At 43.1% G+C, this 232,652-nt stretch overlaps 7 protein-coding genes and 1 long non-coding RNA gene across 26 annotated transcripts; 3 read left to right on the top strand and 5 right to left on the bottom strand.

Annotated features, from left to right (window-relative positions):
- The first annotated feature begins 16,590 nt into the window (after positions 1–16,590).
- Positions 16,591–27,424, top strand: hacd4 (3-hydroxyacyl-CoA dehydratase 4). Of its 3 annotated transcripts, none has more exons than XM_071379045.1 (8): positions 16,596–16,807; positions 16,989–17,159; positions 17,723–17,829; positions 18,602–18,729; positions 19,063–19,175; positions 21,708–21,814; positions 22,849–22,980; positions 23,204–27,209. In XM_071379045.1, exons 2-8 carry the CDS (start codon positions 17,056–17,058, stop codon positions 23,212–23,214), a joined length of 702 nt encoding a protein of 233 aa, XP_071235146.1. In that variant the 5' UTR covers positions 16,596–16,807; positions 16,989–17,055; the 3' UTR covers positions 23,215–27,209. The 3 variants fall into 3 exon arrangements, with proteins under 3 accessions (XP_071235147.1, XP_071235146.1, XP_071235145.1); XM_071379044.1 differs by having other exon boundaries at positions 16,610–16,807; positions 27,154–27,424; XM_071379046.1 differs by lacking the exon at positions 22,849–22,980 and having other exon boundaries at positions 16,591–16,807; positions 27,154–27,424.
- An 81-nt stretch (positions 27,425–27,505) lies between these two features.
- focad (focadhesin) lies at positions 27,506–101,761 on the bottom strand. Of its 2 annotated transcripts, none has more exons than XM_071379042.1 (43): positions 101,708–101,761; positions 99,035–99,106; positions 98,844–98,918; positions 98,526–98,680; positions 93,994–94,092; positions 77,406–77,507; positions 76,865–77,108; positions 76,491–76,691; positions 75,822–75,909; positions 75,294–75,487; positions 74,753–75,013; positions 69,355–69,459; positions 68,926–69,027; positions 63,977–64,107; positions 63,393–63,519; positions 58,818–58,952; positions 58,605–58,655; positions 58,435–58,518; positions 57,840–57,984; positions 56,792–56,980; positions 56,316–56,437; positions 52,461–52,553; positions 52,209–52,297; positions 48,582–48,623; positions 48,109–48,217; positions 47,323–47,439; positions 46,874–47,112; positions 46,598–46,687; positions 41,874–42,024; positions 41,525–41,644; positions 39,875–39,997; positions 39,639–39,716; positions 38,819–38,890; positions 38,587–38,689; positions 33,497–33,706; positions 33,188–33,303; positions 32,701–32,961; positions 32,453–32,542; positions 32,131–32,308; positions 31,700–31,797; positions 28,897–29,148; positions 28,634–28,709; positions 27,506–28,435 (listed from the first exon to the last, which is right to left on the bottom strand). In XM_071379042.1, the coding sequence occupies exons 2-43, from the start codon at positions 99,089–99,091 to the stop codon at positions 28,362–28,364; spliced, it is 5,448 nt and encodes a 1,815-aa protein (XP_071235143.1). In that variant the 5' UTR covers positions 99,092–99,106; positions 101,708–101,761; the 3' UTR covers positions 27,506–28,361. The 2 variants fall into 2 exon arrangements, with proteins under 2 accessions (XP_071235143.1, XP_071235144.1); XM_071379043.1 differs by having other exon boundaries at positions 74,753–75,010.
- A 4,837-nt stretch (positions 101,762–106,598) lies between these two features.
- On the top strand, positions 106,599–152,583 carry mllt3 (MLLT3 super elongation complex subunit). Of its 6 annotated transcripts, none has more exons than XM_071378087.1 (14): positions 106,599–106,756; positions 107,360–107,540; positions 129,765–129,847; positions 130,111–130,254; positions 131,218–131,256; positions 132,349–132,495; positions 134,873–135,466; positions 143,845–143,917; positions 144,069–144,122; positions 144,237–144,381; positions 144,706–144,805; positions 145,173–145,241; positions 145,665–145,736; positions 147,167–152,583. In XM_071378087.1, the coding sequence occupies exons 1-14, from the start codon at positions 106,745–106,747 to the stop codon at positions 147,296–147,298; spliced, it is 1,845 nt and encodes a 614-aa protein (XP_071234188.1). In that variant the 5' UTR covers positions 106,599–106,744; the 3' UTR covers positions 147,299–152,583. The 6 variants fall into 6 exon arrangements, with proteins under 6 accessions (XP_071234188.1, XP_071234190.1, XP_071234189.1 ...); XM_071378089.1 differs by having other exon boundaries at positions 106,600–106,756; positions 132,349–132,477; XM_071378085.1 differs by lacking the exon at positions 106,599–106,756 and adding an exon at positions 106,859–107,236.
- Positions 152,584–160,054: 7,471 nt separating this feature from the next.
- LOC139561097 (histone H2A.Z) lies at positions 160,055–161,670 on the bottom strand. Its single transcript, XM_071377944.1, has 5 exons — positions 161,503–161,670; positions 161,148–161,225; positions 160,746–160,859; positions 160,490–160,619; positions 160,055–160,384 (listed from the first exon to the last, which is right to left on the bottom strand). Exons 1-5 carry the CDS (start codon positions 161,503–161,505, stop codon positions 160,323–160,325), a joined length of 387 nt encoding a protein of 128 aa, XP_071234045.1. The 5' UTR covers positions 161,506–161,670; the 3' UTR covers positions 160,055–160,322.
- Positions 161,671–173,434: 11,764 nt separating this feature from the next.
- Positions 173,435–176,108, bottom strand: LOC139561505 (DNA damage-inducible transcript 4-like protein). The gene is made up of 2 exons (XM_071378686.1): positions 175,960–176,108; positions 173,435–174,673 (listed from the first exon to the last, which is right to left on the bottom strand). The coding sequence occupies exons 1-2, from the start codon at positions 176,048–176,050 to the stop codon at positions 174,195–174,197; spliced, it is 570 nt and encodes a 189-aa protein (XP_071234787.1). The 5' UTR covers positions 176,051–176,108; the 3' UTR covers positions 173,435–174,194.
- Positions 176,109–183,711: 7,603 nt separating this feature from the next.
- Positions 183,712–187,263, bottom strand: LOC139561301 (DNA damage-inducible transcript 4-like protein). The gene is made up of 3 exons (XM_071378310.1): positions 187,051–187,263; positions 186,237–186,359; positions 183,712–184,950 (listed from the first exon to the last, which is right to left on the bottom strand). Exons 2-3 carry the CDS (start codon positions 186,325–186,327, stop codon positions 184,472–184,474), a joined length of 570 nt encoding a protein of 189 aa, XP_071234411.1. The 5' UTR covers positions 186,328–186,359; positions 187,051–187,263; the 3' UTR covers positions 183,712–184,471.
- Positions 187,264–194,547: 7,284 nt separating this feature from the next.
- LOC139561903 (uncharacterized) lies at positions 194,548–195,046 on the top strand. The gene is made up of 2 exons (XR_011672240.1): positions 194,548–194,775; positions 194,878–195,046. It is a non-coding gene; the product is annotated as an uncharacterized lncRNA (long non-coding RNA).
- A 17,015-nt stretch (positions 195,047–212,061) lies between these two features.
- LOC139561172 (P-selectin glycoprotein ligand 1-like) lies at positions 212,062–222,679 on the bottom strand. 11 transcript variants are annotated; one of them, XM_071378093.1, is made up of 14 exons: positions 222,304–222,679; positions 218,187–218,276; positions 217,908–218,009; positions 217,443–217,541; positions 217,223–217,297; positions 216,699–216,719; positions 216,489–216,509; positions 216,279–216,299; positions 215,296–215,340; positions 214,993–215,034; positions 214,292–214,393; positions 214,152–214,176; positions 213,944–214,014; positions 212,062–212,506 (listed from the first exon to the last, which is right to left on the bottom strand). In XM_071378093.1, the coding sequence occupies exons 1-14, from the start codon at positions 222,365–222,367 to the stop codon at positions 212,493–212,495; spliced, it is 792 nt and encodes a 263-aa protein (XP_071234194.1). In that variant the 5' UTR covers positions 222,368–222,679; the 3' UTR covers positions 212,062–212,492. The 11 variants fall into 11 exon arrangements, with proteins under 11 accessions (XP_071234194.1, XP_071234199.1, XP_071234202.1 ...); XM_071378098.1 differs by having other exon boundaries at positions 217,920–218,009; positions 222,304–222,492; XM_071378095.1 differs by having other exon boundaries at positions 212,223–212,506; positions 213,947–214,014.
- Between the last annotated feature and the right edge of the window lie 9,973 nt (positions 222,680–232,652).

The raw sequence follows: 232,652 nt of genomic DNA, 5'->3' as shown, positions 1-232,652 counted from the left end.
TTTGATTTGATTGGATTTGATTTGATTTGATGTTGTGAGGATGTTGAGAAATATGTCAGTTTCATTACAGTTTTTTTTATCGCTTTGGTGCAATCTTCACAAGTAGGTGGTACATTTTCAAAACTCTTAGTACAAAACTCTAAACAGAATATTCAAAAAGGCAGTTGTTTCAAAACTCCAGTACAACACACAAAATCATAGTAAATTTTTCCCCAAACTTAATCAGTGTTTTATCGAGAAATAAATGTTTTGCATGTTCATATAAAGTAATTTATTTTCACAATGTAATGCTCACATTACTTTAGATATGATTCTCTTCTCTTAAAATCCATTTTTACTAGTACTTAATTGATGATCACTTAAACTTTTAGTAAACCTATACATTTTAAACTGGTTTGTCTACCACATATTTTGAGAACTACATAATGAAAATGTACACTGAGTGCACTTTTTTTTAAGGTGTCTGTGACCAACAGATGCATATCTGTATTCCCAGTCATGTGAAATCCATAGATTAGGGCCTAATGAATTTATTTCAATTGACTGATTTCCTTATATGAACTGTAACTCAGTAAAATCTTTGAAATTGTTGCATGTTGCTTTTATATTTTTGTTCAGTGTATACTTGAATGTACTACTATGATGATGATGACTATTATTTTACTTCACAGTACGTTTAAAAAAAAGTCAGATATTGACAAGATCAGAGACATACTGTGTGTTACAAATCAAATTCACACTGCTTTAGTAAAATTGCATTGGCCAATAAAAGCAGACACTTTCATCCAAAGTGACAACTGTCCACACATTTTGGTATGTGACCCCAGTGGGAATCGAACCCACAACTGTGGTGTTGCTAGTGCCCTGCTCTTGTAAACTGAGCCACATACAGGACCACTACAATACATACTGTAAGTACTATACAATACTGTAAAATACAGTAGACGATTACAATATAGGTGGAAGATGTCTGGTTGCCAGACCCATGAGCGTACCATCCTCCTTCAGGCCATGGATGAGGCATGTGATGACATCGTTCCTGACCTACAGTATGTCAGGCTTGATTTTGCCATGCCAAAATGGTTTTCCCCAGGTTCATGAACAATGACGATATTTACTGCGATTTCTATGAGCACCTAAAGTATGTCCAAAGGGTCAAGACATACTTGATGCAAACTAGTGCCTGCTAATCGTTATGTTTCTTTCATTTCTTTCATTTGATTACATTGTGAAAGATGTCTTCAATGATCACACCTTTTTTTATTTGATTTTATTTTACCTTTATTTATACAGGTTTTTCTCATTGACATCTCTTTTCCAAGAGAGACCTGGTCCAATAGCAGCAGGGGGAACAACGTTTCAGACCAAACAACTTACATACACTAACACAACATTAAACAGAACTATTAAAACACACATACAGTTCAACAATTACATATTACGTTAAACACACAAAAGTCTTGACTAAAAACAGCTGTCCTAAAGACAATTACACTCTTTTATGATATATACATCAATCAAGTGTTTAAACTCCACCAACAAAACTTGGAATAGAATGGAATAGATGGAATAGAACTTATGGAAATTTGATGTTCAGTCAATTTGAATGGATAGTGCAAGTGTATTGCCTAACGTGAAAACACTGTAATTTACAGTAGCCTTCTGTAGCATACAACATAATGATTGAAATATATTGTTATATACAAGCCAGGTATTTCAGCAATGCATTGTACACTACTCTATAATTCAAAATAGAGTGACTCTTTCCACTTTGTCCTATTGAAGCCCACTGGCTGATGGAGAAGGGTGTAGTATTTACAGCCACATCCATATATGATTTGGTTTTACCTTCCAGCATACACTACATATACAAAAGTATGTGGACACCCCTTCAAGTGGATTCGTCTATTTCATCCACACCCACTGCAGACAGGTGTTTAAAATCAAGCATACAGCCATGCAATCAGGTCAATGGCCTAACTGAAGAGCTCAGTGACTTTCAATGTGACACCGTCATAAGATGCCACCTTTCCAACAAGTCAGTTCGTCAAATTTCTGCCCTGCTAGAGCTTCACCGGTCAACTGTAAGTGCTGTTATTGTGAAGTGGAAACGTCTAGGAGCAACAACGGCTGGACAGTGGTAGGGCACACAAGCTCACAGAACGGGGCCGCCAAGTGCTGAAGCTCGCTACAGAGTTAGAAAACTGCCTCTGGAAGCAACGTCAGCACAATAACTGTTCGTCATGAACTTCATGAAATGGGTTTCCAAGGCCGAGCAGCCGCACACAAGAAAATCACCATGCGCAACACCAAGCGTCGGCTGGAGTGGTGTAAAGCTCGCCGCCATTGAACTCTGGAGCAGTGGAAACACGTTCTCTAGAGTGATGAATAATGTTTCACTATCTGGCAGTCCAACGGACAAATCTGGTTTTGCGGGATGCCAGGAGAACGCTAACTGCCCCAATAAATAGTGCCAACTGTAAAGTTTGGTGGAGGAGGAATAATGGTCTGGGGCTGTTTTTCATGGTTCGGGCTTGGCCCCTTAGTTCCAGTGAAGGGAAACATTAGCACTACAGTATACAATGCATTCCAGACGATTCTGTGCTTCCATCTTTGTGGCAACAGCTTGGGGAAGGCCCTTTCCTGTTTCAGTATGACAATGCCCCCATGCACAAAGCGAGGTCCATACAGAAATGGTTTGTCGAGATCGTGTGGAAAAACATGACTAGCCTGCACAGAGCCCTGACCTCAACCCCATTGAACACCTTTGAATTGGAACGCCGACTGCGAGCCAGGCCTAATTGCCCAACATCAGTGCCCAACGTCACTAATGCTCTTGTGGCTGAATGGAACCATGTCTCAGCAGCAATGTTCCAACATCTAGTGGAAAGCATTCCCAGAAGAGTGGAGACTGTTATTGCAGCAAAGGGGGGACCAACTCCATATTAATGCCCATAATTTTGGAATGAGATGTTCGACGAGCAGGTGTCCACATACTTCTGGTCATGTAGTGTAAATTGATGTCAGATTGATTCATCTATGTGGTGAAAATATACATATGTACAGTGTTCAGCAGTTATCAAACGATGTACAGTGCATTCGGGAAAGTATTCAGACCTCTTGTATTTTTTCACATTTTCTTACGTTACAACCTTATTCTAAAATTGATTACATACATTTTTATCTTCATCAATCTACACACAATACCCCATAATGACAAAGCGAAAAAAGTTTTTGAGACATTTTAGCAAATGTATAAAAAAACAAACAGAAAACCTTATTTACATACGTAGGTATTCAAACCCTTTGCTTTGAGACTCGAAATTGAACTCAGGTGCATCCTGTTTCCATTGATCAACCTTGAGATGTTTCTACAACTTGATTGGAGTCTATCTGTGGTAAATTCAATTGAATGGACATGATTTGGAAAGGCACACACCTGTCTATATAAGGTCCCACAGTTGACAGTGCATGTCAGGGCAAAAACCAAGCCATGAGGTCGAAGGAATTGTCCATAGAGCTCCGAGACAGGATTGTGTCGAGGCACAGATCTGGGTGAAGGGTACCAAAACATTTCTGCAGCATTGAAGGTCCCCAAGAACACAGTGGCCTCCATCATTCTTAAATGGAAGAAGTTTGGAAGCACCAAGACTCTTCCTAGAGCTGGCCGCCCGGCCAAACTGAACAATCTAGGGAGAAGGGCCTTGGTCAGGGAGGTGACCAAGAACCCGATGGTCACTCTGACAGAGCTCCAGAAACCTGGCACCATCCTACGGTGAAACATGGTGGTGGCAGCATCATGCTGTGGGGATGTTTTTCAGCGGCAGGGACTGGGAGACTAGTCAGGATCGAGGGAAAGATGAACGGAGCAAAGTACAGAGAGATCCTTGATGAAAACCTGCTCCAGAGCGGGGCGAATATTCACCTTCCAACAGGACAACGACCCTAAACACACAACTAACAAAACGCAGGAGTGACTTTGGGACAAGTCTCTGAATGTCCTTGAGTGGCCCAGCCAGAGCCAGACTTGAACCGGATTGAACATCTCTGGAGAGACCTGAAAATAGCTGTGCAGCAATGCTCCCCATCAAACCTGAGAGAGGTTGAGAGGATCTGCAGAGAAGAATGGGAGAAACTCCCCAAATACAGGTGTGCCAAGCTTGTAGCGTCATACCCAAGGAGACTCGAGGCTGTAATCGCTGCCAAAGGTGCTTCAACAAAGTACTGAGTAAAGGGTCTGAATACTTATGTAAATGTCTAAACCTGTTTTTACTTTGTCATTATGGAATATTGTGTGTAGATTGATGAGGGGAAAAAAACTATTTAATCAATTTTAGAATAAGGCTGTAACATAACAAAATGTGGATTAAGTCAAGGGGTCTGAATATTTTCCGAATGCACTACATCTGTCACGTTCCTGACCTGTTTTCTGTTGTTTTGTATGTGTGTGATGGTCAGGGCGTGAGTTTTGGGTGGGCAGTCTATGTTTGCTGTTTCTATGTTGGTTTTGGGTTGCCTGGTATGGCTCTTAATTAGAGGCAGGTGTTTTGCGTTTTCCTCTAATTGAGAGTCATATTAAGGTAGGTTGTTCTCACTGTTTGTTTGTGGGTGATTGTCGCTGTGTCTGTGTTTGTTGCACCACATGGTACTGTCTCGTCTCGGTCGTTCCTGTTCATGTGTTCTTCGTTTCATGTAAGTTCGTAGTTTAGGTCTGTCTAGTTCGTTTTGTTATTTTGTATATTTAGTCAAGTGTATTTCGTGTCTGTCTTCGTCTTACATTAAAGTCATTATGTATTCATCACCCGCTGCGCCTTGGTCTACTCACTCACCGAAAGAGAGCCGTTACAGAATCACCCACCAAACCCAGATCAAGCAGCGGGTTAACGGACAGCCACGACAGCAGCAGTGGGAGAAGGAGGATTGGACATGGGAAAAGATCCTGGACGGTAAAGGACCCTGGGCAGAGCCAGTGGAGTGTCGCCGCCCCAAAGCGGAGCTGGAGGCAGCGAAAGCGGAGAGGCGACGTTATGAGGAGGCAGCAAGGCTGGAGGCCCGTGAGTAACACCCAAACATTTCTTGGGGGGGGCTAAAGGGGAGTGTGGCGAAGCCGGGTTGGATACCTGAGCCAACTCCCCGGGCTTGCCGTGGAGTAAGAGGGCGTCGTACTGGTCAGACACCGTGTTATGCGGTAAAGCGCACGGTGTCCCCAGTACGCGTGCTTAGCCCAGTGCGGGCTATTCCACCTTGCCGCACTGGGAGGGCTAGGTTGGGCATCGAGCCGAGTGCCATGAAGCCGGCCCAACGTATCTGGTCTCCAGTACGTCTCCTCGGGCCGGCGTACATGGCACCAGCCTTACAGGTGGTGTCCCCGGTTCGCCTGCATAGCCCAGTGCGGGCTATTCCACCTCGCCGCACTGGCAGGGCTACGGGGACCATTCAACCTGGTAAGGTTGGGGAGGCTCGGTGCTCAAGAGCACGTGTCCTCCTTCACGGTCCGGTATATCCGGCGCCACCTTCCCGCCCCAGCCTAGTACCACCAGTGCCGACACCACGCACCAGGCTTCCAGTGCATCTCCAGAGCCCTGTTCCTCCTCCACGCACTCTCCCTATGGTGCGTGTCTCCAGCCCAGTGCCTCCAGTTCCGGTACCGCGCACCAGGCTGTCTCTCCGTCTCCTCCCTACAGAACTGCCCGTCTGCCCAGCGGCGCCTGAACTGCCCGTCTGTCCAGCGGCGCCTGAACTGCCCGTCTGCCCAGCGGCACCTGAACTGCCCGTCTGCCCAGAGGCGCCTGAACTGCCCGTCTGCCCAGCGGCGCCTGAACTGCCCGTCTGCCCAGCGGCGCCTGAACTGCCCGTCTGCCCAACGGCGCCTGAACTGCCCGTCTGTCATGAGCCTGCAAAGCTGCCCGTCTGTCATGAGCCTGCAAAGCCGCCCGTCTGCCATGAGCCTGCAAAGCCGCCCGTCTGCCAAGAGCCTACAGAGCCGTCCGCCAGACAGGAGCCGCTAGAGCCTTCCGCCAGACCGGATCAGCCAGAGCCTTCCGCCAGACCGGATCAGCCAGAGCCTTCCGCCAGACCGGATCAGCCAGAGCCTTCCGCCAGACCGGATCAGCCAGAGCCTTCCGCCAGACCGGATCAGCCAGAGCCTTCCGCCAGACCGGATCAGCCAGAGCCTTCCGCCAGACCGGATCAGCCAGAGCCTTCCGCCAGACCGGACCAGCCTTCAGAGCCGTCCAGTCAGGACCCGCCAGAGTCCCTCAGCCAGGACCCGCCAGAGTCCCTCAGCCCGGACCCGCCGGAGTCCCTCAGCCCGGACCCGCCGGAGTCCCTCAGCCCGGACCCGCCGGAGTCCCTCAGCCCGGACCCGCCGGAGTCCCTCAGCCCGGACCCGCCGGAGTCCCTCAGCCCGGACCCGCCGGAGTCCCTCAGCCCGGACCCGCCGGAGTCCCTCAGCCCGGACCCGCCGGAGTCCCTCAGCCCGGACCCGCCGGAGTCCCTCAGCCCGGACCCGCCGGAGTCCCTCAGCCCGGACCCGCCAGAGTCCCTCAGCCCGGAGCTGCTGCCCCTTATCCCGATGCTGCCCCTTCATCTAGGTGGGTTTAGTTGGAGGGTGGTCATTGGGAGGGGGATACAGAAGCGGGGAGTGACTATGGTGGTGTGGGGACAGCGTCCGGAGCCTGAGCCACCACCGTGGTCAGATGCCCACCCAGACCCTCCCCTGGACTTTGTGCTGGTGCGCCCGGCGTTCGCACCTTGAGGGGGGGGTTCTGTCACGTTCCTGACCTGTTTTCTGTTGTTTTGTATGTGTGTGATGGTCAGGGCGTGAGTTTTGGGTGGGCAGTCTATGTTTGCTGTTTCTATGTTGGTTTTGGGTTGCCTGGTATGGCTCTTAATTAGAGGCAGGTGTTTTGCGTTTTCCTCTAATTGAGAGTCATATTAAGGTAGGTTGTTCTCACTGTTTGTTTGTGGGTGATTGTCGCTGTGTCTGTGTTTGTTGCACCACACGGTACTGTCTCGTCTCGGTCGTTCCTGTTCATGTGTTCTTCGTTTCATGTAAGTTCGTAGTTTAGGTCTGTCTAGTTCGTTTTGTTATTTTGTATATTTAGTCAAGTGTATTTCGTGTCTGTCTTCGTCTTACATTAAAGTATTATGTATTCATCACCCGCTGCGCCTTGGTCTACTCACTCACCGAAAGAGAGCCGTTACAACATCATTTTGGTTCAGTATCAGTTTTGAGCACTGTGATTAAGTGATAGTTAATTGTATTGTTAAAGTTAATTGTATTGTTAACAAATAACAAGACAATCATATCAAAAGTAAAGTGAATATTGCATTTGGAACAGCAGATACTTAGATTGAATATGTATCCAAATAGAAAGATTTATTTGAAAAAATTGAAAGTTTTGAGTTTTGGAGTTTTGAAACATGAGCAATTTGGATTATCTGTTTAGATGTTTGTGCTTAGAGTTGTGAAAATGTACCATATACTTGTGAAAATTGCACCAAAGTGATTGAAAAAACCCTTATTAGACAATAAGCTAATTTGATTCATATGGTTTTGAGATAATGTGCCGTGTTTGTGACAGGTGACAGAATTAGTTCAGTAAAAATTAGTTCAGTAGTTTACAGTAAAATGTATTATTATTTTCTTAAATTATGTAACTCTATAAATTGAACCAGTGGGTCAGTTTGTAGATTTGCTTCATAAATAGTTTGATCACAGCACTGGTTTAAATTGAATAGTGCCGTGTGTGTGTGCCAGTGTTGACGACCAGACATAATCAACACTCCATTCCGAGATTCAACAGCTGCATACTCATATTGCGTACTCATCCCTGCCAAGAGTTACAGCACTGGTCATGTCACGGTCAGAGAGTGGCCCTACTCAGTATTACACAGATCTCATTGATCTGGTTAGTATAACCGATATCTGGATGACAGATTTAATGCCAAATTACTGAAACGTGCACTCCTGGTTGCAAACTCCTGTTTGATCAGAGATAAGCTTAAGGTAAGTAAGGCATAGATGCAATCAGATCAAGCGGCATAACAGATGTTTTGGTGGTGTCGGAGGTGGAACTGCGTTGGAGCTCTCAAATTGTTGAGCAGCTGCTCTTGTGATCATTGTCACGAAGCCACACCCGTCCCACTCGCGTTAGAAGTTCCGAACAAAATAGTGTAACGTTTACAGAAATAAATCGAATTGAAAATCATTAAACAAAATAATGAGGATTTAATCAGCCTGATCAAGGTGTAGATTACATCTCACAATCCAGTGTTCGAACTCGTAAATAAAGGCTGCATGGGATTTGTCTTAATGCAATGGCAATGTCCGCTTTAGGTATAATGCCAGGAGCCGCTTGTGGATTTGACAGCTCTAAAGCAGTTTCACCTCTGACACCCTCAGCTATGCAGTTGTCGGCTAATGCATATCTGATTGAATTCTAAGCCAGGAAGAAAGGAAGGAAGGAAGGAATAAAGTGATAAGGCCCACGAGCGATCAGGGCAAAGCTGCCTTTGAGGAGTCAGGGTGGGCATCCAACAAAGAGGCACAGTTGTAGAATCTCCATGGCTCTGCAAGGCAATGGTGGCCAACCGTGTAATGTACACTGGGTATCTAGGTAACCAGAGAGGTACCCAGCCGCCAGGAAAGAGAAGGAAAGTGGGCGAAGCCCCAGTTATGTCAGCTCTGCATCTGAATAACTCCAGCCCCTGTTGCATAATCCAAATGATTTCTACCGTCTGTATATTTCTGTCTGTCTGCCCATCTGCCTGTCTGTATATCTGTCACTTGTTTGCCTCGGCTGTCTAGTACCAAGTTTATTTACCTTATCGTCTATCTATGCGGACCTCATTCCATTAAAAAACACCATTCCATGCTGTGACCAAGGCTAAACCTTCCTTCCCCCACTGAAACAGGGTAAATTTAGAGGGCTATTTTAGACAGGCGGGCTGGTCAGTGCAAGTCTCGGAGAGTAGATACAGTTACTTTTGGAGTCAGCTTGTTAAAACAGCAGGTGGTAAATCATGTTGGCCGTTAATCGTAAATGGTTCCAAGTCCTCTGCGGGTGGTTAACAAGGAACTGGTACCCTAGAATTCACACGCACGCACGCACCCACCCACCCACCCATCCACCCACACCCACACCCACACCCACACACACTCACCAATACACAGTGCAGACTTTCACTGGATCAGTGATTTGTCATGATTGATCATTTTTCTCATTTTTCATCTCACAAAACCTCTCAAAACACAATAAGTCTACATACAAACACTGCTTTAGTGTATTTTAACCGTACAATGGGTCTTCACTGTGTTCAGCTTCACTATATACATTTCCAAGGTGATAATTATAGCCATTGCCTAATACCTCAAGGTATTCAACACAGCGCTGTATTCACCCAGTGATTTAGTTAGAGCTCATAGGTCATACTCTGCTATGGGTCAGTACAGGCTCTAAGATGTCTTGTGAAAAGCCCTGTAAAAGCTATCAGCTATCGGGAGGCAAGGCAAGACATCTTCTTTAGCAGCCAATAACGCATCCAGACATGAGGCTTCCTAGATGGGCCATATCTCTCATCTCAATTCATAGGCAAGGCACACATACAGTATATGGGGCTGGATTCAAATCCAAAAAAGCCTGATGGTTCATGATATGCCTGTGGCATTTTTTGTATGCAATCAGAGAGCGAGAGACAGACAGATAGAGAAAGTGAAACAGCTGTAAGCTAAAATACAAAAGGCCTAGAACAAAGAAACAACCCAACACACGGGGCAGCGGTCTAAGGCACAGCATCTCAGTGCTAGAGGCGTCACTACAGACCCTGGTTTGATTCCAGGCTGTATCACAACCGGCTGTGATTGGGAGTTCGATAGGGCGGCACACAATTGGCCCAGCGTTGTCCGGGGAACCAGCGTTCTCCGGGTTAGGGTTTGGCCGGGGTAGGCCGTCATCGTAAATAAGAATTTGTTGTTAACTGACTTAGTGGTTTCTATGCGTTTGATGCCGTTCCAGCCATTATTATGAGCCGTCCTCCCCTCAGCAGCTTTGACTGATACTGGAGCTTTTCTCTACTGGGTCATGTTAGCAGTGGCTGTGGGTTCACACTTCACACACATAGGAGAGAACATAACAGGGATAGGAGTGTTGTACAGGCATGGAGGTGTTGGGTAGCTGACGGATGGCCTCCGAACCCTGTACCTGTAACATCAGAACGGGCCGGTGGGAGCCTGACACCCTGCGAGGCTCCAGAGGAAGCCTGGTGAACAGGCATGATGAGTCCGACCGCTTTACCATCTGTCACTATGCATTTATCAGCTAGTCAGCCAATGGGGTCAAGGCTGGAGCTGGACAGGGGATTTCCAAAGGGAGGGTAGATACTAAGTGTAAAGGTTGTCTGATATGGATCCTGGTATGGTTGTATGGGACCTGGTACTGGAGCGTATATTGTGTGGGTGGTAAGTGTAATGTTACAAGACATTTACATGACAATTGCCACTTGTATAGTGTTTGTATAATCATTTTTGTTTACTTGTTTTATTCAAGAAATCAAATCCAACTTTTGTTTGTTTTTTTGTTAAATTTCCCTTTGCCCACCTTACCCTCAAAAAGAACAACAGAACACTCCCCATTTCTCTAATGATAGTTACTTCAATCATCAATTTTGACATGGCACTTCTCCATTCTTGAATTGGAATTTCAATTCACTTCTACCACCAGGCCATCAGACTCCTGAACAGCTAACCCTAGCTGTCTACTTGCTCAGGTGCACACCTGAGACTATTTGCACCTTAAAGGGCAATTCCACCACTTTTCAACCTCATATTCATCATCTCCGGTGCCAAACCAGTGTCTAAATATGTGAAAACAGCGCGTTTCTATGACCTGTTGTTAAAAAAGAAATGAACGGTCCTAAAACATGCTTCCCTGTGGCATCGCTATGCTTAAAAGTAGAAAACAGTGATTTTCAAAACTTTCAATGAGTTTCTATCCAGAGGGAGGGTATTTTCCTGCTCCCCACGCCAGCACGAATCTCATAGTGTTTGAAAATCACTGTTTGAAAATGTTTTCACTTTTGAAGATGTCATCGGGTAAAACTTTGTAACTTTATATTTCTTTCTACAAATCTTAGAAATGCGCCGTTTTCACATATGTTTACACTGGTATTGTGCTGGAGATACTGAAAATGAGGTCGAAAAGTGGTGGGGTTGCTCTTTAAAGCTGCCACGTCCGTTTGCCATATCACAACAACAAAGAACTTACTGCAAACAACAAACAAACACACATTATTGCACGCGCGATAGAAGAGAACAATATGTACTGCAATAACAAAGATGTGGGGTGGCCAGTGACGCTGTTCCCCCCTACTGCCGATTCCATTTAAAGATTATCTACACCTAGAGACTATTTGTACTGACTCTCCCCACATCCACAACTTACACGCACAACTATGGCAGGTAGCCTAGGGTTAGCAGATGCTAAGCTACAGTACTGTTTCATCTTCCGCGTAGGTCATCGATTTTATTTTCCAAAGATTGCACGTATAAGGTATGAAAGCAAGACTATTTGCATTGCGAGCGTTGGGCCAGTAACCGAAAGGTTGCTAGTTTGAATCCCTGAGCCGACAAAGTGAAACATCTGTTGATCTGCCCTTGAGCAAGGCACTTAACCATAATTGCTCCAGGGTCGCCGTCAATAATGGCTGATCTCTGGCTATGACCCCACTCTCCAAGGGTGTCTCAGGGGGAGTTGGGATATGAAAAAAACACATTTCCACCTCTCACTTGTACATGCAGTGAAACAGGACAAATATAAGCACCCCCTATTTGACACACTGATATTCAACGCTGCTTACCTAGTATATACTGTTGATTTAACTGCACTACCAAGACACTACCCACTTTATATTTGTAAATACAGTTATACTTGACATAGCACATTCAGTATCTATTCTGTACATCCTATTATGTATATATCAGTTTATTACTTTGCATACTACCTTCTTCTAATTACTTAATATTTGACTTTTTTTTAATTATCGATATTCATTATTGTAATGTAATGTTGAAGGAGATAGCATGCAAACATTTCCCTGCACCTTTTATACATGCTGTAACTGTGACGAATTTCATGAATTGCCTCGGATTGACCCATTCCACAAAGGCCACATACCTCTAGGTCTAGCATTAAGTTGGGAAGCAATGAAAAACATTGGTAGCGGTTTGGATGGCTGACAAATCTGAGCAGACACTGGGCCTCTCTTTAGTCACCTGCCCTGACAACAAGGAGCTCATTGGGTTGTATTTAACCCGGCCTCCTTGGGACACCAGGTCTGTTGAAGGGTTAGCAAACAGGCTCCTTTGGTTGTCTACAGAGAACTATATTAAGGGCTGGTGCCTTGTGGTTGTAATGGGTCCCTGAAAACAGAATATGTTTTCACAGAAACATGATTCTCGCTTGGTCCGTCTAGCAATCCATTTGGATTAGTGTTGTTTTTTTTCTAAGAATATGATGGTTGGGTGACCTTAGACTCTGGAGTCACGTTTTATGGATTTGTGACAACTGCAATACAGGCATGTGTTCATACTGTATACTGTCTCTGTAAGGTCATAAACTAAGCTGCCAGTAGAGATACAGGATGTTTGCCTAGTATTTACTAAAATACATATAGTATTCTACTTTGAGGAATTCTAGACAGTTGGTAGCTATATACCGGCTACCAAATGGTACTAAATATGACTTATTTGAATTAATCACAAACAAACAGAATAGTAAATACTAGATACTTATTGTGTAATAACAATCTTACCTCTTTTCTCAACGTAAACATCAGGTAAATAGTAAAGTGTAAGATAATCAATCACATTGTAGGCAGTCATATTGGCATGAAGCCGTTTGGTTTGGAATTGTGTGGAGAGCGTCCTAACGTCCCCCTTCAACAAGGCATTTCTTCATCCGTGCACTGTGGTAGAGCGGGCAGAGACACAGGCATCTAAAAACTGCAAACTTGGAATGGACTTGAGTACTTCTCCGGTGTCACTTTGACCTTCCTATATGGTGGGAACCTCTACCCAGTCCCAACAGACAGTCTTACTTTACTAAAGCCCTGTCAATGAGACATTTGTGTGATCTGAAAAACAGAAATCATTGGGTGCTACTTTTCTGCAGTAATAGAGGGCCTGCATCTTTAAGACATTCAATGCGAGCAAAAGTGAACTGTCATCAATACTCGTAACCATGCCCGGCATGCAGGGTTGCTCCCTACAAGCTCCATTGTTTATTTTCTACCACACACCATTAACCCGAAACCACACCATCACCACCACTACCCCATCCTGGTGTCTAATAGCTGTCTATTTACAAACCGATGCTGGCACTAAGACCACACTCAATGAGCTGCATAAGGCCATAAGTAAACAAGGAAATGCTCATTCAGAGGTGGCGCTCCTAGGGGACAGTGATTTTATTGCAGGGAAACTGCAAACTAGAGGCGACAAAACTCTAGATGACCTTTACTCCACACACAGAAATGCATACAAAGCTCTCCCTTGCCATCCATCTGGCAAATCTGACCATAACTCTATCCTCTTGATTTCTGCTTACAAGCAAAAACTTAAACAGGAAGTACCAGTGATGCGCTTAATACGGAAGCGGTCCGATGAAGTGGATGGTAAGCTACAAGACTGTTTCGCTAGCACATCCGATGGCATTGCGGAGTTTACCACATCAGTCACCGGCTTCATTAATAAGTGCATTAAAGTATCAATACAGAACTATGATTGAATCCTACTACGTCGGCTCTGATGTTCATCGGATGTGGCAGGGCAAACTATCACGAATTACAAAGAGAAACCCAGACATTAACTGCCCAGTGACACGAGCCTACCAGACGAGCTAAATGCCTTCTATGCTCACTTCGAGGCAAGCAACCCTGAACCATGCATGATAGCACCCGCTGTTCTGGATGACTGTGTGATCATGCTCTCCGTAGCGATGTGAGTAAGACCTTTAAACAGGTTAACATTCACAAGGCCGCAGGGCCAGACGGATTACCAGAATGCGTAGTCAGAGCATGCGCTGACCAGCTGGCAAGTGTTTTCACTGACATTTTCAACCTCAACCTCAACCTGACCCAGTCTGTAATACCTACATGTTTCAAGCAGACCACCATAGTTCCTGTGACCAAGAACGCTAAAGTAACCTGTCTAAATGACTATCACCCCATAGCACTCACATCTGTAGCAATGAAATGCTTTGAAAGGCTGGTCATGGCTCACATCAACACCATTATCCCAGACACCCTGGACCCACCCCAATTTGCATACCTCCCCATCAGATCCACAGATGATGCAATCTCCAACCTGCCCTCTCCCACCTGGACAAGAGGAACACCTATGTGAGAATGCTGTTCAATGACTACAGCTCAGCATTCAACATCATAGTGTCCTCCAAGCTCATCACTAAGCAAAAGGACTCTGGGATTGAACACCTCCCTCTACAACTGGATCCTGGACTTCCTGACGGGCCGCCCCCCATGTGGCAACAACAAATCCGCCACGCTGACCCTCAACATGGGTGTCCTCAGGGGTGCCTGCTTAGTCCCCTCCTGTAGTCTCTGTTCACCCACGACTGCTTGACACAACTCCAACACCATCATTAAGTTTGCTGATGACTTGGCGGTAGTAGGTCTGATCACTGACAACAATGAGACTATAAGGAGGTCAGAGGCCGCAAGGCACTACAGAGAGTAGTGTGTACGGCCCATTACATCACTGAGGCCGAGCTTCCTGCCATCCAGGACCTCTATACCAGGCGGTGTCAGAGGGAGGCCCAAATAATTGTCAAAGACTCCAGCCACCCAAGTCATAGACTGTTCTCTCTGCTACCGCATGGCAAGCAGAACCGATGCGCCAAGTCTGGAACCAACAGGACCCTGAACAGCTTCGACCCTCAAGCCATAGGACTTTTAAAGAGTTAGTTAAATAGTTAACCAAATAGCTACCCGCATAACATTTTTTGACTCATCACATACACTGCAGCTACTGTTTATTATCTTTCATGTTACCTAGTCACTTTATCCCTAGTTATATTTACATATCTACCTAAATTACCTTGTACCCCTGCACATCGACTCGGTAATGGTACCCTGTTTACAGTATATAGCCAAGTTATCGTTACTCCCCCTAACAATTGTCAAAGACCCCAGCCACCCCAGTCATAGACTGTTCTCTCTATTACCGCATGACAAGCGGTACCGGAGTGCCAAGTCTAGGACAAAAAGGCTTCTCAACAGTTTTTACCCCCAAGCTCTAAGACTCCTGAACCGGTAACCAAATGGTTACCCGGACTATTTGCATTGTGTCCCCCCCCCCCAACCCCTCCTTTATGCTGCTGCTACACTCTGTTTATCTTATATGCATAGTCACTTTAACTATACGTTCATGTACATACTACCTCAATTGGCCCGACCAACCAGTGCTCCCGCACATTGGCTAACCGGGCTATCTGCATTGTGTCCCACCACCCGCCAACCCCTCTTTTTACGCTACTGCTACTCTCTGTTCATCATATATGCATAGTCACTTTAACCATACCTACATGTACATACTGCCTCAATAAGCCTGACTAACCGGTGTCTGTATATAGCCTTGCTACTCTTATTTTCAAATGTCTTTTTACTGTTGTTTTATTTCTTTACTTACCCACACACACACACACACACACACACACACACACACACACACACACACACACACACACACACACACACACACACACACACACACACACACACACACACACACACACACACACACACACACACACACACACACACACCTTTTTCCCCCGCACTATTGGTTAGAGCCTGTAAGTAAGCATTTCACTGTAAGGTCTACATCTGTTGTATTCGGCGCACGTGACAAATAAACTTTGATTTGATCATTGTGTATTTATTATTACGTTTATTATTACGTGTTATTACTTTTCTATTATTTCTCTATTTTCTTTCTCTCTTCATTGTTGGGAAGGACCTGTAAATAAGCATTTTACTGTTAGTCTACAACTGTTGTTTACTAAGCATGTGACAAATAAAATTAGATTTGATTGGGTTGGACCCTGTGGGTGCTGTTGACACCCGAATCCTGAGGTGTCAGAGTGGCAGGCTGCAGCTATAAGCAAGACCCCTTGGCATGTCACACTGCATGGCTTCTGTTACACCGACATTGGGGAAGCACAACATGTAGGTCACATGGATTCATTCCATACACTATATTAGCCAAAAGTTGACTTTGTGGAAATGTCTGGATTACCTAGTCTTGTAAAAACAAACAAATGACCAAGGTTGTTTAACGTTTTACTTAAAGTACTTTAAATCAAGTTAGATTGGGTTGGTTTACAGGGTATGGTTTAAAAACAGATTATGGAGTAAGGTTGAAAACCAGTGATGTGAAGACCTCAAGGACTGAGTTTGAATTCCCTTGTTCAAAATCAACCACTAGAGGGCATTAACCCCCATATCTGACAGATGGTCAGAAATCAGCGACTTAAACCACTGGGAAAAGATGCATAACAGGGGTGCCAGGTTCCCTTAGGTAGGCTAGTGCGTTCCCACACCTCAACATTCTCTCAAACCCTTTCATGGGTCTGTCTGCTCACTCTTCGGCCGTGCGGTGTCTTCCCACTTCTGACATCGATGTAGTGAACTGGGCGGTGGTCTGACTCTGCATACAATAACACCACTGTCTGACTCTGAATAGCCGGATTTATGTTTATCCATGCGGCATTGTAACAAAGCACTGCAGGTATGATTGAATTCTAGTATAATTCATATTCATACAACATTTGATCTATTGTTTGTTTTATTTATCATATTTATGGACCTTTGATTTATATAATATTTTAGGTAGAGGAATAGATAACGTAACATATGCAAGCACGCGCCATACTGCGCATACAGAATCAGCATCATCATCATTTTTTTAGGAGGAAAAGGCACCAAGCATGACTGAATATCCGACCAACCTCCTTGACGTCAGATAGTTGCACTTGCATGAGAGAGATGTCGACTTCCTCGAATTTGGGATTTCCAAAAGCACAGGAAACAACTTTAGTACATCATTTACTTTTTCGTCCGTCGTTTCCAGGTGAAATGAGGTAAGGACACAAAGCTTTGTCTAGCCCAATTTCGGAATTAAATACGAATTCGCAGTGTGTGCATTGGCCGCAGAGACCTCTATTTGCAGATACTTTAGGTTATGTTTATTTAGGGAACTTCCCCTTATCACAAAACTGCATAGAAAATCACCAAATGGTTAAAAACACTAGTCGAGTGGCATTATGTGGCTGCACATTCCGTGACTGTTAACATTCTTTTCAGTAGCCTAAGCCTATTATGCTCATTTATTCCAAAAAGCCATTACCACAACAGGATTTGTCAAGACTTGTTGAGGAGTTTTAGGAAAACATAAGAAAAAGTTAAGAATTGAGTCGCGTAGTAGGCTGTATAATGATTTGTTTTATTGCCAAACAAATACATATATATTAATCTTATAATTAATGTATTAAAATAATGATAATTAATTATAATTCATGTTATGTTGTATTGTCATGAGCTATTATTATGTTAAATACTGTAAAAGATGTCTCCCTGTGGAAGGTATGCATATCATATTTTTAAAAATAAATCTTGTATTAGTGTGTATTCTTTTCTTTTCTAGGCTCAGCATAAGACTTGCTTACCTTTTCCTGTATAACCTGCTTCAGTTCTGTGGGCACACATGGATATTTGCAAACATGACAGCCAGGTTTCTCACATTTGGTGGAGGTAAGTTGTCGAGAGCAGAGTTAAAACAGCAGAGCTGGATAGTCTAGACCAGGGATGGGCAACTTCCACTGAACTCATAACGAGGCGCTGCAGGGGTCTGCTACGGGTGTGCTGATCTCGTTACTACTGTTATTCGTACGTTTTATCATGCTTGATACTCGTGTTCGGAAAACCCGGAAGCGTGCTTTAAATGTCGGTAGAGCCTATACTTCAAGTAGGCTACGCGTTACTGCGCTATTACTCAGATCACATCTTTATGTTACTTCATTCATTACGCACATGCAGTCAGAGCCAGATTTAGCCTTTTGTCATAATTTTGTTGGTGGGCCCTCCCCCCCACCTTGAGAGCAAAACATTTTCGCAGCCCCCCTCTTGACAGCTGAGAGAAATTGTTTTCGTTTTTGCCATTTTAAAGCAAGTTTGCTGCATTTCTACACATTTTGCCACGGAGCGGAGAGAAGATTTTGCAATTTTATAACAAATTTCATGCAACTCTACACATTTTGCCAAAGGGTTCTCCTATGGGGACAAACCGAAGAACCCTATATGGTTCTACTTAGCACCCTTTTTTTTATAAGAGTGGAGACTAATCTAAAAATGTTTGGCTGACAGTCAGTGACTTACATAACGAGAAAAACTGCTGTGGGCTGCTAGTAGTTGCCCATCCCTTGTCTAGACTCAAGAGCCTATTCATAAATGCTTTACAAGACTGTATAATGCAGTATGAGTACAGGTAAAGTATGAACCCGAACCGAATGTTCTTGTTTTCCAGACGCGCTTGCTGACACCTTCTATGCTGTGGGGGTTGTGATGAGTCTATGCCAGCTGTTGTCCGTGCTGGAGCTCTTCCACATCGCCGATGGGATCGAGAAGGCACGCCTTCTGCCACGGTTTGTTCAAGTGTGTGCCACTGCCAAGCTTAACACTGTGTTCTGTCTCTTTGGAGTCTGGGCCCTGTTCAAATACTACAAAGTGTACCCTACATCCATTAATTGAGAATTTTCACTTTACCGATCAGACAAAATAGGACCTGTTAGAGCAATTCATCTCTGATTAGTGGTCCTGTTTGGTGTGTACACGACTGTACGTGACTGTGCAAGAAACAAATGGAGATAAGTGATGCACTATGTAATTTTGGAAAGCACAGTATGTCCGCAACGACTTCTGTGGTAGTAGTTCACGCCAATATCAAAGACCTCAAAAGTAGTCTAATGCCAACGTTTCCTTGTCCAGGTTATGACCAGAAACTTCCTACTGTTTATGGTGATAGTCAGTCAAGAGGAGATCCAGAGTAAACCAGTTGTGTGTGCACAGTTTTACCTGTGGAATATTCTAGATCTGTTAAGGTATGTATATTTCATCGGAACAAAGACATAAAAAGGGTTTGGGTTGCACATTTTTGTCCTAACTCAGCACTTACATCTGATTCAACTATTCACCTAGCCCTTGATTAGTTAGGCTGGAACAGGTGTGTTGACCTGGCAGTATGGTGCCGTGACAACAACATTTCCCTCGACCTCAGTAAAACCAAGGAGATGATCGTGGACTATAGGCTCAATAATGAAGAAGGTGCGACAGTGCCTCAGGGTCGCATGGCGCTACAGAGGGTGGTGCGGACAGCCCAGTACATCACTGGGACCGCGCTCCCAGCCACCCAGGACCTCTATATGAGGCGGCGTAAAAGGAAGGCCTGGAAAATCGTTAAAAACTCCAGCCACCTAAGCCATAGACTGTTCTCTCTGCTTCCGCATGGCAAGCGGTACCGGTGCATCAAGTCTGACAGCAACAGGCTCCTGAACAGCTTCTATCCCCAAGCCATAAGACTTTTAAATAGCTAACAGAATGTCTACACGCACTGTCTGAGTTGACCCTTGTATTTTATTTTTGCACTGTCTCTATGCACACTCACAAGACTCTACACATTCTCACTCACTGACACGTGAACACACACATAACATGCACACATTAATACTGACTCTACACACACGCACGCACATATAATCATAATTTACGCTTCTGTTACTCTGTTTATCATATATCCGTATGCCTAGTCACCGTAGCCGTATACATATATACCTCAGTATTCTTCAGAAAGTTCTGAAAGTATTCACACCCCTTGACTTTTTCCACATTTTGTTGTGTGACAAAGTGGGATTCATTTTTTTGTTAACAATCTACACAAAATACTCTGTAATGTCAAAGTGGAATAAAACTTCTAACATTTGTAAAAGATTAATGAAAAATAAAACATGGATATATCTTGGTTAGATGGGTCTTTAACCCCCTAAGTCAATGTGTTAGAATCACCGTTGGTAGTGATTACAGCTGTGAGTCTTTCTGGGTAATATGTCTTTAAGAGCTTTTCACACCTCGATTGTACAACATTTCCATTACTCTTTTCAAAATTCTTCAAGCTCTGTCAAATTGGTTGTTGATCATTGCTGGACAACCATTTTCAGGTCTTGCCATAGATTTTCAAGCAGATTTATGTCAAAACTGTAACTCGGCCACTCAGGAACATTCACTGTCTTCTTGGTAAGCAACTCCAGTGTAGATTTGGCCTTGTGTTTTTGGTTATTGTACTGCTGAAAGGTAAATTCATCTCCCAGTGTCTGATGGAAAGCAGACTGAACCAGGTTTTTCCTCTAGGATTTTGGCTGTGCTTACCTCCATTCAGTTAATTTTTTATCCTCAAAACTCCCCAGTCCTTAATGATTACAAGCATACCCATAACATGATGCAGCCACCACTATGCTTGAAAATATAGAGAGTGGTACTCAGTAATGTGTTGGATTGGATTTGCCCCAAACATAACACTTTGTTTTCAGGAAATAAAGTAAATTGCTTTGCCAATTTTTTTACAGTATAACTTTAGTGCCTTGTTTCAACAAGATGCATGTTTTGGAATATTTGTATTTTGCAAGGTTTACTTCTTTACTGACTTCTTTTCAGTTAGGTTAGTATTGTGGAGTAACTAAAATGTTGTTGATCTATCCTCAGTTCTCTCCTATCACAGCCATTAAACTCTGTAACTGTTTTCAAGTCACCATTGGCCTCATGGTGAAATCCCTGAGCGGTTTCCTTCCTCTCCGGCAACTGAGTTAGGAAGAACGCCTGTATCTTTGTAGTGTCTGGGTGTATTGATACACCATGCAATGTGTGATTAATAACTTCACCATGCTTAAAGGGATATTCAATGTCAGCTTTTTTTTACCCATCTACCAATAGGTGCCCTTCTTTGCAAAGCATTGGAAAACCTCCCTGGTCTTTGTGGTTGAATCTGTGTTTGAAATTCACTGCTCAACTGATAATTGTATGTGTGGGGTACAGAGATGAGGTAGTCATTCAAAAATCATGTTAAACACTATTATTGCACACAGTGAGTCCATGCAACTTATGTGATTTGTTAAGCACATTTTTACTCCTGAACTTATTTAGTCTTGCCATAACAAAGGGGTTGAATACTTATTGACACAAGACATTTCAGCGTTTCGTTTGTAGTTAATTTGAAACATATAATTCCACTTTGACATTATGGGGTAATGTGTGTAGGCCAGTGACACAAACATTTAATCAATTTTACATTCAGGCTGTAACAAAATGTGGAAAATTTCAAGGGGTGTGAATACTTTCTGAAAGCACTGTAGCTTCTCACTTTCTCTTATTTCTTGTGTGTTTTTGTTCTACCTTATGTAATTTTTAGTGCTACATTGATATTGGTTACTGCATTGTTGGGTTTTGAGCTTGCATGAAAGGCATTTCACTGTTCTTGTGCACGTGACATTAAAACTTGAAACTAGTGTTAAGATGGAACAAAAATGTGCACCACTCCAATGGTTGCTAATGGGTTGACTTTTGGTTCTGTCTGACATTTGCAGGTACCCCCATGTTCTCCTGTGTTTAATGGGAACGGATTCCTTTGCCATGCTGTGGGCTCGATACACCCTATCCATCCCCATCTACATAATCTCAGTCATCACAGAAGGTTCATACGTTACTATTATTTTACATAAGGTGCACTCAGTAAGATTTCATTGCCACAGCTCAGGGATTATTTCAACTATTAAAATACACCCCCTGGTTTTTGAAATAGATTCTTGCAGGGACGTGAATATGGTTACAAAAAAGAAAATATCTGAATGAATCTGCTGTTTTTATACAGTGAGGGTTTGAGACCGATGCTTTGACAGTAAACATTAAACAGTGGTTTTATAGGTTGCTTGGAATGTTATTTTTCTCTCGCAGAATTTAGTTCCTGACCAACAGATTCATTAGACTCTTTATCTACAGACTCAGGGCTCATTGCATCTTACGGAATGCCCCTTTAAAAGGCCAATCTGCAGTTGAAACAATAACAAAGCTTCTACCCCATCACTGTTTTAGTAAAGAGATGAGGGATAGAGTTTGAGAAATGTAACCACTCTCAAATGTATAGACAGAGCTATGGATAAAAGGACTGATCATCCATGATATCAAAACCATGTTTTGAGGCTATACAGTGTTTGTTTTTACATTTGTGTTGTTTACAAACATTGTAGTAAAACAAGATTATATTTTGGGTTCTGATGGGCTACAACAGTTGAACTAAGCTCATGAGGCATTTCTAAGTTATTTTTTTGAGGGGAGAGAAGATAGAGAAATGTAATAGTACACTTTCACTTGGTTTGTTTTAATCTCCTCTCACAGTGTCTCGTTTTATCCTGTTACAGTTGGTGATGGTGTGTCAGGCGAATTAGTCAGGCGTTGCATGTTGTGAGGAAACAATATTTCGAACAGACAGGAAGTGAGTTGGCACAGCAGGCTGACCAAGATATTAAAGTCAGGAAATGGGACACATTCCAACTTCTTTAGGCGCCTGTGTGTGTTTTTTAGACAGTACAGAGTACATGCATTTTGCCTAAACAACTTCTGTGTTTTAACAGTAGACCATAGACATTTTTGCAATTTTGCCTTCCACTTGGTCTATTTTGTGTAACGAAGAGTGTGTGCGAAGAATCTTTCTGCTTTGGTCTTTTCCAGGCATTACCATTCACCAATCACTGCCTTACTTTGAGTCATTGGGAACATACTCATTCCAGCTCAGCCTGCCTGTGTCTGCAGACATTTACTTCCCTATCCTCCTGAAGGCATACTTACCTTTACTGGCTGTTGGTAAGTTAACAGATTTAGCTTCCTTAGCAGAGCCTAAAGGCGCAGGCTGAATGAAACTGGAAGAGCCATTTACAAAAAGGGAATGTTTCTGTAATTAATTCCTTAAATGAGTTCCACTATGTCTGACGGAAACAAAACACTGCATTCCACAGTAAGAACCTCATACCAATGTTTAAGCATGGTGGTGGTAGTGTGATGTTTTGGGTATGCTTTGCTGCCTCAGGACCTGGATGACTTGCCATCATTGAAGGAACCATGAATTCTGCTCTGTATCAGAGAATTCTAAAGGAGAATGTCTGGCCATCTGTCCGTGAGCTGAAGCTGAAGCGCCGATGGGTCATGCAGCAAGACAATCATCCAAAACACACAAGCAAGTCTACATAAGAATAGCACAAAAGCAACACATTCCAAGTTCTGGAATCGCCTAGTCCAGGGGTTCCTAAACTTTTTTGTCCCACGACCCCATTTTGATATCTGAAAATTCTCACAACCATGTGAAAAAAATTCTGTACATAACCAGCAGCATACCACCCTGCATACCACTGCTGGCTTGCTTCTGAAGCTAAGCAGGGTTGGTCCTGGTCAGTCCCTGGATGGGAGACCAGGTGCTGCTGGAAGTGGTGTTGGAGGGCCAGTAGGAGGCACTCTTTCCTCTGGTCTAAACAAAGATCCCAATGCCCCAGGGCAGTGATTGGGGACACTGCTCTGTGTAGGGTGCCGTCTTTCGGATGGGACGTTAAACGGGTGTCCTGACTCTCTGAGGTCATTAAAGATCCCATGGCACTTATCGTAAGAGTAGGGGTGTTAACCCCGGTGTCCTGGCTAAATTCCCAATCTGGCCCTCAACCATCACGGTCACCTAATAATCCCCAGTTTACAATTGGCTCATTCATCCCCCTCCTCTCCCCTGTAACTATTCCCCAGGTCGTTGCTGCAAATGAGAACGTGTTCTCAGTCAACTTACCTGGTAAAATAACGGTAAAATAAAAATAAAAAATAACAGCCAATGTTTACTTTTTTATTTGGGGCTATGGCGGTCAATTGAAAAACATTCTAACATTATTCCTGATTGTCTTCTCACCATCACATACTTTTAATGTGGGGCTATGTCAGTCAATTGGAAATTAGTCTGACAATGCATCTTATCTCAGCACCACTAATGAGATGGGTGTGCTTAATGCATGTCGCGTCGGAGCTTCTCAAAGTCAGGGGGCGTGGTCGACACTGCACTCCTCATCTCTGCTGTCACATCCAACCTGGATCGATATTTGGTTTTAATGCAGATGATTGCGCTGAATACAGCTTCACACAGATATGAGCTGGCGAATGGTACCATGAGTTTTATGCTGCTTTCAAAACAACTAGGATTCAAGGTCAAATCGTGACGTTAGTGATCTTCAAGTCGGGAAGTCGGAGCTCTAAAAAGAGGCCAGAGTTCCCGAGTTGGAATTCCAAGTTGGAGGACTGTCAAAAACGATTTTTTTCCCTCTCGGAGCTCGTTTTTCCCCCCAGAGTTCCCAGTTGTCTTGAATGCAGTGAAGTCGGATAGCAGAGATTTCTGAGTTCCCAGTTGTCTTGAATGCAGTGAAGTCGGAGAGCAGAGATCTCTGAGTTCCCAGTTGTTTTGAACGGTGATGATTTCTCTATTTTGAAAGTTACAAATCTTGAAAAGTTCATTGCTTACAAGTAAAACATTTTGGAATGATGTCAACAATGAACTAATGAAACAAATACAAAAATAGATTTGGGGTGAAATTTTTCATTAATGCTCAGAGGCCTACCATAGGTCAGGGCTGGCCAACCCTGTTCCTGGAGAGCTACCCTCCTGTAGGTTTTCACTCAAACCCCAGTTGTAACCAACCTGATTCAGCTTTTCAACCAGCTAATTATTAGAATCAGGTGTGCTAGATGAGGGATGGAGTGAAAACCTACAGGACAGTAGCTCTCCAGGAACAGGGAGTCAGGAACCAAAACTCGTTCTTAGAGACCTGTGAATGCATTCAGTCACATGACAGCTCGATCAGCTGTTCGATTTTACTTACGGGCACGTCAACTGAGCCAGGACCACAGTGAAACCTCCAAGTGTTGGGAGGTGAGCGGTCATCACTCGTGTGATCCGAGGGAAGGGGGCATGGTTCGCTTTTGAAAGATACATTTTATTTTCATTACACAGAAAGTCGACTAAGTCTTTTTTTTTTTTACACATCCATTGTGAATGACAACGGTTCCTCTCAATGCGTACAATCTTTCCAACACTCCCCCTCGATAACCGCCAAGCATTGGTATGAAATAGATCATTGTTATGCTCGGATCCCATATCGCCAAGTGTTGCGAACTGCCGTGCGCGCAGTGGATTGTGGTTTGATGTAGTTTACAATCGAAGTTACCTGCTGCAGTACACCTCCGAGTTCTGTTCTCAGGTCTTTTTCCGGCAGTTGCTCTTGGTGTACCATACAATGCGTCCATATGGCAGAGTGAGACACATTCATAACTAGAGTGCAGAGGTCTGCCCACCGTCCCGCTATAGATGGAGCCCAATCTGTGCAAAAGCCCACCATTCGAACCCATGGAATCTGTTTTTTTTATCAATAGAGGCACGTAGCAAACTAAATATCCCATGTACCCTTTCATGCTCGGGAATCATGAGACGCATCATCATCGCATCTGCCGACATGTATAGCGAACAAAAGTCAATACATGGGCATCTCGGCCCTCACAGCTAACGTCCATTTGGAGAGCATAAGCTGGGGAGTTTTGAGTCCAGCTTCAGTTCTCTCTTGATTGCTAGCAATATCATAAATGCTTCATTTAACAGTCTTATATAACAATGGTATGAAGCAAGTTTCTGTGCCTCTGCCTCTCCACACATTGTTTCCACCAAATCAATTGCCTAGCTATTCACCGTGGGAATGACTTATGTGCAATGGTCAAGTACTGCATTTTCCCACTATTTAAGGTCGCTCTGGGTTCTTTTAGATTTGAATAATTTTCATTTACATTTTTAAGATTAAACACATTACAATGATTTTGAGATAAAAAATAAAATAATCTTTGTAAGTATATATTTTTTCTCAGGATTTTGGAAATTCTCCCGTTACCCCATTTTCATATCAGGTGACCCCACATGGGGTTGCGACCCCTAGTTTGGGAACAACTGGCCTAGTCAAAGACCATACCTAAACCCAATTGAGATGTTGTGGCAGGACCTGAAACTAGCAGTTCATGGAACGAATTGCAAAAATCTCTGAAGTTGGAGACTTTTATCTCCCTCAACAACTTTAAAAATCTGCTATCCGAGCAGCTAACCGATCGCTGCAGCTGTACATAGTCCATCTGTAAACTACCCACCCAATTTACCTACCTCACCCCCATACTGCTTTTATTTATTTACTTTTCTGCTCTTTTGCACACCAGTATCTCTTCTTGCACATGATCATCTGATGATTTATCACTCCAGTGTTAATCTGCTAAATTGTAATTATTCGATTTATTGCCTACCTCATGCCTTTTGCACACATTGTATATAGATTATCTTTTTTTTTCTACCATGTTATTGACTTGTTTATTGTTTACTCCATGTGTAACTCTGTGTTGTCTGTTCACACTGCTATGCTTTATCTTGGCCAGGTCGCAGTTGCAAATGAGAACTTGTTCTCAACTAGCCTACCTGGTTAAATAAAGGTGAAATAAAAAATAAAATTAAAAAAATGGTCGAAAACCCACAAATATCATTGAGTTAAAGCAGTTCTGCATGGAAGTGTGGGCCAAAATTCCTCAACAGGGATGTGAGAGACTGATCAACAACTACAGGAAGTGTTTGGTTGCAGACATTGCAGCTAAAGGTGGCACAAACAGTTAGAGTGTAAGGGAATTACTTTTTCACACAGGGGAATTGGGTGTTGCATAACCTTGTTAATTAAATAAACGAAATAAGCATCAACATTTTGAGTCATTTGTTCACTCAGGTTCCCTTTATCTAATATTAGGATTTGGTTGAAGATCTGATAACATTCAGTGTCAGAAAATACACACACAAAAAAAAATAGAGAACATCAGAAAGTAAGCAAATACTTTATCACAGCACTCTAGCTCCTGTACTGAATATTTGATATTCAACTACTTGCCCTGCCCATGAACAAACCTGCTAACTGTGACAACCTTTTGTCTTTCTAGGGGCTTGTGTAACAGTGTGGCATTCGCTGAGTGCGAGGGAACTGCGTCTTGACAAGTGGAATAAGAAGATTAAAAGGAAATGAGGTGGATTTCTTATTGTAGGATATATCACTTCGGGAGTCACTTAAGAAGACATGATAGACATTATTACCCAACAGCAAATGAGAACATCTTCCTAAGAAGCCCTCTTTGCACAACATCGCTTTGACGAGGTCACACTTTCGTAATAGTTGGCTAAGCAAAATGTTTATAAACGTGTTCAGTTGAGAAACTTGCTGGTCTTTTCTTCCAAGGCTTGATGTCCAATCTAAGCACTACTTCGTCTAAAATGAACAAAACATCAGAAAATCAGTTTGTGTTAACATCTCAAGTGTTTTAATGAGGAACTCATGGTTGCACAACAAGTCTTTTTCTCAATAATGTTAGTAAAGCAAACAATTGCACAGTACAAGTGGCAGGAATGATAAGCTTCCATACACACACACACACATATATACGTACGTACATACATACATACATACGTACGTACATATATATATATATATGCTTTGTCCTGGGGAAAATAGATTGTTTCATGGCCAAACCATCCCAGTCGAAAGCCCACCTTGAAGCCAGGGCAGGCACAGGGGTGTCTAGACTCTCTCCACAAGGCCTTTCCACAGTGCTAGATTCCTTAGTCGCTACATCCATATTTTATATATACCCATTGATTCTTGAAGACTATAACTTGCCTCGTGAGTTTTGTTCAATTGTTGTACTTCATCAGAACCCAAAATATAAGCTTGTTTTACTCCAATGTAAAAAATAAAGTAACCAAACACTGTATAGCCTCAAAACATAGTTCAAACTATAATGTTGATATAATGGATGGTCAGTCCTTGCATCCATAGCTCGGTCTATGAATTTGAGAGTGGTTACATTTCTTCAGGCCCATCCCTCAGCTTTTTACCAAAACAATCAAGGATTCTAGCTTTAAGCAGGACACCTCGGAGTGGGGGAATTCTTCTTCTCCTCCCTCTCAAATTCCATCCCTAACCCCCAAGTCACCTCTGCGGCTGCTACCCTGGGATACCGCCCACAATACACTGCTACAAGCAGACCAAGGCAGTGAGTGTTTAAAGCGTCAAAGCTGAAGAAGGTCAGGCTGGGCCGAATGGCTGTGATGTCACTTCCTGTGAGCCCAGAGGAAAGCAGGAAGTTGGCCCAGGTCACCAACCGTACGCTCGCGTCCACACCGCTTTTTTCTTGAAATCTGTGGAGGACTTCAGAGCCAGCAAGGCAGCTGTACAGAAAGGGGAGAGAAATATCGGTGGGGTGTGAGAAACCAGTACTTAAAGAAGTCGAGAATGGTCAGTGGTCAAAATCAAAAAGCCCTTTTCCCTTGAAATACTGCATGTACTTCCTATTTTTCCATATAAAAGTGTCTGCTAAATGACCATATTATGAATTGGACATTGAGCTTTGTGGCGCTGTGTCTCACCTTTGGCAGTGTTGATGGAAGTCTCTGACAGACCAGTTTCCGGACCTTCAGTGATGCTGAAAAGCCAATCTATGAACTAAGAACCACACAAAAATAGTTTTCTTATTGGTAACCGTCTGCTACCAATTCACTGACATTATTCATCTCTTATGTTGTTTAGAGCCGTGCGTAGTAGTGTCTTTTTGTGATCTGTTTCCACATAGTAAACCTCATTTTGTCATCACACAAACAAAATGATCAATGTGTGGAGGTTGGGGACCTACCTTCTGTGACTGTTCCCTCCAGGGCTCTTTAGCCAATAGCTGCCTCAGGCTGTGGGGCAATCCCAACAGGCATAGCGAGACTGACTGCTCGGCCAGCACGGCGTCACCGTAGAGAGCGTGAGGTAGACCGGGCGGCTCTGACCCCTGCTGCCATGGAAACCACTGGGTCCTAACGCCCAGAAGGAGGGGCATGGTGTGGTCGCCCCAGGAGATCACCGCCGCAGCGAATACCTGGAGCAGGAAGTCTGTGGCCTGCACAGGATGATAGGGTAATGGAGTACAGGTTATTCAGCCCAAGTATATGCAACACACAAATAGACTACCTGATTAAAAGACTACACACTGTGCACTTGGCAATTAAACGACTATAAAAGCATACCAATGCTAACAAATAGAAGTCAGAAATCATACCATTCCTTGAAATACCACAGCTACAACTTCACGAGGGTCGACATTCCAAAGTAATTCCTGAATGATAGCCATTCAACCAGAACCCACCCACTACAGACCCACCCACTACAGACCACTACAGCACATACAGTGAGCTCCAAAATTATTGGGACAGAGCCAAAACAACAAAACATGTGTCAATCTACTCCAGCACTTTGGATTTGAAAATATACAATGACAATGAGGTTAACATGCAGACTGTCAGCTTTAATTTGAGGGTATTTACATCCATATCAGGTGAACCATTTAGAAATTACAGCACTTTTTGTACACAGAGTCCCCATTTTAGGGGACCAAAAGTATATACAGTGCATTCAGAAAGTATTCAGACCCCTTAACTTTTCCCACATTGTTACTTTACAGCCTTATTCTAAAATTTATTAAATTGTTTTACACACAATACCCCATAATGACAAAGCAAAAACTGGTTTTTAGAAATGTTAGAAAATGTATTGAAAATAAAAGACTGAAATATCACATTTACACAAGTATTCAGACCCTTTGGTCAGTACTTTGTTGAAGCACCTTTGGCAGTGATTACAGCCTTGAGTCTTCTTGGGTATGACTCTACAAGCTTGGCACACCTGTATTTGGGGAGTTTCTCCCATTCTTCTATGCGGATTCTCTCAAGCTCTGTCAGGTTTGATGGGGAGCATTGCTGCACAGCTATTTTCAAGGCTCTCCAGAGATATTCAATCGGGTTCAAGTCCGGGCTCTGTCATGGCCACTCAAGGACATTTGGAGACTTGTCCCGAAGCCACTCCTGCGTTGTCTTGGCTGTGTGCTTAAGGTCGTTGTCCTGTTGGAAGGTGAACCTTCGCACCAGTATGAGGTCCTGAGCACCCTGGAGCAGGTTTTCATCAAGAATCTCTCTGTAATTTGCTCCTTTCATCTTTCCCTTGATCCTGACTAGTTTCCCAGTCCCTGCTGCTGAAAAACATCCCCACAGCATGATGCTGCCACTACCATGTTTCACCGTAGGGGATTGGTGCCAGGTTTCCTCCAGACGTGACGCTTGGCATTCAGGCCAAAGAGTTCAATCTTGGTTTCATCAGACCAGAGAATCTTGTTTCTCATGGTCAGAGTCGATTAGGTTCCTTTTGGCAAACTCCACTGAGGAGTGGCTTCCGTAAGGCCACTACCATAAATGCCTGATTGGTGGAGTGCTGCAGAGATGGTTGTCCTTCTGGAATGTTCTCCCATCGCCACAGGGGAACACAGCCTGGAGCTCTGTCAGAGTGACTAATGGGTTCTTGGTCACCTCCCTGACCAAGGCCCTTCTCCCCCGATTGCTTATTTTGGCTGGTCGGCCAGCTCTAGGAAGAGCGTTGGTGGTTCCAAACATCTTCCAATTAAGAATGATGGAGGCCACTGTGTTCTTGGGGACCTTCAATACTGCATACATTTTTTGGTACCCTTCACCAGATCTGTGCCTCGACACAATCCTGTCTCGGAGCTCTACGGACAATTCCTTCAACCTCATGGCTTGGTTTTTGCTCTGACATGCACTGTCAACTGTCAACAACCTTATATAGACAGGTGTGTGCCTTTCCAAATCATGTCCAATCAATTGAATTTACCACAGGTGGACTCCAATAAAGTTGTAGACACATCAAGGATGATCAATGGAAACAGGATGCACCTGAGCTCAATTTCAAGTTTCATAGCAAAGGTTCTGAATATTTATGTAAATAAGATATCAGTTTTATATTTTTAATACATTTGCCAAAATATCTAAAAACCTGTTTTCTCATTGTCATTATGGGATAGTGTGTAGATGAGGATTTTAAAAAATGTAATCCATTTTAGAATAAGGCTGTAACGTAACAAAATGTAGAAAAGGGGAAGGGGTCTGAATACTTTCCGAATGCACCGCATATGTATTAAAGTAGTCAAACATGAAGTGTTTGGTCCCATATTCATAGCACGCAATGACTACATCAAGCTTGTGACTACAAATTTGTTGGATTAATTTGCTGTTTGTTTTGGTTGTGTTTCAGATTATTTATGCCCAATCGAAATAAATGGTAAATAGTGTATTGTGTCTTTTTGGAGTTACTTTTATTGTAAATAAGAATAGAATATATTTCTAAACACTTCTACATTAACGTGAATGCTACCATGATTACGGATAATCCTGAATGAATTGTGGATAATCCTAAATGAACCGTGAATAATGATGAGTGAGAAAGTTACTGTCCCAATACTTTGAGCTCACTGTACCAATATCTCACCTGCACTCTAAACATACCAGCTATCCCATGTATCAATTCACACACATGCACACACACACAGAAATAATACAGCACCTGTGTATGTGTTTCTGAGAATAGTGTTAAAATACTGTACTGACCTGCTTGGTGTCTCCACACTTGACAGTGGTCACTCCGTAAGCAACATTTCTTATGAGTCCCATCAGCTCCAAAAGCCACTCCATTCGTTTGGACACACCTAGAAAGTGTACTTGTTATAAACCAGGGTTTCCCAAACTCTGGTCCTCCAGTACCCTCAACGTTACATGTTGTTATTCTAAACCTGCACAAGCACACGTGATCCAACTAATAAAGATAATGGATTCGCAAAGTATTTCAAATCACGTGTGCTTTTGCAGCTAGAACAAAAATACTTTAGGAGTACTTCAATGACCAATAAATGATCAATGCAGTATATTACAAAAACTTTGCAAATACCCCTGACCCCCCTTGGCACTTCTATAGGTCAGATCAGTTCAAGCACAACGTTGAAATCCGCCAGCCCTGAAAGCTGATTGGTTGCTGGGCTGACCTGTGTTGGGGCTGGCGGCCAGACGGCATTGGTAGAAAGTCTGCAGGAGGAGCCAGCCCACCTTGTGGCTGGACCAACCCCGGAGCACGGCAGCGATGACATCGTTGAGGCTCAGGAGTGGCACTCGGCCCTGGGAGGTGAGGTGAGCCAGGATGAAGCTGGTCTTCTCCATCTGTGCCTGTAGAGGAGGCAAGAGAGCAACACATCACTCAAAGAAGGGATGTGATCGATAATGGACAAAATAGAAATTCAGCAGGAAGACAACATTGGTTTTGGGGAATGTTGATTTTAATGACGCATGGGGTGAGGCGACAATCAGTACCTCTGTGACTTGGGCGATGCGGTCGATCTCTGTGTCAGCCAACTCGGACAGACATTTGGAGACTCCCACGTACAGGTGCACCTCTTGGTCCTACAATAAACCATGGACATACATCTCAGTGCATGGTCGATATTCAATAATGCTTAGTGATCACTAGTCTTGCACACACAGCCATTTCTTGTCGTGTGATTGACTAAGAAGAAAAACGGACAGGTGTACTTGTCTAAAACAAAGAAAGATTTCCCTGCCTGTATGTGGTTGGGGAGTACGTTGAAGATCTTCTCTATAGTAGTACACAGGACGGCCCAGACGGTGTTGGGCGGGTTGGGGAGGGCCATGGCCTGTGCCAGGCCTCGGAGGAGGGACAAACAGATGGCCAGGCGCTGGGGCCGGACATCCTGCTGGAACTGCTGCAGACCCAGGGTCTCCACGTAAACCTGAAGCTTGTCCTCCGACACGTGCTTCATCCATACAGAGAGATGGTCGTAGAGGTGACCTCGCGTCCGCATCTAGGGGGAAGACAACCGTGGAGGAAGAATGAATGGAGGGCTCACACTCTTCACTTCGTTCCCAGGGAGGGTTTATTACAAGCTGTAATGTCTGGCCAATTGACCAATTAACTTCCAGGGAGAAAATGAAACCCATAGTACTTTGACCATCCACTGACATTCAGAATTGAAAATCCCTGAATGGCATATTCATAGAGCATTACAAACTGGGTTATGGAGGACTCACACTAAGACTGTGGACCAGGGGAGGGCTCAGCCACACCCCCAGGAAGAGAGATGCACTCTGGGAAGACTGGGCTTGGTTGGATGCCAGCTCTATACATTGGTGTTGGACCACCTCACCTGTTGGGAAAATAACATGTATTTTGCTAATACATGATTGCTACGCTTTCACTGTGTGTGTGTACATATTTTCATATTTATCCTTTCCTACTGAGATGTACATCTCTTTTACAAGGAGGCCATATCATTTATCTGTGTGTTTGTGGACTGTATGACTATGTGGAACAGATAGGTGGCGAGGGTATCACAGTACCAAAGTTGAGCCTCATGAGAGGGGACAGGATGGCGCTCCAGTTGACAGGGGGGTACTGGTAACTCCCTCCCACTGTGGCCAGGGGGCCCAGGGCTGTCTTCACCAGGCTAGGGTGGGAAAACTCTGGACCTTTCTTTCCTGCCTCGGTGAGGAAGTCCACAACAGACCTGATCACACTCTTCTCTGGGAGGTAACTGAAGTCCTGGGGCACTGAGAGAGAGAGAGAGGCGCTTGACTAAGCTTTTTTCCATGCATTGGAAGGGGCAGGATTTACATGTTTAGCACGACTCCATTAGTTGTGTTACACAGGGCAAGCTAAGTCTAGCCAAAGTATTTAAAAGAAAATACTGAGTCATGCATAGAAGTACATACAGTCGTGGCCAAAAATATTGGCACCCTTCCACTTTTTTCAAGTAACTCACAATTTTCACAAAAAATAAGTTGAAATTGACCAAAGCGTTTGGTCTCCACAATTTATTTCATTGTTAATATTACAGAACGTTTGTTTTTCATTCAGAACTTAATATATCCATTTAAATCAGAAAATAAACAAATGGCATTATTGATACCCTCGACTTAATATTTGGTAGCACAGCCTTTAGTCACAATTACTGCAATCAAGCGCTTCCTATAGCCATCAATGAGCTTCCTGCACCTTTGTACTGGCAGTTTGGCCCACTCCTCTTCTGAGAACTGCTTCAGTTCTCCCAGATTTGAAGGGTGCCTTCTCCCAAATACTGTTTTCAGATCTCTCCGCAAGTTTTCAATGGGATTTAGGATCTTGACTCATTGCTGGCTACTTCAGAACAGTCCAGAGTTTTGTCTTGAACCATTCCTGGGTGATTTTTAAAGTGTGTTTGGGGTCATTGTCCTGCTGGAAAACCCATGAGCTTCGACGGAGACCCAGCTTTCTGACACTGGGTCCGACATTGTGCTCAATTACTGCAATCAAGCGCTTCCTATAGCCATCAATGAGCTTCCTGCACCTTTGTACTGGCAGTTTGGCCCACTCCTCTTCTGAGAACTGCTTCAGTTCTCCCAGATTTGAAGGGTGCCTTCTCCCAACTACTGTTTTCAGATCTCTCCGCAAGTTTTCAATGGGATTTAGGATCTTGACTCATTGCTGGCTACTTCAGAACAGTCCAGAGTTTTGTCTTGAACCATTCCTGGGTGATTTTTGAAGTGTGTTTGGGGTCATTGTCCTGCTGGAAAACCCATGAGCTTCGACGGAGACCCAGCTTTCTGACACTGGGTCCGACATTGTGCTCCAAAATGCCTTGGTATTCTCCTGATTTCATGATGCCATGCACAAGTTCAAGGCACCCAGTGTCAGAGGCAGCAAAGCAACCCCAAAACATCACTGAACCTCCTCCATGTTTGACTGTAGGGAAGGTGTACTTTTCGTTGAAAACTTCCATTTTGTTTTCTGTAAACAGAGAGATGGTGTGCTTGGCCAAAAAAACTCTAATTTGGTCTCATCTGTCCAGAGGACATTCTCCCAGAAGGATCTTGGCATGTTCAGGTATGTTTTGGCAAATTGCAGTCTGGCTTTCTTATGTCTCTCTCGCAGCAGTGGGTTCCTCCTGGGTCTCTTACCATATAACCCCCTTTCATTGAGTTGGCGACGGATGGTGTGAGTTGAAACTGTCATACCTTTGTGTCTGATGGTACGCTTGAGTCTGTGTGGCAGTTGATCGAGGTGCATTCTCCACCATTCAAACAATCCTTCGCTGCAATCTTCCATCAAGTTCTCTTGCGGCCACGTCCAGTGAGGCTGGCTATAGTGGCATGGGCCTTAAACTTCATGATAACATTACGTACGGTGGAAACAGGAACATCAAGGTCTCTGGTGATGTACTTGTAGCCTTGAGATTGTCAACGCTTGGCTACAATCTTGTGTCTGACCTCCTCAGCTAATTCTCTGGTTTTCGTTCTTTTCTCCATGCTCATTACGGTACACACAGTGACACATAACAGGAGAATGAGTCCTTTTCTCTATTCAAACTGGTTAAATGAGTGATTTTTATATTGCAGGCACCTGCAACTCACCACAGGTGAGTTCAATTCCAAAGTAAAGGAAAATCACCTGCTTGAAATCTAATTATTTCTAACTACTTAAGCTAACATACAGATTTGTTCAACTGCATACCAAAGACATGCATATGTGGATACCAAAATATTTTTTAATTTCAGCAGAAATTTTGCATTATTTGAAAAAAGTGCAAGGTTGCCAATATTTTTGGCCACAACTGTATAGAACAGTGGTCACCAACCGGTCGTTCGCGATCGACTTGTCAATCTCCAAGGCAGTTCTAGTCGATCGGCAAATATTTCTGTAAAAAACCCAACGATAAAGCCTTGTGTTCCTATTTTTTATTTATTTTTTAAAAAATGTATTAGTCTCGGGCTGTTGGTGGTAGGTGCAGCCATTTCAGCTGCCCTGCGCGCCGGGTAGGCAAACTGTTGCCATTTCATGTGTCTGAAGGTACAAACTCTGCCTTCCCAGTGGGCCTGGAGAGGAAATCAAGTGCACTATGTTCCCGCTGGCCAATCAGATTGCTCAGATGACCGAGTCTGCAATAATGTAGCAGACATAACAGAAAGCTACGCCAAAATTGATACTGTGAGATTTTTTTAAACCATTACTAGAGAGACTGTCAACGAATACAGCAAAGAGCTGCTGTTCTTATGAGTGTTCTTACTCAGCACTGTCAACACTTTGTATTCAACACTTTTATAATCCATAAAATTCCTGTTCTTCCTATTATCACTTAGCGCTACAACAAGCAGTGCAGCAGTAATGAATGAGAAGGAATGTGTATCTACAGTCGTGGCCAAAAGTTTTGAGAATGATACAAATATTAATTTCCACAAAGTTTGCTGCTTCAGTGTCTTCAGATGTTACTATGGAATACTGAAGTATAATTACAAGCATTTCATAAGTGTCAAAGACTTTTATTGACAATTACATGAAGTTGATGCAGAGTCAATATTTGCAGTGTTGACCCTCCTTTTTCAAGACCTCTGCAATCCGCCCTGGCATGCTGTCAATTAACTTCTGGGCCACATCCTGACTGATGGCAGCCCATTCTTGCATAATCAATGCTTGGAGTTTGTCAGAATTTGTGGGATTTTGTTTGTCCACCCGCCTCTTGAGGATTGACCACAAGTTCTCAATGAGATCAAGGTCTGGGGAGTTTCCTGGCCATGGACCCAAAATATCAATGTTTTGTCCCCGAGCCACTTAGTTATCACTTTTGCCTTACGGCAAGGTGCTCCATCATGCTGGAAAAGACATTATTCGTCACCAAACTGTTCCTGGATGGTTGGGAAAAGTTGCTCTCGGAGAATGTGTTGGTACCATTCTTTATTCATGGCTGTGTTCTTAGGCAAAATTGTGAGTGAGCCCACTCTCTTGGCTGAGAAGCAACCCCACACATGAATGGTCTCAGGATGCTTTACTGTTGGCATGACACAGGACTGATGGTAGCGCTCAACTTGTCTTCTCCGGACAAGCCTTTTTCTGGATGCCCCAAACAATCGGAAAGGGGATTCATCAGAGAAAATGGTCTTTACCCCAGTCCTCAGCAGTCCAATCCCTGTACCTTTTGCAGAATATCAGTCTGTCCCTGATGTTTTTCCTGGAGAGAAGTGGCTTCTTTGCTGCCCTTCTTGACACCAGGCCATCCTCCAAAAGTCTTCGCCTCACTGTGCGTGCAGATGCACTCACACCTGCCTGCTGCCATTCCTGAGCAAGCTCTGTACTGGTGGTGCACCGATTCCGCAGCTGAATCAACTTTAGGAGATGGTCCTGGCGCTTGCTGGACTTTCTTGTGCGCCCTGAATCCTTCTTCACAACAATTGAACCGCTCTCCTTGAAGTTCTTGATGATCGGATAAATGGTTGATTTAGGTGCAATCTTACTGGCAGCAATATCCTTGCCTGTGAAGCCCTTTTTGTGCAAAGCAATGATGACGGCACGTGTTTCCTTGCAGGTAACCATGGTTGACAGAGGAAGAACAATGATTCCAAGCACCACCCTCCTTTTGAAGCTTCCAGTCTGTTATTCGAACTCAATCAGCATGACAGAGTGATCTCCAGCCTTGTCCTCGTCAACACTCACACCTGTGTTAACGAGAGAATCACTGACATGATGTCAGCCGGTTCTTTTGTGGCAGGGCTGAAATTTAGTCGAAATGTTTTTTGGGGATTCAGTTCATTTGCATGGCAAAGAGGTACTTTTCAATTAATTGCAATTCATCTGATCACTCTTCATAACATTTGGGAGTATATGCAAATTGCCATTATACAAACTGAGGCAGCAGACTTTGTGAAAATGTATATTCGTGTCATTCTCAAAACTTTTGGCCACGACTGTATAGGCTTGCGTTGTTGTTATTATTAGTGACTTGGGTCTTTTTTAATATCAAGGAATGTTTCACTTTCTCTGTTTATAGGTGTAACAACATGAATTTGTGCATGAAGCAGAAATAATGCGGTGTGACTCGAGTTTCGCCATCAGCTGGAAGATGGTGTCCCTTTTTGGTCAGTGGAGGAAAGGGAGAGCGGAGGGATATTGAGAGACGGACCCTCAGTCTGCTGCTCTCTCCCTTCGCTGAGACTGATCATCAGATGCAGGCACCAGCCCAGTAAAATAAAAATAGCATTATTGAAATGTATGCTCACTCAGCTGTGCCTCACAAGTACTACACCAATGGCTCTATTACCGGTGTGATCATATAACCTACCTCAAATTTTTTATTTTTTTATTTAGTTATTTAAATGTCCCGAACAACAATGCATTGGCAGGTCAATTCAAGCAAAGCCAGTATGCGGTGATAATGTATTGGGCCTATAGCTTACTGCACAAACCTCATTTCTACAGTACTGTTTTTAATTGGTTAATGTTGCATAGGCTTACATTTTTTAAGTCACGTTAATAAAAAATCAGAGCGGTAGATCTCGGCATGCATTTTGACTCAGAAAAGGTTGGTGACCACTGGTATAGAACCACTGAATTATAGGATCTCTATGAAGCCACAAATCTCTAGGTATGTTAGGTCTGAGGCATGTTGTTGTGTGGTCCTTACCTGCTGTGCGGCTGTGGCTGGTGGACATGTGGGCCAGGTGGAGGTGCCCCACCAGACAGGCACTGTTAGACTGCAGCCCGATGGCCCCTGAGAATGTGATGATCTACAGGTGAAAGACAGGACCAGTGTTAGTTTGTTGCTTGTTTCTTGCTTTATGCATGTCCCTTGTGAGCTGTTAAAACAACATCCTCTTGAAGGATAGTAAACGTCATCAATCAATCAACGTTCTTACCTGTGTGATGGCCCGTATGACCTCGTTCATTCTGCTCTGCTGCTGGGAGGACTGCTCAGATTCATTCTTCAGCTAGAAGGGAGAGAACGGACACACATTGTCACTTATAACAGAGAGGAAGAGGAAGAGAAAGAGAGAGGACCAACTGGGCGTAAAATCAGTCTCCCACCAGCAGGTGATGTTTTTTCGCCAAGCAAGGAGTTTTTGTATGGAGGTCAATGAGAGTGTGTCGAATTTGGTCCCCAAAAAATGTATGGCTTATTTGCTAAGTGAGGTTTACTGGATCTAATAGAAGTCTTGTAATGCTTAAGTTGTTACAAGTGTACTGATATAAGTAGGACACGTGACATCCTGGCAACTTTGAGAAAAAATACTTTATATCGGAGTTGTTTCGAGATGGCCATGCATATTCATGACATGAGGTTAGTAGCATAGCATCTCTCTCCATTGAATACAGGCAGTTGACTTCAACAACTTTCATTGAATATTCAAAAAAGGATTACAATAATGAGATGTATCCACCAATCCAAAGAAAGGATAGGTGGGGGCTAGACAGCCTGCCGTGCTGCTTTGTGGACGACGACTCCCATTGTTAGGGCCGGAGAGACATCTTGTCAGTATTTCCATACTATTTGCTTATATTCACTTAGAACACACTCTACCATTGCACATGTAAAGCCATAAATAGCTGTTTGGCTCTATCTAGGGGGAAGTTTTTGAACTTTTCATTTGGGAGGATTACCTTTTGTATTTGTACAGTACAGCACCTCACTTTTAAGTTCGATTCCACTAACCCCATCCCAAATGTAGGAAGACTCACCTGAAGGATGCCAGTCTCTGATCCCACCAGAGCCACCAGGCCGTTGACAGCAGCCAGCCTCTGCATGGTGGGACAGCCCTGCAACACAGGGGAGGAGAGCCCACTCAATTAATTACAGCCGGACTCACACTGTTCATTGGCATGAATCACTTGCGATGATGCCAGGCCCATTGTTAAAAATAGCCTGTTTGGAACATAGGTAAATGTTTGCTCTGCCCTGGTTGTCGCTCCAGTACCTCAGCCAGTAGGATCTTGATCCAGGCATCCAGAAGGCGGGGTTGGATGTCCTCTGCCTTGCCGTGGCCGAAGGACGACAGACCATGAACAACTAGGCCAAGAGCCAATGAGAAACCTGGAGTCTGGACAACACAGGAAAGACGTATAGTTGTAGATTAACTTCTCTAGGGTATGTGGGACGGTAGCGTCCCACCTAACCAACAGCCAGTGAAATTGCAGGGCGCCAAATTCAAAACAACAGAAATTTCATAATTAAAATTCCTCAAACATACAAGCATTATACACCATTTTAAAGATAAACCTCTCGTTAATCCAACCAAAGTGTCGGATTTCAAAACGGATTTACGGCGAAAGCACACCTTGCGATTATGTTAGGTCAGTACATAGCCACAGAAATACACAGCCATTTTTCCAGACAAAGGGAGAAGTAACAAAAAGCAGAAATAGAGTTAAAATTAATCACTAACCTTTGATGATCTTCATCAGATGACACTCATAGGACTTCACGTTACACAATACATGTATGTTTTGTTCGGTAAAGTTCATATTTATATCCAAAAATCTGAGTTTAGGCGGGACGCTACTGTCTCACTTGGCCAAAGGCCAGAGAAAATGCAGCGCGCCAAATTCTAATTAATTACTATAAAAATCACATTTTCATTAAATCATAACATGAAAGATACCAAATTAAAGCTACACGTGTTGTGAATCCAGCCAACATGTCAGAATTCAAATAGGCTTTTCTGCGAAAGCATACGATGCTATTATCTGAGCATAGCACCATAGTAAACAAAAGAGAGAAAACATTTCAACCCTGCAGGCGCGACACAAAACGCAGAAAAAAATATATAATTCATGCCTTACCTTTGACGAGCTTCTGTTGTTGGCACTCCAATATGTCCCATAAACATCACAAATGGTCCTTTTGTTTGATTAATTCCGTCAATATATATCCAAAATGTCCATTTATTTGGCGCGTTTGATCCAGAAAAACAACTTGCGCAACGTGACGACAAAATATCTCAAAAGTTATCTGTAAACTTTGCCAAAACATTTCAAACTACTTTTGTAATACAACTTTAGGTATTTTTTAAAGTAAATAATCAATAAAATTGAAGACGGGATGATCTGTGTTTAATACAGGAAGAAAACAAACTCAAGCATGCTTTCTGGTCTTGCGCCTCTATCAAACAGTACACATGAAGTGACACTTTTTCAAGATGGCCGTACTTCTTCATTACACAAAGGAATAACCTCAACCAATTTCTAAAGACTGGTGACATCCAGTGGAAGCGGTAGGAACTGCAAGCAAGTCCCTTAGAAATCTGGATTCCCAATGAAACCTCATTGAAAACAGGGTGACCTCAAAAAAAAAGAAATCTGAATGGTTTGTCCTCGGGGTTTCGCCTGCTACATAAGTTCTGTTATACTCACAGATATGATTCAAACAGTTTTAGAAACTTCTGAGTGTTTTCTATCCAAATATACTAATAATATGCAAGTCTTGTCTTCTGGGGATGAGTAGCTGGCAGTTTAATTTGGGCATGCTTTTCATCCAAAATTCCGAATGCTGCCCCCTACCCTAGAGAAGTTAACAACATTACACACACACACAAACCTCGCACACTCATGAAAATGTACCATCTCACCTGCTGGCTCTCCTCTGTCATGCTACGGAGAGCGCTCATGATCTCCTCTGCTTTAAGGGCATCAACTACCCCTCCACTGAAGGCTGCCACCCCCACACCTGCTACAGAGTAGGCCAACACCTTAGGAGGGAGGAAAGGAATGAGGGAAGGAGATAGCATATGGACATTTAAATGATGATTTATAAAAGGTGAGCAGACTATAAATATTATCTGGTAATAACCTTATAAATTATTTATTTAAGGGAAGACATCGTTATAAACCCTGCTTCAGGTGTCAAATTTGACACTACACAGTAAAACAGCAGTGAATGCGAAATAAACTAAACTAATATGAAGATTTGGGCCATACCTCCTGCAGCATGCGACCCTGACTGCTGCTGTCCCCCTGTAGGGCCTCCAGCAGCTTGTCCAGGGTGAGGCCCACACGGACCCGGTGCTCTGTCTGTCCACTGCCACTAAGGGCCCCCAGCACCAGGCCTAGGCCCAGCACACAGCCCGCACTAGAGAAAGGAGAGGTAGTGAAAAACGGAAGATAGTAGGGGAGTACATTGTTGCACAAACTGAAAGCTTGCCACCTCATACGCACGCAAATATTCAGACCCCTTGACTTTTTCAACATTTTGTTACGTTACAGCCTTATTCTAAAATGAATTAAATTGTTATTTTTCCTCATTCATTTACACACAATACCCCATAACGACAAAACAAAAACAGGTTTTTAGAAATTTTTGAAAATGTATTACGAATAAAAAACAGAAATATTACATTTACATACAATACCAGTCAAAAGTTTGGACACCTACTCATTCAAGGGTTTTCCTTTATTTTTTACTATTTTCTACATTGTAGAATAATATTAAAGACATTAAAACTAGTAAATAACACATATGGAATCATGTAGTAACCAAAAAAGTGTTAACTTGTTATGGCTGCAGGGGGCGTATTGAAAAACTGGAAAATATGTGCAAATTTTCAAACGGCCTCTTAATCAATTTTTGCTCTTACAATATGCATATTGTTATTACTATTGGATAGAAAACAGTCTCTAGTTTCTAAAACCGTTTTAATTATTTCTCTAAGTGGAACAGAACTATTTTTTACAGTTCATTTCCTATCCGGAAGTGAGATTTCCAAAAATTGATGTCGCTCTTCGAGCCCTTGTCTATAAAAGGGCATGTCACTTAGGACTGTAGAAACACGTCATACGCCTTCCTCTGTGTGTCATGCGGAAGTGAGAGTTGAAATCAGTTGATTATCTCGTCCTGTATTTGAACACAGCCTCTTTGATTGAGTGTTGCGCAGTTTATTTTTCTTTCTGGGCGCGAAGTAGCACCTGGACTCGGCTCCTGGAAAACACTCTGTAAAGGTGAATATGATCTCTGGCTTAGATTTTATTTGATACATGTCACAATATCATCCTAAAGTATGTTATTTCAATATACTTTAATTATATTATTGAAATGTTTTCTGGACTTTAGACGTGATGCGACGCAATAATTTTTTCAAGATGGAGAGGTTAGCGTCGCACTGCCAGTGTGCTTGCTAATTCAAGAGGGTATTTGTTCGTTCTGGATCGAAATAAAGACGTTTCTGAACAAAGGACCCCTTGGAGAACATTCTGATGGAAGATCCACAAAGATAAGGACCCAATTTGGGATGCTTTTTCATATATCTGTCGAACTGTGCTAACGCTACCGTTTGACTAGAATCAATGTTGCTGTGTGCTAGCTATTGTAGTAAGCTAATATAACGATATATTGTGTTTTCGCTGTAAAACACTTCAACAATCGGAAATATTGTCTGTATTCACAAGATATTTGTCTTTCATTAGCTATCCACCATATATTTGTCTGAAATGATTTATGATGAGTAATTAGGTAGTTGACGTTGGTGTCTATTTTCTCTGGCTACTCCCGTGCGATTTCTGACTGTAGCTATGATGGTAGCAGTAATGTAAAACTGATTTATAGCTAAAATATGCTATTTCTTTTAACAAAACATAGATTTATTGTGTAACATGTTATAGGACTGTCATCTGAGGTAGTTTTTTCTAGGTTATTTAGGTTGGTTCTAGGTTAGTTAGGTTGGCTTGTGCATGCTACTTGCATCCTACTTGTGCTGTGAAAAATGTCTGTCCTCTTTTTTATTTGGTGGTGAGCTAACATAAATATATGTGGTGTTTTCTCTGTAAAACATTTTAAAAAAATCGGACATGTTGGCTGGATTGACAAGATGTTTATCTTTCAAATGCTGTATTGGACTTGTTAATGTGTGAAAGTTAAATATTTAAAAAAAATAGATTTTGAATTTCGCGCCCTGCATTTGAGCTGGATGTTGTCATAGGTGTACCGGTGTCGGGCTGCAGCCATAACAGGTTTTAAAGAAGCCACCCTTTGATGACAGCTTTACACACTCTTGGCATTCTCTCAACCAGCTTCAACTGGAATGCTTTTCCAACAGTCTTGAAGGAGTTTCCACATATGCTGTGCACTTGTTGGCTGCTTTTCCTTCACTCTGCAGTCCAACACATCCCAAACCATCTCAATTGGGTTGAGGTTGGGTGATTGTGGAGGCCAGGTCATCTGACGCAGCACTCCATCACTTTCCTTCTTGGTCAAATAGCTCGTATGCAGCCTGGAGGTCTGTTTTGGGTCATTGTTCTGTTGAAAAACAAACGATAGTCCCACTAAGCGCAAACCAGATGGTGTATCGCTGCAGAATGCTGTGGTAGCCATGCTGGTTAAGTGTGCCATGAATTCTAAATATATCAAGACAGTGTCACCAGCAAAGCACCTCCACAACTCCTCCATGCTTCACGGTGGGAACTACACATGTGGAGATCATCCGTTTACCTACTCTGCGTCTCACAAAGACATAGCGATTGGAAACAAAAATCTCAAATTTGGACTCATCAGAGCAAAATGACAAATGCTCGTGTTTATTGGCCCAAGCAAGTCTCTTCTTCTTATTGGTGTTCTTTAGTAGTTGTTTCTTTGCAGCAATTCGACCATGAAGGCCTGATTCACACAGTCTCCTCTGAACAGTTGATGTTGAGATATGTCTGTTACTTGAACTCTGAAGCATTTATTTGGGCTGCAATTTCTGAGGCTGGTAACTAATGAACTTATCCTTTGCAGCAGAGGTAACTCTGGGCCTTCCATTCCTGTGGCGGTCCTCATGAGAGCCAGTTTCATCATAGCACTTAATGGTTTTTGCGAAGGCACTTGAATAAACTTTCAATGGTCTTGACTTTTTCTGGATTGACTGAATTTAATGTCTTAAAGTAATGATGGACTGTCCGTTTCTCTTTGCTTATTTGAGTGGTTCTTGTCATAATATGGACTTGGTATTTTACCAAATAGGGCTATCTTCTGTAAACCACCCCTACCTTGTCACAACATAACTGATCGGCTTGAGGAAAGACGCATTGAAGGAAAGAAATTCCACAAATTAACTTTTAACAAAGCACACCTGTTAATTGAAATGCATTGGTTGAGAGAATGCCAAGCGTGTGCAAAGCTGTCATCAAGGCAAAGGGTGGCTATCTGAAGAATCTCAAATATATTTAGATTTGTTCAACACTTTTTTGGTTACTACATGATTCCATGTGTGTTATTTCATAGTTGTTGTCTTCACTATTATTCTACAATGTAGAAAATAGTAAAAATAAAGAAAAACCCTGGAATGAGTAGGTGTGTCTAAACTTTTGACTGGTACAGTAAATATTCAGAATCTTTGGCAGCGATTACAGGCTTGAGTCTTCTTGGGTATGATGCTGCAAGCTTGGCACACCTGTATTTGGGGAGTTTCTTCCATTCGTCTCTGCAGATCCTCTCAAGCTCTGTCAGGTTGGATGGGCAGCGTCGCTGCACAGTTATTTTATGGTCTCTCCAGAGATGTTCGACCGGGTTCAAGTCCGGGCCCTGGCAGGGCCACTCAAGGACATTGAGATTTGTCCCGAAGCCACTCCTGTGTTGTGTGGCCCCAGTCTGAGGTCCTGAGAGCTCTGGAGCAGGTTTTCATCAAGGATCTCTCTGTAATTTGCTCCGTTCATCTTTCCCTTGATTCTGACTAGTCTCCCAGTCCCTGACGCTGAAAAACATCCCTACAGCATGATGCTGCCACCACCATGCTTCACCGTAGGGATGGTGCCAGGTTTCCTCCAGACGTGATGCTTGGCATTCAGGCCAATCTTGGTTTCATCAGGTCAGAGAATCTTGTTTCTTATGGTCAGAGTCCTTTAGGTACCTTTTTGAGAACTCCAAGTGGGCTGTCATGTGCTTTTTACTGAGGAATGGCGTCCGTCTGGCCACCCTAACATAAAAGCCTGATTGGTGGAGTGCTGTAGAGATGGAGAGGAAAGAGAGGAACTGAAGCTCTGTCAGAGTGACCATAGGTTCTTGGTTGCCCTTCTCCCCCGATTGCTCTGTTTGGCCGGATGGACAGTTTTAAGAAGAGTCTTGGTGGTTCCAAACTTCTTCCATTTAAGAATGATGGAGGCCGCTGTGTTCTTGAGGACCTTCAATGCTGCAGAAATGTTTTGGTTCCCTTCCCAAGATCTGTGCCTCGACACAATCCTGTCTCGGAGCTCTATGCTCTAACATGCACTGTCAACTGTGGGACCTTATATTGACAGCTGTGTGCCTTTCCAACTCATGTCCAATCAATTGAATACACCACAGGTGGACTCCAATGAAGTTATAGAAACATCAAGGATTATCAATGGAAACAGGATGCACCTGAGCTCAATTTTGAGTCTCATAGCAGAGTCTGAATACTTATGTAAATAAGGTATTTCTGTTTTTATTTTATTTTTAAATAATTTGCCAAAATTTCTAAAAACCTGTTTTCACTTTGTCATTATGTGGAATTGTTTGTAGATTGATTTTTCTATTTTTATTAATTTAATACATTTTAGAATAAGGCTGTAACGTTAACTAAATGTGGGAAAAAGTCAAGGGGTCTGAATACTTTCCAAATACACTGTATAAGATGGTAGGGCAGTGTCAATCCAGCCATTCTCATATCTTATATTTATTGAATAATTTATAGGTGCAATTCAGACACACTCACTTGTACTCCAGGTTGCTGTCAAAGCAGCAGGCTTCCAGAGTGTCTAGAGAACTCATCAACAGCTCTGTGATCGTCTGACCGGACACATCACTGAACCAGAGAGATAGAAGGAAGGAACAGAGAGAATGCTTTGGAAAAACACAGAAACACAATGACACCCAATGACATCCAATGTCACAATACCAACAAACAAACACACACACACACACACACCTCAAGAGTCAATTCTTGCACACACACACCACCCCATCTCTACCCCCATGGCAAACCCCCTACCTGAGCCTCTCCTGGTGCAGGCAGGACAGCAGCATGCCCAGGGCCAGGCCAGAGTGAAACTGGACGGCCTGGGAGTCGTCTGCGGTGGGCGAGCCGGGAAGCCCCGCCCTCAGGGTGGCTAGGACCTGTGGCACGCTGTCCTTGTGCCAGGCAACCAGCACGGGCACCACCAGGGACAGGGCCAGGGCGGCACAGGAGCGGGCGATGGCACTGGCCGTGTTCTCTCCCGAGTAGGACCGCTAAGTAGGATCAGTAAGTTGAAGAAAATACTAATTAAAACAATAAAAAAAGATAGGCCTACCCATACTGTTGAATGGTATTGTAGAGACATTCAACAACAGTGTACAGGTATCCATTTAATTTTATGATGTAACATCAATATAGCATGATTTAGATGCCAGCATAATTCAGTGATAATTCTAGTTGTTGTGATTGGTTGGTGTACTGACGTGTAGGAACCAGGGGAAGACTTGTCCTCTGGGCTTGTAGCTGCTGCTGACGATGCTGAGGAGAGTGTCCAGGACCATGGCCAGCCAGGTGGATGTGGACAGGATCTCAGGGCCCACCTACAGCATATACCACAACAAACATGGCAGGGGAGAGTTACAGCACCACCCAAATGGGAGAAGCTTTAGATGACTGTGGTCCTTTTTCAGTTCATATTTATTAGGACATTATCTGGTAAAACAATGGGATACTTTCAGAGACACTCCTTTCCTATTTTATGGTACATAAATTACCAGCTATTTACTTAAGCAATAAGGCACGAGGGGGTGTGGTAATATGGCCAAAATACCCACAGCTAAGGGCTGATCTTAGGGATGACGCAACGCGAAGTGTCTGGATACAGCCCTTAGCTGTGGTATATTGGCCATATACCACAAACCCCCAAGGTGCCTTATTGCTATTATAAACTGGTTACCAACGTAATTAGAGCAGTAAAAATAAATGTTTTGTCACACCCGTGGCTGATATAGCACGGCTGTCAGCCAATCAGCATTCAGGGCTCGAACCACCCAGTTTATAATAAGAAATAACATGGTAAAATGGTAATTCCACAGTAACAAACTTAGCATGCATTATTTGATGTTTTCTCTTCAGATTCATTATAACAAACACTACTAGGCACCAGGGTACTAGTATCCCTTGACACCACATAATTTCCGAGTTAATACCAGGTAAGTACCAGTGCTATAAAATACAATGCTCCCATAACGTGTGGAGTCTGCTCTTACCCCAAGTCCTCCCTCCGTGTCAGCGGGCATGTTGCTCTCGTATTTGGCCAGCACCGCAGCCAGACCGCTCAGAGCCAAGATGGAGTTCCCCTGCACCACCGGACTGTCCCTATCGCCACGGAGACACAGGTGTAACACAGGGTTACCATGACAACAGTAGCAGGACTCACCGCCACCGTCAACCAAACAGTGTGGCTACAGGCCAGTGCTCCTCGATCCCGGTGTTGGGGGGCTTTCAGTGCGTACAGGATTTTGTTCCAGTCCAGTTCAAACCCACCATCTTCACGGGTTTGAATGATGGCACTGACCTAGTCTAGAATAGTCCCACTGTTTTGTTGAGACCAAAACTATCAACAGACAAACAATCGTTAAAATCCCTTACCATAATTATAAATGTAATATAACATTGTTAATGCATACACTTGACACAGTGGGAAATTCAATGTCAATGCAGAGGAGACAAACAGACTTACTTTGCTGCAGATTTGACAACATCAGTCAGCTGGTCCCTGACCCTGTGTAGAGGGAGAGGATAGAGGGACAGAAGGGGAGAGGAAGACAAGGAGGATGATTTAGATTCTATCGCTGGACGGGGGGGACGGGACGGGGGGTGAATGTTTCATCTTCTCATGTCTTGATTTACGATTACGCACGCACACAGTCTCTTTTCATCTGAGAGTAGCACATCACTCACATGGCGGATGTCTGTCCCAGTGAGAGCATGCATTGACACCGATGTTCCCTCTGGTGTGCGTGTGTGTGTGGAGATACAGTTGAAGTCGGAAGTTTACATACACCTTAGCCAAATACATTTAAACTCAGTTTTTAACAATTCCTGACATTTAATCCAAGTAAAAATTCCCCGTCTTAGGTCAGTTAGGATCACCACTTTATTTTAAGAATCTGAAATGTCAGAATAATAGTAGAGAGAAAGATTTATTTCAGCTTTTATTTCTTTCATCACATTCCCAGTGGGTCAGAAGTCTACATACACTCAATTAGTATTTGGTAACATTGCCTTTAAATTGTTTAACTTGGGTGACACGTTTCGGGTAGCCTTCCATAAGGTTCCCACAATAAATTGGGTGAATTATGGCCCATTCCTCCTGACAGAGCTGGTGTAACTGAGTCAGGTTTGTAGGCTTCCTTGCTCGCACACGCTTTTTCAGTTCTGCCTACAAATTTTCTATGGGATTGAGGTCAGGACTTTGTTGTCCTTAAGCCATTTTGCCACAACTTTGGAAGTATGCTTGGGGTCATTGTCCATTTGGAAGACCCATTTGCGACCAAGCTTTAACTTCCTGACTGATGTCTTGAGATGTTGCGTCAATATATCCACATCATTTTCCTTCCTCATGAAGCCATCTATATTGTGAAGTGCACCAGTCCTTGTCACGACTTCGGCCGAAGTTGGTCCCTCTCCTTGTTCGGGCGGCGTTCGGCGGTCGACGTCACCGGCTTTCTAGTCACCACCGATCCATGTTTCATTTTCGTTTTGTTTTGTCTTAATCATACACACCTGGTTTCCATTCCATTAATTATGTTCCTTATTTAACCCTCTGACTTCCCTCTCTGTTTTGTGCGTTATTGTTGGTCATGTGGGTTCGTGTTGTTAGTGCTCTGGATTATTGTGTTTTTTCCTTGTTGGAACTTATATTTTGAGTAAATTTTGGACTATTACCGGTACTCATATTTGTGTCCTGCGCCTGACTCTGCATTTTTTTCATTCACTAACACCCTCACACTCCTGCAGCATAGCACCCCCACAACATGATGCTGCCACCCCCGTGCTTCACAGTTGGGATGGTGTTCTTCGGCTTGCAAGCCTCTCCCTTTTTCCTCTAAACATAACAATGGTCATTATGGCCAAACAGTTCAATTTTTGTTTCATCAGACCAGAGGACATTTCTTCAAAAAGCACGATCTTTGTCCCCATGTGCAGTTGCAAACCGTAGTCTGGCTTTTCTATGGCGGTTTTGGAGCAGTGGCTTCTTCCTTGCTGAGCGGCCTTTCAGGTTAGGTCGATATAGGACTCGCTTTACTGTGGATATAGATACTTTTGGAGCTGTTTCCTCCGGTGTCTTCACAAGGTCCTTTGTTGTTGTTCTGAGATTGATTTGCACTTTTCGCACCAAAGTACGTTCATCTCTAGGAAACAGAACGCGTCTCCTTCCTGAGCGGTATGACGGCTGCGTGGTCCAATGGTGTTTATACTTGCATACTATTGTTTGTACAGATGAACGTGGTACCTTCAGGCGTTTGGAAATTGCTCCCAAGGATGAACCAGACTTGTGAAGGTCTACAATTTTTTCTCTCCGAGGTCTTGGCTGATTTCTTTTGATTTTCCCATGATGTCAAGCAAAGAGGCACTGAGTTTGAAGTTAGGCCTTGAAATCCATCCACAGGTACACCTCCAACTGACTCAAATGATGTCAATTAGCCTATCAGAAGCTTCTAAAGCCATGAGATCATTTTCTGGAATTTTCCACAGTCAAAGGCACAGTCAACTTAGTGTATGTAAACTTCTGACCCACTGGAATTGTGATACAGTGAAATATAAGTGAAATAATCTGTCTGTAAACCATTGTTGGAAAAATTACTTGTGTCATGCACAAAGTTGATGTCCTAACCCACTAGAAATTTGTGGAGTGGTTAAAAAACAATTTTTAAATGACTCCAACCTAAGTGTATGTAAACCTCTGACCTGAACTGTATTTGGCCTGCAATTTCTGAGGCTGGTAACTCTAATGAACTTATCCTCTGCAGCAAAGGTAACTCTGGGTCTTCCATTCCTGTGGCAGTCCTCATGAGAGCCAGTTTCATCATAGCGCTTGATGGTTTTTGCGACTCTGCTTGAAAAAACTTTAAAAGTTGTTGAAATGTACCATATTGATTGACCTTCATGTCTTAAAGTAATAAAGGACTGTTGTTTCTCTTTGCTTATTTGAGCTGTTCTTGGCATAATATGGACTTGGTCTTTTACCAAATAGGGCCATCTTCTGTATACCACCCCTACCTTGTCACAACACAACTGATTGGCTCAAATGCATTAAGAAGGAAAGAAATTCTACAAATTAACATTTAAGAAGGCACACCTTAATGCATTCCAGGTGACTACCTCATGAAGGACTGGTATAGTTATCTCTAGGACTGGTATAGTTATCTATAGGACTGGTATAGTGATCTCTGTTGAGGTGATGGATGGACCAGTTGTTTTAATCCACCTTAGTATGCCTGGAATCTTGGCTTCAGTTAACTTTTTGGAAGAATCGGCTGTGCACATTTCCCTCATATCAGTGTCAGCCATTAATAGTAGAAAAATTGTCCAATTTGGCTCAGTTGGTAGAGCATGGCGCTTGAAAAGTCAGGATTGTGGGTTTTGATTCCCACTGGGGCAAACCATAGGAAATATGTATGTGTGTATGACTATTAGTCCCTATGGATAGTGTATGCTAAAGTGCATATTATTAAAAAAAAAAAAAAAATTGATACCAGAATATTGTGACGAGGAGAGGAAGCTATTTTAGACTATTGATATGTAGCCCATATTCCTGGCAGATTAGCCTTCAAATGATCCCCTCATTTGAGAAGAGAGCTGTTTTAGGAAGTCAATACATCTAGTTAGTAGTTTCTGTCACTGAGATACACTGGAATTACATTACAAGATTGGCATCCAAATTAGATAGTTAGATTCATGCGAAGCTATGCAAAAACTATTAACACTATTGTCAATCTTGTAATGTAATTCCAGTGTAACTCAGTGACAGAAACTAACTAGATTTATTCAGGAATGTTTCCTAATTCTGCGTCTTTTACCCAATGGTAAAGGGCAGAGTAATCTGTGTTAAGAGCTGAGATGTTTTTGATTATAGGGAGAGAGGTCAAAATGACAGGGCTTTATGGTGGATGCCACAGAGGACGTAATTCAGAAAATGACCATCTCCGCAAAGGTCAACTATGTCCTGTTGTTCCATAGTCTTATATAATGTCATACTGTCGGCTACAGGGACCAATGAAATGTGCTCTGTTAGAAGATGAGCTGGATTATGGTGGAATAGAACGGCATGTTTAAAGACAGGTGTGTGGGTGTGTGTTCTCACCAGAGCCAGGCACAGTGCTGTTTGTACTGCAGCTCCTCTGGACTCTCCTTGCCTTGCTTCTGCTGCATCTCCAGCTCTGCCCGGCGACCCTAATGACCACAGCAACCATGACCACACACAACCACCATACCGGTACAGAAACCATGATCGCAAATCAACCGCATTCATACGGCAACCATGACCATAAATTGACCAGGAAACTCAATAGAGATAAACAGAGAGACATGCAGTATTCATACGGCACGCACACACCTGTAGGACGGCATGGTAAGCTCGGCTCATGAACCCTCGCCAGGCCTGGGGTAGGAGGAGGGCACGATGCCACTCTGATGGCTGAATGTTCACCTGACCACAGAGAAGAGAAACACTGAGTATGTATGTACATTCATACATGTACACTACCGTTCAAAAGTTTAGGGTACTTAGAAATGTCCTTGTTCTTGAAAGAAAAGCCAATTAAAATAACATTAAATTGACCAGAAATACAGTGTAGACATTGTTAATGTTGTAAATGAATATTGTAGCTGGAAACGGCAGATTTTTTTATGGAATATCTACGTAGGTGTACAGAGGCCCATTATCAGCAACCATCACTCCTGTGTTCCAATGCCACGTTGTGTTAGCTAATCCAAGTTTATCATTTTAAAAAGGCTAATTGATCATTAGAAAACCCTTTTTGCAATTATGTTAGCACAGCTGAAAACTGTTGTCCTGATTAAAGAAGCAATAAAACTGGTCTTTACACTATTTGAGTATCTGGAGCATAAGCATTTGTGGGTTCGATTACAGGCTCAAAATGGCCAGAAACAAAGACCTTTCTTCTGAAACTCGTCAGTCTATTCTTGTTCTGAGAAATGAAGGCTATTTCATGCGAGAAATTGCCAAGAAACTGAAGATCTCGTACAACGCTGTGTGCTACTCCCTTCACAGAACAGCGCAAACTGTCTCTAACCAGAATGGAAAGAGTGGGAGGCCCCGGTGCACAACTGAGCAAGAGGACAATTACATTAGTGTGTCTAGTTTGAGAAACAGATGCCTCACAAGTCAATCAACTGGCAGCTTCATTAAATAGTACCCGCAAAACACCAGTCTCAACCTCAACAATGAAGATGCGACTCCGGGATGCTGGCCTTCTAGGCATTTTCAGTTTCTTGGCAATTTCTCGCACGAAATAGCCTTAATTTCTCAGAACAAGAATAGACTGACGAGTTTCAGAAGAAAGGCCTTTGTTTCTGCCCATTTTGAGCCTATAATCGAACCCACAAATGCTGATGCTCCAGGTAATCAACTAGTCTAAAGAAGGCCAGTTTTATTGCTTTTTAAATCAGGACAATCATTTTCAGCTGTGCTAACATAATTGCTAAAGAGTTTTTTAATGATCAATTAGCCTTTTAAAATGCGGCACGCATCTTTATATTATGAAGAATGCAATCGAACAGCTGAATAAAACAGAAAGCATATTTTCTCCATGCGTCTTTTCTGTGTTGAGCGGTTAACAAAGAAACAGGTACTCCTATTTGCTTCATTTAGTTATTTATGCAACTTTAGTTGTGACACAAATGTTGGGCCATACCTTTAGATTTTTAATACATTCTAAGGCTGCATGATGCAACTCTAATGATGATTTGCGCAGGCTGTACACACTTCATCAGTCTCTCATTCACAATTTGACAAGCACTTGGTAACGCCTCGAATTTCCTGGCTGCATGCCCTTTGTGTGGCCGTAATGCCCCCTAAAAAAATCCATGCCTTTTGCGGCCAGTGGCCTTCGTGCCCTTGGGCTGAATATAATAATTCTAATTCCCTTCTCTCGGCTGTGTGCCGAAGCACCTCTCACTCACATGGTGCTCAGTCACGTGATTGGGTCTTTCTCACAGGCTGAAGACAGACACATTGGTGATGCAAATTGCGCACATACTTTTCCTATTCCAAGGCACATATTGAAGATATTGGAAGAACTGTCCACATTTACTTTTTGTCAGCCAACAAGCTGAGTAGGTCTAATGAACAGCAAAAGCACTAGCATATGTCAATCTACTATCCACCATAGTACAAAAGTTGACCTATTCTATTCTGTGTGAGAAATAAATATTCCAAACATAGTCTGGGACAGTTGTGGGATGTGATAGATCCCAGATTAATACAACCACTAGCGTCAAAAAATATGTTTTAAGCAATGAGCCTGACGCAACAGATGAGAACATTTAGCTTAAAATGTTGATAAACTATTAGGCATTTTCTTTACATTATAAACGCAGAAATGCGCACACTGCTGTAAGCTTTAAGTGCAAATGTTCCATTAGCAGGAAAACACCATTCTCAAAAGTGACCACAAATGTGATTATGCATGTAATGGTTTTATTATAAAGGTGCATTTTTAAGGTGAAAATGATCTTCCCAAACTTGAAACTCCCCCGCTGCATATGTAATGCCAGTTATGCTTTACACCTGTTGTAAAGCAGATTAATGTGCTTAATTTTAAGAAGTTATTTGGGCACTTTAGTTGTGATACAAACCTTATCAAAACATATAGGCTAGGCTACATGAGGTGTTTGCCTTAAGCTGGGCATAATTCACAAGTGATAATATATCATTCACAAGTGATAGGCTAATATTGTCACCCATCACACCATTATTGATTTAATCTTGTCTTTACATATACTAAATAATACATGTGTGAAATTTGCTTTGATTTAGAATGGACCATTATCATGCACCTGTCTTGAAACAGGGGCAAACAGGGGCATACGTCATCTATGCACTTCAATAGCGAATGGAGGACGCTTTTCACACGGTTCATTTTCATGCCAGACAGGTAGGATATACTCCTCTTGTAAAGATAAACAATGTGCTTAAAATAAGAAAGTTGAGAAATAAATATAGTAGGCCTAGCCTATAGAAAGCTGATAGGATCCTCCTCTTTTTAATAGAAGCCATCACTCTGTTTTCTCGTGCAATTGCATAGCCTATAGAAATGTTGCGCAACATTAGCTCATGGGCTCTCATGAAGTGTTTGATTAGATTTTCAAATACATTTGCATTGATGTCAGAGTGATTAGAGGGACAATAGAGTGCTGAGTACCTGGCAGTTAGCAAGTTTAGTAGGCTACTAATGACCTTCAGCAGCGTCAGAGCTTGGAGAAGCCTAATTACTGTGACTAAATAGTCACGTGGAATTTGACTGCCGTCATGACTCATGACCGCCGGTGTGGGGGTAATACGGTCACCCTAACAGCCCTACGTAAAACCAGCTGTCAGTTTGAAACATGGCTGTTGGATGATACACAGTGGCCACCAGATAAAAGAGACAAAGTAGAAATGTTCAGGTTACTTTTCTCAAGTCAACCAGCCAGTGATGATGACGAACGGAGAGAAAGAAAGAGCGAGAGGAGACAATGAGAAACAGCAAAGGTAAGGACAACAGAAAAAGAAGAGAATGTGAGTAGATAGAGAGAACATGAACGAAAGAAAGATAAAGCGACCAGAAATATGATGGGATAGGGGAGAAATACAAAGGCATCTACAGAGAGAGGAGACACCCCCTTGCCCCTACCAACTCACTCGGAGGGCCCTCCGTTGTCACGTGTTGCTGATGAAACTTTGAGGGTTACTTCCAGAGTGGCGATGGAATCAATAAACCCATCCACTTCGGAACACACTCGTGACTTGAATGATGCAATTCATGTTCCACTTTTAAATAATAAAACTAGCAATTCAAATGAACAAATCCCCTGTTGTTTTACAAGATATAAACCTCAGTAACAGTTAAACATTTAATTTGGGGAGGTATTTAAGTCTCAAAATCAGGAAAACATGCATGTGGAACATAATTAGGCACGCCTCTCCATTCTTTTCTATGAAATTGCACAAACTCCAAACATATCGCAGTGTGTGTCGGGATAGCACTTCGCTCTGAAGCCGGCAGCTTTGCTGGCTCGTCCGAAGTTGCTATCTGAGGGTCTAATTAACCCCTACACCCTCAATAAATGTCACTCCCTCAGCTTTGGGACACTTGTGCAAATGGCGGAGGTGCACGTGAATGCATAAATGGAGGGCCGAGGGGAAAGGGGTGATTTGGGATTCATCCAGAGAGATAGGGGAGGTCACCTCGTGAATGAGAGTGGCTAACATCTGCTGGTAGCTCCGTCCCCTGCTGAGGAAGAAGCGGTTGATTGGTCGTCCATCTCGGTCGGTCTGGACGGGCAGGTCAAAGGAGAGAAGGAGGCCGGCTGGAAAACACAAACATTATATCACATAAAACTTACATTTGCGGAAAACCTAGCTAACCTGGTCCTAGTCAAATAAATTATAAATATTCATTTGAGAAATGTAACCTTTATTTTCATGAACAGTAGACTAAATGAATAGTAACTCATGCAGTCAAGAATTATTCATTTTGCATACCTTTAACTGACTAGCCAATTCCTGATTTTAATTAATTTATCCTTATATTTCAATACAGGGGATGTCAACAATTTAACCTTTATTAAGGCCTTAAATAAAGTAATTTAAGAATTTGTTTAAGGGCCCGTGGACTCCCTGTTATTTAATTTTTCTTATTGATGGTGTGTGTTGGTACCTACCTGCCAGGCCAGGTTTGAGACCAGGCTGTTTGCTCTTCTCATAGGTCTTCAGCATGAAGCCTGGGATCCCTGCCACCGTTTTCCCCTGGTCTGACCGGAGGCTCCCCCTTTTCAGGGCAGAGTGGTACACCCCACGCGGCATCTGGCTCATCTCCTGCCTCACCAGTGACGTCAGGAAGAGCTCAAATGCTGAACAGAGGGGGGCGGGGAAAGAAAGAGAAAGAAATTGGAAAAGAGGCGATAGTGGCATATTTGAATTCTGTTGTTGAAGTCTGCAATGGAACAAAATAGATAAAAAGTGCAAACCGCACCCATCTGGCACTCAGGAAGGCTAAATGAAACACTATTTGAAATAAAAACAAATACTATTTGAATTTGGGCAAACATACGGTATATAATGGATGCCATGATGGATGTCCCCAACCAGTATAAGACCAGAGAAGAGTATTCACAGTTTCACACACAATGGGAGACTATGGTGTAAACACACAGTTCATTTTTACGAGGCAAAGAAGGAAAAGAGTGGCCCGGGGCGTCTGGGAACAAAGCACGTCGACAAAAGGACATTGAGTGTCGGTTTACTTTTCAGAATTCCTCATCGTTTAATATAATTGACACGCTTCATTAAATTACATTGGAGCAGGAAACTGGAGTGGGGTAGAGTTTGGTCGAAAGAGGCTGTCGAGGGATTGGGGCAGAATTTCTGATTTATTCAAGTCAACTGCTCTGTGGTGCTGCGTTTCAGCATGTAGAGACAGTCCTCGGGGGGTATTGCTGAATAGTTTCACACAAAACAATTTAAACGCTGCATTAAATCGAATACACTATTAAATCAGGATCCGAAAACACTTAGTCCCATCCTCAAAAGTTGGCACAGTGCTCAGTACTGACTGTGATTCTAAAGAGCTGTAGTGAGAGAGAGAGAGCGAGCACGTGTGTGTGTTGTGAGTATATGTGTCTAACAATACAGTAGTTATAAAAAGGACAGAAAAGGAAAAAACCAAGGTAGTTAGAGATGTGGGGTATATTAGATATGAGCAGCTTCTACCTGGCAGGACTGAGAGGGATGTGAGACCTAGGAGCTTCACATAGGATGGACCTGGAATGGACAAATCTTCTTCCTCCTCCTCCTCCTCTTTCTCCTTTACCTGTTCCTCCTCCACACTTTCAGGAAGTTTTGCGACCGGCCTGGCCTATCAGGAAGACAAACCAGCATACCAAAGACATGATTGGCTGACTGATTGCATTACACAACAATGATAAACAACCATTTGATTCATTATGAGTATAATGGATTAAAATCAGATTAAGATAACTTTTTGGGTCGATTGCACATAAGGTCCATACAAATTTTGACTTCCGCTTTCAACCCAACCCCGCCGATACATATACAGGTTTTTGGAGAGGTGCGGAGGGCTACCACACTGGGTGCCCGGGGAGCTGTTGCTGTGGCAGGTTAAGTGTCTTGCTCAAGGGCACAACGGCAGGAAATGTCATCTAGGACTCGAACAGGCAACCCTCCCGTGCCCTGCCTCTCTTACCGCTAGGCTACCTGCCGCTCCAGAGATTAATTACTACTACATAACGTTGCTAGGTGGTTGTAGGAACATTGGGAGAGCGTTGCTATCCAGTGGGACTCTCACCTGCTCGGGGAGGTGAAGGAGCGTGTGCACTGCCTCTGAGAACTCTGACAGAGCCTTGTATCCACAACTGGCCACCTCAGGTTCCTGGAACACACAAACCCATCAAAACAAAAACATGCAGAGATCTGGGATTTGGCTAGTCTGGGAAGCAGGCTGATTTCTCCACCAACCTTGTTGAGAGCGTAGCCCCAGAGAAAGCTGACCACCTGCTCTTTGAGTTTCTGAAGGAGAACAAGCCATAGTTAAGGGCGAAAAGGCCTCAAATCACATCGAAATGAAATGCTGCACAAAAACAAAAAACACTTGTTAAAATTGCCATTGGTAAAATATGGGCCCCAGGTGTGTTATGCATAGTCAACAGATTTGGAGGACAGGTAGTGTACCTCGTACTCCTCTGTCTTGACAGTGAGCTGTGGCAGCAGAGCCAGGAGCTCTGCTATGGCCTTGACCACCAGAGGTCTAGAGTCACAGCTCAGCTTAGGGCCCAAGGCTATCCATGTGGAACCCACATCCACCACCTGGAAAAACAGCATCAATGTTTACCACCTGAAGACAACGTTATCTTAGGGGGTTTATTGAATTATGCTTATTGTAACAAACACATACCAAGTAAGACAGTATTCATATACAATATTCATATTCAATATTCAGACATCTTAGGAAATTTAGTGGCAGTGCGTGTGTGTGTGCGTGCGTGCATGCGTACGTGTGTGTGTGTGTGTGTGCGTCAGGGTTTCCATTAGGCAAATGTGACGCCGGACAACGCGACGAGAATATCTTCAATTTACCAGCCATTTGAGAAATTTACCGGACAGATATGCTTTAGGGCGTTCACTCACGGTGTTCAGAATCTTAACAAAACATGCAACTCCTGTAATGAAGCAGGCAATAAAACGTCCTTTTCAAACAGTTGCCAAAATGCAATTCACAGGGAAAAAAGGGGAAAATAAACACTTAATCAGCACTTGCACTTGACCCCCCTGTAACACCACCAGCGAAACCCCCTTTCTAGCTCTGACAGCTACGTTGAGGAAAAATATACTTTCTATGCCTGTGATATATGGTTGTCCCACCTAGCTATCTTAAAGATGAAGGCACTAACTGTATGTCTCTCTGGATAAGAGCGTCTGCTAAATGACAAATGTTAAAAGCACACCTGATGCGAGCGATATATGACAGATCTCCATTCAAAAATTAGAAAGAGGGTGAAAGAAAGTTGATCTGAAAACCAATAGAACAGATATGAAATGGCATATGAGGAAGTCTTTCGTTGGCAGCTGTGTGGCAAAAGGCCTAGCTGATTATTGAGCTGCTGCTGTCAGTGAAAAGCATCTAAAGTGTGTGAAGAGAATGCGCCTTGAGTATAATTTCAAACAATGAGGCGAAGATAGCCTGTAGGTGTGTCTCTCTCTCCAAAATGTATCTCTCTCTCCAAAAAGTATGTGCTCAACTCTCCAGAATCCACTCCGCTGTCTCCCACCAATTCTTGCGCATTCATTGTTCTATGTGAATTTATTGCCCTTTGACTGTTTTTTTTAAATATTTTTTATATATATAGCAATTCCTTATTACATCTGTCACCAGTAGTAAATGTACTGTTAATCCCCGTCATTTGGTTACATTAATTTATGTTAACGCATTTGTATTACTAATTAGGCCTACAGTTATTTTGCATTCTCATTCTCGGAGTGGAACTGTCATTTGCAGAGTTCACAACCTGCTACACTTGTGAGAAACAAGTTTGGTTTTTATTTTATAACTATCATTTATGAGTTGTCCATTTTTTCATTGTGTTTTGTTTGGAGTGCTCCATGTGAGCAATGAGCATGGGTTTGGTCTCTCTGTCTTGTTAATGATAAGGAAGCGCGACCGCACGCACGCACACAACACAACGAGCGTACCTGGCCTGCTGCGCGCAAATGTAGGAGTGCCCATTTGGGGATGTTTGCTTTCTGATTGTCTTAGTCACCACAACCACCACTAATAAATTACTGAGAAGCTCAGCTTAAGTCAACAAAGTCTGTTTTTTTAACATCCATTGCGAATGATTGCCTAAGAATTCCTCAAAGTAGGCCTATTTGGTAAATCTTTCCAACAATCTCCCCCTCGGTAATCACCAAGCCTCCATGTGAAAGAGCAAAATATCATAATCGAATCATCCCATATATCCAGTGGAAACTTCATAAAATAGCCTACCTTTCCCTTGTGCAAAAACAGCTGTTTGTCCCAAGCTCACTGGGGGAAACTCTGAGAGCCCAGAATAGGCTAGTTGATACATTGTTGCAAGTTCGCTAGCTACAGCTTTGGGCAGAATCCAGTGAGGATTTGATAGAATTTTGCACTTCACGAGCAAAAGTCAAGACAGATAAGGGAGGCAGACAGGCAAAGTAGAGAGATGAATGTGATTGAAGGAACCATCATTTTTAATCAGTAGGCTATATTTTCTACTGTTTTTATTTGTCGGCTTTATCTATTTTGAATTGGTTGACAATGGAAGTTATAGGCCAACGGCTGCATTGGCCATCTCGGAGTTCCATGTGCTCATTTATGATATTTCGCAGCCAATGATTACGGTAATGTGTCCATATGGCAGAGGCTGGTGCTCTCGCATTAGTTGAATTTAAACTTTTATATTTAAATTATTTGAACTTCTCTAGGGTAGGGGGCAGCATTTTCAAGTTTGGATGAAAAGCATACCCAAATTCAACTGCCAGCTACTCGTCCCCAGAAGATAAGACATGCATATTATTAGTAGATTTGGATAGAAAACACTCTGAAGTTTCTAAAACGGTTTGAACCATGTCTGTGAGTATAACAGAACTTATTTAGCAGGCGAAACCCCGAGGACAAACCATTCAGATTTTTTTCAATGGATTTTCATTGGGAATCCAGATTTCTAATTTACCTTCTTGCAGTTCCTACCGCTTCCACTGGATGTCAACAGTCTTTAGAAATTAGTTGAGGGTTTTTCCTTTGTGTAATGAAGAAGTACGGCCATTTTGAATCAGGGTCACTTGTTGTGTCCTGTTTGATAGAGGCGCATGACCAGAAGGCTAGCTACAGTTTGTTTTAATCCTGTATTGAACATGGATCATCCCGTCTTCAATTTTATCGATTATTTACGTTAAAAAATACCTAAAGTTGTATTACAAAAGTAGTTTGACATTTTTTGGCAAAGTTTACAGGTAACTTTTGAGATATTTTGTCGTCACGTTTCACAAGTTGGAACCTGTGTTTTTCTGGATCAAACGCGCCAAATAAATGGACATTTTGGATATATATCGACGGAATTAATCGAACAAAAGGACCATTTGTGATGTTTATGGGACATATTGGAGTGCCAACAACAGAAGCTCGTCAAAGGTAAGGCATGAATACATCGCAGTGCTAGCTGCGCCACCAGAGTCTCTGGGTTCGCGCCCAGGCTCTGTCGCAGCCGGCCGCGACCGGGAGGTCCGTGGGGCGACGCACAATTGGCATAGCGTCGTCCGGGTTAGGGAGGGTTTGACCGGTAGGGATATCCTTGTCTCATCGCGCTCCAGCGACTCCTGTGGCGGGCCGGGCGCAGTGCGCGCTAACCAGGGTGGCCAGGTACACGGTGTTTCCTCCGACACATTGGTGCGGCTGGCTTCCGGGTTGGAGGTTGGGTTGTGCTTCGGAGGACGCATGGCTTTCGACCTTCGTCTCTCCCGAGCCCGTACGGGAGTTGTAGCGATGAGACAAGATAGTAATTACTAGCGATTGGATACCACGAAAATTGGGGAGAAAATGGGATAAAAAAAAAAAAAAAAAAAAAAAGGTAAGGCATGATTTATATTTTTATTTCTGCGTTTTGTGTCGAACCTGCAGGGTTGAAATATGCTTCTCTCTCTGTTTACTATGGTGCTATCCTCAGATAATAGCATCGTTTGCTTTCGCCGAAAAGCCTATTTGAATTCTGACATGTTGGCTGGATTCACAACCAGTGTAGCTTTAATTTGGTATCTTTCATGTGTGATTTAATGAAAGTTAGATTTTTATAGTAATTTATTTGAATATGGCGCTCTGCATTTTCTCTGGCTTTTGGCCAAGTGAGACAGTAGCGTCCCGCCTAAACTCAGATTTTTGGATATAAATATGAACTTTACCAAACAAAACATACATGTATTGTGTAACATGAAGTCCTATGAGTGTCATCTGATGAAGATCATCAAAGGTTAGTGATACATTTTATCTCTATTTATGCTTTTTGTGACTCCTCTCTTTGGCTGGAAAAATGGCTGTGTTTCTCTGTGGCTATGTACTGACCTAACATAATCGTTTGGTGTGCTTTCGCCGTAAATCCTTTTTGAAATCAGACATGCTGGCTGGATTCACAACAAGTGTAGCTTTAATTTGGTGTCTTTCATGTGTGATTTCATGAAAGTTCGATTTTTATAGTAATTTATTTGAATTTGGCGCTCTGCATTTTTACTGGCTTTTGGCAATATCCCAGAGAAGTTAACTAAGATTTGTATGATTTCCACATGACATTGATTTTGAGAAACAAAAACATTATTGAAATGAACCTGATCCACAAAAACACTTATATGAAAATACTAACTGACAGGCAGATTGGTAGAAATGGTAGGATAAATTGTATGCTTCCCCAAACTTGCAACTCACGCGCCACCTATGAAGTTATGAAATAATTGCCTCCATCTTTCTATGGTCTGATTTTCAAGAACGTGAAGACATGCCTCATAACATGAAGTAAAACATTCAGGTTTCAAACAATTAAGTATGTTTTCAAAACGCATACTGCCTCACGCTCACATTGTAAAGTGGTGGGTGACGCGTTGATAGCCTGCGTAACGTTGGTTTTTCTCCTGGTCAATTTGTCAGACCACAATTTTTTTTATTGCCGTTAAAAAAAAAATCTGGCCAAAAGCCAGCAATTACCGGCTAACAGAAACCTGGGCGTGCACGTGTACTCTCACCTCGGTGCGGCAGAGCTCGTGTAGACCTTGCAGGGCCAAGGCAGCAGGGGTGGCCTGGTCTGGTCTGGAACACTGGGCCAGAGTGTGTGTGATGGCAGCCAGCATGTCCCCTCCGTGCTGGTAGGGCCTGGGACAGACGAGTCATTAAAACCTCTTTCTAGAAGTGAATTCAAAATCCACCCCTATCCCTTACCTCCAAGGCACTTTTGTAGCTCTGAAACTTTCGTAAGATTGAACAAGTGTATATCTAATATGGATCGAAGGGTGTAGGGTGCAGAAAAAGTGTGGAAGGGACGGTAGAGGGTGTAGGGCAGGGGTGGCCAACCCTCCTCCCGGAGAGCTACTGAGTGAGCAGGCTTTTGCGCCAGCCCCGCTCCAACACAATTTAATCAGCTAATCTAGGTCCCGATGAGCAGCTGGGCAGTTGAATCAGGTATGTTAGAGCAGGGACGGAGCAAAAGCCTGCACAGCCAGTAGCTCCCCAGGAGGAGGGTTGGACACACTTGGTATAGGGAAAGCGAGGGGCTTAGGAAGAACCCTGAGGGGACAGACCGTATAAGTCTCAGAGGAGTGTTGGAGCCCACCTCTCTCTGCAAATGTCTCTGACACAGGCAGCCCTGGCTAGAATCTGTTCCCACTGGGCCTCCTTCCCCAGGAGCACAGAGGACTTCTCGAACTGGGAGATCAGCCTCTGGAGGTCAGGGTACACACGGTCCTACAGCCCAGAGAGAAAGAGACACTTAATCCTAAACCAAGACCGCCAAAGTGTCAACTCCCGCCATCTGGGAAACAATGCATTGCAAATTAAACACTCTTCTGAAAGTGCAGTGTGGACAATCAGCTGGCATCATATATTGTATTGTTATTTGAATGTAAAAAAGTATTGTGTTTTGTTTGTGATCTGAAAAACAAGAAAACGTAATACAACTTTATATTGAATAGATATACACATCTATATATCTACACTATCGTTCAAAAGTTTAGGGTCACTTAGACCTTGTTTTGAAAGAAAAGCAAATTTTTTTGTCCATTAAAATAACATTAAATTGATCAGAAATACAGTGTTGACATTGTTAATGTTGTAAATGATTATTGTAGCTGTACAGAGGCCCATTATCAGCAACCATCACTCCTGTGCTCCAATGGCACGTAGTGTTAGCTAATCCAGGTGTCACGTTCCTGACCTTATTTCCTTTGTTTTGTCTTTATTTAGTTGGTCAGGACGTGAGCTGGGTGGGTATAGTCTATGTTCTAGGTTAGGTTTGTCTTATTGGCCTGATATGGTTCTCAATCAGAGGCAGGTGTTTTACGTTGTCTCTGATTGTGAACCATATTTAGGTTGCCTGTTTTCACTATTGGTTTTTTGGGTGATTGTTCCTGTTCGTGCGTTCATGTGTTCTATGTTCACTTGTTCAGGACTGTAGCTTCGTTGGTTTTCGTCTGTTTATTGTGTTTGTTCGTATTGAAAAAGTATTCCAATAAATATGGAAACGTACCACGCTGCGCTTTGGTCCTCCTCTCTTTCCACCGACGAAAGTCATTACACCAGGTTTATAATTTTAAAGGCTAATTGATCATTAGAAAACCCATTCGCAATTAACCCTTTTGCAATGAAAACTGTTGTTTGGATTAAAGAAGCAATAAAACCGGGCTTCTTTAGTCTAGTTGAGTATCTGGAGCATCAGCATTTGTGAGTTCGATAACAGGCTCAAAATGGCCAGAAACAAAGAACTTTCTTCTGAAACTCGTCAGTCTATTCTTGTTCTGAGACATGAAGGAGAGAAATTGCCAATGAACTGAAGATCTCATACAACGCTGTGTACTACTCCCTTGACAGAACAGCGCAAACTTGCTCTAACCAGTATAGAAAGAGGAGTGGGAGGCCCCGGTGCACAACTGAGCAAGAGGACAAGTACATTAGAGTGTCTAGTTTGAGAAACAGACGCCTCACAAGTCCTCAACTGGCAGCTTCATTAAATAGTACCCGCAAAACACGTCTCAACGTCAACAGTGAAGAGGTGACTCAGGGATGCTGGCCTTCTAGGCAGAGTTCCTCTGTCCAGTGTCTGTATTCTTTTGTCCATCTTAATCTTTTATTTTTATTGGCCAGTCTGAGATATGGCTTTTCTTTGCAACTCTGCCTAGAAGGCCAGCATCTCGGAGTCGCCTCTTCACTGTTGACATTGAGACTGGTGTTTTGCAAGAACACTCCTGAGTGGCACAGTGGTCTAAGGCACAGCTTTGCAGTGCTAGCTATGCCACTAGAGATCCTGGTTCGAGTCCGGGCTCTGTCGCAGCCGGCCGCAACCGGGAGACCCATGGGGCGGCGCACAATCAGCCCAGAGTCGTCCGGGTTAGGAGAGGGTTTGGCCGGCAGGGATGTTCCTGTCCCATCGCGCACTAGCGACTCCTGTGGCGGGCCGGGCGCAATGCACACTGACACGGTCGCCAGGTGTACGGTGCTTCTTCCGGGTTAAGCGGGCGTTGTGTCAAGAAGCAGTGCGGCTTGGCTGGGTTGTGTTTTGGAGGACACACGGCTCTCGACCTTCGCCTCTCCCGAGTCCATACGCGAGTTGCAGCTATGAGACAAGACTGTAACTACCAATTGGATACCACAAAATTGGGGAGAAAAAGGGGGTATACATTTTTTTTTTTAAACGATCCCACAACTAAAGAAGCCGGATGTGGAGGTCCTGGGCTGGTGTGGTTACATATTGTTTACGGTTGTGAGGCCGGTTGAACGTACTGCCAAATTCTCTAAAATGACGTTGGTGGACATTCCTTCAGTCAGAAAGCTAACTGCACGCTCCCTCAAAATGAGACAAAATTGCACATTTTAGAGTGGCCTTTTATTGTCACCTGGTGCACCTGTGTAATGATCATGCTGTTTAATCATATTCTTGATATGCCACACCTGTCAGGTGGATGGATTGTCTTGGCAAAGGAGAAATGCTCACTTACAGGGATGTAAAAAGATTTGTGCACCAGATTTGAGAGGAATAAGCTTTTGTGCGTATGGAAATTTCCTGGGATCTTTTATTTCAGCTCATAAAACACGGGACCAACACTTTACATGTTGCGTTTATATTTTTGTTCAGTATATACAGTTAAAGTCGTAAGTTTACATACACTTAGGTTGGAGTCATTAAAACTTGTTTTTCAACTACTCCACAAATTTCTTGTTGACAAACTATAGGTTTTGGCAAGTCGGTTAGGACATCTACTTTATGCATGGCACAAGTCATTTTCCCAACAATTGTTTAGACAGATTATTTAACTTATAATTCACTGTATCACAATTCCAGTAGGACAAAAGTTTACATACACTAAGTTGACTGCGCCTTTAAACAGCTTGAAAAATTCCAGAAAATGATTTCATGGCTTTAGAAGCTTCTGATAGGCTAATTGACATAATTTGAGTCAATTGGAGGTGTACCTGTGGATGTATTTCAAGGCCTACCTTCAAACTCAGTGCCTCTTTGCTTGACATCATGGGAAAGTCAAAAGAAATCAGCCAAGACCTTATTTTTTATTTTTTTTTATTGTAGACCTCCACAAGTCTGGTTCATTCTTGGGAGCAATTTCCAAACACCTGAAGGTACCACGTACAAACAATAGTACGCAAGTATAAACACCATGGCACCACGCAGCCGCCATACCGCTCAGAAGGAGACGCGTTCTGTCTCCTAGAGATGAACGTACTTTGGTGCGAAAAGTGCAAATCAATGCCAGAACAACAGCAAAGGACCTTGTGAAGACGCTGGAGGAAACAGGTACAAAAGTATCTATATCCACAGTAAAACGAGTCGCTCAGAAAGGAAGAAGCCACCACTCCAAAACCGCCATTAAAAAGCCAGACTACGGTTTGCAACTGCACATGGGGACAAAGATCGTACTTTTTGAAGAAATGTCCTCTGGTCTGATGAAACAAAAACAGAACTGTTTGGCCATAATGACCATCGTTATGTTTCGAGGAAAACGGGGGAGGCTTGCAAGCCGAAGAACACCATCCCAACTGTGAAGCACGGGGTGGCAGCATCATGTTGTGGGGATGCTTTGCTGCAGGAGGGACTGGTGCACTTCACAAAATAGATGACATCCCGAGGATGGAAAATTTTGTGGATATATTGAAGCAACATCTCAAGACAGTCAGGAAGTTAAAGCTTGGTCGCAAATGGGTCATCAAAATGGACAACGACCCCAAGCATACTTCCAAAGTTGTGGCAAAATGGCTTCAGGACAACAAAGTCAAGGTATTGGAGTGGCCATCACAAAGCCCTGACCTCAATCCTATAGAACATTTGTGGGCAGAACTGAAAAAGCGTGTGCGAGCAAGGAGGCCTAAAAACCTGACTCAGTTATACCAGCTCTGTCAGGAGGAATGGGCCAAAATTCACACAACTTATTGTGGGAAGCTTGTGGAAGGCTACCCAAAACGTTTGACCTAAGTTAAACAATTTAAAGGCAATGCTACCAAATAATAATTGAGTGTATGTAAACTTCTGACCCACTAGGAATGTGATGAAAGAAATAAAAACTGAAATAAATCATTCTCTCTACTATTATTCTGACATTTCACATTCTTAAAATGAAGTAGTGATCCTAACTGACCTAAGACGGGGAATTTTTACTTGGATTAAATGTCAGGAATTGTTAAAAACTGAGTTTAAATGTATTTGGCTAAGGTGTATGTAAACATCCGACTTCAACTGTGCACACACACATAGATATGTACATACAGGCCCCTCGGAAAGTATTCAGACCCCTGACTTCTACCATATTTTGTTACGTTACAGCCTTATTCTAAAATTGATTTTTTTAAACTAATCTACACACAATATCCGATAATGACAAAGCAAAAACAGGTTTTTGAAAACCTTTGGCAGTGATTACAGCCTCGAGTCTTCTTGGGTATGACGCTACAAGCTTGGCACATCTGTATTTGGGGAGTTTCTCCCATTCTACTCTGCCGATCCTCTCAGGCTCTGTCAGGTTGGATGGGGAGCGTCGCTGCACAGCTATTTTCTGGTTTCTCTAGAGATTTTTGCTCGGGTTCAAGTCTGGGGCTTGGCTGGGCCACTCAAGGACATTCAGAGACTTGTCCAGAAGACACTCCTGCTTTGTCTTGACTGTGTGCTTAGGGTCGTTGTCCTGTTGGAAGGTGAACCTACGCCCCAGGTGTGTGCCTTTCCAAATCATGTCCAATCAATTGAATTTACCACAGGTGGACTTGTAGAAACATCAAGCATGATCAATGGAAAAGATGCACCTGAGCTCAATTTCAAATCTCATAGCAAAGGGTCTGAATACTTACGTAAATAAGGTATTTCTGGTTTTTGCTTTGTCATTATCGGGTCTTGTGTGTAAATTGACGAGGATTTTTTATTTTTTATGTAATAAATTTTTAGAATAAGGCTTTAATGTAACAAAATGTGGAAAAAGTCAATGGGTCTGAATACTTTCCGAATGCACTGTATGTATATATTCACATAAAAAAAAGTATGAATTAGACTATTGCTCTCCCATCACTAACCTGTTTCTCCCACAGAGCGGTCATGAGGCGCAGTGCCACGGCCCTCAGCTTGGGGGCGCTGCCCAGCATCTGGAGAGTGTGGAGCACCTGGGGAAGACACAACTGACAACCACACAACACAGGTCAGAGAGGGGAAGCCACACACACAGACACACGTCAATATAAAGTATGATGTTAAGTTTGAGCCAATACACTATTCAATGACACTCATGCATAAATTGGTACACAGGAACCTTTCTTGGAAGGCTTTGCGTTAAGTCTATCTTGACCATATTCAATGTGAGGCAATGAGATGCAAACTCTAAAACTGAGCACTGTCCTTTGATGTTGAGACTCCTACTACTAGTTATAGCAGCTAAAGGTATAGCATTTTTCCACTGTTTGGGGATATGACTCAAACAGGCCAGCCGTGTGCAGTGCAGTAAGTACCTTGTGGGTCCCAAAGTTTGGCAGCGAGTACAGCACAGCGTGGGACAAGTCTGGGTCACACTCCTTCCCCAGCTTAAACAACAGAACATGAAGAAGGGATGGGACCTGCAGAGAGAGAGAGCGAGGGAGGGAGAGAAAGACAGGGGGAGGGGTGAGAGAGAAAGAGGGATAGGGAGGGAGAGAGAGAGAAAGAGATAGGGAGGGAGAGAGAGAGAGAAAGAGGGGGGTGGGAAAGAGAGAAAGTGAGTGAGTGACAGACAGACAGACAGACAGACAGGACAGGACAGACGGGGGCACACACTAGTTGAAGCATGTTTACTTGAAGCACTTTTCTTCTTGTATAGGGGAGTGGGAGTAAAGGGGGGGTAATATTCTACATTCTTGCCCGAGTTCTTCTCACCCACATCATTACAGGCCGCGCTAAGCTGCACACTGTCACAACCGATCCATCTCACCCGCCACCGCCACCCCCGCCGCCACACAGCGCAAGGAAGAGGCAAAGGAATCGTCGGGCTTTGAACTTTGAAAGTCGCGTTCCTGCGCTGGTGTTACCCCCCACTCCCTCCCCCGCTCTCAAGGAGCTCCTCATTCCTTAATTTCTTCCTTTCTTAATAACTTACTTCTGTCTCTCGCTTTTCACTCCCACTCTCTCGCCTTCCTTCTTTCCAACCCCCCACAGCTGACACACTGTTGTACAAAAGCAGAGTCTTGTCCCGGAGGCTTTTGCCATTCCAAGACACCTAAGTACGCTTCCTCTCTCTCCCACAAACCCTGACAAACATATAGAGCCTTGGGGGCAGAACAAACAGACAACCCCAGCCAAATTAGTGTCAGTTCTAGTGGAGGTATCATCATCATCATCCCAGGCCAAGACTAGAGAATATGGAAAGGGAACTGAGGGAAAATGAATCTGTTATTATAGAAAGCAATAAAGACAAATTAGGTAATGCACACACGTCCAACATACAGCCAGCCCTCCATACAGTATAGTGAAGGGGTGCCAAACAGCAGGCCCATGGGCCAAATAGAAAACTGTGGCCAGATAGGTACACAGGCAAAAATATGCTGCATTTGTTTGCTTGTTTTTGCTATGCAAGTAAGTGGAACAGCCTTGTGTTCTTGTGTTAAGTACATAAGGTATAGATGCAGTGCCTTCAACACATTACTGAGTACCACTCTCCATATTTTCAAGCATAGTGGTGGCTGCATCATGTTATGAGTATGCTTGTCATCTTTAAGGACTGGGGAGTTTTTCTGGATAAAACATAAATTAAGCTAACCCCATGCAAAATCCCAGAGGAAAACCTTGTTCAGTCTGCTGAATGCAGTTACCTTTCAGAGATGAAGTTACCTTTCAGCAGGACAATAACCTAAAACACAAGGCCAAATCTACACTGGAGTTGTTTACCAAGAAGACAGTGAATTAATTTCACAGAGCTTAAATAATTTTGAAAAAAATAAGGGAAAAATGGGCAAATGTTGCACAATCCAGGAGTGGAAAGCTCTTAAAGACATACCCAGAAATACTGACAGCTGTAATCATTGCCAAAGCTGCTTCTAACAAAGTATTGACTCAGGGATGTGAATACCTATGCAAATATGATATTTTAGTATTTCAATTTCAATAAATTAGCAAGAATTTCTAAAAACATGTTTTCACTTTGTCATTATGGGGTATTATGTGTAGATGGGTGAGGTTTTGCCTTTATTTCCCTTCATTTTGAATTCAGGTTGTAACACTACAAAACATGGAATAAGTAAACAGGTATGACTTCTTTCTGAAGGCACTGTAAGGCTTAATAACAACCTCCGGAATGGGAATGCTCAGTGGTTCCCTCCTAAAATCATATAGCCCCTCCTACCCCCAACAGTGTAAACTGTTCTAACTTCTGAACTGAGACGGTGCGGGATTAACTCCCTGTGCCCCCCCCAATAACAGGGACGTAGCCTCTGGCCCCTCCCCATGGATAGCAGGCCTCCCTCTCTTGGCCAATATCCATGATCTTATGGACACCATGGTGAGATCAGGAATGTCACTTACCAGTTAGCGCAAACATGGGATGCATTGGATTGATAGAATTCCGCGTCACTGTCAGTGTGCCTACCATTATTTACTTTCATCACTACTATACATGTTTCCATGTCTCCACTTAACTCTGTTGGCCCCCTGGTTTGGGTTGAAATTGTGTGCAATTGGTTTCATCCAAAAACGTTAGCTTCAAAGGCCAGGGACTTAAGTTAAGTGCGCCGTGAAAGAGCTATTTTCAGTTCTTATAAAATCCAATTACATTTTGAGGGAATCCTCTGAAATGCCCCAATGGGCGCCCCAAACGGTCGTGTCAGAGCAGAGGTTAAAGCCACTACTCCATGCCTTGCTTCCTTCTTTCCTTCCTTCCTTCCGGGAGTAAAAGAGTGAGAGAAAGGTGTCCTTCTCTGACCCTCAGTCCCGTCGGCGACGCCTCTGCCACTGCTATGCCTTCATTAGCATAACGCGCTTATCGCTCCCCGTTCGCCCACACCTTGCCCTGTTGCCTAGCAACCCTAACATCTGCATGGCTTATCATTGGGGAGGGGGAGTTCTCTCCCTTGCCGTTTTTTTGTGTGCCTTTGAGGGAACGGCCACCTGTGTTCCCCAATACAATAACTTAGCACCTCTGCAATTACATTAAATGCACCGTTGTAAAAATCTGGGGCCATATTGTGTCAAACTACTCAGAGTACGATCAGTTTTGCCTTTCACATTTCAGTAAGTAAGATTACTTAAACAGGGGGAACCTGATCCTAGATCAGCACTCCTACTCTGAGAAGCTTGAAACATACAGCCACAGATCTTTACAACAGTGCATTGAGTGTAACTACAGAGTTTAGATGGTGACTGAATGGTTGATTACTGTGTTGGTAATTGTGTTGCCTCTTCTTCTTGGTTAAAGACTAGGTCCTTCCTTCCGTTGTTGCACTGCAGTGCCTGAAGACACTACAAGTTAGCATTGTAGTGACAAGACAGTAAGTAGAAAACATGAATAATACTGTAGATACTAGCCTAGCGTGTTTCTATTTGTGGCTTGTAAATCTCGTGTTTGCAGCACCCTAGTGCCTGCAGGCTACGGCAGCCGCAGTGGTGGTGTTGTGATTTAGCCTCCTGGTTACTGAGAGACAAGGAGGTCGGGGGGGGGGGGGGGGAATTAGCCCACAAGCGAATGGTGTAAAGGAGAAATTAATCAGCCCATAAAAACTGTATATGGGGTGTCGACACACACACACACACACACACACGTGCACAAACACACACTGTAACGACACAAACATGCTTCATACTGTACACACACACACACACACACACACACACGGAAATACCATGGGTATAAAAGGCACCAATAACTTACTGCTCCCCACTTAACTAGCAGAACAACAGGCGCTCAGGGAGCAATTACAGAATCAAAAGGTGTGCACTAAGCCATCTAATGAGCGCTGCAAATAAGGGTGATATACAATGTGACATTTCTTTATTGTCTATAGCAGGTGATAGTCCTCCAGGGTCGCAGTGTCTGACGGTTTTAATCCTTTGCCTTTCAACCGGCGGTATATAGTGCATCCGGAATGTATTTGAACCCCTTCACTTTTCCCACATTTTGTTATGTTACAGCCTTATTCTAAAATGGATTCAATCGTTTTATTTCCCCTTCATCAATCTACACACAATACCCCATAATGACAAAGCAAAAACAGGTTTTTAGAAATGTTTGCAAAAGTATTGCAAATAAAAACTGAAATATCGCATTTACATAAGTACTCAGACTCTTTACTCAGTACTTTGTTGAAGCACCTTTGGCAGCGATTACAGCCTCGAGCCTTCTTGGGTATGATGCTACAAGCTTGACACATCTGTATTTGGGGAGTTTTTCCCATTCCTCTCTGTAGATCCTCTCAAGTTCTGTCTGGTTGGATGGGGAGTGTCGCTGCTATTTTCAGGTCTCTCCAGAGATGTTCGATCGGGTTCAAGTCCAGGGATCTGGCTGGACCACTCAAGGACATTCAGAGACCACTCCGAAGCCACTCCTACGTTGTCTTGGCTATGTGTTTACGGTCGTTGTCCTGTTGGAAGGTGAACCTCTAGAGCAGGTTTCAATCAAGGATCTCTGTACTTTGTTCCGTTCATCTTTCCCTCGATCCTGACTAGTATCAGTCCCTGCCGCATGATGCTACCACCACCATGCTTAAGCCGGAGGGATGGTATTGCCAGGTGATGAGCAGTGCCTGGTTTCCTCTAGACGTTACGCTTGGCATTCAGGCTAAAGAGTTCATTATTGGTTTCATCAGACCAGAGAATCTTGTTTCTCATGGTCTGAGAGTTCTTTAGGTACCTTTTGGCAAACTCCAAGCGGGCTGTCATGTGCCTTTTAGTGAGGACTGGCTTCCGTCTGGCCACTCTACCATAAAGGCCTGATTGGTGGAGGGCTGCAGAGATGGTCGGGTTCTTGGTCACCTCACTGACCAAGGCCCTTCGCTCCCGGTTGCTCAGTTTGGCTGGGTGGCCAGCTCTAGGAAGAGTGTTGGTGGTTCCAAACGTCTTACATTTAAGAATGATGATGGCCACTCTCTTCTTGGAATCCTTCAATGCTGCAGAAATTGTTCGGTACCATTCCCCAGATCTGTTACTCAACCCAATCCTGTCTCGGAGCTTTACGGACAATTTCTTCGACCTCATGGCTTGATTTTTGCTCTGACATGCACTGTCAACTGTGGGAGCTTATATATAGACAGCTGTGTGCCTTCCCAAATCATGTCCAATCAAATGAATTTACGACAGGTCGACTCCAATCAAGCTGTAGAAACATCTCAAGGAAAATCAATGGAAACAGGATGCACCTGAGCTCAATTTCAAATCTCATAGCAAAGGGTCTGAATACTTTCCATATGCACTGTAGTGATAGCAACAAACAGGGTTGTGTTCAGTAGGGAGATAATGTTTGGAAGCAGAGTGAAACAGGGAATAAGAATGCACATTTTTGTTTTCAGTTTCAAAGCGATTTGCTCCAGTTTACCGTTCTGAACAAGACAGGGCAGGCAAAAAAAAAATATGCATAACGTTTCTGTATTTTTTGTTGTTGCAGGATGTAACATCATACGAAATGGATGACGGTGTGCACAATTTTCGGGGACCCATTTTGGCTCGTGAGCTCTACTTTCAAAACTACTGGCTGAAATTGTACAAAACCTTTTAACGCATCTTTAAGTGATTCAATAAAAACTATTGTTCACCCCCAAAAAGTATGACAGTTCTGTGTTTCCTAGAGTTGAACTTTCTATAACTTTCAGTTATGTATGAATGTGGGTCTTGCGTGTGGTCAACAGTAACTTCAATAAAATGTGGCTTCAGCATGCGGTTTCCAGTAGCTACCTGTGCGGGGTCTGCCTGGGCGATGGCAGCTGCGGTTTTCAGGGCCAGTCTGCAGACGTCCTGCTGACCGGTGACCACCAGGTGAGCCACGGTAAGGGTGAGGGGAGAGGGGACGCGCTGGCTCAGGGGCAGGGCCGAGGTCACCGCCAAGAGCCACTCGCTAGCCGCCACCGGGTCCCCTGTCACCTGGCGTAGGACCTGGGTGGCCACCAGCACCTCACTGGACCACGGGCTGAGGGGTAAGGCTAACTGGGACACCTTCTGGTAAGGAGTAGGAAAGAGAGTGGGGATAAGGGGGAGATGAGGGTTGGAGGGGGGTTGGCAGAACTATGGGTATAAAGACCATATGCTAACAAGAATGCAGGGCATCATATTTACAGTATGACACACGTACTGTTAACTTGGCATATTTCATTGCTTGGCATTAATCATTGCTCCTCTCACGCACGTCATAAAAATGGTAAATCTGGAGGTAAATCCGCTTCAAGTTTTTTTGTGAGTAGGCCTTTATAGGAATTAACTAAGAAGTGCATTTGTTTACCTCAGCAGGCTTGGAGGACTCTCTCTGGGCATTCTGTAGGAGGCTCTGGGCCAGGCTCTGGTTACGTGTGTGTGTGAGGGGGTCCGTCAGGGGCTCCATGAGGGAGGAGCAGGAGAGGACCTGCAGGAGAGGCAGCACCAGCACCGGGGTCCCCCAGGGGGGTCGCTCACACTCTGGGGGGGCCAGACTTAGGGCTGCAGGGGGTAAAGATATCATCATTAAGAGGGTTGGGGTGTAGGGATGGAGAGAGAGGGAGCGATGAGTGTGTGGATAGCCGGAGGCAAGTATAGTGGAGAGAGACAGAGAGAGGTGCATGTAGGGAAGGTAGAGAAAAGAGAGGCGAGTGTGGGGGAGGGAGAGAGCGTGGAAGAGTGAGACAGGTGAGAGTAGTAGAGAAAGAGGCAAAAGGAACGAGTGAGAGAGGTGAGTGAGTGAGAGAGAGTGAGAGAGGTGAGTTTAGAGGAGAAGAGAGGGACAAAGAGAGGGACCAGTCTGTGTAAGGAGAGGAAGCTGAGAGAGAGTTGATACCCAGTGTAAGCAGCCCGGTCTGCTGGGACGCTGAGGCCTCGAGAAGGAGCAGAGCCAAGCCCACCATCATGTCCTCCACAGGGAACTCCTGGAAAAACACACACATGCACAGTCACACGCACGCACTTTCGAGGAAGTGAGAATACAAACTGACAACCCCCCAACACAAACACATACACACACATCCCAACCCCGAGGGGTCTTGAAAACGCAGGGATCGTAAGCGCAGCACACTGAGCTCAAAAGATTCCCTCTCAGTCTCCAACCCCCGGAGGAATCTTTGGAGCTGTGTGTGCTCCCCAACCAATGCTTTGAGGAGATTAGGATCGCACAGCGAGGCAGATCTGGATACATTGAGCGGGAGCTGTCGACAGAATCCTAACAAACCTCCACAGCCACAGGCAGACAAACAAGCTAAAGAGCTGCTGTGCTTTGTGTCTGTCTGTGGGGAAACGGTTTGCTGGGGGTTCTTCCTTCTCAGAAATATAACATAACCATAAACAGCGGTGCAACGTCTGAAAGAGCGTGAAGCAAGAGGCTGATCTCATTAGAAGCCACACAAACTGCTTCCTGATCTGTGCAGATGAAGGAGATAAGACAAGGTGAGGAAGCAATTTTAAACTATTGAGATGTAGCCCTGGTCTACTTTGGCTTGCGCGGCTGGCTCACCTCTGTGCGGGTGGAGAGGAGCTGGTGCAGTAGTTGGAGTAGTGGTCTGCAGTCTCCGCTAAGCTTCAGACTTAGCTGACAGGCACACAGCAGCTGCAGGGCCAGCCGGGCCCTCTCACTCCCCCAGTCGGCCACCTCCAGGGCCGGGATCATGGCCTCCACGAGGCCCCGCAGCTCCAACACTGCCTCCACACTGTCCACCTGAAGATGGAGACATAACACAGGCCGCGTCAATGATCATACCATACCTGCTATGTTGTGTCTTTCACATGTGCTGTATTATGCTATGCTATAGTGGGTTCACAGGTTCATGTCTACACTGTAAATGGTGTGTTTCCTCAAAGAAACAAAAAGGAAAATCAATCTCATCTCACCTGCATGTGAGGAACTAGTTCGTAGAGACAGCGAACCAGGCTGTGGCATACCACAGGGCTCTGTCCCGGGTCCTCTTCATTTTCCTGGTCTTTCTTCTTTTCCTGGTTGTGATCCCCCGGCTGGGGGGGCAGTAGGACCCTGAGGAGGCTGTGTCTGAGCAGAGCGTACTCTGGCAGCCGCTGGGGCTCACAGTACAGGTAGCGGAGGAAGGGGGCCAACATGGTCACGTACGCAGACTCACCCCTACACGTGTTATATGCATGCACACACACGCACAGATAGGGGAAATCTACGTTAAACACACACTTGCACGTCCATGTAGTAAAATGTAACTTTAAAGCAGATTTAAAGTAGATAATATCACGCCTCGAAGAAGAACACAAATCAAACAGGTGAACTAGCTGACAGTCATGTCATGAGTTATGGAGGACGCTCCAGCTGTACGGCCAGATGACTTGGACATGTTTGAAGGCCGAGCAGTTCGGCCTCTCCTCTAGTTGGTTCGCGGGGCTGGCCAGGGAAGAAAACCCTTTAGCTAACCTGTCAGCGGCCCGCTGGATGAAGTCGTCAATCTCCAGCAGCAGAACGGGCCAGCAGTCAGGACGGTTCTCCAAGACGATGATGTATGGATGGGGGCTGCTCCTGTAACATATTCATTTATTTGTTTGGCTTTGGGCTACTGGTAGGTATGCAATCTCTATGGATGTGTGAAGATGAGTTATGTTTGCTCACACGCTGTAAATAAATCAGTAAAATTAGTGTGCGTCCAAAGCGGCAACCTATTCCTTATGTGGTTCACTACTTTTGACCAGAACACTATGGGCCCTGGTCAAATGAAGTTCACTATGTAGATAATTGGGTGGCATATGGGACGCAACCATAGTGTCTTATAAGCCCATATGTCTAGGCAGCAAAGACACTTAAATAAACAAATCATTCATAATCAATTATCCCACTTGTTTATCTGTCTTCCTTCGCCTCATTTAGCTGACAAGGTCAATGCAAAGCAATCAAGGTTTCAGGTTTCAAGTCCATGTGAAAAGTGCCGGTCCGCTGGAGTTTAGTTTGAAAGCTAATGCAACACATACGCATGAACATATAAAAAACAGGGGAAAAAAGACATTTGGATATTAGGTTTCACGTATTCTGTTCCCTTATTTAGATATTTCATTATATTACAGGCCAGTGGGTAATAGTGTAGATATTAGGGCCACTTCGTTGTGCTCGTAGTCTTTCCCTGAATGAGTGTGAGTCTAGCAGAAGCCCGGCCTTGAAGAGGGGTGTGACTGACTGATGCATCTGGGCCTCATCGACTAAGAGTTTCTCAGGCAAATGTTCTTCTGAATAACTTAATGTTGAAGTCAAAGGCTGTTTACACAGCCACCCTAAATCAGATTTCCTTTCTATATCCGATATCTCTTTCTGACCCTCCACACACAGTTTTACATGTGACCCATATTAGATTTGCGCATTCACACTGACGTAGCATTTGAAGTAGCACGCAGATGCAATGCTCATTTCCCGTCCCTGTTCCTTAAAAAGTTGGTGGTTGTCATGCTAACGGCAGGTTATGTGCAATAAGATACACGTCAGAGCAAAAAAATAATCTGATATGAGCGTCCTGACAGAGGCCGCATATGGAGGATAGGGTTTGTATCAGAATTGAGATCCACATATGGAAGTGGTATAAATTGGAAGTCAAAAGATCAGATTCCATGTGGGTTTTTGTTGTTGTTAATGTTTACACATTTTACATTTTAAACAGTTTAGATAGGTATCAGATATCAAGACCTGAATTGGACTGCTGCATAAACGCAACTAACATCCTAAAATGACCACAGAACTCTGAATTAGGTCAGATATCAGTCAGCAGCTTAATCTTTTGTCACAAAATTGTTTCACTGAGACGTGACCTATCCATCAAACAATATATAGTCACATTTAGATGTAGTAATTAGCTAAGAATCTGTCTTAGTTGGAAACAAGCCAAATAGTCTTAATATAGGGCTTTTACTTTTTAGTCCATCTTAAAACAGATATTTTGTTGTCATGCTGAGCCTTAAAAATGGGCATAACCAGAGGCTTTCAAATTTCTTCGGTCTACAAAGCTCTGTGTAACTTGGCAGACGAGTTCTTCTTCTGACCTGCCCAAAGTGTACATAGATTCCTCCAGGACAATGGATCCACTTCTGACCACCAAGCTTCAGAAAGGTTGATGTAGGCAAGTCCTATGCCTCAAGCTAAGGCTAATGGAGTTTAGGCCGACAAGAAAGCAGCTCACATAGGAAACCTCTCTACCCAACAAAGTCCCTGGCAATGCCTTTAAATGGCCTGGCTGTCATTGTAACAGGATCTTGCCTTATCTACTGTCAGACTGGACAACAAAAGAGAGGGGGCACAAAAACATTACGAGGAGGACTACCAAAGCCAAAGAAGCCTCTTCCGAGGCTAATGCCTGCCCTCGCCCCTCCTCCCAGTCTTCCCCCTGCCACCTGGGGGTTGGGGCAGGGCTGGCGTCAGGCAGACTGTGCCCAGGCTAAGATCTGGCCACCGGCCGACTGGCGAACAGAGGGGCTGTGGTGCTCCTGGTCCCAACAATCCACAATGATGTTCAATTAGGTCAGAAAAGGAGCTCCAGTCCTGATTCTGGCAGAGTAGTTGTAAGAGGGAAATGGTTGACTGTCTTAGTGGTTAAAGAAAAGTAGGTAAACTCTGAACACCGGTGGAGCTGAAGAGGGCAAAGGCTCTTTTATGAAAAGTGATTCAAGGATTACAATAACGAGGATATAGCATCCCACTCTTTAGAATCTGAATGAGTAAACCAACCTGAAGTCTACATTTCAAGAGAGATTGGACATGGCCTTTGAACAAGACAAAGGCCCAGGTTAAAACAACACACTTGTGGCAGGGGGACATTGCCTGCAGACAGACAGGCGTGATTCTGACCACTGCCCCACGTCAATCATTGCACGCGCCACTGAGTGCCTCCAACACTGGAGGAAGGACGTCTCTCTCTCTCTCTCCCTCTCTCTCGTGTGACTGACCAGCTTGCCTGCCACAGTCTCTTGCGGAACAAAGCATCCCCCTTCCTTTACCTCCCCCTTCCCTCCACGTCCCATGCCGTAATCTGTCTGACTATCTCTCTATCCCTCTCCTCAGGTTCCCCGTGGTTCGTCTCAACCTCCAGTTCAATGCGGCCTATCCATCAGGCCTTCGTTCTCTCCAGACAGGCCAGACAGACCCACCATTACCTGCTTTCACAGCCAGACAATGGAGGGAGCAGGAAGCCGACAAGACTGACCTTGCTACCTTGCCATTGTTGAACTGCAAGTTCATTGGCAGTGGCAGAATAAAGGGCGCTGGGTTGGAGGGTAACAGGGCTTTAAAATCAAAGTTTGTCGTCTTCAGATTTTAAAAGTGGTCTGAAGTCCACATCCCACACCATTGGTTGTGTAGATACACTATACCAGGCTATATGGCTGAAGTTATAATGAATAGAAAAGATTTGGAAATTAGATAGTGTTCATCTTTTCCATTCATTTGTGATTGAGGCAAACAGCTGGATCTAGCCCACATAACAGATGGCGTGCAACATGAACACACCTCCCCCATTAGACCAGTTAGGACACGTGTCAAACTCCTTCCACAGAGGGCCGAGTGTCTGCGGGTTTTCACGCCACCCTTGTACTTGATAGATTAATAAAGTCATTAATTAGTAAGGAACTCCCCTGACCAGGTTGTCTATGTCCAAAAACCCGCAGACACCGTCCCTTTACAGCTAGAATCCTTAAATACAGCATTTTATTCATTTAAAAAAAAAACTTATAAATGAAGGATAAATACCCATTTATTCTTGAAGAATAAATCAAATCAAAGTTTGTCACGTGCACCAAATACCGAATGATAAGGGTAGCAATTTCACAATGCAAAGTGATTTTTCCTCCCCAAGATAAAGTTTCTTTCCAACTTTGTAACCTCAAATCAAATCAAAGTTTGTTTGTCACGTGCGCCAAAAACAACAGTGAAATGCTTACTTACAGGCTCTAACCAACAGTGCAAAAAAGGTATTAGGTGAGCAATAGGTAAGTAAAGAAATAAAAACAGTAAAAATACAGTGAAAAATAACAGCAGCGAGGCTATATACAGTAGCGAGGCTACATACAGGCACCGGTTAGTCGGGCTGATTGAGGTAGTATGTACATGTAGATATGGTTAAAGTGACTATGCATATATGATGAACAGAGTAGCAGTAGCGTAAAATATACTTGTCTTATGAGTTTAGTTAAACTGCTGTATCCTATCAGAACCCAAAATATAATTTTGTTTTACTCCAAAGTTTGTAAACAAACACTGTGTAGCCTCAAAACATGGTTCAAACTATAATGTTGATATAATGGATGGTCAGTCCTTGCATCCATAGCTTTGTCTATGAATTTGAGAGCAGTTACATTTCTCCAGCTCCATCTCTTAGTTGTTTTTTACAAAACAGGGATGGGGAGCACACTTTGTTACTGTTATAATTAAGGATTCTAACTTTAACTGCCCAATTAACTTTGAACTGTCCTTTTAAGAACCCACCAGTCTGGCAATGTGCGCAGGTTACGCTGACTCCCAGATGAACTCAGATCACACAAAAGGAGGTGGGGGTTGGGGTGAGGGAGACACGACAGGGCCTCACCGGGAGAAATGTATACAAGCTTTAGTGCCACACCAAGTCGGAATCGGAAATCGTCGGACGCCCAGGAGATGCAGCTGAATTGAAGCCTGTCTGGTTGGGTGGGACCGACAAGGTTATGGGGACAGACAGACAGATACAGGACGTGATCCTGGGAGAATGTCGCTCGTTTTCGCACCGGACCGCCTGAACACCCCCTCCTTCTGGTCCCGCTGGGTAGTTAAGTGGCTTAGTGTCTCTGTGGAAGATTGAGCGGAGCAGCGGCGGGCAGACGGGCAACAATGGGCACCTAGTGGGCATTCTTCATTAATCCCGCAGCATTTACAATCGCCCGGCAGAGCCAGGCGCATCCACCAATGGAGGAGCGGGGCTGTCGGCCCGGCGGCTCCACCCTGCTGCCCCAGGCACATTCATCTTCTCACCAGGGAATGACAGGGAGTGAGACGGAGAAGAGATGTAAAGAAGGGGAAAAGGTAACAATAAAATGGAGGGAAATATAGAGGAAGGGGGGAGGTATAGAAAGAGAGATACAGGTATGGTGTGAGAAAACAAGAGGGATGGAGAAAGATAGAGAAAAGATAGGCCTAGCTTGCATCTGTGTCTTTTTACCCAACACTCTGTAACTGATTTCGGGGGCCCCAGGATCTTGGCAGAGGTCCACATCAAAGACTGGGATATGGAAAACGAGGACAGGGGAGGGGGAGGATTCTCTCTACAGGCTTTGAGAAAAGCATCAATTTCTGCCCTGGATATACAGTAGCTAAGAGTTGTGTACATTTTACAATTACATTTTTGCACTGAGGCTAGGTAACACGGTCACCACCGATAAATCCGTGATAATCGAAGACTTCAACAAGCATTTCTCAATGGCTGGCCATGCCTTCCTCCTGGCGACTCCAACCTTGGCCAACAGCCCCGCCCCCCCCGCTGCTACTCGCCCAAGCCTCCCCAGCTTCTCCTTTACCCAAATCCAGATAGCAGATGTTCTGAAAGAGCTGGAAAACCTGGACCCATACAAATCAGCTGGGCTTGACAATCTGGACCCCCTATTTCTGAAACTGTCCGCCGCCATTGTCGCACCCCCTATCACCAGCCTGTTCAACCTCTCCTTCGTAACATCTGAGATCCCCAAGGATTGGAAAGCTGCCGCGGTCATCCCCCTCTTCAAAGGGGGAGACACCCTGGACCCAAACTGTTACAGACCTATATCCATCCTGCCCTGCCTATCTAAGGTCTTTGAAAGCCAAGTCAACAAACAGATCACTGACCATCTCGAATCCCACCGTACCTTCTCCGCTGTGCAATCCGGTTTCCGAGCCGGTCATGGGTGCACCTCAGCCACGCTCAAGGTACTAAACGATATCATAACCGCCATCGATAAAAGACATTACTGTGCAGCCGTCTTCATCGACCTGGCCAAGGCTTTCGACTCTGTCAATCACCATATTCTTATCGGCAGACTCAGTAGCCTCGGTTTTTCTAATGACTGCCTTGCCTGGTTCACCAACTACTTTGCAGACAGAGTTCAGTGTGTCAAATCGGAGGGCAATGTTGTCCGGTCCTCTGGCAGTCTCTATGGGGGTACCACAGGGTTCAATTCTCGGGCCGACTCTTTTCTCTGTATACATCAATGATGTTGCTCTTGCTGCGGGCGATTCCCTGATCCACCTCTACGCAGACGACACCATTCTATATACTTCCGGCCCTTCCTTGGACACTGTGCTATCTAACCTCCAAACGAGCTTCAATGCCATACAACACTCCTTCCGTGGCCTCCAACTGCTCTTAAACGCTAGTAAAACCAAATGCATGCTTTTCAACCGTTCGCTGCCTGCACCCGCACGCCCGACTAGCATCACCACCCTGGACGGTTCCGACCTAGAATATGTGGACATCTATAAGTACCTAGGTGTCTGGCTAGACTGCAAACTCTCCTTCCAGACTCATATCAAACATCTCCAATCCAAAATCAAAGCAAGAATCGGCTTTCTATTCCGCAACAAAGCCTCCTTCACTCACGCCGCCAAACTTACCCTAGTAAAACTGACTATCCTACCGATCCTCGACTTCGGCGATGTCATCTACAAAATAGCTTCCAATACTCTACTCAGCAAACTGGATGCAGTTTATCACAGTGCCATTCGTTTTGTTACTAAAGCACCTTATACGACCCACCACTGCGACCTGTATGCCCTAGTCGGCTGGCCCTCGCTACATGTTCGTCGTCAGACCCACTGGCTCCAGGTCATCTACAAGGCTATGCTAGGTAAAGTGCCGCCTTATCTCAGTTCACTGGTCACGATGGCTACACCCACCCGCAACACGCGCTCCAGCAGGTGTATCTCACTGATCATCCCTAAAGCCAAAACCTCATTTGGACGCCTTTCCTTCCAGTTCTCTGCTGCCTGCGACTGGAACGAATTGCAAAAATCTCTGAAGTTGGAGACTTTTATCTCCCTCAACAACTTTAAAAATCTGCTATCCGAGCAGCTAACCGATCGCTGCAGCTGTACATAGTCCATCTGTAAACTACCCACCCAATTTACCTACCTCACCCCCCATACTGCTTTTATTTATTTACTTTTCTGCTCTTTTGCACACCAGTATCTCTTCTTGCACATGATCATCTGATGATTTATCACTCCAGTGTTAATCTGCTAAATTGTAATTATTCGATTTATTGCCTACCTCATGCCTTTTGCACACATTGTATATAGATTCTCTTTTTTTTCTACCATGTTATTGACTTGTTTATTGTTTACTCCATGTGTAACTCTGTGTTGTCTGTTCACACTGCTATGCTTTATCTTGGCCAGGTCGCAGTTGCAAATGAGAACTTGTTCTCAACTAGCCTACCTGGTTAAATAAAGGTGAAATAAAAAATAAAATAAATCTAGCAGTCACTGTTATTTAGAGAAACCTACAGTAGTGAGTGCATACATTTTCATACTTGTCCCCCATGGGAAGCGAACCCACAACCCTGGTATCGCAAGCGCCATGCTCTACCAACTGAGCTACACGGGACTGTATTGACTTGTCCCCAGAAGGATTCCCCTACCCTTGGTGGTTGACACCCATTCATTCTCAAAACCGGAATAGCCATGTCCGTCTTGGAGAGTTGTGTGCTGGCTAGCTGGCTCAAGGTGCAGCCTACTACATGGCTGCTCAGATCACTATTGAAGCATCTAGTGGCTGTAGACGCTGGCCCTTTTGTACTCTGACGCGATTCGACCCTACCCCCCCAACTCATGTACCTCATTCCTGACACCTTAAGTGACGGCTGAGGTGTCATGATACATGGTTCATCACTCCACTATGAAATTAAATCAGAGCTGGGCCTTAACAGCCCATCGGTGTAGGTTGATGTTACCCAAATGAGATATTAATCATTATCAGCAGGATGGCTCAGCCAGAGGACAATCCTATGGAAGGGGGTCGGTATACTAACTTCCTAGCATTTCTCCACAGGGAAATAATTCTATGCTTCCCAAATGAAACCCTATAGTGCACTACTTTTGACCAGCCCTGGTTAAAAGTGGTGCACTAAGGAATAGGGTGGCATTTGGAACGCAGTCATGATCTACAGCCCCATAATTGCAGTAGAAGGCAAAGTACTCCCATATTACTATGATATCATCACAGCATTTCTACTGCTGTACAAAAGACTAAGACATACTCCGAGTTGACATTCACGTAATAAGGAATTCCCCTCGACCACAACTTGGGGGAAACAAACATTCTTTCCCATTCACCCCCATGGTCAAATATGTTTGGGTTACACAGAATGAGAGAGAAAACATCCCAAACGCTGCTGTGTTGTTCAATGTACATGTAACCAGGTCAAAAATCCTGTGAGAAGAGGCTTCAGGCTATTCGGCGTGGGAGAGTGGGAAATGTGGGGACCCTGTGTCCAAGTAGCTATGTGTGTGGAAAAGATTTCATCACAGGTAAGACATTTAACTAGTTTAGTATAGCCCATGTGTAACTCCACTCACTACTTGTAACTGTATAGTCTGTTAGTTTGTGTCGTTGGTTTTGGCTAGCTTAAATGTTCCAGTCGGTAGCTAGCTGGCTTGCACTCACTCATGTGGCTGCTAGCACCTTCATGAAAAGGGGAATGAGGGAAGCCCTACAATATAGTGTTTTTCTAAGTAGTGTGAACTCTCTGGAGCAGGCAACGTTGAAAAGGAATCTTTATACATGTTGTACTTTTCTTAAATGTAGTTTTGTAATTGACTAAAACAAGGAGACAACAAGATAACTGCATTTGAAAAGGGTCAAGTTTCTACTGTGAGCCAATGGTGTAACCTAGGTAACCACAGGTTGTTTTCCCCACAGGCGTTCTATCTAATACCGACTGGGACTATTACTACTCAGAAACAGTACTATTGTGACCTCGTTGTAGCATTTCTATGAAAACCCAATAAGACATTAGGCTACTAATGTACTACATCTGTAGCATTTTCATGACTTCATTAGAATCTTAGATTACTATGATGACATCAATGAAGTATTTCCACAACTAAAATAACAACATTGTAGTATTTCCATGACCTTACAGCAGAGTAACTCAGATATTACTACTACAGACGCTATTATGACAATGTTATCATAACCATAGGGGAAAACATAACTACCTCAGATGTTATGACATCACGCTATTATGACCATTACAGATGCTATTCTGACAGGGAGAGGTGTTATGACATGTTTTATTATGACTACTACAAGTTATGACATGTTATTCTGACTACTTTAGATGCTATTATGACCACTACATGTTATTATTACTACAGAAGTCATTCGAAACAACGCTATCGTGACTATCCACAGCTGTTATTACAACAGAACGGTATCATTACCACTGCGGAAAAATGTTATGTTATAATAAGCATTATTATTATTCATTTCATTTGTAAAGCGCTTTTCTCAACCCGAGGCAAACAAAATAATAACAACAACAATCCAAAACACAGCAAACAAATCAACACTATATACAGCTGTCGCCAGAGCCGGAGGACATGAGAACAGAATTAGCAGAGGTCCTTGAAAGCCTTTCTGAACAGCACAGTCTTGAGCTGTGCCTTAAAGGAGGACAGAGACTCTGCAGCCCTAATAGTGTCGGGAAGTGAGTTCCACAGCCTCGAAGCCGCGCAACTGAGAGCCCTGTCACCCGTAGTTATTAAGTCTGCTGCGGGGCTGAAGGGAAACAGAACCGGAGGAGCGACGTGTGCGTGTGGGGCAGGAGGGTCGAATGAGGTCAGACAGGTACTTGGGTCCAGAGTTGTGGATAGCTTGGTCGGTGTGAACCAGGATTTTGTAGTCGATGCGTGAGCATATGGGGAGCCAGTGGAGGTTGAACAGCACTGGAGTGATGTGCTCGCGGGGGAGGTGTGGGTGAGCACGTGAGGAACAGTTCTGGACATATTGTAGCCTGTTAAGGCACTTGGCAGATGCGCCAACAAAAAGGGAGTTACATGGAAAAATTTGACATTGGTCAAACTCTTGATGTGCGCCTCAAACGAGAGCTGACTGTCAAATATCACACCCAGGTTGCGAACCTGATTGGAGGAGAGGACCTTGACATCATCAATATTGAGGCTGTAGCTGCTGATGTTGGTAATGATAGTGCCAATCAGGACGACCTCTGTCTAGTTGCAGTTTGACCAGGAGTGCAGTGCCATTGGCAGTGTTTGTGGAGACATACAGCTGTGTGTTGTCAGCATAAAAGTGAAAGCCCAGTTCGTGTTTCCTCAAGATGTTCCCAGTGGCAGAATGTGGATACAAAACCGTAGTGGCCCCAGTACGGAGCCTTGAGGGTCCATGTCGGAGCACAACTCTGTCTGATTTACTGGGATCGATGGCTACAAACTAGTAGCGATCAGTGAGATAGGACCTGAACCAGTCCAAGACCGTGTCTGACAGGCCCTTCTCCATGCAGTCTAGCAGGATGGCATGGCTGACCGTGTTGAATCCTGCACTGAGGTCCAGCAGTCAGAGGATGCTCGCAACCCCAGAGCCAGCATTCACGAGGTCATTAGTGACCCTTACCAGGGCAGTCTAAGTACTGTGTCTAGCTCTGAAACCCAACTGGAAGGGCTCAAGTAGGTGGCCAGGTGGCTTTGGAGTTGGCTACAAACAGCACGTTTGAGGAGCTTACTCAGGAAGGGCAGGTTGGAAATAGGCCTTTAGTTCTGGAAGTTGTCATGGTCAGATCCAGGCTTTTTAAGTACTGGTGTGACTGCGGACAGTTTGAGCTGAATGAGGGACACACCCAGTGATGAGGGACTTGTTGATCATTTCTGTGAAGATAAACTCCAGAGCAGGTAAGCAGGTCTTGACAAGGGAGGTGGTGATAGGGTCAAGTAAGCAAGTGGTGGGCCTCTTTGTCCTAACCAGCTTGGTTGCATCAGCTGCAGTGACTGTGGTGAAGGTGGAGAACCTTGACTCAGGGAGCATAGGACTTGGTAGCTCAACTAAAGAGGCTTGGGAGGTCAGGAAGGTGCTATTCATGTTTTAAAGTTTGCTTTGGAAGAAGCACAAGCATTGATTGCACCGTTCTGGGAAGGCTGAGGTAGCACAATTGTTCACAGGTTGGAGGTAGGGCTGTTATGGTGACCGTATTACCGCCACATCGGCGGGCATGAGTCATGATCGCAGTCAATTTCTACGTTACCGTTTAGTCGCGGTAATTAGGCTTCTCCAAGCTCTGATGCTGCTGCTGGTCATTAGTAGCCTACCAAACATGATAACATGCTAACCACCTGGTACCCAGCACTCTATTGTCCCTTTAATCACTCTGACATCAATGCAAATGTAATCGAAAATGTAATCAAACACTTCATGAGAACCCACTAGCTCATGTTACGCAACATTTCTATAGACTATGCAATTTGAAAACATAGCTTTGATGGCTTCTATTAAAAAAAAGGAGGATACCATCAGCTTTCTATAGGCTAGGCCTACCATATTTATTTCTCAACTTTCCTAATATTAAGTACTTTGCTTCTCTGTACAACAGGAGTTTATCCTACCTGGCTGGCATGAAAGGAACCACGGGAAAAGCGTCATCCATTCACTATTTAAGTGCATAGATGACATGTATTTTTTCCCCTGACCCTGTTTTGAGACAGGAACGTGACAATGGTCCATACTAAAATCAAAAACAAATTCACACATATATTATTTAGTATATGTAAAGAGAACATTAAATCAAGAATAGTCTGATGGGTGACAATAATATTCTATCACTTGTGAATATCCTATCACCAGCTTGAATGCAGTAAGGCAAGAAACAGCGCATGCCTCCCCCCCCCCCCCCAGACTTTTTCAAAATATAGTTGCACATGTAGCCTAGCCCAGGTGTGTATAGTGGCCAAATGACTTCTTAAAATGAAGCACATTCATTTGCTTTACAATGGGTATAGAGCCTAACTGGCACACACACACATTGCGTGAGCTTCAAGTTCGGGGAAGATCATTTTCACCATAAAAATGCATGCATAATCACATTCGGGGTCACTTTTGAGAATGGTGTTTTCCCGCTAATTGATCGCATTTTGGAACATTCGTACTTATTGCCTACTGCCGTGTGCGCATTGCTGCGCTTATAATACTGAAGAAAGCCAAATAGTTAATCTACATTTTAAGCTAAATGTTCTCATCTGTTGCATCAGCTTCACTGTTTAAATGAACAAGCGAAGCCCACAGCCATAGCCAGACAATGGCCTAACATAAGGACAACCCATAGTATGCTATTCTGTTCTTCTGAAATAGATCTAAAGAAAGATGATATGAAGCAAATGTAGTCTAAAAATAAATAATGGTGTAGGCTATATTAAATGGATTTATTAGATGTTGTAAAATGTAGATGTTCCAAAGGTCTGCATCAGTGGCTTGTAGTCTATGTGTGGAAGCCAGGAGATCCTAAATGTGTTTATGTTAATTAACGATCAATTACCGTGAGACCGGCAGTTATTTGCTTGACAATCACCGGCTGACAACATTTCATGACCGCCACAGCCCTAGTTGGAGGAGCTTGCTCACAGTAGAGAACAGCACCCGGGACTTACCACTGCTGTTGCTGATCAGTTGGGAATAGTAGGATGTCCGAGCTGCATTTATGGTGTGTTGGTATTCTTGCTGATGTTGCTCATAAACTCATAAAATCCTGTTTTCAAGACCCTGTCTTTCATAGACAATTTGTAAAAATCCAAATAACTTCACAGATCTTCATTGTAAAGGGGTTAAACACGGTTTCCCATGCTTGTTCAATGAACCATAAACAATTAATGAACATGCACCTGTGGAACGGTCGTTAAGACACAGCTTACAGACGGTAGGCAATTAAGGTCACAGTTATGAAAACTTAGGACACTAAAGAAGCCTTTCTACTGACTCTGAAAAACACCAAAAGAAAGATGCCCAGGGTCCCTGCTCATCTGCGTGAACGTGCCTTAGGCATGCTGCAAGGAGGCATGAGGACTGCAGATGTGGCAGCCATAGCCATAGCCAATAAACTGCAATGTCCGTACTGTGAGACTCCTAAGACAACGTAACAGGGAGACAGGACGGACAGCTGATCATCCTCGCAGTGGCAGACCACGTGTAACAACACCTGCACAGGATCGGAGCGTCCGAACATCACATCTGCGGGACAGGTACAGGATGGCAACAACACCTGCTCGAGTTACACCAGGAATGCACAATCCCTCCATCAGTGCTCAGACTGTCCGCAATAGGCTGAGAGAGGCTGGACTGAGGGCTTGTAGGCCTGTTGTAAGGCAGGTCCTCACCAGACATCACAGGAAACAACGTCGCCTATGGGCACAAACCAGACAGGACTGGCAAAAAGTGCTCTTCACTGACAAGTCGCGGTTTTGTCACACCAGGGGTGATGGTCGGATTCGCATTTATCGTCGAAGGAATGAGCGTTACACTGAGGCCTGTACTCTGGAGCGGGATTGATTTGGAGGTGGAGGGTCTGTCATGGTCTGGGGCGGTGTGTCACAGCATCATCGGACTGAGCTTGTTGTCATTGCAGGCAATCTCAACGCTGTGTGTTACAGGGAAGACATCCTCCTCCCTCATGTGGTACCCTTCCTGCAGGCTCATCCTGACATGACCCTCCAGCATGACAATGTCACCAGCCATACTGCTCATTCTGTGCGTGATTTCCTGCAAGACAGGAATGTCAGTGTTCTGCCATGGCCAGCGAAGAGCCCGGATCTCAATCCCATTGAGCACGTCTGGGACCTGTTGGATCGGAGCGTGAGGGCTAGGGCCAATCCCCCCAGAAATGTCCGGGAACTTGCAAATACCTTGGTGGAAGAGTGGGGTAACATCTCACAGCAAGAACTGGCAAATCTGGTGCAGTCCATGAGGAGGAGATGCACAGCAGTACTTAATGCAGCTGGTGGCCACACCAGATACTGACTGTTTCTTTTGATATTAACCCCCCCTTTGTTCAGGGACACATTATTCTATTTCTGTTAGTCACGTCTGTGGAACTTGTTCAGTTTGTCTCAGTTGTTGAATCTTGTTATGTTCATACACATATTAAGTTTGCTGAAAATAAACGCAGTTGACAGTGAGGACGTTTATTTTTTGCTGAGTTTACATCTGCGCATGTACAGTTAGCCTAGTTTTCTTATACGGTTGTTCTAGACGACGGACAGTTGCTTTGAAAGAGCGTCGCTCTTCAGTGTACCAGGGAGGCGATTTGGAGAAAGACACCATAAAAGGTTTTCAAAGGAGCAACTTCATCCAGTATGGAGGCCAAGGCAGTGTTGTATTAAGCCAGAGTCAGTAACTGGCAGGTAGAGATCGATTTAGTAAGCTGGCCAGTGTTAACCGTTTTCAGACTTCTAAACTGAATGGAGCGTTTCTTGGGCCGAATGAGTAGAGGAATAGCTAGGGTGAAGGTGATGAGTTTATGGTCAGACAGCACTGACACATTTCCTTCCAATTTGGCGAGACGCCTGTGGAGACCAGGTCCAGTTTATGGCCTTTCTTGTGGATAGCAAAGTCCACGTGTTGTTGGTGTCCAAAGTTGTCCAGGACATCCGCCAGGCCGGTAGAGAGACTGCAGTCAGGGGAGTCGACATGTATGTTGAAATCACCAAGCACTAGCATAGCATGGGCTCAGGGGTATTAGTAGCTCAGATAGTTCAGCAGGAAAGTTAGGGAGGCCAACAAATTAACACAGACAGTACTGATACAGAGCCATTGATCTTGAAAGGCATTCATTCAAAACATGACAGCTGGTACTGCAGTAAAATCACAGTGCTGTCAGTCCTGCAAATTACAGCCAATCCGCCACCCTGTCCGGATGTGCGAGGACAGTCCAGGTAGGTGTAGCCAGATGGAGGGAATTTGTGGAGGGATATGTACTCATTGGGCTGATGCCAAGTCTCAGTGAGAAAGAGAATGTCTAGACCTCTATCAGTGATGATACCATTCAGTCGTAAACCTTTGTTGTTTATGGACCTTGACTTTAAAAGCCCCAGTTGTGTACTGCTTGGATTACGAGTGCACACACCAGACTTTTTTGTTAATTAGTCTCCTACCGCCCCGTCATCTGCATTTTTCCCGCAAGATCCCGTCTTGCTTAAGGCTGTTGCTCAGCTCCCTGCACAGGGTTGTTTTAATATGTTAAAAACTTCTGAGAAAATCTTGGGTGTAGTGAGTGATAGTTGCTTCCATTTCTGTATCTTTTGCTCCAGCCTTTGGTCCAGTAGATGGGAGATGAAATAAAAAGAGATGAGGATCAAGGAGGATCTGAGCTGGTACTTGAATCCAAACAATTAGCTAGTTGATTGGAGAAGTAGTCAAATACAATATATATATATACAAAAGTATGTGTGGATTCATCTATTTCAGCCACACCCTTTGCTGACAAGTGTATAAAATGAGCACACAGCCATGCATCTTCATAGCCAAACATTGGCAGTAAAATGGCCTTACTGAAGAATGGAATGGCCTTACTGACTTCCAACGTGGCACCGTCATAGGATGCCACCTTTCCAACAAGTTAGTTCATCAAATTTCTGCCCTGCTAGAGCCACCCCGGTCAACTGGAAGTGCTGTTATTGTGAAGTGCAAACATCTAGGTGCAACAATGGCTCAGCCACGAAGTGGTAGGCCACACAAGCTCACAGAACGGGACCGCCGAGTGCTGAAGCGTGTAAAAAAAAGTCTGTCCTCAGTTGTAACACTCACTACCGAGTTCTAACTGCCTCTGGAAGCAACGACAGCACCAGAACTGTTCGCCAGGAGCTTCATGAAATGGATTTTCATGGCCGACCAGCTTCACACAAGCCTAAGATCTCCATGCACAATGCCAAGTGTCGGCTGGAGTGGTGTAAAGCTTGCCGCCGTTGGACTCTGGAGCAGGGGAAAAGTGTTCTCTGGAGTGGTGAATCACGCTTCTGGGTTAGGCGGGATACCAGGAGAACATTACCTGCCCCAATGCATAGTGCCAACTGTAAAGTTTGGTGGAGGAGGAATAATGGTCAGGGGCTGTTTTTCATGGTTTGGGCTAGGCCCCTTAGTTCCAGTGAATGGAAATCTCAATGCTACAGCATACAATGACATTCAAGACGATTCTGTGCTTCCAACTTTGTGGCAACAGGTTGGAAAAGGCACTTTCCTGTTTCAGCATGACAATGTCCCTGAGCACAAAGCGAGGTCCATACAGAAATGGTTTGTCGAGATCGGTGTGGAATCTCATCGAACACCTTTGAGATGAATTGGAACACCGACTGCGAGCCAGGCCTAATCGCCCAACATCAGTGTCTGACCTCAATAATGCTTGCGGCTGAATGGAAGCAAGTCCCCGCAACAATGTTCCAACATCTAGTGGAAAGGCTTCCCAGAAGAGTGGAGGATATTATAGCAGCAAGGGGCTAGGGGGGGGGGCAACTTCATATTCATGCCCATGATTTTGAAATTAGATGTTCGATGAGCAGGTGTCCACATACACTACATGACCAAAAGTATGTTAACTAATTTAACGTTGTTGGTAACATTTTTAGTTCTGTTCAATACTTGATCAGCTAAAAGTTGATAAAACAATGCACATAGAAAACACTTACAAATAACTAAAGATACATTTGCAGGAGTATACTACCAAGGCTGCCACTATGCGCCATGGCAAGCATGAAATTACCTGAAGGAGTAGTGATAAGTGATGTGGACTCAAAGACCCGCACTCCACTCCAATCAATAGTCTCACACTCAGAACCTAACTTGATGTTATGAATCAAAAGTAGCCTAGACATCTTTCCTCATGTGGTCACAGTAAAGTTGAGAAATAGAGCGATGTGTATGGTCCTATATGGCCCCCAACGTCAGACCACGGGAAATAAAAATAAAAAGTGGACTAACCTGACGGAGCGGGGACAAGTGAAGTGGAATAACCTGATGGACTAGCGACAAGTGAAGTGGACTAACCTGATAGAGTAGGGACAAGTGAAGGGCGTTCCTTTGTCTCGCTGGTCCGCTTGCACCTGGAGAAGCCTTCCTATCACTTTTATCAACCCCTGCACATTCCTGTTCATAAGAAACAGAAAAAAATGAATAAGGCCAGGAGTATAACTAGCAGTTTACAGAAAACCCAGATGGCTTAGGGCTATACTGTGCAGAGGACCTTACAGGGATACTTCGGGATGTTGACAATGACGCCCTGTATATACCTCCCCAGAGTCAGATGAACTTGTGGATACCATTTTTATGTCTGTGTACAATATGAGGGGAAGTTAGAGGTAGTTTCGTGAGCCAATGCTAACTAGCGTTAGTTAGCATTGGCTCGCAAAACTTCCTTTAACTTCCTTCATACTGGACAAACTTTGCTGTGGGGTTGTGGATGCTGTAGTCAGAGATTTAAGCTATCCGATTGGCCAGCGCAGTAGGAGCACTTGATTTAGCTCTCCTGGTCCGCCGGATAGGCAGTTTTTTTTTTTTCAGACAAATAAAATAGTTCAAAATGGGAACACTTTGCCTATCCAGCGTAGGGCTTCTGAATCAAGTGCACCTACCGACAACAGTAGAAGACTAATAAAAAAAAGACTGGCGCTCAAGGCTTTATCATTGGCTTTTCTACAGAAATGTTTGGTGATAGACTATGAATGCCTTGAAGATTGACTAGTTGATCAGGATCGACCGGTTGGTGACCACTGCAGTAAGAGAAGCACACTGTACACTTGTACAATGATATTAGACGGCGCATGCGATAATATCAGAGATGGGAAAGGTCACAAGCTGTTTGGCGTTCCATTTCCTGCTGCGCTGGCCATTACCTCAGCACGATCAATAGCTCAAAGTCAGCAGTAGCAGCAGCCTGGCGAGTGCCAAAGACAGCGTGTCCCCTCCTCAGTGAAATTACTTTGTTACCATCTTATTACAGTGAGAGCAGAGGGCCTAAGGTGTTATGAACAACGCAATGCCAACAGGGCAGAGCGTTCAGATTCCAATGCACCACCATCATTCAATGTGTTTACCATTGTAACAGACCTGAATGATTTTGGTTAACAACAAAAAAAAAATAAAAAAAATAACATACTCAATGTCATACAGTGAATGATAGTGGCCATGGTTATCATACTGCACGGATATGATCTCTAGGCCTATACGTGGAGTGCAGTGTATTTTCAACGCTACAGAACTACTATCGAAAGAGTTCCATGACTTTTAATATAGCACGATCAACTGCTCTACAGTTTGGTGTGACAATACCGTGTAACAGGATGTCCTGATAAGTGTTCAACCACAGAGAGATAGGGGAGGGGCTCATGTCTGACAGTATGGCTAAGCTCTGTTAAGACCTCAACAGCGCGCAGGAGGCTGTCGTAGAAGAAGAACGGTAGAAGACAATTTTTATGAGTCTGACTCTAATCAAGTCTGTCTGAACTCTCTGAGCACGTGTAATAAAAGGCTGTAATACACACCGAGACATATTTTCTGAATTGTGTGTGCGCGCGCCAGGGTTTCCGTTAGCTGGTAACAGCCGGCTTTTGGCTTATAAAATTTTTTAAAAAGATAAATAAAACTGGCTCTGGCTAGTTGACTGGGAGAATAAGAAAAAAATCCCATTGCGAATAAAGCTTTTTAGCCTATTCATTGATGGAAATACCAGTCAATGTTAATACATTTGACTGGTCATGCTTAGCGGTCGATAGGTTAATTTGCAGAATTTTGTGGAATTAAATTGGCACGTGTACAGTATATTCGGTATGCATCTTATTTATCACACGCTTACAGCATACAGATACTTTGTGTGAAATCTGCTGCTGCTACAGCCTCTCAAACTGCATGCATAGGCAACGGACGGCAGGCTTCATCAGCGCATCACACACCACTTTGCAATGAGCTGGAGGCAGTATGCATTTTGAAAACATATGCTTAATTGTTTGAAACCTGAACGTTTTACTACATATTATGAGGCATGTCTTACCTTGCCAAAATATCCGTGGAGGCAATTATTTTAGATCAACTTTCTTTCGTTGTCCAGTAGCCAAAGGCACAATTCTATTAGATCTCCCCTCTTTCTAATGGATATTTCCATCTCTGTCACATGAAACCGATCGCATGTGCAGTGCTCTTTGACAACAGTGTTTTCCTCCGTAAATTGCATTATGGAACAAACACTTGAGCGTAGCCTAGTGCCTTTTTTTTTTATGTAGCCCAGGCCTACTGGTTGTATGAATTTGGGATCTATCGTCCCACAACTGTCCCAGAGCCTGTTTGGAATAGGCTATTTCTTACTCGACAAGCTGACTATAAAATAGGTCAACTTTCTACTATGGGGGATAGTAGACTGACATAGGCTAGTGATTTTGCTGTTCGTTACTCGTCTTGCTGGCTGAGGAAAAGTAAATGTGGACAGTTCTTCTAACATCTTCAAAGAGCACATCAGAATTCAAGAATGACCACACATCATTGCATCCTCGACTTGCATGTTCTGTTAATATGAATTACCATCATCTAAATGTGATTTCTGTAATTCTGAGCACCGTGGGTGGACGCCCTAATCAGGTCACGTGCCCAATGCATATGGGTTAGAGGGCGACCGACTATGATTTTTCAACGCCGATACCGATACCAATTATTGGAGGACCAAAGCCGATACCGATTAATCGGGCGATTTTTTACATTTATTTGTAATAATGACAATTACAACAATAATGAATGAACACTTATTTTAACTTAATATAATACATCAATAAAATCAATTTAGCCTCAAATAAATAATGAAACATGTTCAATTTGGTTTAAATAATGCAAAAACAAAGTGTTGGAGAAGAAAGTAAAAGTGCAATATGTGCCATGTAAGAAAGCTAACGTTTAAGTTCCTTGCTCAGAACATGAGAACATGTGAAAGCTGGTGGTTCCTTTTAACATGAGTCTTCAATATTCCCAGGTAAGAAGTTTTAGGTTGTAGTTATTATAGGAATTATAGGACTATTTCTCTATACGATTTGCATTTCATATACCTTTTACTATTGGATGTTCTTATAGGCACTTTAGTATTGCCAGTGTAACAGTATAGCTTCCATCCCTCTCCTCGCCGCTACCTGGGCTCGAACCAGGAACACATCGACAACAGCCACCCTCGAAGCAGCGTTACCCATGCAGAGCAAGGGGAACAACTGCTCCAATTCTCAGAGCGAGTGACGTTTGAAACGATATTAGCGTGCACCCCACTAACTAGCTAGCCATTTCACATTGGTTACACCAGCCTAATCTCAGGAGTTGATAGGCTTGAAGTCATAAACAGCGCAATGTTTGAAGCATTGCGAAGAGCTGCTGGCAAAACGCACAAAATGCTGTTTGAATGAATGCTTACGAGCCTGCTGTTGCCTACCACCGCTCAGTCAGACTGCTCTATCAAATCATAGACTTAATTATAATATAATTAATTATAACATAATAACACACAGAAATACGTGCCTTAGGTCATTAATATGGTCGAATCCGGAAACTATCATCTCGAAAACAAAACGTTTATTCTTTCAGTGAAATACGGAACCGTTCCGTATTTCATCTAACGGGTGGCATCCATAAGTCTAAATATTCCTGTTACATTGCACAACCTTCAATGTTATGTCATAATTACGTAAAATTCTGGCAAATTAGTTCGCAATGAGCCAGGCGGCCCAAACTGTTGCATATACCCTGACTCTGCGTGCAATGAACGCAAGAGAAGTGACACAATTTCACCTAGTTAATAATATTGCCTGCTAACCTGGATTTATTTTAGCTAAATATGCAGGTTTAAAAATATATACTTCTGTATATTGATTTTAAGAAAGGCATTGATGTTTATGGTTAGGTACACGTTGGAGCAACGAGTCCTTTTTCGCGAATGCGCACTGCATCGATTATATGCAACGCAAGACACGCTAGATAAACTAGTAATATCATCAACCATGTGTAGTTATAACTAGTGATTATGATTGATTGATTGTTTTTTATAAGTTTAATGCTAGCTAGCAACTTACCTTGGCTTCTTACTGCATTCGCGTAACAGGTGGGCTCCTCGTGAGGCAGGTGGTTAGAGCGTTGGACTAGTTAACCGTAAGGTTGCAAGATTGAATCCCTGAGCTGACAAGGTAAAAATCTGTCGTTCTGCCCCTGAACAAGGCAGTTAACCCACCGTTCCTAGGCCGTCATTGAAAATAAGAATGTGTTCTTAACTGACTTGCCTAGTTAAATAAAGGTGTTAAAAATAAATAAAACATTTAAAATCGGCAAAATCGTCTTCCAAAATTACCGATTTCCGATTGTTATGAAAAGTTGAAATCGGCCCTAATTAAATCGGACATTCCGATTAATCGGTCGACCTCTAATATGGGTCCGGTAAATTTCTCAAATGTCCAGTAAATAAAAAAATGCTTCCGGTCAAATGTCCGGCGCTACATTTTTTTTACGGAAACCCTGGTGCGTGTGTGTGTGTGTGTGAGTGGACAAGCATGTGTGTGTAATACCTGGCGGAGGGCAGGAGGTTGAGGACGCTGTTGAGTATGTAGTGCAGGTCGGCGTGGGCCTGCTCTACCAGAAGCACCACAGCGTCACAGCAGGCTGAGCGCACAGCAGCACAGTCACTGCAGCACTGCTCCCACAGGGTCTCCATAGCTGGGCCCTGCAACACAGTCAGACACAGTCAGAGACACATGATGTGGTCATAAACAAATTGCATCAATCGAAAACACAGCGGGTCAGTCAGAAACAAATGTTACAGCCTGAGGCACAGCTTCACACTCAAACATGATACTCAGACACACATTTGAAAGCCAGACACCTACCTGGGTGGAGGACTGGCTGATCCTCTCATTCTGGCCCTTCTCTTTCAGCACAGCCGCAACCAGACTCCTCACCGTCTGCAGACATAGACAACAGGCTTACTACGGAGTTAGATCCTGGCTCACAATAACCTGAACAGTATGACCCCCATTGCATCCCCAATCCAGAAACAATCTCTCAGTCAGCACTTTACCTGGGCCTGTATGAGCGGGCTGGGAAAGTCAAATCTCTTTTTCAAATTCTCACTCATCTTCTCTGGTCATGCCTGCGAGTGAGGGAGAAATACCAAAAGATTATTCTTAGGATTGAGAGCACAGAAACTGGAATATTTCCAAATAAGTTCAAAGTTAAATAGAACGGAGCTCTCCTTGTTGAAAACAAAAGTACACAACAAAACTAAGGTTATTGAAGAGGATACCTGGAAAATAAAACTTTCTGGCCATGTTTCAGAGACATTTTACATTACATTTTTAGTCCTAGCTCCCAGGGGACTGACATGACAACCTACAAAACGAGCTGAACTGCCCAAAGACAGAGTGATTCCCCAAACTCCAGCCATCTGCTGTGTCATATAGGCTACAACTAGCCTAATGCACTGTGTACCTACATTGAAGAACAGCCCCCAAGCAGGTACCTGTATCCCTTTGAAAGACGACCCCCGCAGTGTGAACTAAAGCTGACAGGTGGCATTGGCCACTGACATAATTTTGCATGAATTGAATGCATTATTCACGAGACACTTTCCCGAATACAGACAGATGACTGGCCCCCGAGCAGTTTGCTAGTCGCTACATTGAATACATTGAAACTTGGACCATCTCAGGTTGTTGTTCCATTAAAGAATGACAATGAGGCAGAGAGGACAGACAAGTGGACTGACTACCAGATGGTTGTCAGGGCCCTGGCTGCCTGGCTGGCTGATAGCCAGGGAGATCTGTATGTGCTGTGTGAGACTCTGAACAGAGGGGGAATATGGGAGACAATGTAGGCCCCCCCCTACCGCACCGCACTCCAGCCCCACCCGTTCCCCCTCTATTATAGAGCTGATAAGTGACAGGCCAACAGTGTGCAACAGCCCATTCACAGCCCCTGACGCAGCTATAACATTCACTCTCAACGACGTAATACAGCATCCACAGAAACAGCCACACTACTGCAGCCCAAACGTATAGCGAGGTAAGGCTCTCATATTCAATGCTAAAAGTAGACTTCTGACAACTGTCTTCTACAAGTTGGTGTTTATGGTTGAAACTTATCGTAGGCCTTTGTGACGTGACTGACTAGGATTAAAGGATCAAATCCACCTGTCAATGCTGGTTGGGTGATATTACACTGCACAAGGTGCTTGGTTCCATAAAATGACATTTTGTTGTGAAGGGATTGAAATGTGGCCTAAATTGGGCCGTGTTATTAAATGTGTATAAAAGACAATAGAGGGAATAAACTAACATTCATATTCTTTGAGAGTGTAAAAACAAAGTTGCTGTTGTTGAATTAGGCATAAGCAAGATGGTATAAAATCGTTTATGGATTGACATGACTATGTTCAAACATATTCAACTTGCTCTATAGTCTGACTATGCTGAGGTTTGACACCCAGATATAGTCTTTTAAAAAATAGATGTTATTTCACTGTGCTGCATGGCACATTTTCCAAACTCAAAGAGGGACAATAGTCAGTGAAACATGTCAATTAAACTATTCAGGGGTTTCTAGACTGCCTTTAACTTGCTCACTAACAATGTAAACAGGCCTGTACTGCTGGCTCAGCATTGTTAGTGTAAACAATGTGACATTGTTTAAAATGCTCATTCCTGTGCCTTTGAAAGTGATAGTCCTAACGCTTGTGGATAGCAGAATTGACTATGGCTTGTTGCTTGCCCTCCAAAACGATTTAGTTACTGGTTAAGGCAGGCAGGCAGAACAGATAGCACATTATGTTTACATTGTGGGATACATGTATATCCCATACATGCAATGGGATACATTTGGTAGAATTACCATAAACTCTACCAACAGCGTGGCTGCCTAGCTGCTGGTGTACCTGGGGTTACTAATAGTAGAGACAGAAGACATATCAATACTATCATGATGAGTTTCCTGGAAATGAGTTGCAAGCGCCAAGTTCCCTGACGCTTGCAAATGTTAAACAAATGTACTGTAGCTAAGCTAAAACAGCATCTGTGCATTAGAGACGTCTCCAACGCCCAGAAAGCTCCGATTCACCACGAACAGGTCGGAAGCCCACAACAGCTCAACACACATTTGGAAGTGCCGAATAGCCTTTTCTGTTTCTGTTGCTTTTAAAATGTAGAAATGTTTTGTTAGTACATACCGGCCGAAACGTAAGTAAATGAAGATAGTTACTCAGCGAAACTGCATATTTGGTAATCAATTAACGTATTTTGACATTATAACGCTTGCAGAGCTGGTGAATGGGAGTTTGAGTCGGAGCTTTCAAATATACTGGTTCAGTAGCTAGCTAGATATCAAGCTACAGCTAACTTTACTGTACATCTAAGCCACTTTCCCCTTCAGTTAGGTTAATCATTTTGAGGGCTTGATAACTTGCAAATAACACACACAGTTACAGTTGGCAGTAAGTTAGATACAAACTAACAGAACGTCTGTTGAAATTATACCTAGCTAGCTTGCAAAGTTTAATGAATTTGGTGAGCTAGCTCCTAAACTGGCCACTGCACTGAATAGCCAATAACGTTAGATTGCAGCGCGCGAAATCTTATTCCACATAAGACATGCAGTATTTACATTACACATTTACATTACTGACCATAATACAGACCTAAACTTTCTAAATTAAAATGATCAACCAATATCTGTAATTGCAATACACTTCAAACTGTACCTCTGGTCCAGAACTGGCAAAAACACATGGGAGTACGGTGTGCAGTAAGCGTCAAACAAGTATGGAAAACTCAATTGAATAATTCCATAACGTACATGTCATTCAAACTTATTTGAATAAACAATGATGTCATATTTGAATAAATAAGATTCACAATTTTTCTTGAATTGATTATTATTGCATACATATATTTAAACTTGCATTAATCTGGATATAGCCTACAGATGATGATGAGGAGGACGAATCACTGGACACAGGTCTTGTGCATCCTATAAAACACCAAATTGCCAAAAGAAACCTACTGTAATGTTAGATCAACATTTCACTAGCAAGTTTTTTTTATGGTTGTTTCCTTCATTTCAGCATGCAAGATCATAACTGAAATGGTCTTTTAGCTGTAAATTGCTGTTATCATTAGAAAAAATGCTTTTTTCCCCAAATAACATTGTTGGGACTGGGACTTAGTTTTCCAGGGAATTGTCAAGTGTGAAGAAATGTTTCTATTCTATTAAATGAACTGTGCTGTGACCTTGAACAACGTAGGATGATTGCCTTGAGTTTCTGACACCTCAAGTGAAATTTCTCTGTGAATGTGCTGGATTTCTTGATTTCTTTTTTAAATTATTATTATTATTTGTGTACTTGTTTGACATTTTACTGCATTGTTGGGAGCAAGTAACATAAACATTTTGCTGCACCCACTATAACATCTGCTAAACTGTGTACACGACCAATAACCTTTGATTTGATGAGTGGCATGGCCAAACCAGTCCTCACAGACATGATGGTGTTGATGAGTATGTAGGCTCAACAGGTGGAACCAGTGATAACTGGTCCTAGTGTTACATTAAATGTCAAGGACACGATATAATACCAAAATTAAATTGAATCATAATGAATCATAGCCACTGTCATCCCAGGTTTGCTTGCTTGCTCGATCACATCGACAGCGTCATTGCATTTTGGTACACCAGAAGTACATTCCTTTCCAATGGAACCCTGGGTTCGCATTGCAGCATTCCGTTGCAGAGGCAGTTGCAGTCTGTGTGGTGCATACAATGGATTTATGCGTCAAACTGTATGCGTAGACGGCTTGACAGAAATGGTAGCAGAAGGTGAATGTTGAACTTTTGTTGCACACATCCATATGATGCTGCGTACTATTTTGCGCAATGATGCTATCGGTGTGATCAAGGCTATAGCGTTTCTTCAGCAAACATTCTGTGTGCAATACAAATATTTAATTTTACTTGATGTGATTTGGATTGGTCTATTGTGTAAGTGACTATGGCCAAAGGTGGCTTGGTTAGGTTTTTCTCTGGACTTCCTGTTTTAACGGACCGATGAGGAAATCGATACTAATCCATCCTGTCATGGCGCTTTGGTTTGGCACTGCATGCATCACCACCTCTGCAATAGGTCATCTTTTTGTGCTTGCCTCCATTATACCGATATTAAGAGCTGTCAGATTAGGACACCACTTGACCTGATCCTCAATAAAATCATGATTACCTTTGTAACAATAATCCATGTGTTCAAGCAGATGTAATCTCTAGTGGGCAGACTACCTAAATGGTACAGTAGATCTTCCTTTAAACTATTGGCACCGATAGCTAATGAGCAGCAATAGTTCCGGTGCATGGGTTTTTCGTCACTGGTTATTTGGACAAATCACGATTTCGCAGGTGCGCATCTTTCAAATTTTGCAAGGGGAGGGTACATCCAACCCATACGCTACGTTCGTAACCAAGGGGGAAGGGGTAATTTACCACATACCACTGGGAAAAATCCACTTTACCGCCCCTCCAACTGGTAATTACTAGTGGAAACGCATCTATCATCCTGAGCTCCCACATGCTGACCTCTGACATCACCTACTAAGGAAATGACCACAAATCACAAGGCCAAATCTTCACTGGAGTTGCTTACCAAGAAGACATTGAATGTTCCTGAGTTTTGACTTAAATCGGCTTGAAATCTATGGCAAGGTTTGAAAATGGCTGTCTAGCAATGATCAACAATCAACTTGGCAGAACTTGAAGGATTTAAAAAATAATAATTGTCAAATATTGTACAGTTCAGGTGTGCAAAGCTCAAGGGTGTTTATTTATTAATTCATTTATAGAGCCCCACAGTGGAGGTGTCAAATACCCATAAAACCTAGTGGTCAAACAGGGAAATGGTTCCAATCCTTTTTCCAACATTCATTTTTCCCATAGGGAATTTTAGAAACACTTAAAATAATTGTCAGTTTAAAGAAACGTAGCCAATTTATTCGTTACTAAATGTAGAGAACATTAGACAGTTAATCCAGAGATTCTTACTTTTGCCTCGATTCGTCAGTCTCATCCAAATCATCATGGCATTTGTAGTTCTTTATGACAGCCACATTAGCAGCTAATTAGCATTTCATTTTTTTTTTGGGGGGGGGGGGGGGGGGTAAATACAGGTGAACGTATTGATGAAAGTCACCTTGTCCTAAAAAGATTTACACGGTTAGCGAAATGTCACGCCAGGGCAGGCCTACACAAAAAAAAAGCCTTATTTTAAAGTATATCTAAAATCCCCTATGGGAAAAATGAAAGGTGGAAAAACAATTGGAACCAATTCCTTGTTTGACCGCTAGATTTTATGGGTATTATGACACCTCCACTGTGGGTCTCTATTTGTCAGGGACCATGTACAACATGCCATTGCACCAGATTTAGCTAGTTTGCTAATTGTCATTTGTAGTGCCTGGGCTTAACACCTATGGACACAAAACTTATGCTGCTTTCGTAACCAAGTTGGTGTTGGGAATTTGCCAGTTGTGAAGCCGTACATACCAGTTGGAGGGCCATTCAAGTGGATTTTTACCAGTCTTATGTGGTAAATTCCCACTTGGTTACCAACTCAACATTAATCGAGCAGCTGACCAATTACGTGAGACTTTAGTTCTGGGCTAACCGAGATTAAAGTAGAAGCAACATCAAGGTGCAACAAAGGTGATTGTAAAAATTACATTTTTCAATGGGGAATGATGAACAATTGGTTAGTTGTCAAATCCAACACTTGTTAAGTCCATATTGTTAGGTTATCTTTCTTGTGAAACTGACACAACTTAAGAACAAAGACTCAGCCCACTGATGGAAATTGGAAACTGAGCCCTTGCATTGATATCTCAATCAGAAACTGTATTGAGCTCATTCGCGTCATACTGGATGTATGTAGACATGATCAGAATTGGTATTCGGAGTTAGCCTATAGTTCAAATTCAAGATGTTTAAAGCTGATTTATGGTCATTCCATAATATGCATTGGCTGTACAGCATTTACTGCTATGCGGCCTCTGCAGAAGTCAGTCCATTCATGCTTTGTGGAGCAGCGCTGTTGTGAAGGAAGTTGTCAAGGAATTTAGTTTTTGTTTATACATGACCTCTCACCCGCTCCTACATTCAACCAATCACATCAATGCGGAGCTATACAGAGCCCCTGCATTGTTAAAGCCAATTTATGCTTGATCCAATTATGTGGTTGGATGATGTTGTAGTTGGAGGCTTCGTATTGAGGGTGTGATGCATTTTCGGAGGGTGTGATGCATTTGCGGAGCCTTTGGGGCACAGCAATTGCGTCATACCCTTAGTTTTTTAGCTGCCTGATCGCATTGACAGAGCAAGCATAAATTGGCATTTAGGTTTATGTGTGTTTTAACATACATATTTCTTACAATGGCTGAAGATGTAACATAAGTTTCCAAAAACACCACACAGAGAGAATGTTTGTTTAAAAAAAGGGTGTATTTGAGGCATGTGAATCGAAAGAAAAGGAAGCACTGGATCTTGGATCAGTGTTCTCCCTTTCCAATATATTCCAATTGGCAAATTTGTATTTGTAGTCACCTGTTCCTTTCGTTACGGGCGGTCCAAAAAAGACAGATAAAAATCTTGATTTTGTGTTTAGGATTGACCGGCTGTGTATAAAGTAATGAGGAAGGCCAAAAAAGCTTCTAACGACGTACTTAGCTGTTCTATGAGTGGTCTGAGGCAGTCGTTATAGCGTCTTCAAGAGAAACTTCAGTAACGATGGTTTTGGGAAACAGTTGGGAGATTTAACGACTGCTCCTATGAAAGATGTAATGATGAACGTGCTTTTGGGAAACCGAGGCCAGAGCTGTTGTGAAGGAAGTTGTCAATAAAGTGTGTTCGTGTTTATACAGGACATACCGCCCCCACCAGTTATATGCCGCTATACCGAGCCCTCCACATTGTTACAAAAGTTGGGAGGCGCAGTGATGTGGTACGGCGCTTGATTTGGCCTCCGCAAGCCAACGGAGGCTCCGCAAGTGCGTCGCACCCGCCATGTGGAGCCTCTGGACCACATTACCAGATCAAGCATACTTGGGTGTCATTATGGGCTGGCTATGTTCAAGGAACATGAGATGTTGGACAAAAAAAACCATATGAATAGTTATCTATTTTGGGCCTCATAATATGTTGTTTGTTTTGATATGGATGGTGTATGAATGATTATGTGGATTCAATGACCATTTGCGGAAAGTATATTTTTGAGTATATTGTTTGAGTATATTGACATACAATTGTAGGCTAATAGAGGATTAAAAAAATATCTAATAGCAGAGTGTAGGCTGTGTTTGATATATTGGATAATGTTATGTTACAGTATCAAGTGCTCCAGTCAACGCTGTTGTAAGAGAGCAAATTTATGTTTTGACTGTTCATGCTGGGTCACTATGTGTACACATCAATGGTTTGAAAGCCACTTGCCTGTGTGGGTAAATTGTGAGGTGGATTTACTATAGCCCATGCATTGGTTGTCTGCGCGTGTGCGCTGTCTCATTGGTTCGCTTTCCCGCTGCTCGTCTGCGGCTCTTGTCAGTGCACAAAACAGCGCATGCGTCTTATTTTGCTCCTCAGCCTTTGAAACTCGGGGTTGAGTTCAATTAGGAGAGACCATGTCCGCCATCAGCCATATGCACTTCTCAATCTTCTCATTTAAAACAAATTCTCCATGAAATAGCGGTAGAACGCGGCCTCGAGAATGGCCACATCGGTGAGTACACTGCTTGCGACCATGCTTAGCAAGGGTGTGTTGCACGGTATTGTTTTCTTTGCTAGAAGAAGGCGGAATTGCCCGGCGCGTCTGAGCAGAAGATTTCCAGCCATATTTCTATCGAAGTACAGTAGAAACACAGATAGCTCTTGGTTAGAACTAGTTGAGCTGGGAAGCGCATATAGAATGCCGCATATCTCGTGTATAGGAGCATTAGTGCGAAAGTGATGCTTGGATAGTAAAATAATGAAAAAAGTCTACCCTGGTAAATTAGACTTTTAATAGTTTTTCGGCGTTGTTCAAAATGACTTGCAGTTTGTAGCGTATAGACTACGGTAGCCAAAGCTACTTAATGAACATCAATATAGGGCAGGTTATGCTTTCTAGACCCGATGCTTTCTTAGCTGAAATACTATGCCGGATAGTGTGTATGGGATTTTGAGTAGGCCTATATCAAATCGAAATGTGTTATTCTGCAACGTGAGTGTTTTAATTGATTTATTCCACGCATTGCGTGTGTGCCTATTGAGACCATCGTTTTGCCATGGTGCCAGTCCAGCCTTCGATTGGCAACAATATGTGATATGATATTGGATGTTACAGGGTGCTGTTCAGGTGAAACTAGAACTTGGACATCGTGCCCAGGTCAGAAAGAAACCCACGGTGGAAGGCTTTACGCACGACTGGATGGTGTTTGTCCGAGGACCAGAGCACAGCAACATTCAGCACTTTGTGGAAAAAGTTGTTTTTCATCTGCACGAAAGCTTCCCAAGACCAAAAAGAGGTAGGATTATAATTTACCCTCATTTTTATTAGATTGTTTTGGATAGTTTTACTGTCATAGAAGAATAGACTACTTGATTGCAAAGCAAACCCTACAACTCCGGACAAAGACTATATGGGTTGGTTTGTGTGCACGAACTTTCTTGGTAGAAAAAAACCCCACTCTGTTTTGTTATAGCCTTCACTTTGCAGAGTTTGTCATTTGAAAATATTGGAATTTCTACTCCCGAAACTTGCTTAATTCATTTGAACATGCCCACCTATAGCGCATACGTAATTTATTGGATGCGCAGTTGGAGAATTGAATACCAACATATTGATTCATTTTAGAGTTTAAAACAACCTGAGGTTAGATGAAAGCAATATGATTTTTTTATTAGAAGAGGCAAATTCCGCCCCACCTGCTGCAGGCTATGAATGATTGGGCAACCCAAAATAATGTGAGTATTCTGCAAACCATAACGTGTCTAGGTGGCTTTGTTTTTAATAGCTGATCCATGGAGGGTAACTTGGGTTTAAACGCCCCCCTTGTGGGAATTCTCAGAAACGACTTTGTCGCAAATTTCTTTCCCCCCAACACTTTCCCTGGAAATGTTTCCCTAAAAATGTAATCTTTCGTCTCAACTTTTTTAAATCACTCCAACAAAACGATTTTGAGGTTCATTGTTCAAATATTGGGTCATTTACAAAAATATACAGTACCAGGCAAAAGTTTGGACACACCTACTCACTCTAGGGTTTTTATTTTCTTTTTACTATTTTCTACATTGCAGAATAAGAGTGAAGACCTCACAACTATGAAATAACACATATGGAATCATGTAGTAACCAAAAAAGTGTTAAACAAATCCAAATATGTTTTATATTAAACATTCTTAAAACTAGCCCCCATTTGACTTGATGACCGCTTTGCACACTTTTGGCATTCTCTCAACCAGCTTCATGAGGTAGTCACTTGAAATGCGTTTCAATTAACAGGTGTGCCTTGTTCATTAGTAAAAGTCTGAGTCCATATTATGGCAAGAACAACTCAACTATGCAAAGAGAAACGACAGTCCATTACTTTCAGACGTGAAGGTCAGTCAATCCAGAAAATGTCAAGAACTTTGAAAGTTTCTTTAAGTGCAGTTGCAAAAGAAACTCAAGCGCTAAGATTAAACTGGCTCTCGTGAGGACCGCCACAGGAAAGGAAGACCCAGAGTTACCTCTGCTGCAGAGGATAAATTCATTAGGTAACTGCACCTCAGATTGCAGCCCAAATAAATGCTTCACAGTTCAAGTAACAGACACATCTCAACATCGACTGTTCAGAGGAGACTGTGAATCAGGCCTTCATGGTTGAATTGCTGCAAAGAAACCACTACCAAAGGACACCAATAAGAAGAGACTTGCTTGGGCCAAGAAACACTAGCAATGGACATTAGACCGGTGGAAATCTGTCTGATGAGTCCAAATTTGAGATTCATATTTCCAGTCGCTGTGTCTTTGTGAGATGCAGAGTAGGTGAACGGATGATCTCCGCATGTGTGGTTCCCACCGTGAAGCATGGAGGAGGTGTGATGGTGTAAGGGGGTGCTTTGCTGATGACACTGTCTGTGATTTATTTAGAATTCAAGGCACTCTTAACCTTTATGGCTACCACAGCATTCTGCAGCGACACGCCATCCCATCTGGTTTGTGCTTAGTGGGACTATAATTTGTTTTTCAACAGGACAATGACTCATCACACTTCCAGGCTGTGTAAGGGCTATTTGACCAAGGAGAGTGATGGAGTGCTCAGCATATGTGGAAACTCCTTCAAGACTATTGGGAAAAGCATTCCTCATGAAGCTGGTTGAGAGACTGCCAAGGGTGTGTAAAGCTGTCATTAAGGCAAAGGGTGGCTACTTTGAAGAATCTAAAATATATATTTTGAATTGTTTAACACTTCAGAACTTACTACATGATTCCATATGTGTTATTTTATAGTTTTGATGTCTTCACTATTCTACAGAAAATGTAGAAATAGTAAAAATAAAGAAACCCTTGAATGAGTAGGTCTGTCAACTTTTGACTGGTACCTATTTATTGAACAAAAATATAAAGGCAACAATTTCAAAGATTTTACGGAGTTAGAGTTCATATAAGGAAATCAGTCCATTTAAATAAATTAGGCCATAATCTATGGATTTCACATATGCATCTGTTGGTCACAGACGCCTTAAAAAAAAAGGGTGTGGATCAGAAAACCAGTCAGTATCTGGCATGACCACCGTCGGTCTCATGCAGCGCAACACATCTACTTCACATAGAGTTGATCAGGCTGTTGAATGCGGAATGTTGTCCCACTCCTCTTCAATGGCTGTGCGAGGAAGCCGGATGTGGAGGTCCTGGGCTGGCATGGTTACATGTGGTCTGCGGTTGTGAGGCAGGTTGGACGTACTGCCAAATTCTCTAAAATGATGTTGGTGGCTTATGGTAGAGCAATGAACATTCAATTCACTGGCAACTGCTCTGGTGGACATTCCTGCAGTCAGCATGCCAATAGCACGCTCCCTCAACTTGAGACATGTGGCATTATGTTGTGACGAAACTGCACATTTTAGTGGCCATTTGTCCTAGCACAACGTACACTTGTGTAGTGATCATGCTGTTGAATCATCTTGATATGCCACACATGTCAGGTGGCTCTTGGCAAAATGCTAACTAACAGGGTTGTTCAGAAATGTGTGCACAAAATTTGAGTGAAAGAAGCTTTTTTTCATATTGAAAATTTCGGACATCTTTTTTTAAATTTTAGCTCATGGGACCAACACCTGACATGTTGCTTTTAACATTTTTGTTCAGTGTCTGTATCTCACACACACAATATACCATTAGGGGAGCCTAAAGATAAATAATCCAGTTCAGATTTTATTTAACCCGTTTTTAATAAAGTAGTACAATTACTTAATGGTCGATTTGGCCAAAATCGACCAGGGCAATCCAAATCATCTGTAAATTACACAATTGTATTTATTTATTGAATAACCCCACCCCTTCAAAATGTATTTGCCTAAGGATGGCCTGTATGCACATATCTAAATCTTACCAAAAATGTGCTTTTCTTTCCTTAGAAAATATACATTTCCCATAAGGCGGACGGTTTCCCCCAAGTTAACCTAAACTAGAAAGGCAAAATGTGACCGCTACCCAGTGTATTTGGCGATGGTAAACAGAAGAAGGTTTGTTCAAACAGTGGAGAGCATAGTGGTTGTTTAAGTGTCTGGCACGGCTGGAAGGGATCAATTATAGTATTTGTTGGTTTGGGATTTTTACCCCCCCTTTCCTGCTGGTGTGTTTGAGTGTTCTTCGGCATGACAAGTGCTGGGAAACGTGCCAAAGTCGGTGCCTTGGAGAGACCCTGTCATATTGTAATTACACGCGACTCAGATTGCCGGGGAACATTCGTCATTTATTGGGAACAGTTGTAAGATCATGCTGTAGTTCAACCAACAAAAAAAAAAGTATTTACTCTCCTTTAACACTAATACCCGGCCTCCTCTCAACAGTATGTTTATGAAGAACAGTCATTGCATCAAGAAAAATATGCATTAGGCAAAGTACAGAATGGGTCTTATAGAATAAATGTGCTTATAGGGTTCTGTTGCACCTCAGTAGGCTCTTTTACTATGTAAATTCTCTGTTGAAGTTCTTATACTTTGGCGCTTATACCTCTTTTTATAATATAAATATTCTGGTTTGTTGGGTATTACTGACTTGACTGTGGCCGTTTGTATGTTAAATATGACCTGCCAGTGTTTTCTGGTTTCACACACAGTGGAAACTTGTTGCATGGGCAGTTGGACTAGACAGCCTTCTGATACACCTCACATGCTTATTACTTTGTCCAGGGTGTTAGCACAATTCACAACATGGTCATTGTGCATTTACCAACATCACCTGTAAGTGTTCAAATATTTCCATTGACAGCAGGTAATTGTGTGCTTTCATGTTACCAATACCTATAGTAGAAGCCTACAGTGCTCTTATTGTGACTCCTATTCCTAAAATTCAAAAATGTCACTAGTATTCTCACAGTTTTGACTGAATGAATGACAACAGCCTATTACGATATTCATTAAAATGCTGGTAGACTTGAACACAAGACAGCCATAGAACCAGTCAGCCACCATAAGGATGTTTTCATTGGTGTTGCATATGCTTGGTCCCTGTTCACTGGTGCAGGTAGGCTACAGTCTGTCGTACATGGTTGATTGTAACCCCCACCCCTGCAATCCACCAAAGGCTGCTTTTGATTCTGCTCTTTGTGTTGCAAAGAGACAAAACAGCCTGCTAGACTAGAGCCAGGGATTGAGGTTGAGATCAGTTCAAGAGAAAAGCTTTATCTTTTACTGAGAGAATACTGTCTCTGAATGCTGGATTACGGGTGCAAATGTTATAACCTGACTCAGTGGATTGGATGTTGTAAATCATCACAACTCAAGTATGGCTTTGATAAGAAAGTAACTAGCCTCTTGGTCTTGCAAGAAAAAATGCATAAACAATGAATAAATGTAAATGTAAATTGTAAGTTGCCTTCTACTTCAGTTAAAAAAAAGAAAAAAAAGACAGTTGCTGTTAAACGTGAAGTTATTTCTTTATTCATTACACCAATGTTATGTACTGTTTGATTCGTTAAATTGAGCAATATCTGCGCTAGAGAGCTTCATTTGAACATTGTGGCGAGTATTCAAGTGGGTGAAATAGAAGTGTATGTATAGTGCACTGCATAGTATGATGTATTTGGTTATGAATCTACCTTGTCCATCAGTTTACTGCTAAGTCATTGAGCAAATCAGTCTTCTTTCAATAAACTGGAAAATCTGTGTGTTTACATGCACGTAAACAAGAAGCCATTTCAACAAGCATAAATCTATACTGTTAGGCAAATGAAGGAGAGGTGGTCAAGGCAAGTGCTATTATACAAAGTATCGCCTGTACTTGACGTTCCAAAGTGCTGCTCGCATGTTTTCAATGCGTGCAGGGAATTCTTGGGGCATTTGAAACGGATCTCTTCATTCGTGGGAACACCTGACTCAGAGTTTGATGTGGTTAGCAAAAGTACATTTATCACCCAGTATTCCTGATTCATTGCGTAAATGACAGACCTAAAGATGTGCTCATGAGAACAGCTGAGGTGTGTGTGTGCCTGTCTGTCTGACAGTGTGGTGAAATCCTCCCCCACTATGTTTAATTCCCCATAGCATTAAACATAAATCAAACTAGCGTTTCTGATTTGGACACGGAGCTGCTTGAGATGTACGCTAAAAGTATGTGGACACCATCAAATTTAATGGATTTGGCTATTTCAGCCACATCCGTTGCTGATAGGTGTATTAAATCGAGCATACAGCCATGCAATAAATAGAATGGCCCATACTGAAGAGCTCAGTGACTTTCAACGTGGCATCGTTATAGGATACCACTTTTCCAACAAGTCAGTTGGTCAAATTTCTGCCCTGCTAGAGCAACTGTAAGTGCTGTTATTTTGAAGTGGGAAAAGTCTAGGAGCAACAGCTCAGTCGTGAAGTGGTAAGCCACACAAGCTCGCAGAATGGGATCGCCGAGTGCTGAAGCACATAGCTTGTAAGAGTCGTCTGTCCTCGGTAGCGAGTGTTGCAACCAAGTTCCAAACTGCCTCTGGAAGCAACGTTAGAACTGTTCGTCGGGAGCTTCATTAATTGGGTTTCCGTGAACGAGCAGCCACACACAAGCCTAAGATAACCATGTGTTGGCTGGAGTGGACTCTGGAGTGCGGAATCATGCATCACCATCTGGTAGTCCGACGGACAAATCTGGGTTTGGCGGATGCCAGGAGAACGCTACCTGCCCCAATGCATAGTGCCAACTGTCAAGTTTGGTGGAGGAGAAATAATGGTCAGGGGCTGTTTTTCATGGTTCGGGCTAGGCCGCTTAGCTCCAGTGAAGGGAAATCTTAATGCTACAGCATACGATGACATTCTAGACGATTCTGTGCTTCCAACTTTGTGACAACAGTTTGGGGAAGGCCCTTTTCTGTTTCAGTATGATAATGCCCCCGTGCACAAAGCGAGGTCGAAACAGAAATGGTTTGTCGAACGGTGTGGAAGAACTTGACTGTCCTGCTCAGAGCCCTGACCTCAAACCTACCCCATTTTGGGATGAATTGGAACATAGGCATGGGTCGCAGTCAAATTGCCCAACATCAGTGCCCGACCTCACTAATGCTCTTGTGGCTGAATGGAAGCTAGTCCCTGCAGCAATATTCCGACATCTAGTGGAAAGCCTTCCCAGAAGAGTGGAGACTGTTATTGCAGCAAAGGGGGGACAAACTCCATATTAATGCCCATGATTTTGGAATGAGATGTTTGAGCAGGTGACCTCATACTTCTGGCAATGTAGTGTATGTTCTGAAGAAGCCCTTTGACAAGCGGTGAGTAAAATTAGGGTTCGCTCTAGTTCCCCCCCCCCTGCCCTTTATTGATAAATTATGTGCTTGGCTAGATGTTCCAAAAACCCAGCAGGAAGATACTTCCTTTTAAATCCTTTTCGTTTAAATCCCCTGATATGACACATGCCATGATCTTACCCCAGTCCCTAGGAGGTGATGGTAGTATGCAATGTTCCCTCTAATTCCGGTGTGTGTTTACTGTGAACACTGAGGGTCTACTTGATTTGGCTTAGTTTTAACATCAAATATGATGGCGGAAATATATCCCCATAATATTTTAACATGGTAATAGCTGTTCTATCATTCAGCCTACAGTATCAGCCAATGTGTGGTGTTCAACTCCTACGTTCCATGAGACTTAAAAAAACAAACATGCAGGGTTTGACATTAACCTGTTTATCCACTGGTCCTTCAGACGAGGCGGCTGACAATGTTTGCAAGAAACCACTTTACAAAATAAAATTCATTATTAGTATAACATTATTAGAGACAATCAGACAAATTATGCTACGCTCTGTCTATTGGTTACTTAGCTTATTCAAGACCGTCTTAAAATACAACACTGCCCCTTTAAGGCATAAAAGGCCTACCTGACTCGCTTTTCAAAGATGGCTAGAAGTGCACACATCTTGTGCTCTTGTAAGACGCAATCTCCCCCCGTCCCCATTGTTGACTAGAAATTAGCAATAACTGGGCTGATAACTCACAGACTAGCAAAGAATATGAACAAATGTGCAAACGTTGCTACATGCAGCTCTCGCTTTGATCTCAAAGCAAGTGCATCTACTCCAGGCCGCTGTAGCCTAAACACAGTCCAGTTCAAAGTGAATGGCACAGATCCATATATGGCAATGGTCTATTTGCATATAGGCCTACTGCAGCTCTGATTGGTTATGGGCCACCAGTCTGTGTAGAGTACTGGCCTGAGTCATGCCTGTCAATGCAATAGAATCCTACTCCAATACACTCTGCCTGTAAGAAAATATCTTGCACAGTTTTGCATACTAAATCTTGCATAGTTTATTTTGTTTCGGTATATTACATTGAAAGTGGCTAATATTGTGTTGATTCGATCACAATTCCCACAGTAGAGCTACACGTCAATAGTGTTACCTAAATGGGGGAACTGAACTTCACTCAACTTCTACAATCTCGCACAGGCTTATATTTCTTCTGCGCAAGGGCCACGCACACGCGCAGCTTAGAGGGAACATCGGTAGTATGGTACTTCAGTGTTTTCACATGGTAACAAATTGCCAGCCTAAGTACTTCCTGAGCTCGAAGTGTTTTGTATAAAACGTAGGCACAATAAATTGGGTGAAATTAAATATTTTTTTAGGTATTTGAAATTGTTTTGGGGTGGGCAGTGTTGCCACCTTTTTGGGTATGGTGGTTCGTTAATAGGTTACCCTCGTGAGAGAGTGCGCTGACATCAAAACGTGGTGTTGCCAACAGTGACATTGGGTTCTCTTTTTAGGCAAGGTCATGGTTTTCAGGCTAGGCAATGGCTTTTAAATGCTTTCAGCCTTGGATCCTGTTTGCAAGGATGATGTATTTGCAGCTTATCACTCAATTTGACCAATTGGGCACTCTCCTCTTAGCCTGAAACCTTCCTTAGCAAGTTCAAGCTGTATCCTGGTTTGCAATCTACTGCCTCACACGTTTTTATTCTAAAACTCTGTGTTGGCTCCTCTAACGGGTAAATGACTGGTGTTCTGATGGTACACCTAAAATAAACAGTAAAAAGGTAGGCTACATTTTACTCTTCAGGAGCAGTGTGACATCAACGCGCTCTCTGTGCTCTTCTGTTGGGTACAAAAGCCCTCCACAACCAGTCTTCAGCTTGGCTGAAATGTATGATGCCGTTGTCAGGTAAACAATCAGGCTTATTATTTTGTATCACGGGAGGTTACCCCTACCCCTCTCTGGTACCTTTGATCAGCGTTGGGTCTCTGATGGGCGACGCCAAAGAAGTTGAGGGCAAACCTAGCATAGACAAGCATGTTTGACAGTTTTAATACTGGTCTTGTAAGGGACAGCTAGCCCCCTGCAGAGAGGGAGAGGGATGTGCACACACACACCTTCCAAGGATGTGTAGCCCTGAAGGTCCCACTTACTCTCTTTCTCACTTCCCTCTTTTCTTGTGAGGCGGCTAAACGCCGGCTTTACTGTTTTAATATAGCCGTCCTGCAGCTGTTGTGGATCACACCGGTGCCCTCTCCTCACTTGACAGGGAAGTTTCACTCACTTTGCTTAGAAAAATATCTTGTGGATGGTTTACATTTTTTATCCATCCTAAATGTTTACAAATCTAGAATAAAGCAGGCTATATATGAATTATGAAGACCATAAAATGACGATAACATTTGTCACGACAGTAGTGGTCAGTTGCCGTCCCCATTCTTCACTATTCTGCTCTGTCTTGATTTTAAAGCTTCCGATTTTGTAGTTTTATGGCCAGCAAGACATTTAAACAGACCGGAAGAAAATGGCTATGATTGGCTGCCATGCTGTGTAGCCTTGGAAACCTGATATTTAGTCCTGTGAGGAGGACTGGAGGGAAGGGGGGGGGGGGGTGAGACCGACCCCCATCCCAAAATAAATGGACTGGAACATGGTTTAGTCGGCCATTTTTACTTTGGGCTTCACCTGTCAAAGCATAACCAATACACCCCTCTTATTTAAACAATTTTTTTTAGGGGGGCTGACTTGATTCTTTTCTTTTCTTTTTTTGCCTGTCATTTCGGGTTATGAAATGAGCACTTGCTCATCATATGCAGTGTATGCTCTGTGCTGTAAGGATGCTCTCACACCTGCCTTGAAGCCAGTGGGAATAGCTGGCCTGTTCCCTTGACTCCACAGTCATAATCGTAATTCAAAACCTCAGCGAACATTTAAGGCATGATCGTAATAAATCATGACCATTGGCTCTATGGGAAGTTTGAAGCTATTGATTTTACGGAGCTGAGCAGATCACATTTGTGTCACATGCAAAATATATTTCCCTGTAAAAAGATGCTGACGACCGGTAAACTGATAGTTCACACTGGCATGGACGTTAACAAGGTATTGGGCAAAACGGCCTCAGAGCGTTGTTTAAAATCTTAAATCTAAACCTCTATTCCTATTTATTTGTGTAACAGTGCTTCTCATTTTCTAATTGTTTGGGGGGTTTCAACTACCCTTACTCCATGTTGCTTTAACTTACCTGGCCACCGTATATCTCTTTTCAAAAGCGATAGAGAAAATGTTGTGGGGCATAGGAAGTGAACTGGAGACTTAGCGGTAACTCTGCACTTGCGTTCCCCCACAGCTGCACTGATTTCCAGTTTCAGTCCAGGAGGGGAAGCTGCTTCTCCTCGACACATTAAAATTAATGATGCAACAGTCTGTAAAGTCACAGTGCCGCCTCATTATAGGCAGCAGTTAGGCCCTGGCGTTCAGGTGTTGCCGTGGCGACGGCCACTGCCGAATGGCATCGCTGTCGTCTCGGCGGAGCGCACCAACCCTGAAGAAGTTAGCTCTGGACTGGAACCGAGAATGGGCTATTTTTTGCAATCAGCTTCGATGGCACATGCTGCTTTGTGGCGTTAAGCACCCCATTTGGCGTGTTTTAATCTGGTTTTGAGATGGTACCTCTTAGGATGTGCGGGTAATATTTCATGAAAAGCGTGTCCCTTTAATGGGAGGGCATTTCGTCATTACGGGGGTGGAATGGGGGAGTTGAGAAGCGTTACTGGATCTTTATGTCGAGACACAGTGAAGGCCTATTTTTCTGTAAGAAGCTCTCCGATAACCAGTTTAAATAAGGTGTGTGTGTGTGTGCACGCGCCTGCCTGCCGCTATTCCCTCCATAGCGGTGGTTTAGCTTAATGATTGGCTCAGTATGTTGGCCCCTGGGTCTTGCCTGGGCTCCTGGAGTTGTAGCATGAAGCCTTTTTTTTTTTTTTTTTTTAATGCTTTCCCCATCCTCGCTCTGCCTTTCCTAATCATTATTTTTGTGGCTGTGCACATACCACAAGTCAAGTCACTGGAGTACCCATACACGAGATCTCCTCAGGCTTAAACATGTCTTAGATGTAGTGTGCCATTCCTCTCCTCCCTTTGCTGTGGTTTCGCTAATGTGATCTCGTCTTGCTCTGATATTGATGGCAATATTGTCTTTGTCTGCAATGTAGTACGTTCTGATGCAGTTAGGTGTTGTGCTAGCCTAGATGTGCATGGTTCCGTTTGCAGTCAAAAGTAAATGTTGAGACGTTTGTCTGGATATTGGGAGTGAAGGTGCATGTGTGCGTGACCCTGCCAGTGTTTACTAGCAGTTGTACAAGTTTCACTTGAACGCTATTATTTATTTATTGTATTTGTATCCTCCTCATTGTTATCGTTAATTATTAATTGGTGGGTATGATAAATGTTGTAAGCGCGAAGTCGATTTCCAGCAACGAGTTTGATTGTAGAGCCCAGAATAGACTCCTGCTTGCGGACACCAGATCCGCACACACCTCTGCTGAGATAATTGTGTCTCCAGCCCTGGGGCTTGACATGTCATCCCTGCCTTCAAACTGATTATTGCCCATTGGAGATGTGCAGAGTGTGACTCATTCCTCTCTCCTGATTTCCCCCTCATGATTTGGGAGGTCTGTCAAACACTCCTCTGCCAGAAGCTCATTTTGGTTTGGTTTCCCCCACTTCTCCTCCTGCTGCCCTCTGACTGCTGCTTTACCTCAGTGTCACCCCAAGACAGTCATGCCAGCATTACATCCATTCTTCCCTCCTGCCAGCCGGATATTGGCCTTTTGATGCCTTTTTTTGACATTCAACCCCTTTTTTTTACTTTTTAAAGAGGGTGTATACATTTTTACAATTTAAGAAAGTTTCGTAGTTGAGGCGTTATTCTTATCAGGGAGAGACAGGGGGTCGGTCAATGGTACAGGGCGTTTAGAGATTAGTAGTTGCTAGCCACTAGTTATGCCGCGTGTGTGCGCACCTTGGGTCCTTCAGTTCATTCTACTGTTTCCTAAAGACCACTGTCACAAAGCTCCAGTGTTCCTTGATGTTCCCAGCACTGGACAAAGCCCCCCTCTGCCTCTACTTCCCTGTGCCCCCCCCCCCCCCCTTACTGGAGAGCAGAGGTACCATCAGCCACTGGATGTGCCCCCCCCACCCCCCCAGCTTCTGGCCAGAAATCAAAGAGCTGTAGGAATTTGCCAGTAATTGTTTTACGACTCGGCAGAAATCATACCTACTTGTATAGGTGGAGCACAAAGGGCCTGGGCCGTGAAACGGCAGGCTGCCTGCCGCCGCTGCTGCTGGCATGAAAGGAGTGGGAAAGAGGTAGAGATGGAAGGCGGGAAGCAGCCGCTGAAAAACAGGAACTGAGCCGTAAATGCTCACTCTCCCCTAGTTTTGTCAATGAAAGGAGGGCGGAGGAAGTGCTTTATTGATGAATTGTCTATAAGGGCTGTGTTGGCAGGTCTTTCTCTCCTGATCCCCCACTCACGCTCGCCATAAAACATTTTAGTATTTATTTTTGTTATCTTTTTTTTTAACTTTACAGCATCTAACTGAAGCTGGAACATTTTAGTCAAGACTTGCTGCACTGTGTGAGGCCCTCATTAATGAGCCAAATGGCAAGGTGTTTGGCTTTGTTGAACTGGAATTTGAGTACTGAGTAATTGTCATCCGCTTGAGGTTTACACACCCCTGCCATACTCTGTCATGCCTATTAGTTATTCTTGGGCACTGTCTTGATGTACTAAACTGATTCTGTGTTCATGAAAGTTAAATGTGGCTTCACGATATGAAAACTATTTTGGCTCCTTTTCGTTTCGCGGCAGAAATACATTTATTTTAGTTTAGGCCAAGGAACAGGTTAATCTTATTGTTTGTAATCGGTCACTTTTTCAAAGACTGTCCCGTCACTGCTTTTAAAAAAGGAATTAGTCTTTTTTAGAAAAGATTAGTCTTTTTTCTTTTTCTTTTGGCAGTCCTTATCTGTAATTTAAGTAGAAGTAATATTTTGTCGTTCAAATATTTGATTCAGAATGGTTGGAAATACTTTTAAAATATGACCGAAGCAACTTGTCAATTTCTCATAAGTGCTTTCACACAGCAACTTTGTGCCTAATCTATAAAGCAATTTGTAAATGATGAGTGGACCCTTAATCTCAAGGTAGACTTTTTCTAAAAAGGTGTCTACAAAAGGGCTATTGGAAAGATTTGACCATATATTTTATGCATTGTTCGACTAGGTCTATTGTGAGCATGACACCCTTGCAGTTTGTCTAAATGAACCGTCCCATCTACCATATGTATGACTTGTGCAGTGCTCATCTTCCCCACCTGCAGCACAAGGAGTTAAAGCAGAGTGGGAAATACTTTCTGGTACAGAGGAGCTTGGGGGTAATCCGACGGCATGGAGGCAGTGATGACAAACGGGTGATGCAACACCAGCTTTGTTCTGTTTCACGCGCTCTGTTCCTGGGTGGGCGAGGTGGTTGGCAGTGATGGCAACTGCCTGCGTTTCCTGATAGCTTTGTTGTCCTTCCATGTAATGCATCTTTAACTGCAATGCCAGTTTTTTCTTTTTAAAAAAGCCAGTAGAGAAATTTGTAGAAGTACTGGATGACTATATTCTATTAGAGGAAATTGTTAGTTTCAAAAGCACAGATTTTATAAGAAATGGTTTAATAATAAAAAAATATACAGTACCAGGCAAGTTTGGACAAAGCTACTCATTCCAGGGTTTTTCTTTATTACTATTTTCTACATTGTAGAATAATAGTGAAGACATCAAAACTATGAAATAATACTATGAAGAAAAAAAAGAACCTTGAGTGGGTGTTCTAAAACTTTTGACTGGTACTGTATATTTGTCATCTCCCATCATGCCTCCATTATTACAGTGGCACTACACAGGACAAAGAATCAAATGAAAACCTGGTGCGGCGCTGGTCTGGTAGAGTGCTTTTGAAGGCTGGGGGAGCAGCTTGAACATCGGGAGTGATAGAGGGACCACCAATGGCCTTGTTGACCGATGGCTAACCGCTGTGCTGACAGCAAGGCTCCCTGGGTAAAATATGGCGGGGGGGGGGGGGGATTTGGCGTTCTTAAGCCTTTTACAAGCCAGGGAGTTCAGCAAGGTATGCTGAAAACTATACTGTACAGGAAATTAAATCGCATTGCGAGGGAGTGAAATTGGTCGCCGCAGCCACCATTAATGGCCTTTTAATTAGAACCATAATGGAATTCTACCCGGCAACCGATCACCCTGGTATGGTGCCAATTACGGCGTGTGAGTGCCCTGTTTTCTAGTAAACCTCGTGCCCTCGTTCGTTGATTGGAGAGGGGGGGTGTGGTGAGCTGGTGTGGGGTTTTGGGCTAAAGGAATGTATCCCCTTACCATCTTGGCCCCTAATGGTCAATTACAGGGGATAGCTGGCATCAGGGAGACACTACAAATCTAAGAGGGGACTGGGTGGGAAAACTATACCGAGTTCAGTCAAGGTCCCATGCAGACTGACCTAACCCAATCTGTTTGGCCGGTATCATGCCATTGTTCGCATAACGACTTAATGCTGTTGAGAGCGTGCTGGTGTCTTTTTTCGCTCACTATAAATGCTTTGTCTTGCGTTGAATGACTTTCTAATTAATGATCTTCGTAATTAAAAACAAAGTCTTGTTATGAGTAGTGTTTTCTAAGGCTATAAAAAGAATGCTCTCGTTTGGGGTTTACTTTGAGGTCCGCCATGGACTGTTAAGCTTGGTGTTTAGTGTTTTTCCCTCTGTGCTCAGCTGTGGTTGGTGAATGAGGATATTGCCTACACGTGTTCACTGTTCACCCCTTTATATCAGCGTCGGCCTGGCCGCTGAATCATCATTCAGTACGCTCACATTCAGCTGTTTTGGATCAGTAGTGTAAAGGGGTGTATGGGACGGGAAGTTGCACCCTCAAGATCTAGGCGAGAGATCTGTGGTTGTCTATTTCTGAACAAGAGGGTGTGGGGTGTATGTGTAGGAACCATGGGGAAACCGAAAGGCACTAGAGGGAACTTTCATTTTTTTATGCTGTAGTCATGGAGTAGGCCATACTATTCTCATGAGATCCAACCATCATGCCCCTAAAATACTATTTTCCCACACTGATAGTGCCCGTACTATAATCAGGTAGAATAGTAAGCGTGACTTGTGTGACGTCGTAAGGGAAGCTTGAGGAAGTGGTCCACTGTATTCGAGTGACAGATGTTTATGATTTGGTTACGAGGTTGGTATTGTTCATGTACTCCCCCTGAGGTCTCCCATCTCTCTCTCTCAGGACCCGTGTCAGTCTAGGAGAAATCCCACTGAGTGTTTTGTGTATGTCTGAGCGCTGCTACCATGACACCCTGTAGCTTCAGTGACACAACCCCCTCCCTGTCTTTGGTGTCTTCCAATATGGTAGGTGAAGAATCACACCTTTTTTTGTGTTTTGAGACGTCGTCTTCCCACCCCCAAATGGCAAGATGTGCTTTGGGGAAGCGCTTTTATCCCTGGTTCTCCCTGTCTTTTCTCGTTTTCCTTTTGTCGTTGTTTTTGTCTGAGCATTGGACCATCTCTCTCCACTAATTCAAACTTCCTCTCGTCATTGGCAAAAGGGAGCAAATTGCCTATATGAACAAGAGCTGGGCCCTGGCAGGAAACAGGCTGTATGTCTTTGATTAGCGCATGAGTTGCCAGGTCAGGTTGGTCCCTGCTGCTACAGTAGTGGTCAAAACTACACTAAAGTCTTCAACTATAAGGAACGTTTTGGTGCTGATGACTTTCAGGTATTTGTGTAGCAGTCTGCTTGAGGAATTAGCCTTGTTTGATACAATGATAGAGAATGAGGATAAATGAACTCGCCATAGATTGTTAGTGGCGGTTCTCTTCAGATCACAGTTGTGACATTCTACTTCCTTCCCCTTTTTGATTGGACAGACTGACACCCATGTTGTGGCATTGAGTTAGGTCCTAATGAAAATGCTTAGATTAGCATTTTTCTGTAATCAGTCTAGGGCTGAGGGCTGCTCATGGGCTTGTACATCAGTCTACAGCCAGTCATATAGGTCAACAGTGCAGAAGAAAAAAGCTAGAGGGAGAGGTAAATGGGGAGCGGAGAGCGTCGAGCCTGTGGTAATTAAGCCCATGCCTGGGACCAATTATCGGCAAACCAATTTTAATTTTGCAAATGGTTTGTTATTTCAGGTCGGCCGCTGCTTGGCCAAGTGAATGAGCAGATTTGATGAAGGCCACAGCATGGTCTACACTCCACCCCCCTTTACATGAGCATTGTGCAATACTGTCTAGAACTCTTCAGTCAACTCCTTTAAGGCCATAACCTGCCGCCTTCCATAGTTTGGCACTTGCTTGACCAGGGGATATCCTGGGTGACACCTTTTTTTGCAGCATTGGCTTTTTCCTACGAGCTTAGCAACTGGCCCCCTGCGTTTTAAGTCCCTCGCTAACTCGATTAGTCCAAAGGGGAGCAGGTGACCTCTCCTTGGTTGTACACTGGCCTGTGTGTGGAGCATGGTAACCACAGTGGTTTGGGGGAGGGTGAGGGAAGATGTTCAGCAGCGGACTGAGGACTCACCTCTGCGGAGCATCTAATCATTACTCTCCATAGATTGAGCAGCTCACGCCACTATTAAATAGTCTCGATGTGCAGAAGTTTGTTTCAGGATAATTATTGTTCCTTATCACAACTTCATTTGATTCTGTAGAGCTTTTGTCAACAGTTGTAATTATTTTAAAGTTGGACGTTAAAATGGACTTGAAAGCACCTCTTAATATCTTCTGTGCTATCCTTTCCCGTTGGGAAGACGCTTGACCTTTCTGCACGGCCTGTCATTCAAGACCTCACAGCTGGGACGTTCGCTTAAAAATGGAAGTGATTCACTGTGGCTTGATGGCCTTAGACACTAGAATCTCTAGATGTTCCAGTTAAATGATGCAACACAGCTAGTGCACCGTCTGCCTACGGAACAACAGGAACGGTAAGGCTGCAGTTCCATGAATAATGGTGTTTCAGCTGAGTCATGGACCAAATGTCAACCAGTAGAAATAGTCAGACTAAAGACTAGCTTTCAAATTACTTGGGTTTTTAAACTGCAAGTGTGAGCGCTGTTGAATAGAGCTTGAAATATAACTAATTTGTATAGGTGTCAATATTTGACTAGTTACCAGTATGTACCTGTTCCATCAATGTTTCTGTTCTTCCATAGGCAGACGGAGGCCCATATGAGTTACAATATGGAGTATGACAGCATGTCCTCTACGAAAGCTTTTTATTCAGCCGCTTTGACGGATCAACTTGACAGATGTATTTATTTTCTCTTGAAAGTGCCTTAGGGTAAAGTTTCGCAAAGTGCAAGTGGATAATCTGTATTCTAACCATTACTTTACAGACGGTAAGTGCATCTGTTAGGGAAGAGAAAGCATTCCGTAATTAAACCTATGGCACTAATCCTAAGCACGATGCAGTAAAGGCATGTTAAAAATGCCTGTAACTCAGAACCTGAAGCAAGGTTTGAAAGGAAACACTTTGAAGTTTGTGGAAATGTGAAATTAATGTAGGAGACTAACACATTAGATCTGGTAAAAGATAATACAAAGAAAAAAACATGCTTTTTATCTTTGAAATGCCACAATGTAGTATTGCAGTTTAGGTGCAATTTAGATTTGTGCCACTAGATGGCCGCAGTGTGTGCAAAGTCTTAGACTGATCCAATGAATCATTGCATTACTGTTCAAAATGTTGTATCAAGTCTGCCCAAATGTCCCCTAATTGGTTTATCGATACATGTTCAAGTATATAACTGTGCACTCTCCTCAAACAATAGCATGGTATTATTTCACTGTAATAGCAACTGTAAATTGGACAGTGCCGTTAGATTAACCTCTCTGGGGTAGGTGGGACGCAATCATCCCACCTGGCCAATAGCCAGGGAAAATACAGAGCGCAATATTCAAATAAAATGATATAAAAATCAAACTTTCATTAAATCACACATGTAAGATACCAAATTAAAGCTACACTCGTTGTGAATCCAGCCAACATGTCAGATTTCAAAAAGGCTTTTCGGCGAAGGCATAAGATGCTATTATCTGATGATAGCACAACAGTAAACAAAGAGTAGCATATTTTAACACTGCAGGCACGACACAACGCAGAAATAAAAAATATAATTCATCAATCAATCAAGTTTATTTTATATAGCCCTTCGTACATTAGCTAATATCTCGAAGTGCTGTACAGAAACCCAGCCTAAAACCCCAAACGGCAAGCAATGCAGGTGTAGAAGCACGGTGGCTAGGAAAAACTCCCTAGAAAGGCCAAAACCTAGGAAGAAACCTAGAGAGGAACCAGGCTATGAGGGGTGGCCAGTCCTCTCCTGGCTGTGCCGGGTGGAGATTATAACAGAACATGGCCAAGATGTTCAAAATGTTCATAAATGACAAGCATGGTCAAATAATAATCCGGAATAAATGTCAGTTGGCTTTTCATAGCCGATCATTAAGAGTTGAAAACAGCAGGTCTGGGACAGGTAGGGGTTCCATAACCGCAGGCAGAACAGTTGAAACTGGGACAGCAGCAAGGCCAGGTGGACTGGGGACAGCAAGGAGTCATCATGCCCGGTAGTCCTGACGTATGGTCCTAGGGCTCAGTTCCTCCGAGAGAGAGAAAGAAAGAGAGAAGGAGAGAATTAGAGAGAGCCAAGATGTTCAAAATGTTCATAAATGACAAGCATGGTCAAATAATAATCAGGAATAAATGTCAGTTGGCTTTTCATAGCCGATCATTAAGAGTTGAAAACAGCAGGTCTGGGACAGGTAGGGGTTCCATAACTGCAGGCAGAACAGTGCCTTACCTTTGACGAAATTATTTTGTTGGCACTCCAATATGTCCCATAAACATCACAAATGGTCCTTTTGTTCGATTAATTCCGTCGATATATATCCAAAATGTCAATTTATTTGGCGCATTTCATCCAGAAACACAGCTTCTAACTTGCGCAACGTCACTACAAAATATATCAAAAGTTACATGTAAACTTTACCAAAACATTTCAAACTACTTTTGTAATACAACGTTAGGTATTTTTAAACGTTAATAATCGATCAATTTGAAGACGGGATGATCTGTGTTCAATACAAAAAGAAAACAAACTGACGCAACTTTTTTGGTAATGTGCCTCTCTCAAACAATTTACTTCAAGTGACCCTCCTTTACGATGGCCGTACTTCTTCATTACACAAAGGAATAACCTCAACCAATTTCCAAAGACTGGTGACATCCAGTGGAAGCGGTAGGAACTGCAAACAAGTCCCTTAGAAATCTGGTGTCCCAATGAACTCATTGAAAAGACAGTGACCTCAAAAAATAAAAATTCTGAATGGTTTGTCCTCGGGGTTTTGCCTGCTACATAAGTTCTGTTATGCTTACAGACATGATTCAAACAGTTTTAGAAACTTCAGTGTTTTCTATCAAAATCTACTAATAATATGCATATCTTATATTCTGGGGATGAGTAGAAGGAAGTTGAAATTGGGCACGCTATTTATCCAAAAGTGAAAATGCTGCCCCCTACCCCGAAGAAGTTAACAAGAATTTAAGCTTTCTGGCAATATCTGATATGTCTGTCCTGGGAAATGTGTTACTTAAAACGTCATGCTAATCACATTAGTGCACCGTTAGCTCAACCGTCCCGTGGGGGGGAGGGGGGGCACCGATCCCGTAGAGGTTAAGTTAAACACTCGCCATTTGAGAAGAGTGGGTGCAAATAGGGGGAGGGCAAGGGTGAAGAGGGAACATCTGATTTCATGAGCGGAAGGAGCTGTTGGTGAAGTAGCTGCAAGATGTCTTCAACTTTTTTTTATTGTACTGTTCAGTTCTATGTCCAACGTTTGGCTCATTACAAACCAGTCTCTGGGGAAAGGGAAAATGCATTGTGACTGGCATTGTTCTATGATTGACATCTCGGCTTGATCCACGGGGAGAAAAAGTGAGTACCTCGGGCCTGCTCAATAAATAGGCTGGCCCTCTGTCTCCCTTCCAAACTCTGCTCTAATCGTTGGCAAAGTTCCTGTTACAGGTCAATGAGTGTATTGTGTACCTCGCTCTTCCAGTTGCATGTTGTTTATTGGGATGAGTCTTGTCCTGTAGGCAGAACATTCTGCTAGATGTGCCTGTTGCAAAGTCAAAATTGTCATAAACAAAAATTTGAATTTGTCTTTGAAGGTCAAGGTTTGGCATTAGGTTTATCAGTGTGGTTAGGTTTAAAATCAGATTTTTTTAACTTTTGGGCTGTGCCAATTAGTGACTACTCTGCAGAGCTTCCTCCAGAACAAGATTCATTACGAAAAACGCTAACCTGCCTTTCAGTTGCTCCTTCACATGTACAGTGACCTTTTCAATTCCGACTAGGGAACCATAGCCAAGATGGTACTGCCAAGCCAAACTCCTCCCACAGCTCAAAGCTCAGTCATTTAATTTGCTTTCCTTCACCTTTCCTGTCTGTGACGCACACAGAGATGGTAACATAGCCAATGTGTTGGCTTGGTAAATCTTTTCTCATCAATTTAATGAGTTCCATTCTAGGGTCACTTGTTGCTATGTGTAGATTACAAGCAGTGTGCTTCTAATGGTGATCTACTCTTCACTGGTTGCTTATCCAGTTTTGTTGCCACATGAGATTTACCATGCAGCAGGGATCCTACATTTTTGACGAATCCCAAAAATGTACATTACAGCCCCTAATGACTTTGGGGCCTATCAAGACCATGGTGTTTTTTGTTGTTTTTTTTGGTCAAAAGTCCGTCCTCTTTCCTGCGTGACCCGGGAACTGATAAGTGTCTTCCTTAGTAGGCAAGCGGAAGACTGTCCTCCTTGAGTTGAGCAAATCTAAATGAGAAAAGGCCTATAAGGTCATGTGGTGAATGGGTTGTTGAGCTTTGCTGTGTTAAATGATGGGGGTGCTCTTTCCTGGGCAACAAGTAGGAGACACAGTGGGAGGTAGCAGCATACCTGGGAGACCAGGTGTTGATGCTAGCTAACCCTCAGGAAACACCTTCCAGACAGTCTCTCTTAGGTCGACAAACCTGCTTCTCCACGTCACCGCCACATGGGGGGATAAATGTCGGAGGCTTAAATATGTGAAAGAGAACTGCTCAGACAGAGCCCACACTATGTTTCTGTGTGGTGCAACTCATCTCATCCTCAACTCATATTTTCCAGGTTCTACATAAATAAGTTCGGCAGGCTACGGTGAATGGAACCTTTTAGCCACATGTAATTGAACCTGACCCGACCACGCAATTAATCACGACCCACAATATTTGCTCAGCGTTATTGGGTTCTGGGGCAGCGCGTACCCCAGCAGTGAGGTTGACTGGTCTAGCCATCAGTCAACCCGAAGGTGGTGGCGCTTAGAGCTGGTGTAATGTGAACAACTGACTTCCTGTCTGACGTTGCAGTTTGGCTCCTTGGATTTTTCTCTCTTTGTACTAGGTTACTGCCAGCCAGGACTCTGTAGGGGACGAGTACTTTTTTTGACCATTTCAACACTTCTTTTTTTTTTTGACGTTTCGAGAACCGTTTCTCAATTTGTCAGATTTGGCTAGTTTGAACGGTTGGCATACACTGGTGGAGAACGCAGTCATTTAAAAACCAATTTTTCTCTGAATGTATTGTTTATCCCTGTTGGTTGTCTGTCATGCTGTGCCCTGCCATTCCCTGCTTTTACTGCCTTTTTAAAAGACTGTCTGACCTTGACAGAGTTATAATGACTGAATTTATACTATACCACTCCTCCAAATGAGATTAAATGAGCTAAGGAGCCCATTGTATATTACTTAGCACCTTATCAATGTACAAACTGTAATACTATGGTTATGCTGCACATGCTACTCCGTAAAGATGAACAAAAGCTAAAAGATGTTGAAAGGGAGCTAGTAGATTCTCTTAAATTTGCCTTTCAGATGCCTTACTATCAGTAAATACACACACTGACTGAACATGCAGACTAATTGGCAGTCTTGCTGCAAAGCCCCCAGGGACGTGGGGAATGACAAACAGGTGTGTCCGAGGGGGGTCATCTGACCTGAAGCGCAGGTTGTTTGTCCTGAAGAGCTTGATGGGAACCAAGTGTTTCATGTCGTGGGCTGCCAGGATTTGAGATGTATTTATATCTAATATTAGCCCAGAGTTTCTGGTATCCGTGTTGCATCAGATTGGTGGCGGAAATGGTCTTCATGTTTATAATGAGATCCCAGTAGAGGGAGCGCTTTCAGGTAGTACCTTGGCAGTGTGAAGCTGTGAGCAAGTGTGGCTGGCAGCAAGAGACATTCCAATTCCCATTAGTGCCAATGTCTCATACACACATTAAGGGCTTTGTGTTTGTAATCTGAAAGTAACCTTGATGACAATGTAGGTTAATACTTAAAAAAAGATATATAATAATGTTAAGAGGAATATATTTGGTACCTTGAGACTTTGCTGTTGCTTGTGGTTGGAATTAGATTTGTTTTCTAATCACGTTCACTTTTTCTAAGGAGCTTGTCGGAGCTCGCCCACTTATTTTTTATTTTTTTAAGGCTTTAGTGACCGACACATTAGAAACACTGAGTGGTGACCGACACAGGGAGCACACGGGATTCATATCATTGTTTCAGAGGACTAAGGATAACGTATTTACAAGTGAACACACAGCATTGACTGAAAAGCACTTTTTTTTTCTCCCTCTCTCTCTATTTCAGTGTGCAAGGATCCACCCTATAAAGTGGAGGAGTCTGGATACGCAGGCTTCATCTTGCCCATTGAAGTTTACTTCAGAAATAAGGTACATTTAACAAGGTTTTGACCTGCGTTGCTTACTAAAGATTCCAACCCTTAAACATTTGGCTTAGCCTGATATATAAGAGACCATGATCATCCCACATTGGGACCTTTAATAATCTAAAAGTAGCATTTGAATTGTGGGTAATGGCAAAAAATATATATATATATATCTCTATCAATATACATTTTACCATTTGGACTTTGTTACCCAACTGACTTCTCTCCTTTCTTTTGTTCCTACGGATGTCCCACTGCACCTCTCAGGAAGAACCTAAGAAAGTGCGCTTCGACTACGACCTGTTTCTACACTTGGACGGCCACCCGCCAGTCAATCACCTGCGCTGCGAGAAGCTCACCTTCAACAATCCCACGGAGGAGTTCCGCAGGAAGCTGCTTAAAGCCGGCGGGGTACAAGATGACAGGACTGGGGGGTGGGAGATGGAAATTGACTAGGGGTGCATCTCAATAGCTGGTGTGTATCTTAATAGCCATAAGCATGGGTGGCCATACTGGATGGGTAGGCTTTTGCTCCAGCCTTCCTTGAACACCTGATTCAGCTGTGAGAGCAGGGCTTGAGAATAGGCCTTCATATCCAGTATGGCCAACCCCTGGAGAGGTATTATTAAATGACAAATCAGAAGTTGAAGGGAATGTAACGCAATGAATAACACTTTAAAAACATCCAGATGACATAAGAACTTTGACCTTGCTGGCCACGAGATATGAACCATGTCGGTTGCATATCAGGCCAGCCATTGGTAGGCAAATGGGCTTATCAGGCCAGCCATTGGTAGGCAAATAGGCTTATCAGGCCAGCCATTGGTAGGCAAATGGGCTTATCAGGCCAGCCATTGGTAGGCAAATGGGCTTATCAGGCCAGCCATTGGTAGGCAAATGGGCTTATCAGGCCAGCCATTGGTAGGCAAATGGGCTTATCAGGCCAGCCATTGGTAGGCAAATGGTCTTGTTCTTTTTATTTTATTTTCTTCCCACGGCCCTCCCGAAAACCTTGTGTGCCCACATAGGAATGTCCCAAAACATTTTTGTGGACAATCGCTTCAGGAACATATGTAATTTGTAAGGTCATGAGTTTTTTATTTTTAGCAGGCCACTCTCCATGCTCCTTCCAGTAACACACCAATGCTTTTTGGTTTTGCGCATGACATCATACACCTTAATGTCTACAGGCCTTTTCAGAGGAAACAAATACGATTGGAAAAATACGCGCTGACTGTGACATGGTTTAATTAAGAAAGGACTGGTTTGCCATAGTAACATTTATTCAGCTTTCTCTGGATGTTTTGAGGCTTTCTCCAATAGAGCTGATTGGTGTGTGAGTGCACTAACATGCTTTATGTGTGTCCTTCACAGCAACGGGATCCTCACAAAAGAAGTTTGGACGACTCTCAAGTAAGACTTATCATGTGAACTGCAACATTCTTCCAATTGAGATATTTACACACAAGAATGTGTTGATACTGAAGCTTCAATGCTATTGGTCCACTCACTATGACATTGACAACGATTGGCTTTGACAATATAGACTTGTATCCAAGACCTGTATCCAATATGCACAGTTGGGCAAGCTTCTATTATTTCTGAGACTTTCCCCATGTTGTTGACCCAGTGTTTCCCCTACCATTGTAAATGCAGAACCCACCCCGCCTAGCTCTGTTATATCCCCCTCCTAAAAGAGTTTGACATCTGTTGGTTTCATTTGGAGAGAGGGTAATGGAAAGACTGAAAGGTAGGGATAGTTGTATCAAAGGAAATGCTTACTAAGTAGTTTTGGTGCTGACTCACAGCAGATCATTTCAACCTCAGAGAAACGGGCCTCATGTTCCCAGTGAAGTGTTAACCCTTTGTTTAGATCTTGCTGCTAGGCAAGACATGAAATGTGTTTATTCTTCCCTCGGCTGCTATGTTGAAGTGACACCACAAACAAACGCACCCTCAAATTTAGACACACAGGGAAGCAGCTGTGTTGTCTTTTCTTTGCTCGCGTGTGCTCACTGTCATTCCATACAAAGTAATGACTGTCTGTGAGCAGTTCCAGGAATAACGTGCCGTGTTAAGTGGACAAGTTTATTTTTTTGAGGAGGTTTGCTGCTCTTGGCATCAACAACAACGCTACAATAATCTGCTAGCCTCCCTAAAAAAAAAAAAATTATATCCAAACACAAGCAGTCTTTAGTTTTACACACAAGCAGCTATAATAAGCAGGAGTTATGAAACAGTCCAATTCATGCTGTACTTGATATTCAAATAGATTGGTTAAGCTCTTCACTCCCAGACCATGTGGGCACAAAATACAATACAATAGAAAACTGTTTTCCACATCAGGACAATATCATTCTGTAAATATCTCTGCCCTTTTTATTGCAGTGTATTATTACTATATTATTTTTCTGTTGTAGATTTGATTCCCACAGGCTACATTATTATATATTAAATATGTCACTGGATAAAGGCCTTGGCTAAATGACCCCGTTTTACTTCCAGGTGATGGTAATGCAGGAGGGTTCCACATCTCTGTTCGGCCAGCACCTCAAGCTGCCCACCCTCCCCAGCAACTCCCTGACATTGACCTTCTCAGACGCTAAGAAAAGCAAGGCCTTCCCAGGGTCGAAGGTCAGTAGCGGTCTCCAGGTACAGACCAGGGCTAGACCGACTCCCCCTCTTCTCAAACTCTTCCCAAAGAACTCCCACTTCAAAGCCCCCCCCCAAAAAAAAAAAAAATAATAATAATAATAATCACAGTATACTTGGCTGGGTTCAAAGGTGTTTAGAATATTTAAACTCATACTTGGCTAGGTTCAAAGATGTTGAGGGTATTTAAATTCTGTGGATTTCCAAAAGACGTTCAACTCTGCATTTCTTGGCTGCTGCGAGACCACATGGTCCTGTTCCCAATAACTTTCAGACACACTGAAGTCCTATGCTACCAATGACGGTTATAGCACCGGCCATAATGTATCAATTAGGCAGTATATAAAAGTCACTTTAGTTTTAAAGCCTGTTGAAGCTTGGTACGTATCAGTGTTTCATTGTGATGCAATTGTTCTCAGAAAGCCAACTTTTAGATGCATATGTGGTATTATCCGTCATGGCTGTAAATCATACATGTCAATAAACTGGCATGTTGCTTCCATTTACTTGTTATTTTTAGGCCCTTTAAATGGTATCATTTACCGCGGCCTGGCAGAGCCCACTCTGGCAGGACTGGGTTACGAGAGGCCCAGTGCACATGGAAACGGTTTCCAATCCAAACAGACTGTGCGTGTGTGATGGATTACTGATGGCACAGAGGGGTCACACACGCACAGTAGTTCTACCATTATCTTCCACTAACGTCCAATGGCAATACACCTACTGTTGTCTCCTCTCCCTCCAGTTCACTTGTACCCGACTTGTTTTTTTTTTTAAGTGTTACTGATTGCTATGGGCAGTCTGCCAAGTTTTACTTGACTATAAGTGCATTTTTATAGGCTAAACGACCAAAACTCAATTGTTGCACATAACTACAAAACAGCACAATGCGTAAAGAACCAGTTAGTTTCTCAGTTGCCTTGACAGTTATAAGGTGCATAAGCAGCTTTGAAAGTAATATTCTCTGTACATAGCACTGAGTAGCAGGTGATTGTAACAAGTAGACTGCAGTAAAGTAGATGATGCACACATCCATATACTCTGGAGTGGCAAGTACCAGTGGGAGGGATTGGGTGCTGTTTTTGTGGCCAGTTAATGTATTGGGGCTGTTATTGGCGAAGCGCATCACTTTCAGACCAGTAAAACTTTGCTATAAACGGCCTTTAAAGTTTGTTGGTGGGAGTAGTTTTGTGAGTGGGTTAGCAGCTTTACGTCCAAAAGGTCCCAGGGTCAGGAGCAAAATAAAAGGGTTTTGGAGGTAGTTTGGGCAGGTCGTAACACCCCCCCACCCCCCCCTGTCGTCTAGACATGCTTAATGGCTTCATGGCATTGATGAAATATTGACGGGGGGCCAGCAGGCGTGACCCCGGGACAAACAGCCTGTGTCGTTTAGTTAGTGAAAAGAGAATGCACTGGCTTTAGTCGCTTCCATCTCCAGGTTTGCTCACCGGCCGTGCCACTAAGGTCGCACTTACAGCTGTTGAGTCTTCCCTCCCTTCCCCCACATTCTGGACAAAACAAGTTCCCAGCTCTTTTCTCAAGTAAACCCTTTTTCTTTTCTTTTTTCTAGAATAGACGTGCTCTTTATTGAGCGAGCAGTACAGAACCCCAGGGTGGCACAAGGGCTTTCTCAAAATGAACACAAAGTATTAAGACTCCTTTTAAAATGCCATGACCAGACCAAACCTTTTCTGTGCTCATTTATTTGTCTGGGGCGTATTGATTTGAGCATTGTAATCAAGCCTTCAGCGCTGGAAGCCAAGTAAATAATTCCCTGTAGTGTTTAAAAAATATATATTGACCCCAACAAATCTCACTGAAGTGGCAAACCTCAAATTGCATCATCCCTAACCATTTCCCTGGATATCTAGTCAACAGTTGATGAAGACTAATTTCAGTGGTGTGTATATAGAAAAGCCCTTGATCAAAAATGTACTTAGGCCCATACCGTCCGCTATGGATCAAGGGAGTTATTAGCTGAGCTCATTGACATGCTGACGATTAGCAACAAAGTGGGTCAAACAAACTAATTAGGTGTTTGCCCCATCGTGTCCACTGACCCTGAGACGGGATTTCTCCATCTTTCCTCTTGCCAGTGTGCAATCCTCTGAGTGTTAGTTAGGGCTGAACTAACTTTTTTCATTATGTACGTAGCTTGTGCGGGCTGTATTTAATCCAAATGGTAGAACTTGTTATTCAGATAATCACTTAGTTAGTGAAACATATCAATAAACTGTTCAACTATCCATTAAACCTAAAGGTAGCTCAAATCCCAACGTAACCTTAGAAGTTGTTGTTGCACATGAAGAGTTAAAGTTGATAGCTTGATCGACTATCCAAATAAATTGAGACCTAATCTATGTGCTTTTCGCTGCAGGACGGCTTCAAAGGATCTGACTCTCTCCTCACCACAACCACCACCAGCTCATCCAAGCTCCACAAACCCTCCAAGGACTACAAGGACAAGCCTTTGAAAGAGCCCAAAAGTGCCTTCAGAGACTGTAGCAGGGAACCAAGCAAAGCCTCCAAAGATACATCCAAGAAACCCAAAGAGAACCAGCCTCTTCGGGACAACCCCCCCATCCCCAAGATGGGCTTCAAGGAGCCCAAGGCCATGTCCAAGGAGCACCGGCAGGATGGGGGCTACTCGCACGGGGCTGGGAATGGGACAGGGACTAACAAGCGACTGTCCATCACCGACAGCGAGGACCACCTGACCAAAAAGCGCAAGAAGGGCTTCTCGGAGTTGACGTTAAAGCCACCGGGGGGCTCGTTGCTGCCGTACCCCCAGTCCCACTACTCGGATAAGAAACTGCTGAAGGACAAATCCCAGGTGCGGCCCGCTAAACTGCGGGTGGATGGCGGTGAGGCGCTGGGGGAGCGCAGGAAGGCGCCGACGCTACCTCCGTTCTCGGAGTTGACGGACGCCAACGACTCCGACATGGAGGACAATATGTCCACCAAATCAGATGTGAGTGGAGCCTATATGTATTTTGTGTTTGTAGGTTTGTGCCATCTGCCTTGACCACATTGGAAGAGTTGAATTATACTTTCATGTCTTCTGGGCTCTACTCTGTAGCTGTAAAAAGAGGTTTATTTTAAGTTTTTTTTTATTTTTATAATTGCTTTAGGGATGATCAATTCTGGTCCTCGTGGCCAGTGTCTGCTTGTTTTTGTCCCTTCAAATCAGTGAGTGGTGAAACCAGGTGTACTTTTGGAGCAATAAAGTGTGTCCATTTTGTTTGTACTGTTACGGCTTCACATTCAGGATCAACCGATAGGAATCAATCTTTCTATTTAGCATTTTTGCACATTACCATATGAGTATGCCCATGGAGCCTACTGGACTTTTTTAGTATTAGGTAGCAGAGTGGAGTTTCTGCCTGGTGCGGTAAGAAGGTTATTGAATCCTCTGGTTTTAAAAGTGGGTCTGTTCTGTTGGTCAGTCTCATCTTCCGCATGACCAGGCAATAAACATCTAATGACCGAGTCCAAGGGGGTGGCTCATAAACATGGTTGGTGTGCAGCTGCAGAGGGGCTGCTTTTGTTTGGAAGGAAACAGGAAATGGATACCTCCTAAACAACCACCCCACCTTCATGAATTTACCTCCCAGTGCCCCATTTTGACATATCCAAAAAAGCTGCCCATGCAAAGCGACTAATGTTTGCAGGTTTAGAATGTTCTGCTAAATCCAGGTTGCATGGTCAACTGTTGCGTTCTGAATTCTTTTTTAGTTGACAATTTGGTTAAATTTGATACTCTGTGCAAAGGATTAGAGATCTGGGAAATTATTTTTACATACCACAGTCTAGTTCCTTTTGTAAGTGTTAAGATGAGAATAACAGTCATATTTAGACCTTGAGAGAAATCAGTAGGCCTTTCAGTGTGTTGCCAGCTCCTCACACATTCAGTAAAGGACCTTAACAAAGTGGGGACTGTTATTAGCAGAAAGGCAAGCTGGGAGATGTATGTTTTTACGGCACCCAAGGAGAATGCAGAAGGACGCCAGGAATAGCCAAGAGCTCCTCTTCAATCTTTTGCCTTTTAGAAAAGAGGAAAAAGGGGGCAAACATTCTACATTTGTCAGAAAGCATCTCATTGTCTTTCTCCGTTTGCTTTCAAATTTTCTTTCATGCCCATGGTGTGTTCATCAGTCCCGCTACAAATACATTACACACACACACACACACACACACACACAGGTGCTAATCTCCCTTAACCATTTCCCCGTCAGAACCAGCAGAGCCATTGCAGCCCAAAGCCAAATGTGTGGTGTTGGTGGGGGGAGGGAGGAATTTGCCCTACAGGAATGGTCATAAATGGGAAGTGGGGTGGGTGCAGGGCGAGTGGAGACAAATGCCAGGTGGTCAGTCCTCCACAAGCTGCCTTGACGACTCTGGTGGCCCAGTCCTGGCTATCCCTGCTTACGCCTAACGCGAACCTTCATTTGATCTGTGCTTCTGCCACGCTATGTAGGCCTGGGGGAAACCACCAAAGGGGAGGGAGAAAGTAACAAGAAGAAGACAGTCTAATGAAGGCCCCACAACTACACATGGGTAGATCATATGAACAGCTTGTATTTTAGGTTAACTTCTTTCATGTAATGGAAACACAGGCTGTTTCATGAATTTGTACTTCGGTATAAGCATTGGCCTACTATTGCGCAATAGTACACACAAGTTGGTCCCTCATCAATACAAAATGTGTAGGCTGTGCACACTGCACATGTTGCATGCCTTCCTGACTCTTTCTCAGCGCAATAGGGTGGTTTGTGGTTGGTTTTATGTTTGTGGAGTGCTACATGTCCATGAGTTACAGTCACTTTTGTTAGGTTGACCTACTACATGACCAAACTGAAAGCGCATGGCACCTTAATTCACATCGAAACGACCTTGTTTGATCAACCTCCCACTGAATTGAGAGTGAATTAACTGACGTTTTTGCCAAGTCCAGCAATGTTCATCTTGTACTTGTATCTCACTTCAAATAAAATTGTATTTGTCACATGTACAAAAATTTGCACAAAAATGAAATGGTAACACAATATAATAACAAGGCTATATACAAGGAGTACAGGTACCGAGTCAATGTGCAGGGGCACGAGGTAGGGTAATATGTACATGTAGGTAGGGGTAAAGTGACCTGGCAATTAGGATATTAATAATAAACAGATTAGCAGCAGCATGTTTGAAACGTGTGAAAGTGTCTGTAGCGTCAATACACATGTTTGTGGTGTGTGTTGGAGCGTTAGTGTAATATGTGTGGGTAGAGTCCAGTGAGTGCATAGAACCGGTGCAAGAGTCGGTGCAAATAACTGGTGGCTTCGGGAGACTGAAAGAGAGGAGACGGCAGATTGATGGGGGCAACCTAATACTAAAGTCCTGTTTATTGTCCTATAAGAGGTCTGCTTTGGTGGCTTTGAGCAAGGCAAGACAAAAGCCCCTAAAGCAGAATGGCTGTGAGATTTACGATGTACTGAAGAACCCCGGGCCCATAAACCAGTAGACCAGCTGCATGTTTGTTGTCGGAGGTGACGGCTATTGAAGTTTCCCTACCTTTTGTCCTCACTTCTCGCTCGCGCTCTCTCGCGAAAAGAATGGTGGATGTTTCTTTGGGGCCTTCTACTGTCTATTGGGAAGAGAAGTTGTTTATCCTTGTTACAGTTGGGCTGATTGAAAGTTTCCCTGCAGCACAGGTAAATAAAAAAAAATATGCTGCAAAGGGGATATAACTGCACTACTAGGGACATACTGTATTTTCCTGATTTAATTTATTGTTAGTTGACTACAAACAAACTTGCCGCCACCAATGCGAGAGTTTGTCACATTAACGATGTTCCTTTGCTGCAGCTTTTGCACAAGCACTTTGAAAAGTAACATTTAAACCAAGACATCTGTAGGTTTCCTGGTTTAGGTGCAAATCAAATGTCTGCAAAAAAAGTATTAAAAATAGGCTAATGGCCTTACGTGCTATGAAAATGGACATCTAAGATGTGGGTTTCTTACTCGGACCACGTGAGGTCCATTTACTCGGTTTCTGTCGGTGTTTTTGACTCCAGCACACTAGAAGACCTCATAATTTTGAATGAAGGCTAATCTTTGGCCCTCTTAATTGACTAAGTCTTTGGATCTGAGAAGTTCATAAACTGTAACAAGGGTATACGGTTTCAGAGACCGGGGTTAGAGAGGGCTCTATTTGGCAGCCCGGGCCCGTAGATTAAGAGGCTGTATCCCCATAGCCAGGGAGGCAATTTGTGGCTGCTCGCACGCCTCTAGAATTTGAATGGAATTCCATCTCGTATTCCCCTTGCTCTCCTGTGTAGTACAACGAATTACAGATAAGGCTTTCCCCAGGGCTGAACCGTACTAGGCAAGCAAGTCAGTCGCTTTGGTTCGAGTTGCTGTCTAGGGTTAGGCCTTAGCCTCTACAGTCAGCAGACATAGACACACACATCCTGGAAGTTGCATGTCATAGCGGGGGAAGGAGTAGATTTATCTTTACTTTGTGTGGTGTCTCAGGGCCACAGATCAAACAAGAAAATGATCTGTCATTTAGCTTCAAAGTGCCTTTCCCCTCAGTCTTCCACTTGGATGAGGTTTAAAGCTTCCAGGCACACAACCATGTGGTCACACTCACACACTTGGATGCATTGTCTGTCATTGCCTATTTCGTCTGCTGGATACTGTATTGTTTTTCTCGTGGTATTTTGTAGTCTTTAGCCCAGGGATGCACTCCTACTAGTTTCCATTTTTCCCTGGCTCATACTTAATCAACAAATGCTACTGATTGGCTGGAGAGGACACAGTACTACAGTACATAGACCTCTGCTGGAGAATTGGAAGAAATCAGTGTTGGCCTTTAATCATCAGCTCTGTTTCTCCCTACAAATCAGTTTTGGTATCTTCTGTGAAAAACCTATTTTAGCTGGGTGTGACATGTAAATGTCAAAATACAATTGATTTGTTTCCCTCCCCCCCTCTCTCCCCAACTTCTACCTTGTCTCGTTGCTGCAACTCCCTTAAAGGGCTCGGGAGATGCGAAAGTGAAGTCACGCGTCCTCCGACCGATATTAGCATTTTTCGCGCATCGTGTTCAAATCGTTTGATTCTGCTGAGCTTCACAATCAATGTTGTATACTTTCGGATTATATGGACATGATGCGGGAAAAAGGCTTATCGGTCTCATAGTCCCAATCGGTATTAGATAGAATGACGCGGCCCTGCCCGCCTGTGGGGAAAACAACCTTTGGTTACCCCATTGGCTCACAACAGAAACGTTTTGAAACGCAATTTTCTTGTCTGCTTATTTTAGTCAATTACAAAATTATATTTAAGAAAAGTACAACATGTCTAAAAATTACTTTTCAACATTGCCTGCTCCAGAGCATTCTCACTACTTATAACGGTGCTAGCAGCCATATGCTAGCTACCGACCGGAACGTTAAACTTGCCAAAACCAAAGACGCAAACTAACAGACTAACGTTATACAGCTACAAGTAGTGAGTGGAGTTACAAATGCACTATACTAAACAAGTTAAATGTTTTACCTGTGATAAAAGGTTTTCCACACATAACTACGTGTAGCCTACTTTGACACCGGGTCCCCACATTTCCCTCTCTCCCACACCGAATAGCTTGAAGTAACAGGACTCTTCTCACAGGCTCTATTTCCCTACGTGGGAGCATTACGAACCGTAGGTTGGGATTTTTACCTGGTTACATGTACATTGAACAACACGGCATGTTTATGTAATTCTGTATAACAAAATATTGACAAAGTTGGCTCTCTTACAATAGTGGTGAATGGGAAAGAATGTTGTCCTCAATTTGTGTGCGTGGTCGAGGGGAATATCGACTCGGTGTATGACTTGAATGGGATTTGTTCCACATTCTAAAACATTAGCATGTGTAAACAGTGACAGGAAAACTAAACCAAAGCATGGATTGCCGTCATACTGTGTACATGGACTACTTATATGGTAAGGAAACCAATTTGTCATTGTGTAATTTGTCTGAACTATCCCTTTAATTCTTTTTTCTGTCGGTCTTCCCTGCTTATTTACATAAAAAATATTGAGGGGATGAGTTGTGGCTGATTTCTTGCGATATGGAGGACGAAACCAATGATGACTTAGTCACGTTTGGCTTAACCCACACAGTGCTTCAAGAGCCAGCTAAAATATAACACTGACAAATAATACTCTTCCTTATTTTATGGGCATATGGTTGACTTTAGTAGTATGTCTGTGCTGTTTCACTTAACTATTTTTACAATGGTAGTGGGAATTTTAAGCAGTTTGGCTATTTTGTTCTGTGTTTCATGTTTAGCTAGTGGCTGGTTCTTGCATCTTGTCAGCTGTTGCACCACATTTGCTGTCTGTCAGTTTTGATTGAAGTCACTTTTTCATTAGCTTTAAAAAAGTAATGTACTGTACCGTTACAGCTTTGCTATTAATCAAGGCAGGGTGAAGGGTAAGGGATAGGCCTTGGTAATCTCCAGCTCTCTCCTTCACTCGCTCTCTTTCTCTCTCTCTGGGACACAGCACAAATGCCAGACCAGATGATTTTAACGTGGCTCTCTCCACAAGCTCTGAAATGCCCTTTATTATTTTTTACAAGTTTCTCGTTTTTGGCTGGACAACCAAAGACGGAGAAAAGCCTCTTGATTTACAACCAAGGCCTCTGACCATGCATTTGATGTCAGCGAGACACCCAGACAGACAAACAGGCTGTAAAATGCTCCAAAAAGAAAGGGAGAGAACATCAAAGATTCCCTCATGACTCTGTGGGACCCCACAGGGGGGCTTGGTTTTAATGGGCTTACCCCTACACTTGCCAGCCAGACACTTGGCAGCATCAATACTCAGCCCAGATCTTGGTAGAAGTGAGGGGAGGAGGAGTTTTTTGTGTGTGGTAATGGAAGTTTGTTGACTCTTCCCCAATTTGGAATGGAAATCGTAACACAGCCTTGCAGCACACCTCACAGGCCAGACAGGAAACCGAAGCCCCGCCATATCAGACATAGATCCATCACCTGGAAATTCTCCAATTCAATTAATTCTATTTGTTGCCTCAGGAAAATATCTTCTCCTCTCCATTCAGGCTCTCTTCGATTTTTAAATCCACCGTTTCTTTGTTGCAGCAGGTGTATTCATAAGACGGCCCTATCAAGCGTTTTATAAGCTGAAAACATTTTGTATCAGCCCTGTCCTGGCTGTAAATCACTGCTTTGTGCTGCCTTGGCTGGAGGGCCAGAACACTTCTGTGAGTTGGATATTGTTCAGGAGACCTAGGCCTGGTTTCCAAGGGGTCATCTGAGAGGAATGTAAACAAATTAATTCAGATTAACTTTAATGGCTTCTTCAGATTTCCTTTTGTGCAGCCTTCTAAGGAGGATTAACTTAATGGTAACTTGCAGATTTTCATAGTTCCTTTCAGTAGAGAAAGATATCACCCCCTTTGCACTAACTTAAAGTGGAAAAATGTTCAACTTTTTGTTAGACTGACATGGATATGAAAGTTGGTGTAATAGGTAACACAGAACTTCTGGTGTCATTTGGAGCAAAGTAGATCGGTACATCTAGGCACTCATCTTCCTCCCTGGTACTATGAGTGTCATGATATGATGTCCTCCTATAGAGTCTCTTTATTCATATACCCCTCCCCTTTTTGTTCACTCAAATTGTCTCGGTTAACATACTGCCATCAATCAGTACCATTTTCAATTAGTGATTAGCCCATACATGAAGGAAGGAGGCATTTTCAAAGTATTGGAACCAAGCCATTGCTCACCCACACATGTTAGTGTTTCTACAGTGACGGGAGAGGGAATGTTGTGCATGTGCGTTGTAAATACAGGAGCCCCTGGGAGCCCAGCCAGTAAACCTGTCAGTCTCCTTATTGGCCTATGCCAGGGATTTCATCACTGCCACTCACGCCACCGGGGTGCCAAGCCTGCCTACAGAGCCCTGTCTTCCTAAGATTTAATGCACTTAATAGGCTTTTTGGACTCTTATTAGCTATTATTGCAGCCTATAACCATAAGCCCAATAGGAAGTGTACTAAGGAGAAATTGAATGGTTGGGAGAGCCACATCCAGTAGAGAAGTTGCGGATGCCTCCTGCAGTGCTAGAGGCGTCACTACAGACCCGGGTTTGATCCCGGGCCGTATCGCAACCGGCTGTGATCTGGAGTCCCACAGGGCGGCACACAATTGGCCCAGCGTCGTCCGGATTAGGGGAGGGTTTGTCCGGGGACCTTTACTTGGCTCATCACGCTCTAGCAACTCCTTGTGGAGGGCTGGGTGCCTGCAGGCTGACCTCAGTCATCAGGTGAACGGTTTTTCCTCCAACACATTGGTGCAGGCGGGTGTTAAGAAACGTGGTTTGGTGGGTCGTGTTAATTTACTTTTTGTCAATCTCTGACTTGAAATGTATTTGTTAAAATTATATTTGATACTGTACATGCACACGACTTGCAAGAATTGGGAAGTATTTGATTCTTCTACACCTCCATTGCTTGCTGTTTGCGGTTTTAGGCTGGGTTTCTGTACAGCACTTTGTGACATCCGCTGATGTAAGAGGGGCTTCATAAATTGCTGGTTTTTATTTAACCAGGAAGTTCCATTGAGGTTAGACTTCTTTCCCAGTCGAGACCAGTGATCAATATGTTTTTCACTGTTTTTCTCATTAGAATTGGTTTGTATGAAACTTAGGCAGCATGATGGCTCTGAATAGGACCAAATTCACCCCAGACCGCTTAAGTTGATATGGGCGTGCAGCCGTGTGAATGTAATATGTGGATGGGTATGCGGGAACTTAATTTGGATTTTCTGGCTTGCTCCAGAAATGTTGTCTTTTGTATGTGGTAATTGAACCAAATTCCCTTTTTTATATTGACATGCTGCAGTCTACCTTTCAATGGTTGCCTTCCTTCCCAACTGTCTGTTTCGTGTGTGTTGAGGGGGGGGGGGGGGGAATACTGCTTTCAACCTTGTGAAGCATTGTAAATCTACCATGTTTGGGTTTGACAAGCCCAGATTTACAGTGGAAGCAAGCACTGTTATGCCTTTTAGGATGGAAGATGGTAGATAATTGGGTCTAACTTTCTTCTGATCTCCAATCCCATCGCATTTCTATGTGACACACACACTAACATGGCCCTCTGTGGAAATGTTATGCTGGACTTGAAGCGTGGGCTGCGGACTCAGTGTTTTGTGTCCAGTGTTTGCACCCTACCCAAGGGGCTTTGCACTCTCTGTGAGCACCGACGTTTGTTCATTTGCCATGTAGTAGATCTCTGATAGTGTATTGGTCACTGATCTCTCTTTCCCCCTCTCCTCTTCCCAGTCGGAGCAGCCCAGTCCAGCCAGTTCAAGCTCTAGTTCCAGTTCAGGATTTGCAGCCAGCCACAAACGCCAAGGTAACACCAGAACCTATGCATACACACTTTTCTCCAGATCACCTGGAAATGACAATCTTTTTTTATTTTTATTGGCCACCCCAAATGGGGTATAACATGTTGCATCTCTTCCCCTTCACTCCCATGCTGTGTTTTTGTTCCATGGACACAGTGGCCGAATTCGTCCGCAGGAAGGTAGGGGCCGTCCCTGCCACAGCCCACACAGGTAACCTCACACCTGACTACACTATCCATGGATGGAATCACAAGACTGGGCATGATTAGTCACTATCAAATTGTTTCCTCTTCACGAATGTTCGCTTTCTCTCTCTACACACAGTGTTGGGTCCCCTTCGTTCAATAATTCACGACCTGCACTCCGACGACAACGAGGATGATTCGGAGGAGGAGGACAACGATGACAACGACATGGACTCTGACCTGGAGCGACCGATGCACACGCACATGACACACCGCCACCGCCGGTAGGTAGTGCCTGGCCGTTGTCATGGCAACATGGCCCTTTGGGGGGCCCCCCAGGGTCGTTTTCAATGGGGCTTTAATGAACTGGCAACTTAAAAGTTACTAGTATCATATGCCATCTCAGGTACTACCTCTACCGTTGTGCCCTTAAGGAAGGCTCTAAATCTCAAAATAGCTTCAGGGATGCTGCTCTGACCTTGTGCTGTGTGTGGTTCGATTGGATGGAAAAACAACCACAAAAATACTTTTTCCATTTTGAATAATGTTCCATTATCAGTAATAATGTTGTATAGTATTCCAATGGTTGTCATCCTCCTTTTCTGCAGGGTCAGCTTGAGTGACGGCACTGAGAGTGAAAACAGCTCAGCGCCCTCTCCCCACTCTCGCCACGAGCCCCCGCCTTTAATAAACACCAGTAATAACCAGGTAAGACCAATAAAATTATAAACATTATGAAATTGAACAGAGCTGTTATTGGTTTTAGACACTGCTTGTATGGAAACATCAGTCTTATTAGCATCCTATAATTCCCAGGATGCATTTCCCTCGTGCGCCAGCCACAATGCTACGCGTAAATAATGACCTTTGTGTAAAGTTTAAACAAAGCAGCGGTTTTCCAGTGGGTACATATGATAATCCCTTATCTGGTTCATATTCACTTAGGACGAAATGAAAGGAAATGGGTCAACTGGGAGGGGCCTACCTGAACTTGTCTAATAAGAAACGCTTATTTTTCGTTGCCAAACTTATTGCTACGTTGTGTACTGATGAATACAACCCTGATGTCTCGCAGATACTGGAGGTGAAGAGCCCCATTAAGCAAACGAAGCAGGATAAGAATAAAAACATTGACTGTGACAAGGTGAGTAGCTTCCTTGTGGTTGGGTTTTACAGAGATATGGTCCAATCAGTGTAATTGAATGGCATTGTAGCCAGGACATTTGCAGGCCTAAACTGAAGTCTCTGCGGTCACCAAGGCTCTTGCAAATGGACAGAAGACAGTCTTCCTGATAATCATAACTTGGCCCGGTTACTCGCCTTGTCATAGTCCCAGATGGTGTAAATAGGTAACAGACCTGGTTCAAATACACACTTGAAAATTTGAGGTTTGCTTGAGTTCGCACTTTTGCGACAACGCAGTTGGCACCGTTGTCGTCCCAGGCAAATTTTAAATCAAACCACGGCTCACGTACATGAAATTCGGATTTGACCCAGTTAAAAAAAAAGGTCTCGTTTAGTTGAACTCCCCCATGCTGATGGGCCGTGCTTTCCGTCTGTCTCTCAGGCTTACCTGGATGAGCTGGTGGAGCTACACAGACGACTGATGACACTGAGAGAGAGGCACATACTCCAACAGGTGAGGTCCAATAGTGTTTGTTTGTGTGAGTTTGCTGTACTAATACATGTGTTCTCGGAGGACGAACCCGTACGTTTGCCGGTTCATGTTTGCATGGAAGATGTCGCTTGCTCGGGTCGTGTTGTTTGGGCTTCATGCTGTATCTGTTACGCAGCACATTATAATTGAGGACTTCGTATAGGTGTCTGGCAATTATTAATGATTTGGTTAACTTTTTTTTTCTCCACTCCATCTAAAAGCACACGTCCTCTTGCTTATGTTCACAAGGCCTATCATATGACCGCATTAATGGAGATTCCCAGCCGCCGTTGCCAAGGAGCGGGCTCGCTTTCCTAATGAGATGTTTGGCTCCGAGCATTGGTGGAAAAACTCCTCCCCACACAACATCAGCGACCCGAGCGCTAACTCACGGCATAATCAAGCTAATCCTCAGAGCGCTTGGAGACTTTAGTGTCATAGCAGTGTTTCACATCCTCTGAATATGAGACATGTGAATGATTATCTTTCCAACCTCCCAATGCTATTTTGCCTCTTTTTGGAAAAACTGCAATGGAGTCATTTCATATTTTTTTTGAAGAAGACGAATCAAGAAAATGTGGCCACTTTATTTTCAATAGAAATGAATCTGTAGTATCTGCCAAAGTGCTGTCCTACCTGACCAAAACCAGGTCCGGTAATCTTGGTGTGGGTCCTTCTCCCCGGATACGGGGGGAGGGGTGTGTGTTGCGACTCGGCTTGCAAGCATCTGAATTCTATCTTCCATGTCATAACAATTGGCCGAGTCTCCCTGCACTCCTGGTCCGGCCGGCGCTCAGGGAGGGAGGAGGAGAAATGCGTTCCACATGGAGGCCCAACCGGTGCTTTGTAGTATGAAACGGATCAGGCTAGGGTCACCCATTACGTTACAACAACGCCACGGCTTCAGACACCGGAGTTCCAGTAATCACTGCAAGATAGACGCATACACACGCACACACTTCCCTATCGGAGGAGAGCTGGAACCAATAAGACACCAGCCAAGGAAAAAGCATATTACCTATTAGGGCCTCTCCCTCTCTGATAGAGTTCACATGCAAGGAGTGCAGTGGGGTGAATTAGGGGGGTCCCCATTCCAAATTCAGTGTAGTAAAAACCGACACTAGCCCACCCACCGTTCAATGACGCTTCCCACAAATTTGTTTTGAATTGGTCTATATTATAGTGTGCGATTCAACATTGTCTGGGTTGGCTGCTCCCTGAGACTGTATAGGGTGGAAACTCTGCTGCTGGTCAATATACCAAACATTAGGGCAACTTCCTAATTATGTTGAATGTGGATGATTTAACAAAGGAAATGTGTACAATTCCTCCGTTCTTGGTAGGATTAGGGTTTACAGACTGTAGTCTAAGGGTTTGTTGACTTTCTATCTGTGCCTTCTTTCCCCTCACAGATAGTGAACCTCATCGAGGAGACTGGACACTTCCACATCACAAACACCACGTTTGACTTTGACCTCTGCTCCCTGGACAAAACTACGGTGCGGAAGCTCCAGAGTTACCTGGAAACGTCTGGAACGTCATGAGGTCTGGGAGCTGCTGGCTGCTGCAAGGAACAATGTTGGAAGAACTTAGGAATCTTCCTCTTTTGTTCTCCCCCCCCCCCCCCAAAATGTACTTTTCACTGCAACGCAAAAAGACGACCTGTCACGGCCGGGCCCTGCCCCGGGTCTTAGTGCCTGGCCTTCTGGTCGCTCCACAATGCTCGTTGGATCCTGTCTCTCCACGCGACCAGGGTAGCCCGTAAGCACAGACCGGAACGATGTGTCGTGTCACCCTGGAGATTAGTCCTGTCGACCAGGAATATCACCCAGAAAGCCTTGAAAAATTCCACAGTTGACAAAAAAACGTGGTGAAGAAAGAGACCTTGCTTTTAAAACTAATGTGCATATTATTACCATGTATTGCATTTTTGGGCATTCTTTGTGATGAATGGTGCATGTTCAACACTGCCTTACCACGTTTGTCGGTCTTTATTTATTGAGTTTGAGTTTCGTGTGTGTGTGTGTGTGTGAGAGAGAATAGCAACACTGAGTTAGTCTTGTGCAAGCACTTCACAACATGCATCTCTCTGGCTCTGGCAGGACGGTGGAGCAGCGCGTTGTCATCACAACGTTAAGATTTAAATTATCTTACGTGACGGATGACTTGAATGGCAATCAAACGTCCCGCTATATGAAGACGGCAACTCGACCCTCTCCAAAACAATTTGTTATCAGTGCCCACCGGTACGAGCTGAAGACAAATCATGGACTCAAATTGTTGGAATTAACACAATTGTATATTCCATTCTTGGTACCAAAACTTTAATTGATGTATTGGACAATGATGAGGCAAATTTCCAAAGTGTGCTGCATGTTGGTTTTACAAGCTCTCCACTTGTATTCGCTGCTCAAGTTGAAACCAAGCCTAGTGTTTGATCAATCTATTCTGCCCTACCAAGCAAGAAGGCAGTAACTGCTCATAGCGTGGAACTGATAGAAATGGCTTTTATTTACCTTGTTTTCACAGTAACTTGATGCAGTTACTGCTAACATGACCCCCATTTTCTCCTAAATACAATAGAGGCAGGATACTTGTCCACATGATTAAGCATGTATATAATGTTGCAAAAATGACTAACTCATTTTCAACCAAATGAGCAGTTACTGCCTTTTTTGCTTGGTTGGGCAGTATTGTAAGCAGGCCTGTGCTAAAAAGGAACTATTTTGAATCCTGGAATTTTAGGGGGGGGAAATGTACTCTTACATATGTAAGACATTGAATCTTATTTATTTCACGGTGACCTCCGTTGCCAAATCAAAGTTGTGCATTAGAATTGAGAGAAACTTAACTGATTTTTTTTTTTTTTGTGGAACTTTGTTCTTTTTGCTAGCCTGAGGAGTTGAAGTTAATTTTGGTATTCCTGTTGAGGCATCGCTCTCAGCAGACAGTGGTTGTAGCTGCTCACAGGGCCACGCAAAGGCAGAACATGTTGCATTTCTTCTTGACCAATGTCAGTCTTATGAGTTTGTGTATTCTTAGGACATACAATAAAAATGCTGTGTTTTGTACAGATGAGGACATGTGCAACCTGTGGTAAAAATAGTTAGTCACTGTAAATGTAAACATTCTTTGTTTTGACTTTGTTGCAATGACATTTTGTAATTTCTCTTTTTCTTTTTTTTTTTTTTTAATGTCTAAGCCCAAAGATGTTTGTTTTGGTTGGGATATCATGATATATTGTTTATTTGTATATAAACGTTGTGATTAGTAATGTCATCTTTCATTTCTTGGAAGGTTGGAAAAAATATAACATTTGGTATTTTAAACTATGGTAGCTTACAATCATGTGTTTTAGTCAAAGCTATAACTGGCTTCTGGTGGATCCACAACATGCAGCAATTTTTGGGGGGGTTAATTTCATCACTATACTTGACTTTCTTCTATTTAGTTATACAATTCAAATGGCAGACTAAATGACCACACTACTCCCCCCATGTTTCTAATTTGGGAGGGCAACACGATTACTTCCTGTATACACGGAGTGTACAAAACATTAGGAACAACTTCCTAATATTGAGTTGCACCCTCTTTTGCCCTCAACAGCTTCAATTCGTCAGGGCATGGACTCTACAAGGTGTCAAGCGTTCCACAGGGATGCTGGCCCGTGTTGACTTAAACCGGTGCGCCTGGCACCTACTACCATACCCCATTCAAACACAATAAATATTTTGTCTTAACAATTCTCCCTCTGAATGGAACACACACAATCCATGTCTCAAGGCTTAAAAATCCTTTAACTTGTCTCCTCCCCTTTATCTACATGAATTGAAGTGACATCAATAAGGGAACATAGTATTCACCTGGTCAGTCTGTCATGGAAAGAGCAGGTGTTCTTAATGTTTTATAAACTTGGTGTATATGAATGCTTCTATTTGGAGAGAAGTGAGTGCTGGGAATAGGTATACAATACCAACCTTTTTCAAAGGGGACGTGTAATGCTCCGGTCTGTTCAGGATGGCGCAACGTTACAGAACAATAGGCATAGGCAGTAATTTCAGCTCTATGCTTTGCATTTCTATCTGCAACATTCTGAACATTTCGCTCTATTGAATACACCCCCTCGGTTATCCTCATCTGTATATCTAGCACTAGCAGTCATCTCAATCTCCTGTCTCTTACCTATTGAGATGTAGGGGGGGACATGAGGTTGCAATGTAGTGCAGTTTTGTGTTGGGTTGAATGTGGAACGTATTGTCTCTGCTGTCAGTTCTACCAGATCTGACTCATTTACTGTGTGTTTTCAACTTGCAGACTATTTCCTATAAAATGCACAGTTGCAATTCCTTTCTGTGAGGACATTGGTTTTGTGTGATTCAAGGTTTCACGTTCAAGGTTTCATTCATGTCACTGAATTCCAATGACAACTTGATCATTTGATTACCCTAGTTTTATTCAACTAGCCACTAAGTACTGTATAAACGCCACTATTCCTTTTGAACAAAGTGTTTATTTCTCAGTGGATCTTCGAATGCCCAGTGTTTCAGGATGTTTTGAATCCTGAATCGTCGAGACAAAGTAAATAGGTAGCCTTTTCCGGGCCTTGGGGGAGGGGCCCACAGTATGTGCCGTTTCTGTAGCATGAGAAGTACACTCCCTGAACAGGACCCTAGTTTATCGCTGAGACACAAAAGCAACTGTAAAAGGGGAAAAGTTCATGAACCATTTAAAAAAAAAAAACATAACACAGGTCTCAGGTCAGAATGTTGATCCCCTCTTTTTTAATTAGCTGACACGATTTGTGTAGCACGTGGTTTTTAGGTTTGTCAATGTAGGTGGTCGGACAAACGTTTGGAAGGCATCCAGACTCCCCATTTTGTGAAGGGGATGGGGAAGTATCATGCTCAAGCCTTTTATCAGGGAAATAACCTCTTCTTTTAAAATAGGATTTTCAGCTCTTGTTCGCTGTATTGCTCGCCAATTGAAATCCTCTCAGATTCGTTCAGAGCTCGCTGCCAAGGTTAGCTGTTCTGGGCCCTGTCCAGGAATGTGTGCAGATTATAAATGTGTTGTCTCAACCGGATATGATTTTTCTGTCATGTAGAATATGGAATTATGTCTGCTCTTCATTACATTTCTATCTGCAACACACTGAATATACTCCTCGATCCGTGTGGTTGAGAGAAGTAGGGAGAGGAGGATGCCATTTTAGACAATTGAGATGTACCTCCTACAACCTGCACGGTAAGGACCTTCCTGTCTGTAAGGAAAACTCTCTGTGTCCCAAATTACACCCTATTAATGACGTAGTGGCACTACCTTTGACCCGAGGCCTATGGTCCCTGGTCAAAAGTAGTGCACTATAATGGGAATAGGGTGCCATTTGCGATGCCGCCAGGGAGTAGCTGGTATAGTGTTGGACATGTGAAGGCCATGGCCACTAACGGACATGCTAAGCCAGCCAACTTAACACATTTTGAGCAGCTGTTTAATGAATTGGAGCAGCTGGACGATGGTGGTGCCAAGGTATTTTGAGAATGTGATACACTTCTAATCGCATTAACACGGCGCCATCGTACTCTTTATTCTGCCATTCCACCTCGTGTAAGAGCCAGAGGCTACTCCAGTTGTCCATTGACCGTTTTCACACTGTATTTGCAGCGGCGGGAAAGAGTCATCCCAACAGAAGTCTTAAGGAGACATTATCGTTCTAGAAGTAATTTACAAATGTCACTATTGTTGCAAAAAAAATGATCAGTTCTTATATGCAGGTTTTTTTGCCTCTTGGGAAGTTACTTAATGACAAAGAGATTGAAATGGCTTAAATAATCATTTATAATATTTCGTTTTTGCAGGAGTCCCTTTTTTAAAGACAATTCCACAAGCTGTTGTGTCTGTCATTCTGGTAACAGCTTGGATATACTTGTTTTGCTTGCAGACCTGTTTGTCAGTGATTTAAGAGAGGGTATACTGCGATCATATCACACCAGTTAAGAAGAGAGTCTTGTTTGGCTGTGGTCTGAGCATCAATTCAAAGATATCCGCCTTTCACTTAAGCTGCTTTTCAATGGTCTGGTTTAAGTATACAGTATGTATACATATACATGACGGTGCAGGCTGCAAGGCAACAGGCCTGAGCCTCAGAGCTTGTCCAGCTGCTTTTTGTCACACGATGATAGTTATGGATTGAACATGGCTGGATCCTTTAATCGTTTTCCCACTCCTTTCCTCAGTGTGTTTTAGATTGTCCACTTCGTTTTATTTTTTTGAGCCATGGTTTCTTAAGCTCTTCTCTTGAACTCTACACTCATTGTGATTCGCTGCAGCTGACACCATACCCTGTGTATATAGCCAAGTTATCGTTACTCATTGTGCATTTATTCCTTATCTATTATTTCAATTTTTTTCTCTGTATTGTTGGGAAGGGCCCGTAAGTAAGCATTTCACTGTTTTACAAAGCATGTGACAAAATTTGTTTTGGAATTAGTAGCAGGGCTATGGCATATCCCCCTCAACGTTCCAGAATAGGGTGAAAATGGCAGCCATATTGGTCAGGGAGAAATTCAAACCAGTCTATTTGGAATGAATGGCAGTAGAGGCATAATCCTGTTTGTACTTGTGCAGGAAAATAAAAGTAAGTCAGGTGATGTATGTAATATATTTATTGTAAACCCTTTTTGTTTTCTTGTAAAGCTGTGTGTGCTATTATGATACAATATCAGTACTTGTTGTATTTACAACTTATCTATACTGAGCAAAAATGTAAACGCAACATGTAAAGTGTTGGTCCCATGTTTCCTGAGCTTAAATAAAAGAGCCACGAATTTTCCATTTGCACAAAAATATTATTTCTCTAAAATGTTGTGTACACATTTGTTTACATCCCTGTTAGTGAGCACTTCTCCTTTGCCAAGATAATCCATCCCCCTGACAGGTGTGGCATATCAAGAAGCTGATTAAACAGCATGATCATTACACAGGTGCACCTTGTGCTGGGGACAATAAAAAGGCACTCTAAAATGCACAGTGTTGTCACACAACACAATGCCACAGATGCCTCAAGTTCTGCAGGAGCGTGCAGTTGGCATGCTGACTGCAGGAATGTCCAGAGCTGTTGCCGGAGAATGTAATTTAAATTTCTCTACCATAAGCCACCTCCATCATTTTAGAGAATTTGGCAGTATGTCTAACCGGCCTCACAACCACAGACCCTATAAATAATGCATTTTATTTTGTGAAGTAGTTAATTGCATCAAACACATTTTCAGTCACCTTATCTGACGGACAAGTGGATAAACAGGTTAACGTCAAGCTCTGCATGTTTTTTTTCAATGTAGGCCTACATTGAGCACCACACATTGCCTGCTACTGTAGGCTGAATGATAAAACTGCTATTTCCATATTACAAATGTTATGGGATGCATTTTTCTCCATTTGTTTTTGATTGTAGGCCACTGGTAGGAAGTTGCACAGAATTTTCACAACTTTCAGGTTTGCGCTCAGCAGACATGAAATTTGCTCAGTGTCTGAAGGCCCATTGTCGTGCCATTCATCCACCGCCATCACCTCAGGTTTCAGCATGAAAATGCACAGCCCCGTGTCGCAAGGATCTGTACACAATTCCTGGAAGCTGAAAATGTCCCAATTCTTCCATGGCCTGCATACTCACCAGACATGTCACCCATTGAGCATGTTTGGGATGCTCTGGATCAACGTGTACAACAGTATGTTCCAGTTCCCACCAATATCCAGCAACTTTACACAGCTATTGAAGAGGAGTGGGACAACATTCCACAGGCCACAATCTACAGCCTGATCAACTCTATGCAAAGGAGATGTGTCGTGCTACATGAGGCAAATGGTGGTCACACCAGATACTGACAGGTTTTCTGATCCTCTCCCCCACCTTTTTTTTAAGGTATCTGTGACCAACAGTTGCATATGTGTTCGCAGTCATGTGTAATCCATAGATTAGGGACTAATTTATTTACTTCAATTGACTGATTTCCTTTATATGAACTGTAACTCTGTAAAATCTTTAAAATTGTTGCATTTATATTTTTGTTCAGTAAAAATCCTATCAACTGATTTCAGCCAGTGTATGGCTGTGGATTGACTGCCTTGTTTGAATAGAATGTTGGTATATTGGCAGTTAATTTGAATAATTCCATAAATTTTTCTAAAACTGTCTGACTAGCAAAAAAATAAACTGTGCATATAAATTCTTCAAATTAATTATTTCACACTATTTTATCACAGCACTGGCAAGCCATGGTTGACCATCTCCATGACCAAAATGGCTGATCTTTAACACATCTGAAAGTTCATGTCTAGTATTCTAATTCTATGTCAGAAACACCATTGCGTCGTCCGCGGCAACGACACCATCCGGCGACTAGATGATAATCCTGCGAGAGGGAGTGAGACGGTGGAGACGAGAGGAGGATGAAGAGAAGCATTACTCATTTGTGTCTGATTTCACTGGGATTCTAAAGGAGCGAGAGAAAGAGGGGAGAGGAGGGGGGGGTCTGCTTTGGGGATCCTGGATTAATTTAAGCCATTTCACAATGTCCAGCCACAGAAGAGAGAGGATGGAGGGAGGACGGAGGGATGAGGAAGCGAGGGATGGGTGAGGTGGAGGGGGGTTGAAACAGTTCAGTCAGGGCCAGCAACGGGACATCCTGTTGTAGCTTCCAAATACCATTTCCTCCAATAAAAAAAGAGAGGAAGGGTGAGGGGGGGCAGTGGGGGAGAGACCTCTGAAATAATCTCCCACAGTAGACACACAGAGACATTGATTGTCATCTTGGCATGAGGCCAAGTCTGGAGAGAAAGCTCCCTCCCTCCCGCTGCCCCTCTGGAAGGCAGTCAAAAAGCACCTAAAGGAAGTCATTAAAGCTGAAGGTTGATGAAAAGTCTCACCCCCCCCTCCCTCTGTCGTCCATCCCTCCGTCTCAGCCCCCCCGCCTTCCCTCCCTCTCTCCCCAAAGGCATGCTCCAGACTGTTCTCGACAAAGGACCCCTAAATGCTGACATCACAAAGAAAATTGTTCCTTTGCATCCACATGTTTACACTGGCTCTAGAGTTGCGTTCGGTGTGACAAGAAATGACTAACCATTTTTAGGATGATTACCTGTAGGTGTCCAATGAGAAGGCTCATTTGTGTTTTCTGTTTTACAAAGTGACTTACAGTTGGTTATTTGAGTTATGCATTGTGTGCTTTGGGCATGAAATCCATTTTTATGGATTGCATGACACATTTAAGAGTTGGACATGATATGAAAACAAAAAAAAAAATAGTTGAACCTAAGGAGCCACGTCAAAGGTAATTCCAGTATATACTTTTTATTTTCTGGGAGGAAATTGATAGTGAATGGCGACCACCGAAGCATCCCCGCCTCCCATTTGCCAAGAGATTTCATCCACCCAGACTAATCTGCCATTGTCATCAAATTTGCCCCCAGTGACAATAATTCAAAAGCATTTATCATATGCTTTAGCTTAGTTGTGTCCCGTCTCTTTTTCTCTGTGTGGCCAATCTTGTTGACCTTGCTGTCAGCTCTCCTGTAGAATTCTGGGTGGCAGCTCTGTCGCCCCGAAAGCGGCATACAAATTAGCTTTTCAAAAATCAGATCAAGTTATGTAAAGAACAAAAGCAAGCAGACATCAAAGAGGATGGGGAGAAGAGGGGAGCGCGGCAGGGGGTAGGGGGGATCCCCCTAGGTCTCCATACAGATGGGGACCAAGCGAGGGCCGCATAAAGGGTTCCCAAACGTCTGGGTCCCCAGACGCCCTGGGTTTGATTGTTGTTTTTATTCCCCCCCTCCCCTCCTGGCACCTCCCACCTTCTTCCAACCCCAGACCTTGCTCCATCCCTTCAAATGAGTCCAGCTTTTTTGGAACGAGTCCCAATCCTAGACCTGGTCTTTGATTTCGGTGGGGCTTGGCACTGTCTCTCTTTCTCTCTCTAGGAGGACCAGTGAGCCGTGACCCCTGGCAGCCCACCCCAGTCTGTGTGAGCTCGCAGACACTCTCCCTCACAAACACACATGTACACACACACACAATGCCCTGCCACAAAACCCCACAGGAAAGGAGGGAGAGACTAGACAAATCTATTGAACTCCAACTTTCAATGGAATCTTATCCTCTGAAAACAGATTACAGATCTTCTCTCTAATACTGCTGCATGTCTGTTCTGGTGAGTTGGATTTAGTGTGTAGTCTGCTGGTGGTACCAGGGAGACTGAAACCAGTAGAACCTGACCTGCTCAGCATTCAAATGCTACCAGCCAGCCACCTGCCACCAAACAGACCAAAGTGTTGAACATGAAAGAGGAAGAGAAAAACAAATCTTGAATTCAGTATGCCTGTTGACCGTCTTTCCCAACTGTTGTCAAACGACACATAGCTTTTTACTAACCGGTAAGCATAGCTCCCTCAAGATGTGTTGTGGAAGGAGATTTTATAATATGGTATTTATGCAGGCAAAAAAAATTCATGTGGAGAGTAAATATATTCAGCTTATGTGGCATTATTTTGTCAGTTATAAAATATTAACAATGACCTTTAACACCAGGATAAGTAGTCACAAACTGTAATGGCATAAGTAAGTTTAAACATTAACGGCCTAACATACAGTACATGTAAAAAATAAAATGAAAAAGGTTATTCAACTCTAATGCAAGTCTACTTAACCTATTCAATTACTGCTGTTTAAAAATGTAGAATATGTTGTATATACTATATAAATACATTCTATATAATATATAGTATCATTTAATATCAGTTCTTAAATACTGGATTGAAAGGTTCATAAGAGTTAAAAGGAAATCACTTTGTCTTGCACAGCAACATTTTCCTCCATTGTCAGTAGTAAATTCCCATCATCTCGTGATGACATGCTGATATGCATGTTCCATTAAAGCGTCATGAACCTGAAATACTCCCTGTCCCTCTCTGAAGGCCCAAGATGTGGGGGGATAGTTTCCAGCAGGGCGTAGGGAAACATACTGAGTGTGTCCCAAATGGCACCCTATTCCATATTTGGTGCACAATTTGTTATCAGAGCCCTATGGACCCTGGTGGAATGTAGTGCACCATATAGGGAATACAGTGCCATTTGGGAGGCAACCCAACTCTACAGCCTCAACTGCTTATTTTCTGCAAACTAATTGAAAACAAATGAACGCAGAGACCACTTTCTGTCTCCTCTTAATTGACTTAATGGTTCAGTACTGCGGTGTTGGCCCGGTTCTCGGTTTGTGAACTGTGTGGACTGGAATGGTCTTGATCGGGGAAAAGACTCATTAGCCAACAAGTTTTCATCACAGATACAAAATAAACAATCAATAGGCCAATCAGACGACAATTGAGGATTAGCTATTTAAAAGAGTACATATACTTTAATGTTCTTATAGCGGTCTAACGTTAACTTACCACAGTAAAATGCTTCTTACTCAGTGTAGGTGTAGTATGGGACTTGGTCTTCAATGACCCAGTGAGATTGTGAACTAACCTTTTGATCTGGCCATTTTATTCAACAGCAAATATGTAAAGCCAATCAGCCTGTCCTTCCTATTTCTGCCTCCACCAGCCTCCACTAGTAAGATTAGACAATCAACACCTCATCTATACCCTCACCAATCTCACCAGGCTGAATCATGGGGCCAACAGGCCATGCTGTCATGCCCACAGGCTGACAGACAGCTCTCCAACTCATACTCTTCTTATTTCTGCCTTGACAGAAGAAAATATATGATCATATCACTAGTGATTCCGGCAGTTTCCAGGCTGTCTGGCTTGCCCTTAAAGAAATGAGGGTGCCTGTCTGTGCTCATTGCTGTTAATGAATCAGTTGAAACTCTGGGACCTGGAGGATTGTAGGCAATCCTTCCTGAAGTGCAGGGTGCTGGAGGGCACACTGATGCGGCTATGAGAGGAGCTGCCATGCCATCAATGGCCCAGCAGGCAGGGTTGGGGAGTTTTTTTTGTAATCTGATATAAAAAAAAACTATAACTGTAATAATATTGTAATTAGATACATTGACACCTTGCTGTTTTCTCAATGACATTAAAGTCAGCATCGAAAAAGGTTTTGTTTGTTCCAGCTGAGCGAGTCTGACCACAAGTCAGAGACCACTATGATGACACACCAAATGTGTTTGATGGATCCTTTTTGTCTTCATTTACTGCCTCTTAAGGGGAAAGTAATCCAAAAGTAAAGGAAAGTAATCCGATTACGTTACTAAGTTTGTGTAAACCAAAAGTTACATTACATTTGACAGGTGACTAGTAACTAACTGATTACATTTAGAAAGTAACCTTACCAACCCTGCCAACAGGTGCAATGAGATGGACCCTACAAATGATCTCCTTGTTTGAGCATGTTCAAGTTAACCAAGTTTCTTATCAATCAAGAACAAAAAGAATGCCAATGGACATTGCTGTAACATCTCTCAAATTAGCCGGGTTTATTCATTAGTCAATATCGTAGCAACGAAAAGCAAGTTTCTATTGGACAAATCCAGGTAGGTCCCTCCCTGTTTCATTCAATTTGCTTCTGTTTGGTTCCTAGTAAATACAATCCAGGTTGGTGAAAGAGGTAGGTGGTCAATATGATTTAGTTTATATAGTTCTTGACATAGTTAGTGTATGGCAAGGTGCCACCATATATCTACAAACTGTATAATCCATTATGAAAAAGTCAAATTGGAACTTGAAATTGTGCATGTTTATAACCAATCTTTAACAATTATTAATAACCGTATTCCCTTCTGCCAACATATCTCCAAACAGTATCTCCTCAGGCGAGTAACTTGGTGAGAAATGTCGTCGGCACTCAAGCCAAAGCCTGCCTTTGTCATACCGCACACCTGTCTAGTTACCTCACTCCCGTCCCTGTCATAACCCACTGAAAATCTATTGTCATTAATAAAGTGTTACTCCTCAAAAAATGATTTCTTCTGACATCCCCCTCCCCCCTCAACTTGGGTGCCTTTGACTGAAAAGATACAGATAGGCCTACAGAACATTCAGGTGTTGGTAGATTCCATTTAACTTCATCAGCAATTCAAGAAGTGATCCTTTTTTTTTTTCAAACAAGTGTTCATTAATTAGATGCAAAAATCTCATGTCAGCCCGGATTTATTTATCATTTTAATTGTTGGACATAAAAGACCAGGAAATTAGCTCAAAGTTGTTTTTATTTTGGAAATCTGTTCCCACGCATAATAGACAAGTGATCGTAAATGTAACAAGGTTTGAAATGTTGTCAAATTTATCTGTTTGGGCTTCTTGCGGTCAATTTAAAATCTACAGATTTGTAATTATGTTCCGTCCCCCGACCATTCGCTCAAGAAAATAAAAATCGTCCCGCGGTTGAATGTTGGTAGGACTGTCACATACTCCATGGTGCAAGTGACCCCTTGTGGACAAAATAGAAGACATTGAGCTGAATTTACCTGAACCTATTCATCACTTAAACATTTACAATTAGAGATACACATCCACTGAGAAAACATGTAGATGTAGTTGGATGCAATGTTTCAAACTCAGAACAAAAGTGGTCTATGTAGACAGTGGCACAAATGTGCTGTCATTTTATTAGGGAGTCATGTTTAAAATAACCGAAAGACTAAAATCCCACTGACAAGTTTTATATTCACAGTGAAAGCTTCTTTTATGCATTTGCCACTCATAGCAATATTTCTGCTGTGTGAAGGCTCACCAAGAAAGTCTTTCCCGCATAGGTAGCTTCCTGATTATCTCTGATGCAGTGACAGGCTCCAACTGCCTGAAGCATGTCAATCGCGCACCCATACAATTTCTCCCTTAGGAACACCTGGAGAGGCTACATCAGGGTGAGAATAATGTCAGCTCGAGGGCCACATAAGGGTGAAAAATTCAGTGACGTGCTGCACAGACGGACCAATGTTTGTCAAAAGCAATTTGCAGGCCAGAAACAGAAGTTCAGAAACAAAGTATGTCTAATTTATAATGGTCCCATCAAGATTTAGACATTGAAGAGTGGCATGGGCTCAGATCCAAGCAGCCCATTGCCCACCAATGGGCTATGAAACTTTTACCTCAGGGAGGTGCACTTGAGCAAAAAACATGGCATTTGATGTCATTCTTGGTTGTGCCAGCACACAAAGGAGCTGGAAAAGTTTACATCCATGAAGTAAACATGCTTTGTGTTGTAATTATAGTATTTCCCTCGTTGCAAGTCAGGGACATGTAGTAGACTATACCAGATTTATAAGGCACAAATGTTCACTAAAAAACAAACAAGGAACAGATTCACAATACCGTGGCGCTTTATTCAAATACAACTTCAAACATGGAAATGCCACTGGTATGCCAAAATGTACACAATAAAAACAGCACACAACTGCAGTTGTATCGACAAAGCCAAAAATCAAAACCAGCTTCTCTGAAGCCACTTTTCCTCAGATGAGTAGATGCAAGTTCACACATTTAAAAAGTCCTAAAGTTCTACCAAGCAAAACATTGTTGAACCATTGAAGCAGAATGTCCTGAGATGACCCCATGCCACTGTTTGCAGGGTTATACAGTCTTTTGCTGTCCCTTCTTTCCAATCAGTGACTTATGGATATGAGGGATGACACCTGGAAGAGGGAAACAAACAATCAGTGGATTCAAACATGAAATATAAAACAGGGAAATGGTACAATAGCAATACCAGTGGGAAACAATACAACTGCTGCACTTACCACCACCAGCAATGGTTGCTTTGATGAGAGAATCCAACTCCTCATCGCCTCTAATGGCCAGTTGCAAGTGACGTGGAGTGATACGCTTGACCTTCAGATCCTTTGATGCGTTTCCTGCCAGCTCCAGAACCTGAAGTTCAAGAGCTTGCAGGTAAATATCACTGACTCGAGTGAACTGCGATTGCATACATGGTACTGTATGGTTTTGTGCCATAAACCGCAACAAGATGAAGTGAGTGTTCTGAACATGCGTTACCTCAGCAGTTAGGTATTCAAGAATAGCCGCGCTGTAGACAGCTGCAGTCGCGCCAACTCGACCATGGCTCGTTGTTCTGGATTTCAGATGTCTGTGAATACGACCCACGGGGAACTGAAAAACAGGGAGGGAAACGTTATATGCATTTATTTACCCAACTAGCCATCAGTAAGTTGCGAGTAAATTACACTGGTTTGCGCGACTCCCCACCCTACTTGGCAGTTTGTTAGCAGGTTACGAACATTTTGTAATCTTTAGAAAATGGCGTAGTTTTGAATGGTTAGATTCACCGCCACAATATTAGTTAGATGGTTAAATCGTTCGCAAATTAACATATTTAGCCTACATTACCACACGTTTATCATTGGCGCTAGCAAACAAGCAATGAATGAATGCACTCACCTGCAAACCCGCCCTCTGTGAGCGCGAAATGGCCTTTGTCTTAGTCTTCCCGGAGTCTTTTCCTGCCTTCCCACCAGCCTGAAATATACAGTTTTATGGTATGGGTTATTTTATGTATTAAACCATTGCTGAAAGACAGCAGTGTGTGTAATTAGCCTGTTTATTCTACAGTGCGTGTTGGGGTTTTGATTATAACCAGCCAATGCCAAGGGATTCAAATTGCTAATGTCAGCTAACTAGCCAACGTTAGCTAAAGAATATTACCTTTGCTAGCTAACACAAATACGTGCTAATTCTCACGGTAAACCCGTTGAATAAAGTGATGGATTTAGTATCGAAGAGTAAAAAAAAATACCATTTTATATGATGTCCTGGCTATTTGCAGCTGCACAGATCCTCAGCGAGCACTTGTCTAGTTTGAACAACTAGTTCCGCATCAGATTGCCATGCATTTATGAAGGGGAGCTTGATCCGGGACTTTGCATGGAGGAAGTCAGCCAATCAACTCTCGAATTCATTTTTTGGCATAGCGTTTAACCAATCACAATGCAAAAGTGCTCACTGTGCGGGAAAATGTGACACGTCATTTCTCACTGGACGTTGGATAATGTCGTTTCTATTTTATTCTCAATTTATGTTATTATAATAATCATAATAATTTCATGAGCAAAAAACAAACAGGCAATAGATCATGACAGGTCAACCAATAAAGGCCAAGTCTTTGAAAGTTACAACTTGTTCTTCTTCTTCGGTGAGGTTTTATCGCGGTTGGCATCCAATATGTTGCATTATCGCCCCCAACTGAACTATCAGACGCCACCTCCACAACCACAGTCTCTTTGGAAGGTTTGCCAGAAGAAAGCCCTTAATGACCCCAAGACACAGCTTGGAGTGCTTGGAGTTTGCCAAACGTCATTTAAATTATGATTGGAAGAAGGTGCTCTGGTCAGATGAGACCAAAATTGAACATTTTGGTCAGATACAGCATCGGCATGATTGGCGTCGATAAGGTAGATGCATACAAGGAGAGGCACCTCATACTCACGGGGAAATATGGTGGTGGGTCAGTGATGTTTTGGGGCTGTTTTAATTCCAGAGGTCCATAGGCACTGGTTAAGATTGATGGCATAATGAATTCCACCAAGTACCAGGCAATTTTGGCTGACAATCTGGTTGCCTCTGCCAGAAGGCTGGCACTTGGCCGTATGTGGACTTTCCAACAAAACAATGACCCAAAACATACCTCAAGATCCACACAGAAATGGTTCTGGGACAACAAAATCGATGTTCTGCCATGGCCATCTCGGTCGCCGGACCTCAATCCAATCGAAAACCTGTGGGCTGAGTTGAAGAGGACAGTTGATAAGCACAAACCCAGTAATGTGAAGGATCTTGAAAGGATCTGCATAGAAGAATGGTCCAAAATCCCTCCAAATGTGTTTCTTAACCTTGTCAAACATTACAGGAAAAGACCATGCTGTTATCCTTGCCAGAGGTGGTTGCACTAAGTACTAAATGAAGAGTGCCAATAATTATGAAACCTTGATTTTGGTGAAATGTATTTTGTATTAAATAATTGTATGATTTTGGTGGGTTCCATTGAAACATGAATAAAGTACAGTATTTCACACATGTTGGTATTTTGAGTTTTTCTCCATAATTATATTGTTTATATTTTTAAAGTATTGTTTGTGCATTGCCAGTCAGGAGTGCCAATAATTTTGGAGCCCACTGTATATACTAACATTACTTTGTCAGGTAAAGACTCCGAATCAAAGCTCAAAAGAACAGACAGTGTCACCTCTGTTTTAAAAGCGGCATCCTCCGAAAATGGAGAGGTTAATTTGAAATTAGCAAACTTTATAGAGAATTACATAACATCTGTTTCTTCTGTGTGTGGACCTCACAATTTTATTGAAATTAAATAGCTACAAATGTTTTATTCATAATTAACCAAATATCTGCATGTTCAAGTTTCTTCAAATGAATGTAGTGTGAAAAATGGCATTATGAAACAAAAATGGGATTATGATTCCGTGATATTCAATTGATTCCTTGAGGGAAAAAAGCACGATTAATTACCATACAGACAGTCAACTGAAATAGGGCAACTGAGAGGATAACGGTCTACAGAGGGCTACATGATATCCATTTAAATACCAATTTCTCAACAATGCATATCTCAAATAAAGGGAATGTTTATGGCAAAAGATCCCCTCCTTTCTATGAACAACTAGACCATTGGCAAGTTGAATGTAGGGTTTGGGGTTAAAATTGTGTTAGTAGCTAAGCCTAAAATAGGTTAAGCTGATTTACTAGATCTCTTTGCTGATATCTACTTTACTGAGGAAAAATGTACTTACTATGACTGTGAAATGTGGTTAGCCCACCTAGCTATCTTAAGATGAATACACAAACTGTAAGTCGCTCTGGATAAGAGCATCTGCGAAATGACTAAAATGTAATGTAAATGAAGTTATGGTATACTAATAGAGATACCTAAAGTTTCTCATGCACTCTCCAACGATCAAGCATTCAACCATTCCTCCGACCATTGTAATGCAGTAATGCACCAATGTCCTAGGCGCATACACTTCAAATAAGCCACTGGTTGTGACAGACAGGGGAGGGGGTTGGGACTATTGAGAACTGCCTGCACACCTCTGAACAGGGTTTGAATAGCTACCTATTGTGCACCCTAACCACATAATGGCTCTGATGCCAATTGCTGCCATCGTTAGGTAAGGAAGGTATTGTGTAGCAATGGCCAAACCCATCCATTCAACCATCAGCCTGTTTATTTCTGTTAGGCAAAAGCTCTCTGACCTGGCTCCATTGGGTCTGTGCAGCAAAGTGCCCGGGCACACTGAGTTCCCTCTGGAAGGAAGGAAAGTGGACCCACTCCTTCCATGAAGCCAGTCTTGCCAACATTGGTAAAATGCATAAACTTAAGACATGGTGGAATACCTGTTTTGGTGAAATAAGCAATCTTGAAACGTTGTAAAAAAAAACTGTGGCACAGCAACGTTGTTTATAAGGGAACACAAATTACTTTCCATGTAACAATCAGTTAATATATCAGGGGGAATAGGTTTTGTCGTGCCCTCTTCACGTCGGTTTTGGTGTGCTTGGACCATGTTAGTTTGTTGGACACCAAGGGAACTCGAAGCTCTCAACCTGCTCCACTACAGCCCCGTCGATGAGAATGGGGGGCGTGCTCGGTCCTCCTTTTCCTGTAGTCCACAATCATCTCCTTTGTCTTGATCACGTTGAGGGAGAGGTTGTTGTCCTTGCGCCACACGGTCAGGTCTCTGACCTCCTCGCTATAGGCTGTCTCATCGTTGTCTGTGATCAGGCCTACCACTGTTGTGTCATCAGCAAACTTAATGATGATGTTGGAGTCGTGCCTGGCCGTGCAGTCATGAGTGAACAGTAAGTACAGGAGGGGACTGAGCACGCACCCCTGAGGGGCCCACGTGTTGAGGATCAGAGTGGCAGGTGTGTTGTTACCTACCCTTACCACCTGGGGGGCGGTCCGTCAGGAAGTCCAGGATCCAGTTCCAGAGGTGTTTAGTCCCAGGGTCCTTAGCTTAGTGATGAGCTTTGAGGGCACTATGGTTTTGAACGCTGAGCTGTAGTCAATGAATAGCATTCTTACATAGGTGTTCCTTTTGTTCAGGTGGGAAAGGGCAGTGTGGAGTGCAATATAGATTGCATCATCTGTGGATCTGTTGCAAATTGGAGTGGGTCTAGGGTTTCTGGGATAATGGTGTTGATGTGAGACATGGCCAGTATTTCAAAGCATTTCATGGCTACAAATGTGAGTGTTACGGGTCTGTAGTCATTTAGGCATTTAGTGTTCTTGGGCACAGGGACTATGGCGGTCTGCTTGAAACATGTTGGTATTACTGACTCAGATAGGGAGAGGTTTAAAATGTCAGTGAAGATACTTGCCAGTTGGTCAGCGCATGCTTGGAGTACACTTCTTGATAGTCTGTCTGGCCCAGTAGCCTTGTGAATGTTGACCTGTTTAAAGGTCTTACTCACATCAGCTGCAGAGAGCGTGATCACACAGTCGTCCGGAACAGCTGATGCTTCATGCATGTTTCAGTGTTACTTGCCTCGAAGCGAGCATAGAAGTTATTTAGCTCATCTGGTAGACTTGTGTCACTGGGCAGCTCTCGGCTGTGCTTCCCTTTGTAGTCTGTAATAGTTTGTCAGCCCTGCCACATCCGACGAGTGTCGGAGCCGGTGTAATACGATTCAATCTTAGTCCTGTATTGACAATTTTCCTGTTTGATGATTCGTCGGAGGGCATAGCGGGATTTCTTATAAGCTTCCCGGTTAGAGTCCCGCTCCTTGAAAGCGGCAGCTCTACCCTTTAGGTCAGTGCGAATGTTGCCTGCAATCCATGGCTTCTGGTTGGGTTTGTACGTACAGTCTCCGTGGGCACGACGTCCTCGATGCACTTATTGATGAAGCCAGTGTCTGATGTGGTGTACTCCACCAATGCCATCGGAAGAATCCCGGAACATATTCCAGTCTGTGCTAGCAAAACAGTCCTGTAGTTAAGCATCTGCTTCATCTGACCACTTTTTTTCCTTCACTTTTTTAACCAACAGTGCAGATCAAGAAAGAGTTAAGAAAATATTTTACAAATAAACTAAAGTAAAAAATTATAAAAAGTAACAGAATAAAATAACAATAATGAGGCTATATACAGGGGGTACTGGTACCAAGTCTATGTGTGGGGGTACAGGTTAGTCGAGGTAATTTGTACATGTAGGTAGGGGCGAAGTGACTATGCATAGATTTCAACTGCTGATTGCTGCTTTAAGCATTTGGTTTCATTTTTACAGATATTTGTCCAGATAATTTGTGTGTATTTCATTGTGTATTGCTTGTTAGGGTAACATTTTGTATTTCAGGCATGTCATTTCCCCCATTCAATTGAATAGTAATATTGCCATTCCCCCACAAGATGGCAGTATGAATAACATTTTATTTTCCTGTCAAATCGCCAATTGGCAACTCATCCCTTAAGGGATTAATTGACACATAGACCAACATTACAATAATTCACTATGGTAATTAAATGATCATTCTTCAGTATGTTAATAGTGCTTCCTGCATTGGTGAGAAGGACCTTTACTCTTTGTCTTTACTATCAATAAGAATAGAATGCTTTGGGCGCCCTCATATAGTTTGTCATTACTGTCAATGGGAGGAGAATGCTTTTGGCGCCCTCATATAGTTTGCCTTTACTATCAGTAAGAAGAGAATGCTTTGGGCGCCCTCATATAGTTTGACTTTACTGTCAATGGGAGGAGAATGTTTATGGCCCTTACAGCTACACAGAAAAAAGAAATGCAACTTGCAACCATTTCAAAGATTTTACAGTTACATATAAGGAAATTAGTCAATTTAAATGAATAAATTAAGCCCTAATTTATGGATTTTACATGACTGGGAATACAGATATGCATCTGTTGATCACAGGTACCTAAAAAAAAAAGGTAGAGGCGTGGATCATAAAACCAGTCAGTATCTGGTGTGACCACCAGTTTCCTCATGCAGCGTGACACATCCACTTCGCATAGAGTTGATCTGCCCAGTACAGTTGAAACCGGGATTCATCCATGAAGAGCACTCTTCTCCAGCGTGCCAGTGGCCATCGAAGGTGAGAATTTGCCCACTGAAGTCGGTTATGACACAGAACGGCGGTCAGGTCAAGACCTTGGTGAGGACAACGAGCACACAGATGAGCTTGCCTGAGATGGTTTCTTACAGTGTGTGCAGAAATCTTTGGTTGTGCAAACCCACAGTTTCATCAGCTGTCTGGGTGGCTGATCTCAGACAACCCCGCAGGTGAAAAAGCCTGATGTGGAGGTCCTGGACTGGTGTGGTTACACGTGGTCTGCAGTTGTGAGGCGGGTTGGATGTACTGCCAAATTCTCTATAGAGAAATTAACATTTGATTCTTTGGCAACAGTTCTGGTGGACATTCAAGCAGTCCACATGCCAATTGCACGCTCCCTCAAAACTTGAGAAATCTGTGGCATTGTGTAGTTTGACAAAACTGCATATTTTAGAGTGGCCATTTTTTAGAGTCCCTAGCACAAGGTGCACCTGTGTAATGATAATCTTGTTTAATCAGCTTCTTGATATGCTACACCTGTCAGGTGGATGGATTATCTTGGCCAACGAGAAATGCTCACTAACAGGGGTGTAAACAAATTTGTTCTCAGAATTTGGGAGAAATAAGCTTCTTGTGCGTATGGAAAATATCTGGGATTTTTTACTTTAACTCATGAAACATGGGACCAACACTTTACATGTTGCATTTATATTTTGGTTCAGTGTAGTTTCTGTTCCAGTACAGCACTTATAGTTGAAATGCTTTTAGTTGAAAGGTATAGTTGAAATGCTTTGTTGCAAACCCAATTCTGGATTTGAGATGTTTTTTTCTTCAGTTATGGCTTCCTTCTTGCCTCTCTGTCACGTATGCAGTTCTGTAGTGACTGGGATATTGTTGACCCATGGACAGTTTCCTCCCATCCAAACCTTTGACCTTTCAAAACATCCTGACCCATCTACCCACTTGTTTTGTAGTTTTCAGGTTGTACATTTTTTTTTGCAGACATAGAGGAATGATTAAACATTCTTTTTTATATGGCACTAATGCAGTATGGGGTCAGGAAGACCTAGATTCAGGGCCCCATTTTTGCAACACAGAAAAGTAGCATCAGTGTCAAAAGAGGCCGTATTACTCAAAATGTTGCATTTATCAAAAGACCTTCGATGGTGTCCAAGAGAGGCTGATGATTGAAAATGAAACAGTGCAGATACAGAGTATTTGAAGTCCATTTTGACAAAGCACAGCTTTTTTGGCACTGTCAAAATGTATACCATAGTCAGCTCGCATCATCTTCAAGACCCTGGTGCTTGCCTATGGAGCAGCCAGGGGAATTGCACCTCCTTACCTTCAGGCTGTGCATAAACAACATCCCAACCCGAGCACTTCGTTCCGCCATCTTTGGTCTCTTGGCCCTCCCACCCCTACGGGAGGGCAGCTCCCTCTCAGCCCAGTCAAAGTTTTTCTCTGTCCTGGTGTAACAGTATAGCTTCCGTCCCTCTCCTCGCCCCAACCTGGGCTCGAACCAGGGACCCTCTGCACACATCAACCACAGTCACTCACGAAGCATCGTTACCCATCGCGCCACAAAAGCCGCAGCCCTTGCAGAGCAAGGGGAACCACTACTACAAGGTCTCAGAGCAAGTGACGTCACCGATTGAAAGGCTATTAGCACGCACGCACCACCGCTAACTAGCTAGCCATTTCACATCCGTTACACTGGCACCCGAGTGGTGGAACAAGCTTCCCCCTAAAGTCAGGACAGTGGAGTCCCTGTCCATCTTTCGAAAATGTCTGAAATGTACTTGATATACGATTGTGATGTGTTATTGTTTCACCTAGCTATCATAAGACAAATGCAGTAATTGTAAGTCGCTCTGGATAAGAGCGTCTGCTAAATGACAAAAATGTACACTACATGACCAAAAGTATGTGGAGACCTGCTCGTCGCACATGTCATTCTAAAATCATGGGCATTAAAATGGAGTTGGTCCCCCCTTTGCTGCTATTACAGCCTCCACTCCTCTGGGAAGGCTTTCCACTAGATGTTGGAACATTGCTGAGGAGACTTGGTTACATTCAGCCACAAGAGCATTAGTGAGGCTGAGCACTGATGTTGGGCGATTAGGCCTGGCTCACAGTCAGCGTTCCAATTCATCCCAAAGGTGTTCGATGGAGTTGAGGTCAGGGCCCTGTTCAGGCCAGTCAAGTTCTTCCACACCAACCTCGACAAACCATTTCTGTATGGACCTCGCTTTGTGCAAGGGGGAATTGTCATGCTGAATCAGGAAAGGGCCTTCCCCAAACTGTTGCCACAAAGTTGGAAGCATAGAATCATCTAGAATGTCATTGTATACTGTAGCGTTAAGATTTACAAACTTTACCGTTGGCACTATGCATTGGGGCAGGTAGCGTTCTTCTGGAATCCACCAAATGTAGATTTGTCCGTCGGACTGCCGGATGGTGAAGCGTGAGTCATCACTCCAGAGAACTCATTTCCACTGCTCCAGAGTCCAATGGCGGCAAGTTTTACACCACTCCAGCCGAAGCTTGGCATTGCGCATGGAAACCCATTTCATGAAGCTCCCGACGAATAGTTATTGTGCTGACGTTGCTTCCAGAGCCAGTTTGGAACTGAGTAGTGAGTGTTGCAACTGAGGACAGACTATTTTTACGCGCTACGTGCTTCAGCGGTCTCGTTCTGTGAGCTGTGTGGCCTACCACTTTGCGACTGAGCCGTTGTTGCTCCTCGATGTTTCCACTTCACAATAACGGCAGTTCTAGCAGGGCAGAAATTTGAAGAACTGACCTGTTGGAAAGGTGGCATCCTATGACGGTTCCACGTTGAAAGTCACTGAGCTCTTCAGTAAGCCCATTCTACTGCCAATGTTTGTCTATGGAGTTTGCATGGCTGTGTGCTTGATTTTATATACAGTTGAAGTCGGAAGTTTACATACACTTAGGTTGGAGTCATTAAAACTCGTTTTTCAATCACTTCACAAATTTCTTGTTAACAAACTATAGTTTTACCCAACTTATTGTGGGAAGCTTGTGGAAGGCTACCTGAAACGTTTGACCCAAGTTAAGCAATTTAAAGGCAATGCTACTAAATACTAATTGAGTGTGTGTACATTTCTGACCCACTGGGAATGTGATGAAAGAAAAAAAAGCTGAAATAAATCATTCTCTGTGCTATTATTCTGACATTTCACATTCTTAATGGTGATCCTAACTGACCTAAGACAGGGCTATTTTTACTAAGATGAAATTTCAGGAATTGTGAAAAACTGAGTTTAAATGTATTTGGCTGAGGTGTGTGTAAACTTCCGTCTTCAACTGTACCTGTCTGCAACGGGTGTGGCTGAAATAGCCGAATCCACTAATTTGAAGGGTTGTCCACATACTTATATATATTTAGTGCAAATGTAAAATGTCTTCTCTTGCTGCTTAGTGACAATAATGCCTTTAAAGCAACCAATATACATCGGCACTCAGTTACTTCGGAATGGTGGACTTGGAGATAAATTTAGCTCTATAATTGACCTTGTGGCCTCCAAGCGCAGGCATTTCAGGAAAGTTATAAGTTCAGAGGCAGAGGCGTTATGCAGTGCATGACATGCAAAACATTTTTGAACTCATGGTCAAATCTGATATCTTTAAATACAATATCTTTCTAAATGAGGACCTTACAAATCGATAAAACTTAGTGTAGTTGCAATGGGCATGACCCAGTTCAGAGGCAATTACGCAACTAACATCTTCAATCGAAAGAGCAAATCAATAGAACAGAGAAAGAGAACTAGTGCCTAAGTGCATTCTCATTCTATCACCAGTCTCTTGATAACGGGCCCAATTGAATGGCTTCCCAGCAGGGAGATGTGACTTTGAACACGTGCCAAGCTCTTAATCTATTTTGGTGCTTTTGGAAAATGTTAAACTGTCTGAAGGTTACAAAGGCCAGATTTAGAAAATGTGTGATAAAAAGCAGTCTAGCATTAAGAAGAATGGGAAGGTGTGCCTGCACAAGAGGGTTAAAATGTTCTACTATCCAGAATATGAGGAAATGCTTTCAAGTAATGCAGTCAAGGATATGCAGGTGTCCTTTACAGGGTAAAATCTTGGTGTTAGTTGTATCATGCCTCTAACAAGGGACTATCCCTTTAAGTATATTGCGTTACCACTTGAATCTCATATATGTGGTATATCGTGCTTTCCTGAAGTGAAGTAAACATGTATCTGTTGAAAGCTCAAAGGTAATCATCATATTCACTTAGTAGACACTTTGTAGAATACTTAGAAACATTCTACATAATGGAAATGTACAAGGACACATTGCTAATGTTTTGTATGAATGTGCGTAGGAGTTTGGTTATTTTTAGATGCAACTTATTTGATGCACTTGGGTCTTGGCAGCAGTGGCATACAGTGGCGCTGCGCTGGCAGGGATCATCCTCGCCGAGGTGACTTTGGGTCGAAGGGCAGCCTACTTTCAGCATTCCAGAAAAGGTCAACAGAGAGACAACGCCCCCCTTGGGATGTGCCAGAAAAACGAATGGTCACAAGACAACGGCTTATTGTAGGGATGGATTAATTAGGTTAACTCGTACATATTCGGATCAGTACTTTCTGCAAAAGGTCAGCGATTGGCCAATACAGGCTACATAACCAGGTGTCAATGTCCAAGCCAAGACCCCCCCCACCCCCTCTCTCCCCAATGAAGAACGATCAACATCACCAGATGTAATTCCAATTTAGTTGGCAAGTGCACCTATTGGCCTACTGGGGGAAGTAACATTTAGAAGGGTGAATAGGCATACTGTATAGTCAATGTTGGTTAGCCAAGGCCTCAGAAGTGGGAAGAGTACCTAAAATATTGGTTTATTAATACTTGGTTGACAAAACTTTGTTTGTGCTATGGGGAATGCATTATCTGGAAAAAAAAAAAAAAAAAAATGTCAAAATCCACCCAGACTAATACAAAACAAATCTCTCTTAGGCACTGATCTCAGAGGTTTGAAATATAATTCAGCCTCTGCTTACGTTGTAAACATGTAGCTCCTCTAATTATTGTACTTGAAACGTAATATGTCTGACATTGTGTGTTGTTTAAAGGTTCCCTTATATTGGTGGTGTGGTATGTTGAAGAACTGACAGTAAACTTTACTGTCTAGAAAGTACATGCCATTCATTAGATTGAGTAAGAGTTACGAAGTATTTACATTTACATATGGCCAATAAACTTAAAACTAGATAGTTTGCAGTCTAGTCGGTGCATTTCTGTCATATCGAATTAAGCAGCTGTTTAGGAATAACTTTACAACTCTGTACAATTTCAGACAGTAACACATACCAGCGCAATAGGCAATTGTTTACCTCCATATTCTATCATTAATCTGGAGGCAGTATTCTGAACTGCTTTGAAGCTGAGGTGTTGTAGGGTGTTTGGGGTTGTGTGTTGTGAGCTGTGTATAGTGTTTGGGGCTGTGCCTCTTTGCTTGACATCATGGGGAAATCAAAAGAAATCAGCCAAGACCTTAGAAAAAAAATTGTAGACCTCCACAAGTCTGGTTTATCCTTGGGAGCAATTTCCAAACGCCTGAAGGTACCACGTTCATCTGTACTAACAATAGTACGCAAGTATAAACACCGTAAACTTCCGACTTCAACTGTATATACAGGATTTGGCCCTGATAGTTGAAGTTCCGTCTAGGAAATGGAAATCTATAGATGTTTGCACCACTGTAGTGGCCTGGGAGTGCCTGGTTCTGTACAATGTAGGCTCATGTAGATACTTACAGCTGAAGATTTCTGTTGACTCGAGGGAATCACACATTTAACATGTTCCTTACACAACACTACACTTAGTGTAACATTCAGTAAACGAATGGAGTCACTCATCCAAGCAATCACTAGCTGACATACAAAAGTCTTGACACAAGCATGTGAAGGACAGTTAGCCAGGAACTACTGGATATGGGTTAATTATCCCATAGACACATTGCAAGTGTGTCACCCTATTGCTTTTGCATTGTGTGTGCTCACTTGCATTTAGTGGAAGGCCTGATGCATGGTGTAAGTGGTTGCTCTCATTTATCGAATACACTGGGGGAAAAAAATACTGTTCGCAATGCATGGCTCAAAATGTAGATTTCTTTTATTTTTATAAAGCTTTTGATATCAAGATTTCTACAGGTTGGGATTATGTTAGGGGTGCATGTTGCCCAATGTATATTGTGTCACATTACAGGTCACCAATAAGAATTTGATCATAAGATAGTCCAACTGCTATAACTTTGCAATAGGTGTCTTACTGTAGTGGGGAAAATAGGACATACTGAAAAGAAATATAAATGCGACATGTAAAGTTTTGGCACCATGTCTCATGAGCTGAGTGATCACAAATGTTCTACACACATCTTATTTCCCTCAACTTTTGAGCACAAATTTGTTTACATCCTTGTTAGTAAGCACTACCCCAGGCTCATTCATGGCACCAGAACATGCATTACAGCTGGCTTGGTGACAGATTATCCAACATCCTGTACAAAAGTTACAATTGAATTATTTCTTTGGAAATTTTTAATGGCAACCAACTTCAGGAGTGTAGGGCATGAACAGATTGAACACATTAAATAACACAAGTGACTCAAGGTAGGTTTAAAATGTTTAATTGTCAAAAAGACATTGCCACTGCCTTTAACAGGATTCTCAACAAAACAAATCTTAAATTACTTAAACAGCCATCAATTGAGAAAGGTATAAAAAGAACAAGCCCTGAAGAACCCCCGTGGAGCTAGGATCTAACAAGTGCAAGAAAAAAAACATTTAGATTATTCTTCAACATTATCTAAGTGGCAGTTTAAGGCATCCGTCAAGGTTGGAGCCCCGTCAATGAGCAGCATGTTCACAAGGACAAACATTCAATGGCTCGCTAACAAACACTTACATACCCTCAATTCAGCATTGAACAACTACATTATGGCCCCCCAAACTTTTCCAAGTCCTGTTCCTATAGCCTCTAGGTGGGTTTACTTTGCTGCACAGCAGTGGACAAATCTGGAAACAAACGGATTGGCAAAGTTTGTTCAAATATTGTGAAGTAAAAAAATATATAATTATGCTAATCTTGTTCAGGCATTAGACAATCCATTACAGTAACCAAGACTTGTCAGTCCATTTTGAATAATCAGTTGTAGAAACCTGGACATTGGAACAGACAGGCTGGACAACAGTAACCTTTGTACAGGACAACTCATTCACATAAACTGTATTTATACAAAAACATGTAGAAAATAAGACCCTCCAGGAGAGATCTTAACATTCAGATATTCAAGTGTAGAAAAGCATTGTACATGCCACCCCAAAGACATCTGACTGAACCATTGTGTCCCACCTTCCTCAATTCCCCCTTCTCAGTACTCTTCTACCACGGTACCAGCCAAGGAGTAGAGCTTCTTCTTGATGAGCCGGAAGCCAGGGCTGAGTTTGAGCGCATGCCTGAAGCCTGGAGTGAAACAGGCACCAATGTGCAGGAAGTCCCTGAGACTGGGCCAGGCGCTACAGTCCTGCTTGAACACCAGCGTCAGCTCGAAGGTGGGCACCACGTCTGCATTGTACACGATGCGCTCCAGCTGCTTACAGCACTGTTCCTGCTCCAGGTGCACGTAGAGTACACAGCCGCGTAGGCCGCACGGCTCACCCGACGACAAGCGCAGTACATCGCGTGCTATCCTCAGAGTCAGCTTCTCAGGGACCAGCACCTTAGAGCAACGCATCGTGGACTTCTTGGCCCGTGACAGGCAGTTCTCAAACATCTTGGCCAACTGCTGACACATCCTGTCCTCAGACACCTCCACGTTCAGGTGGGGCTCAGCCAAACAGGAATCCAGCTCTGACAGAACACAAAGACAATAGTTGAGTGATGTTTTAAAGACAAAGTAAAAGTGCAGACTATGGGCCTCAGTCAAATACAAGAACATTTGATAAAGTTAGGCGTGTAACTTAAGGGGGAGACATGGACGCCCCCCCCCCCCAGTATTGGACTGGACAATTTGACCCAGTCAATAATATACCATGAGGAATTTGATGATTGAAAATTCCCACCGTGACATTGCACAGCAGTAGGCTGGTTTCTTTCTCCTTTATACATCAATATGGACGTGAAACCAGGTACTGGTGTTTGTATACTGTTTCTTGAGTAAGTGGTGTTCTTATATCATATTTGTGCAACAGTAGCAGTTTGTTCAATTGGCTAAGGGGCATAGACTGTTTCCCCATGACTGAAAGTTTGGGACAGTGATAGCTAATAATTAACACAAATAGAGATGGGCAACCCCATGAGTCTGACCATTTATTTTTAACCACAATGCTGAATCAGTTGGGCTACAGATAATCATTCTTATTGCTAACACACCAGCCTGATAATATGGACCAATTTGTCAGGCTCATTTGAGGGGGAAATTATATTTTAATGGTGTCACCATTTGATTTCCATACATTGGAGTCACCAGGGCTGCATTCAGTATGAAATGACAAACAAAAAATGCAACAAAATGTTGTTTTCGCCTGCTTAGACATTGCCAGGTCTTAACACCAGGATTGGCATTTGACCCATCAGCTAACCACATTGTTTAGTAATCGGTCAGTCGATGACAGTCTTGGCAGATGTGGCACAAAGGCCTCCCAAAGTGTCATGTCCTCTTCACTGCCAGAATCCACTGGATAGCCTAACCACAATGCTTATTGGCTTTCACCCATCCAATCAGGTCAGTGAGAAGGAAATGAGACTTGAGACAGAGTCACGGTGCATGGACTTGTCAACATAACACCTTGTCTGCACTCAATCTTTATAATTGTCAGGTGAGGTATGTGAACACTCGATTTCAATGTTTCATAGAAGTTAACATTTTAACTACAGTGCAAGAGTCATTATGCAGTCTGTGCATTCAAATCTCACATTGATACATGCCAACAACTTTTTGAAGAAACGGAGTCCTGTTGGCCAGCATATGATAAAATATGACTTCATCTTTTGACTTCACCATCCCCTTCCATTCTTTCCTGCAACTACGCACCAATATTGGAGTAAACAAGCGCTGAATGAATGGATTGGAGAATTTAGAAATGCCCAGCTGCAATATGCCCACATACATTGGAGAAAGAGCTCAAAACGCTTACCATTTTCAATACAAGTCAAGTCGTATCTACGGTCAATCAATTCTGATATGCATTCCGGGTTTTTACTCTTCAGTTTGCTTGTAGCAACCATGGCGACAACCCTTTAGTTCCTCTTTAAAAGTGCTGTAAAAAATAAGGTACATTTTATTACAATAATTCACAAGCCAACTTCGCATAGCACACACTTTGATAGCTAGCAAGCATTCGCCAATTTATCAACACAAAGCTTATAAATGTTCCATGTAGGCCAATTTGTACATGTAGGTAGGGGCGAAGTGACTATGCATAGATTTCAACTGCTGATTGCTGCTTTAAGCATTTGGTTTCATTTTTACAGATATTTGTCCAGATATTTTGTGTGTATTTCATTGTGTATTGCTTGTTAGGGTAACATTTTGTATTTCAGGCATGTCATTTCCCCCATTCAATTGAATAGTAATATTGCCATTCCCCCACAAGATGGCAGTATGAATAACATTTTATTTTCCTGTCAAATCGCCAATTGGCAACTCATCCCTTAAGGGATTAATTGACACATAGACCAACATTACAATAATTCACTATGGTAATTAAATGATCATTCTTCAGTATGTTAATAGTGCTTCCTGCATTGGTGAGAAGGACCTTTACTCTTTGTCTTTACTATCAATAAGAATAGAATGCTTTGGGCGCCCTCATATAGTTTGTCATTACTGTCAATGGGAGGAGAATGCTTTTGGCGCCCTCATATAGTTTGCCTTTACTATCAGTAAGAAGAGAATGCTTTGGGCGCCCTCATATAGTTTGACTTTACTGTCAATGGGAGGAGAATGTTTATGGCCCTTACAGCTACACAGAAAAAAGAAATGCAACTTGCAACCATTTCAAAGATTTTACAGTTACATATAAGGAAATTAGTCAATTTAAATGAATAAATTAAGCCCTAATTTATGGATTTTACATGACTGGGAATACAGATATGCATCTGTTGATCACAGGTACCTAAAAAAAAAAGGTAGAGGCGTGGATCATAAAACCAGTCAGTATCTGGTGTGACCACCAGTTTCCTCATGCAGCGTGACACATCCACTTCGCATAGAGTTGATCTGCCCAGTACAGTTGAAACCGGGATTCATCCATGAAGAGCACTCTTCTCCAGCGTGCCAGTGGCCATCGAAGGTGAGAATTTGCCCACTGAAGTCGGTTATGACACAGAACGGCGGTCAGGTCAAGACCTTGGTGAGGACAACGAGCACACAGATGAGCTTGCCTGAGATGGTTTCTTACAGTGTGTGCAGAAATCTTTGGTTGTGCAAACCCACAGTTTCATCAGCTGTCTGGGTGGCTGATCTCAGACAACCCCGCAGGTGAAAAAGCCTGATGTGGAGGTCCTGGACTGGTGTGGTTACACGTGGTCTGCAGTTGTGAGGCGGGTTGGATGTACTGCCAAATTCTCTATAGAGAAATTAACATTTGATTCTTTGGCAACAGTTCTGGTGGACATTCAAGCAGTCCACATGCCAATTGCACGCTCCCTCAAAACTTGAGAAATCTGTGGCATTGTGTAGTTTGACAAAACTGCATATTTTAGAGTGGCCATTTTTTAGAGTCCCTAGCACAAGGTGCACCTGTGTAATGATAATCTTGTTTAATCAGCTTCTTGATATGCTACACCTGTCAGGTGGATGGATTATCTTGGCCAACGAGAAATGCTCACTAACAGGGGTGTAAACAAATTTGTTCTCAGAATTTGGGAGAAATAAGCTTCTTGTGCGTATGGAAAATATCTGGGATTTTTTACTTTAACTCATGAAACATGGGACCAACACTTTACATGTTGCATTTATATTTTGGTTCAGTGTAGTTTCTGTTCCAGTACAGCACTTATAGTTGAAATGCTTTTAGTTGAAAGGTATAGTTGAAATGCTTTGTTGCAAACCCAATTCTGGATTTGAGATGTTTTTTTCTTCAGTTATGGCTTCCTTCTTGCCTCTCTGTCACGTATGCAGTTCTGTAGTGACTGGGATATTGTTGACCCATGGACAGTTTCCTCCCATCCAAACCTTTGACCTTTCAAAACATCCTGACCCATCTACCCACTTGTTTTGTAGTTTTCAGGTTGTACATTTTTTTTTGCAGACATAGAGGAATGATTAAACATTCTTTTTTATATGGCACTAATGCAGTATGGGGTCAGGAAGACCTAGATTCAGGGCCCCATTTTTGCAACACAGAAAAGTAGCATCAGTGTCAAAAGAGGCCGTATTACTCAAAATGTTGCATTTATCAAAAGACCTTCGATGGTGTCCAAGAGAGGCTGATGATTGAAAATGAAACAGTGCAGATACAGAGTATTTGAAGTCCATTTTGACAAAGCACAGCTTTTTTGGCACTGTCAAAATGTATACCATAGTCAGCTCGCATCATCTTCAAGACCCTGGTGCTTGCCTATGGAGCAGCCAGGGGAATTGCACCTCCTTACCTTCAGGCTGTGCATAAACAACATCCCAACCCGAGCACTTCGTTCCGCCATCTTTGGTCTCTTGGCCCTCCCACCCCTACGGGAGGGCAGCTCCCTCTCAGCCCAGTCAAAGTTTTTCTCTGTCCTGGTGTAACAGTATAGCTTCCGTCCCTCTCCTCGCCCCAACCTGGGCTCGAACCAGGGACCCTCTGCACACATCAACCACAGTCACTCACGAAGCATCGTTACCCATCGCGCCACAAAAGCCGCAGCCCTTGCAGAGCAAGGGGAACCACTACTACAAGGTCTCAGAGCAAGTGACGTCACCGATTGAAAGGCTATTAGCACGCACGCACCACCGCTAACTAGCTAGCCATTTCACATCCGTTACACTGGCACCCGAGTGGTGGAACAAGCTTCCCCCTAAAGTCAGGACAGTGGAGTCCCTGTCCATCTTTCGAAAATGTCTGAAATGTACTTGATATACGATTGTGATGTGTTATTGTTTCACCTAGCTATCATAAGACAAATGCAGTAATTGTAAGTCGCTCTGGATAAGAGCGTCTGCTAAATGACAAAAATGTACACTACATGACCAAAAGTATGTGGAGACCTGCTCGTCGCACATGTCATTCTAAAATCATGGGCATTAAAATGGAGTTGGTCCCCCCTTTGCTGCTATTACAGCCTCCACTCCTCTGGGAAGGCTTTCCACTAGATGTTGGAACATTGCTGAGGAGACTTGGTTACATTCAGCCACAAGAGCATTAGTGAGGCTGAGCACTGATGTTGGGCGATTAGGCCTGGCTCACAGTCAGCGTTCCAATTCATCCCAAAGGTGTTCGATGGAGTTGAGGTCAGGGCCCTGTTCAGGCCAGTCAAGTTCTTCCACACCAACCTCGACAAACCATTTCTGTATGGACCTCGCTTTGTGCAAGGGGGAATTGTCATGCTGAATCAGGAAAGGGCCTTCCCCAAACTGTTGCCACAAAGTTGGAAGCATAGAATCATCTAGAATGTCATTGTATACTGTAGCGTTAAGATTTACAAACTTTACCGTTGGCACTATGCATTGGGGCAGGTAGCGTTCTTCTGGAATCCACCAAATGTAGATTTGTCCGTCGGACTGCCGGATGGTGAAGCGTGAGTCATCACTCCAGAGAACTCATTTCCACTGCTCCAGAGTCCAATGGCGGCAAGTTTTACACCACTCCAGCCGAAGCTTGGCATTGCGCATGGAAACCCATTTCATGAAGCTCCCGACGAATAGTTATTGTGCTGACGTTGCTTCCAGAGCCAGTTTGGAACTGAGTAGTGAGTGTTGCAACTGAGGACAGACTATTTTTACGCGCTACGTGCTTCAGCGGTCTCGTTCTGTGAGCTGTGTGGCCTACCACTTTGCGACTGAGCCGTTGTTGCTCCTCGATGTTTCCACTTCACAATAACGGCAGTTCTAGCAGGGCAGAAATTTGAAGAACTGACCTGTTGGAAAGGTGGCATCCTATGACGGTTCCACGTTGAAAGTCACTGAGCTCTTCAGTAAGCCCATTCTACTGCCAATGTTTGTCTATGGAGTTTGCATGGCTGTGTGCTTGATTTTATATACAGTTGAAGTCGGAAGTTTACATACACTTAGGTTGGAGTCATTAAAACTCGTTTTTCAATCACTTCACAAATTTCTTGTTAACAAACTATAGTTTTACCCAACTTATTGTGGGAAGCTTGTGGAAGGCTACCTGAAACGTTTGACCCAAGTTAAGCAATTTAAAGGCAATGCTACTAAATACTAATTGAGTGTGTGTACATTTCTGACCCACTGGGAATGTGATGAAAGAAAAAAAAGCTGAAATAAATCATTCTCTGTGCTATTATTCTGACATTTCACATTCTTAATGGTGATCCTAACTGACCTAAGACAGGGCTATTTTTACTAAGATGAAATTTCAGGAATTGTGAAAAACTGAGTTTAAATGTATTTGGCTGAGGTGTGTGTAAACTTCCGTCTTCAACTGTACCTGTCTGCAACGGGTGTGGCTGAAATAGCCGAATCCACTAATTTGAAGGGTTGTCCACATACTTATATATATTTAGTGCAAATGTAAAATGTCTTCTCTTGCTGCTTAGTGACAATAATGCCTTTAAAGCAACCAATATACATCGGCACTCAGTTACTTCGGAATGGTGGACTTGGAGATAAATTTAGCTCTATAATTGACCTTGTGGCCTCCAAGCGCAGGCATTTCAGGAAAGTTATAAGTTCAGAGGCAGAGGCGTTATGCAGTGCATGACATGCAAAACATTTTTGAACTCATGGTCAAATCTGATATCTTTAAATACAATATCTTTCTAAATGAGGACCTTACAAATCGATAAAACTTAGTGTAGTTGCAATGGGCATGACCCAGTTCAGAGGCAATTACGCAACTAACATCTTCAATCGAAAGAGCAAATCAATAGAACAGAGAAAGAGAACTAGTGCCTAAGTGCATTCTCATTCTATCACCAGTCTCTTGATAACGGGCCCAATTGAATGGCTTCCCAGCAGGGAGATGTGACTTTGAACACGTGCCAAGCTCTTAATCTATTTTGGTGCTTTTGGAAAATGTTAAACTGTCTGAAGGTTACAAAGGCCAGATTTAGAAAATGTGTGATAAAAAGCAGTCTAGCATTAAGAAGAATGGGAAGGTGTGCCTGCACAAGAGGGTTAAAATGTTCTACTATCCAGAATATGAGGAAATGCTTTCAAGTAATGCAGTCAAGGATATGCAGGTGTCCTTTACAGGGTAAAATCTTGGTGTTAGTTGTATCATGCCTCTAACAAGGGACTATCCCTTTAAGTATATTGCGTTACCACTTGAATCTCATATATGTGGTATATCGTGCTTTCCTGAAGTGAAGTAAACATGTATCTGTTGAAAGCTCAAAGGTAATCATCATATTCACTTAGTAGACACTTTGTAGAATACTTAGAAACATTCTACATAATGGAAATGTACAAGGACACATTGCTAATGTTTTGTATGAATGTGCGTAGGAGTTTGGTTATTTTTAGATGCAACTTATTTGATGCACTTGGGTCTTGGCAGCAGTGGCATACAGTGGCGCTGCGCTGGCAGGGATCATCCTCGCCGAGGTGACTTTGGGTCGAAGGGCAGCCTACTTTCAGCATTCCAGAAAAGGTCAACAGAGAGACAACGCCCCCCTTGGGATGTGCCAGAAAAACGAATGGTCACAAGACAACGGCTTATTGTAGGGATGGATTAATTAGGTTAACTCGTACATATTCGGATCAGTACTTTCTGCAAAAGGTCAGCGATTGGCCAATACAGGCTACATAACCAGGTGTCAATGTCCAAGCCAAGACCCCCCCCACCCCCTCTCTCCCCAATGAAGAACGATCAACATCACCAGATGTAATTCCAATTTAGTTGGCAAGTGCACCTATTGGCCTACTGGGGGAAGTAACATTTAGAAGGGTGAATAGGCATACTGTATAGTCAATGTTGGTTAGCCAAGGCCTCAGAAGTGGGAAGAGTACCTAAAATATTGGTTTATTAATACTTGGTTGACAAAACTTTGTTTGTGCTATGGGGAATGCATTATCTGGGAAAAAAAAAAAAAAATGTCAAAATCCACCCAGACTAATACAAAACAAATCTCTCTTAGGCACTGATCTCAGAGGTTTGAAATATAATTCAGCCTCTGCTTACGTTGTAAACATGTAGCTCCTCTAATTATTGTACTTGAAACGTAATATGTCTGACATTGTGTGTTGTTTAAAGGTTCCCTTATATTGGTGGTGTGGTATGTTGAAGAACTGACAGTAAACTTTACTGTCTAGAAAGTACATGCCATTCATTAGATTGAGTAAGAGTTACGAAGTATTTACATTTACATATGGCCAATAAACTTAAAACTAGATAGTTTGCAGTCTAGTCGGTGCATTTCTGTCATATCGAATTAAGCAGCTGTTTAGGAATAACTTTACAACTCTGTACAATTTCAGACAGTAACACATACCAGCGCAATAGGCAATTGTTTACCTCCATATTCTATCATTAATCTGGAGGCAGTATTCTGAACTGCTTTGAAGCTGAGGTGTTGTAGGGTGTTTGGGGTTGTGTGTTGTGAGCTGTGTATAGTGTTTGGGGCTGTGCCTCTTTGCTTGACATCATGGGGAAATCAAAAGAAATCAGCCAAGACCTTAGAAAAAAAATTGTAGACCTCCACAAGTCTGGTTTATCCTTGGGAGCAATTTCCAAACGCCTGAAGGTACCACGTTCATCTGTACTAACAATAGTACGCAAGTATAAACACCGTAAACTTCCGACTTCAACTGTATATACAGGATTTGGCCCTGATAGTTGAAGTTCCGTCTAGGAAATGGAAATCTATAGATGTTTGCACCACTGTAGTGGCCTGGGAGTGCCTGGTTCTGTACAATGTAGGCTCATGTAGATACTTACAGCTGAAGATTTCTGTTGACTCGAGGGAATCACACATTTAACATGTTCCTTACACTTAGTGTAACATTCAGTAAACGAATGGAGTCACTCATCCAAGCAATCACTAGCTGACATACAAAAGTCTTGACACAAGCATGTGAAGGACAGTTAGCCAGGAACTACTGGATATGGGTTAATTATCCCATAGACACATTGCAAGTGTGTCACCCTATTGCTTTTGCATTGTGTGTGCTCACTTGCATTTAGTGGAAGGCCTGATGCATGGTGTAAGTGGTTGCTCTCATTTATCGAATACACTGGGGGAAAAAAATACTGTTCGCAATGCATGGCTCAAAATGTAGATTTCTTTTATTTTTATAAAGCTTTTGATATCAAGATTTCTACAGGTTGGGATTATGTTAGGGGTGCATGTTGCCCAATGTATATTGTGTCACATTACAGGTCACCAATAAGAATTTGATCATAAGATAGTCCAACTGCTATAACTTTGCAATAGGTGTCTTACTGTAGTGGGGAAAATAGGACATACTGAAAAGAAATATAAATGCGACATGTAAAGTTTTGGCACCATGTCTCATGAGCTGAGTGATCACAAATGTTCTACACACATCTTATTTCCCTCAACTTTTGAGCACAAATTTGTTTACATCCTTGTTAGTAAGCACTACCCCAGGCTCATTCATGGCACCAGAACATGCATTACAGCTGGCTTGGTGACAGATTATCCAACATCCTGTACAAAAGTTACAATTGAATTATTTCTTTGGAAATTTTTAATGGCAACCAACTTCAGGAGTGTAGGGCATGAACAGATTGAACACATTAAATAACACAAGTGACTCAAGGTAGGTTTAAAATGTTTAATTGTCAAAAAGACATTGCCACTGCCTTTAACAGGATTCTCAACAAAACAAATCTTAAATTACTTAAACAGCCATCAATTGAGAAAGGTATAAAAAGAACAAGCCCTGAAGAACCCCCGTGGAGCTAGGATCTAACAAGTGCAAGAAAAAAAACATTTAGATTATTCTTCAACATTATCTAAGTGGCAGTTTAAGGCATCCGTCAAGGTTGGAGCCCCGTCAATGAGCAGCATGTTCACAAGGACAAACATTCAATGGCTCGCTAACAAACACTTACATACCCTCAATTCAGCATTGAACAACTACATTATGGCCCCCCAAACTTTTCCAAGTCCTGTTCCTATAGCCTCTAGGTGGGTTTACTTTGCTGCACAGCAGTGGACAAATCTGGAAACAAACGGATTGGCAAAGTTTGTTCAAATATTGTGAAGTAAAAAAATATATAATTATGCTAATCTTGTTCAGGCATTAGACAATCCATTACAGTAACCAAGACTTGTCAGTCCATTTTGAATAATCAGTTGTAGAAACCTGGACATTGGAACAGACAGGCTGGACAACAGTAACCTTTGTACAGGACAACTCATTCACATAAACTGTATTTATACAAAAACATGTAGAAAATAAGACCCTCCAGGAGAGATCTTAACATTCAGATATTCAAGTGTAGAAAAGCATTGTACATGCCACCCCAAAGACATCTGACTGAACCATTGTGTCCCACCTTCCTCAATTCCCCCTTCTCAGTACTCTTCTACCACGGTACCAGCCAAGGAGTAGAGCTTCTTCTTGATGAGCCGGAAGCCAGGGCTGAGTTTGAGCGCATGCCTGAAGCCTGGAGTGAAACAGGCACCAATGTGCAGGAAGTCCCTGAGACTGGGCCAGGCGCTACAGTCCTGCTTGAACACCAGCGTCAGCTCGAAGGTGGGCACCACGTCTGCATTGTACACGATGCGCTCCAGCTGCTTACAGCACTGTTCCTGCTCCAGGTGCACGTAGAGTACACAGCCGCGTAGGCCGCACGGCTCACCCGACGACAAGCGCAGTACATCGCGTGCTATCCTCAGAGTCAGCTTCTCAGGGACCAGCACCTTAGAGCAACGCATCGTGGACTTCTTGGCCCGTGACAGGCAGTTCTCAAACATCTTGGCCAACTGCTGACACATCCTGTCCTCAGACACCTCCACGTTCAGGTGGGGCTCAGCCAAACAGGAATCCAGCTCTGACAGAACACAAAGACAATAGTTGAGTGATGTTTTAAAGACAAAGTAAAAGTGCAGACTATGGGCCTCAGTCAAATACAAGAACATTTGATAAAGTTAGGCGTGTAACTTAAGGGGGAGACATGGACGCCCCCCCCCCCCAGTATTGGACTGGACAATTTGACCCAGTCAATAATATACCATGAGGAATTTGATGATTGAAAATTCCCACCGTGACATTGCACAGCAGTAGGCTGGTTTCTTTCTCCTTTATACATCAATATGGACGTGAAACCAGGTACTGGTGTTTGTATACTGTTTCTTGAGTAAGTGGTGTTCTTATATCATATTTGTGCAACAGTAGCAGTTTGTTCAATTGGCTAAGGGGCATAGACTGTTTCCCCATGACTGAAAGTTTGGGACAGTGATAGCTAATAATTAACACAAATAGAGATGGGCAACCCCATGAGTCTGACCATTTATTTTTAACCACAATGCTGAATCAGTTGGGCTACAGATAATCATTCTTATTGCTAACACACCAGCCTGATAATATGGACCAATTTGTCAGGCTCATTTGAGGGGGAAATTATATTTTAATGGTGTCACCATTTGATTTCCATACATTGGAGTCACCAGGGCTGCATTCAGTATGAAATGACAAACAAAAAATGCAACAAAATGTTGTTTTCACCTGCTTAGACATTGCCAGGTCTTAACACCAGGATTGGCATTTGACCCATCAGCTAACCACATTGTTTAGTAATCGGTCAGTCGATGACAGTCTTGGCAGATGTGGCACAAAGGCCTCCCAAAGTGTCATGTCCTCTTCACTGCCAGAATCCACTGGATAGCCTAACCACAATGCTTATTGGCTTTCACCCATCCAATCAGGTCAGTGAGAAGGAAATGAGACTTGAGACAGAGTCACGGTGCATGGACTTGTCAACATAACACCTTGTCTGCACTCAATCTTTATAATTGTCAGGTGAGGTATGTGAACACTCGATTTCAATGTTTCATAGAAGTTAACATTTTAACTACAGTGCAAGAGTCATTATGCAGTCTGTGCATTCAAATCTCACATTGATACATGCCAACAACTTTTTGAAGAAACGGAGTCCTGTTGGCCAGCATATGATAAAATATGACTTCATCTTTTGACTTCACCATCCCCTTCCATTCTTTCCTGCAACTACGCACCAATATTGGAGTAAACAAGCGCTGAATGAATGGATTGGAGAATTTAGAAATGCCCAGCTGCAATATGCCCACATACATTGGAGAAAGAGCTCAAAACGCTTACCATTTTCAATACAAGTCAAGTCGTATCTACGGTCAATCAATTCTGATATGCATTCCGGGTTTTTACTCTTCAGTTTGCTTGTAGCAACCATGGCGACAACCCTTTAGTTCCTCTTTAAAAGTGCTGTAAAAAATAAGGTACATTTTATTACAATAATTCACAAGCCAACTTCGCATAGCACACACTTTGATAGCTAGCAAGCATTCGCCAATTTATCAACACAAAGCTTATAAATGTTCCATGTAGGCCAATTTGCATCTAGTTACTGTTGCTAGGGATGTTCGTAAAATCAATCTCGAGTGCATGAGTGCGCTCCCTGGGCGTTCGTAAATTCAGAGCGTTTCGCTTCGGAGGACTCAGCTTTTCAGGGCTCTCAGAGCGTCAGTGGTCGCTCTGGCCGAGGAGTAAGGTTGATCCGAGCGTTCTGACCTCAACAGCAGTCAAACACCCAAGCTAACTGGCTAACTACTTCCAGACAAATGAGAGAACACATCCCGCTGACCATTTCAGTCGCCCTAGCAGAGCTGGTTATGCTGTTCATGTTATCCAGAGCGTTGGTGACTAACTGCGTTCCTGACAATTTAATTACGCTTTTGCAGAGGTGTTCGTAAATTCTTCAATTATTCTGCGCTCTGGCACACTGACAAGAGTGCTCTGAAATCGGAGTAGATAAGAGTGAATTTATGTAGGCGCCCTAAATATATGTTTCGAAAACTTCTGTATAACATTTTTGGCTAGTCCTAATAATGACGCAAAACGTTCGCTTGCAGCATCAGAACACTCAACAAGTATTGAATAAAATAAACTAGCTTACCTTGATATAGCTATGTTGGTTCAAAATAAATTATAAAGGCTCTCTTATAAATACTTTCCCCACATAGGCTACAAACACACCCCCCACAAACATTAACACTGCCTACAGCTAGAGCACCGCCTTGGGGTTACTTATACTCTTCTTCTCACAGCTCACGCTGCTTTGTCCAATCGGAATCAGTTTATCGTTCTGGAAATTGCTGAAGTTAATCACGCGTTCAAGCGACACACCTTGCGCTTTTCAGGGCTCTCAGAGAACGTCTGCCCCGAGGCACATGATTGGCCACGGAAGAAATTGCGTCAACCAATAATCAATTAACATTAATTTGTTTCTACCTGAATTTTTCAATCACTCACGTGCGATAATTCTTCTGTCAAAAAGTGCTAGTAATCAAACTACCATATTCAACAGGTAGTGGTCCTAAACGTATGGCTGTCTTGTACGCATCTTTCTTTTCCCCAACGCGCTTAAGCCAAAACCACGCACCGTTATTCAGAGGAGCGTCCTACTACGCTCCCATTGGGTAGCTAGCGTTGTCTCAATCACAGGCGATCAGTGCAGAGACAGTGACCTTCCAAGGTAAGGATGGAAAGTGTAATTTAACAATTAGCTGCCTACCATAATGCAGGCCTATTATTATTATGTTTATTAACATTTGCACATGTATTTATTTTCAGAGCTTCAATGAGTTGTAAAAATTTCTCTGATAACTCTGCTTAATTCCCTAAATTGAAGGTCAGCTAAGTTAACCTAGTGTACTTAACGTTACTAGCTCGGTATTTGAAGTTGTTATATTGTTATTAGTAGTCTATTATCAGGTATAAGCATATGCTTATTATTCATAATTTCTCAAATATTTATTAGCTAATCATTCAGTCGAATATGCTATGTTACAGCCATTGAATCCATATTTGAGCGTTAAGGGACGTTAATGGCTAGCTCGGTCCACAACATTGTTATTAATCAGTGACTGAAATTTTGCGCTATGTGACATTCACTTCCGGACTTGGAGAGAGCTCAAAGAGTTGTAGAACGCCCCTCTGAATAACGGGGCGTGGCTTTGGCTTAACTGCGTTGGGGAAAAGAAAGACGCTTCTTGTACTTCATTGTTCAGAATTTAATGAGATGCGTGCATATCCTAGAGGATGATAGAGGCCTCTAGTGGCCAAAAGGCCATTTCCGCATGGGCAGCACCCTAGCGCCCCACAGTAGGGGCACAGATAGAACAATAAGAGCTATTTCACTGGATGTATAAATGTGAAGCATCCGGTTGGCATTTCCACTCACTACCAAATATGTTAGTGAGAGGAAGCCCACTGGCGCGCAGTGGGAGAAGATGGAAAGAGATGGATTTTGGCCGATATGCTGCACATTTTCTCATCGAATAAACATTTGAGCTCAATAATTTTCTGTTGCCAAAACTAGAATTTATTATGGACAGAGTGGACTAACTTTTGTAGACTTTACCCGTTCCAAATGTTTAAAAAAAATCACCCTGTTTAGAAGGAGCGCAAAAGCAAATAGAGTTATTGCACATGCGCACTTCACAGAGTAGGCGTTCCGTAACGGAAATATGCAGATTCATACTAAAACGCCCCAATAGGATTTCTCCAGCGCATGCTTGGCTCTGTCCACCTCCTTGCTTGTTCTGCCCACTATGACTAATTTGTATCTTGGTTTAGTTATAAAAATCTTTGTTGGAGGTGTACCCATAAAACCTAATCATTTTTCCACCATAAATATTTCCCATAGCTCTGTCAGGTTGGATGGGGAGTGTCGCAGCACAGCTATTTTCAGGTCTCTCCAGAGATGTTCGATCTGGTTCAAGTCCGGGCTTTGGCTGGGCCACTCAAGGACATTCAGAGACTTGTCCCGAAGCCACTCCTGCTTTGTCATACCTTCACCCCAGTATGAGGTGTATAAGAATGTATAAGAATGATATAAGAATGATGGAGGCCACTGTGTTCTTTAGGACTTTTAATGCTGCAGAATTTTTTTGGTACCCTTCCCCAGACCTCGACACAATCCTGTCTCAGAGCTCTACGGACAATTCCTTCGACCTCATGGCTTGGTTTTTTGCTCTGACATGCACTGTCAACTGTGGGACCTTATATAGACAGGTGTGTGCCTTTCCAAATAATGTCTAATCAATTGAATGTACCACAGGTGGACTCCATTCAACGTGTAGAAACATTTCAAGGATGATCAATGGAAACAGGATGCACCTTGATCCTGACTAGTCTCACCAGTCCCAGCCACTGAAAAGCATCCCCACAGCATGATGCTGGCACCACCATGCTTCACCGTAGGAATGGTGCCAGGTTTCCTCCAGACGTGACGCTTGGCATTTAGGCCAAAGAGTTCAATCTTGGTTTCATCAGACAAAATAATCTTGTTTCTCATGATCTGAGAGTCTTTAGGTGCCTTTTGGCAAACTCCAAGCGGCCTGTCATGTGCCTTTTACTGAGGAGTGGCTTCTGTCTGGCCACTCTACCATAAAGGCCTGATTGGTGGAATGCTGCAGAGATGGCTGTTCTTCTGGAAGGTTCTCCCATCTCCACAGAGGAACTCTAGAGCTCTGTCAAAGTGAGCATTGGGTTTTTGGTCATCTCCCTGACCAAGGCCTTTCTCCCCCGGTTGCTCAGTTTGGCTGGGTGGCCAGCTCTAGGAAGAGTCTTGGTGGTTCCAAACTTCGTCCATTTAAGAATGATGGATGCCACTGTGGTATTTTGGTACCCTTACTCATATCTGTGCCTCGACACAATCCTGTCTCGGAGCTCTACGGACAATTCCTTCGACCTCATGGCTTGGTTTTTGCTATGACATGCACTGTCAACTGTGGGACCTTATATAGACAGGTGTGCCTTTCCAACTCATGTCCAATCAATTCAATTTACCATAGGTGGACTCCAATCAAGTTGTAGAAACATCTCAAGGATGATCAATTGAAACAGGATGCACCTGAGCTCAATTTCAAGTCTTATAGCAAAAGGTCTGAATACTTATGTAAATAATCTGTTTTTTATTCTTAATATATTAGCAAAAATTACTAAAAACCTCTTTTTGTTTTTTCATTATGGGGTATTGTGTGTAGATTTCTGAGGAAAAAAATAGAATAAGGCTGTAACGTAACAAAATGTGGAAAAAGTCAAGGGGTTTGAATACTTTCCGAAGGCACTGTACTTGATATACAGTCTAAAACATAGCAATGCAAAATCGTCAGAAGTTTTCCTTACAACAAATGAGGAATGCATGACCGGATGGATTGAAAATTCATTTATCACTTGGGGTAGGCCTACTTTCATGCTTGGAGATCTCCTAAATGTCATTTCGAAAACTGAGCATAAAATTTTGCTTTTCCCACCACATCTACTTGTGTATTATTTTTTCATCAGACCTCCTTTATTGTGGCCTAAACTAACCAGATTATACAAAAAAACAGTTCCATATTCAATTAGCTTTTGTACTAATTGATCAAAGACAATATTCAATGTTCTCCAAACATGGTCATCCTGAATGGCGAGAGTTGCTTCCAGATGCCTCTGGAAACGCTATCTGGGGAGCCTCACTGAGCAGCTGCCCACCGAAGTCATGGTGAAATTGGTCAAAGGAGTAATAGAAGCAATCAAGGGCCTCCTCCAACGTGAGTAAGTAAGGTAAGTGCATATCATAGTTTTTTTTGTATGTTGTGTAGGCCTATGTGATCGACTGGGTTCGAACTATGTTAGCCCACTGAGCTAGCCTGGTGTTACTTTGGGGAACTTATACTAGTCTTCATGTCTCAGGCACCAGCACGGTTAACTCATCACGTGAGCATGACTCACCAAACCACCTCAGTTACATTTCACCCTCCTTTGCCATCCTCCTTCTCAGAGACCCATGCAGGTCACGGAACCAATGTGACAGACTGGGCTTGAACCTGGGTGTTCCGCACGGCACAAGGTTAGCCCACTGAGCTAAAGCCTTGGCTCAGGGGGCAATCACCAGTCTTAAGTTCTCAGGCAAAGTTACTCATCACAAACTTGTGGTTCACTGAACCATGTACAGGAATTTTACGGAAAGGCACTGGAAGATGTGTGTGCATTGTTTAATAACAAGGTAGAACACTGATGTTTAACAATGTAGCTGCATTTAGTGCTGAGCGATTAACCAACATTTTGGTTATTCTTCATTTTTTAAACAACTAATTGATCAGCGTCGTTTCTATTATTTGAATTCCATTCATCTTTATTTTTCTGTGAGCTTAATGCTCAGTTTCACTAGAGATAAATCAGATCAAGCCCAAACTGTGTGATGTAGTAGGGAGTTGTACTTTCCAACAGACCAATATTCTTCATAGTTTAGAGCAGAAAACGCGGTAATTAACTACAATGATCATCCATTGCGCGCCTACTTGTCCGCTCTGTATGGCGCAGAAACTTAGAGGGAAAGAAGAGACAGAAAACCAAGCAATCGAGAGGGATAGAGAGCAGTTGCTTCGTGAGGTATCTCTACCTGAAAATACATGATCTTCTAAGTGATCGATAGTTGGTATTCAGCAGTTACTTTGAAGAAGTACTAAAATAGTTATTTTGTCAGACAGTATAGGTAATAGTTCTATAGAGATGAGGACTTAGAATGAAATAATAAAAATGTAATAATAAATATTAAAATAATAAATAATAAAGTAAACAAATAAAACAAATGTAATATACACAACTGAAATATTTTTATAAAGTAATGTGAATAAATTATCGTTAATAAGTGATAAGCAGTAATGGGTAGTCTCTATCATCACGGTACTTTTATTAATTGTTTTATTCTGTGTTGTTACAACATTCAATCTGCATAATGCATAGTGCATTTTAATGTAAAAATAATAATAATCATAACCGAAATCGAAAATGTGATTTTCATAAAAAAATAATCGAACCGATCTCAAAAAGCACTAATCGCTCAGCTCTAGCTGTAGCAAACAGCCACACTCAGGGAACCCATTATCATTCCCTCTCAACAGCCATTTCATTTCTCCCATGTAATCTGACTCGGCAGGCATGGCCCTCCCTACATGCAGCTGAGGGTAATGGAATCCAGCTCACCAGGGAGCTCTCTGCTTTGCTCCCACTGTCACATGGATAGAACAAGATACCCATAAGAAAACACAGTCACGTGTGTTTGCCAGTGCAGCCGACTATTGCCCATCTACCAGCTGCAAACTAGAACAACACCTGACAACCGCATTTCCCTGAAGTGTTGTGTTGTGAGGAGAATTCATCACAAACAACCTTTTCATGTTGCATTAGCTTCAAGTCAATAGTATTTTGAGAAAATGCAAAAAAAAACACAACATCACAGACAGCGGTGTTATTATCAAAAGCATCTTGAAAAGTTAAGTTGTTAATATTTGTGACCGACCGCCTTGATTTGATCTTATGTAGCAACATTTGAAATTGTGTTTTTTTACATTGCATAAAAGCAGAGACACAGAGCTACGAAATAGTATATCATACACTGCATGAGGAACAATAGGAAAGTAATTCTGCTTTGAAAGTTGATAAACTTGGAACCCCACTTTTGAGAAAATGGCCCTGGAATAATTTGGTACACCTACTGGAGAGCTCTTCTTTGTCTACACCCATTCAGCATCGTTCACACCCTCTTAAGCCAGCCCCACCAGTCTCTTTAAGGATTCACATGTGAGGTCATGTGCCAAACCGTGAGTAGTGTAGTAAAGATTAAGACTAAAAGTGGTAAAAGTAGTAGCCTACAATAAGGAAAAATTCCATGTATACGGAAAGTGTCCAGATAAAAATATTTAATAAATATTAGATGATGCTTACCCAGACACGCTTGTCTAAATTGATGGGTCATGTGAAATAAATGCTATAACCCCCAGCCAAATCTTGCTAAGTGGATGGGTCTTTACAGAAGGTGTAAACGGTACAGCGAAATGGTTACTTGCATAGTAGCAATATCAAAAAGAGAGAGTGCCAATATAAAGAAAAAAAAACAAGTGTCAATGCCAGTAGAGAAAGAACAAAATAATATACAATATGTACAAGAACAATATCAATAACGATATCAGTGATATTAGTGATCGATGAGGTAGTTATATGCATACAATCAGGGGTAAAGTGGCTGAGCAGCAGGATAAAAAAAATTGTAGCAGCAACATATGGCATGTGTATTAGGAGAGAGTCATGTGAATAGAGGCACTGCAGATAGTGCTGATGACTGGGAACTCGCCCCCAGTGATGAACTGGTCCACCCAGACCACGAATGAACAAGGGAATCTATATTCGGAGAGCTTGTTTCTGTCCTGCCCTTGACTTTGGTGCAGGGCATGTGATGTCCATAGCCTCTTCGTCGCAAAACTCCCTGATTTTCTCAAAGTCTAGCTGTGTCCAGTCCAGATGGTGCTTGTACAGGCAAACCATCTATGGGAGGAAGGATGTCAGTGTTGAGCAGCAGCTGAAACCTGGTCCCGACTGAGTCCGAACGCTCCTTGGCGACAACAACACCAGGCTCCAGAGCATCGAAGCTGTAAAACAGGGAATAACAAACAAATGGAGAAGACATTACAACCTTGAATAACATTTATTCACCTCCCAAGTTTAGATAAGAAGAATAACCTCATACAATGCAATGGAAATGATATTCACCTGAAGTGCTGGTACTGCTTGATCTGTGGCAGCGGACTGAAGTACGGAGTCAGGTGTTGTTGCCAGCTATGGCTTTCCACCAGCACCGTACCATCATCTAGTCCAACCAGCTGTGGGATGTTGACCCCTGTCACAGTGCTGTCCTTCACAACACCAGCAATCTCGGAAAAAGTGTTCACTCTGGTCTTTTTGATGAGGCTGAAGCACCAGTCGGGGGCAAACTTGGTGTGGCCTGCGATCAGGAAGTGGTTCAGACTGTGGTGGAGCTTGTGCAAGGTCCGCCAGGCACAATACCAGAGCACAAACTCGTTTGACCACTGCAGTAATCACAATTCAGGTCCACACGGGTTTCCCCAACTCCGTAGTTGGTGAAGAAATAGTGCACGTAGTTGATGACTGCGCTGCTGCCTTTGCTGGATGACATGCCTTCATCAATCAAGTAGTTGACTTGTTGTGGTATTCCTTCACAGCAGACAAAAAAACAAGCCACCTTGCGAGAAGTTTGAAGGATAGTTCACCTTCAAACAACAACAAAATAACATTTAAGAAATTAAAATGAATTGTCTCACCCCTGTCAGTTTGTCTTTACACAGCTCAGTGAAAGGCATTTGCCTGCTTCCCATATATATAGATATATACACACACAAAAAAATTATATATATATATATATAAGGAGGAAATGTTGCTTAATTGTTGAGCAAACTCAAAGCTGTAATGCATCCATGCTTGCTGGTTCAGTAGGGCCCCCCAGAGACAACTGCAGGTCTTGACAGGTGGTCTTGCAGTCAGCAACCATCTTCTGGTAAACAGAACGCTTACTCTGAACAAGCAGGAGATGGGTCTCTTGGTGTCACGAATCCCGCTTCCTTAGTCTGTTTTTGCCTGTGTTCTGTCCTGGAGTGTTTTTCCGGTGTCCTGGAACGCACCCTGTCTGGTTGCCGGGCGACGTAGCTAGTTGGGAGATCTCTGATTACCCGCACCTGTATCCCATCAGCTATCTGCACACCTGGTCCTGATCATCACCCCTCCACTTCATAAGCTCTGACCTGACATCCATTTCCTGCCGGATCGTTAGCCATGAACAGTATGTTGTGCCAGCGTATCAGCCTCCAGTTTGATAGAGTTTGTTTTGTTGTTTTGTACGTCTCGCTTGCCTTGAACTTACCTCCGTTTGTTCTGTCTACAGTCATTCACCCGGAACACTCACCCCATCCCTGCCTGGTCGTCGGTGGCTTCTGTTACTCCCTTGGAGCTGCCTATTCACTCCCATCAACTCACCTCCGCTGCCCGCTCCGCCACCTGGATCTTTCTACCTCTACGTTTAAACTTGTAAATAAATACTCACCTTCGTCCTACTCTCCTTGTCCTGGTCTGCTTCTGGGTTCTATTTTAGAAAACCGTGACACTTGGTTCTTCAGCTTGGCTGACTTAACAGCTTCTGGCAGATCTGAAGACCTGATAGTTGTTCCTCTGGCACTGCCAGCACAGGTCTGTCCTGGGCTTAGTGCTTGAGATGTGGGGCAGCTTGCTTGGCCCGTTGTGTCAAGTCACTCTGGTTCACACTAACCCTGTGCAATGCCATAAGAATCGTCCTCCTGAAAGTAGTCCAACACAACTTTTTCCCACTGACCTAGCGATAGCGCCTGATAAATTCAGGCAGAAAAGTGATTGAGAGCAGTAGCAACACATTTGTAGTTCTCCATGGCTAACGTATTTGTCGGAAGAAAAAAAATGACAGTAGAAAGGATTACCGAAGATGCTACAAGATGCTACACGGCAGACCAATCTGAAACTCATGTCTCGGCATGTCCAGCCCATTCATTATCTCAGCCAATCACGGCTAGCAGGAAGGTTCCTGTCTTCTTCTTTGGCTAAACCAACTAGGCTTGTAATTTAACAACTTTATTCGTATTTACAGATGACCTATAGGTTTGTTATTAAGGCACATGAAAATTCAAATGTTCCAGAAGGCATTTCTGCCAAAAAACGCATTTAGATCAGAAATATAATTAAAGTTGGTGTTATTTTCTCATGTGGCACACAGTTCATATCATTTCATAAATGTTGCAGGTCATAAAACTATGTTTTGCCCGCAATTGACCCATTGCCAAGTCCCGCCCTCATTAGTTACTGTTTGCGAGGTTGGACACTTTTCCCCGTGCAAATAATATTATTATAATTATTATTATCTGCGCACGTGTACAGATGCTCCTCACACTGCTACAATGGTGATAGTTATGGGACCAAAGCAGCTGAGATCTGTATCTCTCTGCAGGCATACTCGGGCAGATCCTCTACATCTCTCTTATCAAGCCCTTTTGTTCTTGCGACCTCCTTTCTTCTCCTCCATCTCAGCCTTCCCCATGGCCACCAACTCTCTTTTCTCCTCCACTGGTCACTGGAGCCATGGCAATGGTCATTGGTCCATCACCTCTCTCTAGTGCTGCAGTATGGTTGTAGGTCTGTGGACTGGTGTTGACCAGAGTTAGAACAGCACATTTTCACACCTCTTCTCTATTTCTTCCTTTGTGCTATCCACTCAACATGTTTTGCTTCATTTCCATTTTCTTCTTATAGATCTTTTTGGATCTTCTCAAGGAGCTCCCACAACATAGCCTGGGTGTCTCCCTTTATCTCTCTGCAGGCATACTCAGACACACCCTCTCCATCTCCCTCCTCTAGTCCTCTTGTTCTTGCAACTTCCTCATTGTTTACATTTTAGTAATTTAGCAGATGCCTTTATCCAGAGCGACTTAGTCAGTGCCTTCATCTGTAGATAGCTAGGTGAGACAACCACATATCACAGTCGTAGTAAGTACATTTTTTCCCTCAACGTAGTTATCAGCAAAGTCAGTGTTCGTAGGAAAATAAAAGTGCATCTGTGCCTTCACCCTGGCCACCTCTTTCTCTCGTTTCTCCTCCATCTGGGCCTTCACCCTGGCCACCTCTTTCTCTCGTTTCTCCTCCATCTGGGCCTTCACCCTGGCCACCTCTTTCTCTCTTTTCTCCTCCACCTGGGCCTTCACCCTGGCTACCTCTTTCTCTCGTTTCTCCTCCATCTGGGCCTTCACCCTGGCCACCTCTTTCTCTCGTTTCTCCTCCATCTGGGCCTTCACCCTGGCCACCTCTTTCTCTCTTTTCTCCTCCATCTGGGCCTTCACCCTGGCCACCTCTTTCTCTCTTTTCTCCTCCATCGGGGCCTTCACCCTGGCCACCTCTTTCTCTCGTTTCTCCTCCATCTGGGCCTTCACCCTGGCCACCTCTTTCTCTCTTTTCTCCTCCATCTGGGCCTTCACCCTGGCCACCTCTTTCTCTCTTTTCTCCTCCATCTGGGCCTTCACCCTGGCCACCTCTTTCTCTTGTTTCTCCTCCATCTGGGCCTTCACCCTGGCCACCTTTTTTCTCTCTTTTCTCCTCCATCTGGGCCTTCACCCTGGCCACCTCTTTCTCTTGTTTCTCCTCCATCTGGGCCTTCACCCTGGCCACCTCTTTCTCTCTTTTCTCCTCCATCGGGGCCTTCACCCTGGCCACCTCTTTCTCTTGTTTCTCCTCCATCTGGGCCTTCACCCTGGCCACCTCTTTCTCTCTTTTGTCCTCCATCTGGGCCTTCACCCTGGCCAACTCTTTCTATCTTTTCTCCTCCATGAGTTGTCCATGATGTGATTCGAACACGCAATGTTTGAGTTGGTATACCTTCGTGTTAAACGCCCACCTATCCTACCCGACCAACCTCCCTCCTTCCTATCGTTTCTATCTTAAGTAACCTACTGTCTTCATTTGTGATTGAAATTAACTATATATACAATCGTGTGCCTGTCATGAATTTCCAATAAGTAATTTATGTCTATTTCACAATAATCTGTGATAGTGGGTTGTGTGTTGCAGTATGGTTCTAGGTTTGGGGACGGGGGTTGACCAGAGTAAGAAAAGCACATGTTCACATCTCTTCTCTATATCCACTCAACTTTCTTTCATTAATTTCCACCTTCTCTTTCTGTATATTTTCAAGCAGCTCCCACAGCATAGCCCGGGTCTCTCACTGTAGGCATACTCAAGGACACCCTCTCAATCTCTCTCATACAGCCCTCCTGCTCAATTTGGGGATTTTTACAACTGGACACCTCCTTCTCTCTTTTCTCCTCCATCTCATCCTTCACCCTGGCCATCTACTTTTCTGAAATGAGCAGCTCTTAAGAGGCATTGCGGTTACGACATGAACTGCAGAAATACGGCAAAATAACAATGTTTATCTCTGTGGTTGAATCACAAAGCAGAGTGGGTTTGGGTGTACTCTGCACTTTCTCGTTCAAACAAATGACTAGCAACGTTTTAAATTCCAAACCCCATGTTGTGTTAGAGCTAACATTGTGGATGGCAGTTTTCAGGTTACATGTCACATGTCACAAAATAGTTTTAAAACAACTTCCGGTGGCTTAATCCAAAGCATAAATTGGAAAATTCATCTTTAGAGGCAGGCCTAGATTAATCCAAAATGTTTAGGAAATCTAACTTTTTAATGGACATAAAGGTCACAATGGACTTTCAATGACATTGAAATGGCTGTAATGAGGGCAATAGTCTTCAGGTACTCCGTCTGCCTGTGACCTTCAGTTTAAAGGGGAGCACTACCAAACTCTGCCTGTGAAATATTCCCATCTGTCGAATCAGCTTCCCTGAATGAAGCAAAAATATGACTGGTTGAGCTTCACATTACTAATCCAGTGCAATGGAGGCGGATCCTCTGTCCTGTCCAAGGGGCCTGGAATGCAGGCACCCCATAGCCTCTCAGCAATGCATGCCTCATATTGCATCCCCTGACCTTCCTGTGGAATCTAAATCGGGTTGCATTTCTCTTCCACAGAATCCCCAGCTACATAGTAGTTGTCACTAGTTCACTATAATAGGCAGGTCATGTCTAAGAGGCAATTTGTTACCTGAATTGTTGAATCGAATCACCGGTTTCCTGTTTTAAAATTGGAAACGTTGAAAGCAGTGTTGCAGATGGTGGATTTCATGATTAAACTGAAGGCGCCACCAATGAAACTAAACCCACATCACATCTTAAATGGGGTCATACATGTTTACAGTTGGCACTGTGCCCACCACTTCACTGTCTCTTCAATGTAAATGTGCCGGAAATCTAACCGCGACCCCCTCTCGCCTTTCAAATGCCACCTGCTCATTAATCAACTGAAAAATTGAGGTGACCCAGTGCCATGTTGAAATGGCAATGAGAAGCTAAGCTCCATGGGGAGGGAGAAATTCTCCTTTGAATTGTTGGTCTGGCTGGCCTATCATAGTGTTCTTAGTCAGAATTCTTGGGGAGAACTGGAGTGCATCTGAGTAGTTGCTTATGTTCAAATCAAATGACATTTTATTGGTCACATACACATGGTTAGCAGATGTTAATGCGAGTGTAGCGAAATGCTTGTGCTTCTAGTTCCGACCATGCAGTAATATCGAACAAGTAATCTAACAATTTCACAACAACTACCTTATACACACAAGTGTAAAGGAATGAATAAGAATATGTACATATAAATACAGTGAGGGAAAAAAGTATTTGATCCCCTGCTGATTTTGTTCGTTTGCCCACTGACATTGAAATGGTCAGTCTGTAATTTTAATGGTAGGTTTATTTGAACAGTGAGAGACAGAATATCAACAAAAAAATCCAGAAAAACGCATGTCAAAAATTTTATAAATTGATTAGCATTTTAATGAGGGAAATAAGTATTTGACCCCTCTGCAAAACATGACTTAGTACTTGGTGGCAAAACCCTTGTTGGCAATCACAGAGGTCAGATGCTTCTTGTAGTTGGCCACCAGGTTTGCACACATCTCAGGAGGGATTTTGTCCCACTCCTCTTTGCAGATCTTCTTCAAGTCATTAAGGTTTCGAGGCTGACGTTTGGCAACTCGAACCTTCAGCTCCCTCCACAGATTTTCTATGGGATTAAGGTCTGGAGACTGGCTAGGCCACTCCAGGACCTTAATGTGCTTTTTCTTGAGCCACTCCTTTGTTGCCTTGGCCGTGTGTTTTGGGTCATTGTCATGCTGGAATACCCATCCACGACCCATTTTCAATACCCTGGCTGAGGGAAGGAGGTTTTCACCCAAGATTTGACGGTACATGGCCCCGTCCATCGTCCCGTTGATGCGGTGAAGTTGTCCTGTCCCCTTAGCAGAAAAACACCCCCAAAGCATAATGTTTCCACCTCCATGTTTGATGGTGGGGATGGTTTCTTGGGGTCATAGGCAGCATTCCTCCTTCTCCAAACACGGCAAGTTGAGTTGATGCCAAAGAACTCCATTTTGGTCTCGTCTGACCACAACACGTTCACCCAGTTGTCCTCTGAATCATTCAGATGTTCATTGGCAAACTTCAGACGGGCATGTATATGTGCTTTCTTGAGCAGGGGGACCTTGCGGGCGCTGCAGGATTTCAGTCCTTCACGGCGTAGTGTGTTACCAATTGTTTTCTTGGTGACTATGGTCCCAGCTGCCTTGAGATCATTGACAAGATCCTCCTGTGTAGTTCTGGGCTGATTCCTCACCATTCTCATGATCATTGCAACTCCACGAGGTGAGATCTTGCATGGAGCCCCAGGCCAAGGGAGTTTGACAGTTCTTTTGTGTTTCTTCCATTTGCGAATAATCGCACTAACTGTTGTCACCTTCTCACCAAGCTGCTTGGCAATGGTCTTGTAGCCCATTCCAGCCTTGTGTAGATCTACAATCTTGTCCCTGACATCCTTGGAGAGCTCTTTGGTCTTGGCCATGGTGGAGAGTTTGGAATCTGATTGATTGATTGCTTCTGTGGACAGGTGTCTTTTATACAGGTAACAAACTGAGATTAGGAGCACTCCCTTTAAGAGTGTGCTCCTAATCTCAGCTCGTTACCTGTATGAAAGACACCTGGGAGCCAGAAATCTTTCTGATTGAGAGTGGGTCAAATACTTATTTCCCTCATTAAAATGCAAATCAATTTATAACATTTTTGACATGCGTTTTTCTGGATATTTTTGTTGTTATTCTGTCTCTCACTGTTCAAATAAACCTACCATTACAATTATAGACTGATCATTTCTTTGTCAGTGGGCAAACGTACAAAATCAGCAGGGGATCAAATACTTTTTTCCCTCACTGTATATGGATGAGCGATGGCCGAACGGCATAGGCAAGATGCAGTAGATGGTATAGAGTACAATATATACATATGAGATGAGTAATGTAGGGTATGTAAATATTATATAAAGTGGCATTGTTTAAAGTGACTAGTGATACATTTATTACATCCAATTTTTAATTATTAAGTGGCTAGAGATTTGAGTCAGTATGTTGGCAGCAGCCACTCAATGTTAGTGATGGCTGTTTAACAGTCTGATGGCCTTGAGATAGAAGCTGTTTTTCAGTCTCTCGGTCCCAGCTTTGATGCACCTGTACTGACCTCGCCTTCTGGATGATAGCGGGGTGAACAGGCCGTGGCTCGGGTGGTTGTTGTCCTTGATGATCTTTTTGGCCTTCCTGTGACATCGGGTAGTGTAGGTGTCCTGGAGGGCAGGTAGTTTGCCCCCTGTGATGCGATTGTGCATCTGTAAAAGATTGTGCATTGTTTTTGGTGACAAGCCAAATTTCTTCATCCTCCTGAGGTTGAAGAGGTGCTGTTGCGCCTTCTTCACCACGCTGTCTATGTGGGTGGACTATTTCAGTTGCCCGTGATGTGTACGCCGAGGAACTGAAAACTTTCCACCTTCTCCACTACTGTCCCGTCAATGTGGATAGGGGGGTGCTCCCTCTGCTGTTTCCTGAAGCCCATGATCATCTCCTTTATTTTGTTGACGTTAAGTGTGAGGTTATTTTCCTGACACCACACTCCGAGAGCCCTCACCTCCTCCCTGTACACTGTCTCGTCGTTGTTGGTAATCAAGCCTACCACTGTAGTGTGGTCTGCAAACTTGATGATTGAGTTGGAGGCTTGCATGGCCACGCAGTCATGGGTGAACAGGGAGTACAGGAGAGGGCTGAGAACGCACCCTTGTGGGGCCCCAGTGTTGAGGATCAGCAGGGTGGAGATGTATTTAAAGACGTCTCTCAAATCAAATGTATTTATATAGCCCTTCTTACATCAGCGGATATCTCAAAGTGCTGTACAGAAACCCAGCCTAAAACCCCAAACAGCAAGCAATGCAGGTGTAGAAGCACGGTGGCTAGGAAAAACTCCCTAGAAAGGCCAAAACCTAGGAAGAAACCTAGAGAGGAACCAGGCTATGAGGGGTGGCCAGTCCTCTTCTGGCAGTGCCGGGTGGAGATTATAACAGAACATGGCCAAGATGTTCAAATGTTCATAAATGACCAGCATGGTCAAATAATAATTTTTTATTTTATTTTTTTATTTCACCTTTATTTAACCAGGTAGGCTAGTTGAGAACAAGTTCTCATTTGCAACTGCGACCTGGCCAAGATAAAGCATAGCAGTGTGAACAGACAACACAGAGTTACACATGGAGTAAACAATAAACAAGTCAATAACATGGTAGAAAAAAAGAGAATCTATATACAATGTGTGCAAAAGGCATGAGGTAGGCAATAAATCGAATAATTACAATTTAGCAGATTAACACTGGAGTGATAAATCATCAGATGATCATGTGCAAGAAGAGATACTGGTGTGCAAAAGAGCAGAAAAGTAAATAAATAAAGCAGTATGGGGGGTGAGGTAGGTAAATTGGGTGGGTAGTTTACAGATGGACTATGTACAGCTGCAGCGATCGGTTAGCTGCTCGGATAGCAGATTTTTAAAGTTGTTGAGGGAGATAAAAGTCTCCAACTTCAGAGATTTTTGCAATTCGTTCCAGTCGCAGGCAGCAGAGAACTGGAAGGAAAGGCGTCCAAATGAGGTTTTAGCTTTAGGGATGATCAGTGAGATACACCTGCTGGAGCGCGTGCTGCGGGTGGGTGTAGCCATCGTGACCAGTGAACTGAGATAAGGCGGCACTTTACCTAGCATAGCCTTGTAGATGACCTGGAGCCAGTGGGTCTGACGACGAACATGTAGCGAGGGCCAGCCGACTAGGGCATACAGGTCGCAGTGGTGGGTCGTATAAGGTGCTTTAGTAACAAAACGAATGGCACTGTGATAAACTGCATCCAGTTTGCTGAGTAGAGTGTTGGAAGCTATTTTGTAGATGACATCGCCGAAGTCGAGGATCGGTAGGATAGTCAGTTTTACTAGGGTAAGTTTGGCGGCGTGAGTGAAGGAGGCTTTGTTGCGGAATAGAAAGCCGATTCTTGATTTGATTTTGGATTGGAGATGTTTGATATGAGTCTGGAAGGAGAGTTTGCAGTCTAGCCAGACACCTAGGTACTTATAGATGTCCACATATTCTAGGTCGGAACCGTCCAGGGTGGTGATGCTAGTCGGGCGTGCGGGTGCAGGCAGCGAACGGTTGAAAAGCATGCATTTGGTTTTACTAGCGTTTAAGAGCAGTTGGAGGCCACGGAAGGAGTGTTGTATGGCATTGAAGCTCGTTTGGAGGTTAGATAGCACAGTGTCCAAGGAAGGGCCGGAAGTATATAGAATGGTGTCGTCTGCGTAGAGGTGGATCAGGGAATCGCCCGCAGCAAGAGCAACATCATTGATGTATACAGAGAAAAGAGTCGGCCCGAGAATTGAACCCTGTGGTACCCCCATAGAGACTGCCAGAGGACCGGACAACATGCCCTCCGATTTGACACACTGAACTCTGTCTGCAAAGTAGTTGGTGAACCAGGCAAGGCAGTCATTAGAAAAACCGAGGCTACTGAGTCTGCCGATAAGAATATGGTGATTGACAGAGTCGAAAGCCTTGGCCAGGTCGATGAAGACGGCTGCACAGTAATGTCTTTTATCGATGGCGGTTATGATGTCGTTTAGTACCTTGAGCGTGGCTGAGGTGCACCCGTGACCGGCTCGGAAACCGGATTGCACAGCGGAGAAGGTACGGTGGGATTCGAGATGGTCAGTGATCTGTTTGTTGACTTGGCTTTCGAAGACCTTAGATAGGCAGGGCAGGATGGATATAGGTCTGTAACAGTTTGGGTCCAGGGTGTCTCCCCCTTTGAAGAGGGGGATGACCGCGGCAGCTTTCCAATCCTTGGGGATCTCAGATGATACGAAGGAGAGGTTGAACAGGCTGGTAATAGGGGGTGCGACAATGGCGGCGGACAGTTTCAGAAATAGGGGGTCCAGATTGTCAAGCCCAGCTGATTTGTATGGGTCCAGGTTTTCCAGCTCTTTCAGAACATCTGCTATCTGGATTTGGGTAAAGGAGAAGCTGGGGAGGCTTGGGCGAGTAGCAGCGGGGGGGGGGCGGGGCTGTTGGCCAAGGTTGGAGTCGCCAGGAGGAAGGCATGGCCAGCCATTGAGAAATGCTTGTTGAAGTCTTCGATTAATAATCACAGTAGTTGTCGAGGGTGCAACAAGTCAGCACCTCAGGAGTAAATGTCAGTTGGCTTTTCATAGCTGATCATTAAGAGTATCTCTACCGCTCCTGCTGTCTCTAGAGAGTTGAAAACAGCAGGTCTGGGACAAGTAGCACGTCCAGTGAACAGGTCGGGGTTCCATAGCCGCAGGAAGAACAGTTGAAACTGGAGCAGCAGCACGGCCAGGTGGACTGGGGACAGCAAGGAGTCATCATGCCAGGCATGGTCCTAGGGCTTAGGTCCTCCTCCGAGAGAGAAAGAGAGAATTAGAGAGAGCATACTTAAATTCACACAGGACACCGGATAAGACAGGAGAAGTACTCCAGATATAACAGACTGACCCTATCCCCCCGACACATAAACTACTGCAGCATAAATACTGGAGGCTGAGACAGGAGGGGTCAGGAGACACTGTGGCCCCATTCACTGATACCCCCGTACAGGGCCAAACAGGCAGGATATAACCCCACCCACTTTGCCAAAGCACAGCCCCCACACCACTAGAGGGATATCTTCAACCACCAACTTACCATCCTGAGACAAGGCCGAGTATAGCCCACAAAGATCTCCGCCACGGCACAACCCAAGGGGGGGCGCCAACCCAAAGCACTTCATGATGACGGAAGTGAGTGCTACGGGGCGATAGTCGTTTAGCTCAGTTACCTTAGCTTTCTTGGGAACAGGAACAATGGTGGCCCTCTTGAAGCATGTGGGAACAGCAGACTGGGATAGGGATCGATTGAATATGTCTGTAAACACACCAGCCGACTGGTATGCGCATGCTCTGAGGACGCGGCTAGGGATGCCGTCTGGGCCGGCAGCCTTGCGAGGTTTAACACGTTTAAATGTTTTACTCGCGTTGGCTGCGGTGAAGGAGAGCCCGCAGGTTTTGGTAGCGGGCCATGTCGGTGGCACTGTATTGTCCTCAAAGCGAGCAAAGAAGCTGTATAGTTTGTCTGGGAGCAAGACATCGGGGGCAATCTTGAAGCGTGGAATCAGATTGGTCGGACCAGCGTTGAACAGACCTGAGCCCGGGCGTTTCCTGTTTTAGTTTCTGTCTATAGGCTGGGAGCAACAAAATGGAGTCGTGGTCAGATTTGCCGAAAGGAGGGCGAGGGAGGGCTTTGTATGCGCCGCGGAAGTTAGAGTAACAATGATCCAGGATTTTTCCAGCCCGGGTCGCGCATCCACCAGTCCAATAAGAGAGTATTCCTTGGAGTCCACCCTTTCCATCAGGGCCTGCACAGAGAGGTTGAGTGTCTGGATGGACAACAAATCTACAGGGGAGGACATTGACTTGGAACATCTCTGCCAGTGGAGGCTGCTGAGGGGAGGACGGTTCATAATAATGGCTGGAATGGAGTCAATGGAATGGTATCAACCACATGGAAACCACATTTGATACCATTCCATTGATTTCATTCCAGCCATTATTATGAGCTGTCCTCCCCTCAGCAGCCTGCATTGATTTCTGCGTAGCTTTGAGAAGACGTACAGTGCCTTCAGAAAGCTGTGGTCCTGCCTGAATGAAAAATGTATTAGATTGAGCCTTTGTGTCACTGATCTACACACAATACCTCAATGTCAGGAGTAAAAATGTGCTTAACAAATTGCATAATAAGTTGCTAGTGGTTAACATGATATTTTAATGAATACCCAATCTCGCACAATTATCTGTAAGGTTCTTCAATCGAGTAGTGAATTTCAAGCTGATTCAACCACAAAGACCAGCCCCCTGGCTGGTTTTTCAATGCCTTGCAAAGGGCACCGGTTGGTAGGTGTAAAAAAAAAAAAAAAAAAGCAGACACTGAATAACCCTTTGAGTATGGTGAAGTTGTTGATTAGGCTTTGGATGGTGTATCAATACACCCAGTCATTACAAAGATACAGGCATCCTTCCTAACTCAGTTGCCGGAGAGTAGTGCTGAGCGATTACTGCTTTTTGAGGTTTTTTCGGTTCGATTATAGAAATTATTTCACGGTTTTCTCATTTTGCTTTCGATAATTTTTTTTTTAACATTAAATGTATTTTGTATTGTTGGTTGAATTCAGTTGAATTCAGTAACAACACAGAATAAAACAATGAATAAAAGTCCCATGATGGTAGTGACTGCCCATTACTGCATATCACTTATTAACCATTTATTCACATTGCTTTACTTTTAGATGAAATATTCCAGTTGTTGTGTATACTACATTTGTTTTATTTGATGACTTTATTTAATTCCAAGTCATCTAATCTCTATAATCTCTATAGAGCTGCTGCCTATGCTGTCTGACAAAATCCCTATTTTGTTGTTCTTCAAAGTAAATAATGCATACTTTTATGACTGCTGAATAAATAATGCATACTTTTACGACTGCTGAATACCAACTAACAATCACAGATCAGTGGGTGTAATAGTAGAATGCACTTTTTCCAAATTGGGTAGTGCATCATCAGTTTTCCTCTTGTCATGTGAGTCATTGCTGTGTCATTGTCAATTAGTTGTCATTCCAGTGTTAATTTGCTAAATTGTAATTACTTCGTTGCTATGGCCTATTTAATGCCTTACCTCCTTATGCCATTTGCACACACTGTATATAGATTTTTCTATTGTGTTATTGACTGTACTTTTGTTTATCCCATGTGTGACTCTGTGTTGTTGTTTTTTGTCGCACTGCTTTGCTTTATCTTGACCAGGTCGCAGTTGTAAATGAGAACTTGTTCTCAACTAACCTACCTGGTTAAGTAAATAAAGGTGAAATAAAATATAAAAGAAATAAAAAATTGCAGACCTTAGAGAGCTATTTATAACTTGTCAGAAATGTTCAGATCAACTAGCTCATGTCAGCTAATGTTTATTAGCTAGGTTTTTAGCCCATTGATTTTGTTGTAATGTTTAAATCACTGAAATATCACATAAATACACATTAGACATAGCAAAATGTAAAGAATTGCATGAAATAAGCTTTAAACCTGTAAACCAGTTTGTGTTATGAACAGTGCTTGTGTCCATAGAAATAGACGTTGCGCACGCTCTGAGGAACCGCTGACTTATATCATGTATTTTCAGGTAGATATACCTCGCAAAGCAACAGCTGCTCTCGATATCACCTGATGATCATTGCGCATTCTTCTCTCGTCATTAGCAAGCGTAAAATAAACACAGACCGAACAAATAGATGCGCAACGGATTATGGTCATTGTAGTTAATTACCAAGTTTTATGCGATTAACTATATAGAATATTGGCCTGTTGGAAACGACATTTCCCTACTACATCGCACAGTTCAGGCTGGATCTGATTTATCTCCAGAGAAACTGGGCGATGTGAGTATTGAGCTCACAGGGAAAAAAACGAATGAAATGGAATTCAAATAATTGAACTGATATCGGTCAATTATTTGTTTTTAAAACTGAAAAATAACCAACAGTTCGGTTCATTGCTCAGCACTACAAGAGAGGAAGGAAACGATTCAGGGGTTTCAGCATGAGGCCAATGGTGATTTTAAAACAGTTACAGAGTTTAATGGTTGTGATATAAGAACACTGAAGATGGATCAACAACCCTGTAGTTACTCCACAAAAGTGAAAAGAAGGAAGCCTGTACAGAATACAAATATTCCAAAACATGCATTCTGTTTGCAACAAGGCACTTAAGTAATACTGCAAAAAATGTGGCAAAGAAGCAACCCCTTTCTCCTGAATACAAAGCGCTATGTTTGGGGCAAATCCAACACATCACATCACTGAGAACCACTCTTCATATTTTCAAGTATGTGGTGGCTGTATCATGTTATGGGTATAGTTGTCATCAGCAAGGACTAGGGAGTTTTTTAGGATGAAAATAAATGGAATACAGACATAAGCACAGGCAAAATCTTAGAGGCAGACAAATTCACCTTTCAGTAGGACAATAACCTAAAACACAAGGTCAAATCTACACTGGAGTTGCTTGCCAAGAAGTCATTGAATGTTTCTGCCTGAGTGGCCTAGTTACAGTTTTGACTTAAATCTGCTTGAAAATCTATGGCAAGACTTGAAAACAGTTGTCTAGCAATGATCATCAATCAACTTGCCAGAGCTTGAATAATTTTTAAATGAATAACGGGCAAATATTGTATAATCCAGGTGTGTAAAGCTCTTAGAGACTTACCCAAAAAGACTCACCGCTGTAATGGCCGCCAAAGGTGCTTCTACAATGTATTGACTCAGGGGTGTGAATACTTACAGTACCAGTCGAACGTTCGGACACACCTACTCATTCAAGTTTTTTAATTAAAAAAAAACTATTTTCTACATTGTAGAATAATAGTGAAGACATCAAACTATGAAATAACATATATGGAATCATGTAACCAAAAAAGTGTTAAACAAATCAAAATATATTTCATATGTGAGATTCTTCAAAGTAGCCAACCTTTGCCTTGATGACAGCTTTGCACAATCACCCAGTGAAGCATGGTGGTGGCAGTATCATGCTGTGGAGATGTTTTTTCAGCGGCAGGGACTGGGAGACTAGTCAGGATCGAGGGAAAGATAAAAGGAGCAAAGTACAGAGAGATCCTTGATGAAAACCTGCTCCTGAGTGCTCAGGACCTTAGACTGGGACGAAGGTTCACCTTCCAACGTGACAACGACCCTAAGCACACAGCCAAGACAACGCAGGAGTGGCTTCGAGACAAGTCTCTGAATGTCCTTGAATGGCCCAGCCAGAGCCCGGACTTGAATTTGATCGAACATCTCTGGAGAGACCTGAAAATAGCTGTGCAGCGATGCTCCCCATCCAACCTGACAGAGCTTGAGATGATATGCAGAGAAGAATGGGAGAAACTCCCCAAATACAGGTATGTCAAGCTTGTGTCGTCATACCCAAGAAGACTCAATGCTTGAAGCCAAAGGTGCTTCAACAAAGTACTGAGTAAAGGGTCTGAAAACGTACGTAAATGTGATATAAACAACTGTTTTTGCTTTGTCATTATGGAATATTGTGTGTAGAATGATGGGGGGAAAAACAATGTAATCAATTTTAGAATAAGGCTGTAATGTAACAAAATGTGGAAAAAGTAAAGGGGTCTGAATAGTTTCCGAAGGCACTGTATTTCATTAGGCTCTGTTGGCTATGGGCTCTCCAACCGTGTTCCAGGGGTCTTGGACCTATAGGCTACATTTGGGCTTCGAATTCAGGATACCCTCCAAGTGTAGAGCGCAGTCTTAACGGAGTGAATCTCTCTCTCTCCCAAACTCCTCAGAATTGCGGTGCTGCAAGGGGGTGAAGTGGAAGGCAATCTTCTGTTTTGCAAGTTGTTCTTGCAGGATGGGAGACAAGTCAGCGAAGGCCTCACGCAGCTCCTTCTCTCCTCCCCGGAAGTTGGTTCCCTGGTCGGAGCACAGGTCAGCAGGCCTCTCTCTGTGGGCGATGAATCTTCTAAGGGCCATCAGGAGGTCTAAGTGTAGACCCCTCGTGGTGAGACACTTGAAGATTATCCCCTATCTCTTCTCGATGCACCATCCCAGTTTGACCTGGAAGGGCCTGAAGCGTTCCATACCCGCTTGAAGAGGTGCAGGCGTGCAGCTGGCAGGTCAGCCATCTTGAGGACAGCAGGTCTGTATTTCCATTGACAGCCTTCTTTGTAAGTGTGCTGGAGGTGACGGATAACTTCCCGCCCGCAGATGATCCAAAAAGTGCGGCGGATCTCTGCGAACATCCTCTCAGGGCCAGAATCTGTGCCACGTAACCCCCTGCATGGAGATCTGTTAGCTCTTGAATCTCGAGCCACCTTGGTGCCTACAAAAACTTTGAAGTGACAAGCCACATCAGCACGGTTGTGGAATCTGTTCACAGGATGGTCTGGTCGATCTTCAAGGTAAGCTCTTCCTCTAGTAGCTTGGCAAGCTGCACTCCAGTCTTGGCATGGAATGTAGTTGCTTATGAGCAACTCTGAACAGGTAGGTCTTGCCGTGACTATCTTCTGTTCACAGGTACGCAACGGACACTTAGGCTTTCTCAGATGCGTGGCAGAATACATGGACATCTCTGGTGACACTCGACTGGTCGACATCTGCAGGTACGTAGCACCTAGACAGGGTGATGCATGGCAGGATCTGTAGCTCTTCTTCCCAATCATTCCAAGCCTGAAGTAGATCTTGAGGGAGAAGAAGGTCATCCCAGTGTTTATCCCAGAGGTGCTGGACCAACACTTTGACTTGAAGGGTGTACTGCAGAATGAACCCAAGGTGGACGTACTGGCTGGCGAAAACCTTGTACACATTCCACGTGGTCGGCACTTTGTAGTCCACGGCTCGATCCTTGTACTCCAAGGTTTCCAACTGGCAATGCCAGCTGAAGTCTAGGGTAGACTCAGGTGAATCTTCTTCCTCCTCTGGGGCAGGCCAAAGCTCAAGGCTGTCTAATCTGCACACCCAAGAATGGTTCAAGCAGCAGGGACTCGTTCAGGTTGAGACCCTGGAACTGGGAGGAACAGTTGAATACGATGCGATTTCTTGCCGCTGTGTCTCACCATGTGGTGGGGGATGTACCACGATTCTCCTTCTTGAGTATGTCAGGGCTTAAACTTCTTATCTGGGCTTGCCTGCATCAGCTTCTGTATCTCGGCACTGGAAGCTGCAGCTCTTTCTGGGTCCTTAGCAAGCCGTCTCTCCGTGCTTCTAAAGCTTGGCATCACCGCTTCCTTTGGGACTTGGAAGCAGGGCGTGTCTCTCTTGCGCATTAGCAGGTATGGCTTGACAATTGTTTTAACCAAGAGTGTGTGTGGTTATGAAAGTAAAAGGGGAATGTAAATACAATAGTAAATGGCAGGTATAAGCTTAATACATCCTCCAATTACATTGGTAATAAACAATAATATGGCTTCAATAGGTTATGTGCTGCACAGGACAAAACAGCCTAACAACATGGCTGTGACTTCACTAATTAAAGATCAGAAGGGTGTAGCCACCCAGCACTACAAAGCATCATCCTCACATAACTGCATGAACTTGAATGCATGCATGTCTACACAATCCACAATAAAACCAAATAAACTATACTTCACACATACAGTATTTATAGTTACAGGGCATATTAACAAGGCACTGGGGAACATTATACTATACAAATCACAAATGTCCGAAATGAGATGACAAAAACAACCGAGCTAGCAAGCTTGCATTTGCTAGCTTGTGGCAAAAACGCGAATTAGCATAACAAAGATAAACTACATAATTGTCAGCGAGTACGTCCACAACATTAACACATGAAGAGTAAGAAATATGTACTCATATATCTGAAGGATACACACTGGCCTTGGTAAAACAAATAATGCTAACTAAAGGAAAAAAAACAATAGATGGCTTGAACTAATCACTTGACTTTTCTCTAGTTACTTCCTTATCCACAGAGCTGGAGATCGCCCAGCATGCTCTGCTCCACTTAACCGGTGGGCGGAGCTACAGCTCTCCTATACTGAATAGTTTATTCTCCATAGCCTTTCATATGGTTGCGTTATATCATTCAGCACATTAAAGATACGGTGTGTAGCCAGATGAAATCAACATAAACTTTCGTGAGCACGTACAGGTGCAAAACAACACATATTCAACCAATTATTTTAGAAATTCAAATCATCTTTGACCAGTGGGACGTCTTATTGTTTGCTCTAACATACACAATAACTGGTTGAAAAGCAGGAAACATACCGGCAAAATAGCTAATCTTTACAATCCTGGCATTTACACTGAAAGCTAAATAATTTATTACAACAGATTTAAAGCATACAAACACTTAATAATGTGTACTGGTCACTAACTGGTTTGAATCAAGGAATTGTGTGCTGAATTCAGGTTCAGTGCATTTGGATTTCATACATGTTTGTGTTATATAAAATCAAAACCAATATCTTAAATACAGGGATGAGACAAACAATCCTCTTGCACCCAGACAATGAGCTTTTGGGTTCATTTATTCACATTAATTCAAAATCTAGCATTCTTTTCCTGAATGAAATGTCTGGATGTTAGTCTTGATTAAACTGAGATCACAGTTCCTCCTTGGCTAAATTACCATCAAAATAAGAATACAGAAAGTAGTGAAGTACATATTTTTTTTAATGAAATACAGTATCTTAGTGAATATTTTTTAACAAACACATGTTCAGTTAAGAGTCCCATATCCTACAATACTCCACACCAATCTTCTTTCCACACTATACAGTATAAGAATGTGCCCACTTAGCTTCTGGGATTCTTATACGCCATATTTGATTGTCCAGCATTTTTAGATAGTTGAAGGTCTTGACCATTTTTTGGGTTGTGAGAGCTATTGGTCATATACTGTAGAACGGGATGCCCTCCCTTTTATCTTGCAGCAGCTGAAAGGGAGAGAGTTCAAAATTAACAAACTGGTTATGTATTATAAAACCCCAACTCAGGATCATACAGTATTTGAGAGGTGTGGTTATATAAATGAGACTGCTCCTTATAACATCCCTCCCATTACAACAGGAATTTCAGTAGCCAAACGTTGTCGAACGTTGCACATAGAAATGCCAATGCCAATGAAGCTGACGTGATTCCTTATTCCTTGTTCTACATAGCATATTTCTGTCTGAATGTTACATAACATTGCCTCCTGTTGAAATCACCCCTGGTGTGTTTACTTTGTGGTTACTCAATAGAACAGTAGAGGTCAGTATTGTATTATTGTCCAGATATCTGAGTTTGGCCTGTGTTGGCTGAAAATGGGACAATAGCCATAGACCTAGGGGTTAATTGCACTGTGTTGCACAAATGACAGTAGCCCACATTGTCATTTGACAGATGTCTTTATCCAAAGTGATTTAGTCAAAGAAGCCTCTTATACATTTTATTTCATCATAAATCTCGCAGAGACTGCAACATCCAAATCTCCCAAACAGCTTTAAAACAACTTGATGTAATAAAGTGTAGGCTTATTGAAATGGAATTTGAAATAAATCCAAAATTGTGATAATAGCAGTCAGTTATCCAAAACCCTAACCAACACTTTCTCTCTCAGCAAAATTCCTGACCGCTGACACCATTTCCCCCTTCAGCTACTGGCCAACAGCTCAAGGCTCTTATTACACTCCATTTGCACACACTGTATATAGATTTTTCTATTGTGTTATTGACTGTACTTTTGTTTATCCCATGTGTAACTGTAGAATCTTAATTTGATCACACAATTGCAGAAGAACTTTACACACAGGGTCTGACCGGCAAACATTGACATTTGCCGGCCCAGGGAGCCACACAATAGGGGCTGTCCAAAATAATATGTGTTTGTGTGAGGAAGTCTGTATCTTTCATCCCCTGCTGGTCTTTCAAGGGAGGGGCGAAAAATCACAGGAAACACCTTCCCCTGCTCTCCCCAGCCCAGGCCCATTACTGAACATGCACAATGAAATATTAAAAGCTCCCAGCTTCCCGGGAATAATTGCATGTCCACGCCAGATAAAACAAAGTTGTAATGTAAAGGGATGGGGGAAAGGACAGAGAACTTGGAAAAGTTAAGTAGAAGACTACTGGTATGCATGTTTCTCTTGAACTTTGATCATTTGATTGAAGCTTTTGTCCTTGTCTTTCAATTATTGAAGGGTAGGAGTCATGGGAACTGCTTGGACTAATTGCTTGGTAGAATATTTTCACACTACTGAACCGAGCCAAACTGCACTGGTCTGGTTAAGCATCCACCATAGTTGCAGGAACTGTGCTGAAGAAGACTGTGTGAAATATATAACAGCAATTGACAATGCTAACTTGCTAGTAAGTAAACAGTTTAAACGTACCACCTGAGGACTTCACCCCGAGAAGCATGACACCATCTTTGGTGCTGTCCGACCTGCTCTGGAAAGAGGCACTGCAAAGAGGAGAGAGCAGAGCATATTGGGAGTAAAATATAGTATTTCTCTTTAAAAGATGATGGTATATTTGAACTGTTCAAATGGGGTACTGTCTAAATGGTATCTTCGTCTACAGTCCAAAGACTATACTTACTTTTCTGTTCCATTATCAATTGCCTCTGTTGAGGGACAACAAAAAAAAGTGTGACACTTAGTTTGTAACGTCAATAGACTTCTGTGTATGTAGACATAGTGCTGTGCAGAGTCACATCTAATTCAGTAATTAAGTAATACCTGTGTGATCGTGGAGCTTCATGCATTTAAATTTGAAAACGAAGATGACAGCAGCCATCACAACTCCCAGGACTGGCAAAAGAATCCACAGCATCTTCTTATCTGGAGACAAAGAGGAAGCCCATCTTTCTTTAGTGTGGCAGACAAAACTGTTGTTTTTCACTCTATGAGAAGTTGGATTAGTACCATTGTTCCAACAATGTATCATGTAGCCAATTTATGATGAGTTGTAATTGAACATGGCCTGACTAATGACTTTGTACACGCGCGCACGCGCGCACACGTGCACACACACACACGCGCGCACACACACACACACACACACACACACACACACACACACACACACACACACACACACACACACACACACACACACACACACACACACACACTGACAACCCAGTCAAATGTGAAGTGTGTGCACCCTCTGGTGGGTGTGTTATTGGTAGAACATAGATCAGGAATAGGCAACCCTGGTCGTGGAGTGCCGCAGGCACTTCATGTTTTTGATTTAAACGACCTGGAAGACCAGGTGTTTTGAATTTAGGCATTCATTGAACTGATCCATTAGCCCCGTTGGTGAGGTGTGGTGCCTAGTTGGAACCAAATCCTGCAGTACCTGCGGCACTCTAGGAACAGGGTTGCCCACCCCTGACATAGATGTTGAGGTAAATGCGCCCATAAAGTTGCAACATTACTTGATTTAGGAGTTTCCGGTTCTTCTTCTCCAGCATGGTGACCTGAGTAGAGAAATAACATACTGTAAAACTCAAAATACTCTGTAGCGTGATTTATGTAGTAAATTCTATGATAACTTCTATGAACTTTCAATAACCACGAGAAGGAGATGCTAGTTCCATAATTTGGAACTTGCCATCTGGATAATGTGTCTATTTAAAATGTTATGTTTGTTTTGCTGACTGTGTGTGTTTTTCAGTGCGAGGTAAATTTGTGTCAGTGTGAGTTCATTTCTATACAGATGACGGTAGCAGAGGACCTACTGGCATCTTGACCCACAGTCCTATTGTTCTTGTCTTCTACCTGACCTGGAAACATTGTAATTTGTATCATTATACCATCCTGTTCATTTTCAGATAGTGGACAAATAAGTGCATTGAGGGTAGGGTTGCAAAGCTACTGGTCATTTACCAAAGTTACCAGAATATTCAGTAATTTCGGTAATTAATAGGTCATTTATGGCAATCTATGGTAACTTTGATGATTTATACGTGAATAACTTTCCAAAATTGTATTGATATATAGTATTCCTTATTACAAATGAAAACAATGCCATTGTTGGTTAGATGCTTTTTTCATTAAATAGGCATTATTCTCTTGAACATACGGTCTATCCACTAGAAATTCATGGAAAATATGGACACAGGTCTAATAATGAATACTATATATATACAGTACCAGTCAACAGTTTGGACACACCTACCGGTACTCATTCAATGTTTTTTCTTAATTTTTTACTATGTTCTACATTGTAGAATAATAGTGAAGACATCCACACTATGAAATAACACATATGGAATGATGTAGTAACCAAAAAAGTGTTAAACAAATCAAAAGATAAAAAAATGTTTAGATTCTTCAAAGTAGCCACCTTTTGCCTTGATTACAGATTTTCTTGATTTAGCACCTGTGTTTTATTAGTTTCTTTATGAAAATAGTTAGCGAACACCAAGACAGTAGCTAAAGCAAGGGGCTATAGCAGCACACAAGTAGACATCAAATCCATGCTGGCCCGGGCATGCCCTGAGCTCATTAAGTTAGCACTACTGGAGTGAAATTGGACTGGGCGAGAAGGCCGACGCTCTAGCCTTTGGGAATCTCGCCAATAATGAATACTATATATATATATATATATATATATATATATATATATATATATATATATATATATATATACAAAGTTTCCAGTAATATACCCTCGCTTTGCAACCCTAATTGAGGGACAGTGATAGTGCTTTAGACTTACCTGTAATTCCAGCACCTGAAACTGAAGAAAACATTAATGGCAAACCATTGTTATTGGGTCATGAGGATAATACCTGAACAAGGCAGTTAACCCACTGTTCCTAGGCCGTCATTGAAAATAAGAATTTGTTCTTAACTAACTTGCCTAGTTAAATAAATACCCTCGCTTTGCAACCCTAATTGAGGGACAGTGATAGTGCTTTAGACTTACCTGTAATTCCAGCACCTGAAACTGAAGAAAACATTAATGGCAAACCATTGTTATTGGGTCATGAGGATAATACCTGAACAAGGCAGTTAACCCACTGTTCCTAGGCCGTCATTGAAAATAAGAATTTGTTCTTAACTAACTTGCCTAGTTAAATAAATACCCTCGCTTTGCAACCCTAATTGAGGGACAGTGATAGTGCTTTAGACTTACCTGTAATTCCAGCACCTGAAACTGAAGAAAACATTAATGGCAAACCATTGTTATTGGGTCATGAGGATAATACCTGAACAACGCAGTTAACCCACTGTTCCTAGGCCGTCATTGAAAATAAGAATTTGTTCTTAACTAACTTGCCTAGTTAAATAAAGGTAAAATAAAAATACATCAAGTGTTTGAATTAAGAAATGAAGGCTATCCGAAATTATGTAATATCTACACAAGCTGGCTTTGTCATTTATTAGAATGAGTATACTTAAGTCACTTCCATTGATTGTTAGCTAGCGGTGGCTCGAGTTCGCTGAAGTTTTTAGTGGTTGTTAAGAGAAAACCCAACCATGGATTACAGTCTTCCTGGCCCATATAAACTACTTCCAGGGTAAGGAACCATCTAACGTTGAGTTGTAAAATCCTGAAATTCCCCTTTAAGTCTCAGTCTCATCCAGTCCCAGGTTATTGGTTTAGTGGGATATTTGATGGAACATAAGTGACTAAATCAGATTGACAGTAAACGGTACCTTTCTCTTCTGGTTGTGAGGTGGTCAAGGATCCTGGTGAAGGAAAACCATGTCTCTGTGTGGTTGTCTGAATAACTGAAGAATGACAATTTTAGCTTTACTGTAATCAGTAGGCTATTTCTCATTACAGAGCAGAAGGTATCTTTAACTCAATGCTTTGCTTGCTATCATCTATCTTATCTCTATTGTAATTTGAGAGAGGGTAACAACCTCCTCTTACCTTGTAAGTTAGTGTTTGATGTAGGCTGAACTGTGGTCCCATTTGTGAGTGGGTCACTCGTGGGAACAGTTGTTGTGGCCTGGGTCTCTACCCATTCTGCTGTTAAGGGGCAAGAATGCACTCATTTAGAGCATTTCTAACATTTAAGATCTGGGGCAGTATCAATCATCTTAGTAGGAGTGCTGATCTAGGATCAGGTCCCTCCTGTTCATGTAATCTTATTCATTGTGATCTAAAAGGCAAGACTGATCCTAAATCAGCACTCTGAGATCCTTGATATATGGTCAGCCTCTGGTTATTACCATTTGGTTATTCCAACAGCCATGCATCTGTAGAGCTTATTTGACATATGAGCACATCTGACCTAGGGTGTAGGACCTCTGTCATAGAAATACAGTTTACAGAGCAGACTGTAGTCAGTATTTTTTTCAAATGAAACTTAAATGGCCAATATAAATTAAATACCATCAATATTACCAGGTGGAGATGTGGAATGCACTGAGAGATGGGGTGGTGTTGCTGCTGTTTTTTCCGTGGCAGTTACTGTGACAGATTTGTTCTCGGTCTCTGGAATGTAAAATCAGTCTAAGAGCAGAGTTTCTAAACCAGCATGCTGTACCTCTCTCTAAAGAGGAATCCGTTCTAAGGTTACAATGTCCTAAGGTTTTGACAGTTATTTGAACAAGAGATTAATACAGCTGTTTGAATCTGAAACCATGCTTTGATATGTTTTCTTTTACTTACTGCGTGTGGTCACAGCAGCGGTGGCAGCAGCATCGGTTGTACGGACAGATGTAATGGGAGGAGGAACACTTGTATTGGGTGTCTCAGTTGCTATGATGACAGATCAAAGATATTCTAACTCAGTAGTGTAAAATAAGATGCAAATCATCAAAAAGTAGCAGCAGGAGTCGTCGGTGCTGAGAAAATCTTAGACTTAAAATAGCAACCAGATTTTAAAAAAAAAGACTATCGCTGTCTATGCGTCTACCTATTGTTCATCTCTTGAAATATTACCTCAGAACCTCATAATATACCTATGTGGACATTGGTCTAATGGCAGTCCATCAGGTTGCCCTGCTGCTGGTTGTGCCATTGGCGCTTCAGATCTTTTTTAACAATACCTAACTTCTGTGGCAACACCAGAACCATACCGAACGACAAACAGGCAAAAAATGACTTCATGATTTAGTAAGTTGTTTACGTTTTCAAGACTGAATGTAATATATTGTTGGCTAATACTTCCTGTTAAGAGAACCTGTAATTGTACCACGTTTAGCAATTAACTTCACCTGCAGACTAATTCTCAGTAAAGTGCGGCTCTAAATCCTTAAGCAATCTAGAGGATGTGAGCACTCCAAAGAGCTCACATTATGACAGATCGAAAGTCACCATTTCTATCTTGGTCGCTAAAACATTTCCTCAGACATAATGGTCCCTTTTAGATTCAAAGGTTAGCCAATTGTGTTGTTCCTGTTTGGCATGGTTTGAAAGACCACTGTCTGACATCTATTTATTTTAATTTTAAATCGGACGATGCACCCCTGAGAAAGCCGTCCCGTCTGTGACACTTTGAGGTGGATATCCTCTGCTTCAGGCCCAGAGCTGTGAAAAGCTGCATCCTGTCCCAGACAGAGTATTGTTGTCCCCTGGCCCCTACTGGCTCGAACAGCCAAAGGGCCAGGCAGGGTTTCCTGTCTTCTCCCCCGTCAGAGAGGGGCTTCAGCTCAACTGTCTTCGTGCCTGATGTTTCACACTGACTTTTTGAGTACATAACCCAATACTTGACCCCTGCTTTTGCCTCTTTTTCCTCTGCTATAGCTGCATTTTGTCTTGTACAGAGACCACTCCTCATCGGCAGTGTCGGCAGATTCACCCCTGCCCCCACCCTTTCATAATAAGTACTGTACCTTATGGCAAGAGTAATAATCTATTTCCATGATACAGGCAAATGCACTTGCATTTCACCCTTTATCAATTTAGTTTTCTGCATATTATGGTGGGACATAGTGGGGCAAAAAAGTATTTAGTCAGCCACCAATTGTGCAAGTTCTCCCACTTAAAAAGATGAGAGAGGCCTGTAATTGTCATCATAGGTACACTTCAACTATGACAGACAAAATGAGAAAAAAAAATCCAGAAAATCACATTGTAGGATTTTTAATGAATTTATTTGCAAATTATGGTGGAAAATAAGTATTTGGTCAATAACAAAAGTTTCTCAATACTTTGTTATATACCCTTTGTTGGCAATGACAGAGGTCAAACGTTTTCTGTAAGTCTTCACAAGATTTTCACACACTGTTGCTGGTATTTTGGCCCATTCCTCCATGCAGATCTCCTCTAGAGCAGTGATGTTTTGGGGCTGTTGCTGGGCAACACAGACTTTCAACTCCCTCCAAAGATTTTCTATGGGGTTGAGATCTGGAGACTGGCTAGGCCACTCCAGGACCTTGAAATGCTTCTTACGAAGCCACTCCTTCGTTGCCCGGGCGGTATGTTTGGGATCATTGTCATGCTGAAAGACCCAGCCACGTTTCATCTTCAATGCCCTTGCTGATGGAAGGAGGTTTTCACTCAAAATCTCACGATACATGGCCCCATTCATTCTTTCCTTTACACGGATCAGTCGTCCTGGTCCCTTTGCAGAAAAACAGCCCCAAAGCATGATGTTTCCACCCCCATTCTTCACAGTAGGTATGGTGTTCTTTGGATGCAACTCAGCATTCTTTGTCCTCCAAACACGACGAGTTGAGTTTTTACCAAAAAGTTATATTTTGGTTTCATCTGACCATATGACATTCTCCCAATCTTCTTCTGGATCATCCAAATGCTCTCTAGCAAACTTCAGACGGGCCTGGACATGTACTGGCTTAAGCAGGGGGACACGTCTGGCACTGCAGGATTTGAGTCCCTGGCGGTGTAGTGTGTTACTGATGGTAGGCTTTGTTACTTTGGTCCCAGCTCTCTGCAGGTCATTCACTAGGTCCCCCCGTGTGGTTCTGGGATTTTTGCTCACCGTTCTTGTGATCATTTTGACCCCACGGGGTGAGATCTTGCGTGGAGCCCCAGATCGAAGGAGATTATCAGTGGTCTTGTATGTCTTCCATTTCCTAATAATTGCTCCCACAGTTGATTTCTTCAAACCAAGCAGCTTACCTATTGCAGATTCAGTCTTCCCAGCCTGGTGCAGGTCTACAATTTTGTTTCTGGTGTCCTTTGACAGCTCTTTGGTCTTGGCCATAGTGGAGTTTGGAGTGTGACTGTTTGAGGTTGTGGACAGGTGTCTTTTATACTGATAACAAGTTCAAACAGGTGCCATTAATACAGGTAACGAGTGGAGGACAGAGGAGTCTCTTAAAGAAGAAGTTACAGGTCTGTGAGAGCCAGAAATCTTGCTTGTTTGTAGGTGACCAAATACTTATTTTCCACCATAATTTGCAAATAAATTCATAAAAAATCCTACAATGTGATTTTCTCGATTTCCCCCCCCCCTCTCTCATCTTTTTAAGTGGGAGAACTTGCACAATTGGTGGCTGACTAAATACTTTTTTGCCCCACTGTATTTGCAAGGGAGAAAACTGCCATTTCTCTCGCCACTCTAGAGAGGCGTGCACTGCAGTGACCTTTGGTTGGGTGTTTCCTGCAGATGTTAGATTCATACTGGAAGGAGATTTGCTGCCGATTGGACCATTTCACTTCGAAAGGGACTCAGGACAATAATCTCTCCCCCTGTGAGAGAAGGGGCAGTTTGGTTCCCACTGACTATCTGCAGTTCCAATCACCTCTCTGGGCAGCACATGGCGGTTAACGATCCTCTTGGATCCGTGCCCATGCTCCAATCAAAACAAACAATCTGGAGTCTCCCTCTTTTTATTTTCCACCAGCCCAAGTAACCACATTAATTTGTCTTTGGCCTGGACATTATTTTATTCCTAGATGTTTTGTCTTTGTTATCCGTGTTGTCCGATGCATTACGTCCCTCGAATAGATCGCCAAAAATGGCTAAAGTTGATCATAAGTCGACTTGAAATGAAGTAGACATGAAATAAAGGTGTAAAGTGAACACAAGGTGATGAACAGAGTTCCTCATACACACCTAATAAATACTATTTTAGGTGTGCATTTTGTCTTTCAATAGACCTTTAATAAAATAGGAATAATTTAGGTCCTGCATGAATGTTTGGTTGGTCTCCCAGTTTTGGTTGGTCTCCCTGTCAACATTCATGTCCATATGACCCTCTTGGGTGACTTGCACCATGGGGAGGTTTCAGGGTTATCCTGGTAACACTTGACGCAACTTATTAAGGTTTGTGGCTGTACCTTCCTCCACATGAGGCTGACCAGGATAATATACATTATTTGGGGAAAACTACACAAGATTCACATCAACAACAATAAAAAACAACGCTGCTCTTATCTCAGGCTAGGGCAAACGTAAAAACCCACTGAGGCATCACTGGACGTCCCTGGAGAAATGTTCAACATACTGTGTTTCATGTCATACTATAACATAATTCATGATCCAAATGTCGATATACAAGATTTTTTGTTGCAAACCAAGTCTGATTAAGATGGTAAGTAAATACTACAGCCAATTAAAACAATTATTCTACTTATCAAGACAAAATAACATAAAACACAATACATTTCAACTACTGGTAAGTCATGTTGTCTATTTTTTAAGTGTACATTTGTCCTGACTACAACTTTTTAAATCCATTACTGACTGAATAAAAAAAAAAACATTTCTGCATATGCAACAATAGATCCTTTTTCACCACGTACGATCTCCTATCCAAGTATGTTTGTAGTCATTTTTTACTCCCAAAAGCAGTTCTAAATATCCATGTAGGCTTACCTGTAGTGAGGAGCTTGAGCGGGGTTAGGAGGAGGATAAGAAGGGCAATCCTAACGGTCTTCATGGTGGTTCTACTGAGCGCTCCCGTCCTGGGTCCTTTTTAGGGGTCTGCAGAGCTGTGTGAGCCACTGCTATCAACCACTGGAAAAGTTTTCTGCTTATTGGTACTTTCTTTGATAAAAAAAATGGGAGGAAGTAGACCAGCTTCCCTTGAGGTCAGAGGGTATGGGGAGGCTATTTCAGCCAGTGGGGGAAGTCTTTCACGTGTCCCAGCTTGGACAGGAACTCGGCCCCAAAGGTGTGTTTGTACTTCAACGCCAACTCCTGTCACTTATTTTTTCCTGCCCGCACGTTGCAGGCGTGGCGTGACCGGTGTGAAGGAATCTAGTAAGTGTCTCAGACTTGGCTGGGCTGTGTATGACCCAAAGCAACATGTACAGATGTAGGATCTTAATTTGATCACTCTTTTGTTGCTGAGAATTTTCCTGCAAAGCAGGAAATGCAAACTTGTAGTAGATTTGAGAATTAGAAGACTTCTAAAGGTTGTAATTTCCACAATTTTCCCCAATTCCCTACATCTGTAAGGCCTATCAGTTCAGAATGGACTTTCAGGAAAATAGTTTTGCCTCAAACTGAACTGCATGTTCAGCTCTTCAGCATATCCTTGAGACACCCACATTTTCAAAGAACTCATTCAAGGTGACAAATAATTGTTACACTTCTTATGTAAAACCGTGCTCACTAAAACCAATATAGTGGTCAGTTGCAACTCTCGTTTGACTCTTTTAATATAGCTAGGACCATTTTTTTTTTTTTTCATTTTATTTCACCTTTATTTAACCAGGTAGGCAAGTTGAGAACACGTTCTCATTTACAATTGCGACCTGGCCAAGATAAAGCAAAGCAGTTCGACACATACAACAACACAGAGTTACACATGGAGTAAAACAAACATACAGTCAATAATACAGTAGAAAAATAAGTTTATATACAATGTGAGCAAGTGAGATAAGGGAGGTGAAGGCAAAAAAAAGGCCATGGTGGCGAAGTAAATACAATATAGCAAGTAAAACACTGGAATGGTTAATTTGCAGTGGAAGAATGTGCAATGTAGAGATAGAAATAATGGGGTGCAAAGGAGCAAAATAAAAAAAATACAGTAGGGAAAGAGGTAGTTGTTTGGGCTAAATTATAGATGGGCTATGTACAGGTGCAGTAATCTATGAGCTGCTCTGACAGCTGATGCTTAAAGCTAGTGAGGGAGATAAGTGTTTCCAGTTTCAGAGATTTTTGTAGTTCGTTCCAGTCATTGGCAGCAGAGAACTGGAAGGAGAGGCGGCCAAAGGAAGAATTGGTTTTGGGGGTGACCAGAGAGATATACCTGCTGGAGCGCGTGCTACACGTGGGTGCTGCTATGGTGACCAGCGAGCTGAGATAAGGGGGGACTTTACCTAGCAGGGTCTTGTAGATGACCTGGAGCCAGCGGGTTTGGCGACGAGTATGAAGCGAGGGCCAGCCAACGAGAGCGTACAGGTCGCAGTGGTGGGTAGTATATGGGGCTTTGGTGGCAAAACGGATGGCACTGTGATAGACTGCATCCAATTTATTGAGTAGGGTATTGGAGGCAATTTTGTAAATGACATCACCGAAGTTGAGGATTGATAGGATGGTCAGTTTTACAAGGGTATGTTTGGCAGCATGAGTGAAGGATGCTTTGTTGCGGAATAGGAAGCCAATTCTAGATTTAACTTTGGATTGGAGATGTTTGATCTGAGTCTGGAAGGAGAGTTTACAGTCTAACCAGACACCTAGTTATTTGTAGTTGTTCACATATTCTAAGTCAGAGCCGTCCAGAGTAGTGATGTTGGACAGGCGGGCAGGTGCAGGCAGCGATCGGTTGAAGAGCATGCATTTAGTTTTACTTGTATTTAAGAGCAATTGGAGGCCACGGAAGGAGAGTTGTATGGCATTGAAGCTCGCCTGGAGGGTTGTTAACACAGTGTCCAAAGAAGGGCCAGAAGTATACAGAATGGTGTCGTCTGCGTAGAGGTGGATCAGAGACTCACCAGCAGCAAGAGCGACATCATTGATGTATACAGAGAAGAGAGTCGGTCCAAGAATTGAACCCTGTGGCACCCCCATAGAGACTGCCAGAGGCCCGGACAACAGACCCTCCGATTTGACACACTGAACTCTATCAGAGAAGTTGTTGGTGAACCAGGCGAGGCAATCATTTGAGAAACCAAGGCTGTCGAGTCTGCCGATGAGGATGTGGTGATCGACAGAGTCGAAAGCCTTGGCCAGGTCAATGAATACGGCTGCACAGTATTGTTTCTTATCGATGGCGGTTAAGATATCGTTTAGGACCTTGAGCGTGGCTGAGGTGCACCCATGACCAGCTCTGAAACCAGATTGCATAGCGGAGAAGGTATGGTGGGATTCGAAACGGTCGGTAATCTGTTTGTTGACTTGGCTTTCGAAGACCTTAGAAAGGCAGGGTAGGATAGATATAGGTCTGTAGCAGTTAGGGTCAAGAGTGTCCCCCCCCTTTGAAGAGGGGGATGACCGCAGCTGCTTTCCAATCTTTGGGGATCTCAGACGACATGAAAGAGAGGTTGAACAGGCTAGTAATAGGGGTGGCAACAATTTCAGCAGATCATTTAGAAAGAAAGGGTCCAGATTATCTAGCCCGGCTGATTTGTAGGGGTCCAGATTTTGCAGCTCTTTCAGAACATCAGCTGACTGGATTTGGGAGAAGGAGAAATGGGGAAGGCTTGGGCGAGTAGCTGTGGAGGGTGCAGTGCTGTTGACCGGGGTAGGGGTAGCCAGGTGGAAAGCATGGCCAGCCGTAGAAAAATGCTTATTGAAATTCTCAATTATAGTTATTTGTCGGTGGTGACAGTGTTTCCTATCTTCAGTGCAGTGGGCAGCTGGGAGGAGATGTTCTTATTCTCCATGGACTTTACAGTGTCCCAGAACTTTTTTGAGTTTGTGTTGCAGGACTTGGCACCAAAATCTACTGAGATGGTGAAAGGCACACCCCATCATCTTTGTTCCAGTTTCTTTTAATGAACAGTTAACTGTGAGCCATACCCATTGGTGATTAATGTGAGTTCCTCAGATAACTTCTCGAGCTACAGATCTACATTTGCATAGCTGCAGGGAGGGTGGTGATACGTTTTAATCAGCCTTTCCGTCAGTAATCAGGCCAGTCTTGCTCCCTCTTTGACCTCTAGGATCAGCATTGTTCTCCCACCATGCCTCAATTCTGAGCAATTTGTTGGTTGCACAAATGACGGTATATTGGCAACACTTTAATTTACAGTTCTCTGTAAATCTTCCCTACGTCGTTATAAATGAGAATGTGCCAGCTTATAATAAGGACAAAAAAATGTTTAAAAAAATACACTGTAAACCCAATTATTAGATGTATTATGTAATCATGTAACAAAATATATTTGCAATGAAAATAAAGTCAATACTGTTTAATAAATAAATATAATGGACTGAGTGTCCATTTTTGTGTGTGAAGTGTTACATTCAAAAAAGGGTGTACAAATCACTGCCTATAGCAACTCAAAGCCATCAATTTGATTATTAATAATTTCAATTAATTATTTAAAAAAATATAAAGTATGAGCAGAAGCAGCGCACATCTTTCAGAAGGGATCTCATTCTTGGAAAGCAATGAAAAATTGAATAAATTCCAAATATATATTTTTTTACCAAGTACTATGCATTTTTCATATACAGTTGAAGTCAGAAGTTTGCATACACTTAGGTTGCAGTCATTTGTGCATGACACAAGTCATTTTTCCAAGAATTGTTTATAGACAGATTATTTCACTTATAATTCACTGTATCACAATTCCAGTGGGTCAGAAGTTTAAATACACTAAGTTGACTGTGCCTTTAAACAGCTTGGAAAATTCCAGAACATGATGGCATGGCTTTAGAAGCTTCTGATAGGCTAATTGACATAATTTGAGTCAATTGGAGGTGTAACTGTGGATGTATTTCAAGGCTTACCTTCAAACTCAGTGCCTCTTTGCTTGACGTCATGGGGAAATCAAAAGAAATAAGCCAAGACCTCAGAAAATAATTGTAGACCTCCACAAGTCTGGTTCATCCTTGGGAGCAATTTCCAAATGCCTGAAGGTACCACGTTCATCTGTACAAATAATAGTACGCAAGTATAAACACCATGGGACCACGCAGCCATCATACCACTCAGGAAGGTGGGTGCGAAAAGAGCAAATCAATCCCAGAACAACAGCAAAGGACGTTGTGAAGATGCTGGAGGAAACAGGTACACAAGTATCTATATCCACAGTAAAACGAGTCCTATATCAACATAACCTGAAAGGCCGTTCAGCAAGGAAGAAACCACTGCTCCAAAACCGCCATAAAAAAGCCAGACTACGGTTTGCAACTGCACATGGGGACAAAGATCGTGCTTTTTGGAGAAATGTCCTCTGGTCTGATGAAACAAAAATATAACTGTTTGGCCACAATGCCCATCGTTATATTTGGAGGAAAACGGGGGACGCTTGCAAGCTGAAGAACACCATCCCAACCGTGAAGCACGGGGGTGGCAGCATCATGTTGCGGGGGTGCTTTGCTGCAGAATGGACTGGTGCACTTCACAAAAAAAGATGGCATCATGAGGGCGGAAAATAATGTGGATATATTGACGCAATATCTCAAGACATCAGTCAGGAAGTTAAAGCTTGGTTGCAAATGGGTGTTCCAAATGGACAATGACCCCAAGCATACTTCCAAAGTTGTGGCAAAATGGCTTAAGGACAACAAAGTCAAGGTATTGGAGTGGCCATCACAAAACCCTGACCTCAGTCCTATAGAACATTTGTGGGCAGAACTGAAAAAGCGTGTGCGAGCAAGGAGGCCTACAAACCTGACTCAGTTACACCAGTTCTGTCAGGAGGAATGGGCCCAAATTCACCCAACTTATTGTGGGAAGCTTGTGGAAGGCTACCCAAAACGTTTGACCCAAGTTAAACAATTTAAAGGCAATGCTACCAAATACTAATTGAGTGTATGTAAACTTCTGACCCACAGGGAATGTAATGAAAGAAATAAAAGCTGAAATAAATAATTATCTTGTAACGATTATCTTCCTCTTCTGACGAGGAGTAAGAAAGATCGGACCAAAATGCAGCGTGGTAAGTGTCCATGTTACTTTAATAGAACAGAACACGAAAATACAAAAATAACAAAGTGAAATAACAACGAAAATCGAAACAGTCCTGAATGGTGAAAACAAACACAAAACAGGAAACAACTACCCACAAACTCAGGTGGGAACAGGCCACCTAAGTATTTTTCTCAATCAGAGACAACGATAGACAGCTACCTCTGTAGACAGCTAAAAAAGGAACTAAGGTCAGAACGTGACATCTCTGTACTATTATTCTGACATTTCACATTCTTAAAATAAAGTGGTGATCCTAACTGACCTAAGACAGGGAATTTTTACTAGAATTAAATGTCAGGAATTATGAAAAAAAATTGTTTAAATGTATTTGGCTAAGGTGCCGGAAGAAATGGCAGTAGTTTTACGGACGCCCAACCAATTGTGCTATGTGTTATTTTTCACGTTATTTGTAACTTATTTTGTACATAATGTTTCTGCAACCGTATCTTACGGAAAAAAAGAGCTTCTGGATATCAGGACAGCGATCACTCACCTCGGATTAGACAAAGATTTTTTCTGCTACAAAGACGACGCACAAGACATTCTCCAAACACCCCACAGGACCGACATCCCCGTTATTTGCAAGAGGAAGCGAGGCAGGTACAGAGGACAAAGAGCCAGATGCCTGGTCAGGACCCGGAGAAGGAGACTGGGAAAGCTAACGTTACCGTCAATACTACTCGCCAACGTGCAATCATTGGACAATAAATTAGACGAGGTACGGTCACAAATATCCTACCAACGGGACATCATAAACTGTAGTATCCTGTTTCACGGAATCATGGCTGAATGACGACATGGATATTCAGCTAGCGGGATATACGCTGCACCGGCAAGATAGAACAGCACACTCCGGTAAGACGAGGGGGGGGGCGGTCTGTGCATATTTGTAAACAGCTGGTGCACGAAATCTAAGGAAGTCTCTAGATTTTGCTCGCATGAAGTAGAGTATATTGTGATAAATTGCAGGCCACACTACTTGCCTAGAGAGTTTTCATCTATACTTTTCGTGGCTGTTTATTTACCACCACAGACAGATGCTGGCACTAAGACCGCACCCAGTTAGCTGTATAAGGAAATAAGCAAACAGGAAACCCCTCACGCAAAGATGGCGCTCCTAGTGGCCGGAGACTTTAATGCAGGGAAACTTAAATCAGTTCTACCAAATTTCTATCAACATGTTAAATGTGCAACCAGAGGGAAAAAACATTCTAGATCACCTAACACCTTTTTTGCACTATTGGTTAGAGCCTGTAAGTAAGCATTTCACTGTAAGGTCTACACCTGTTGTATTCGGCGCACGTGACAAATAAACTTTGATTTGATTTGTATGTAAACTTCCGACTTCAACCGTATTCAAATACGCTCATTATTGCTTTTTTTCTATGGGATTGGTGAAGTCAGCTCATTGTGGAAGAAAAAGAATGAAGCGGATGAGTGTGAAGCAGCTAGAATGCTATTGATGACGTCTTCCATTCTTCTTTGTTTTCATACGAGTGTCACGCACCCAGATGACCTTACACTGGTTGCTTGAGAATGTTGTTGTTATAGTATTGAGGTTGCAGACATTCACTTCCCCCCCGTATGAAGAATGTGAGCCCCTAGCAGATTGAAAAACCGATCTAAAGAACTTCTGGATAGATCTACTGAATTAGCATTCTAAATCCAGATATGTGCTTGCTAGAGCATTTGACGCAATAGTCGTTACTTGCACCTTCATTCAAATCATGTAAAAAATGTGCACACAGTGCACTGTGGAATTCGAACAATTTTAGAAAATGTCAACAAATGATATCATATCAGTGAATCCTCACTTTAAAAAGTGTAGGGCCAGGATTCAATCCAATTGGGCTTTGCAGCTATGCACCGACATATGCAGTGTTTACCGTGAATATGGTCTCCGCGAAGGCAGGAACATTGCCTTTTTAAAGGTGCATAGCCGACAAAGCGCAATCAGATTAACTTTGAGCTTTACCTGTGAGGTGTATTACTTTGCTCCATTCCAAAGTCAAGACTCTGGCCTTCCCTAAACAGGATGTTAGAACCTGCTTCCTTCAATTGTGCATTGTTTCTCATGTACAACTGAACAAGTCTGACAAGGGCCACTGGGAGGGACTCCATGTCTGTTAACATCTGGCTGCAGCTCTACCACACGCTCGTGACACTGTCAGAGCCCCACCAAACCAGTCTTAAATGTTGGTGGCACTGGCCTACTTTTTGATGATATGTACATCTTGCAGAGTGTAGCTTTAAAAAGCTAACAGTGGGTGAGACACTTTCTAATTTATTGAATTAGCTGGGGTTTAATCTTGACGAATCACTATCAATGACCATTATCATTGTTGTTACTATAATTATGGTCCAATAAATAATAATCTGTTTCACTCTGCTCTGTGGGAATACAGCTATTGATCAAAGGTCAGAATCAGGGTGGGAATGTGTTTGTTAAGGAAATATCTAAAGCATCCCAGGCATTACTCATCTTAAAGGAAAGTATTCAGAACCCTTGACTTTTTCCACATTTTGTTATGTTACAGCCTTGTTTTAAAATGGATGAAATGTTTTTTCCCCTCATCAACCTACACCCAATACCACATAATGACAAAGTTAAAACAGGTTTTTATACATTTTTGCAAATGTATTAAAAATAAAAAACGGAAATATCACATTTACATATGTATTCAGACCCTTTACTCAGTACTTTGTTGAAGCACCTTTGGCAGAGATTACAGCCTCGGGTCTTCTTGGGAATGACGCTACAAGCTTGGCACACCTGTATTTGGGGAGATTCTCCCATTCTTCTCTGCAGATCCTCTTAAGCTCTGTCAGGTTGGATGGGGAGCGTCACTGCACAGCTATTTTCAGGTCTCTTCAGAGATGTTAGATCAGGTTCAAGTCCGGGGTCTGGCTGGGCCACTCAAGGACATTCAGAGACTTGTCCCGAAGCCTCTCCTGCGTTGTCTTGGTAGTGTGCTTAGGGTCGTTGTCCTGTTGGAAGGTGAAGCTTTGCCCCATTCTAAGGTCCTGAGCGCTCTGGACCAGGCTTTCATCAAGGATCTCTGTACTTTGCTCAGATCATCTTTCCATCGATCCTCACTAGTCTCCCAGTCCCTGCCGCTGAAAAACCTCCCCACAGCATGATGCTGCCACCACCATGCTTCACCTTAGGGATGGAGCCAGGTTTCCTCCAGATGTGACGCTGGGCATTCAGGCCAAAGAGTTCAATCTTGGTTTCATCCGACTTGAGAATCTTGTTTCTCATGGTCTGAGAGTCCTTTAGGTGCCTTTTGGCAAACTTAGGGCTATCATATGCCTTTTACTCATGAGTGGTTTCCGTCTGGCCACTCTACCATTAAGGCCTGATTGGTGGAGTGCTGCAGAGATGGTTGTCCTTCTGGAAGGTTCTCCCATCTCCACAGAGGAGCTCTGTCAGAGTGGCCAAAAAAGTGGTCAGATGAAGCAGATGCTTAACTACAGGACTGTTTTGCTATCACAGACTGGAACATGTTCCGGGATTCTTCCGATGGCATTGAGGAGTACACCACATCAGTCACTGGCTTTATCAATAAGTGCATTGAGGACTTCATCCCCACAGTGACTGTACGTACATACCCCAACCAGAAGCCATGGATTACAGGCAACATTCGCACTGAGCTAAAGGGTAGAGCTGCCGCTTTCAAGGTGCGGGACTCTAACCCGGAAGCTTATAAGAAATCCTGCTATGCCCTGCGACAAACCATCAAACAGCGAAAGCGTCAATACAGAGCTAAGATTGAATCATACTACACTCGCTCCGAAACTTGTCTTATGTGGCAGGGCTTGCCAACTATTACAGACTACAAAGGGAAGCACAGCCGCGAGCTGCCCAGTGACACGAGCCTACCAGATAAGCTAAATCACTTCTATGCTCGCTTCGAGGCAAGCAACACTGAGGCATGCATGAGAGCATCAGCTGTTCCGGACGACTGTGTGATCACGCTCTCCGTAGCCGGCGTGAGTAAAAGCTTTAAACAGGTCAACATTCACAAGGCTGCGGGGCCAGACGGATTACCAGGACGTGGCAGGTGTCTTCACTGACATTTTCAACATGTCCCTGATTGAGTCTGTCATACCAACATCTTTCAAGCAGACCACCATAGTCCCTGTGCCCAAGAACACGGAGGCAACCTCCCTAAATGACTACAGACCTGTAGCACTCACGTCTGTAGCCATGAAATGCTTTGAAAGGCTGGTAATGGCTCACATCAACACCATGATCCCAGAAACCCTAGACCCACTCCAATTTGCATACCGCCCAAACAGATCCACAGATGAGGCAATCTCTATTGCTCTATTACACTGCCCTTTCCCACCTGGACAAAAGGAACACCTACAGTGGGGAGAACAAGTATTTGATACACTGCCGATTTTGCAGGTTTTCCTACTTACAAAGCATGTAGAGGTCTGTAATTTTTATCATAGGTACACTTCAACTGTGAGAGACGGAATCTAAAACAAAAATCCAGAAAATCACATTGTATGATTTTTAAATAATTAATTTGCATTTTATTGCATGACATAAGTATTTGATCACCTACCAACCAGTAAGAATTCCGGCTCTCACAGACCTGTTAGTTTTTCTTTAAGAAGCCCTCCTGTTCTCCACTCATTACCTGTATTAACTGCACCTGTTTGAACTCGTTACCTGTATAAAAGACACCTGTCCACACACAATCAAACAGATTCCAACCTCTCCACAATGGCCAACACCAGAGAGCTGTGTAAGGACATCAGGGATAAAATTGTAGACCTGCACAAGGCTGGGATGTGCTACAGGACAATAGGCAATCAGCTTGGTGAGAAGGAAACAACTGTTGGCGCAATTATTAGAAAATGGAAGAAGTTCAAGATGACGGTCAATCACCCTCGGTCTGGGGCTCCATGCAAGATCTCACCTCGTGGGGCATCAATGATCATGAGGAAGGTGAGTTATCAGCCCAGAACTACACGGCAGGACCTGGTCAATGACCTGAAGAGAGCTGGGACCACAGTCTCAAAGAAAACCATTAGTAACACACTACACCGTCATGGATTAAAATCCTGCAGCGCACGCAAGGTCCACCTGCTCAAGCCAGCGCATGTCCAGGCCCGTCTG

Source organism: Salvelinus alpinus, chromosome 31, assembly GCF_045679555.1.
Source record: "Salvelinus alpinus chromosome 31, SLU_Salpinus.1, whole genome shotgun sequence".
Lineage (NCBI taxonomy): Eukaryota > Metazoa > Chordata > Actinopteri > Salmoniformes > Salmonidae > Salvelinus > Salvelinus alpinus.
This window is presented reverse-complemented; position numbering and strand designations above follow the sequence as displayed.

Excerpts from the sequence above, each read along its gene's own strand:
- hacd4 (XM_071379044.1), top strand. The coding sequence starts at position 17,056 with ATGAGAGAGATGTCGACTTCCTCGAATTTGGGATTTCCAAAAGCACAG. Across the intron at positions 18,730-19,062 it reads TTCTGCCACGGTTTGTTCAA|GTTATGACCAGAAACTTCCT; the intron begins GTGTGTGCCACT and ends TTCCTTGTCCAG. Across the intron at positions 22,981-27,153 it reads CTTACCTTTACTGGCTGTTG|GGGCTTGTGTAACAGTGTGG; the intron begins GTAAGTTAACAG and ends TTGTCTTTCTAG.
- LOC139561097 (XM_071377944.1), bottom strand. Across the intron at positions 160,860-161,147 it reads CACAGAGGGCGGGTTTGCAG|TTCCCCGTGGGTCGTATTCA; the intron begins GTGAGTGCATTC and ends CCTGTTTTTCAG. Across the intron at positions 160,385-160,489 it reads AGCAACCATTGCTGGTGGTG|GTGTCATCCCTCATATCCAT; the intron begins GTAAGTGCAGCA and ends TCCCTCTTCCAG.
- LOC139561505 (XM_071378686.1), bottom strand. The coding sequence starts at position 176,050 with ATGGTTGCTACAAGCAAACTGAAGAGTAAAAACCCGGAATGCATATCA. Across the intron at positions 174,674-175,959 it reads CTTGACTTGTATTGAAAATG|AGCTGGATTCCTGTTTGGCT; the intron begins GTAAGCGTTTTG and ends GTGTTCTGTCAG.
- focad (XM_071379042.1), bottom strand. The coding sequence starts at position 99,091 with ATGAGTGAGAATTTGAAAAAGAGATTTGACTTTCCCAGCCCGCTCATA. Across the intron at positions 75,014-75,293 it reads AGTCCTCCAAGCCTGCTGAG|AAGGTGTCCCAGTTAGCCTT; the intron begins GTAAACAAATGC and ends ACTCCTTACCAG. Across the intron at positions 39,717-39,874 it reads TCAAGATCCTACTGGCTGAG|GGCTGTCCCACCATGCAGAG; the intron begins GTACTGGAGCGA and ends CCTGTGTTGCAG.
- mllt3 (XM_071378085.1), top strand. The coding sequence starts at position 107,171 with ATGCCGGATAGTGTGTATGGGATTTTGAGTAGGCCTATATCAAATCGA. Across the intron at positions 107,237-107,359 it reads GAAATGTGTTATTCTGCAAC|GGTGCTGTTCAGGTGAAACT; the intron begins GTGAGTGTTTTA and ends TGGATGTTACAG. Across the intron at positions 144,806-145,172 it reads TAAACACCAGTAATAACCAG|ATACTGGAGGTGAAGAGCCC; the intron begins GTAAGACCAATA and ends GATGTCTCGCAG.
- LOC139561301 (XM_071378310.1), bottom strand. The coding sequence starts at position 186,327 with ATGGTTGCTACAAGCAAACTGAAGAGTAAAAACCCGGAATGCATATCA. Across the intron at positions 184,951-186,236 it reads CTTGACTTGTATTGAAAATG|AGCTGGATTCCTGTTTGGCT; the intron begins GTAAGCGTTTTG and ends GTGTTCTGTCAG.
- LOC139561172 (XM_071378093.1), bottom strand. The coding sequence starts at position 222,367 with ATGAAGACCGTTAGGATTGCCCTTCTTATCCTCCTCCTAACCCCGCTC. Across the intron at positions 215,341-216,278 it reads TTCAGGTGCTGGAATTACAG|GTCAGGTAGAAGACAAGAAC; the intron begins GTAAGTCTAAAG and ends CAATGTTTCCAG. Across the intron at positions 215,035-215,295 it reads GACTGTGGGTCAAGATGCCA|GTCACCATGCTGGAGAAGAA; the intron begins GTAGGTCCTCTG and ends TTCTCTACTCAG.